We start from the raw sequence: 217,266 nt of genomic DNA, 5'->3' as shown, positions 1-217,266 counted from the left end.
GATCACGCCGTGTAGTATATACTGGACATAAATGCTTCTTGATTCCCTCAGGCTCTGCCTGTGTCTTGCTATTTGGATTGCTCTCCATCTCCTGCCATCCTGGTTTCACTATCTCTCTTATTGCATCCTAACAACCTTAAATCTGACTTAGTCAACAGGTAAGTTTGTTTGAACTCACACAGTTTACTGTGGAGTATGCAGAGGAATTGTAACCCATACAACCTCTCAAACTGGTTGAAAATGTAGGACTCAAAGGTGAAATGATTAGAGAAAAATGCAAAGGAGAGTCCAGACAAGTAAAGATTAGTAAAGATTTGATGGAAATGGGTAGATGTGAGGGATTTGATGGGGGTAAAGAAAGAGGAAGGAGAAAGAAATCCCAGGTGGTGGAAACTGCTAGAGTTGAAGTTTAGAAAGGGGAACCAATAGGGGTGCCTGGTGGCTCAGTCGGTTAAGCATCTGGCTCTTGGCTTTGGCTCAGGTCATGATCTCACAGTTTGTGGGTTTGAGACCCACATCAGGCTCTGCCTGCTTGCGATTCTCTCTCTCTGTCTCTCCCCAGCTAATGTGCACTCGCTCTCTCTCAAAATAAATAAATAAACTTAAAAAAAAAAAAAAAAGAGGAACCAATATGGCATGCTCTGAAAACAGCCAATCAATCTGGCAGCAGTAGAAATTCCACTCTTGTCATTATTATGTTCATCATTGCCATTGTTGTGGAGTCCTTCCACCTGTATAAGGTTGTGTGGGAGGTATTGTTCTAAACCCTGGTAATATCCTAGTGTTATGGAAACTGGTCTGGATCACCTGACAGAAGAACCAAGTGGCACTTGGAGAGCTTAGAAGGCAGGAGGCTTATTTTACACCGGTGGGCTCAGAGGAGATCATTTTCCAGAGGTCTGAGCCCAGAACATCAATAGAGGGGACAAGTTATAGTCTGTTACTTCTGCATTCCTCATTAGTAGTAATTTGGAGCCTGAGGCAAGCAGGGTGGAAGAAGAACCCAGAAGGGAAGTCTTCAGGCAGGGACTGAAATTCCCTTATCAGTACTGTCGGCCATCATACAACAGATTTTTCCCTATCACTAGTATTGTCTATAGTTTTGTCAATAGTACCAATGTCAACTTCTGGTTTGAGTTGTTCTGCTATTGTCATGTAAGAAGTTTGCTACTGGGCGAAAGGTAGCAAGCTACTGGGAATTCCCTGTACTATTTCTTTATTTAAAAAAAAAAAAAAGATTTTATTTTTACGTAATCTACATCCAACTGGGGCTTAAACTAATAACCTCAAGATCAAGAGTCATGTTCTCCATCAACTGACCAAGCCAGGAGCCCCTGTACTATTTCTTTAAAAAAAAATTTTTTTTTAACATTTATTTATTTTTGAGACAGAGAGAGACACAGCATGAACGGGGGAGGGGCAGAGAGAGAGGGAAACACAGAATCGGAAGCAGGCTCCAGGCTCTGAGCCATCAGCCCAGAGCCCGACGCGGGGCTCGAACTCGCGGACCGCCAGATTGTGACCTGAGCCGAAGTGGGACGCTTAACCGACTGAGCCACCCAGGCGCCCCCCCTGTACTATTTCTAAATAGCATTATTAAGATATAATTTGCATTCCATAAAGTTCACCTCTTTAAAGTGTACAATCCAATGACTTTGGGCATATTTATAGAGTCATGAAATTATCATTACTATCTAGTTCCAGAACATTTTCATCATCCCCAAAACAAACCTCGTAGCCATTAGCACTCACTGCCCATTTCCTCCTACCTCCTACCCCTCAGCCCTAGGCAACCACTAATTTATTTTCTGTGTCTATAGTTTTTTGCCTGATCTAGACATTTCTCATCATTAGTATCATAGAATAGTGATCCTTTGTGACTGGCTTCTTTTACTTAGCATGTTTTTGAGGTTCGTCCTCAAAATATACACATACATACATACACACACACATATGTATACCTATACATACATATACATATATACAAAATCTTCTTTGGAGAAATGTCTATTCAGATTCTTTGCCCATATTGAAATTGCGTTGTCTTTTTATTATTGTGTTCTGGAAGTTCTTTATCCTAGATATAAGTCCTTTACATGATTTGCAAAAATTTTCTTTCATTCTTAGGGTTATCTTTTCATTTTCTTCATGGTGTTCTTTGAAGAACAAAGGGTTTTTTTTCTTTTTTTTTTTTTTTTTTTTCAACGTTTTTTTTTTTATTTATTTTTTTTGGGACAGAGAGAGACAGAGCATGAACGGGGGAGGGGCAGAGAGAGAGGGAGACACAGAATCAGAAACAGGCTCCAGGCTCTGAGCCATCAACCCAGAGCCTGACGCGGGGCTCGAACTCACAGACCGCGAGATCGTGACCTGGCTGAAGTCGGACGCTTAACCGACTGCGCCACCCAGGCGCCCCAAGAACAAAGGTTTTTAATTTGGATAAAGTTCAACTTATCAAGTCTTCTATTGCTTATGATTTTGGCATCAAATCTTGGAGAAATTATTGCCTAATTAGGGGCACATGTGTGGCCCAGTCAGTTAAACATCAGACTCTTGATTTTGGTTCATGTCATGATCTCACGATTCATGAGTTCAAGCTCTGAGTTGGGCTCCTCACTGACAGCACATTGTCTCACTCCACAGAGCCTGCTTAGGATTCTCTCTGTCCCTCTCTCTCTGCCCCTCCCCCCTCCAGTGCATGCTCTCACACAGGTATATGTGAGCTCACGTGCGTGCTCTCTCGCTCTCTAAATAAACCTAAAAAAACCTGAATAATATTGAAAAAAAAAAAAAAGAAAGTATTGCCTAATCCAACTCACAAACATGAACTTCTATGTTTTTTCCTAAGAGTTGTATAGTTTTAGCTCTTACATGTAGGTCTACGATTCACACTGAGTCACTGAGTTAATTTTTACGTGTGGTGAGAGATAGGAGTCCAAATGCATTCTTTTGCATGTGGATATCCAGTTGTCCCAGGACCATTTGTTAAAAAGGACTATTCTTTCCCCTTTGAATTGTCTTGGCTCCCTTGACAAAAATCGGTTGACCATTTGTTCGTTCCTTGACTCTCAGTTTTATTCCATTGATCTATATGTTTCTCTTTATGTGCTCTCTGTGCTATTTTTGCAAATTTCATGTGAGCCTAACATTATTTTTTAAGTTCATAAATAAATAAGCGACTTTAATCCTCAAAACAACCTAACAAGATAGATGTTATTATTATCCCTATTTTAATGATGAGAAACCCAAGCTCAGAATGGTCGAGTAATCTGTCTTGGGTTACATGGCTAATTACATGAAGTATGTGTGGGTTCTAACAACTTTATATGCATTAGTTCACCTGATTGTCACAGTAATCCAACAGGGTAGTTACTCTTATTAGCCTCATTTCTAGATAAAGAAACTGACAACTTGCTCACAGACAGTAAATAATGTCCCCACAGAGAGTAAATAATGAAGCCTCCGTCTCACCCTAAGCGACTGGATCCAGAGCTTATAGGCTTTTTGTTTGTTTTTTTAAGTAAACCCTACCCCCAACATGGGGCTCAAACTCACGACCCTGAGATTAAGAGTTGCACGCTCTACCGACTGAACCAGCCAGGTGCCCAGGGGGCTCATGTTCTTGACCATACTGCTACACCAACTTCTATGGTCATGCCAAGAAGCATACTGTTGGATGGGAAAATTTGGGCTAAGTTGTAGCTGGTCTTGAATTCCAGAGCTCAGGCAGCACTTTGACTTTTTACCAATGATTCGAATTATTTGCCAATGTTTTCCAAGCTTTTTCTTTTAAAGCTGGAAAACATTTGTGCAAATTAAGTAATTTACACTAAGTGGGCAAGAGGCATTAGAAGGATGCTTGTTGGGATGAACACAGGGTACATCCTTACATGTAATTGATGATCACGAAATTCTATTTCTAAAAACATTAAAAAAGGGGCGCCTGGGTGGCGCAGTCGGTTAAGCGTCCGACTTCAGCCAGGTCACGATCTCGCGGTCCGTGAGTTCGAGCCCCGCGTCGGGCTCTGGGCTGATGGCTCAGAGCCTGGAGCCTGTTTCTGATTCTGTGTCTCCCTCTCTCTCTGCCCCTCCCCTGTTCATGCTCTCTCTCTGTCCCAAAAATAAATAAACGTTGAAAAAAAAATTTAAAAAAAAACATTAAAAAATAAAAATAAAATATTAAAAAAATAATTTACAAATGAAGAAACTTTAAGACTTAAAGAATTAAGAACTTCTCTTAAGTTCTCTTCACGGGTCAAACATAGCTTGAGTTAGTCTGATGGAGCTCAGTTGAGTAGCAAAGTGACAAAGCCGGGAACAGATCTGAAGGGACAATATTGGCTGCCATTATTATGGACCCATTCATTGCAGCCAAACCAGTCTCCTCATTGTTTAAGGAGTTTAAAACTGGACTTGAAGGTGACTGTGGGTCATATAAATGAAGGAGTCCTCTGGCTAGAAATACACAAGTGTGAAGTCTAGGAGCTCAGACCAGACAGACCAAAGCTGATAGATAGTAAAGCCATGAAAAGAATAACAGAAAAGCAGATGAGAAAGCCTGGACACACAGTCTGGAACAGGAGGATGCCAGAAAAAGCTGGGGAAGTAATAGCTGGAAAGATTGGGAGAGGCCCACAGGAAGGAAGAGCTTCAAGAAAAGGAAGCCCTCTACCATGTTAGATGATGCAAGTAGAGGAAGACTAAGAAAAGTCACGATCTTGGCAAGAAAGAATTCTCTGACCTCGGAGAGCAGTTTCAGAAAAATTATGGGACAATAAGGTTGCCGGTTGCCAAGGAGGTTCCTACGGAGACAACGGGTATCAACCATTCATTTGAAAATTTGGGCATAAAAGAAAGACAAGAATTTGGACTGTAGCAAGAGGGTTAAGAAAAACAGAGATAAGGGGCTCCTGGGTGGCTCAGTTGGTTAAGCGTCTGACTTCGGCTCAGGTCATGATCTCGCGGTCTGTGAGTTCGAGCCCCGCGTCGGGCTCTGTGCTGACAGCTCAGAGCCTGGAGCCTGCTTCGGATTCTGTGTTTCCCTCTCTCTCTGACCCTTCCCTGTTCATGCTCTGTCTCTCTTTGTCTCAAAAATAAATAAGCGTTTAAAAAAGAGAGAGAGAGAGAAACTGAGATAAGAGGCAAGGTAGATTAAAATCATAGAACTGGCAGAGACATCAGAGATCATCTTGTCCAAACTCCTATTCAATCCAGTAAGTCTTTCCAAAGCATACCTGCCCTTAAAGATTTATTTCTACAAAAGTTGAATACACACCTCCAGGTGCTGGCCTTGCCAAGGTGCCAGGGTACAGAAGACAGCCAACCAGACCCAGGCCGTGCCTGCTCAGAGCTTGCCTGCGGATATTAAACAGCTAGTTATACGATGAATGTTTGTAGTTTCAGTTTTTACAAAGTTATATAGTCTCATAGAATCTGTGACAAAGAACAGCTGCCTACGCTTCCCCTGCCCATTTCTCCTTTCCCAGCTATCAATTTTAGCTGATTAATTTGGCATTTATTCTCATATCTCCAAACAAGTGTGTATTGCTACTTTTTGACTTTTTGCTTTTATTTTTTTTTTAAGTCTATTTAATCATTTTGAGGGGCACCTGGGTGGCTCAGTCGGTTAAGCATCTGACTTTGGCTCAGGTCATGATCTCATGACTCGTGAGTTCGAGCCCCGGGTCAGGCTCTGTGCTGACGGCTCAGAGCCTGGAGCCTGCTTTGGATTCTGTGTCTCCCTCTCTCTCTGCTCCTCTTCAGCTCACTCTCTATCTCTCTCTCAAAAAAAAAAAAATTTGTTTTAAGTTTTTAAATGTATTTTGACATAGAGAGAACCAGTAGGGAAGCAGCAGAGACAGGGGACAGAGGATCCAAAGCAGGCTCTGCACTGACAGCAGAGAGTCTGATGTGGGGCTGAAACTCATGCACCGTGAGATCATGACCTGAGCCAAAGTCACACACTTAACCAACTGAGCCACCCAGGTGCCCCAATTTTATTTTATTTTTTTAGAGAGAGAGAGAGAGAGAGAGAGCACGTGCATGCACCAGTAGGGGGAGGGGCAGAGGGAAAGGGAGAGAGAATCTTAAGAGAATCTTAACACTCAACGCAGATCCCAAAGCAGGGCTTGATCCCACAACCCTGAGATCATGACTTGAGCCAAAACCAAGAATCGGTTGCTCAACCAACTGAGCCACTTGACTTTTTGCTTTTAGAGATAATCCACTCACTTCCCACTGTAGAAAATGGAGATCCAACTCCCCCTAGCCTCCCATACATATGTATGCCCTTCCCACTACCTCATTCTCCCCGCCTGCTTCTATTATAATTTTGGCAACATTAACAAGCAAGCTTATGTAATTGTGCATGCAATATCAATAGCACTACATAGCATGTAGTCTGTGTTAGACCCTTGTCTAAGCACACCGCACATGTCAATTCATTTAATTCTCATGATAATCCTATTACTGTCATTCCATTGCACAGATGAAGATACTGGGACTCAGAAAAATTGGGGGGGAATCTATACCTCCCCTGAACCTTCCCTGCAAGTTATTACGTCTCCTATCTCCCCGTTTAGTGCACTCACCTCCAGCTGCCATTTGTGTGTCTATCATCAGTAATTTACACAAGGTTTTAATGTAAAACAAAACAAAACAAAATAAAAATAAAACCCACCAAACAAGAAAACTTTATTGTGCCTGCCTATGCAAATGGTACCCATGGATGTGCGGCTCATTCATGTAATAAACTGTGATTGCATTTCCTTTCCTAAGCAACTGTTCATTTTGTCTATAATTGACAGATGCATTTGCTCAATTTTCTATAGATTCTCGCAATGTTTCCCCTGGCTCCTCATTCGTTTTTAAATCTCTTCCCAAATATTCAGACATTTAAGATAGTCTCCCAAAAAAGTATCTTCTGGAGATTTATGACCCGCTGTAGAATGCACCTGTTTCCCTCTCCACTTGCTTACCATACAGCTCTCTTCCTAGGATCCCCATTCAACATTATCCTGCGAAGTCCGTTCTTCTCTTTTATGTTGAATCTCCTGTTTTCATTATCCGTGCATTCTTCTTTCTTGTTTAACTCCCTCTTTTTGGTGGAGTGTATCTTCCAGTAGCTCTCTCTGAATGGTGCACGGAAAATAAATTTTGGAGGACAACCCTCGCACGCGATTGGTAGTTTGGCTCAGTATCAAATCCTAGTTTGAAATAGTTTTCCTTCAGATTTTTGGTGACATCACTCCATTACTGTTTAGTTCCCATGTGCTGTTTAGATGTCCAAAGTCTTTTTTTTTTTTTAATGTTTATTTGTTGGGAAGCCTGGGTGGCTCCGTTGGTTGAGCGTCTGACTTCAGCTCAGGTCAAGATCTAGCAGTTCATGAGTTTGATCCCCACATTGGGCTCGTTGCTGTCAGCTCACAGCCCACTTCATAACCTCTGTCCTTCTCTCTCTCTCTCTGTCCCTCCCCTGCTCACACTCTGTCTCAAAAATAAATAAATATTAAAAAATTAAAATAAAATGTTTACTTATTTATTTTGAGGGAGAGAGTACGCAGATGCATGAGACAGGGAGGGGCAGAGGGAGAGGGAGAAAAAGAATCCATGCTGAGCATGGAGCCCAGCACAGGGTTTGGTCTCATGAACGGTGAAATGATCTGAGCTGAAATCAAGAGTCGGACATTCAACGGACTGAGCCACCCAGCCTGGTGTTTGTATATAACTTTTCCCTCCCCACTGGAACATTAATCTCAATGTCCTGAAATTTACCTATAATGTTGCTTGATGTGAATCTATTTTCTTTCACTGGTCCACGGACCCACCAGTATGTAGTAACTGCAACCCGTGTTCTTTTGTTTTGAGGAATTTTCTTTTATTACTTCATTGATGATTGTCTTTCTTTCCTCAGTCCTCTCTTTCTGGGATTCCCATTATTATTACTATTTCTCTTTTAATTATAGAATTAGAGAGCGAGAGAGCATGAGTGGGGGAGAGGAGCAGAGGGAGGGAGAGAGAGAGAATCTTTTTTTTTATTTTTTATTTTTTTTAATTTTTTTTTTCAACGTTTATTTATTTTTGGGACAGAGAGAGACAGAGCATGAACGGGGGAGGGGCAGAGAGAGAGGGAGACACAGAATCGGAAACAGGCTCCAGGCTCTGAGCCATCAGCCCAGAGCCTGACGCGGGGCTCGAACTCACAGACCGCGAGATCGTGACCTGGCTGAAGTTGGACGCCCAACCGACTGCGCCACCCAGGCGCCCCCGAGAGAATCTTTTTTAAGTTTACTTTTGAGAGACAGCAAGAGTAAGTGAGGGGCAGAGAGAGAGAGGGAGAGAGAGAGAATTCCATGCAAGCTCCACACTCCCCGCGCAGGGCTCAAAGTGGAGCTCAAACTCACAAACCATGAGATCATGACCTGAGCCGAAGTCAGATGCTTAACTGACTGTGCTACCTAGGCACCCTAAGAGAGAGAGAATCTTAAGCAGGCTCTACACTCAGCACAGAACCCAGCGTGGGGTTCAATCCCATGACCCTGGGATCATGACCTGAACCAAAATCAAGTGTCAGATGCTCAACTGACGGAGCCACTCAGGCGCCCCTATTATTTTTTTAAGTAAACTCGATGCCCAACATGGGGTTTGAACTCATGACCTTGAGATCAAGAGTCACAGGCTCTACTGACTGAGCCAGCCAGGCGCCCCTTTCCATTATTTTGATGTTGGATCTCCTGGACTGGTCCCATGATTGTCTCATCTTTTCTGTCCTAATTCTGGGAGATTCACTCAACTTCATCTTCCAACTCCTCCATAAATTTTTCATTTCCAGTATCACATTTTTTTAAGTTTATTTATTTATTTTAAGAGAGAGAGAGAGAGAGAGAGAGAGCACAAATAGGGGAGAGGAAGATAGAGGGAGACACGGAATCCGAAACAGAGAGCCTGATGCAGGGCTCAGACTCCTGAACCATGAGATCGTGACCTGAGCCGAGATCAAGAGTTAGAAGCCCAAACAACTGTGCCACCCAGGAGCCCCTCCGGTGTCACATTTTTAATTTCAAAATATTCTTTTTGGTTTTCTCTGAATGCTTTTCTTTCTTTCTTTTTTGCTAGTATGTTCTTATGTCTTGGTTGCAATATATTCTCTTGTCTATCTGAGGAAAACAATTAAGAGCTTTTCTGAAGTTTTATTCTCCATGCAGTCTTTGCTTTTTGTGTGTTTTCCCTTTTCTTTTTCTATATGTATCATGTTAGAGGCTTTCCTCAAATGAGCACGATCGGTTCTTCAATTAAACTTGTAATAAGTGCTTCCAGTGAAAAGTACAGAGAGATTTGACCTAATTATAGGGGGAGGGTCATGGAACTTTCCTCGGAAAAAGACATGTTGGAAATGAGCACTGAAAAGTAAGAATGTAAAAAAAAAGAGAGAGAGAGAGGGAGAGAGAGAAAGAGAGAGAGAGAGAAAGAAAAGAGAGTGTATAAGATAAAGGGGGTGCAGTAGGAGGAAGGCAGCCAGAAAGACAGGAGCAGGGGATAATGGGAAGCCTACCAGGCATTGGCCATTGTGCAAGGTCCTGAGAAAGAACCATGAGACAAAGAGTCAAATAGAAAGTCCCAAGAGTCCAGAGAGTAGACAAGGGGAGATTATGCAGAACACGATAGGACAGCCCCTGAGTCATGCCTTTATCTTTATGTATGTATGTATGTTTATTTCTTTTTTGAGGGAGGGGGAGGGGCAGAAAGAGAAGGAGACACAGTATCCGAAGCAGGCTCCAGGCTCCAAGCTGTCAGCACAGAGCCTGACCATGGGCTTGCACTCACAAATCATGAGATCATGACCTGAGCTCACAAAGTCGGACACTTAACTGACTGAGCCACCCAGGTGCCCGGAGTCATGCCTTTATCTTAAAAAGAAGGAGGAGCACCCAGATGGTATGAAGCAGGGGAATGACAGGATCAGATCTGCATTTTAACAATCCCAGGCTGGCTGCTACGTGGAGGATAGTTATGAAGTCATCGTCATGTCACCCAGGCTAGAGATGGCGGTGGCTTTGACCAGGGTGGGAAAGCAGGAAATAAAAAGTAATGAATGGATGTGGGATCCATGCCCAACTGAGTGATAATCAGATACGTATGTATGGGGTGGACATGGGGTGGCGTGCTTGAGGACGATTTTAAATTCCTGACTTCTACAGTGAGTTGATGGCGATGCCATGCACCGGGAGACTGGGAGACTGGGAGAACACTGGGAGATCCCAAGTTAGGTTCTGGACAACCCCTCGGATGTCAGAATGCAACAATCCTAACCTCCCTGTACGTCGTTTGTCTGTTCTCAGTCTCACGGTGATCTGTTTCTACATTTCTTACCCCTGGTCTCCCTCCGCCAGATGATTCTTTCTTTCCCAATCTCCCACTTTAACAAAATCCTGGTTGCAGGCTTCCCCTAGCCTGCGAGAGATATGGCTCGTTTACTCAATGTTATACTTTATAAGTTCTTGTTGAAAGGAGAAATAAACAGTGAAGCATGCCATTGATTGTTGGAGCCACAGAATAAAATGGCACATCTCCAGGGCACCTGGGTGGCTCAGTCAGTTAGGCACCTGACTCTTGGTTTAGGGTCATGATCTCATGGTTCATGGTTTCAAGCCCCACATCAGGTCCCACACCAACAGCACGGAGCCTGCTTGGGATTCTCTCTCTTCCTCTCTCTCTCTGCCCCTCCCCCACCCAATCATTTTTTTCTCTCTCTCTCTTTCTCAAAAAAAATAAACTTTAAAAACGATGGCACATCCTCCTGGATGGTAAAACCGACAATTTCACTTGACATTTTGTAAAAATTTTTAAAATCACAGACCATAACCCCTAAGTAATTTCAAATGGTACTTTATATTAAAACGGATATGAATAGACTTTGAAGCAGGATGCAAAATTCACCTGAATGTCTAAAATTTAATACATGTCAAGGCAGTGCTGCTGTAGCTGCCCTCCCTGGGCAGTGCCCCCTGTGTCCACCCCCCCCACCCCCCCACCCCCCCCACCCCCCGCCCCCGGCCCCTTTCTGTCATCTCCCTGGCTCCTCACTGTTGCTTGCTGTCCGGGAATCCTTTGGACTTTGTGAAGAGTTAGGGTTAGGGAACAACAGCAGACTAGCAGCAGGAATTTGTGGCAGCCCCGTGCTTCAGGCCCCTCGGTCCTCCTGCAGCCATGCCCCAACCTGGGATCTGTGGCACACACCGCGTCAGTCTCTCAGCTCCCAGGATTGCACAATGCCAACCAGTGAAGTTCAGGGAGGCGAAGGGGTCCTTTGGAAGGTCAGATACTACCCCAGAGTGGGGAGTTGGGGGTTGGGCGGTGGTAGGCGGGGAGCCCTTTGCAGGGACCCTCACGTCGCACTGCACAAACGAACTCCCATTCTTCTCCCCGCCCCCCAAAGGTCACGTGGCCTGCATCCTCAGTTGAGCTCACTCAGTCTAAGAATCACTTCCGCGATAATAAGGGTTATTTGCATAAGGTCTGCTATACAGACCTTATTAAATCTTATTCAACCTCCGGTGTGATAAGAGTGTCTCTGGTGATTAGAAGTCATTCTCCCCTTCCTGATAAAAGATGTGGGGGGTGGGCGCCGGGCGGGGTGGACACCTTCAGACCTTCACAAAGGGAAATTTACAGGGCGCCTGGGTGGCTCAGTCGGTTGGGCGTCTGACTTCGGCTCAGGTCATGATCTCGCGGTCCGTGAGTTCGAGCCCCGCCTCGGGCTCTGTGCTGACAGCTCAGAGCCTGGAACCTGTTTTGGTTTCTGTGTCTCTCTCTCTCTGACCCTCCCCCGTTCGTGCTCTCTCTCTCTCTCTCTACCCCCCCCCCCCCCCCCCCCCCGGTCTCAAAAATAAATAAATTAAAAAAAAACAACAACAACAAAGGGAAATTTACATTCTGCCGCTAGGCAGAGATGGAGAGGACAGACAACTTTTCCTGTATCTGTTTCTCAATTGACTTCAGCTCAGAATAATCCTTACGGCACAGTGGCGTATCTAATAACCTTTCACCTGTGTCAAACCTACACATTCCTGCAAAATGTTCCTGCAGAAGATGTGGCAAGAAGGGCGGTTTCCCACCCGGTTAGAGGTGGGGAAAGAATATGCTCACACCATGGAGTTAAGTGGTGTTCTTATGTGCAGGGGAAAGCTGAAATGCACCTCTGAGAGGCAGTTGCTACATTCCTGAAAAGCACAGGGATCAATACCTGGTGAATATAAAAGTCTGGCTTTCAAACTGAAGCATTCTGACTTAGAAACAGCCACTCCAGAGGCAATTTAACTGATCTGATAGATCTTCAGTTGTCAGCTGCCTACTATCTTTTTACCTTGATGTTTCTCCCTTCCTCGGCCTTTCTATAAAGAAAAAGACAACACAGTGTGTAACAAGGAGGCCTGAACCAAAGCAGAGACCTGGATTCTAAGTCTGGCTGTGCCACAAACTGGCTGGGTGTACTTGGATGGGTCACTTAACTTTTCTAGGTTTCAATTTCCTGCAAATTGAAATAGGAAGACTGAATAGTCTTGAAGGTGATGTATTAACAAAGACTCACTGTTACGGGTGAAAAAACAAAACAAAACTCAATTCATACTCACTTAAGCAAATCAGGAGTTTTTTGGCTTTGTAACTGAATTGTCCAGGAGAAAAGTTCTGGCTTCAGACAGAGCTTGATCTAGACACTCAGATGATGTTAGAGATCTCCATCTCTGACCCCTCTTTTTTGTGGTGCCTTCATGTTCAGGGATGCTCCCTCACATCCTACTGGCTTAGCAATGTTAGCACACATAGCGCACGTAGCTAAAAGGTCGAGCAGAAGTCAAGGTGCTGAGGCTCATAAGCTCTGCTTATGTGTTAAGCATTCATTTCAGGGAAAGAGGATATGGTGTTTTGATGGGCTAGGCTTAGGTCACATGCCCATTGAGAGGGGAGTGAGGGAGGAGGGTTTTCTAAGGAAAATCTCTACACTGCTAGGCAGGCAAAAATAGCAGATGTTGACCACAGGTGGGATCATAGAAAAAAAATGGGTTTGAGTCCAGACCCTGCCACTAGCTAGCTAGTTAAACCTGAGCAAATTATTCAACCTCTCTGAGCCTTTGTTTTCTCAACTAAATGATGGGATTCATCTCTGTTGAGTGGGGTTAGAGAGGATAAAGCATAAAAGGTGACTGATGACGTGGTGGAGGCACGGCAAATGTTTAGTTTGGGAAGCTGTGACTTTAAGTTAGTGATTCTAATAAACATTTCAATGTAAGTGCAACTCTTTAAAGAATAACTTCCCCTGGGGTGCCTGGGTGGCTCAGTCTGTTCAGCATCTGACTTCGGCTCAGGTTGTGATCTTGCAGTTCTTTGGTTCAAGCTCCCTTGTCAGGCTCTGTGCTGACAGCTCAGAGCCTGAAGCCTGCTTCAAATTCTATGTCTCTCTCTCTCTCTCTGCCCCTCCCCTACTCGTGCTCTGTCTTTCTCTCTCTTAAAAATAAAATAAACATTAAAAAAAAGAGTAACTTCCCTTATATAATTTCCTGTCTAGTGAGGGCTCCTAATTTTCAGCCTGAGAAATCCAGATTTTATATACGATAAAGCCTTGACAATTCAGTTATAGAGATTTCTGTTAATTTTCTTAATTCAAGATTAATTTGGCTAAAAGATTCTTTCGGTTTCAAACCTTGGCATTGACAAATCACTCTAAATTGTCTGATTCCATTCTCTTGCTCTAAGCCCATTCTATTGAATAAATTGGGTTTTGGTTTGTTGTTTTTTTTTTTTTTTTAACATTTATTTATTTTTGCGAGGCAGAGAGAGAGAGAGAGAGAGAGAGAGACAGAGCACGAGTGGGGGAGGGGCAGAGGGAGGGAGACACAGAATCCGAAACAGGCTCCAGGCTCTGAGCTCTCAGCACAGAGCCCAACACAGGGCTCAAAGTCACCAACCGTGAGATCATGACCTGAGCCCAAGTCGAAGGCTTAGCAGAGTGAGCCATCCAGGTGCTCTGGGTTTGCTTCTTGATAGTAGAGGATCTTCCAACACTTTAGGGCTTTGTAGATCAAAAAGTTGGTGCCAAGACGAGACCTTCCCAAAGCAAAGCTTCCACAGTCCAGCATTTCATTATAAATCAGACCGCCATTGGAACCAAGAAAACATGACTCAAAGAAACCGCATTCATAAAAGACTGCAATTATGTGCATAGCAATTTATTAATTTATGATCAGGATAGTGTTTCAAGACTATAAAATATCAATGTCTCCCATCCCGGAAGCCACTCCCTTGTGCCAGAGGACAAATAATTCATCAGTCAATAGCTTGGTAGGCATGGAATCAGTCTTGAGGGCCACTTCACTAGGCCATGGTGAGGTCTGACAGGTCACTGCCACGGTGACCCAACTCATTGTACCAAATGCAGCATTTGCCAACCTCTGCATTTTTGAGTTTCTCTTTTCTAGGGACCCAACTGACCATGCCTCTCCAATTCCCATCATCTATATCTGGTCCACACCATCTATAACTGGTCTCTGTGATGAGATATCTACTTAATCAATTACAATCATAATACAGTCTTGCCTTCCTGAAGTTTCACTGGGTCACTGTGATGAAAATTTGTCTGATTCCAAATTCTTCAGGTGTTTGCTTATGTCCTACCCCTACCTAGTAGCTAATCTTACCCTTCCTGTACAAGTTTTACTAGTTAACCCACAGGAACAGCTATACTTCCATAATGGTCAAGGTCTTGGCATCTCTCACAAGATACTATCAATTAGTCACTTGAGGAGTACTCGCTTGAACCATAAACTTGTGTCGGCGGCACAAGAAAACATGCAGGGCTTGGAACAAATCAATATTGACCTCAACACATACTTAGGGAACGGATTTCTTCTGTGAGTTTGTCACATTTCTTTTGCTTTGAAAACTCAAGATAGTGTTTTTGTTAATGAAGGTATTCAGTTAAGATGGCAAATTGAGTTTTGAAGCTACTGCTTCTATCAAGGACAACCTCTCTGACACAACTCTGTTTTGTTTCTCTGTCTCAACTTCTATACCTTTGCCTCTCTGGCTTTTATCTGATTACATTTGATGTCTCTGCTCTTATTGTCTGCCTGTGTTTGCTTCCAACTGTGGCAATTTCTTCTCAGCCTCTATGTGTTGTTCTTTCCCTTTGTGCTTTTTGGAAATTTTTAAGATTTTCAAATTTTGGGGGTGCCTCGGTGGCTCAGTCAGTTAGGCGTCCAACTCTTGATTTTGGCTCAGGTCACGATCTTGTGGTTCGTGAGTTTGAGCTGCTGACAGTGCAGAGTCTGCTTAGGAGCCTCTCTTTCCCTCTCTCTGTTTGTCCCCCAAATAAATAAATAAATAAATACATAAACTTAGAGATATAAATAAACTTTTCTATTTTATTTATTTATTTTTTTTTAATTTTTTTTTTCAACGTTTATTTATTTTTGGGACAGAGAGAGACAGAGCATGAACGGGGGAGGGGCAGAGAGAGAGGGAGACACAGAATCGGAAACAGGCTCCAGGCTCTGAGCCATCAGCCCAGAGCCCGACGCGGGGCTCGAACTCACAGACCGCGAGATCGTGACCTGGCTGAAGTCGGACGCTTAACCGACTGCGCCACCCAGGCGCCCCTAAATAAACTTTTTTTAAAAAGATGTTTTAATTTTGTAAAGTAATCTCTAGTCCCAACATGGGGTTCAAACTCTCAACCCTGAGGGGCACCTGGGTGACTCTGTCAGTTAAGCATCCAAGTTTGGCTCAGGTCACGATCTCACGATTTGTGAGTTCGAGCCCTGCGTAGGGCTCTGTGCTGACAGCTCAGAACCTGGAGCCTGCTTCGGATTCTGTGTCTCCCTCTCCCTCTCTGCTCCTCCCCTGCTTGTGCTCTGTCTCTCTCTCTCAAAATAAATAAACATTAAAAAAACCCAAAAAAGAAAAACCTCTTGGCCCTGAGGTCAAGGGTTGAATCCTCTTCCAACTGAGCCAGCCGGGTGCCCCACCCACTTTGTGCTTTAATGATCTCTGATGGGTATCTGTCACTATCCCTCCTTCCTTTTTTCCCTACCTCTATTCTTTCTTTCTTTCTTTCTTTCTTTCTTTCTTTCTTTCTTTCTTTCTTCATCTGTTCCCTCCTTCTCCTTGATTTTTCCTTTGGATGTTTTGTTGGTTTGGTTTGGGGCATTTTTGTTTGTTTTAGATTTTATTTATTTTTTAATGTTTTTTTTTTAATTTATTTTTGAGAGAGGGGGAGAGAGAGAGAGAGAGAGAGAGAGCAAGTGGGGGAAGGGCAGAGAGAGGGGGACAAAGAATCCAAAGCAGGCTGTGTGCTGACAGCAGAGATCCTGATGTGGGGCTCAAACCCACAAACCCTGGGACCACGACCTGAACTGAAGTTGGACGCTTAACCAACTGAGCCACCCAGGCACGCCGAGATTTTTTTATTTTTTTTTTAAGTAATATCTACACCCAGCGTGGGGCTCGAACTCACAACTCTGAGATCACGCATCCTCCATCAACCGAGCCAGCCAGGTGCCCCTTCCTTTGGATGTTTATTTACTCAGTCTGCTCCCCTCTCCACCCACCCCTCCCCCTTCTTTCACTCTCTGTGGTTCTCCTCAGTCCCTTTGCCTATTCTTCTATCTCAATTTACATCCCTGATTCTTATTTTTCCTCATCTTCCTACCAGTCTCTGCCTAACAGTTCCTGGCAGTCTCTGGCTTTGTGTTATACAGTGTAGCCGTTTGTCCTTTGTCTTTCTGTCCCCAACTCCACATATTTCCTACTTTCTTTTTCTGCCAGTGAATCTTCCCATTGAGTGCCTCTTCACCTTCTGTTCTTTTGCTTCTCAGCTCCCCTGACGAATCCCCCTCAGCCTCTATCTCCACCTCTCTCTTCTCTCGCTCTGCTAACCTCTCTAAAGGCTTCTATTACCTCCATCTCTCCTGAGTCGGGTCGTTCCTCCTTGTCACTCACTCTATTTCTCTGTCTAAACCATCTGTGCCTTGCACCCTTGGGGGCCCTTCCTGTCAGCTTTTATACTGATTTTCCTCGTCCTTGTCCTCTTTGTTTACGACCATTTTACCAGTTCTGTGACTGCTTCCTGTCAGCAACCATGAGGGTCTTTCTCGACGTTTCTGCCAAAGATTCCCTGTCTTGCCCTCCATCTGTCTTCACCTCTGTCTCTTCCATACAGGTGATCCTTTTATTTGTCCCTTGATCTATGTATGTCCACTTCTACTATCCCTTTTCTCTAGCTCAGCTTTGGGGCAGGATTTTTTTGTTTTAATTTTCCTGTCTCTTGCTTCTGCTCATGTATTTTTTTCTGTGGATGATTAAGGGTTATCTCTTTCTGTCCATTGCTTTGTAGAATAGTAAACTTAATCTGCTCTACACTTCCCATAACCTGGCTGTTCTGCCTGAAGAAAAGAGATTTTGTGTGGTGAAAAACAAAAGCTCAGCAGAAGTGCTAGGGGAGAAAGGAGAGGGAGAGCTCGCAAAGGAATCCTGGAAGGGAGTCAGATACACCTTAGTCCCTCTGCAGCCAAGTGGAAGCCTTCCCTCATCTACTTCTGCCTCTGCCTTCATTCTTCCATGAAAGACAGGGCCTGGGAAAACCCTATACTCGGCACCCAGATCAGGTGTTTGAGTCCCTGCCATGGCTCTGGGCTTTAGTGCTGTCCTAAGAAGACAGACCTGGTGGGCACCTGGGTGGCTCAGTCGGTTAAGCATCCGACTTTGGCTCAGGTCACGATCTCGCAGTTCTTGAGTTCGAGCCCTGTGTGGGGCTCTGTGCGGACAGCTCACAGCCAGGAGCCTGCTTTGGATTCCGTGTCTCCTTCTCTCTCTGCCCCTCCCCGGCTCACACTCTCTTTCTCTCAAAACTAAATAAACATTTAAAAAAATTAAAAAAGAAGAATCTGCATTTTCTTTGAAAAGATCAGAAGATACTAAGGAAATTTAAAAGAAAGATGCTGGACTTTTTAAAAATTATGAAGGCAGGGGCACCTGGTGGCTCAGTGCGTTGAGCATCTAATTCTTGATTTTGGCTCAGGTCATGATCCTAGGGTCGTGAGATTGAGCCCTGAGTTGGGTTCTACACTGAGTGTGGAGCCTGCTTAAGATTCTCTCTCTCTAGGGGCGCCTGGGTGGCCCAGTCGGTTAAGCGTCCGACTTCAGCCAGGTCACGATCTCGCGGTCCGGGAGTTCGAGCCCCGCGTCGGGCTCTGGGCTGATGGCTCAGAGCCTGGAGCCTGTTTCCGATTCTGTGTCTCCCTCTCTCTCTGCCCCTCCCCCGTTCATGCTCTGTCTCTCTCTGTCCCAAAAATAAATAAACGTTGAAAAAAAAAAATTAAAAAAAAAAAAAGATTCTCTCTCTCTCTCTCTCTCTCTCAAAAAAATTTTTTTAAGGCAGTAGAACTAACATTAAGTACAAACACAGTAGTGTGGCTTTGAGAACCAGAAATAGCAGCAGCAATTGTAGTGGCCCAGTTCTTCTGTCTCTTGGTGACTATTATGTCCACCCCCACTGGCTACTGATAGCACCTGTGTGGCCTCCTCCCATTGCTAGAATTTGGTCACAGTTGAGGTCTTTCTTCCTCTGACCCCACCCCCTCCAGGCCAGATCTCTCTGATCCTAACAGGACCTCACCTTTCTTCACCTGTTCCCATGCTAAAGCAAAGGATTTCATTGGTAGTTTCATTTAGCTTCATGCCTCCTGCCACCTCTTATTGGTAGAACTGGCTGTACCTCTTGAGTTAGTCTGCTGGACGAAGCGGTCATCTGATGATGGGATTCAGTGAACAATAGCCCAGGATCCCGGTTTCCCACCCATCATGAGCATCAGCATTTCTTCTTGGGTCCTAGGAATGGGGAGGGGTGTGAGTTAGCCAGAAAAGGAATTGAGATACTGAAAATTCCTTTTGGCCCTTACCCCATCGAGGGACAGTGCACTGTAGACCACCATGTCCTTGTCCTGGCCATGTCTCCCCCAGGACTGGCCGGAGAGGAGCCTGACGCTTCTCTCTAGTCTTTCAGGCTGAGAATGGAACCATCCCTGGTGACAAGCTCACCATCACAACATCTCCTTGTGTCCCTGGTTTCCTTGTTCCCAGGGATGGGCGGGTGGTGCCGAGACCGTAGGACATCACTGACCAAGATACGGACGCCCAGTATGATGCTCATGGCACCCACAGTCACCAGTCCAGTTCCACCAAGGATGACCAGAGCAGGAGGCACCTGGTGTTGCTGCCGGATCAGCCACAGACTTATCCACCCCAGAGGCACCAGGCGGAAGAGGGCCAGGGTGGCCAGGGTGGCCCAGCTGGCCATGCTGAAGGCCAGGGATGGGGCCTGGTGGGAAAGCAGCAGCAATTTTCGTAGGTGCAGGCAGGCAGAGTTCAGCTCCAGGAGCAAAGACACCATAGAGAGGCCTACATAGTGGCTGGACAGAATGGCGGTGCTGAGGCAGCTCACTACCTAGGGAACAGGGGTCAGAGGTCAGAGGACCTTCCAGGAACTGCTGACCATCATTGCCAACATCTCAATCCCTAAGACAGGGGCTCCTAAGCATTTTGTGGTATGCTATCAAAAACCTGCCCTTTAGGCTTACCCTTACGTTGGGGCCTAAATGGCATTAAAATAACTCTTCCATAATAACCCTCGGCCCAGAGGTTGTCTCCCCTGGGGCAGCAGCAGCGTCTGCACAGTATACCCCCCACCCCGCCCCAATTTCCAATCCTGGGTTTTGATGCCCCATCCCCACTCCCTGTACTGGGACTCCCCCTTCTCAGAAAATCTCCCTATTCAACATTTCTGCAATCTATGAGCCACCTGAGGGAATCCAAGCTACCTAGGCAGTGCTCAGACTCCAGCTGTGGCTAGCAGTCAATCCTCTCCCCCCAAACCAGCCCAAAGTTGGGAGGATCAAGCCCCGACAGGGTCAGAGACTCTGGAAAGTCACTGGACAGAAACCTGAAGAGAGATTGGGGACCCCACCCCGAGCATACCACCCTTCCTGTCTCCCTTTCCCCAAGTCTCACCACCAAATGATGACAGAGAAGTTCCCAGGCCTGGCCCAAGGTCTGGTTGCACAGCATGTCAGCTCCATCCGCCAAGAAATAACCTATGGGCATGGTATGAGGGGGAGGACCATTAGGCCTCCCCAAGTTGTTGTACCTCCTGGAGAGGAATCTTCATCCCCTCCTTTTTCCAGGTCTTTAGTTTCCTTCAGCAAAGCTGCCAGAAACATTTGACCCCTGGGGACCTGGAATTACCGTCGGAAGGTTGTTCCCCACCAAGCCAGCCCAACCTTCCCTGCAGACTCACCCACGGACACAGCCACCAGCACCAGGGCCCAGAACGGGTGGCCGTGAATCGGGTCGGCAGCCATCTGAGGGTACAGCGAGAGCCTGTAGGAGATGGGGGACGATAGTCAGCATCGTGCAGACTCAGACCCCATTCTCCCGCTGTGCACGCTCACCCACCCATTCACAGCCCCCACGCAGTGTCAGACTTTCAAGGTCCCGCTTTGAGGGAGTGAAGCCTACTTGGAAAGAAAAGAAAAGGAAAGAGAAGAGAAGAGAACAAAAGAGAAGAGAAGAGAAGAGAAGAGAAGAGAAGAGAAGAGAAGAGAAGAAGGAGAAGGAGAAGGAGAAGGAGAAGGAGAAGGAGAAGGAGAAGGAGGAGAAAAAGGGAAAAGGAAAAGGAAAAAGGGTTGTGTAAGGTCCTGCTTCGATTCTTGAAGGTGCCCCTATGGGTCTTTTAATCTCAACTTTCGACCGCTCCCCCTCACCCCCGTGCCTCCCGAACCTCTAAGCCCCGCACCCGAGCAGCGCCCCGACCCCTGTGAGCAGGCTGTGCACCAGGGAGACACAGATGTTCCGCCACTTCCAACGGTCCTGGGCAGCAGATCCCGGCGTGGGCAGCAGCTGCAGCGCCCAGTGCAGCCCCCGGAAGGCGGCGAAGGAGGCGCCGGTCACAAGGAGCCCCCACATGGCCTGGCAGGTCCGATTTAGTCCCTTGGGCGCCGGCGCTCTCAGCTGGGACGCACCCAATGTCAGCTGCGGGGGCTGTGAGTTGGTTTTCGCGCAAGAACGGGTCTTTGGCTTCCCCAGCCCACCGCGCCTTTGGAATCCGCTTTAACTTTTCTAGGCTTCGACCACGCCCCCATCACTCGGCTAGGTGGTGATTGGAGCAGCCGGGGAGCCACGCCCCGGAGCTACAGCCAACAGATCCTGTCCCGCCCTAGGGTGGGTGGCGGGTTGGGGGCTCCTGGGGACCACGCCTTGCAACGGAGCTCAGTGGGACTTCCAGGCTGTCGACAGGGTTCTTCCCCAACTCCTGTGTCCCAAACCCTTCGGAACTCCCGAAATAGGTCGCTAAACTCACCTGACACCCCCAGAGGCCCCGCCCCATTGTCTTTCACCTCTTCTTCCCTATACTAACCTTTCACCTGCTGGTCATCCCACTCTTGGCACCCTCACCGACCTGAAGGTAGAGGCCAGCGCACACCCACGCCCACTTGCTTAAACATCGCCACCGCACTGCCCCACATCACCCCCACCCCGTCTCAGCTGTGGGGGTACCTCATTTCCTTCGAGCCACCCTTTCCACTTTCCGAGGTTCCCAGGCCTTTAACACATCATGGCAACCCTATTAATCCCAATAGTCCTGTCCCCTTACACAGTGCCTTCAAATGGAACAACAGCTCCCATTTTGGAGAAGCGACCCGCTGGGGACTCCTCCCCCCAACCGCTTTTGGGGGCCCTACAGAGGACCCTTGCTATTAGGAGGGGAGGGAAAAGGAAACCACTTAGCACTCAAGTCTTGAAAAGCACCCCTCCCCCCAGGGCTTGGTACAAGTTAGGTGAATAGAATTCTCTCTTCCAATCTGAGGTGGCAAGGAGAGGTCACGCAGGGTCACCTCCAGGTTGGGGCAGAATCAAAGAGAAAATCAAAGACTGATAGGATTCTAGAACCTTTCAGCCTGGAGATAAAATCTTCCCCAACGCCCCCACCTTCCATCTCCTGAAGAGTGACAGGTTTTTACTGTTTTCCTTACTCCACACCACACCTCTTCAGCTGGCTGAAAGCCAGCAATTCAGAGAGCTGTTTCTCGTAGGTGGAGAGGGTAGATTCCAGCTACTTACTCCTGGAGAATGAAGTTCTTCACATTCTCACAACCCCTTTTCTTCACCAAAACCCCATTTCGTCCAAGGGGTTAGGGGCATCCCTTCATTCCTCCACACCCACCTCTCCAAGTTTTTAAAACAATTACACTGATTCTTTTAAATTTTATTTATTATATGAGAACCATACACAATGTAGAAAATTTTAAAATAGAAAAGCCAAAGAGGAAAATCAACAAAATGATTTTGTTCCACCATCCAAAGATAATCACTATCATTAACATTTAAGAGTTATGTCCTTAGTCTTTATCTGTTTTATATATACAAGAATATACCCATATTAAAAAAAATTGAGATCACATAATACACACTATTTTCATAACCTTTTTAATATTCAAAGAGCATTTTTCTTTCCAGTCAAATGTTCTTCTACATGACTTCTAATGGCTGTGCAGTACTCCACCATCTGGATGGATATACAATGATTTACTTAAGCAATCCCCCATTGCAAATTTTCATTACAGCAAAGAAGAAGTGAATTCCCAATCAGACAACTGCTTCTCATTTTTTCTATTGCAATGCTGGGGTGAGCATCTTGTAACTGAATCTTTAATTATTTTCTTAGGATAAATTCCCAAGTGTAGAATCACTAGGTCAAAGGCGATGGACACTTTTAGGGTGTCTGACACATACTACCAAACTGACATCCAGGAAGGCTATACCAATTCGCACCCCCATATGCAGCAAGGTATGGGAGTGTTCTTTTAGTGCTCCTTTGCCGATACTGGGTCTTCCTTTTTTTATTTTTTAAAATATAGTTTGCCGAGGGAAAAATGCTTTCAGCTATGCTTGTCTTTCTTTAATTACTAATGAAGCACACATTGTTTTTCATGGTTTTATCCATTTGAATTTCTTCTATGAATTCCCTACATATGTCCTTTCACAGCTGGCTCTTGCTCCTTGAGGCTGCTTTATATCACTCTATAGGGTAGGGAGTAGAAGTAGGAGGATGAAGCAACAGGACATTTTAACACAGTCTCATATCTCAGGGAGGTAGTGACACTGGAGAGAAATAGTGAATGAAGCCAGTGGCCGGGAGCTTGTTCTTGATGGAGGCTGGCCGTCCTCCCTCCTCCTGGGGTGCTCCTGGCCTTTATGGGTCCCCTCTGCGGGGTGCCCAGACAGGGCCCTGTGCTCTCCGGGCCTGGTCCTTCACTGGTCTTCTGCCTGCCTCTGTGTTCCCAGGCTGCTCTTCCTCATCTCTGCTCCATGACGGGTGAGGATGGCACAGCCACATACCCAGGGCTGGAGGGAGACACTGTGGCCAGTGAAGCGGAGAGGGGAAGAAAGGACGGAAGCAATGTCCAGGGACAGAACAATCTTTGTTGCAGCCTATGAGTGGACCCAGTCTACCCACCCCCTCCACCGCAGTCCCACACACATCCAGCCTAGGCTGCAGAAGGGTGGGTTCAATGATCTACTCTCCCCTAAATCTCTCTCATAAGTGGAGAAAAGGACCCAGCTACCTGTACATCTTGTGCCCCACAGCGGGACAGCTTTCTGCAGCCCCTGAATTTGGCCACCTTCAGGCAGGGAGGCTGGGCCACGGTTGAACCACACCAGAGCCTGAGCCCCAAGAGTTACATGGCATCAGGAGCCAGGGGTGCTAGGTTGACACAGCTTGATTCCCCAGAGGGGGTCACATCCCACAACCCATCTCGCCTGGTTGCTGGAGAGAATTTCCTGCCTCGTAAGCCTGAGCTGAGTCTCACAAATTATCCTGGAAGGTAAAGTGAGAGAAGAAACAGAGGAACAGCAGTTGGAACCCCATCAGGGGCTGCAGTTCTGTTTTGGGTGGCAGAGGAAACCTGGGGCCACCTTTGTATGGTGGGAAGTCAATGTAGAGACTGGGCTCCTCCAGCCCCTAGCCCTGGTCTAACTCTAGCCCCCTCCCTCTAATCCTCCCCCCACCCCCAGCTCCTGGGGTTGTGTTGGTTAGGGATGGGGGGGAGGGGCAACAGCTTATATGAAAAGCTGTTTTGTTCCCACCCACAGGGAGAAGAGAGCCCAGGCTCTGAGTCTGCACAGTAGGCTTCTGATTCCCTCCTGCACATTCAACTGTATGATTCTGCATCTCACAGGTGTTGAAGCTGAGACAAGAAGCCTAAGAGTCCCACATATAGGTGATTTATCCCTGTAACTGGAGTCTAGGCCAGTCTGAGGAAATACAGGGAAAGCTAAGAGCATGGGGTTGACTACTCAGACGGGAGTTTCAGTATGACCTCTTCCCTGAAGATGAAATTTACTTTGGACCTCACCTGGAAAGGCAGTAGGAAAGAAAGGGAGACAGGAAGGAGGGTCAAGAAAGACATCTGAGTAAAGGTGTTGCCAGTTTTCTTTGCTCCCATTGTCTTCCCTTTGTCACACACTGATGTAGACCAACTAACCTTGGGTAGTCACAGCCATCTAGTCCCCAGCCCAACGAGGGTCTCTAATCTACAACTGTTCTCTCTTGCTGGGCCAATCTGGCTGAAGGGTCTCCAACTGAACAAGGTTCCCTTTTCCAAAAGGCATCACCACTCCCGCTGTTCTGACCTTCCCAGCCCCAGTTCCGTCACCTTCCAGATGAGGGGGAAAGCAGCTCCTTCTCCTCTTCCTCCTCCTCCTTGAAGCCAGGGGCAGAGGGCAACAGTTCTTCAACTGGCAGCTTTAGCTGGGTCAGGACATAAAGCTTGCCACTGAAGAACTACTGCGGCTCAGCCAGTTGAGGATGTGGGAGGGACAGGCTCCTAAAAGGAAAGGGAAGAAAAATGGGAAGGATCTGAGCAGGGCCATGTCACAGGGACACTGTCCCACTGGCATCAAAGTCCAGCTCCAACAGATGCTCAACCTTGTAACAAAGGGTTCTTGGCTTTGACTTGGGCCTGCGGGAGCGGTTAACTTCAGTGAGAAGCAAGAGGCAGCTCTAAACATACCTCCTTGCACCTCTTTCCAGAACTGAAGGCTGTAGAGACCCAGGCCTGCTCTCACCCCACCCCCCACCCCTTGCCTCAGCTACCCACGGAGGGCCCCTCCTCTTCAGCATTCAGAGAGGGCAGGACTTAGAACCTTGGACACGTCCCACCAATCGCCCAGGTACTTGGTGAGAAGTTGTACCTTAGGTCCAAAAATGTGAGTTCAGTGATCAGCCCAACTGACTTGTTCCCAAAGAGTTCAGCTAGAAGAGTTTTGGGGGCCTACATCTGGGGAAGAGTAAGGAAGTGTTTGGAACGTCAGCAGAGGCTCCAGGGACTGTGAGGAGAGGACAGGGGACCAAAGGCTGGAGGGGAGGGAGGTATGGGCAGGGTGGATGGGCAGCTTCCCCAAGACTCTCAAATGCCAGGCATTCCGCTTGCGCATTCCGGGTACATCTGGTATGAATTCCAGGCTGTCTGCCGGCCCCTCCATGTCTGAACTTTGTTCCAAGTTCCAAGCCCCGCCCCCACAGTTCCAACGCATGAATCAGCAGGAAAAGCCGGGCCCTGCAGCATGGCCCAGGGAGGGGGCTGGGGGCGTGGCAGGCTAGAGGGCTGTGAGCTGGGGAGGGCGGGTCTGTGCTGACACTCAGTCCAAGGGCATGGCCCATGCCAGTGTGAGCGGCCAAGGCGGTCTTGCTTTCAGACTTCTATACTCAGAGGATAAGAAAGACTAGGGTGGGGGTGGGAGGTTTTCAAATTACAAAACCCTCTTGGGAGACATGAACTTTGTGGTATCTTCCTTCCCCCAGGTGACCAGTCCAACTCCTTCCCACTCTCCTCTGTCTGAGCCAGCTCTGTTCAGCCCATAGGACTCAGCGGCTGCTCAGAGTCTGTGCCAAGCAGGTGCCCTTGGCTGCAGGGCGGGGTGGGCCCAGGGCACTGACCCTCTGACCAGCTGCTCCATCAACCCTTTGGCACCCTGACAATTCCTAGCCCAGTCTGACAGCCAGGATGACAGGCCAAATGAGTTGGAGGCTGTAACTAGGGCCGGAGGGAGGTGGGGGCGATAGCCTAGCGAGAGGCCATAGGGAGGGGCCAAGAGTTGGCCGAGAGGTGGGGAGAGAGGGAGCCCAGTGATGACTAACCCAGGCGCCCCACCCAGTCAGCCGGCTTCCCAGGCGGTCAGGGCCAGGCCTGGGCTAGGGGCCCCACAACCGGACATGCTGGGGGGAGGTGCAGAGGTGACCTTCTCTGGGCCCAAGACGGCCAGTTAGGCTGGGGAGGGGGGGTTAGAGTTTCCAGGTCCTCCTCCAGCCCGCTTCCCCCACCAACCGCGGTGAAACCCTAACCTTTGGGTTGCATAAGGCCCCCGCACCGCCGCCCCCTACTCCTCTCCCCTCCCCCCTTACATAACATCCCCTGGAGGGAACGAGAGGAGGGGCCGGCCCGCCCAGAGACCCCTTCCCTGCCAGGGCGCTCAATTGGCCCTGACCCACTGACTGCCAGTAAAGGAAAACTACCTCCTCACTACCCGCCGGGTCCAAACCCTCCGCAAGCTAGAAGGCCAGTTCTCATATCCTTTGACCAGGGGGCGCCCAGGTTAGCTGCCCCCAGCCCTCCAGCCCCTCGTCTCCCTTTTAGCCACTCTGCAAAACCTTCCGCCACTACTGCTGTCCTGGCTCCTTCTTTAAACCTCCTGCCACACTACTCCAGTCAGTTCAGGCCCCTCTGCCCCAAAGCTCCCCTACCCCCGCCGCCCCCTCTCCCCTCCCCCGGAAGGGCAGGGTGTGGCCACCAGGACCCTACTTTCCCCCGTTACCCTGTTAGCACGGTTCCCTCCTGTGCGGCGGAGACCCCAGCTCACACCCACCTGGTGCTGGGTGGGGGGGCTGCTGTGGGTAGGGGAGCAAATCAGTGCGTCCGTCCCCCACGGCCGGCGGCGCTGTGTCTTCCCTGCGCCCAGCACACACCGGCTCCAGGCTCCGATCAGCTGGCGGCGTCGTGACGCACAAGCTGCGATTGCACCGCCCAGGGCCAATCACCGCCCACTGCTGGGCAGCGTGACCACACCCACTCTGGGGCGCCAGCACTTCGCCCAGGTCCCGCCTCTCCGGCCCTCTTAGCTCTGATTGGCAAGGAGGCCACCCCTTTGCCTGGGTGAGCTGCGCTAGGCCACGCCCACCAACTCACGAGCTCACCAATAGGTGAAAGGGTGTGGCTGAGCCATAAGTCTAAGGCAGCTTGCTTTGAGGAGCGCTACGTCAAACCAGAGTCCTGAAGAGCAAAAGGAAGTAAAGGCGTGTGTGTTTGCGTTGCACACTGGTCAATGTAGTTCTCGGTCTGGCACCTAGTTCCCAGAATCCAGCGCGCTCTGTGAGTTGGCATTTTTAAACTCCTCTCCGGATCCATCCTGGCGAAGTCCTTAAAGGGCTACAGCCCCTCCTTTTTTGGGCCGTGCGTGCTTGTTTTAAACTACCCCAAAATGGATTCGCTGACCTCTGCGTATGAGGCGATAGTTCTTTAGGGAAAGGTGGAGCAGGCGAAGCAGGAGTGGGTAGAACTGAAGGTGGAAATCAGCCTCCCGGGCAGCAGACTCTTCCATTGGATGAGGACTCTTGAGGGCTTTTGGGGGAGGGAAAACTGTCCACCTCTCCTGGTCCCAGCTTTCTCTGGAGAGATCTAGTCCTCCTCTCCTGGCGGGCTCTTACTAACCAGGAGATTTTTCTTGTAGAGTAGGTCTCGTCCCAGTCGCATAGAGGCAGAGCCTCTCAAGCAGCAGCTTCCTAACAAAAGATTCATAGTACAGTCCTCACTTGAGGGTAGAAGCAAGACTAGTGGTGGGAAACTAGGGGATGGGTCTTGCCAGAGTGTCAACTGGTAAGTAACCCCATCCTCCGCCTAATACCCCTATTCTGTCCCGCCCTCCAGAAGCCTTTCACTGACTCAGGCCTACTTAGGAAGAGATTTCAAAGGTAGAGACCAATGGGGAGGCTGCCCCTTTCCCCAGGGGCCAATCAGAGCCTAGGGGGGCGGGGGATGGGCAAAACGAAGAGGAACCCAATGACTTGGCAAAAGCTGCTAAACCGCTTTTTTAAAGGGCCAAGTCTGGGACACATCGCAATTTATCACCCCCACCCCCGCCCCGTTCCAAAAAAGAGGAACGTGTAGACAGGATCCGTGACTTTTCCATAGACTCCCAGTTGAGTATGAGGATACCGAAAAGGATCCGCCTGGGGTGAGAGACAGTTCCTCTGTATCAAATACAGGCTCCACCAAGTAATTGCTGTGGTTCCTAGGAACTCCAGAATTCCCAGCCTGTGTTCAGAACAATGTGCCTTTAAGGAAACTTCCTGCCTTCCACCCCAGTAACAGCTGACTGCTGGAAAGTGTGACCTCAGGGGACGAATCAGCTGTTACCACATCCTCCTCCTGGCCTGCCCTCCTCCATCCCCTTATCCCCACCCCACCCCCCACTCTACCTCCGCCCCAACCCTCCTGGGTCTTCAGGAAAGAGAGGCGATGGAACCCCAAATATGGGGGACCTGCTTGTATGTTCTTTCCTCTTTCACTCCAAGACTATCTCCCCCCCCCCTCCAACCCCCCATCTGCTGTTTAGCTCTTCAGAGGTCTGAGCTTGGAACGAGCGGTATTTCCTGTCTGCACAGCCAGTTCACACTCAGCTCATACCCGCCTTCCCAGGTCTAGAAGGAGGCCAGTATTGGGGAGGCTCAGAAGGGTGGCTGGCTGGGTGTGTGGGTGCTCCAGGAATGGTACTGGGAAAGGTCCAGCGAAGCTGCAAACCAAACCTAGAGGAGAGGAATAGCCATGGAAAGAACGCTTCCTGGGGCCAGAAACCTGCTCCCCAGGCCATTTGCCCCCTACTCCCTACTCAAGTTGCCTTATTCCTTCCCACACTGGGACTAGCTAATGGGACTCTCTTAGCTTCACCCATTCACTCCACTTATAACTTAGATGCCACCTGGCCCTTGTTTTATTTACACTCTCACCCTCCACGGCAGGCGTGCTAATGTGGAGCCTCCCAGAGACTGCAAGTGGAATGCACTGATCCCAGAAACCAGAGGCTTTGGCTGGGAAGTCCTGCAGGAAGACCCAGGTAAATATTTTTACCCCAGCCCTGATAAGGGAGTCAGGGTCATTCCAGGACAAGCTTAGTGTTAAGTCCCAGGACTGACTTGGCAAGGTTGGGAGAAACTGAGCAGGGCCTTGGCCAAGCTTGGAAGAAAGAGGAACCTCACCAGCTGCCCCCATTATCCATTATCCTTACAGTGGAAGTCTCATTCCCTTCTTATCCAAGACCCTCGGAGTAGGCCCATGTCCATTTTGTTCTGCTAACTCTCCATTCCCCCTCACCCCTCCCACCCCATTGGGCAAAAGCACAGGCTTTAAGTCCAGGGTTTCTCAACCTCAGCAGTATTGACATTTTGGGCTAGATAATTTCTTGTTGTGGGGGCTGTCGTTTGTAGCATATTTTAGCAGCATCCCTGGTCCACTAGATGGAATTAGCAACACCCCCACCGTGCAGTTATGACAACCATGAATGTCTCAGGACATTACCAGATGTCCCCTGGGGGCCAAAATCTCCCCCAGTTGAGAACTACCGAAATCAACAAACTTGGATTCAAATTCCAGCTCTTACCAGCTCTGAACTTGAAGATGCTCAACATCTCTGCACCTCAATTTCCTCATCCACAAAATAGAGTGAATAATAAATTCAGAGTTTATTGTAGGGATTAAAAAAGGATTATGTTGTTTTTATTAAAAATTTTTAAAATGTTTATTTTTGAGAGAGAGAGAGAGAGAGAGAGCACATGAGGGGGGAGGAGCAGAAAGAGAGGAGACAGAGGATCTGAAGCAGGCTCTATGTTGACAGCAGAGAGCCCAGTGAGGGGCTCGAACTCATGAATGGTGAGATCATGACCTGAGCTGAAGTCAAATGCTTAAACCTACTGCACTACCCAGGTGCCCCGAAAAGGATTATGTTCGAAAACAGCTAGCACAGTACCTGGCCCACTGGCCCACAGTTGGCACACTAAATGTTAGCTTTCTTCACTTTTCTCCCTGCCAGATCAGCAAAAACTAACCTCACTCAGCATGGGCTGACTGCCGGGGCAGCTGCAACTTCCCTCCTTGACTATCCAAGCCATGACCTCCAGGAAACTCAATATTGAAGTTGGCGAAAGGGAGTGGCTAATTTGGTCCCAGATTCTCCAAAGCCCAAGGGTGCTTGGGTTGGGATTCCAGGGAAATTTGGGAATTGAGCTGTTACAGAGCATTATATCAAGATGTGGCCTGCAGATTGCCTGCATCAGAATTAACTGGGGTGCTTGTTAAAAATTCAGGTCCCTGGGTCTCATTCCAGACTACTGAATCAGAAGTACATCATAAAGTTTGAAAACCACTGTTTTAGGCCTCAAGTTGGGGAAGGTGTCAGTGCCCCAGAAATCTTAGTGCCCAGCATTGTAAGGACATCCTATTCAAAGGAAGAAAAGAATTCTTAAGGTTAGTTACACTCAAGGTCATTGTTGTATTGCAAGCCAAAACCACTAGAGGGCAGGACATACACGAACTTACAGAAAGAAAAAGTAGTGCCTATTCAGACTAGGTAAACAAACCCGAGCAAAGACCAGGTGGACCCAATTTTATTGGTACTAAGAAGCAGGCACTGGGGCGCCTGGGTGGCTCAGTCGGTTGAGCGTCGGACTTCGGCTCAGGTCATGATCTCGCGGTTCGGGAGTTCGAGCCCTGCGTCGGGCTTTGTGCTGACAGCTCAGAGCCTGGAGCCTGCTTCGGATTCTGTGCTTCCCTCTCTCTCAGCCTCTCCCCTGCTCATGCTCTGTCTCTCCCTGTGTCTCAATAATAAATAAACATTAAAAAAAAAAAAAAAAAAAAAGAAGCAGGCACTACCCACTGACCATCAAAACCTGTTCTCTGGCCTCAGGTACGCAGACCAAAGTTCGGGATGCGCGATTGTCAAAGAACGCCTAATTTCTCAGGTGAAAAAATAAAACTTCATGGCCAAGGAGCACAGTGAACATTGGTTTTAGAATGAGATACTTTGGGTTTGAAATTTGGCTCTACCAACTCTTAGCAGTGTGACCTTGGGCAAGTTGCCCAAGGTAGTCAGCTTCCTCATCCTAAATGGTTATAAAAATACCTCCTTAAACAAAACAAGATATGCAAAGTGTTAGCAGGGTGCCTGGCTCCTAATCAGTGCTCCATGAATGATGGTTGTAAGTTATAACTGCCCAAGGCCATGTGAACAAGCACATCCGGGGCTCCCACTGTGTCTTCAAGAGGATGCAGATGGAATCAGATCATAGCTGAACCATTTGTTTCCTCTCTAATTAGGACTGTAGTTTTTCTTTTTTTTTTTTTAATTAAAAAACTGTTTTTAAGTTTTATTTATTTACTTTTGAAAGAGAGAGAGAGCATGAGCAAGGGAGAGGCAGAGAGAGGGAGAGAGAGAATCCCAAGCAGACTCAGTGCAGCACAGAGCCCGATGTGGGGCTCGAACCCATGAACCATGAGATCATGACCCGAGCCAAAATGGAGATGGATGCTTAACCGCCTGAGCCACCCAGGCGCCCCGGGACAGTAGTTTTTCTTGAGTGCCTTTATGGATTCCTCCCTCTACACCAAACTCCTACTTGAGGCAAAATCTCCTAGGAGTGAGACTCAAAAAAACAGAGCCAGTGGTTTTGCTACAATGTCCTCAAATGGGTCAGAACCGAGACCCCCGGATAGTTTTGGCACCAGCTGTCTGGTTTCTGCTCCCTGTCCTGTGCTGCACCGTTCCCCTAGCCAAGGTAGCAACTGCAAGGCTCTGACCACAGCAGGCAGGCTCTGGCACCTCAGAGGCAGATCTTCAACGGGAAGTCTTGGGGGAAACTTTCCTCCCAAGAACTACAGGCCTCTGGGCCTGGACCACTTTTCTCCCTCTCAGATGGCTCAGAATTTGAAAGAGAGAAAGAAAGAGCCCTGAGAGGGCTGGGGAGGGGGGAGGACTGTAGGACAGAAAGTGTGTGCACCAGCTTCTAAGTTGCCATTCTGCCACTTGGGCAAGTCTCTTTGGCGGCTCTTGGTTATGACTTGTGAAATATAGAGTATTAACTGTCTTCTGTATTTTAGGGGTGTTGTAAAAGCCAAATGGAATGCTACTGATTAAATGTGTTGGAAAATTAAAAGCTCTTTCTCTTGGTAGGCAGCATGGAGGCGCTGAAGGGACTTAATGTCAAAAGCCCGGCTCTGCCATCAGTTTCTTATCTGTAAAACCAGAGGGGCGGTGGTATCAGCCAGCTAAAGGCTGGGATCTCCGGCAAAATCCTTCCTAAATCCACGTTCTGGTGCGTGCAGGAGGAAGCAGGGAGGGAAATCTCATGGGCTGTTCAGCATCCTCCCCTCCTGCACCCGGAGAAAGCGAAGCCACAACTGCACTGGGAGGGAGGGCACCGAGGCCTGCCAGGCGGTGGCGCCGGCAGGAGGCGCGGTCCGACCGGCCCATTTGAGCCACGTGCGGTTGTTTCCGTGCCGGGGCGATCACGTGAGCCGAGTCAGCTGACCGGTCACGGCAGAGCCAGGCTCGGGCGCCCCGCAGCCCCTGCCCGGCTGTGCCCGGAGCGCAGGACCCTGCAGTGGGGTAAGAGCGTCCCCGCCCTCCCCTCCTCTGTCCCCGGCCCCTCCGCCCCCGCCTCTGCCTCAGCCCGGGTCCCTCGCCCGTCCCTACGCCCCCCCCCCCCCCCCCCGGCCTGGCACCCCGGAAGCCGTCGCGGGAAGGGCCGTGGCCGGGCTCAGCCCCGCGCTGCCCCCAGGCGGCCAGGAGGGGATGGCCCCGGGGAGCAGGGGGCGGGAAGTCGCTCTTACCAACGGGGCCGAAGGCTGGTCCCCGCCCCCAAGCCCCGACATGGAGGAGCTGCTCCAGAGCGTGGAGAGGGACCTGAACATCGATGCCCGGCAGCTGGCTGCGGCCCCGGGGGGCACCCACGTGGTGGCCTTAGTGCCCGCGCGCTGGCTGGCCAGCCTTCGCGAGCGCCGGCTGCCCCTGGGACCCTGCCCCCGGGCAGAGGGCCTGAGCGAGGCGGAAGTGAGGACTCTTCTGCAACGCTCCGTGCAGAAGCTGCCCCCCGGCTGGACGCGCGTGGAGGTGCACGGGCTGCGGAAGCGGAGGCTGTGCTACCCGCTCCGTGGCGGCTTGCCTTTCGAGGAAGGGTCCAGCAGCCCTGAGACCCTCACTCGCTTCATGCAGGATGTGGCTGCCCAGAATTATCGCAACCTGTGGCGCCATGCTTATCGTACTTATGGGCAGCCGTATAGTCATAGCCCTGCCCCTTCAGCTGTCCCTGCCCTGGACTTAGTACGACAGGCTCTGCAGAGGGTCTATGGTTGTTCCTTCCTGTCAGTGGGTGAATTTACCCAGTGCCCATCATATACAAGAGATGGTCCCTGTCCCTCTCGGGGCAGCTTGGCCTGTCCCAGTCTTTTGCGAGCTGAGGCCCTGCTGGAGTCGCCAGAGATGCTGTACGTGGTGCACCCTTATGTGCAGTTTTCCCTGCACGATGTGGTCACCTTCAGCCCTGCCAAGCTGACCAACAGCCAAGCCAAGGTGCTCTTCATTCTCTTCCGTGTGCTGAGGGCTATGGATGCCTGTCACCGCCAGGGACTGGCCTGCGGGGCCCTAACTTTGCACCACATCGCTGTGGATGAGAAGCTTTGCAGCGAGCTCCGGCTGGACCTGAGTGCTTACGAGAGACCCAGGGAGGAAGAGAATGAGGAGACCCCTGTATCAAGGGCTGGGCCAGGCACTGAACTTGGAGAGGAGGGAGGTGGGGGGGCTGGGTGTCCCACCTGCCGGGAGGAACTTAGAGGCCTTGTGTTGGATTGGGTCCATGGCCGCATCAGCAACTTTCACTACCTCATGCAGCTAAATAGGCTGGCAGGTCGGCGGCAGGGGGATCCCAACTACCACCCAGTGCTGCCCTGGGTGGTGGACTTCACCACACCCCACGGGCGCTTTCGAGACCTGCGCAAGTCCAAGTTCCGCCTCAACAAGGGGGATAAGCAGCTGGACTTCACATACGAGATGACGCGGCAGGCATTTGTAGCAGGTGGTGCGGGTGGCGGGGAGCCACCTCACGTTCCTCACCACATCTCAGACGTGCTTTCCGACATCACATATTATGTGTACAAGGCTCGGAGGACACCCCGGTCGGTGCTCTGTGGACATGTGCGGGCACAGTGGGAGCCCCATGAGTATCCCGCCAGCATGGAACGTATGCAGAACTGGACCCCCGACGAGTGCATTCCTGAGTTCTACACCGATCCCTCTATCTTCTGTTCCATCCACCCTGACATGCCTGACCTAGATGTGCCAGCCTGGTGTGGCTCCAGTCAGGAGTTCGTGTCTGCACACCGGGCACTGTTGGAGAGCCGAGAGGTGTCCCAGGACCTACACCACTGGATTGACCTCACATTTGGCTACAAACTCCAGGGCAAGGAGGCTGTGAAAGAGAAGAATGTGTGCCTGCACCTGGTGGATGCCCACACACACCTGACCAGCTATGGCGTGGTGCAGCTCTTCGATCAGCCACACCCCCAACGCCTGGCTGGGGCTCCTGCCCTGGCCCCTGAGCCTCCACTCATCCCCAGAGTGTTGTTCCAGACCATCCAGGAGAGCATAGGCCGGGAGGACTTACCAGGACAGCTTACAAATGGGGTGGGCAGGCTGGTTTTGGAGGCCACTCCCTGTGAGGCTGGCTGGGCCAGGGAGAGGCCCGTGGCAGGGGAAGATGACTTGGAACAGGCCACAGAAGCTCTGGATTCTATCTCCCTCGCAGGGAAAGCAGGTGACCAGCTGGGCTCTTCCGCATCTTCCTCCAGTCAAGCCTCCCCAGGCCTTTTGTCTTTCTCAGTGGCCTCGGCCTCTCGAGCAGGCCGCAGGAACAAAGCTGCTGGGGCCGACCCTGGGGAAGGTGAGGAGGGGAAGATTCTTCTTCCCGAGGGTTTCAATCCTGTGCAGGCTCTGGAAGGGCTGGAGAAACTAGGCAACTTCCTGACCAAAGGCCTAGGGGGCCAATTGGAGGTGCCTGAGCATGCCCAGGTCCAGCCACCCGTGCAGCTGCAGGACCTCTTCCATCGGGACATGCAGGCGCTGGGTGTCCTGTTGGCCGAGATGGTGTTTGCCACCAGGGTCCGGACACTGCAGCCTGACGCGCCTTTGTGGGTACGCTTCGAGGCCGTTCGGGGCCTCTGCACACGCCACCCCAAGGAGATCCCCGTGTCTCTGCAGCCCGTGCTGGACATGCTCCTGCAGCTCAGTGGATCCGAAGGCCCTGTGGCAGCAGGGAGGGGCAAGCTGGCCCCACTCTTTGAGTACAGGCCCATCTCCCGGGGATTGCCTCCACCCTGTCCGGCCCAGCTCCTCAGCCCCTTCAGCTCCGTGGTTCCCTTCCCTCCGTACTTCCCGGCGCTGCACAAGTTCATCCTCCTGTATCAGGCGAGACGCGTGGAGGACGAGGCCCAGGGGCGGGAGCTGGTGTTTGCTCTGTGGCAGCAACTGGGTGCAGTGCTGAGTGACATCACCCCGGAGGGCCTGGAGATCCTGCTGCCCTTCGTGCTGTCACTCATGTCTGAGGAGCACACAGCTGTGTACACAGCCTGGTACCTATTTGAACCTGTCGCTAAGGCCCTGGGCCCCAAAAATGCCAATAAGTACCTACTGAAGCCTCTCATTGGTGCCTATGAGAGCCCCTGCCGGTTACACGGCCGCTTCTACTTGTACACTGACTGCTTTGTGGCCCAGCTGATGGTGCGGCTGGGCCTGCAGGCCTTTCTCATCCACCTGCTGCCCCACGTCCTCCAGGTGCTGGCTGGTGTGGAGGCCTCCCAGGAGGAAAGCAAGGGCCTGGTGGGGGCCACTGAGGATGAGGAGAGTGAGCTCCCAGGGGCTAGGCCCAGCCCCTGTGCTTTTGGGGAGGAAATTCAGATGGATGGTGAGCCTGCTGCTTCCTCGGGCCTGGGGCTCCCGGACTACACGTCTGGTGTCAGCTTCCATGACCAGGCCTACCTCCCTGAGACCGAAGACTTCCAAGCTGGGCTCTATGTGGCCGAGTCCCCACAGCCCCAGGAAGCTGAGGCTGTGAGCCTAGGCCGGCTGAGCGACAAGAGCAGCACCAGTGAGGCCTCCCTGGGCGAGGAACGGGCTGCAGATGAGGGGGGTGCTCCTGTGGACAAGAGCAGCCTCAGGTCAGGTGACAGCAGCCAGGACTTGAAGCAGAGCGAAGGCTCAGAGGAGGAAGAGGAGGAGGAGGAAGGCTGTGTGGTGTTGGAGGAGGAGGAGGGAGATGGGGAGCAAGACGACATCACCAGGGCGTCTGAGCTCACTCTCTCTGACACGGTGCTGTCCATGGATACTGTCGTGGCCCGTGGTGGCGACACAGATGGGGAGGAAGAGGAGGAACCACTAACTGAGCAGTCGGAGGGCAAAGAACAGAAGATCCTTCTCGGTGAGTTCTCAGGCCTCGAGGTGTTGTAAAACAGTCCTCTGGTTTGTTTTGTCTTTTTATCTTATCGTATTATTTATTTATTTGCATAATGTCTACACCCAAACGTGGGACTTAAACTCATGACCCTGAGATCAAGTCGCATGTTCTCACTGAGCCAGCCAGGTGCCTCAGGGTTCTGTTTTGTCTTTTGATTCCGATATAGTTAACATACAGTGTTCTATTAGTTTCAGGGGTACAATGTAGTGATTCAACAATTCTATACATTGCTCAGTGCTCCTCACAGCAAGTGCACTTTAATCCCCATCACCTATTTCACCCATTTCCCCATCCACCTCCCCTTTGGTAATCATCAGTTCTCTATAGGTAAGAGTCTGTTTCTTGGTTCTTCCTCTCACTCTTTTTCTCTCTCCCTTTTTCCTTGCTTGTTTGTTTTGTTTCTTAAATTCCACACATGAGTGAAATCGTGTGGAATTTGTCTGTCTCTGACTGACTTGTTTTGCGTAGCATAATACTCTCTAGCGCCGTCCATGTTGTTGCAAATGGCGAGATACCATTCGTTTTTATGGCTGAGTAATATTCCATTATACATGTGTACCACATCTTCTCTATCCATTCATCTGTCGATGGACACTTGGGCTGCACATAGTTTGGCTCTTGTAAATAATGCTGCAATAAATATAGGGGTGTGTGTGTCCCTTGGAAATAGTGTTTACATATTTTGGGAGTAACTACCAGTAGTCCAATTACTGGATCATAGGGTGGTTTTATTTTTAACTTTTTGAAGTACCTCCCAAGCACCTTCCACAGTGGTTGCACCAGTTTGCATTCCCTCCGGCACTGCACATTTCTCCACATCTTCGCCAACACTTAACTGTTTTTTGTGTTGTTGATGTTAGCCATTCTGACAGGTGTGAGGTGGTATCTCATTGTAGTTTTGATTTGCATTTCCCTGATGATGAGTGGTGTCGGGCATCTTTTCATGTGTCTGTTGGCCATCTGGATGTCTTCTTTGGAGAAATGTCTGTTCATGTCTTCTGCCTTTTTTTTTTTTTTTTTAACGTTTATTTATTTTTGAGACAGAGAGAGACAGAGCATGAACGGGGGAGGGTCAGAGAGAGGGAGACACAGAATCCGAAACAGGCTCCAGGCTCCGAGCTGTCAGCACAGAGCCCGACGCGGGGCTCGAAGTCACGGACCGCGAGATCATGACCTGAGCCGAAGTCGGCCGCCTAACCGACTGAGCCACCCAGGAGCCCCTCTTCTGCCTTTTTTTAAATTGGATTATTTGTTTTTTGGCTGTTGAGTTGTATCAGTTCTTAATATATTTTGGATACTAAGCCTTTATTGGATATGTCATTTGCAAATATCTTCTCCCATTCAGAAGGTTGCCTTTTAGTTTTGTTGATCATTTCCTTAGCTATGCAGAACCTTTTTATTTTGATGTAGTCCCAAAGTTTATTTTTGCCTTTGTTTCCCTTGCCTCAGGAGACATAGCTAGAAAGATGTTGCTATGGCTGACGTCAGAAAAATACTGCCTGTGCTCTCTTCTAGGATTTTTATGGTTTCAGGTCTCATGTTTAGGACTTTAATCGATTTTGAGTTTCTTTTTGCGTATGGTATAAGAAAGTGGTCCAGTATGATTCTTTTGCATGTAGCTGTCCAGTTTTTCCAATACCATTTGCTGAAGAGACTTTTTCCGGTTGTATATTCTTTCTTTTGTCAAAGATTAATTGGCCATATAATTGTGGGTTTTTTTCTGGGTTTTCCGTTCTGTTCCATTGATGTGTTTATTTTTGTGCCAGTGCCATACTGTTTTGATTACTACAGCTTTGTAATTAATATAACTTGAAGTATGGAATTGTGATACCTCCACTTTTTCTTTTTCAGGGTTGCTTTGGCTATTCAGGGTCTTTTGTGATTCCATACAAGTTTTAGGATTGTTTGTTCTAATTCTGTGAAGAATGCTCTTGGTATTTTGATAGGGGTTGCATTAAATGTGTAGATTGTTTTGGCTAGTATAGACATTTCAACAATATCCATTCTTCCAATCCGTGGAAGAACCTTCCATTCCTTTGTGTCATCTTCAATTTCTTTCATCCATGTTTTATAGTTTTCAGGGTACAGGTCTTTCACCTCTTTGTTTCATTTTATTCCTAGGTATTTTACTGCTTTTGGTGCAATTGTAAACGGGATTGTTTTCTTAATTTCTCTTTTTGCTGTTTAATTCTTAGTGTATAGAAATGCAACAGATTTCTGTACATTGATTTTGTATCCTGTGACTTCACTGAATTCATGTGTCTGTTCTAGTAGTTTTTTGGTGAGGTCTTTAGGGTTTTCTATAAATAGTATTATGTCATCAGCAAATAATGGAAGTTTTACTTCCTTTACCAGTTTGGATGATTTTTATTTCTTTTTGTTGTTTAATTGCTGTGGCTAAGACTTCCAGTGGTGAGAGTGGAAATATTTGTCTTGTTTCTGACCTTAGGGGAAAAGCTCCTAGTTCTTCCCCATTGAGGATGACATTTGCTGTGGGTTTTTCATATATGGCCTTTATTATGTTGAGGTGTGTTTCCTCTGGACCTACTTTGTTGAGGATTTTATGAATGTACATTGTACTTTGTCAGGTGCTTTTTATGCAGCTGTTGGAATGATCATATGGCTTTTATCCTTTCTTTTATTGATGTGATGTATCATGATGATTGATTTGTGACTATTGAACCACCCTTACATCCCAAGGAGTAAATCCCACTTGATCACAGCGAATGATTTTCTTAATGTATTGTTGGATTCAGTTGGCTAGCATTTTGTTGAGGATATTTGCATCTATGTGCAACAGAGATAATGGCCTGTTGTTCTCTTTGTGTCTTTATCTGGATAACGCTGCCTCACGGAATGAATTTGGAAGTTGTCCTTCCTCTTTTATTTTTTGGAATAGTTTCAGAAGAATAGGTATTAGCTTTTCTTTACTCTGGTTTTCATTCAACATTTCTGAGTACCTAGTCTCTGCTGAGCAGTGGGTGCAGCAGATTCACACACAGCACAGATGTGGGCCTGCCTTCCTGGAGCTCACCTGTAGCCGAGGAGATGCCACACTGTAGACAGTGTCATGTAAATGTCATGTTAGTGCTGTAAAGAACATGACTGGCTGCTATGAGGGAATATAAATGGGGCTTAGATCAAGTTTTCAGGGTCCCATGAAAGTAGGGCTGGTTGAGGTCCAATGAATAGGAGATAGCAAGCAAAATGGTAGGGTTTACAGTGGGAAGAGCATACCAGGCAGTGGGAACAGCATGTGTGAGGCTCTAAGGTCGTCATGGTTCCATTGAAGAATCAGGGACTGAATTCTGCTCCTGAACCCAATATTGTACTGTATTTAAAAAAATTTTTTTTTTAACGTGTATTTATTAGTGAGAGACAGAGAGACACAGAGCATGAGCAGAGGAGGGGTAGAGAGAGAGGGAGACAAAGAATCTAAAGCAGGCTCCAGGCTCTGAGCGGTCAGCACAGAGCCCGACGCGGGGCTCAGACTCACAGACTGCGAGATCATGACCCGAGCCAAAGTCGGTCGCTTAACCAACTGAGCCACCCAGGCGCCCTTATCGTACTGTATTTTAACTAACTAGAATTTAAATAAAAGTTTGAAGAAAAAAAAAGAATCAGTGCAAACCTAGGAAGTTTAGACAGAGAGAGTGGAAGGAAGAAGAAGGAGCACAGGCCATAGGGTGAGGGAGCCAGGGCCTGGCCAGGCCTCATTTAGCAACTTAGGAAGATTCGCTGAAAGGATAACCTTCCTGCAAGGTGTGCTGAAGGAAAGGAGCCTGGAGTAGCCCCAAAGCCAGGGCCACGTGGGGGCAGTCCCAAAGCCACAGGCCACCTCTGCCACTGCTAAACAGAGGGTGGTGGTGTGGGGCACCCGGCTTTGACTGGGCCCCTCGGCAGGTCTGCAGCTGGGCTGGCCAGGAGAGGTGCCCTGGGGTGGGGTGGGAGGCGTGGCAAGTCACCATTATCTGATGAGCTCAGGGCCCGTTCCTGCCCTGCAGATACAGCCTGCAAGATGGTCCGCTGGCTATCTGCCAAGCTTGGTCCCACAGTGGCCTCTCGCTACGTGGCCCGGAACCTGCTCCGCCTGCTGACATCTTGTTACGTTGGTAAGGCCTGTGGTTGGTGCTGGAGATGGGGCTTCGTCCCAGCCCCTCTGTCTATCTTCAGCCCCCTGCAGGGGATCCTTCCTACTTCCACCTCCCAGGCAGGTCCTGGGTCCCCGTCTGTAAGCTACTTCCTTCCTTGGGTAGGGCATGGGGTGGCCCCCAGGCTAGGGTGACGAGGAGTGGCTACCACAGTTCCTGGAAGGCCGCCCTGCCTCCTGCCTGCTGTTAGCTACTCAAGGCTGCTGGTTCTTCCTCGGCAGGGCCCACTCGGCAACAGTTCACCGTGAGCAGTGGTGAGAGTCCCCCTCTGAGTGCTGGCAACATCTATCAGAAGAGACCGGTGCTGGGTGATATAGTGTCGGGGCCCGTGCTCAGCTGCCTCCTCCACATTGCTCATCTGTATGGGGAGCCTGTCCTCACCTACCAGTACCTGCCCTACATCAGCTACCTGGTCAGTTACTGATTGGCAGTCCCAGGGGAGGTCAAGGAGCTTGAGGGCGGACCTGGGATCCCTGGGGGCCCCAGGGGGTCCGTGGACAGCCTGGCCCTCACCTTCTCTATGGCCCTAGGTGGCCCCAGGTGGCACCTCAGGCCCCAGTCGACTGAACAGCCGTAAGGAGGCGGGGCTGCTGGCAGCGGTGACTCTGACCCAGAAGATCATCGTGTACCTCTCGGACACCACCCTCATGGACATCCTGCCCCGAATCAGCCACGAGGTCTTGCTGCCCGTGCTCAGCTTCCTCACTTCCCTCGTCACTGGGTAGGCTCCTGCCCCACCCCTGTGCAGGGGAGTAGCTCAGCTGAGGGAGCTACCCAGGAGGGGCTGGGAAGCTTGGGGGCGAGACCGGACTGGGTGTCAGGAGTCTTGGTTATCAGGATTCCTGGTTCTGATCCAGCTGTGTGACCCTGAGTAAGCCACATCTTCTTTCTGTGCCTCCGGCTCCTCTCATCTGGTTTGGATCAAATTTGTCTTGTAGTTCTTTTCACTTAAAGCTTTTCATAGATTCTGGGCAAGTCCCACAGAGTTGTGGAGAGGTGGGGGGTGCTGGAGCTCATGAACTCTCTTTCCAGGTTCCCGAGTGGGGCCCAGGCCCGGACTGTCCTGTGCGTGAAAACCATCAGCCTCATTGCCCTCATATGCCTGCGCATTGGACAGGAGATGGTCCAGCAGCACCTGAGTGAACCTGTGGCCACCTTCTTTCAGGTCTTCTCTCAGCTGCATGAGCTTCGGCACCAGGTAGGCAGACCTACCCCCCTTACCTGGCTGGGTTGGGCTGGGCAGGGGCCGTGAACTCGGCTGACTCCCTGGGCCTCCCTGCCCACAGGAGCTGAAGCTGGATCCCGTGGGCCGCAGTGAGGGCCAGCTGCCAGAGGTGGCCTTCTCCGATGGGCAGCAGCGGCTGGTGGACCCTACCCTGCTGGACGAGCTGCAGAAGGTGTTCACCTTGGAGATGGCGTACACAATCTACGTGCCCTTCTCCTGCCTGTTGGGTACTGCCCCATCACGTTCCCTCGCAAAGCCTCTGTGGCTATGTCTCTTCTCTGGGGAGGGCCCCATGCTCCCCTTGCCCCCAGAATCAGTAATGAGCATTCAGTGTTCTGGGTCAGAGCAAAGGGATTTGGCCTTGGACCTCAGAGTTCCAAGGTGCTGTATAAACAGGGACTGAGCATTAGCTAGCAAGGAGGCACAGGAGCTGGCCTAGAGTATCCCTGGGGACGGCAGGGCCACCAGGCTGACGTACTGACATCTCCCGGAGCTGAGAGGAATTAGCTGCCCACCATTTCTGTAGCCTCCCGTATGGGCCCGGCACTGCCGAGCAATTATGTGTGTCATCATCTTAAATAGGATGGACAGCCCTGTGGTCAGATATGTCATCGTCCCTCTACTGAAATCTAAGCCCTGGGAGGGAAAGCACCCCCTGGCTTTTACCATTCTATTTCTGATGCCCTGCGTAACGCCCGGCACACATAGAAGATGTTCGTGTGAATGGATCTACCTTTCTCTGTGGAAGAAAATAGGCTCGGAGATGAAGAGTTACTTGCCCAGAGTTGCACAGCCAGGACCTGCCCTGTTTTCTGGTGGTTCCCAAGCCTTGGATGGGTGGTGGCAGCGGCCTTCCATCTTCCCTAATCTGAGGACCTCTCCCACTCCCATCCAGGTGACATCATCCGGAAAATCATCCCCAACCACGAGCTGGTTGGGGAGCTGGCGGGGCTGTATTTGGAGACCATCAGTCCGAGCAGTCGCAGCCCTGCCGGCGTGGAGCCCACGGTGCCCAGCGCCGGCCCTGAGTGGGACCCCCAGAGTGGGGGCTGCTCCCGGGACGACGGCCACTCGGGGACCTTTGGGAGCGTGCTGGTCGGGAACCGCATCCAGATTCCCGATGACTCTCAGCCTGAGAGCCCCGGCTTGCTGGGCCCCATCCCTGGCGCTGGCAGTGGGGGCCCCAGCAGCGAGGAGGACAACGCGCTGAAGCGGGAGCTGCCGCGGAGCGCCCATGGGCTAAGCGGGAACTGGCTGGCGTACTGGCAGTACGAGATCGGCGTGAGCCAGCAGGATGCCCATTTCCACTTCCATCAGATCCGCCTGCAGAGCTTCCCGGGCCACTCGGGGGCTGTCAAGTGCGTGGCGCCCCTGAGCAGTGAGGACTTCTTCCTGAGTGGCAGCAAGGACCGCACAGTGCGCCTCTGGCCACTCTACAACTCTGGGGATGGCACCAGCGAGATGGCCCCACGCCTCGTCTATGCCCAGCACCGCAAGAGCGTCTTCTTTGTGGGCCAGCTTGAGGCCCCACAGTATGTGGTGAGCTGTGACGGGGCTGTGCACGTCTGGGACCCCTTCACAGGTGAGCGGGCCCAGGTGAGGCCTGTTCTGTTGCTGCCATGCCATGCCCTGCCAGGCCAGGCCTCTGGGTGCAGGGACCCAGGGTTGGGCGGTTGGGGTGTCTTGGTATATGGTGTGGGACAACCCAGCGAGGCTGCACAGAGGAGCAGTTAGACCTGAGTTGGAATCCATTAGTCTTAAGTTTGAATTGTTCTGCCAACTTATTTGCGGAGTTACCTTGCTCAAGTTACTTTGATGCTGGAAGCGTTAGTGCTCCCCATCTGTAAAATGGGAATCAGAACTGGTTTAGAAGATAATGCACATAGGGGTTTGGCTTAACACATAACATGTCACACAAGTTTGGCAGAGAGTTGCTTGATGATTTTTTGGCATCGTGTTAGGGAGAAATAAGGTTAATAAGGTTTTTAAAGGGGGAGGGGATGGAGTAGCATCGAGGTAGACCGAGGAGAGGTAGCATTTGGTCAGGGGGTGCTGTGTGAAGAGTTTGGGGACAGGAGCCTGGCCTGGCCATGGATGCAGGAAGGTGGGGAGGTCAAAAATCATCTTTAGTATTTTCTTAGGTCCCCTGGGAGATGAGAGGCAGTTACAGGGTATGTCAGGGAGATAGGAAGGGTTGGGGTTCTTCCATCTGCTACTGGTACCCTAGATCCACTGTGCCTTTCCTTCCCAGGGAAGACCCTTCGCGTAATAGAGCCATGGGACAGCCGGGTGCCCCTGACTGCTGTGGCTGTCATGCCTGCCCCCCATACCAGCATCACCATGGCCAGCTCTGACTCGACCCTGCGCTTTGTGGACTGCAGGAAGCCCGGCCTGCAGGTCAGGGGCGTTCGGTTCCCTGAGCCCTGGCTTGGATGCCCAGCAGGGAGGAAAGACCCTGAAGAGAGAAGCAGGGTGTAGTTTCTCTTTGGAGACAACTCACCCACAGCAGCAAACGCTGGGGGGTGGGACTCTGATCTGGGATGAAGGGGTGCCCTCCCCTCGATGGGGGATAGAGGCTCAGGCCTTTCAGCCGTGTGGGCTTGGGGTGAACAGGACCTCAGGGAGAAATGGGTTGGAGTGGGTGGCAGTGCTTTAGCTCATCTCCCTCTGTCTGCAGCATGAGTTCCGCCTGGGTGGCGGGCTGAACCCGGGGCTTGTCCGCTCCTTGGCCGTCAGCCCCAGTGGCCGTAGCGTCGTGGCTGGCTTCTCCTCGGGCTTCATGGTGCTCCTGGACACCCGTACAGGCCTGGTTTTGCGTGGCTGGCCAGCCCATGAGGGGGACATCCTGCAGATCAAGGTGACTGACGTGGGCCCCTTTCCCTCCTCACTGCCCAGCCCAGCCCCTGCTCCAGGCCCTCTTAGGGCCCACCCAGGACCGGCTCCCTCATAAATGCCCCATGGCTGATGGGCGGAGAGGGTTAGGAGCCAGCTCTTCTGCAGGGGGCCCTGGCGGCAGGCAGGCCACGGGGGCGGGAACCAGGGGGCGAGCTGACCCTGCTGTTCCCTGGGGATGTTCTAATGAGTAACCCTTGTCCATATTTGTCTTGTTTGGAGGATCAGGGGTCGGGTCCTGTCCGTGACCCAGTTCAGGTTAAATAAAGCTCAGCTGGGAGGGTGTTTACTGCCCCCGACCACTGAGCAGAGTCCATGGCCCATGCTGGGCTGCCCTGGTGGGGGTAGGGACACCCGGGCGTGGGGATCCTGCCCCTACCCCCGCCCATTCTCAGTCACAGACCTTGGGGAACTGCCCAGGGAGGGACCAGGAGGAGGAACAGGACTGTATGTGGGAGGATTTTTCCAGGCAACTGGCACTCCCTCCCTATCCTGACTGGAGCCAGGGGACATGCACTGCCAATACTAAGGGCAGGCTGCCCCCAACTCTGTCCGGGGCCCCAGGGCTTCAGGCACCTCTAAGTTCTGACCTTCCAAGGAAGGCTTTGGGGTCAACCTGGGTATTACCTGGCAATGCCACTTACTGGCTCTGTGACCTTGGTAGGATTACTTAACTTTTCTTAGCCTCATGTTTTTTTCTCTATAAAATGGGAACAACAGCATTTACGTCATAGAGTTGTTATGAAAATTAAATGTGGTAATATGGCATGCCTAACAAAATGCCTAGATACAGTAAGTGCTCAAATGATAGTGATGACTAGGTTAAAGACGCTTTAACATATTAACTAGTGTTAATGTAATGTGGCGGGGGGGGGGGGGGTGGAGGGGGGCAGCTGGTCCCCTGCCCGGGATCCCCTGTCTTCCTGGGAGATACGGTGCGAGTAAACAGAAGACCTTGGAGCTCGGTGGGCACATGGGAGGGCCCAGGCCCTGCTGAGGCTCTCTTCTCCCTGAGCAGGCGGTGGAGGGCAGTGTCCTGGTCAGCTCCTCCTCTGACCACTCCTTGACTGTGTGGAAGGAGCTGGAACAGAAGCCCACGCACCACTACAAATCAGCATCTGACCCCATCCACACCTTCGACCTGTACGGCAGTGAGGTGGTCACCGGCACTGTGGCCAACAAGATCGGCGTCTGCTCCCTGCTTGAGCCGCCCTCCCAGGCCACCACGAAGCTCAGCTCTGAGAACTTCCGAGGCACGCTCACCAGCCTGGCCTTGCTGCCCACTAAACGCCACCTCTTGCTGGGCTCGGACAATGGGGTCATCCGCCTCCTGGCCTAGGCCAAGGTGGGGCTGGCCAACGAGGGTGGGCAGACATCCCCCAGGAGTCCATCCCTTACCCTTGTCTCCCCGGCAGCTCCCTCTGGGCAGGCCTCAGGCCCCACACTCTGTGCCCACATGGCCTGCCAGCCACAGTGAGGCAGGGGTTCAGGTTCCTGAACCGCCAGAGCCACCAGTGCTGCCAGAAGGGATCTCATCTGTGGCTTGGGGAGATGCTGCCCCGAGTCAGCAGGAAGCAAGAGAGGGAGCACAGGAAAGCATCGCTGCCCTCTCTTCTCCCCAGCTCTGCCCCCTGGGTCCACATGGGGACAGGGAAGCTCTGAGAAGGAGAAGGGAGACTGGCCCTGTCCAGCCAGTGTCCAGCCACCTCCCCTTGTGAGCCCTCTGTGCCCCTATCTCACAAGGGCAGGGAAGCCGCTCCAGTCCAGGACACTGATGGTGCTTGGACTCCAGCCTCTAAGGAGGGCTGGTCCTGGTCCAGGAGTTAGGGGCTTTGGGGTGGGGTTTAAGTGTCCACCCAGCCAGGCCCTGCCCAGTATGGGACCAGTAGGGAAAGAAAGAGGGCAGGACCAGGGGAGGGAAGATGGACTGGTCCAGCTGGTGCCTGCCAGGAGTGACCCCATGCCTTGCCTGCCCATCCCTAACCACAGTGTTTGTGCCTTGAACTGAAGAGGCAGCCCCTGGGCCCAGAACCCTTGGGGAGTGGTCCAACACCCTGAGAGAAGGGGCAGGAATGATCTCTGCATCTCAGGTCTCTCCCAGGGGACAGGAAGACCCAGGCATCCCCGGACCCTCACATTCTGGAGCAGAGATGAGGTCTGAGCCTGGGCCCTTACTGCCTCTTCACTATTTGCAATAGATGTAAATATGACCAATAAATCTTTTGGAAGAGCCATGGAACTGAGTGAGGCTTTTCTTGATGATGGTTATCAGGGTGGGAAAAAATTGAGACCCAGCAGCTTCCAGGGCAGTGAGGAGAGTGAGAAGTAGGGCGGGAGGAAGGTGGGAGACAGCCTGATCATTGCTCTTGGGCACCACGGGGTACAGGGCTTCTGGTTCATGCAGCCCCAGGTCAGTTTCCTGAACCCTCAGCTTGGGGGAAGGTAAGGAGGCTTTGATCCTGCTGAGGGAGGATGCTGGCAGAGGCCATGGCCCTCTCTCTTCTCTCCACCCCTTCCAAACTCGGACTGAAGGCAGCCAATCAGGATCCTGGGCTTGTAGGGATTGGGGATGGGCATCTTATCTTGGGTTCCCCACATAGGCTCCCATAGCTTCCCCTTCCTTACCCTTAGGACGGGGGAGAGAAAAGGACATTGGAAGTGAGAAGCTGGAGGTGGCTCTGAGCCCAGCTGTGTCCTTGGGCATGTCACATAGACTCTCTGAGCCCCACTAAAATGGGGATGAACCCCCACCTCATGGGGTTGGGGAGAGGCCCTTCCTGGATCTGCCCTACAGATGAGGACAGTCTCCTCAACCGTTTCCTGAACCTCCTTTCTTCAGACTCAGGTGGGACTCAAATCCATGAGGGCTCCAGGTAGCTATCTCAGGGTTAGATGCCCTGGTGGGAATGGGGCTTCCGGCCCCAATATCAATGTTTAACCGGATGTGCAGGTCAATATTTACCAGAAGAGAAAGCAATTTGAACCGGGGTTGGCTGAGAGCAAAGGTCCTCCTGGTGGGAGGGGAGGGCTCAGCTGGGCTGGCTGGAGCCTGGGCAGAGTGTGGGGAGCACCCAAGTGGGGCCAGAGGGACAGTGTGTGCAGCAGCGAGGAGCCTGCAGAGGTACGAGGGGAGGGGTGGCTCGGCCTGCTCTTTGGGCAGGAGAGGAGGTAAGAGCTGCCTACCTGGCTGAGGGGGTCTGGGGTGAATTTATTCAGGTTTCTTATTTCCCAGCCTCCTGGGTGATGAAGACCCAAGGTGGGGGTTCTGGCAGGAGTCTCCCTGGGACTTCAAAAACTAGAGGTCTTTTCTTGCCAGGAAGTTTCAAAAGCCCAGGTTGGAGATCAGAGCCCTGGCCAAGGGTCCTTGTGCGTGATGGGGGGGTGGGGCCAGGGGTGATAGAAGGACTGGTCCTGAGATGGGGGTGGAGTTGGAGTGTGTGGGACCCGCTCTGGGACAGATCTAGACCTGCCCATCCCCACCCGCCAGCCTGGCTTCCCGGAGCTGACCTGGACAGAGTGGGGGGCGAGGCCTGTGCTTCCCGTAAGTCCAAAGGTGGCTCTGCTGGGAGCCATTCATTGGGCTCAGTTGCTGGGTCAACAACGTGGCTCTCCAGCCCATCTCACGAACGCTGCTGAGACCTCAGGGCCTCACGGGCCTGTCCACGTTGGTGGTCAAGACCAGACGAGCCAGAAAAGGTGGGCCACTGGACAGCAGGTTGGATAGGAGCTCTGGGAAAGGGGCCCCAGTATGGAGGAGGCTTCAGGGCAGGCTTCCCAGAAGAGGGGCCCTGGGCTAGGCTGACAACAGCCATGTGACTGAGTGCCAGGCATTGTAATCAGGGCTCACAAAGACGGTCTTATTTTGGTCCTCACAATAAACAGTGGGAGGAGGTAGGGACTTCTGCTACCATTTGACAAGAAAAGGCAAAGCCCAGAGGGGTATGGGAGATTTATCTCAGGTCCTCTGAGAAGAGGCAGGATGTGGATTCTAAACCACGGCTGACTCACAACATGGGGCCTTGAAGAATGAGGACTGCTCTTGTTTTGATATTTGCCCTATAAACCTGAACATTTTCAGTGCACAAAATGGGAAAAACCGGAAAGTAAGAAGGGGTTAAAAGCAATTAGGGGGAGCTCCCCACCCCTGAGAGATGGCAACCAGGGCGAGTGTGTTTTCGGGTGGGTGTGCAGGCGCTTGCTGGGTTGACCCTCAGCCGTAGAGGCTCAGGAGTTGCCAGGCCAGGCAACGTGTGGGTGGGATCCCGCGCGGGAGCGTGGGCGAGCTGGGGATGCAGGCTCCCTGTCCCGCACAGGAACATGGCGCTGCTGCTCCGGGGGCTCCTGCTGCTCGGCTTGTCCTGCCTGCAAGGCCCCTGCCTGGTGGTGAGCCTGGGCCTCGGTCAGGGTGGGGCGGGGAGGCAGGTGGGGCCACGCCGGGGGTCGGGTGTGTGTGTGTGTGGGGGGGGTCTGGGCGGGAAGAGGAGGGGGTGAGTCGAAGGTGGCTTTGGCTCTGAGGGCGTTCCCTCTCCTCTCCTCATCCCTTTCTCGACAGTTCTCCGCGGCGAGTGCCATGGAGCCCTTGGACCAGCAGGTACTGGGGAGTGAGGGGCGAGAGGGGGAGGAAGGCCTTGAGGGGCCTCACCTGTGGCTCTTGCAGGGTGGGGGACGTGTGGGAAGGGTCCCGCTCCATTCGCTTCCTCCCTTCTTCAGCTAATGAGCGGGCCGGCCCAGGAGAAGCTGCCCCCGCTTATCCTCCTCAAGTTGGGCAACCAGGTACAACCAGGTGGGGCTGGGGGAAGAGTGGGCGGGGTCCGAGGGAGGAGGGCCAATCAGCAGGGGCGAGGGACCCGGGGGCGTGGTCATGAGGCTGAGACCTAAAGGGAGAGGGTGGGAGGGAGGGACGAAAGGAAAGGACGCGGTCCCCAGAAGGCTATTGCCCACGTGACTCTCCCTCTCATGTCAGGACTGGGACGAAGCCCTGCTGTTCCCAGGCACAGGGCCTATGAAAGGGATCTTTCCACACAGAGCTGACCCCTTGACCCTACTGACCCTCTGATCTGTCCCTGTAGGAGCCCAGTGGCCATATTGCCCTGAAGAAGGCCCCAAGAGACTGCAAGGGAGCCCCAACCCCGGAGGAGACCCGCAAGTTGGCCCAGGCCATGATGGCCTTCACCACAGATCTGTTCTCCCTGGTGGCCCAAAGGGCCACCAGCCCCAACCTCATCCTGTCTCCTCTGAGTGTGGCCCTGGCATTGTCTCACCTGGCACTAGGTACTGTGACCTCTCCAGACCAGCAGAGCTGGGAGGCCAGTAGGAACTCCATACTCCAGGGTTTACTAGTGGGTGCTTCTTCCATCAGGGTCACTTGGATGTTTGGTAAAAATGCAGATTCCTTGGCACACCTCCAGTCTCTGTGAATCAGATTCCCAGGGATTGGGCCTAAGGATATGCTTCTGGTGATTTTTATGCAAGGGTTTGAGAGCTACGATGTCTTCACTGGACTGGATGCTCTCATGGTGGGAAACCGAGGTTCAGAGAGGGAAAACAACTTGGATGAGGTGACGTCACCCAGACCGCCAGCAGCAGAGATGAAAGTAAAACTTAGGGAGTACTGTCATTCAGACCAGTTCAGTGGATATGGGAGGAGAATGTGATGCCGTGGGCATGCTCACCACAGGGGTTTAACAGGGGCTAGAGTGGGCATGCTCACCACGGGGGTTTAACAGGGGCTAGAGTGGGCAGCAGGGCGGGAAAGAACCCTGGCCCCGGGCCACAACTGATGTGGTCCTCTCCAGGTGCTCAGAACCAAACGCTGCAGAAGTTACTACAGGTGCTGCACGCAGACTCAGGGCCCTGCCTCCCCCACCTGCTGAGCCACCTTTGCCAGGACCTGGGCCCTGGGGCATTCCGACTGGCTGCTAGAATGTACCTGCAGAAAGGTAGGTGCTGGTGGTTTGGAGCTCCCTAGGTAGCGCCCTGGGGTGGACGGGGTTGATGGAGATGGGCTTGGCCTAGGTTAGGGTTAGGAACAGCTTGTGCCCCCTCCTGTGTAGGATTTCCCATCAAAGAAGACTTCCTGGAAAAATCAGAACAGCTCTTTGGCGCAAAGCCCGTGAGCCTGACAGGAAGGAAGAGGGATGATCTGGTGAACATCAACCAATGGGTGAAGGAGGCCACAGAGGGGAAGATTGAGGATTTCCTTTCAGAGCTGCCAGATGACACAGTGTTGCTTCTCCTCAATGCCATCCACTTCCAGGGTGCGTTTGTCCTCTCCTCGGGTCCCCCACCCCTCAGCTGGTACCCCTGCCCTGTAGGCTGAGCTGGGCTTCGAAACCTTTGTCCTCAGGGTTTTTCTCCTCAGGGCTGGGCCAGGAGGCAGGGAGATCTCTGGGTTGTGGCTTGGGGGAGGGTGGGAAACAGGTGATGGTTTGCCAAAGAGGAGGCCAGGAACTGGATAGGGCTGTTGTGAAGAGAGTGCCCTAGCAGGAAACTGAGTCTGAAAGGATGGGCGGGTGGGGGTGGGGGGCAGGTGGGACGCTCCTGGGAGCATGGCAGGGCATGGGAAGAATGCAAGTCCAGATTTCCAAAATGCTACAGGGAAGACACCTTAGATCAGCTGGGTATGCACTGGCACAGTGTCCCTTGGGGGTTTGACTCTACCTTTTGTCCCTTGAACGGGTTCTGGGTGGAATAGGGAAGAGGCTGGTGGTGTCCCAGTCTACGTGGCCCCTGCCTTCTGCTGGATATAGGTTTCTGGAGGAGCAAGTTTGACCCGAGCCTCACCCAGAGAGACAGTTTCCACCTGAATGAGGAGTTCACGGTGCCAGTGGACATGATGCAAGCCCGCACGTATCCCCTGCGCTGGTTCCTGCTGGAGCAGCCTGAGATACAGGTCACCTTTGATCACCCACCCAGGCTGGGCCTGACTGCTGGGAGGCGGGGAAAGGAGGGGGCGGGGCTGTGGAGCAGGCTCAGAGGTAGAGGGGGCTGTGGCCCATCTTCCTTGCAGTCCTGTCGCTGAGACAGGTGGCTCTGGAAGGTCTCACTGTGCCCCGACCCAGTGGGGACTGAGGTTCCAGTCTCTTCGAAGTTCATTAATTTGGCAAAAGTATGTGGGGGCATGTGCTGCATGCCAGGTCCTGTTCTAGGCTCCGGGAGCACAAGGGGGATCTGGTCCCCGCTCTCGGGAGGGAAGACACAGAGTACACGAACAAACATAGTTTCAGAGAGTGGTGAGTGCTGCGAAGGAAAAAAAAAAAGTGATTGATCGGTGGCTGGGGAAGATATTTTAGATACAGTGGTCAGGGAGCGTTCTTTGAGGAGGGGCCTTGGGTCGAAACCCAGGTGATCTTTGGTGATAAGGGTTTATTACAAAGGCCCATGGGTTGTTGGGCAGCACAGGGGCCACTCAACAGCTGTAGAGCCACTCAGCCTCAGCATCCCCAAGCCTGGGCGATGTGACCTGGCTGTCACAGTGCTCCTTAAGAGAAAGGAGGGTCTGGTCGGGATGGATTTGTCAGTATCCTGCTGGAACATTCTGATCGCATGGAGTGCAATGCCAAGCTGTCTCAGGTGAGGCCTCCCTTGCTTCTGGCCCAAATGTGGTCCTCTTGGCTTGAGCGTGGATCCCAGGGCCCGTGAGCTGTGGCAGAGACGGCAGTGTTGGTTAGTTTCACAAGACGGGCCCGGCACAGACCTCAGCTGCTTCTGTTAGCCCTCCTGAGAGGGGCTGTGGGCCTGTGGTTGAGGCAGACCCTTGGAGCAGAGTCCCGCTTCTCCCTTCCACCCTGATAGGTAGACCGTCTTGTTCACCTCCCCACCTGTGCCCTTCGTGCTGTTCCTGCTCTCTAGGCTGTGTCCTGCCCCTCCTCCTTTACCCTCTGCCTCTGTTCCTGGCCCTCGGGCCTCCTCTTCCTCATGCACTCTGCAGGTAGGCCCTGGGCAGCCAGAGGTGGGGCTGCCCCCGCCCCCCGCCAGGGCTCCTGCTCCCTGGCTGCTCTGCCTGGAGCCTGAGGGGGTCACAGCTGCCAGAGGCCATCGAGCCCAGTGCTTTCCACACTTGTGTAGCTGCAGAAACCCCATTGACGTGAAATCTTACCTCAAACCACAGTATTATACACACCCGGGCAGTCACTGTTGAAGGTTGGGGGGTGGGGAGGGAACCACCCTTTGCAGTGGCTCCTCTACAGAACCCAGGGTGGTTTGGACATGAACAACGCAGGCCATTGTACACATGGAGAAACTGAGAGGCCGACACGGGGGCCTTGCTCAACCCAAGTCACTGGTAGCAGGTGAAGAGAGAGAAAGTCACCATTTATTGAGCACTGCCTATGTGCTGATACTCTGTTAGAAGCCTTAAATGTTTATTTATGTTTGAGAAAGAGAGTGCTAGCAGGGGAGGGGCAGAGACAGAGGGGGACAGGGATCCGAAGTGGGCTCTGCACGGACAGCAGAGAGCCCGATGCGGGGCTTGAACTCGCAAACCGTGACATCATGACCTGAGCCCAAGGTCCATGAGCCCAAGTCGGACGCCCAAGTCGACCGAGCCCACCCAAGTGCCCCTCTGCTAGAAGCTTTAAAAGGCTCTCTCTCTCTCCTCTCTGTGTGTGTCACACATCACCCTGCAATGTGGGCGGGTAGTATTATTCCACTTCACAAGTGAGGAAATGGAGGCTCAGGGAGGCCGAACACAACCTGAGAAGAATAGCCTGGAACCCCTGGTCCATCTGTCTCAGCAGCATGTGCTGGCCCAGACCCCATCGGGTCTGGGCGCTTACTGGTCCTCACGTTGTCGCCTTTCCTTTCCGTAGGTGGCTCATTTCCCCTTTAAGAACAACATGAGCTTTGTGGTCATTATGCCGACCCACTTTGAGTGGAACGTGTCCCAGGTGCTGGCCAACCTGAGCTGGGACATCCTGCACCAGCCCTTACTTCGAGAGAAACCCACCAAGGTCCAGCTGCCTAAGCTGCATCTGAAATACCAGCTGGACCTGGTGGCCACCCTCAGCCAGCTGGGTAAGGAGGCTGGGCATGGGACAGCTCTCCCAGGTCAGGCTAGGGCATGGGACAGCCCCCCCTAAGTCAGGCTAGGGCATGGGACAGCCAGAGTGGGTGAGGAGGAACCCCCACCCCCACCCCAAGCTGGCAGTGGGGCACCCTAGCTTTGGGTCCCAGCCTTTTCTGGGGCTTCAGGAGGCAAGAGCATTTCCTATGAGCCCCTGGACCATCTGTCCTGGGGTGGGCTGGGGTGGCCCAGGGAATGAGGACCTGCTCCATCCAAGACTGAGCATTGCAGAGAATCCCCACTAGAGAGCCTGGGTGGCATGTGAGCCTTTCTGGCCGTCCTGCAAGGGGCACTGTACTAGGCACTGGGAGCCCACCGTGTACCAAGAGCTCCGTCAGATGGAGTGGACAGATAAGGAATCAGGTACTTACAATTCAGTATGAGTGAAAAGAGGGAGGGGCTTCTCTCCAGTTCTCGGGATTTGGGGCAGGGGATCAGGGAGGGCTTCCTGGAGGAAGGGACTTTTAAGCTGATACTTGGAGGTTAAATAAGAGTTAACCGGGGACCTGTGGGTTGGAGGTGTTCCCTGGCCAGGATGCCAGACACCCTCCCGGGTGCCCAGGCGGCCTGGGGGGCAGCAGGCAGCTCTGAGCAGCAATCCCCTGCCCTGGGCAGGCCTGCAGGAACTGTTCCAGGCCCCAGACCTACGCGGGATCTCTGACCAGAGGCTGGTGGTGTCCAGCGTGCAGCATCAGTCCACTCTGGAGCTCAGCGAGGCTGGCGTGGAGGCGGCCGCGGCAACGGGCACTGCCATGTCCCGCATGTCTCTCTCCTCCTTCATCGTGAACCGCCCCTTTGTCTTCTTCATCCTCGAGGACACAACAAGCATGCCCCTCTTCGTGGGCAGCGTGAGGAACCCCAACCCCAGCGCCCAGTGGGAGCGCAAGGAACAGCAGGATTCCCCGGATGACAGGGACTCCTTCCTGAACCAGAAAGCCTTCCCCCGTGGAGACAAGCCCTTCGGCCCTGACTTGAAACTTGCGCCCCCCTCAGAGGAGGATTACCCCCAGCCTAATAGCCCCAAGTGAGAGGCCAGCTGCCAGCATCCTGAGTCCCTGCCTGGACCAACTTCTCAACTCCTGAGACTCTTTCCAAACAGCTTCGTGGATTAGGGCAGGGGTCTGGGTGGGCGGTCTGGGAGCGGAGAGGAGCTGTTTTCTCCCCGCTCCTCTCCTCTCTCGGGGAGTTTGGGGTGGGTGGGGCCAGGATGTGGGCGGGCGTCAGGGAATCACGGGCCTGGATCCCACATCATTTCTTCCAAAGCGGCTAGGAGGCTGTCCTTGTTTGGGGCTTGGGCAGAGGGGCAGCTAGAGAGATCCACTTTTGTCAGGAAGGGAGGGAGGTTATTCCCTAAGTTGGCGGTGGCACTTCCACATTTGTTTACCAGAGGGGGGTGGGGACAGGAGGGAATGGATGCCTTGGCTGGGGAGAGAACTGACAGGCCCTGGGGGTGGAGCCCTGTCCCACTGTGTGGGTGGGAGTTGAGCCTTCCAGTCCCTGCTTCGGCCTTAACCTCCCTAAGGCCCTCAGCCCTCCACCCACCCTGATGTCCTGTCACCTCAGTCCCCCCACCGCTCCTTGGACATACCCACATTGCCAGGACTCTCCTTCCCTCCGCTCCCTCCTCTACCCAGGTGTCTCAGGGGCTGCAGTGGGAGAGGAGGGGGATAGTTCCCTAAGGCTCTTTTGTAAAGTTTTTGTAATGATTTTTATGCCAAGCGAATAAAGAATGAATGGCCCTGGCTGCTTTGCTGTCACTATTCTGGGCGTGAGTGGGAGCAGGAGGGTGGAGGAAGGTGGGAGGAGGCCACAGGCTGCACTGAGCACCCAGCTGGTGCCCGAGGGCAGGCAGCCCTCTCTGCCACGTTTGTCCTCTGACCACTCGCCGGCCCTTCTCCGCGCAGTCCCCTCTGACCTTGCCAGCCGTCTCCAGGGCCGCCTCCACGCCAGCCTGGCTCTGCTCTCAGCCTCTTCCCCTCTAGGGACCTCCAGCAGCTGGCAACAAGGGCGGCTCAGAAATAGCGCCGGCCTCCCAGTTTGGGAGAACTGGCAATTAGGGAGCTTCTGGAGTTTCTAATTACATGCGGGTCCTTCTGCCGGGAGCAGGCGCCCGCCAGCCGGGGCGGGGGGGGGGGGGGGGGGGGGGGGGTTTGGAGGAGGGGCAGGAAGCGCTGGCTCCAGCTGAAGGCTGTCAGCGCCCGAGATCTGGGGGGAGTGGTTGAGCGCACCGCGGCACCGGCACCGGCACCGGCACCGGGCTGGGGGCAGCGCGGGTGTCCACGTGGGTGGGCCCTAGTCTGTGAGCGCAGGGTGTCTGTGCAGTGGCCGCCTGCAACCCTGAAGAACACTGGTTAAGAGCAAGTGCCTGGGGTAGACTCTTGCTTCTAACAAACCGGCAGTGTGGGGAGACAGGTAATAAATAAAACAAGCGAAATAGATGTGTCAGAGGCTGGCAAGGGCTATGGGGAGAAAGAAAGCAGGGAAGGCCTCCCCTATAGGTGGTGTGGGAGCAGAGACTGGAAGCAGGGGAGGGCAGGCACCATGGAAATCTTGGGGAGGAGCTTCCCGGGCAGAGGAGGACCAAGGGCAGAAGTGGGAGCATGCTCAGAAGGTTCAGGATGAGCAGGAGATCCACAAGGCTGGGGCGGGGGTGGGGGTGGGGGTGGGGAGGGGTCAGAGGGGAACTGGAGACTGATCGCGTTAAGGCCTTAAGGCGTAAAGAGTGTTGTTTTTATCTTTGGAGTAAGAAATAATTGGAAAATTAAATCAGCAGTCTACCAACTTAATTTCACCTTCTAAATCCTTCTCCGCTCTCTCCTCCTCTCCATTCTGGCTTTAGCCACGGTTTGGATCTGGTCATCACTCCCACGGGTCACCTGCCCTCACCTCCTAGGTTCTCCCTGCTGCTGGTCTGACTGTATCCCCCTACAAGTCCTTGTCAGAGCCTGTGTGTCCAGCAGTGCGTCAAGCTCTGGGGATACAGCAATGAGCCAGCAGACAAGATCCCTACCCACCGGAGCCTAAATCGGTGGTAGAGTGATCTAGACAATAAACAAGTGAAAATCTTGTGTTGAAATATAGTATGCAAAGTGCACAAGTCTCAACTGTACATGAGCTTAATGAATTTTCTCATGAACCCAATACCCCTGTGCAACCAGCACCTGCATCAAGAAATGGTACTCACTCTCCTGACTTCCAGGAACAGATTCGTCTTTCCTGGTTTTGAACTTCATATAAAGGAATTATAGGGTCTGCTCTGTTGGGTCTAGCTTCTTTTGTTCAACCTCTTGTTTGTGACATTCGTCTGTGTTGCTGTGGATGGCAATAATCCACTCACTGTGGAAGGCTTTTAAGTGAGGGGTGCCGTGGTCTGATGTTGAGTTCTAGAAGGCTCCCTTTGGCTGCTGTGTGGAGAACGGAATGTAGAGGGACAAGCGTGGGTTAGCAGGCAAGAGACACAGGGGGTGCGGGTATTTTGCAGATAGATGCTGTAGATTCTGTGGATAGATTGTATGGGACATGATGGAAAGGAAAGGCTCAAGGATGGTGGGGTTCATAGTTCAGATTCCTGGATTTCTGTTTTGAGAAAATGGGTTTCACGGAGATGGGAATCAGAGTAAGGGACAGATTTTAGCATAGATCGGAGGTTTCTCCCTTTCCTTCTTTCCTTCCTTCCTTCTTTCTTTCTTTCCTTTTTTTTTAAAAAAAATTATTTTTAAGTAATCTCTACACCCGACGTGTGGCTTGAACCCACAACCCCGCGATCAAGAGTTGCACACTCCATCGACTGAGCCAGCCAGGCACCCCGACTGGAGATTTCTAGTTTGAACATGTTGTGACTGAACTACCACATTAATGTAGACTAACATCGTCTACCTGGGACAGTTCAGGTTATGTCTGTGGTTCTACTTTTGTTCTGAGGAGTGTTTGGATGGTAAATTATATGTTCATCCTACCTACTCAGCATCCATGTGGATTTGTCAAATAGGCTATTGGGTATCTTGGTCAGGAATACACACTTGGAAGTATCTGGGAGCATACAGTTGCATTGAAAGTCATGGAACTAGGGGAAATCACCTAAGAGGAGATGTTGATGGTGAGGAAAAGGGGTCCCTGGATCGAGCCAGCAAAGGAGACAGAAAAGATGCAGTGTGTGAGGCAGGGGTGGCAGGGGGTTGGTGGGGAGTGGAGTGGGGAATGGGGGTGTGTGGAGAGGCAGAGTTTCAAGAAGGAGGAACCATCTGCTCTGCTGCCTGTTGTCAAGGGAAGAGACGTCACTTTGGTGGTCAACATGAAGGTCACCCGTGAACTTGGCTACAGCTGTTTCGAAAGAGAGGTGGGCACAGAAGCAAGTTTGAAACTGAGGAGGGAATGGAGCGGGACACCTCTCACGGTAATCGGAGGAGAGAGAAATCTCTCTTCGTAAGTTATCATGAAATCATTGGGACAGACAAAAGGTGCAATGAATTGCATAATGCCATTAAAATATTCTCAATATAGCGACAGCTTTACAAGTCCTTCCACGATCCCTCCTCTACTCCCATAACTGTCATCCTGAATTTGGTTTCTATTATTTTCATGTATTTCTTTCACTGTGATCACACGAATTTTTTTTATCCTTGGGTAGTATATAGTGTGTGTTTTTAAGCCTTATGTAACTGTGTCGTGCAGTTTGCATGTTTCTGCAACTTGTATCACTTCACCCTCTGAGACAGGTCTGTGTTGATACAAATGACTTCCCTTCACTTTCTCAGGGCTGGAAGACTTTTCCATCTCTAGTCTCCTGTTGATGGACATGCATCTACTTTTTTTTTTTTTTTTAATTTTTTTCTTTAACGTTTATTTATTTTTGAGAGACAGAGACAGAGCACAAGCAGGGGAAGGGCAGAGAGAGAGGGAGACACAGAATCCGAAGCAGGCTCCAGGCTCTGAGCTGTCAGCACAGAGCTGGTTCGGGGCTCAAACCCATGAACCTTGAGATCATGATCTGAGCCACCCAGGCATCCCATTAGTTTGTTTCTTTTTGTCACTATAAATAGTCCTGCTATAACATTCCTGACCATACATACTTCCTTGTGCACACATGTGGAATCTTGCCAACTTGTATGTTTAGGATTGGAATTGCTGGGTTGCAGATTGGGTCTTCCCATCTTTAACTGCCAGGGCTGCCCCCTATGGTTATGCACAGCTTTGCCATTTGTTGCCACATTGTTCTTCCAAGTGGTTGTATCAATTTACATTCTCACATTCTCAGCAGCAGGGCATTAAGAGATCCTGGTTGTCCACATCCTCACCAACACTGGGTCTTGTCAGATGTTTAAATTTTGCTGATCTGGGGGCACCTGGGTGGCTCACTGGGTTAAGCATTCGACTTCAGCTCAGGTCATGACCTCTTGGTTCGTGGGTTCGAGCCCTGCGTCGGGCTCTGTGCTGACAGCTCAGAGCCTGGAGCCTGTTTCAGATTCTGTGTCTCCCTCTCTCTGACCCTCCCCCGTTCATGCTCTATCTCTCCCTGTCTCAAAAAAAAATAAATAAATAAAACGTTAAAAAAATAAATTTTGCTGATCTGATGATGAGTGTGAAACACACTCATCAAATTATGGTTTTAATTTGCATTCCCCTGATTACTGGTGAGAATAAACCATCTTTTTCATCAGTTTAGTGGCCACTTCGGATTCTCCCGTGAATTACTTGGGTCTATGGTTCTGTTGAGTTTTTAATTTTTTGTATTAATATGTAGCTCTCTCTATATTACCGTTAGTAATCTTTTGTGCTTTTTTTTTTGTTTTTTTGTCAGTTACCTGTGTAACAATTATGTTCTCCCAGTGTGAGCCTTTTGTTTTCATTTTGTTTTATGGTATCTTCTCATGTTTTCAGTTTTAGTGTTAAATTTACCAATCTTTTATAATTTGTTCTTCTTTTGGTGTCTTGTTTAAAAAAAAAAAAATCCTTTCTACCCAGAGATCACAAAGAGATCCATTCATACCTTCCCCCCCCCCTTTTTTTTAAAGTTTATTTATTTATTTTGAGAGAGAGAGAGAGAGAAAGACAGTGCACGAGCAGGGGAGGGTCAGAGAGAGAGAGGGAGAGAGAGAGAATCCCAAGTAGGTTCCACACTGTCAGTACAGAGCCCGATGCAGGGCTCAAACTCACAAACCATAAGATCATGACCTGAGCCGAAGTCGGACACTTAACGAGACAAGCCACCCAGGTGCCCCTGTATTTGCTTTTGAAAGCATTAAAAGTATGTCTGAAAGGATACATAGGAAAGAGATTAACAGAGGTTTCCAGGGAGTGGAATGAGGTGACTGGAGATCAGATCACTGTGTACCTTTTGTTGCTTTTGGGTTTTGAAACTTGTGAAAAAAATGCTAATTTTTCTTTACTGTTTACTTATTTTTGACAAAGAGAGCATGAGCAGAGGAGGGGCAGAGAGAGAAGGAAACAGAAGATCTGAAACTGGCTCTGTGTTGACATCAGAGAGCCTGATGCAGGGCTCGAACACATGAACCGTGAGATCATGACATGAGCTGAAGTCAGACACTTAACCAACTAATGCCTATTCTTAAATAATTAAAAAAAATTTTTTTAAATGTTTATTTATTTTTGAGAGTGGCAGGGGTGGTGGGGAGCAGAGAGAGAGGGAGACACAGAATCTGGAGCAGGCTCCAGGCTCTGAGTTGTGAGCACAGGGCCCGATGCGGTGCTCGAACTCACAGACCTGTAGATCATGACCTGAGCCGAAGTCGAATGCTCAATTGACTGAGCCACCCAGGTGCTCCCTATTCTTAAATAATTTAAATAAAAAATCATTAAGAAAGTTTCTTCAGGGGCGCCTGGGTGGCTCAGTCAGTGGAGTGTCTGACTCCAGCTCAGGTCATGGTCTCGCAGTCCGTGAGTTCCAGCCCCGCATCGGGCCCTGTGCTGACAGCTCAGAGCCTGGAGCCTGCTTCAGATTCTGTGTCCCCCCTCTCTCTCTGCCCCTCCCCTGCTCATGCTCTCTCTCTGTCAAAAATAAAATAAATATTAAAAAAAAATTTTTTTTTAAAAAGAAAGTGTCTTCAAAAACAGAAATTGTTCTTCACATTTAATCCCTAATGTAGCTAGAGCTACTTTTTGTGAATGGTGTGAGATAGGGATCCAGTTTTAACTTGTCCACATGGATACTTGCACCCTTCCTACGTTTCCATGCTTAGCTCCTTCTTATTCACCCTTCAAGACAGCTTAGATTCATATATTCCAACCACATTGCCACAATACCCTTCAGAACAGTGCTGTCCGATAGAAATACAATGCAAACTACATACATAATTTAAGATTTTCTAGTAGCCACATTAAAAAAGAAATAGGTGAAATTAATTTTAGTAATATATTGCATTTAACCCAATACATATAATCAGTGTAAAAACTACTGAGGTACTTTACAGTATTTTTTTTCATACGAAATATCCACAATCTGCTGTGTATATTACACTTATAGGATATCAGACTAGCCACATTTCAAGTGCTCTGTGGCCACATGGTTAGTGACTATTGTACTGGACGGCCGGGTTGTAGAACCTGCTATCACAGAATGTGCCACATTATGGTGGAACAATCTGTTCTCGTACCAGCCTCTTATTATTAGCCAGTAAGTTTCTGGAGTGTGGCACTGAGCCTTATTCATCTATATCCTTTCCTCCTCTGCATACCTAGCCAGCGACTTGCATAGAGGTACTCAACTTTTTTTGTTGAAAGGCCTGAACTCTGACTGTTGAGAGAGTTTTCTTATATAAAGCTGAACCCATTGGAAAGTTCTACCCAGGGGCTCTAGTTCTGCTCCCTGGAGCCTCACAGGAGGTGATGGTGTTTTCTGGAATTTTCTCTTCCTCCAGCTAAATATTCCAGGGCGTTCCCTGTTCCTTCCCTGATCTCTTCTCTGGAATTTTCTCTTCCTCCAGCTAAATATTCCAGGCGTTCCCCGTTCCTTCCCCGATCTCTTCTCCGGATGACCACTGGGCTCTCGGCCAGCACTCATACCTGCCTGGAAAGCGTTTTGTTACATTATTTCCCATGTCAGTATTTTAGGTTCACAACCACATTGCAAGGTCCTAAACATCCCAGCTGAGCAGGGCCCAGGTGTTCCCCCATCTAGAGGACCTGTATTGTGCCTAGCAGGTGCCCGGCACACTCTTGGTCTCCCCTCAGGACTAATGGTTCTAGCACAGCCCAGTTCTTCCTCTGGTCGGATATTTCCCCCACTGCCCTTTCGGATCTTTAGAAATCACAGAATTCCAGGGCTGAAAAAGCAGACAGACATCCCAGTTCCATTTCTCCATTTTTCAGCCAAGGCAAGGCAGGAGCTGGGAGAGTTGTCTTGCCCCAAATCCCAGCTAGTGCCAGAGCCAAGGACCAGGAAAAAACCTAGAGTCCTAGCACTGGGCAGGGTTTTTTTTTTTTTTTTTTTTTTTTTTTTTCCCCTCTCTGCTCTAGCCTGCCTCCCGGGCCTCCTCCTGCAAGTCTCTTCCTTCCTCAGGCCTGTCTCCCACCCGAGTTGGCCAGGGTGCCCTCTGGGGGTGGGACCGCAGGCAGGAGGAAGGCCAGGGTCCCAGAGGAGGGTCTGGTGGAGTCGGTGTGGGAATGTGTGTGTGTGTGTTGGGGGTGTGTGGTGGAAGGGCAGCAGTGGGTTAAAGTTAACACCAGGCAGTGATGCAATCACAGAATCCAAACTGAGTGCAGGTCGCTTTAAGAAAGGAGTAGCTGTAATCTGAAGCTTGCTGGGCGCTGGGTCGGGAGGCGGCTGCAATAGCTCTTGTGCTTGCTGGAGCCCCTCGGTGTGCAGAGGCTGGCACGGAGCTGCGGTGCACCCACAGGTAAAGCAGCTCCCTGGCTGGTGCGAGTGTCAGGGGAAGACTGGAGAGGCTCCCCGGGGTTGAGACAGGCAGGGAGCAGAAAAGAAGGGTGCGAGGGAGAGGAGGTGGGGAGCCAAGAGCTCCTGCAGCTTGGGCACGGGGGTGAGAGGATAAGAGAGGGCAGAGGGGGTTGGGGGCAGAAGGCTAGGGCCCAGTTATCCCCAAGCCCCACTGCACCACTGGAAGAAGAGGCTGGAAAGACTTTTGAATGAAGTGGGTGGGAAGCAATGGAGGAGGGCGGTAGTGGGAAGAAACAGAGGGCTCAGCTGCTGGGCCGGGTCTGAGCAGCACCTCCAAGGGGCTCCGCAGACCTAAGGGAAGGAGGCTGTCCCGGAGCACTGCTTCCCTGGGGGTATTTACAAGGCAGCCCCCCAACCCCCTCCAGCCCAGCCTTGGCTTGGGCTCAGCTCCCTGCTGCTTTTTCAAAATCAATTGGTGCCGATTTCAGAGGTAACTTCCTACACCGCCAAGCAGCTGACCTGTTGAGCCCTACAGAAGACTGGGACGAGGGACGGCTGGGTCCTTCTATCCAGTCGCCATCCTTCCTGTTCGGCCAAATTAGCTTCCAGTAAAGGCTGGGATGGGAGACCAGTGGGGCTTTGGCCTCTCGCAAACAATGACCACTCTTTAGTCCAGCCAGCGTATGGGGTCTGGAGAGATTGGCTGCCCGCATCCTTTCTGCTCCCTGGGGTACACCACAGCAAGGAGCGGGTCTGGGCCAAACAAAAGCCGCAGGCTTCCCAGAAATCCCATCACTGTCTGGCCCATGCCTGTCACCAGGAGTTCAGGGTGGGAGGGGAAGGGGGCCAGACAGTTCTGCTTCTAGGGCTGGCCCTTCTGGGGCGTGGGGAGGTGAAACTCATGGGCACTGTGGCCCCACTCATTCAGGCTCCCAGGCTTCAGAAGGAAGGCTTCCCGGGGACTGGCAGGGTCCCCATGGGTGGAGCGGGCCTGGAGGGGACCCTCGGAACCTCTCTCCCAGGAGAGAGGGTGGTGCCCTTCCCTGTGCTGCCCAGGAGGTCCACTGCCATGTGGCTTTAGGCTGTGTGGTGCTGGAAGGAGGAGGGATGGTGTTTGTCTCACAGCTGGATTTAATCTGAAACACATGTATTGGCTCAAATTTATCCTCCCAGCTTGAAGGCAAGATCACAAAATCCCAGTTCCTTGTGTCTCTTGATTTGAGTAAATGTGGCAGCAAGGAAGGCCTGACCTTGGCCCAACGGGGAGCGTATCTACCTCCTCCCCATGCCCTCCCCTTCCTGGTATGACAGGAGTCTGGCTTGGATACTGCCCTTTGGACAGGATGGCATCATTGTCCCTGTGCCCCTGGCCAGGCAGCGGCTGCCTGCCCTCAGCCCACAGAACAATCACCTTGGACAGGTCAGTGAGTGGGCTCAGAGGGCCCCCCAACCCCACGCAGACTCTTTCTCTCTGCTCTCTCAGTGCCCTTGTAGGGGGCTCTCAATAATCTCTCCTCTTCCCTCATCCCCAGGGCTTGAGATAGAAGATTCAGAGGTGCCATTAATAATACATGTCCCAGGGGCGCCTGGGTGGCGCAGTCGGTTAAGCGTCCGACTTCAGCCAGGTCACGATCTCGCGGTCCGGGAGTTCGAGCCCCGCGTCGGGCTCTGGGCTGATGGCTCAGAGCCTGGAGCCTGTTTCCGATTCTGTGTCTCCCTCTCTCTCTGCCCCTCCCCCGTTCATGCTCTGTCTCTCTCTGTCCCAAAAATAAATAAACGTTGAAAAAAAAAAAAAATAGTACATGTCCCAGCGACTGGCTCTGGGCCAGCTGGGGACCCATGTGCCTTTCACTGCCAGGGTCCCTCACTTCTCTTCAGCCCACCCACATGGGGACAGTGATCACATGACCCCGGGCTTAGGCTGATTCTGTAGGGACTCCTGTGGGGAAGGTCTGACCTTCAAGTGCATTTGAACTGTAAACGTAGCTTCCTTAGACACTACGCCAGGATGCCCCCCACCTCCCCCGGCCAGAGGGACTAGAGCTAACAGCTTATCCTTTAGCCTTGCTGCCTGTGAATCTCCTGGAATTTTGGGTCTCTGATAAACCAGTCTGCTGAGGCTCAGGCGAGAAGGCTCCGCCAGCTCTGGGGTGGGGCTGGCGGGTGGAGAGAGCAGCTGTGAGCCTGGATGGTGTTAAAGGTTTCGATCTGGTACCACAGAAAGCTTTTCCTGTTGCCTCAACACAAGATTTCTCCCTGAGCGCCAGCCGCAGCTGTATGGGAGGGCAGCTGGCTGAGAACGAGGGTCTGTGGGGCTCACCCTGGGACGCAGCTCCCTATCAGAGTTTGGGAAGACAGCCAGGCTCGCTCCCACCCGCAGTCCAGCCATGAGCTGGGAGACTCTGGAGGCGGCCTCTTTCATTGCTTTTCATCTCTACGGTGTTGTCTGGTGGATTATCTGGCTTGATTCTAAGGACTTTGGCCAAAAATCACACACCGCACTCCCGACTTTCCTATTTGTTCTGAGAAGTCAGGAAAGTATGTGTGTTGTGCGTGTGGGAGGGTATTTCTGGGTATATGAGAAGATGACAAGGAAAGTGCTCAAGACCCTTGGCCTGTGCGTGTGTCAGGGAGGTGAGGGGCAGGGAAGGCAGATTATAAATGGTTGACTTGGCAGTGTGGACAGAGGGAGGTCACAGACCAACCAAAGGTCCTAGCTTCTGGGGCCTTCTCCCACTTTTTATTTTTTATTAAAATTTTTTTTAATGTTTATTTATTTTTGAGAGAGAGACACAGACAGAGAGTGCAAGGGGAAGGGGCAGAGAGAGAGGGAGACACAGAATATGAAGCAAGCTCCAGACTCCGAGCTGTCAGCGCAGAGCCTGATGCGGGGCTCGAACCCATGAACCGTGAGATCATGACCTGAGCTGAAGTCGGACACCTAGCCAGCTGAGCCACCCAGGCGCCCCCCTTCTCCCACTTTTTGAACAGAGGGCCTCTTAGAAGATCCTACCCGTGAAGCCCCCTTAGCTGCCTTCCGCCCCGCCCACCCCACACCCAGACTCCCAGGGGTGAGCTCACGGATGCAGCAAGTGCAGGAGGGTGAGGGATGGTGGCACGCATACAGCTCTGGACCCAGATTTCCCGTTTCCCTCGTGGTCCAGGGGCCAGAGAGAGTGGGTCCAGAGGAGGCCACTGCTGGGGAGGTGAATGGACTTGGGGGGCCCTCCTAAGAAACCGGTTGTTTAACCTGAAGCAAAGAAAGCCCTCAGGGTGTAAGAGCTATTTTTGAGCTGGTGGCTGGAAGAGGGCCTGTCTCCCTAGGATGAAGGGGCGCCCTGGGGTTCCAGGTGTAGGGAGACCCACTTCAGCTCAGGGATTGCTGGAGAGCTCACCTGCCTTTGCCCTGCTCAGGTCTATGGAGACATTATCCAATTTAATCATCATCACAATAGGTAAGAACTGTTTGATCTCCATTTCACAAGAGAAGACACTGTGATTTAGAGAGGTATTAAGACAAGCTGAGATTTGTACCCAGCTGTCTGACCCTAGGGCCAGTGCTCCTAACTAGGAGACTGAGAGCTCTCAACAGAGAACTGGGAAGGGAAGGAGTCCCTTATGCGGCCACGGGTTCTAGACCAGAGGAATTCAAGGGGAGAGTCTGAGAACTTCCCGGGGAAAGCAGGGGCTCGACCAGATGTCTCCATTCTCTGTATTCTGTCATTCTACATATGGGACCTCGGTTCTGCCCCCTTCTGACATTACCCCAAATCCTATGTAATGAGCTGGCCGGGTGCCTCCAGGGAAATGCCTTGCTGTGCATTTGTGCTAGGCCATATCCACACAGAGGGGCCCACGACTCGATCTCCATGGCCCTGGAGCTTTGGGTCCAAAGGTAGGTCTCCTGACACAGCGGAGGAAAGCACAGGTTCACCCTGGGACGGTAGGCCGTGAGGCAGGTGGAGGAGAGGGGAGGTGATGAGAGGGAGGGACCGTCCGCTTGAGGGGCCACTTCCAGCCTGGGGAAGTCAGAGGCGAGGTGGCTGGTCCTATCGAGCTCCTGCTCCCTGTCCAGGGTGGCTGGTGGAGCAGGGCAGTGGGTGAGGGAAACAGCTCACTGCCCCTTGCTTTCTTGCAGGCCCCGGGATGCAGGCACTCATGCTACTCCTCTGGGCTGGAGCCCTCCTCGGGCCAGGCAGCTGCCAGGACAATGCGGGCAGCCTGGAGGTCAGTGGGGGTGGGGTGAGGTGGGGACGTCAGCAATCCCAACCCCACCTTAGCAGGCAGCATGGGAGACGGGACAGACACCCAGGTTCCAGGCCAGGCTCTGGCCTTTACATATGGACATCAGCAAAACAGACAGAAAGCATCTTGCCCTGCCTTTCAGAGAACGTAGCGGAGACAGAAATAAGATCCCAGAAGGTGAAAAGTGAAGGCAGTCTAACAAACCCCAGGGACCAGGGTGGTCCCTTTGGTGAAGGCCTTTTCTCGTTACCTTGTGGGACTGTGGGTCTCACTGACTGGGTGAGTTCCTGGATATTTGTGCAGATACCAACCAGGGTGCAGCAGAGATATGAGTGTGGAAGGCCTCAGACTGCAAAGGCAGATGCTGAGAAGCTAATACTGAGTGACAGTGAGGGACCAGGGCTGCACGGGCATAATGACCGAAGCCCTGGACTTCACTGTGAGTTCTGAGTTTGAGTTCTGGCTCTACCTCTCATTTAGCTTGGTTACCTTGTTTGTTCGTTCTTTCTTCCTTTCTAAATTTTTTTTTTAATGTTTATTTGTTTTTGGGAGACAGAATGCAAGCAGGGGAGGGGCAGAGAGAGAGGGAGACACAGAATCCAAAGCAGGCTCCAAGCTCTGAGCTGTCAGCACAGAGCCCGACGTGGGGCTCGAACCCGTGAAGCACGGCATCATGACCTCACTGAAATCAGACGCTTAACCCACTGAGCCTCCCAGGTGCCCCTAGCTTGGCTACCTTAGACAAGTCACTGTCACCTGAGTCTGTCTCTTTCTTATCGATAAAGTGGGTTTAAAAACACCTACCCTTACAGGGCCATTGTGGTCAGTCACTCACTTTCTACCTACTGAATACCTGCTCTGTAGGGGCTGGGGATGGGCGGAAACATCAAAGACTCAGTTCTAGCCTTCAAGGCGCTCGGTCTTTTGAGGCATGGAATACATCAATAAGCAAGAAATAAAGTACCTCAAATGAAAAGAACTAGCACAGAGCCCAGTACATGGTAGGTGGTTCATATGTAAGTGGTAGTTGACTCTGTAAAAAGTTCAGAAAACCAAAAAGCGCCTTCACTTTGGGGCAACGAGGGAAAGTCTGTGGTGGAGGAGATGATATGTGATCAAGGCCGTGAAAGGCAAGGAGGGTCCAGGTAGAGACCTGGGAACAGTAAGCAAGGGGGGACAGACAGGTAGCTTTTGCTCTGGCCTGAGAACAGAGTTCCTTGGAAGGCAGGAGGCTCTTCTTTCTCTCTTTTTCAAAATTATTATAGGCCTGAGGCTCACAGGTCACCAGTGTTTAAATGTGGTCAACTGATTTCCATTTGGGGCTGTCTGTCCCCAGCAGAGAGCTCCTGCATGATCAGGGAGCACAGACACATTCCAAAGTTAGGCTACACGGACGGTCCTCAGGCGGGATGGCTGTAAGGGGCCGGAATGACAATCCCACTCAAAGCAACGAGACCAGTCATCCACGGCTCATCTCTAATGGCCCTTTTTACTCAAATCCAGGACTCCCCAGCTCCTGACACCACAGGGGTACCAGTGGAGGAGGAGGACCCCTTCTTCAAGGTCCCCGTGAACAAGCTGGCAGCGGCCATCTCCAACTTCGGCTATGATCTGTACCGCGTGAGGTCCAGCCTGAGCCCTACTGCCAATGTGCTGCTGTCTCCACTCAGCGTGGCCACTGCTCTCTCTGCCCTCTCACTGGGTGAGTTCTCAGATGCAGACAGCCCCAGAATCCTCTGCGTGTACATGCCTCTCTAAGTCCTAGAGACTCTTCCCCTCAGGAAGGGGCGAAGAGATGCTTGAGAGACTGGCCTGCTGCGGTCCCCTGCATGTGCACGTACAATCCCTTCCTCGCTCCCCGGAGGCGCTGAGCACTGCTGACTCAGGGGTGAGGCCTCGGGACCACTTATAGACAGGGTGACTTCAACACTCATTCATTCCTTCAAGAAGCTTCTGCATACCAGCCGTCCGGCTAGATTATGGGGGTTCAACCGCACACAAGCAGGCGTGGTCTCTGCCCGCCCTCGGCTCGCAGCTGAGTTCATATTAGCTGAGCTAATGAGTCTCTATTAGCTAAGACTAATAAACAGGTAACCACAAAACGTTCTGGTAACAGCTGTGATGGAGATGCACAGGGGCTTGTACCCCTCAGTCCTACCCTTATTGCGCTCTCTAGGCCTGATGACCTTAGCCTGCATTAGAAAAAAACATTTTTCTTCCATTGCCTTCAAATTTCTTGCCAGTCTAAGATGTTTCCAGTATGAGCAGTAAAAGACTAGAGTGTGGTGGCCTGTCCTGGGATCTGGCCTGATCTGGGCCCCGGTGGGCAGTTAGTGAGGCTCCCACCCATGTCTCTCTGGCAGGAGCAGAACAGAGGACAGAATCCACCATTCACCGGGCTCTCTACTATGACCTGATCAGCAACCCGGACATCCACGGCACCTATAAGGAGCTCCTTGCTGCCGTCACTGCCCCCCAGAAGAACTTCAAGAGTGCTTCCCGCATCATCTTTGAGAGGAGTGAGTCACCTTGCTAGCTAGGGATGCCCGAGGAATGTGGAGCTCTCTCCTCCACATGGGGGCTTCATTCTAAACACTAGATCACATCTGCCCAGGCTGGGCCTGGCACTGGTGGGCAGGAAGGGGCCCGTGAGCTCAAAGAGGATCAGAAAGAGGAAGTGGCCTGAGGGAGACAGCGGGAGGGTTGGGGGAGGGCGGTAACGCAAAGAGAAATGGCATTGAGAGAAATTCGTTGTTCCCTGTCCAGCGCCTGGGGAAGCTGGCACAAAGTCCCGGCAAGTCACGGGAAGTCACTAGGCAGGAAGTCGGGGCCTGCTGAGTGGTAAACCAGAACCTGAGCCTGGCATGCTCTCAAACAGCGGATGCTGGTTAGCTCTCAGAGCACATTCTCTCTCCATGTCTCCCCAGAGCTGCGGATAAAATCCAGCTTTGTCGCGCCCCTGGAAAAGTCCTACGGCACCAGGCCCAGAATCCTGACCGGCAACCCTCGCTTGGACCTTCAGGAGGTTAACAACTGGGTGCAGGCCCAGATGAAAGGGAAAATTGCTAGGTCCACACAGGAGATACCCAGTGAAATCAGCATTCTCCTTCTCGGTGTGGCTTACTTCAAGGGTGAGGGCTCCTCCACCTCTCGTTTGGCCAAGGGTGGATGGTGGGTGTCCGAGGGGCTGGGGAAGGGCGGGACGTCAGAGATGGAGCTCAGCATGAACCCAGAGGCGAACAGCCAGAGGATGACCCGGGAAACACCCTTGCCTGAGAGCTCTGTGCTCGTCACCTAATCCCAGGCAAACGTGGGGAGTGCCTACAAAGCGAAGAGGCTTATGCAGAAAGACCAGCCCAGACAAGAGGCACTCTTGTGCCTGTTTGGGGCGGGCACCATTAGATTTGGGCTGGAGTCACAGGAGGGCCAAAGCCCAGCTCGGCCTTTCCCGGCTGCAGAGCCCTGCGCAGGCCTCACAGCCTTCCTGGGCCTATTCCCTCACCTCTAACACGGGAAGACACACGTCAGAGGCCCTCTGTCTGTATCGTCTCCTATCTTCACATCGACCAGAGCACTGTGCCCAGGACACGGCAAGTATTCGACAAACCGTTGTTCGCCATGCGAGGCTGGCCCCATTCAGATAAGACTTGGGTGGGATTTGGACAACCTCCGATGCTTTACAACCAACTCTTGGGCGGTAGCAACAGTGGACCCCTAACCTTGAGAAAAGCCCTCCTTGAAGCACTGATCTCCAGAAGGTCACGTCAGACTAAGGGAGCTTGGTTATCACATCGTTGTACTGGCAAGTGCCTTCACCCCTCTGGGCTTCGGAGCTTTTTCAGATGTGAGGGGGTGATGCTGAGGTCCCTTACAGCTCTGACCTCCTTCGATGCTGTCTCCCAGACACCTCACTGCAGAAGTAGATACCAGTTTACTTTTCCCCCTGGGCTATCACAGGAGGATATTACTGTATAATCCAGACCATCAAATCACTAAAATCAATGTATTTCCTTCCTCCTGAGTCTATATACGGAAGGTGTTCAGATCCTAGACATATTGTGGTCCGGCCTGCACATTCTGGAGCGGTTGCTTTAGCCAGGCAGCTTTCCACAATATGCTTTGGTCTCACACCATGGTCCCGATGCCTGTCTGGTCTCCCGGGGCTCAGGGCACCCCATTTGTTTCATTCCAGGGCAGTGGGTAACAAAGTTTGACCCCAGAAAGACTTCCCTTGAAGATTTCCATTTGGATGAGGAGAGGACCGTGAGAGTCCCCATGATGTCAGACCCTAAGGCCATTTTACGCTACGGCTTGGACTCTGATCTCAGTTGCAAGGTCTGTAGGGGGTAGGGTGAGTGGTGGGTGCCGGGGGGACCGAGACAGGCAGGATGGTATAGTGGAAATAAGATGACCTTTGAGATGTGATGGCTGTCTAAATTCTGTGGGACTTTCAGCAAGTCAACAGCTTCTCTGAGCCTTTCTTCTTAAAATGAAGAAGGACAGGTATTGAAACTTATCCTCTCAGGGTTTGTTGTAAGGATTAATAGATAATGGGAGGGCCGCCTGGCTGACTCAGTAGGTAAAGCCGTCGACTCTTGATCTCAGGGTCATGAGTTGAGCCTCACGTTGGGCATGGGGTCTACTTTAAGAAAAAAAAAAAAAAAGAGAAGATAATGCGAAATGGGCCGAGAGTGGACAACTCAAATGTTGGTGTTTTCTTGTCTTTTTCCCCCCATCTTCCTCTCTCTTTCTCCTTTTCTCTCTTTGGGGAGATCTTTTATTTCTAGAATTCAAAGCGAAACTTTAAAAAACTGTCACAAACTCAGGCGCCTGGGTGGCTCAGTTGGTCAAGTGCCCCACTTCAGCTCAGGTCATGATCCTGCACCCTGTTGAGTTTGAGCCCCGCATCGAGCTCTGTGCTGACGGCTCAGAGCCTGGAGCCTGCTTCAGATTCTCTCCCTCTACCCCTTCCCTGCTCTCTCTCTCTCTCTCTCTCTCTCTCTCAAAAGTAACTAAACATTAAAAAATTAAAAAACAAACTGTCACAAACTCCGAATTGCTGGCATTCTAAATCTCTCACATATACCAGACATCTTTTAATTCTAAATCAGTAGTTCTTAAACCTTTTTCTTTGGGAATCTGACAGAACGCCCAAAACACTGGAGAGAAAAGCCACGTATACCCACGCACACATTTCTGTATGTGGTTTCAGGGGCCGTTAGGACTCCTGATGCTGTTTGTCCCATGGACCTTAGGTTCACAACCTCTGCTCAAAAGACTCATTTTATTACTGCTTCTGTGTTGCTGTGCTCAACGCCCCCACCTTCTAGTCCAGGGCTCTGTACATAACAGATGATCAGTAACTATTGGCAGACAATCCTCGGGAGAAAATACGGACCTGGGATTCAATCCTAGCTTCTTAGAACCACAGGAGAAAATTCTTTCAGCACATAACTTTAGTTGGTATTAGGCTGAGGTAAGAAAAGACAAGAGTCTACTCTTTGGAAGGAACCAGAGTAGATATCTTGCTGCCAGAAAGCAGTGGCCTAGAAGGACAGTTGTTAAATAGATTAGGGGCCGGGGAAGGCATGGCCAGGGACCCAAACAGGAGAGGAGAAGGCATCCTGGAGTGTGTGTCTAGCCCTGGGCTCTTGGGGTCCAAAGCACTAACCCCTGTGCTCCTTCTCTGTTGTTGCAGATTGCCCAGCTGCCCTTGACCGGCAGCATGAGCATCATCTTTTTCCTGCCTCTGAAAGTAACCCAGAACCTGACCATGATAGAAGAGAGCCTCACCTCCGAATTCATTCATGACATAGACCGAGAGCTGAAGACTATTCAAGCCGTCCTGACTATCCCCAAGCTGAAGCTGAGTTATGAAGGCGAAGTCACTAAGGCCCTGCAGGAGATGAGTATGTCCGCAAGACCCCCTTGCTCTTGGGGTGCATGGGGTTGAGCCTTGGAGCCTTCCACCTTGATAAGCAGAACTCAAGGGCTCCATGGCCCTTGAGTAGGGAAGCCAGGGATGACTGGGGAAGACTGAACTGCCTTCCTTATCAGACACATTCCTCAGCCCCAGAAGCATGCATCTTTTAATAGAACACTGAGTCTCAAGACAGGTCTGTTGAGCTGGTTTCTAATCTTAACCTCGCTTGCTGTGTGCTCTTGGGCAAGTCACTTACTCCCTACCCAGCCCAGAGGTCTGTGTACATACCTCACAGAATGTCCAAAGTGGTGTTCTACTCCCAGCTTGCCTGCCTTCTTGAGAATCAGGACTTAAGAATCAGGAGCATATTCTTCCTCGGGGTGTTGGGTAAGGCAGGGTTTTAACGGAAATCTCTCTCAATCTCTGCAGAACTACAATCCTTGTTTGATTCGCCAGACTTTAGCAAGATCACAGGCAAACCTATTAAACTTACTCAAGTGGAACATCGAGGTGGCTTCGAGTGGAATGAGGATGGGGCCAGCACTGCCCCCAGCGCAGGGCTCCAGCCTGCCCGCCTCACCTTTCCCCTGGACTATCACCTTAACCAACCTTTCATTTTCGTACTGAGAGACACAGACACAGGGGCCCTTCTTTTCATAGGCAAAATTCTGGACCCCAGGGGCATTTAATGCTCCAGTTTCAAGTTCAAATATCCCAGAAGAAGAAAAGCCTAGGGGGTGGCTGATTACATATTACACGAAGGCTGCCCCTATCATGTTTCAATGTATACTTTGCAATAAACATGCTATATCCTTAACTATTGTTGCCCTGTTCCTCCTATTTTGAGCTATGTTAAGTTTAATATTAAGATAAATAGCCCTTTAGTAATTTTCTGGTACTATAGTTATAGCCTGGGTCTGTCTAAACTCTGCAGAAAGTCACCATTTAAAAAAAAAGTTTTTTAAATGTTTACTTAGTTTTGAGAGAAAGAGAGAGCAAGCAAGCAGGGGAGGTGCAGAGAGAGACGGAGACACAGAATCTGAAGCAGGCTCCAGGCTCTGAGCTGTCAGCACAGAGCCCAATGCAGGACTCAAACCCATGAATCATGAGATCATGACCTGAGCCAAAGTCGAATGCCTAACTGACTGGGCCACCCAGGTGCCCCAGAAGTCACGGTTTATAAGAGTATAACTTATACTCAGTATATAACTTATAACTTATACTCGGTGGGGCATGCTCTTAAATAAACCAAGCTTTAGGTTTTAATACAAGCACAGATAGTCCCCAGTCAAGCTAGTATCACCTGACAACACAGGATAACACAGACAGATAAGGGAGGTAATTTGTAACTTCAGGAAATATTTCATAAAGCATTTAAAGAGAGCTCCCAAGTACACCTAAAATGGGACCTGATATGTGAAAAATTCTAAATGTATTCTTTTTCGGGGAGTATGTCTATTTTACACAGTATAACAGGACCTTTTTTTAGGAACATGAGACATGTCAAGTGTTTGGAACAGAATACAGAACTGTCCTCAGGACTAAATTTTCAAGAAGAAAAATTTATCTCTATGAAACAAACAAACAAACAAACAAACAACAACAAAAACCTAACTGGCCACTGTCTTGCCACAGTGAATTAGTAGAAAGAATTTGGATAAATGAGATTCTGCCTGACCTTCATTCAAATGTTTGAATGCAAACTGTGTTCTAAACACTCAGCTTCCTGGGGTGCCTGGGTGGCTCAATTAGTTAAGTGTCCAACTTAAGCTGAACCTAAGCTGAAGCTTAGGTCACGATCTCATGGTTCATGAGTTCAAGCCCTGCGTCAGGCTCTGTGCTGACAACTCAGAGGCTGGAGCCTGCTTCAGATTCTGTGTCTCCCTCGCTCTCTGCCTCTTGCCCACTCACGTTCTGTCTCTCTCTCTCTCTCAAAAATAAATAAACATTAAAAAAATTTTAGGGGTGCCTGGGTGGCGCAGTCGGTTAAGCGTCCGACTTCAGCCAGGTCACGATCTCGCGGTCCGTGAGTTCGAGCCCCGCGTCGGGCTCTGGGCTGATGGCTCAGAGCCTGGAGCCTGTTTCCGATTCTGTGTCTCCCTCTCTCTCTGCCCCTCCCCCGTTCATGCTCTGTCTCTCTCTGTCCCAAAAATAAATAAACGTTGAAAAAAAAAAATTAAAAAAAAAAAATTTAAAAAAAATTTAAACACTCAGCTTCCTGAAAAGCTACTGTCAGACATCTTCAGGGCTAATCGTTTCCTGATTATAATGCTGAGGCAAGCAATGGACACTTCCTGGTCATGGCCAGGGTGGGCAAGCTCTCAAAGCACTGTGGACCTGACATTCTTTTCCACTAACTCATCGAAACCACTTGGTCACCAATGGTGCTATATAGCAACCAGGGCTCAGAACAGAGTCTCCTAGCCTCCTGAACAGGATGGAATCTAGACTATTGCTACCTATCCAGGTAGAAAAGAGCCGTCATCCCTACCTTTTGTCCCTCAAGTTTGAAACCACAAGCAGCAACGCCTGTACCCTCAGCATCATTTGAAGCCCCCCCGCCCCCAATGCCTCAGTACATATGCAGTCTGTATTTACCAGCTTGGGGAGGTCTGGTAGAAAGGAGTCTCTTTTCAGGCTTGCTAATAAACACAACTGAGAACGGAGGCGCGCATGTCATTACTATAAGCTCGATTTTATTAGTGTTTGGTCAGTGAGTCTGCCACGAGCATAGAATGAGGGGCAGATAATAAGGACAGGAAGAAACTGATCAACAGTAAAGTGGCCCCATATTTATTTCTCTATTCACAATTTACACTGTACCAGTTTTCACAAAGGATTCGAGAAAGCTAGATATCATACAGGAAATGGTGACTCTAGATAGAGGTAAGGAGCCTCGGTGATTTCTTGCTTTATAATTATTTTTCAATTACAACACAACTACCAACTACCAAGAGCTTAAGTTCCCACTGGAGTGGTACATAACATTTCATTACTACTAGAAACCATAGGAATGTTCCAGGGAAACAGACTATCATCATTTAGTGAGGTGGAGTCTAGCCAAAACCCCAGGCTAACTTCCAGATGCCTGCAGATGAGCTAAAATCCTTTTAAAGGGCTTAGACTCTCCAGACACTAGTTTTAAGTCTTTTCTGGGAACTGGGAGTTTTTATGGGAGGGTAGTTAACTATTGGGAGAAAACATTTGGACCCTGCACAGAAGGCCCTGCAGGGATGGGTGGTAAGTCCAATAAGCAAGATTTCATCTTTTGTAGTTCCTGGATCTCATCATTCCAAGGGCCATAGTGCACCATCAGAACCTTTTCTGCCTTTTGTATTGTATTCAGCGCCTCTGGTATTGCAAACCTGAACCACGGGAGGTAAAAGGAGTAAATCCACCCATTCAACCAAGCAAACTTTAATCAAGGGTCTACTCGCACCCTGTGAAAAATACAAAGTTACAGAAGGTCAATTTGTCCTCAAGGATCTTACAGTCTGGAAGGGTTGGTGAGAGACTTTCACGAACACACGGCAAGGCAGAGATTGAAAACAAAGTTATCAGAAAAAGCATGAAGGTTCCAAGGTCCTGAGAAATGGGAAAATCTCAAAGTGTTAATCTGGTGTTTATGCCACGGTTTACCCAGGAGCCTTCGTCTCCAGGTAACCAAGTCCATCCCTGACCTGCCTCTGTAGCCCTGTTCTCTCTCTCTCTCTCTCTGACCAAATGGGTGACCTCTGTGTCTTGGGTATCAGATCCACAAACCATTCGTAATCTTAGGATCAAGCTTCAAACACTGCCTCAGCCAGGGTGCACTGATGGCAGCTTTAGCAAGGCTGGAATTAAGTATTCCATCTAGAAATAGGGCCTCCCAGTGATCTCAGCCGCAAAGGTAGATGACATCAACCCTACTGCTCCTTCCGTGAAACCTCCAAAGCAGGGTTTCTCAACCTTGACACTATCGGCATTTTGGGCCGGACAATTCTTAGCTGTGGTAACAGCATCTCTGGTCTCTACCCTGAATTGTGACAACCAACTGTCTCCAGACATTGCCAGACATCTCCTGGGGGCAAAATTACTCCTGGTTGAGAAGAGCTGCTTTAAGAGGAACAGGATAGGGAGGAGGAAGAGCTCCTGGACTTGAAGTTGCGAGAGTGAGGGCAGTGAGAGAGGTGTGAGGAACCCAAGGACTGAGAAGAGGGGCCACATGCAGGTGGTGGGACTGCTTGGCAACTTCTCCCTAGAAATCTCCTTTCAGAGCTAAGAGCTTTCCCCATATCTCTCAGGAGGAGGTTCTAAAGCTTCCATTTTTCCATAAAACAGAAGGAAAGGATCTCTCCTAAAGGGGAAACGAAGAAGTTTCAACATGCTTAACGGCACCACAGAAAAAAGGTAAAGGACAGAAGAACCTAATGAAAGACAGGGAGTGGCCTGGAAAGTGTCAGGAAAAAAGAGAAGGACTTACCCGTTGAAGAAGAGTTGGGCCAGTTTGAAGAGCTCATGGCCCATTTCAACACTGGACGGCCCATGGCGAGCCTCAACCACTCGGAGACTCTTCTGTAGATGGGTAGCTGACTTTTGCCAGTCCCCTGCAGAGACACAAAAATCTGGTTCCAGGAGAGAATCACAGTCAACTGTGGATGAATGTTTTCAGGGTGTGGAAAGCTCAGTAGGAGGGAGAACAGCTTTAGCTGAAGGCTAAGAGGTAGGCTAGGGTCATGACCAAACACACAAGGCAAACTTGTTCCTCAGAAGAGAAAATGAAGACACAAGTCATACCTAAGGCGGCATAGGCCTGGGCCAGGTCATCCTCCATTTCTCCCACCAGACTGTGTTCTCCTGACAGGAAGCTCTGGGCATCACGCTGGCACCCCAACAATAGCTGAATGGCTCGCTCTATCAATGCAAAGGAAAGTGGCCTCATTACCACACAAACCCAGTCCTGGAAATGTGAACCCAGCTCTTAAGTTCTATATTGGCTGGGTTGAATGTGGAAACCCTACTTTGTCTCCTTCGGTTGTGACCAACCCACAATGTTTGTTCCAGTAAAGCTGTTGTTCTCTTATGTTTTCTCTTTCGATAGAAAAAGGTGCTAGGTGAGGCCTCTCCACATTTACTCTGGGTTTCCAACTTCAGTGGCCTAGATTCCACTTATGACCATGATTTCTCTTGACACTGAAATCTAGGTTAAAGGTCAGCTTTCACAAAGTTCAGTAAATAAATTCCTATGACATCAAGTTAGAAGGCAGAGTTTGCAAGGGTGATGTGGAATTCTACAACTGTCTCTCTGAAGAAAGCAGGATACTTCCATCCATTGGACACACGCTCCACTACTCTCTACAAGAGATGAGGCTCTGATGAGAGCAGAGAATCTCTTTAGAAAATTAAGTCATTAGGCCCTGGAATTAAAAATAAATCCACTGAACTTCTGGATATGCACAAAGATCATGGGTGTCAGAGATAACCCTTTAGTTATCATGGGGGTATTTTAACTTAGCTCTCTGATGCACAAGAGAACAACAGCTTAAATCCTCTGGCCCTTTTTCAAGGACACCACACAAATTCAGCTGGTTAGGGTTTGGTCTCATTGGCCTGCATAGCCATCTTGTGGCTGGCATGGGGATAATTAAATGTAATTCTTCCATCATCACTGAGTCTCCTTGAGTCCAAGGTGATCTCAGAATGAATAAAAAGGAAGGGGCTGGAGGACCAAAGCAGGGAGCCAGTCTCACCTGGTTTATCATTTTTGAGAAGCTTCCGGGCCATCCCAACCTGCTGCTGAAGGTCCTGTAACCGAGAGATGAGGTGATCTCTGCTGACTGACTCCGTACAGGACGTGCTGCCACAGATCAGTACATCGTCTCCCTGTGGAAGTCAGTTTTGTCTTTATTCCTGTACCACAGTCGGTTAGCAACATTGCATGTGCCTTACATTATAGGGTCACTCCACAGCTTCTGACCCCAAAGAGATGCCGGCAATAATACACCATGACCAAAGCCTGACTCACTTCGGTTTGACAGCAGCAACTCTACTGAAAGCAGTAGATGATCCCACCCTAAGATTTAATTTTTGCAAGCAAAATTAAACTGGTATTACAATTCACAGTTTCTTCCCATCTCTAGACTCCTTTCTTATCTCTCTTTAGGGTCAGAGCTTTGGATGACAGACACATTCCTAGTGGTTATGAAAAGGCCATATGAGTACAGAGTTCTTGGGGGCATCTGGGTGGCTCAGCTGGTTAAGCATCGGACTCTTGATCTCAGCTGAGGTCTTGATCTCAGGGTTGTGAGTTCAAGCCCCATGTGGGGCTCAGTGCTGGGCGTGAAGCCTATTTTTTTTTTTTAAAGGGGGTGTCTGAATGGTTCAGTCAGTTGAGTGTCTGACTCTTGATTGTGGCTTAGGTCATGTTCTCACAACCCAGGGTCATGGGATGAATCAAGCCCTGCATTGGGCTCTGCTGAGTGTGGCGTCTGCTTGGGATTCTCTCTTTCTCTCCCTCTGCCCCTCTCCCCGGCTCTTTCTCTCTCAAATTAAAAAATAAAATAAAAAGAGTACAGAGTTGTTGAATCACTTTGTTGTGCATCTGAAATTAATGTGACATTGTGTGTCAACTATACTTCAATTTAAAAAAAGCAAAAGCCATAAGAAAACCAAAGGAAGAGGTGCCAGGTGAGGCCTCCCCACATTTGACCTTGGGTTTGTAACTTCAGCTTTCCAACACAACAAGCTCTACATTACACTTATGGTTCCCCTAAGAATACTGTGTCCTCTGGCAGAGGAGAAAATCTCCGAGGTGAACATTTGCTGGTTTTTAATTTTTTTTTTTTTCAACGTTTATTTATTTTTGGAACAGAGAGAGACAGAGCATGAACTGGGGAAGGGCAGAGAGAGAGGGAGACACAGAATCGGAAACAGGCTCCAGGCTCTGAGCCATCAGCCCAGAGCCCGACGCGGGGCTCGAACTCACGGACCGCGAGATCGTGACCTGGCTGAAGTCGGACGCTTAACCGACTGCGCCACCCAGGCGCCCCAACATTTGCTGGTTTTTAAATGCCAGTATCGGGGCCCCTGGGTGGCTGAGTCGGTTAAGCGTCCGACTTCAGCTCAGGTCATGATCTCGTGGTTCATGGGTTCGAGCCCCGTGCTGGGTTCTGTGCTGACAGCTCAGGGCTTGGAGTCTGCTTTAGATTCTGTCTCCCTCTCTCTCTCTGCCCCTCCCCTGCTTGTGCCCTGTCTCTCTCTCTCTCTCAAAAATAAACATTAAATAAATTTTTTTTAATTAAAAAAAATAAATGCCAGCATCTACACCCTCATTTGGCAATAGCAACGTGATTTCTCCTGAGGATCCTCCCCTACCCTCCCCCACTCAGGACCCCGTGGCTGAGGGGGTGGTCATGTGGCTCCAATCTGACCCATTCCTCTGGGCCAAATGGCTGGAGGAAAACTATGTGACTGATTTTCCACCAGCCACGGGGATCAGGCCAATGAAATGAAGCACAATTTTGGCCTATACTGCTGTGAGAGGAGCGCGTGTCTTTATCCTCCCGGACCAGGAGGATGTGAGGCTGGAACTGCCGGTAGCTATCTCGCCACCACCACCAGAGGGAAGTCTGTCCGAGGATCGCCTTGCTGAGAAAGTGGAGCTGAGGGAAGGAGGGAGGGAGAGAGAGAAATCGGTCTTGGTGACATTATCTGAGTCCCTGGATCCAGTTGTTATCTGAAGTACCCCCATCCTGGGACCTTTTAGTGATTTATTGAGCAAATACATGCCCAGTCTTTTTTTCCCCCCTTCCCTCTCCCTCACACCAGTTTAGGTGGGATTTTCTGTTATTTGCAAGAGACAGATTACTAAATCCAACGTTTCCTGTGGTTCCTGTGGAGGGGTAACCAGTGTGCGGGGAAGATGAGCTGAAGGGGAAGAGACTTGCTCTCAGCCTCCCCTGAGAAGCCTCCAGGCTTCTCCTGAAGATTTATGGCCTCTGGGCTGGATGACTGACCTCCAGCCAAAGTAGAGAAGCAAGAAGAGAGATTTACCTGCATGAGCGCCCCGCAGCTCCTACAGCAGAAGGCCTCCCACCGGGGCCCTGTGGCGGCTGAGTGCTTCTCGTTCTGACAAGCTGCGCAACTGCAGTCAAAGAAATACTGTGATCTCAGCTTCTGTTGCCTTTCAGCAGCACGCATCCTGCTCTGGTGAGGCCCTGCAGAGAGACCACATGTGGCCAATAGTGAAGGCAAGAGGGAGTCAAGCACTAAATTTAAAAAACTTCAGTTTAGGGGCATCTGAGTGGCTTAGTCAGTTAAGCATCTGACTCTTGATCTCGGCTCAGGTCATGATCTCATGGGTTTGTGAGTTCAAGCGCCGCACTGGGCTCTGCACTGACAGTGCAGCACGGAGCCTGCTTGGGATTCTGTCTCTCCCTCTCTCTGCCTCTTTCCTGCTTGCACTCTCTCGTTCTCTCAAAATAAATGAACAAACTTTAAAATAAAATAAAAATGCAAAAAAAAAAAAAAACCCTTCAGCTTAGCAGAGGATCTGGTCAATTATTCATCATGTGACAGGTGTCTTTTACTCAAACATTTGTGGAACTAGATATAGAAATAAGCTTCTGGGGTGCCTGGGTGGCTCAATCAGTTGAGTGTCTGACTTCAGCTCAGGTCATGATCTCACAGTTCGTGGGTTCGAACCCCGAGTCGGGCTCTGTGTGGAAATATCAGACAGAGCCTGGAGCCTGCTTCAGATTCTGTCTCCTCTCTCTGTCCCTCCCCCGCTTGCATGCATTCTGTCTCTCAAAAATAAATAAATGTTAAAAAATATTTAATTAAAGAAAGAAAGAAAGAAAGAAAGAAGCTTCCAAGTTGGAAGGATAGGAAGGAAAAAAACCCAAAAAGTTATTCTGAGCCCATTTTTGGCAGAGGAAGTTTATGGGATTAAGCAGTGAGATACGTGATAGCTTAGACACAATAGGGCCAAGGAAGGAGGCCAGGAGGCCTTTTCTTTTTCTGGCCCAAGTGTGCACTGCCTTCACCTGTCCATTGGTTTGCCCATTCTGATTCACCCTGTCCTTTCCTGCCAGAGAAACGTGGACAGTGGCGAGGCAGGGAGGGCTCACCATAGCAGTGGAGAATCTCTTGCCCTTTTCCAATCTGCTGTGATGCCCGAACAGTGGCGATGGTGCTAATGAAGGACACGCTGGTGTTGGGGCTGCAGGAATGGTTCAGGAGGCTGATGACAGGGAAGATGCCCGTGGCAAGGCGGACCTGCCTGCTGTTGGTCACGCTGTTCTCTTTAGATCCTGAAAGAGCAAGAGGAAAGGAAAAATGTGTCAGGACAGTAGTCTTGGCCTCACTGTCGATTCCTCAGAAGATGAGCTGGGCAACTGGGCCTGAAGCCCCGTCTGAGTCATAGCTCCATAGCCGGATCTGATACATATCAGATGAAACATGACTCACAGCAAACTCTCGTCCTCAGGAAGCAAAGCAAACGAACACATGAAAAGTCCACTGAATCCCGGAACCCAACCATTGCGTCTCGATACCAGAAAAATCCAAAGATTAGAACTTATTTTTTTTTTAATGTTTATTTTTGACAGAGAGAGAGGGAGAGACAGAGCATGAGCAGGGGAGGGGCAGAGAGAGGGGGAGACACAGAATCCGAAGCAGGCTCCAGGCTCCCAGCTGTCAGCACAGAGTGCGATGCGGGGCTCAAACTCACAGACTGCGAGATCATGACCTGAGCCGAAGTCAGACGCTCAACTGACTGAGCCACCCAGGCGCCCCCAAAGATTAGAACTTATTAAAAAAAAAAAAAAGAATAAAAAAGGAATTATCAGCTGGGAGCCTTCTAGGTAGACAGTTTCATAATGTTCACCAGGACACAGAAACCAGAGTGCCTGGTGAGATGATTTCCCAAAGACTTTTACAGTCGATGCCGCTTTTGTTTAACCGGTCTCTGGTTAGTTAATAGAACAAGTCACCTGATCACTATCCCAAACTAGACAGGTGATAATATGTTTAAAAAAATCACGTTCCTTATGCTTACCTATTTGTTCTGCCCTCTGTCCCAACTTTATGGGAAATCAGTCACTGAAAAAAACCTCTCTGGAAAAGCTCTAATTCAAGACAGTCGCATGTCCCACACGATCTCTTCTTTGAAACACAATTAGCCAGCAATTTAACTACGTGATTGAAAATTAGGAAGGAAGGAAAAGGCCTCTAAGCGGGGAGGCTATTTCTGCACCAAAGCTCGCGACTGATACTCATAGATGAGTTCTTTATGCTCTCATGTGGTCCTATTTGCTCTTATTTTAGCCACAGTTATAGCTGCCTTAGTTATTCAGTTTCTCAGCCCACAGCAGCCCAGAAACAGAGAACTAATAAGAGGCAGGTTTTATGACAACGGCAAAGGAAACAGGTGACAGACAGGAGAGGGAGGTAGAAAACTTATATAAGAATAACAGCCCGAGGGCAAACAAAAACACTAGTACCATTCAAGTTTTACTACCAGTGTATAACACTTCCCTTAACCAGAGGTTCCTAGACCGACGGCGTACCGACATGGGTTTTGTAATAGCCATGCACGGCTCGGGAATATGTGTGCAAAGGCAGATAACCCTGGGCATCCAGAAAGGCTTAAATTGTGTTCAGTGGCCTTGGTGTAAGCGTGAGGAAATCGTATTCCCAACGAAACCGGCTGAAATATGAAAGCTGCCGGTACTTCAAGGGAAACCTTCAGTTTCCTGGAAACCTGAAAAACCATCGGCTAATTGCGGTATCATGGCCCATGCCAGGAATCCCAACGCACCAGTTGCCGAAGAAATGAAGCGGTCTAGGTGCAAATGTGATGAATAAAGAAAATATCATGATCCATCATGTGAAAATGTCTTAGAAAGGAAAACGTTAAATATAGGAATAATGTTGTCTCTCTGCAGACAATCCTATTATCTGTTGCTATGGAGGGCAAGAAAAGAACAAGTAAATAAAATTCGCAGGGAATCCAAATGACTCAATTTTAGTCACCAGTTCTACAAATTGTATTGAAATCTTTCATCAGAGCTTGTCTTCAGTATTTAGCAGATTTTAGTTTCCCTTCCTTTTCCCCCAGCCAATGCCTACCTTCTGGTGTATGTGCTAATGAGCAGTAAAAATGCTAAAGGGTAGGCAGCGAGAAGGAGCAGTACAGGGCACGAACAGTTTGTTGTCTGAATAATCAGCCTCTGCATAATTAAAAGTTGACTTGCATTCCCAACTACTGATAACTGGCAGGCTATATTAGCACAGTTGTTAAAATTTTCCCAGAAAAAATTATCACAATACGGTGAGTAATGGCAGCTTTGTGAATTATTTATAGATTATCCTCTAACATAAGTAGGTCCAGGAACTGAGTGGGGTGAATATTTATGTCGGAGTTGAGTCTCCCTCTAATTATTTCTAAAAATGAAGTATTGATTTAAAAAAATTACCCAATATTTTACATTAGTCATCTGCTAGGAGAGATAATGGAAAGTGAGAATATATATGTACCTTATCAACCAAATTTAATATGTGACATTTGTGCATAAAACGAAAACGAAAACAAAAGAGGGAGTGATTCTTTATTTTACCAAAAGTGTACCTTAGTAATATCCCCAGTGCATTTACAATGGGGTTCAAGTACAGAAAAAGAGATTTATTCCAGACTTCCAGACTATACCTATTCCGGTAGATATTTTATAACAAAAGAAATTTGTGTGTACAGCACACAGATAATCAAGGATCCAAACTGGAGGTAGATTCCTTGGTTGTTGAAGAGTGAAAGCAAAGGGCAGTGAATTAATCTGAACCTGCATGGAACCTCGTTAAGCCTTGTGATGAATCCAGATACCTCTGGAATCTGCCATTCCCACTGAGATAGAACCACACATATCAGGGTCTAGAATACCACCTGTGGCCATTCTGTGCCTTAAGATAAGTACCAAAGAGAGGTTTCTGATGAACTTTGATTAAATAGGATTCATACAAAGATAATAACATACTTTTTCATAGGGTTTGGTCAAAGTCTATCCTAGTTAACACTTTAATCCTTCTGTGCTACTAATGAAAGAGCTGCTAATGAAATTCAACGAGAACACTAAACTGAGAGGTGTCAGAACCCCAAAGAAATAATAAAAAGGGATATAACAAGATTAGAAATATGAGCAGACTAAAACAAAATCAGTTGGATTCAAAAATGAAAGTGAACATCACTGGTAGGCCGGTAACTGGTACAACTTTCCTGGAGGGCAAATTCCCAATATGTATCAAGTGCCTTAAAAATGTTCATACGGGGCGCCTGGGTGGCTCAGTCCCTTAAGTGTCTGACCCTTGATTTTGGCTCAGGTCTCGGGCTCTGCACCAACAGCACGGAGCCTGCTTGGGATTCCTCCTCTCTCTCTCTCTCTCTGCCCCTCTTGAGTTCTGTCTCTCAAAATCAGAGAGACAAATGCTCATACAAATAAAGTTCCCATTGTTTGAATTATTTTTGTTATTTAGAAAACTAATCAATGTTACAAAAGGAACACATGGTAGTCAGAAAGAAATTACAAAGTGAAAATTGTAGAGAAAATAAATCATCTATAAGCCTACCAGGCAGAGGCATTTTCTTGTAGTCCTCTTTCTAGCCTCATGCATGAAATTTTTCGTGTCATTGGCCACGTGGTACACATAGCGATTTATTGGCTACTTCTTTTCACTTAACATATCATGGCCATTTCTTTATACTCTAACCTAAAATCCTTATCACAGTTAAAACAAACAAACAAACAAACAAACAAACAAATCCCCCAAACCCAACAAAGCAACTTTGCCAATCTGACAGGGAAAAAATGGTATCCAGTTTTAATTACAATAGAGACATGAATTTATTTTTATTATTTTATTATTTATTTTTAAATGTATATTTATTAGAAAATGTTTATTTATTTCTGAGAGAGAAAGAGAGAGCATGCACAAGCAGGGGAGGGGCAGAGAGAGAGAGAATTTCAAGCAGGCTGAGTCAGTGCACTGAGTCAGTGCAGAGCCTGGCTCAGGACTCAAACTCACGAACCGTGAAATCATGACCTGAGCAGAAATCAAGACTCAGAAGCTTAACTGAGTCACCCAGGGGTCCCACCGCTATGCATATTTTTAAAGACTGATTGCTAAGGATTTGATTTTAAGATTTGCACAGTTGTTAGAAACACTCTCTCATTTTGTCATGCACATTTTAGTTTTGTTTATGGTTTTGTTTTGTTTTTTTCCTTCCTGGGGGTGGTTTGCTGTTAAAATAACAACTATTTCATTTGCTTATAGTGCTGTGTGCCAGCAACTTTGCCCAGAGTTTACCTGAACACTTTTTTCTGCTGGTCTTGCCCCGGATTACTCACATGATTGCATTCGTCTGGCACATAGTCTTTTACCCGCAAGAAGGCTAGCCTGGGCTTGTTTATGTGGCTACACAATTATTCCAAGAAAATGACACGGAAGCTACAAGGCACCTTAAAGCTTAGACTCAAAAGTCACATAATGTCACTTCTACTGCATCCCATGGGTCAAAGTAAGTTACAGGGCTGGCCCAGATTCAAGGGCACAGGAAACAGACTCTACCTCTTGACTGGAGAAAAACTAATGTCAAGTGGTAAAGGGGCAAACATAGGGATGGGCAAAATTGTTGGGGTCGTCTTTGCAAACAGTCCTCCCCAGAGGCCTGGAGGTTCACCCAGCCCTCTCATTATCCATATAAGAATACTGAGTGAGGGGCGCCTGGGTGGCTCAGTTGGTTAAGCGTCTGACTTCAGCTGAGGTCATGATCTCGCGGTTCCTGAGTTCGAGCCCTGTGTCGGGCTCTTCGCTGACAGCTCGGAGCCTGGAGCCTGCTTCAGATTCTGTCTGTCTGTCTGTCTGTCTGTCTCTCTGTCCCTCCCCTGCTTGTGCTCTCTCTTTCAAAAGTAAATAAACATTTTAAAAAAACAAGAATACTGGGTGAAATTTCTCTGACATATCTTTCTAGATATGTCTCCTGAGGTAAGGGGAACAAAAGCAAAATAAAAAGCTTTTGCACAACAAAAGAAAACAACCAACAAAATTAAAAGGCAACCCACTGAATGGGAGCAGATATCTGCAAATGACAGATCTGATAAGGGTTAGTATCCAAAATATATAAAGAACTGATATAACTCAACACCCCAAACAAAAAATCCAAGTAAAAAATGGGGAGAAGAATAGAGATTTCTCTAAAGATGACATATGGAAGGCTAACTGACACATGAAAAGATGCTCAACATCACTCGTCATTGAGGGAAATGCAAATCAAAACCTTACACCTGCCACAATGGCTAAAATGAAAAACTCAAGATCACCACGTGTTGGTGAGGTTGTGGAGAAAAAGGAATCCTCGTGCACTGTTGGGGGGAATGCAAACTGGTGCAACCACTGTGCAAGACAGTTGGGAGGTTCCTCAAAAAGTTAAAAATAGAACTATCCTATGATCCAGTAATTGTACTACCCAAGGAATATGAAAGCACTAAGTTGGGGCGTCTGGATGGCTCAGTTGGTTAAGTGTCCCCAACTCTTGATCTCAGCTCAGGTCACAATCTCACGGTTCTTGGGATTGAGCCCCACGTCAGGCTCTGTGCTGACAAGAGGAGCCAGCCTGGGATTCTCTCCCTCTCCCTGTCTCTGTCCCTCCCCCATTCTCTCTCTCTCTCTCTCTTTTTTCTCTCTCTCAAATTAATAAACTTTAAAAATTTTTTTAAGGTTTATTCATTTTTTAGAGACAGAGACAGAGCATGAGTTGGAGAGGGGTAGAAAACAAGGGAGACACAGAATCCGAAACAGGCTCCAGGCTCTGAGCTGTCAGCACAGAGCCCGATGAGGGGCTTGAACCCATGAACTGTGAGATCATGACCTGAGCTGAAGTCGGATGCTCAACCAACTGAGCCACCCAGAAGCCCCTCAAATTAATAAACTTTTAAAAAAAAAGTTTAAAAAAGGTTTTTAAAAACAGAAAACACTAATTCGAAGGGATATATGCACCCCTATGTTTATTGCAACATTATTTATAATAGCCAAACTATGGAAGCAGTCCAAGTGTCTATGGATAGATGAATGGATAAAGAAGTGGTGTGTATGTGTATACACACACACACACACACACACACACACACACACTGGAATACTATTCAGCCATAAAAAAGAATGAGGTCTTGCCATATCCAACAACATAGATGGAGCTAGAAAGTATAATGCTAAGCGAAGTATGCCAGTCAGAGAAAGAAAAATGTATGATTTCACTCGCCTGTGGAATTTAAGAAACAGAACAAATGTGAGGAGCCTGGGCAGCTCAGTTGGTTAAGCGTCCAACTCTTGGTTTTGGCTCAGATTTGTGGGTCTGAGCCCTGCGTCAGGCTCCGTGCCTCAGTGCGGAGCCTGCTTGGGATTCTCTTTCTCTCTCTCTCTCTCCCCCGCCTCTCTCTGGCCCTCCCCTGTTTATACTCTCTCTCTCTCAAAATAAATAAATAACCTTTAAAAAGAGATTAAAAAAAAATAAAAAGAAACAAAACAAATGGACAAAGGAAAAAAAAGAGACAAACCAAGAAACCAACTCTTAACTATACAGAACTGATAGTTACCTGAAGGGAGGTGGGTGGGGGGATGGGGGAAATAGGTGATGGGGATTAGATTAAGAGTGCACCTGTCTTCATGAGCATTGAGTAACGTGTACAATTGTTGAATCACTCTGTTGTACACCTGAGATGAATACAGAACTGTATGTTAACTACACTGGAATTAAAAAAAATAATAATACTGAGTGAGACACAGAGAGGTTAAATAATCTAAGTTCATATGGAAAGTTAGTGGTTAGATTCAGCAGAATGGAAACTCAGGTCTGTTGCCTCCAGTCCCATATTTTCATCCCTTCAAGGACCTCTTTCACCTCCATTCTCTATCTTCTTTATTGATTCTGGTGTCTTTGATATTTGGTATTTAGGTTAAATCTAGCTATCTTTTAATTATCAAAATTGGATACCAATGCTTTAAAAAGCTTCTCTCACCCCGAGACCATATAAGTGTTCACTTATCTTTTCTGAGATATTTTATGGTTTAATGCTTCACTATTTAAACTTAATGATTCGGAGAAAGAATTTAATACTTTTTTAGGGGGGCTATCATATCAGTACCAAGCCCTTTCAGTATGTATGTATGTATGTATGTATGTATGTATGTATGTATGCATTCTTCTTCTTAAGAGTTCAGATTTTATTAAACAGGTTACAGAAGAGGTTTGGTCAAAAAAGACCAACTACATCCACATGATCATCAGACTCCTCTGATTCTTCTTTTTTTTAACTGTTGATTTATTTTTGAGAGAGAGAAAGAGAGCGAGAGCGAGAGTGAGAGTGAATGAGTGGGGGAGGGGCAGAGAGAGGGGGACAGAGGATCTGAACCTGAGCCAAAGTCGGACACTTAATCAACTGAGCCACCCAGGCGCCCCCAGTCTCCTCAGGCTCTTCTTTCTTTGCTTCCACCTCCTTCTCTTCAGATGGGCAGCAGTGGTGGCGGGGCAGGACCTCCTGCGGGTGCAACGCCAGCTGCTGGAGCGGGTCCATCAGCTCGAACTTCTCAAAGGACATTTACACCCTCTGCTCTAATGGGGGCATTGACCTTAGCCTTCCTGACCGCCGCCAGGTCAGGTCATACAGGCTGAGGGCAGGGGAGATGCAGGCCAGCTCGGACACCGAGGTCCTGGGTGGGTGAGTGCCAAGCAGACGCTGCAGGGCGTGCTGCTCTGTGCAGGAAGGGAGGGCCTCACCCCAGCTGCTGCCTTAGCTTGCTCGGAAGGACCCAGTAAAAGTTCGGTACTCTTACAAAAGGGCCATTCTCATCACTTATTCGAGATGAACTTTAGAATCACTGTCAAATTCCAGGAAAAATCCAGTTGTAATTTTGTGTGAAATGGCATTACGCTGATTTGGGGAATGTGGGGGAACTGCCATGTTTAGTTTTCAGTCTTTCCATCTAAGAATATGGCCTGTCTCTGCATTTACACAAGCCTTCTTGTACATCCCTCTAAATTAAAATATCCTTGCATTTCTGGAAGAAAGCCTACTTGGTCTTATAGTAGTGTTCCGTCAGTAAACTACTGGATGTGATATGGCAGTGATTTTTTTCAGGGTTCTAACAGCTATATTCACAAGTGAGACTAGTCTATAGTTTTTCTTCTTGGCTTTACAAAATGAGTGGGAAAGGGTTCCAGATTCCCCCATGCCCTGGAACACTTTATAGTGTATAAAAATGATCTTTTCCTTAGAAGATCATTTTTTCTTTGCTTTCTTTATTAAAAAAAAAATTCGTGGCTAGGGGTGACTAGCTGGCTCAGTCGACTGAGTGTGCCAGTCTTGATTTCGGCTCAGGTCACGATCCCAAGGTGGTGGGATCTAACCCCCTCTTGGGCTCTGTGCTGAGCGTGGAGCCTGCTTAAGATTTTCTGTTTCTCTCTCTCTCTCTCTCTCTCTCTCCCCCCAACCTTCCTCCACAGCCTGTGCACACACTCGCTCTCTAAAATTAAAAAAAAAAAAAAAAAAGTGGCCTAAATATGGTCCTTAAAAATTTTAAAGAACTTATCCGGAAAAGAGTTGGTCTGGCTTGTTTTTATGGAAATACTTTCATAATCTTTTTCAATTTCTTCCACAATCACTGGACTTTTGAAGTGTTCTCCTCCTCAGAAAATCGAGGCAATTTATATTTTCTACAAAGTTTTTCCTTCCTTTTATTTTATAAGTGTTATGCCCAGAATTCGTGATCCCCAAAGACCATCAGGGAGCCGAGTCCGATGCAAAAGCAAAAGAGCCTTTATTCGAGCTAGCTCGAGCTCAGTCCCCTACCTGCACCCACGCAGCTGTGAGATACCAGGGAGAGAGAGAGAGTTTCGAAAGCACAAAGGTTTTATAGGGGTCTAGGGGCAGCCGATTGGCTGGGGAAGGGGCGTGGCCTCGGCCGATTGGCTGGGAAAGGGTCAGAGTCCCGCCACGCAGGTCGCTGGGCGTGTTTTGATCAGGAAGCTTGAATGGGTGAGCGGGAGGTCACTCAAAGGGAGGAGGCGTGGTCTAGGTGAAGGACACAGAACAGGATGGAGCCGGCCAGCGTAGGCCCGCCCTTTCAGTAAGTAGGCTCCACACCAAACGCAGAGCCCAATGCAGGGCTTGACATCACGACCAGGAGATCAAGACCTGAGTTGAGATCAAGAGTTAGAGGCCGCCCAGGCAACCCTACAAAGTTTTCTACTTAATGTTTTCAAGTTTAATAGTCTAAAATCATATTAAATATTTGCTTAAAGTTAAAAAAATTATATTATTGGCTATATTCATTGTTCCTAACTTTGTGGGCTTTTTCTTTTCTTTTTTTAACGTTTATTTATTTTTGAGACAGATAGAGAGAGAATGGGAGCAGGGGAGGGGCAGAGAGGGAGAGACACACAGAATCTGAACCAGGCTCCAGGCTCTGAGCTGTCAGCACAGAGCCTGATGGGAGGCTTGAACTCAGGAACCGTGAGATCATGCCCTGAGCATTAGTTGGATGCTTAACTGACTGAGCCAACTGGGCACCCCCCAGGCTTTTTTTTTTTTTTTTTTTTTCTAAATAGATTTCGTTATTACATTTGTCAACTCTTTGTTTATATCAGGGGTCTGTAAACTATAACCTGTGGGTCATATCCTGCCTGCTGCTTGCTTTTATACAGACTGTGGTCTGAGAACTGTCTTCACCTTTTTAAGTGGTTGGAAAAAAATGAAAAGAATAATGCTCATGTTGTGAAACATTATAAGAAATACAAATTTCACAGTCCATTATAAAGTTGTATTGGAACCCAGCCATACTCATTCAGATGTGCATTGTCAATTGCTGCTTTGGTGCTACAACGACAGAGCTGTGTGGCTGCAAAGGAGACATGATGGCCTGCAAAGCCTAAAATATTTACTATTTGCCCCTTTACAGGAAAAGTTTGCTGAGCCCTGAGATAAGGAGAACAAAGGCAAAAGAAATGTAGATAAAATTACATTTCCTTACAACTTGCACCCATTGACAGGCAGAGTAGGACAATCCTCAAGGAGCCCACAACTGCCTAATGGTAATGCTTTGCTAGAGGCAAAAAGCAGCCTTAGCGTGATAATAGCCAGACCTCCAGGATTCTGTAAATTTCCTTTAACATTGGAAAATCCTGTCGGAAACTTCTTTTATCTCTAACTTAAAAGTATACAATCAATTTAAAAGTAGTATATAATCAATCCCTCCTCACAATCCCAGTGTAGTTCTTTAAGCCCATGGGTCCTATCCCGTGCTTCAATTAAAAACAAAAACAAAAACAAAAACAAAAACAAAAACACACCTTTTTGTGCTGAAAATGTCTCAATTCTTTTTTGACCATTGGTTCCTGGCCCACATCACATCACCCTGGTCTATAGGACACAAGTTTGTTGGTTTGTTTGTTTTTAAAAAAAATTTTTTTTTTTAACATTTATTTATTTTTGAGACAGACAGAGAGAGAGAGCATGAACAGGGGAGGGTCAGAGGAAGAAGGAGACATAGAATCTGAAACAGGCTCCAGGCTCTGAGCTGTCAGCACAGAGCCCGACGCGGGGCTCGAACTCATGGACCGCGAGATCATGACCTGAGCCGAAGTCGGACGCCCAACCGACTGAGCCACCCAGGCGCCCCTATAGGACACAAGTTTTGATGGATATTATGTACTGAATCCCCTAGTACAGTAGTTATCTTGGCTTCTAGACCCTTATTATTTTATTGTATTAAAAATTTTTTGTTTAACATTTATTCAATTTTGAAAGATGAAGAGAGACAGAGCATGAACAGGGGTGGGGCAGAGAGGGAGACACAGAATCTGAAGCAGGTTCCAGACTCTGAGCTGTCAGCACAGAGCCCGACGCGGGGCTTGAACTCACAAAACACGAGATCATGACCTCAGCCGAAGTCAGACGCTTGAATGACTGAGCCACCCAGATGCCCCTAAATTATTTTTACTCATTTTGAAAGATTCGTTTAGAGTTTAGCCCATTTATAATTACTTAAAAACTCATTTTACCATCTTTATCATCTTTTTGCTCAGTTAACTTGTTTTTAAAAAATCTCCCGGAGAATAATAAGCAAGTATACAATCCATTTTAAATTTACTAGAATAACGTTACTACTGTGTGAATCAGTGTTTTTAATTTTAAAAATATAGAAAAACTTCATGGGTGCCTAGGTGAATCTCAGCTCAGGTCTTGATCTCAGGGTATGAGTTCAAGCCCCGTGTTGGTAGGCATGAAGCCTACATAGGGAAAAACAAACAAAAAAACCATATAATCTTTATATACACACACACACACACACACACACACACACACACACACACACATATATAAAGAAGTTCAAAGAAGAAAGTAGCAATCACCCATATTTCCACTTTCAGAATTGATTACTGTTAAGATTTTGGAATTTTTTGCATTTAGTCATTTTTTTTTTCTATTTTTAAACATCATGTAAATAAGAATAAATTATGCATAAAATATAGAACCTCATAGATAGGGGCACCTGGGTGGCTCAATTGGTTGCTACCCAAAAGTTTATTCTGAACTTATGAAAATTTTTACCCCAAACTTGCTATGTAAATAAAAGCCTGACTATAATGAGATGTCACACACATGGAGCAAAACATTTGGGCTAAGATTGTTTGATGGTGCGGAACAGGCCATGGAGGGAAGCAGATGGAAAACTCCTCTGCCATTCTGGCTCTGGGAGTCAGCCTGCTATTGTCTACCCAGACAAGAGTTTCTACAGTTCTTAGAGCTACTGACATTTCTACCTTTTTTGTCTGTTCTATTAAGTACTTTAGGAGCACGACGCAATAAAATCAGGAGTTGGTAACTTTCTGCCATTATAATCTGGAAGCCCCCTATACTATATTTTTATATTTGCAAAAACAGAACTCAATGAAAATAGTATTTTTTAAAATGCCAGGGAATGTACCCAAGGGAAAACAAAATTCTGGAAAAACCCTCAACAGATGTATTTTAGAAGGTAGCAATGGCTCAAAGAAGCAAAAGAAAGCAGAGAAGAAAACAGAGACTAGCTTGCAATAGGATTTCCTAGTATTATGGGATGAATCCAATGCTATTTTTGGATGTTCCATGTGCTTCAGGATGGGGAAGAGAGTCTTCCTCCAAAACACCTGTACTGAAATGCCTATACATCATAACACTTGGCAGCTGAATTAAAATTTAGGATAAAAACATGCATACAAAAGGTTGACAAAATTCTAGATTACCTAATATGAGAAGATCAAAAGAATTGAATTGAAAGACAGTATCTGTTAAAACGGAGATCATACGATAGAAATGCTGGAAACACCATCTCTTTTCTAATAGTATCTGTTGTCAATACAGTGTCACTGTGATGCTGGGCACATCCAGTCTCTCCATCTGCCTTAAATAGGCTTATCTATAGGACATGTTTCAGGCAAGCAGGGTGAGGCTGGTCTGTGTCTAGGGGTGGCCCCTAGATTATTGGCCATGCACCAAAGGACCAACAGTTCATGGTAGTATTGTGTGAAAAGTTGTGCTTGGCCAGATCGCTCTCTTGGAAATTTAAAACAGAAGATTGGGGGAAATCTGTCAATTGGAAAGGGAAGCGATCGAGTGGCTGAGTCATATGACTAAGACTCTGATATGCTAACTCAACCATAGACCTTCTTTCTGCAGTCTTCTTTGATTACTATTTCATAATAAACTCCCCCTTAGCAATTGGGTTTTTAAGGTACTTTTACAAACTACAAAGGTATTCTTCACAACTCAGTAAAGTTAGGTGGGATTAAACTAGCCATTTTAGTGGGGTGTCTGGGTGGTTCAGTCGGTTAAGCGTCCGACTCTGGATTTCGGCTCAGGTCATGCTCTCACGGTTTTTGAGTTTGAGTCCTGTGTCTGGCTCTGCCCCTCCCCTGCTTGTGCTTACTCTCTCTCTTTCTCAAATGAATAAATAAACTTAAAAAAAAAAAAAAAACCCATAAACTACCCATTTTAGCGATGAGAAAACCGAGGCAGAGTGGAATCAAATAATTTGTTAAGGCCACGTAGCTTCTCAATGCCATAATCACGACATCACGAGGTAGCCAGCGGTGTTTTCCCATCAGACCGCTGATTTGAAGGCTGCCGTTTCCACTCACAGTTCTTTCTCCCCAGACATTAGCTACATCAAGGACAGTACCGTAAGGCAAGAACAGTTTCCCTCCTACCTGTGTGCTGAATGGTGGTGATCGCCTGAGCGTTACAGTGCAGCTGCAGCACGTGTTTCAGCATGGCCACTCCCCACACATCCAACTCTGAACCCGACCCAGGAGGCACAGCCGCCGCTGGCTTGTAGCAACTGGCTGCTTCAAGTCGCCTGCACAGTGCAGAGACACTTAGAGCACAGAGAAATCTGTGCTCCGGGCTATGGTTTCCAGTATGTGGCAGGAGGTGGAACACGGCATTGTAATTACTTTCATATTTCCCATTCAGATCACATCCTGGAACTGGGGGCTCGAGCATTTTGCCTTTGTTCTCACTCTCCCCTCCCAGGTCACAAGTGAGTGTTTGCACCAGAGTCTCTCTTTCAGGTGAACACGTGTCTTTGTTCCTAATCTCACCGCAAAGCTTCCTTATGACTTTGCTTGCATCCTCAAATCTAGCTACGAGAGTGGACCTCAGGGCAATGTGGCAGAAGACACCCAGTGTGAGAAGCAGCCCCCCTAGAGAACACTCCACACTATGGTACAGGTCCCAGGCCTGCTGCATACAGTCATGGCTGCAGTATTTGGCATAGCTGCACCCATCACAGGGAACTGTGGCCAAAGTGTGGTCCAAACATCGGTGACAGTAGAGGTCCCCGTTGGTAACCCTGGTATCCCACTTGCTCTCTAGGTGACGTAGCGGTGGCATCTCTCCCGGGTGAAGGACGCTCACAAAAGCATCCTCCTTCACCAGGAGCTCTCCTGGGAGAATATCTTTTGTGGCAACCAAATAGCGGCCTCTTAAAGGGTCTGTGCGTAAGCTGACAGATGACGATGCGCTGGGGACTTGTCCATTCTCTCCCTTTAGGTCCATATCCTCCAAGGCTTTAGTTAGAGCTGCCGGGAAGGTTTCTGTGAGACTCTCCTTTTCTTGTGCCTTCATTTTCAGACGACAGAGGTTTGTCTGCAGAATCTGAAACTGGGCAGCTGCGAGGGTTGGTTTGGCAGCAAAGCTACTTTCAAGATCACTGATGGTCTGGCTCGCCTCCTGTCGTCTCCCCAGGGTCACCAGACATTCGGCCTTACGCAACATCATCTTGGGTTGCAGTCTCTCTGGATACCCGTGCATCTGCGCTCTCATGATGTCTTTAAGACACATCTGCAAACAGAAAGGAGATCCCCAAATGACCCTTGGTCCCTACTTTCAGTGTCTATTGCAAATGGTAACAAAAATCTACAGGAAACTTACGAGATTATTACAGATGCAGCAACTATAACCACGTGCTAATTTCTTTAAATCATATTCTACCGTGTGATGTTTTGAGTGATTAAGTAATACTTGCCGAGGATATTGTGTTTGTCTTATTGAATATTCCTGTTTTGAGGAAGAAAAGTCTTACACACAGAAGTCAGACAGATCCGCATTCCACTATTGACTGCCTCTTACGAGCTGTGGGACCCTGTGTAAGGAACTTCATTTCTAAGTGTCTTGGTGTTCTCATCTGAAAAATAGGGACAACCTCACAGGGTTGTTTTAAGGATGAAATAAGGTAATACACCTAAGGTTGAAAAGAATGCGTGGGGCATCGTATGTGTTCAATGTATGATGATCACTGCTGCAAGAAGGGAATAGAAATAACCAATATAGGGAAAGTTATGAAGGGTTACATATTACACAAGTTCTTGCAATTGTTGTCCTCAATTGTCCAGGACTTTTTTGCTCAGGGTCTGGAGTTAAATTCTTGCTTGTCTCTTTTAGTTCAAAGGGCAATAGGTATGAACTTGTGAGTATTCAAAAAGTTCTTAAAAAAAATTTTTTTTTTAATGTTTACTTATTTTGAAGAGTGAGAGAGAGAGAGTGAGCAGGGGAGGGCCAGAGAGAGACAGAGACACCGAATCCGAAGCAGGCTCCAGGCTCTGTGCTGTCAGCACAGAACGTGACACTGGGCTCGAACTCATGAGCCGCGAGATCATGACCTGCGCCGAAGTCAGACACTCAATTGACTGAGCCACCCAGGCGCCCCCAAAAAGTTCTTAATTGTAGGGAATATTTTACATTTCTGTGGTATTCCAAAAAAGGACATGCCAAAATGACGTTTGCGAGCTTGTCCTTAGACCTCAACTAGGGAATGAGAAGAAAGTCGCCCATATAAAGCCCACTTCCTCATAGGCATACACAGGCATTTCAGCGCAACTTGGACTTGCCCTTTCAAAAGGCATATTGAGGGTGAGCTGCATTATTGAAGGGATAATCTTGAACATGCTCTACTCATTAAAAACAAACAAACAAACAAGTAAATTGTTTGCAAACACTTGGAACCCGAAGTATTATTAGCAACATATCTCACCGCTGATCTCAACACTGAGAACTGCTGACCCACTGGATATAGTCCATGGCCCTGTGCCACGTGCCATGACTCTTGTCAACCAATACTGCCCCACATAATCACCTGTGATAGGTAAAATGAATCAGGAGAGAAAAAAATGAATCGGGGAAGAATAAATTTGGGAGGATACCAATTTTCTTCCCATTCAACTGACTGCAGCATGGCCTAGGTTTAGTGCTCCTAGGTAGGAGCAGAGAAGACAGTCTAGTCTTCCAGGGTACCCCCTCCAGATCCTCTCCAATCACACCATGCACCCTGATACTCACTTCATGCTGACCCAGGTGGAAGAGGGCTGCAGAGCGATTGGCATAACACAGTGAAATGTCTGCAGTGTGAGGCCTTGAATGTGATATTCCCTGCAAAACAATGAACCGGTTAAAAGTATAAATGGGAAATAGCATTAAAAAAAAAATCTCTACACCCAATGTGGGGTTCCAACACACGACTCCGAGATCAAGAGTCATGTGCTATACCAACTGAGCCAGCCAGGCACCCAGAAAACAAGCATTTCTAAAGGTTTTGTTTTTTTTTTTCTTTCTTCCAGATAAGGGCTCTGCTATGAAAGATGGTATGAAATTCGGAAAGTTACTGGATCTTTTTGTGCTTCAGCTTCATTTTTAATTATCTCAGAGCAAAGCTGTGAAGATCGAGTGAGGAAATAAATATTCAAAGCACTTTGAAGATAGCAGCATCAAACACCACTTCAGCCACAAACAATCCTAAAGGTAAATGAAAATGGAGGAAAATATTGCAAGCACAATCCTGCACACAACAAAGGGTGAGTGGCACAAATAGAAATTCACAAAAGAAGAAACACTAATGATACTTATTTCTTAGAAAACAAATAATTAATTTATTTGTGGATAGTAAAATACATGCAAATGAAAGCACACAGGGCTCCTTTCCTTCTACCACCAAATTGGCAAGGATTAAGAATTATCATAAAGGTAGCATCTCAAATCACTGGAGAAAAAAAAGGGATTATTCAATAAAAGTATTGTGACAAGTAGGAAGAGAAATAAAGTTGGCCCTCTATTTATGATAAACCTTTAATTAGGACAAATTCTCAATGGATCAAAACCTTAATGTAAAAAATGAAACTCTCAGAGCACTAGAAGAAACTATAGGAAAAACCTAAAGCGATGTTGGAGTGAGGAATCCCTTTGTAACTATGACACAAAACCCAGAAGTCACAAAAGGTTAATAAATTTGAGTACATAAAATATTTCTTGAGGCACCTGGGTGGCTCAATCAGTTAAGTGTCTGACTTTGGTTCAGGTCATGATCTCACTGTTTGTGAGTTCAAGCCCCACATCAGGTTCTCTGCTGTCAATGTGGAGCCTGCTTGGGATCCTCTGTCCCCCTCTCTCTGCCCCCCCCCAAAATAAATAAACACATTAAACAACTATTGAAAAAACACATTTCTTTACAGCAAACCAATAAAAGCAGTATCAAAAGGCAAACATTGAACCGGAAAAAATATCTGTAACTCATGTCACAGGCAGAGGGCTCATTTCTTTACTTTATGATAGTTCTTGCAGATCAATAAGATGATGACCAATAATTCAACAGGAAAATAAGCAAATGATATGAATAGAGAGTTCTAATGGGAAATAGAAATGGCTCATAAACATATGAAAAAAATGCTCAGCCTCATTCATAATCAGCAAAATGCAAATTAAAACTCTACTGGACCTTGAAAACATTATGCTAAGCGAAATAAGCCAGAAACAAACGGACAAATATTGTATGATTCCACTTACATGAGGTACCTGGAATAGGCAATATCATAGAGACAGAAACAGAACAGCGATTGTCTGGGGTGAGGGGGAGGGAGGTATGGAGAGTTACTGTTTAAGGGGCACAGAGTTGGTTTTGGTTGATGAGAAAGTTCTGGAAATGTATGAAGATGGTTGTGATGTGGGAAACAAAGGCAAAAGGAAAAAAATTAAAATTTCCTTACTTCTTACTGCCCATTGACATGTCCTTGAACAGGCTGAGCAACCCTCCTCTAGGAACTCAACTGCCTGGATGTTAATACTTTGCTAAGGGCAAAAGGCTTAGCTTAGCATTAGCCCGACCTCCAGGATCCTGTAAGTCTTCTTTAACATATAAAAATTCCTTTGGAAACTTCCTTTCTCTCTAACACCCCGAGATATATGTTGGCAATCATCCTCCAAGCTTATGGCCCACTGATACACATCTGAAGGATCTCAAGACTGAGTTTTTACTAAACAATAATAAATTACCTTCTCCTAACAAGAGTTAGCCCCCTCAAGGTCCTGGAAACCTTACTTCCACATTCCTTAGAGACTTACTCTACCCCTCACCCCCTCCCAACTTGAAGATATATAGTCAAGGGCTCTTCACAACGCTAGTGCAGCTCTTTCTGCCCACGTGTCCTGTCCCTGTGCTTTAATAAAAACCACCCTTATTGCCCTGAAGATGCTTCAATTCTTTCTTGACCATTTGCTGCAAACCCCAACATTTCCACATCAGTTAAACAGCACTGTAAGTGTACTTAACGCCACTGCATTGTATACTTAAAAATGGTTACAATGGAACATTTTATGTAATGTATATTTTACCAGAGTAAAAAAAGTTTCCATCTGATAAATTGGAAAAAAAAAAAAAAAAAAACCCAACTATACTGAGAAACCATTTTTTAGCTATCAGATTGGCAAAGATAAATAAAGCCGATAGCACATGGAGTCATCAAAGGAGTGGGAAAATGAGCATTCTCATATGTTGCCAGTGGGAGTATAAGCTGGTCTCATGATTATGAAGGGCAAGTTAGCAACATATATATGTATTTCATATATATATCTGTATCATTTATATCTCCATTAAACCAGCAACTCCTCTTCTAGGAATTTATCCTACAGATATAATCTTTTACCCCAATGCTTAACCGACTGAGCCACCCAGGAGCCCCTCTTTTACCCCAATGATAGGTACAAAATAACATACATGCAAAGTTTCTCAGCATAGAGTTGTTTGAAATAGCCAAAGATAAGGAACAACTTAGATCAATTACATATTGATCTATAAGATGCTGGCTAAATAAATTACTACACATCCATATTAGGTAATACCATGCAGCTATAAGAATGAGGAAGCTCTTAATGTTCTGAGGTGGAATGATCTTCAAGATATTATTAAGTGAAAAAAGCATGGGGCTGAACAGTGTATATTTATGTAAAAAGTGTATGTGTGTGGGGGCTCCTGGGTGGCTCAGTTGGTTAAGCGTCCAACTCTTGATTTCGGCTCAGGTCATGATCTAGAGGTTCATGGTATCCAGCCTGGAGTAGGGCTCTGTGCTGACAGTGTGGAGCCTGCTTGGGATTCTCTCTCTCCCTCTCTCTCTGCTCCTCCCCCGCTTGTATGTGCGTACGCTCTCTCTCTCTCTCAAAATACATAAACATTTTTAACAAATAAAAATAATTTTTTTTTTTTTTTAAAGTGTATGTGCGTGCAGGAACGGCAGATTGTTTGTATTTATTTATATATGCTAAATACCTCTGGAAGACACATTTAACAGTGCTGGGTTCTGGTGTTAGGTAAAGTGGTGGCCAGGAGACAGAAGAAATAGACTACACTGTGTATATATTCTTGTACCTTTTGAATTTTAACTATGTAGACACATTTCATATTAAAAATAAGTAGCTAAAATAATAACAAAATCTTAAAAACTAGTATTGCTGAGGATACAGAGAAATGAACATTCCCATATTCTACTAGAAGGGTTGTTAACTAGTTTTTTCCTAGAGAACAATCCAGCACCAAGTACCAAAGGCTTAGAATAATACATTTAAATTGACCCAGCAAATTCTCTTCTAGGAATTTATCCTAAGGAAGTAATCAGATGCGTAAAAATATTTACATAGAAAGACACTCCTTGTAGCCTTGTGATACCAAGCAATCTGTCAACATTAGGAGATGTTAAATCAAGCATAGTTCTCTGTAATGGAACACTAAACTACCCATAAAAAAATCATGTGCTAGTGGAAAATTTAATAACACGAGAAAATGGTCACAATAAATTGTTGAGGGAAAAAAGCAGATTACAAAACAGTAAGTGCAGCATTATCCCAATTTTGTAAAAGAAAAACATATTTTCAGAGGAAAAAGTGTCAGGATGGATATAAGCAAAAATGTTAACAGTGCCTATCCCTGACTATGTGACTTTTTTACTCCTTATGCTTCTCTATATTTTCCAAGTAACTTACAAAACATAGTACTTTTATAATCAGATAGAAACAACAAATATTATTAAAAAAAAGAGAAAATAGCAGGTTTGTAGAAAATTGCAAAGTACCATAATCCCCAAAATACTAGCTTCATGAAATAGGAAGGCTCATCTCCTTTCACATACAGAGCAAACCTTAATTTTTTGTCTGATTTCCCTTTTTATTTTACTTGTTTTCCTTGAACAACTTCCCATATGATCACATTTCTGATGCACATGCATAAACTTGAAGAGATTAGCTCTGTAAAAAGGAACTATTAAGCCACTTATCAGTGGATCGTTACTTAATTCTTCAGGAATCACGAATTCACATTATTCAACTAAATACTTTATAACATTACAATTTAGGGCTCTTATCAGTTATAGAGGCTATTGTTAGAAGTCTGAGAGTTGTTGGAAAACTAATTCCAAATGTTAAGCTTAGCCCTGTTAAAGATTCAGAGTAAAGGTGTTTACCCTTCAAATTTACACTCATTCTTTTATTTAAAAAAAAATTTTTTTTAATGTTTATTTATTTTTGAGAGACAGAGTGTGAGTGGAGGAGGGGCAGAGAGAGAGAGAGAGAAAGACACAGAATCTGAAAAGGCTCCAGGCTCTGAGCTGTCGGCACAGAGCCCAACACGGGCCTTGAACTCACAAGCTGTGAGATCATGACCTGAGCTGGTCAGATGCTTAACCGACTGAGCCACCCAGGTGCCCCTACACTCATTCTTTTAAATATAAAAGATCACAGACGTGGTGAGAGGATTGGTACGTTCCTGCTTTAAGCCCATATTTATCTCTTAAAAATTATGGACGGAAGTCTCTCAGGGATCTTGTTTCAGTTTCTATGATGGAAGCAGGACAGTAAAAGCCGCAGATTGTTAAAAGCCACTCTTCCTGATCAAAATCTAGCTCAGTGATGCTTAGTTTTTATTTTATTTTATTTTATTTCATTTCATTTCATTTCATTTCATTTCATTTCATTTCATTTCATTTTTTTTAAAGTTTATTTATTTCGGGCGCCTGGGTGGCTCAGTTGGTTAAGCATCCAACTTCGGCTCAGGTCATGATCTCATGGTTTGTGAGTCTGAGTCCTGCGTCAGGCTCTGTACTGACAGCTCAGGGCCTGGAGCCTGCTTCAGATTCTGTGTCTCCCTCTTCTCTCTGTCCCTCCCCGACTCATGCTCTCTCTCTCTCTCAAATAAATATTAAAAAATAAATATAGGCATACCTCATTTTTAAACAAAAAAAAATTTTTTTTTTAACGTTTATTTATTTTTGAGATGGAGAGAGACAGAGCATGAACAGGAGAGGGGCAGAGAGAGAGGGAGACACAGAATCTGAAACAGGCTCCAGGCTCTGAGCTATCAGCACAGAGCCTGACGCGGGGCTCGAACTCACGGACTGTGAGATCATGACCTGAGCAGAAGTCAGACGCTTAACCGACCAAGCCACCCAGGCGCCCCTAGGCATACCTCATTTTAATGTGCTTCACACACATGGCGTTTTTTTTTTTTTTTTTTTTAATTACAAAGTAAAGGTTTGTGGCAATCCTGCATTGAGAATGTCTATCAGCACCATTTAATAGCCTTTGCTCACATTGTTCATTGTGTCTCTGTGTTACATTTTGGCAATTCTTGCCATATTTCAAACTTTCATCATTATATTCATTACGATGAGCTGTGATCAGTGATCACGACTTGCTGAAAGCTCAGCTGACAGTTAGCTTTTTTTTTAGCAATAGAGTACTTTCAATTTAAGGTATGCACATTTTTTTGATATAATGCTATGGCACACTTAGTAGACAATAAATAGTGTAGCGTGAACATAACTGGGAAGCCAAGAAATTCATTTGGCTAGCTTTATTGAGATATTTGCTTCATCGTGGTAGTCATCTCCTAGGTACTGCTGTATCTGTTGACAACTTTCAAAATGGGACTTAAATAGGCTGTGGCAGTTGGGCTTATTTTCCTTTCCAAGTTAACCTAAGTCATACCGGTTGTAAGCGAACACTGCGGCTGACCAAACACCGAGCTGGCCTCTCAATTGGGACTATCAAACCAACAGACTCATCAGTCATTCTGATACAAAGGGCACACAATTCAGTGACAGCTGACAGACCCGGGCAAGGCAGAGCCATGGGTCCAATAAGCCTATTGCTACAGGGTATCTGAGGGAATTCAGGAATAGAAGTTTCTTGATGGAATTCAGGACGCGTATATGCCTTTGTTTTGGCATATAACCAACGGCAGAATTCTGCCAGTTTTCTTTTTCAAATTCAGTTCACAAATTGTAAACAAGGGAACCACTGGCTACACAAGTCAGCAGTAAGGTTCTGTGACCTGAAGAACTACGCATCACGGAATCGTTGGTAGCCCCGCCTGCTGAGATGCGGTGCCTTACCTTAGAGTACAGCACTGCGGCTCCCATATAATCCTTCTGCTGAAATTTTTTGTTTCCTTCTTCTCTGTAGAAAAGGGGAGCGTTGGGGTCCTTTTCCACCAGGTAGCCTCTAGACAGATTTTGTAAAAACATCTCATCCTCGGGTCTTCATGAAGAAAGAAACAAAACAAAAAAAGCACACATTTGTTATTTCAAGGGAAGTACCTTAACCACTGCACTTGAAACGTCGTGAGTACCTACCTGCAAAACACGGGGACACATGAGGTTGTCTGTATCGTGTAATGTGAATGGGGGGGGGGGGGGAATCTTATGGCCTCAGAGGCATAGATACCAGAATTTCTATTTAGAGGACAGAATGCTAATTATTTATTTTATAATTACCACCCCTACGATAATGTATCATAAAAAAGCTTAGGTGTGGAGAATAACATAATACATGGTTTTGTAGCAGAGTATTCTCCACTTAAACTGTGTTGAAAATACTTGAGTGAATGGCTGACAGAAGGATGAAAGAGAGGGGAAGAGGGAGGAAGAGGTAGGGAAAGAGAAAGAGAAAATGAAAATGAATCATAAAGTAAATATAGTAAAGTATTAACATTTGGGGAATCTGAAAGAAAATACTGAAAAGAAAGTCACAGGCCCCAAATGGTATCACTTGTTAAGGACCCAAGTCAGTAAACCAAGACTTAATACCTAAGCTGACTGCAGTTGCAAGACCCCAGAAATGTAACCTTTAACCTCCAGATAGGAATTTACTGGTCAGCACTAGTAAGTTTACTGACAGACCCCTTCCATTCGCCGTAGGAGGGTGACCTTGCCTAAAACAATGGATTCTTTGCTAATAATTTCCTTTTTCTCCACACTCTCTCTACCTTTATTTTTTTAAGTTTATTTATTTTTAAATATTTATTTATTTGAGAGAGAGAGAGGGAGAGAGGAACAGAGAAAGAGGGAGACAGAGAATCCCAAACAGGCTCCCGCCGTCAGCAAAGAGCCCCACAAGGGGCTAGAAACCACAAACTGTGAGATCACCACCTGAACCAAAACCAAAAGTCAGACGCCCAACCAACCAAGCCACCCAGGCATCCCTAAATGTTTGTTTATTTTAAGACAGAGAGAGAGATAGGGGGAGAGAGAGAGAGAGAGAGGGAGAATTAATGAGGATCTCAAGCAGGCTCCAAGCTGTCAGCAAGGAGCCCAATGAGGGCTCAGATCTCACGACTGTGAGATCAGGACCATGATATGATGACCCTGAGATCATGACCTGAGCCGAAATCAAGAGTGGGGCACTTAACCGACTGAGCCACCCAGGCACCCACATCCTCCCTACTTTGAGCTGTCAGTGCAGAACTGGGCGAGAGACTCAAACCCAGGAACTGTGAGATCATGACCTGAGCCAAAGTGGGAGGTTTAGCTGACTGAGCCACCCAGGCGTCCCTCTACTTTTAAAAACCTTCCCTTTTCCATAGCCCTTTGGAGCTCCCTTCTACTTGCTAGTTGGGATGCTGCTCAATTCATGAATCAATTAACAAAGCCAACTGGATCATTAAAATTTAGTTGGTTGAGGGGTATTTGACTTAGGCTCAGGTCATGATCTCGCAGTCTATGAGTTTGAGACCCACATCGGTTTCTCTGCTGTCAGAGTGGAGCCTTTTTGGGATCCTGTCTCTCCCTCAATCTGCTCCTCTCCCATGCTCGTGTGTGCATGCGTGCTCTCTCTCTCTCAAAAATAAACATTAAAATTTTTTTAAAATAAAAATAAAAATAAAAATAAAATAAAATAAAATAAAATAAAATAAAATTTTCTTGGTTGGGGCATCTGGGTGACTCAGTCGGTTAAGTGTCTGACTCCTGATTTTGGCTCAGGTCATGATCTCACAGTTTGTGAGTTTGAGCCCTGCATGGGCTCTGTGCTGTCAGCTAGGAGCCTGCTTGGTATTCTCTCTCTCAATCTCTCTCTCTCTCTCTCTCTCTCATAAATACATAAATAAACTTAAAAAAATTTACCTGATTGAATTTTTGTTACTTAACAAAGTATATTACTTTGTTATACTTAATATACTTAACAAAGTATATACTTCTTAAAAGTATATACTTTTTAAAATATACTTAACAAAGTATATTACACAGCAATTATTTGTACTATTTTTACAAATTTTATTGTAAAAATTACTACTACTATTGTAAAATTACTATTTTACAAATAATTCTGAAATTATTTCAACCTGAAAAGGCTAAGTGTCTAACTCTTGGTTTAGGCAGGGGTCATGATCTCACGGTCTGTGAGTTTGAATACTGCATTTGGCTCTGTGTTGACAATGTGAAGCCTGCTTGAGATTCTTTCTCTCTTTCTTGTTCTGCTCCTCTCCTGCTCTCTCTCTCAAAAATAAATTAATAAACATAAAAAAACCCACAAATAAACACACACACTGGCAACGGAGAATACACCATTCTGCCAACAAGGAGAAACAGAATACCCTAGACTCTCTCTTTAACTGTAAAGAAAGTAAAATATGCATAATGTGAAAAATAAAAATTCCCTTTTTAAAAAATTCTTTAGGGGTGACTATGTGGCTCAGTGGGTTAAGCGTCCAACTTTGGCTCAGGTCATGATCTCACGGTTCATGGATTTGAGCCGTGTCAGGCTCTGTGCTGACGGCTCAGAGCCTGGAGCCTGCTTCAGATTCCGTGTCTCCCTCTCTCTCTGCTCCCCACCCCCCCCCCCCTTGCTTCTGCTCTCTCTTTCTCTCTCAAAAATAAACATTAAAAAAAGTTTTTGTTTATTTTTGGGAGACAAAGAGACAGAGTGGGGGAGGGGCAGAGAGAGAGACAGAGAGAGACACAGAATCTGAAGCAGGCTCCAGGCTCTGGTCAGCACAGAGCCTGACGTGGGGCTCGAACCCACCAAGTGTGGGATCATGACCTGGGCTGAAGTCAGACGCTCAACCAACTGAGCCACCCAGGTGCCCCCCAATTTTTTTTAATGTTTTTAATTTTTAAAATATGTATTTATTTGAGAGAGTGAGTAAGCAAGCAAGCATGAGTGGGGGAGGGCAGAGATAGCAGGAGAGAGAGAATCCCAAGCAAGCTCTGTGCTGTCAGTGCAGAGCCTGACGCAGGGCTCAATCTCACAAATCATGAGATCATGACCTGAGCCCACTCAGAAGCTTAACTGACTAAGCCACCCAGGTGCCCTGAAAACTAAAAATTCTCTTAAGCATCTCTTCTCAAAGAAATTGAGATCAGAAGTGTAGAATGTTTTTCAAATTTTTGTTTACAAAGACCCATAATAAGAAATATCTTTTACACCGTGATTCAGTCTGATGTGTCTATGTACATATGTATTGAAATTTCACAAAACATTATCTTTACTATGTATGAGTTAATATCAAATATTTTATTAGTATTTAGATACAATATAGAAAAATATCAAAATAAATAATATAAAAAGGAAAATTAGAAATTTTAATTAAAAAATTTAAATTTAAAAGGTGTGCTTGCCTGTTCTAAGTTTATTCCAGTCTAAAAACAATACGAGGATAATACCCTATGCGTATCTGGTGAACCATAGAGTCTGTTGTGGTTTTTTTTTTTGTTTGTTTTTGTTTTATTCCAAATTAGGGTAAATCTGAAAATCCTAGTTCAAGCAAAAAAGATTGTGGTGAATAATAATTATAGCAAAACTCTTCTTGCCTAACAATGGATACTCTTTATCTTAATCCAAAATGATGATAAATTCAGTGTTGTGTAATTGTTCTTTAGTGCAATTAAGAACTAAGCTGCAATAATTCATTCTTTTCTTCAGGCACCAAGTTAACTCAGTAATTGGTTCAAAGTTTTGAAAAGCAAATGGATGTTCTTTTTCTTTTTCATATTCCAAATTTTCTTCTGGAAAAGTATGATAAAAAATTTGAGGAAGTGAGATAAAACAATTTTTCTTTCTTAAAAAAATATATATATATATTTTGAAGATTAAAAAAATTTTTTTTAATGTTTATTTATTCTTTGAGAGACAGAGTGTGAGTGGGGGAGGAACAGAGAGAGAGAGAGAGAGACACAGAATCTGAAGTAGGCTCCAGGCTCTGAGCTGTCAGCATAGAGCCTGATGTGGGGCTTGAACTCACAAACTGTGAGATCATGACCTGAGCTGAAGTCAGACGCTCAACCCACTGAGCCACCTGGTCACTGCTATTGTTTTTGTTTTTGTTTTTTTGAGAGAGAGTGTTAGAGGGAGAGAGAGAATCTCAAGCAGGCTTCACACCCAGCATGATCCCACAATCCTGAGATCATGACCTGAGGTGAAATCAAGAGTTGGACACTAAACCGACTGAGTCACCCAGGTGCCCCAAAACAAATAATTTTTTTTTACATTTATTTATTTTTGAGAGACAGAGCACAAGTGGGGGAGGGGCAGAGAGAATGAGAATCTGAAGCAGGCTCTAGGCTCTGAACTGTCAGTGCAGGGCTCGAACTCATAAACCATGAGATCATGACCTGAGCTGAAGTCAGATGCTCAACCAACTGAGCCACCCAGGTACGCCAAAACAATTTTTCTAATTATTTTTACTGTGGTAAAATACACATGACAAAATTGACACTTTAACTATTTTTAAGTATACAGTTCAGTGGCATTAAGTACATTAACAATATTACGCAATTGTCACCACTATCCATTTCCATAACTTTGTCACCATCCCAAACTGAAAACTCTGTCCTCATTAAAAAATAACTCCTTAGGGGTGCCTGGGCGGCTTAGTGGGTAAAGCATCTGACTTTGGCTCAGGTCATGATCTCATGGTTCGTGAGTTCAAATTCAATGTCAGGCACCCTGCTGTCAGCACAGAGCCTGCTTTGGATCCTCTGTCCCCCCCCTCCCCCCGCCCCTCTCCTGCTTGTGCTGTGTGTCTCTAAAAATAAATAAATAAACTTAAAAAAAATAATAATTTGATAACTCCCCATTCCTCCCTCTTCCTAGCCTCTGCTAACCTCTATTCTATGTTCTGTCTCTATGAATGTCTACTCTAGGTAACTCAGATAAGTGGAATCATATAATATTTATCCTTTTTATGCCTAGCTAATTTCACTTAGCATACTGTTCCCAGATTCATCCATGTTGTAGCATGTACCAGAATTTCATTTCCTCTTATGGATGAATAATACTCTATTGTATGTAGATACCACATTTTGTTTATCCATTCATCCGTGGATGGACAACATTTGGGCTGTTTCCATTTCTGGCTATTATGAAAAATACTGCCATGAACACTGGTGTGCAAATATCTGTTCAAGTTCTGTTTTCAATTCTCTGGGGTATCCATGCAGAAGTAGGGTTGCTGGACCATATATTAATTCTAGTTTTAATTTTTGAGGAATGACACTGGTTTCCATAGTAGCTACACTATTTTACATTCCCACTAGCAGTGCACAAGGCCTCCAGGTTCTCCGCATCCTCACCAACATGAGCTATTTTCTGTTTGTTTGTTTTTTCCTAGTAACCATCCTAATGAATGTGAGGTGGTATCTCACTGTAGTTTGGATTTGCATTTCCCTAGTTATTAGTGATGTTAAGAGCACCTCTCCAGGGGTGCCGGGGTGGCTCAGTCAGTTAAGCGTCTGACTTTGGCTCAGGTCATGATCTCACGGTTCATGGGTTCGAGCCCCACATCAGGCTCTGTGTTGACGGCTCGGAGCCTGGAGACTGGTTCGGATTCTGTGTCTCCCTCTCTCTCTGCCCCTGCCCCACTCATGTCTGTCTCTCTCTCAGAAATAAATAAACATAAAAAAAAAAAAAGAGAGCACCTCTCCATGTGCTTGTTGGCTATTGATATATTCTTTTTGGAGAAATCTCTATTCAAATCCTTTGCCCATTTTTAAAATCAGGTTGTTTGTTCTCTTGTTGTTGAGTTTTAGGAGTTCTCCTTATCAGGTACGTGATTTGCTAATATTTCCTCCCATTATGTGGCTTGCCTTTTTTAAAAAAAAATCTTTTATTTTTATTTTTTTAAGTAATCTCTCCACCTAACATAGGGCTCAAACTCACGACACAAGATCAAGAGTCACATGTCCTCTCTACCCACTGAGCCAGCCAGGTGCCCTTCTGTGGGTTGCCTTTTTTACTCTGTTAATATTGTCTTTTTATGCACAAACTGTTTTAATTTTCAAAATTGTCTACTTTTGTTGCCAGTGTCTTTGCTGTTATAGCCTAGAAATCATTGCCAGCCAATGTCATAAGCTTCCACCTTAGGTTTTCTTCTAAAGGTTTTATAATTTTAGCTCTGAAGTTTAGGTCCTTGGGCTATTTTGAGTTAGCTTTTATATATGGTATAAGGTGAAAGTCTAACTCTGTTTTTCTTCATGTGGATGCTAATTAGGGAGCCGACAGAACTGAGTTCCTTCTTCCAGTCTTGCCTTCTGTCTCTGGAGCCCTACTGAGGGCCTCTCATGGAGTCAACTGGCAATGCATCAAGTTCCACAGAGTACAGAGGACTGAGAATGGAGCTGAGAAACAACAGTGTGTTAACTCCCACACGTCTGTATATACATGTTTTTTCTGAGCCATTTGAAGTAAGTACAGTCATCATAGAAGTTCACCTCTACGCATTTTAGCAGACCTCTGCTAAGAATAAGAACATTCTATACCTAAAAAAATTTTTTGGGGGGTGCCTGGGTGGCTCAGTCGGTGGAGCATCCAACTTTGGCTCAGCTCATGATCTTGCGGTGAGTTGGAGCCCCGCGTCAGGTTCTGTGCTGACAGCTCAGATGCTGGAGCCTGCTTTGGATTCTGTGTCTCCCCCTCTCTCTCTGCCCCTCTCCCACTCACACTCTGTCTCTCTCTCTCTCAAAAATAAACATTAAAAAAAAAAAATTCAAGACCTATTTATGATATAGACAACTTCCTTAAATTAAAAATGGGTATGTACTATAAACCTATGGCAAATGTCCTAAATGGCTGTTACTATTCAATACTGCACTGGAGGTCTAACTAATGCTATAATCAAAAGATAAAATGAGAGGTAAAAATATTGGAAAGGAGGATTACTATTTGCAGATATAGCTACTTACCTAAAAATTCCAAGTGAATTGGCATAAAAACAATAAAATATTGTGAAAATAGTTAGGCAGCTGTAGGATACAAAAATTCCTAGCCTTTATACACCAATCGTCAGAGAATGTAATTGGGCGAAAAAAAAGTCTTATCCACGATAACAATAAACTTACAATAAGAAAGAATAAATCTAAGAGGGAATGTGCAAGACCTATACAAAGAAAATGATAGAACTTTACTTAAGGATATGAAGGAAGCCCTAAGCAAATGGCAAGACATACCTTTTACTTGGAGGAGGAAATTTAACATTGTAAAGGTGTCAAGTCTCCCTAAATGAATCTGTAAGTTCAACACAATCTGCATCAAACATCCAACAACATTTTTTAGAAAGTATTTACTTATTTTCGTGAGAGAGAGAGAGCACGTGTGCAAGCGTAGGGGGAGGGGCAGAGAGAGAGAGGGGGACAGAGGATTCGAAGCAGGCTCTTTTGACGACAGCACAGAGCCCGACGTGGGGCTCGAACTCACCAACTGTGAGATCACGACCTGAGCTGGAGTCGGACGCCTAACCGACTAGGCCACCCAGGCACCCCTAGCCAAGACATTCTTGAAAAAGAAGAAGTATATGAGTGTGTGGGAACTTGGCCTACCAGACAGCAAAGCCACATCTATACGAGCCTTCCATGCTTTCTAGTGTTCCTTCCTTCCACTTCTGGTAATAAAATCTCAGGGAGGAAACCATTTCTTGTGGCTGAAGTAGGGAAGACCCCAATGTGGCAATAGGGTTGAGCACCGTGCTATAGGCCTGGCCAATCAGAAAGGCCTCACGCTTGTGGTTGAAAGGATGCATCAGGCAGTCAAAATCAGGTTGACTGGAGTCCACAATTAGGTTGATCTAGACCTTTTCTGCCCAAACTCTCAGGAAAGATGGCCTCTTTTCTTGTGGTTGTTAAGCTTGCAGGACGTGTCCAAGGCTACCAGTGTTGATTATGCCCGCCAGGTGTGCAGTTTGTCTGCGAGATGAAGAGCTACAGTCTGATGACATCTGAGCCCCTGGACACAACTCTGCTTGCAAACAGATCTGCCTTGGACATCCTAGTTTCATAGTGCATAAATTTCCTAATGTGAGCTGGGTTTCTGTCACTTGAAACCGAAAGAATTCTAGTATGATACTATAAAGTCACAGTAAAAACCCTTTGGTTTTGACATAGAAATAGAGTCTAGGAACAAATTTGTGGCAAGTGGGAATTCAATTTTTAACGAATATGGCGTTTTGAGGCACTAAGGATATCACGGACTGTTCAATAAATGCCTAGGAAAAATCATCTGGAAAAAAGTTAGCACATTCTCTTACATCACATACAAAAATAAATTCCAGTGCTCGCTTCGGCAGCACATATACTAGAATTGGAACAAAAATAAATTCCAGATGGAGTTTTGAGTGAAAACTAAAACACAAAACTACAAAAGGAGTTAGAAGAAAATAAAGACTATTTGCAAGACACATAACTCAGAAACCAGAAAAAAAAAAAGATATAGCTGTATAGAAGGTAAAGCACGCACAATTTATATACAATGCAAAACACTGCAAGTAAAGATAAATAATAGGTTGGGGGGAAAATTAGTCACAAATATAGCAAAGAATTATAGGACCAGATTTTTGAAGATCTCTTATAAATTCATAAGAGAAAGACAGACAACCTAGAGGGAAAATAGGCAAAAGACACAAATGAACAGTTTGCATAAGAAATATAAACGGGTTGTAACATCAGAAATAATGCATTCTTTCACTAGTAATTAGAAAAATGCAAAAAAACAAAACAAAACAAAAACAAGATATTTTTGTCCTGAAGTTTGGCAGAATTAAAGACTACCGCTTTCTAGCGCTGGTGTGGATATAGGAAAGTACCGGTAATGTCTTTTTGGAAGACAATTTGTCAGTATTTATCACATTTTAAAATGCCCTGGGTGGCTCTGCCAGTTGAATGTCCAACTTCAGCTCAGATCATGATCTCATGGTTCATGGGTTCGAGCCCTGTATCGGGCTCTGCACTGACAGCTCAGAGGCTGGAGCCTGCTTCAGATTCTGTGTCTCCCTCTCTCTCTGCCCCTCCCCCACTTGCTCTGTCTCTCTCTCACAAAAATAAATAAACATTAAAAACAATAATAAAAAAATAAATAAAATGCTCGTAATGACTGATACAGCTATTTATCTTCGAAGAATATATGTGTACAAAAACATACAAAAAAGTTGCTTACTGCAGCATTGTTTGTAACAGTAAAAATGCAACAACTTGGAAATAATGTAATTGCTCCTCAACAGGGAAAAGAATAACTACATTGTGGGATAACTACATAAGCAATATCATGCGGTTGCTAGAAAGATTAAGGTGTGACATCGGAGAAAACCTCCTAGAACAAAGCACATAATATGACAGAATAAAGAAAAAGAAATGTAGATATATCTACAATTGTATGAGAATACACAAAAAGGACCAGAAAATTCCAATAAACTGTGGCTGTTTCTATAGAATTGAATGAAGAGACGGTAAAGGGGAAACCTTCCTGTTAAACTTCATTAAATATCATTTCAAATACGATGAGAATGGGGGCGCCTGGGTGGCGCAGTCGGTTAAGCGTCCGACTTCAGCCAGGTCACGATCTCGCGGTCCGTGAGTTCGAGCCCCGTGTCAGGCTCTGGGCTGATGGCTCAGAGCCTGGAGCCTGTTTCCGATTCTGTGTCTCCCTCTCTCTCTGCCCCTCCCCCGTTCATGCTCTGTCTCTCTCTGTCCCAAAAATAAAAACGTTGAAAAAAAAAAAAATACGATGAGAATGAATTTGCATCTTGTCAACATTTATCATAAAGAAAAACAAGTATCAAAAAAAAAAAAAACACCCCAAAACAAGTAAAATGCTAATTGTACCTGGTTAGTACCTGAACTGGCAAGGCTCAACACTGCACTCATCATTTCATTCAACTAAAATCTGAGTGCCCGCTATGTGCCAGACTATCGGCAGTTGTTGGCACAAAGATAAAGACGTTAACATTGAACCTGAAAGGTATGTGTTTATGTATCTGCATGTATATGAGGCTCTCATGTATGAGTCCTATTGAGCATAAATACGTGCCAGTTGGTGAAGAGCTTTAGACAAATTTCCAGATTGACATTCAATCAGTATTTATTAAATGCCTGTTTTTTTGTTTTGTTTTGTTTTGACACAGCACTGCTCTTGTCTACACAAACACAGACAACATCTTTGCCCTCATGGAGCCTATAGTCTATAGTGAAGACAGACGTCAATCAAATGATTACACGAACCTGGAAAGGAAAGCTACGTGACGTTGTTAATATATACTGAGCTGGGACTCAGGAGGCTTTCCTGAGGAAAGATCTGGCTGACCCTGAAGGATAAGTAGAACTTAATTAGGGCGCAGAGGAGTAGACAGAAGCCAGGGAAAGCATTTCAGGCAGAAGAGATACAGGAAGTAAAGGCCACGTGACAAGAAGCACAGTGTACATTAAGAACTGAAAGAAGGTCATGGGGCGCCTGGGTGGCTCAGTCGGTTGAGCGTCCGACTTCAGCTCAGGTTGTGATCTCGCGGTCCGTGAGTTCGAGCCCCGCGTCGGGCTCTGGGCTGATGGCTCGGAGCCTGGAGCCTGCTTCAGATTCTGTGTCTCCCTCTCTCTCTGCCCCTCCCCCGTTCATGCTCTATCTCTCTCTGTCTCAAAGATAAATGAACGTTGAAAAAAAAAAATTAAGAAAAAAGAACTGAAAGAAGGTCAACAATATGCTGGAAATAGGAGTGTGGTAAGAGGAGGCCACGGGCGATGGGCAGACTGCAATGTCTTACTGGCTACATTAGGTTGAGAATTTTAGTCTTTATTGTAAGAGCGAAAGAAACTCCTGAAAGATTTTAAGTGAGAGCAATATAATCTGATTTGTGTTTTGAAAAAGGATTTCTGTTGTGGTGTAGGAAATAGTTTGGAGGGAGGCAAGTATGCATTTGGGGAACCAGTTGGTAGTATTCTAGCTACTGATAGTAATTTGGATTACGGAGGTAAAGGGAACGTGTTGGTTTTTGTCACTGCTGTAACAAATTCCTACAAAATTAGTGGCTTGATACAAAAATGTGTTCTCTTACAGTTCTGACATGGGTCTCAGTAGGCTAAAATCAAGGTGTTGGTAAAGACATGTTGCTTTCTGGCTCCAGGGGAGACTCTGTGGCCTCACCTTTTCCAGTTTCTAGAAGCTGCCTACATTCTTTGGCTCGTGGCTCTCTTTCTTTACCTTCAAAACCGGCAATCCAGCATCTCTCTTGACAATTCTTTCATAGTTATATCTCCCTCGGACTCTTCTGCTTCCTTTCTCCACTTTCAAGGATTCTTGTGATTACACTGGGCTAATGGGTAATCCAGGCTACTCTACCTATCTTAAAGTTGGCTCGTTAGCAACCTTAATCCCATCTGCAAACTTAATTTCTCCTTACCATGTAACCTAACACATTCACAAATTCCAGGAATTAGGATGCAGACAACTTTGGGATGTATTATTTAGTATTATTTATACCACACAGGAAAAGAGGGACATTATCACAGTTTTTTGTTTTTTTGAGAGAGGGAGAGCGCATGAGCGGGGGGGGGGGGGGGGGGGGGGGGGGGGGGGGGGGGGGGGGGGGGGAGGGGGAAGAGAGAGAGAGAGAGAGAATGAATCCCAAGCAGACTCCAGGCTCAGCATGGAGCCCAGTGCAGGGCTTGATCCCATGACCCTGGGATCATGACCTGAGATGAAATTAGGAGTCAGAAGTTAAATCAACTGAGCCACCCAGGCACCTCTTATTATAAATGTTTAAATATTTGTTTTGCGGTTATCCTGGAGATTAAAAAATGAATCCTTGATTTATTTACTATCTTCAGTTAGTACTTTTGCCATTTCCCAAACAATAGAAGAACCTTACAACAATTTACCTCCATTTGCCCATCTTTCCATTTGTACTAGTATCATGGCACTAGTGATCATGAGTTCTTATTTTATATTTAATTTAATTATTTTTTAAAACCTTATTTATTATTATTATTTTTTAGTAATCTCTACACCCAATGTAGGTCTTGAATTCACAACCCTGGGATCAAGAGTTGCATGCTCTACTGACTGAGCCAGCAAGACACCCCTCATGAGCTATTTTTTTGTTTTTGTTTTTTTTTAAGATTTTGTTTTTATTTATGTATTTATTTTTTTTAAGATTTTATTTTTAGGTAAATCTACATCCAACATGGGGCTCAAACTTACAACCCCAAGATCAAGAGTCACATGTTCTACCAGCTGAGCCAGCCAGGAGCCTTGTGAGTTGTATTTATCTATTTAAAAAAACAATTTTTTAAAGTTTTTATTTTTAATTAGTCACCATACCCAACACGGGGCTCAAACTCACAACCCCGAGATTAAGATTTGCAGGTTGCACCAACTGAACCAGCCAGATGCCCCTCCTCGCCATGAGTTATTTTAAAATATAGAATGGGGGGCGCCTGGGTGGTGCAGTCGGTTAAGCGTCCGACTTCAGCCAGGTCACGATCTCGCGGTCCGTGAGTTCGAGCCCCGCGTCAGGCTCTGGGCTGATGGCTCAGAGCCTGGAGCCTGTTTCCGATTCTGTGTCTCCCTCTCTCTCTGCCCCTCCCCCGTTCATGCTCTGTCTCTCTCTGTCCTAAAAAGAAATAAACGTTAAAATATAGAATGGTTCATAGGTTCTTAGCTTTAAGAACTGAAATAAGGCAGTGCAATTCACTAAGATAGGGACCACTGGAAGGGACTGTGAGTTTGATTTTGAATATGTTGAATTTTTTTTTTTCAGCGAGAGAGAGAAAAAGAGTCGGGGGGCGGGGGGGGGGGGGTGGGGGAGAGAAAGAGGGAGAGAGAGAATCCCAAGCAGGCTCCATGCTTAGTGTGGAGACCCACGTGGGGCTTGAACTCACAAACCCATGAGATTATGACCTGAGCCAAAATCAAGAGTCAGGCGCTCAACCAACTGAGCCACCCAGTTGCCCCTGGATATGTTCAATTTTAAGTATCTTTGGGACTTTTAAGTAGTCAGCTGGATTTAGAGATTTGAGTCTCAGAAGGGAGGTGAGGGCTGGACATAAAATTTTAAGGATAATCAACATACAGAGGAGGTAATTGATGTCATGGGTGTACATGAGACTGTATCAGTTGAGGATACAGAGTGGAAAGGAAAAAGAGCCTAGGTTGGAGTCTTGAGGAACTCCAATAGTAAATGACCAAGCAAACCCTCTTCATTTATATTCCTTTCCATGCACCAAAACTTCAAATGATTCTTGTGGATTAGGACATCTTGGTGTTGTAAGCCATATCCAACTACCTTGGGATAACTCTGCTACCATTACTATTTTCATCAATAGTTGTCTATCATTTTTAGAAACTCTGTAAAAGGAATCCACAGATCCCATAAAGATTTAGACATTATTTTTCAAACTGTAGGTCATGACTCAGTGGGTCATGAAATCAGTTTAGTGGGTCTTGATTAGTATTTTTTAAATGAGACAAATAGAAAGGAAAATATCAAGGTACATCATACGCAGTAAGCATTTATACTCTCTACCATGGTGAACTTACCCAGTCTGCAGCTCAAAATACCATGTATGACTCCCAAATTTCTATCTCCAGCCCAGCGCTCTCTCCTAAATGTCGTGCTGACTTAGACACCTCCACCTGGATGTCTACTAGACATCTCAAACTGAACTAGGAACCCCTGATCTTCTTTTCCAAAACTGTTCCAAAGCAGTCTTCCCAGGTGATGGTAATTTCATCTTTCTTAGGCCTAAATCCCTAGAGTCACTTTTTACTTCTCTCATCCTCTAATATATCACATTCCATCTTTCAAGGAATGCTATGAAGTCTACTTTCAGAATCCAACCATTTCTCGTCAACCCCCCCACCACCACCCTGGTCCAAATTATCACCTCATTTTTCACCTGGATTAATGCGACAGCCTCCCAACAGGTTTCTCTAATTCCACCCTTGCTTGTCCTATAGTCTATCCTCAACACTGTGGTCAGAGTAATCCCTTGAAACAGGAGTTAGCAAACTTTGTCTGTGGAGAGTCTGAGAGTAAATATTTAGGTTTTGTGGGCCAAGAGGTAAAATTGAGGCTCTTACAGAGGTAGTTCTATAAGAAAAGAGAAAACAAATTTCTATAAAATTTTTATTGATACAACTTAAAAAATAATTGAGTATAATGTCTTGTAATACCAGTCTACTTTTTTTTTTAAGCTGGTTCCCCCCCATCCTCTGGCCCCCCTTCCCGAGATCAAGAGTCACAAGTTCTTCTGACTGAGCAGGCCAGGCACCCCGCATAATATAGGTCTACTAATGAGAATGGATTTATTTTTCTTAATGAATTTTACTTAATTGGGATTCAAAGCCAGTGTTCCCAAATCATCAAATCAACTGTAAATGCTTATCTGTAAAAACCATTCTTAGTTGATGGTCATATAAAAACAGGCAGCAGGACGGATTTACCCTGCAGGCTGTAGTTTGCTGACCCCTGCTTTAAAATATAATCAGATCATATAGTTCTCTCAAAACCCTGGGAATTAGTTTTCTACTGTTGGGTAACAAATTACCACAACTTGAGCAGCTTAAAACACCCGTTTATTATCCTCACAGTCTGTTGATCAGAAGTGCAGGTGAGTCTGGCTGAGTTCTCTGAATAGGGTTTCACAAGGCTGAAATCAAGCCAGTTCTTTCCGATTGTAAGTCTGAGGTCCTCACTTCCTTGCTGGCTATCAGCCAGGAACTACTCTTAGCTTGAAGAGGTTGCCTGCATTCCTTGTCATGTGGTCCCCCTCCATCTTTAAAGTCATTAAAAGCACATGTGTATCTCATGGTTTGAATCTTTTTGATGTTCCTTTATGCTACCAGCTGGGAAAAACGCTCTGCTTTTAAAGGGGTCACCTGATTAGGTCAGACCCACTCAGATAATTGTGTATCAAGGTCAACTGACTTGGGAATGTTGGGGAGGGGGCATCATCTTTAGAAGTCTGCCTACCACACCTTGCAATAATTTCCTACTCAGAGTAAAAAGAAAAGGCACATAGGAGGGCCAACATGACTTGTACCACTTGCTGTCCCCCAACCCCCATGCATGTCTCATTACCTCTTTGATATTATTTCCTGCTCCTCTCCCTCTGGTTTACTCTGTTCATGCACACTAGTCTTCTTGCTGTTGCTTAAACATGCCAGACACATCCCACCTTGGGATCTCTGTCTGGAGTACTCTTCTCTCAAATATCTAATTTGTTAACTCCTGTATCTCCAAGACTTTGCTCAACTTCCACTTTTTCAATGAGACCATATCTGATCACACTATTTATTCAGAGGTGTTTTTTTTTTTAAGTTTATTCATTTATTTTTGGAAGAGAGAAAGAGTGAGCACAAATGGGGGAGGGTCAGAGAGAGACAGGATCCCAAGCAGGTTCCGCACTGTCAGCACAGCGCCTGATGAGAGGCTCGAACTCATAAACAGTGAGATCATGACCTGAGCCAAAGTCGGACACTTAACTGACTTAGTCACCCAGGTGCCCCTGATCACACTGTTTAATACCACAACCTGCACTCTCACTCCTGGCACTGCCTATTTCCCTTATCTTGTTCTATTTTTGTTTTTCTTCTACTATACTTAGCACCTTTAACATACTATATCCTTATATGTGCTTATTTATGTTTATTGTCTGTCTCTCCTTGCCACAATTATGCTCCTCAAGGGTAAGGCTCTGTGTCTATTTTGGATTCACTAATGTATTTTTCTTTCTTTCTTTTTAAGTGGTAAGGTTCTTTTCTTTTTTTTCTTTAAGTTTATTTATTTATTTTGAGAGAGAGTGAGCATGTGCACGTGGTGGGGGGGGGGGCAGAGAGGGAGAGAGAATTCCAAGCAGCCTCTGCACAATCAAGAGTCTGTTGCCTACCTGACTGAGCCACCCAGGCACCCCCCTTTTTAAATTTTATTTATTTAGGGGCACCTGGGTGGCTCAGTCAGTTAAGCGTCCTACTTCAGCTCAAGTCATGATCTTGCGGTCCGTGAGTTCGAGCCCCGCATCGGGCTCTGTGCTGACAGCTCAGAGCCTGGAGCCTGTTTCAGATTCTGTGTCTCCCTCTTTCTCTCTCCTCCCCCGCTCATGCTCTGTCTCTCTCTTCTCAAAAATAAATGAACGTTAAAAAAAATTTTTTAAATAAATTTTATTTATTTAAAAATAATTTTTAATGGTTATTTATTTTTGAGAGAGAGAGAGAGAGAGAGACAGAACATAAACAGGGGAGGGGCAGAGAGAGAGGGAGACACAGAGTCCAAAGCAGGCTCCAGGCTCCGAGCTGTCAGCACAGAGCCCAGCGCAGGGCTTGAACTCACAAACCATGAGATCATGACCTGAGCTGAAGTCCGATGCTCAGCCAACTGAGCCACCCAGGCCCGCACACCACCCCCCCCCCTCCTTTTTTAAAGTAAGCTCTACTGCCCAATGTGGAGCTTGAATGACCTTGAGATTCAGAGTCACATGCTCTACTGACTGAGCCAGCCAGGCACCCCTGATTGATGTATTTTTTGTTCACTAAGCATATAGCACAGTGTCTGACACAAAACAGGTGATCAATAAAAATTCGCTGAATGAAGTTTTGGGAAACTCTTGTTGTAATTTTCTGTATACGTATGTATGTACTAGGTTATGATATAAAATAGAATTTCTTATTGAGGATGGTAGTCAAGAGAGTTTGAATATATGACTTCCAAAGTCCTTTCTAAATGTGAGCACTTATAAATTTCTATATGCAGGTAGTAAATCCCCACTATATCTTTTGGGAGATGGCAAAGTTCACAGCCTACTTTCCACAGCACAGCATTGCTTATTGAAACCAAAACACCAAACAAGCTATCTTGTCTGTTCTATAACAGTAGGTTAGGGAAAACTGGAAATAGCAAGAACTGCTGAATGCTCCAAAATGTAAAAAATCTGAACTTAATCCTTCCATGAAAAGGAGATAGAAATTGAGAGAAAATGACAAAAGAGAACATTTTCTAGACCAACATTTCCCTGGGTAAAGCTTTCATTCACTTACTGAAGAAGCAAAGAGGAGTGAAGAAAGATATCGCTCAAAGTCTCTGCGGTAGAGATTGTGACCTGAATGGACTTCGGGAGCAAAGACCACTTCTGAAATACATATGATTTCCACTCATCCACAGGCAGATCCATCCTACTTTAGGCCTATAAAATGAATAAGAAAATAAAGGATTCAGATTTCTACAAATGCACAATCCTAGAAAAATCAAGATTTCACTCAAGCAAATGTGAAACAACCAAATCAATTCTTGTGGTCTTTTTCTGTACTTTACATGCTGAGGATCTATATTCTCTCACACTGAACATCCTTTTATTCAGAAATATTTATTGAAGGCCTACTTTGTTCCACAAAGGACGCTTGCCTCTTAGACCTCCATCTCCCAAGATGCTCAAGTCAGAAACTGAGACATCCCAGGTTTTTCTTTCTCCTCAGCAACTATTAAATTAACAAATGTTTCTATGTATAGTTCAGTTTTTTTCTTTCAATCCCCAGGTCATTCTTTTAGTTCAAGTCCTCACCATCTCTTGTCTGGCGTAACTAGTTTCCATGCCCTCAGTCCCCTACCCGGCTTTCTAAATTCAATTCATCCTTCATATTGAGACAGATGTCCATCCTCTGCCTTAAATTAATCAATGCTCCTCCAAGCATTTAGGGAAGCCCAGTACAAATCCTTCACTATTTGACCTGGGGCTTGTTTTCTTCCTTTTTCTCAAAGTTTATTTATTTATTTTGAAAGAGCGAGGAGGCGAGGGGCAGAGACTCCCAAGCAGGTTCAATACTGTCAGCGAGGCGCTTGACAAACGGCTTGAACTCACCAACTGTGAGATAGATCATGACCTGGGCCAAAATCAAGAGTAAGATGCTTAACTGACTGAGCCACCCAGGCACCCCTACCCCTGGCTCATTTTCTAATGCCTAAGTCATCTTCCTCTGTAACCCACTATCCTGAGCTACTTAAAGCTATCCCCAGCTTGCCAGGCTATTCACCTCTCTAGTTTGTGCATAGGCTTCGCATTCATCCAGGCGCATCCTTATCCTCACTTACAGTCCACCTGACAAACCTGCACACACCCTTCAGGGCTCAGTTTGAATGGCACCTCCTTTGGGAAGCCTTCCCTGATTTTCCATCTGTGATCGCAGCACACTTCGTGTCTCTCCTGAGGCCCATATCATGTCTACTTGGAGTGAGGACCACTCACTGTGGTAACTCCCTGGACAGACCATACTCTCCTCTGAGGGCAGGGACTGGATTCTATTTACCTTCAGAGATCCCCACTGTGCCAAGCTCAAGGTCTAGCACCGGCGGAAGCTCCGCCCTGGGTTGAGAAAGTAGTCAAGTTACTGCTTGACTATGGTCAGCAGCAGGGTTATCAGGGAACAGCTCTCTCTTCCAGTCGGTCCGCCAAAAGCCGAGCCAGGCTTTCCACCGAGAAGCCTCTCGGCAAGCTTCCGGGACTGCACCTCGCGCCCTTGGTTAGCGCTCGCGTCATCCTCCGCGCGCCCCGCGGGCCAGGCCCCGCCCCTAGGCCGCAATGGGAGACTAGGTCCTGAACCAGTGCTCAGGCGTGTCACGTGGGCTGCTCGCAGCTCCTCGGCCAACGCGGTGGCTGCTCCGCCCTTAAGCCCGCCTCCGTGCCCTGCGCATGTCGGAAAGCGGGGGTGGTGCCTGTAGCTCCTTGGCCCAATAGCTTTGGAGCGCGCGGGGCCCCGGGAGTGAAACAGGGGCTGCGGAGGATCTGGAGCGCGGGAGCTGGTGCGGCGAAGGCATGGTGGGCCACCTGAGCGAGGGGGCCATTGCGGTGAGGAGACCCCTGCGGGCCAGCGGGCCGCGGGGTAGCTGTGGGCCCTGGCCGTGTCGGGGTGGAGAAGGAGAGAGAGGCTGGAGGCTATGGGGAGAGAACGCGGGAGAAGATAACGGGGGTGGGACAGGAAACCGTCGGGTGACTCCCTAAAATCATCACCCTCTCCTCGAAGGAGTTTTCCTGTCCTCTTTTAAATATGCCCGTGTTTTTTGTACTTAAGAAAACGAAGCGAAATGAACTTGTTTGTCCCCCATCTCCCTCCTTTGGCTAGTCTCTGTCTCCTCCCCTCCCCTTGTCCACAGCAAACTTCTCGAGAGTTGTTGTTTCAGCACACCTCGGGTTAACCCATTAACAGACTCCAATCCATCGTTCCCTTCGATCGCTATAGAAAGAACGCTGGCTGAAGTTAACAGTGCCTCCTAGTCGTTAAATTCAACAGTCACTTTTCAGTTTTCAACTTAACCAACAGAGTTCTCAGCAGCGTTTGAGTGTGTTGAGCATTACTTCTTAACTTAATGTTTCAGCTTTTTTGGCTTGGCTTGCCTGATCTTTCCTCGTCTTGTTTGCAGGTCCCTCATTGTAGGTTGTTTACTCAAGGTTATGTTCTAGGCCCTCTTCTACCAAGACATACCATTACCATCTATATGTCAGTTGCACACAAGTGTCTTTGTCCGGAACCACTTTTTAAAATTTTTTGTTTATTTATTTTTGAGAGACAGAACGCTAGCGGGAGAGGGGCAGAGAGGGAGGGAGACAGAGAATCCCAAGTAGGCTCTGGGCTGTCAGCACAGAGCCCTGTGCAGGGCTCGTGTGGGGCCTGGACTCACAAGTTGTGAGTTGTGACTTAACGAAGAGTAAGTTGCCTAACAGAGCCACCCAGGCACCTCTGGAGCCACCTTTATCTGAAAGACAAACCTCTATTTTCTGTCTGCCCACCCGATACCTCAAAGAGATTTTAAATTCAACATATCCCAAAGTAGATCCATTATTTTAGTAAGTTGGGGCCTCTTGGTGTTCCCTACAGGGATGAATGGCACCATTATCCACTAAGGTATGCTAGCCCGAAATTGTGGAATCATTCTTCTTGCAGACTCCCATTACTTTAGATGTCCAGTCCATCACCAAATTTGGTTTTACCTCCACACATTTCTCTTAAATCCATCTACTTCTCTTTCATCCACTCCGGCATCATCGCTTCTTGCCTGGACTACTCACTTCCACCCAGTGTACCCGCCCCCCCCCCCCCCACCCGCCCATTCCCATCATTGCATATTCCCTCTTGTTCTTGCTTCCTTTCCAGCTTTTAAAAAGTTTTTTTTTTTTTTTTTAATTTTAATTCGAGTGTAGTTAACATACTTCTGTTAGTTTTAGGTGTACAATATAGTGATTCAACAGTTCTATACATTACTCAGTGCTCATCATGATAAGTACACTCTTAATCCCCATCACCTATTTCCCCCATCCCCCCACCACCTCCTCTCTGGTAACCGTCAGTTCTCTATAATTAAGAGCCCGTTTCTTGGTTTGTCTCTCTCTCTCTCTCTTTCTCTTTGTTTCATTTGCTCGTTTGTTTTGTTTCTTAAGTTATACATGAGTGAAATCGTATGGTATTTGTCTTTCTCTGACTGACTTATTTCGCCTAGCATTATACCGTCTAGCTCTAACCATGTTGTTGCAGATGGCAAGATTTCATTCCTTTTTTATGGCTGAATAATATTCCATCATATATATATGTACTGTATCTTCTTTATCCATTCATTTACCAATGGACATTTGGGCTGTTTCCATAATTTGACCATTGTAAATAATGCTGCAGTAAACATGGGGTTCATATATCCTTTTGAATTAGTGTTTTCATATTTTTTGGGTAACTACCCAGTAGTGCCATTACTGGATCCTAAGGTAGTTCTGTTTAAACTTTTTGAGGAACCTTCATACTGTTTTCCATAGTGGCTGCAGCAGTTTGCATTCCCACCAACAGTGCATGAGGATTCCTTTCTCACCTTATCCTCATCCAGGTGTGAGGTGATATCTCATTGTGGTTTTAATTTGCATTAACCCGATGATGAGTAATACTAAGCATTTTGGCACGTTGGCCATCTGTATGTCTTCCTTGGAGAAACGTCTGTCCATATCTTCTGCCCATTTTTTAATTGGATTATTTGGGTTTTGGTGTTGAGTTGTATCCGTTTTTTTTTGTTTTTTTTTTTTTTTTTTCCAACGTTTATTTATTTTTGGGACAGAGAGAGACAGAGCATGAACGGGGGAGGGGCAGAGAGAGAGGGAGACACAGAATCGGAAACAGGCTCCAGGCTCTGAGCCATCAGCCCAGAGCCCGACGCGGGGCTCGAACTCACGGACCGCGAGATCGTGACCTGGCTGAAGTCGGACGCTTAACCGACTGCGCCACCCAGGCGCCCCTGTATCAGTTTTTTATATACTTTGGATACTAAGCCTTTATTGGATGTCATTTGCAATATCTTCTCCAATTCAGTAGGTTGCCTTTTAGTTTTGTTGTTTCCTTAGCTGGGCAGGAACTTTTTGTTTTGATGTAGTCCCAATAGTTTATTTTTGCTTTTCTTTCTCTTGCCTCATGAGACATAGCCAGCAAGATGTTGCTATGGCCTATGTTAGAGAAAATATTATTATTTTAAAGTACCTGTGGGTTTTTTTTTAAAGTTTATTTATTTATTTTGAGAGAGAGAGAGGGAGAACGAGCGGGGGAGGGGAAGAGAGAGAGCGGGACAGAGGATCTGAAGTCTCTGAGCTGACAGCACAGAGCCCAACGTGGGGCTTGAACTCATAGACCAGGAGATCATGACCTGAGCTGAAGTTGGACCCTTGACCGACTGAGCCACCCACGCGCCCCTATTTATTTACTTTTGAGAGGGAGGGAGAGAGAGAGAACCAGTGGGGGAGGGGGAGATGGGGCAAGGGGCAAGGGGACACAGAAGATCTGAAGTGGGCTCTATGCCGACAGCAGAGAGCCTGACGCAGGGCTCAAACTCACAGACCATGAGATCATGACCTGAGCTGAAGTCAGATGCTTAACCAACTGAGCCACCCAGACGCCCCAAGAAGAAAATTTTTTTTATTACAGTTTATTTATTTATTTGTTTATTTATTTAGAGAGAGTGTGCACTTATGTATGAACTGGAGAGGGGCAGAGAGATCGGGAGAGAGAATACCACGCAGGCTCCCTGCTGTCAGTGCAGAGCCTGATGTGGGACTTGAACTCACAAACTGAGATCATGACCTAAGCTGAAATCAAGAGTCAGACGCTTAACTGACTGAGTCACCCAGGTAACCCGACAAAGAAAATTTTTGTGTTTGTGGTGACTGAGTGCAGAGCACCTTTGCCAACTCTGATTATCAGCTAAAGCAAGTAGTATCATTTTAGTTCAAAAGACACAGGCCCAAAGGGTAAGCAACTGACACATAAATAGGAGAGACATTTGGGGCAAGAGCTAACATCATAAAAGAAGAGATTATGCATGGAACTACTGTGGTAAACAGGATAAATAGCGTTTGTATCTTAAGTTACTGGGTAATATAAGGAAAGGAGAAGGGAACTAATATTTTTGCCATTTCCATTGTGCCAGATACTTTATGTATAATAGTCAGTACTTACAGTAACCCCATAAGGTAGATTTTTATAATTACCTGCATCTGCACTGAAATTAAAGTGCAGAGAGGTTAAATAATTTGTCAATGGGATGAAGATTTGGATGGATGTGCCCTTGACTACTACATTCTGTTGCTTTGTATTTTTTTAAATTTATGTACAATTGACACACAATATTCTATTAGTTTTAGGTGTTCATCATAGTGATTTGGTATTTTTATAGGTTAGGAAATGATCCCTATGATAAATCTGGTTACTGTCTGTCACCATACAAAGTTATTACATTGTTACTAAATTCCCTGTGTTGTACATTACATCCCCATGACCCTTTTTTCTTTTTTTAAATCTGGAAGCCTGAACCTCTTAATCCTCTTCACAAATTTCACCCACAGCCCCAATCATTCCTCACTCTTGTAATCAATAGTTTGTTCCCTGTATCTGTCTGTTTCTATTTTGTATTTTATAGATTCAACATGTAAGTGACATCATGTTATTTGTCTTCTCTGTCAGGCTTATTTCATTTAGCATAATACTGTCTAGGTCTATCCATGTTGTCACAAATGGCAAAATTTCTTTCTTTTTTATGGCTGAGTAATATTCCTCTCTGTGTGTGTGTGTGTGTGTGTGTGTGTGTGTGTGTGTGTGTGTCTATGTCTATGTCTGTGTCTTTGTTCATCTATTTATGGACATGTGGTTTCCTTCCTTATCTTTGCTATTGTAAATAATGCTTTTTGAACATAATGGTGCATATGTCTTTTTGAATTGGTATTTTTATTTTCTTCAGGTACCTACCCAGAAGTGGAATTGCTGGGTCATATGGTAGTTTGATTTTTATTTTTTTGATGGGCCTCCACACTGTTTTCTGTTGTGACTGCACCAATTTACATTCCCCACCAACAGTGTACCAGAGTTCCCTTTAGTCCACATCTTTGCCAACACTTCATATTTTTTGTCTTTTTGATAGTAGCCAATCTGTGATTTTGATTTGCATTCCCATGATGATTAGTGATGTTGAGGATCCTATGTATCTGTTGGCCATCTCTATGTCTTTGGGAAAGTGTCTATTCTAAAGTCTTTTGCCCATTTTTTAATTGGGTTGTTGCTTTGTATTTTTTTAAATGTTTTTAAAATTTATTTTGAGAGACACAGACACACAGACACACACAGCGGGAGGGTGGGGGGTTGGGTGGAGAGAGAGAATCCCAAGCAGGCTCCAACCCAGCATGGAGCCCAGTGTGAGGTTGGATCCTGCAAACTGCGAGATCACGACCTGAGCCAGAATCAAAGAGTTGGATTATCAACGTACTGAGCCAAGGTGTCCCGAGGCAATTTTATTTTAAATGTACATATCATGTTATGTGTCCCAGAAGATTTAATCTTATATGCACTATTTTTGATGACACAAATTAAACAGTAATAAGTTAGTATATGCATGTGGTTTTTATTATTTTTTAAAATTTACATCCAAGTTAGCATATAGTGCAATCATGATTTCAGGAGTAGATTACAGGGATTCATCCCCTATGTATAACACCCAGTGCTCATCTCAACAGGTGTCTTCCTTAATGCCCCTTGCCCATTTAGCCCATCCCCCAACCCCTCCAGCAACCTTTAGTTTGTTCTTTGTATTTAAGAGTCTCTTATGTTTTGTCCCCCTTCTTGTTTTTATATTATTTTTGCTTCCCTTCCCTTATGTTCATCTGTTGTTTTTTTTTGTTGTTTGTTTATTTATATTCAAGAGAGAGACAGAGTGAGAGTGGGGGAGGGAGGGATAGAGAGAGAGGGAGACACAGAATCCAAAGCAGGCTCCAGGCTCCAGGCTCCAAGCTGTCAGCACAGGGCCTGATGCAGCGCTCGAGCTCACAAACTGTGAGTTCAGATCACGACCTGAGCTGAAGTCGGATGCTTAACCGACCGAGCCACCTGGGTGCCCCTCATCTGTTTTGTATCTTAAATTCCATATGAATGAAGTCATGATATTTGTCTTTTTCTGACTGACTAATTTTGCTTAGCATAGTACCCTCTAGTTCCATCCACATAGTTGCAAATGGCAAGATTTTGTTCTTTTTGATTGCTGGGTAGTACTCCATTGTATATATATACCACATCATCTTTATCAAAATTCTTCTGTCGATGGACATTGGGCTCTTTCCATACTTTGTTGTCGATAGCACTACTATAAACATTGGGGTGCATGTGCCCCTTCGGAACAGCATACCTGTATCCCTGGGATAAATACCTACTAGTGCAATTGCTGGGTCGTGGGGTAATTCTATTTTTAAATTTTTGAGGCACCTCCATACTGTTTTCCAGAGTGACTGCACCAGTTTGCATTCCCACCAGCAGTGGAAAAGAGATCCCCTTTCTCTGCATCCTCACCAACATCTGTTGTTGCCTGAGTTGTTAATGTGAACCATTCTGACAGGTGTGAGGTGGTATCTTATTGCGGTTTTAATTTGTATTTCCCTCATAATGAGTGATATTGAACCTTTTTTCATGTGTTAGCCGTCTGGATATCTTCTTTGGAGAAGTGTCTATTCATGTCTTTTGCCCATTTCTTCACTGGATTATATGTGTTTTGGGTGTTGAGTTTGGTAAGTTCTTTATAGGTTCTGGATACTAACCCTTTATCTGATATGTCGTTTGCAAATATCTTCTCCTATTCTGGTGGTTGCCTTTTAGTTTTGCTGATTGTTTCCTTCGCTGTGCAGAAGCTTTTTATTTTGATGAGGTCCCAGTAGTTCATTTTTGCTTTTGTTTCCCTTGCCTCTGGAGACGTGTTGAGTAAGAAGTTGCTGTGGCCAAGATCAAAGAGGTTTTTGCTTGCTTTCTCCTTAAGGATTTTGATGGCTTCCTGTCTTACATTTGTCTTTCATCTATTTTGAGTTTATTTTTGTGTATGGTTTAAGAAAGTGGTCCAGGTTCATTTTTCTGCATGTTGCTGTCCAGTTTTCCCAGCACCATTTGCTGAAGAGACTGTATTCCATTGTATATTCTTCCCTGTTTTGTCCAAGATCAGTTGGCCGTACATTTGTGGGTCCATTTCTGGGTTCTGTATTCTGTTCTATTGATCTGAGTGTCTGTTTTTGTGCCAGTTTCATACTGTCTTGATGATTACAGCTTTGTAATACATCTTGAAGTCCGGGATTATGATGCCTCCAGCTTTGGTTTTCTTTTTCAGGATTGATTTGGCTATTTGGGGTCTTTTTTGGTTCCATACAAATTTTAGGATTGTTTGTTCTAGCTCTGTGAAGAATGCTGATGTTATTTTGATAGCGATTGCATTGAATATGTAGATTGCTTTGGGCAGTATCGACATTTTAACAATATTTTTTCTTCCAATCAGTGAGCATGAATTATTTTCCATTTTTTGGTATCTTCAATTTCTTTCATAAGCTTTCTATAGTTTTCAGTGTATAGATTTTTCTCCTCTTTGGTTAGGTTTATTCCTAGGTATTTTTGTGGGTTTTGGTGTAATTGTAAATGGGATCAATTCCTTGATTTCTCTTTCTGCTGCTTCATTATTAGTGTATAGAAATGCAACCGATTTCTCTGCATTGATTTTATATCCTGCAACTTTGCTGAATTCATGGATCAGTTCTGGCAATTTTTTGGTGGAATCTTTGGGTTTTCCACATAGGGTATCATGTCTTCTATGAAGGTGAAAGTTTGACTTCCTCCTGTCCGATTGGATGCCTTTTATTTCTTTGTGTTGTCTGACTGCTGAGGCCAGGACTTCGAATACTGTGTTGAATAACAGTGGCAAGAGTGGACATCCCTGTCATGTTCCTGACCTTAGGGGGAAAGCTCTCAGTTTTTCCCTATGGAGGATAATATTAGCGGTGGGTCTTTTGTATATCGCTTTTATGATCTTGAGGTATGATCCTTCTATCCCTACTTTCTTAAGGGTTTTTATTAAGAAAGGATGCTGTATTTTGTCAAATGCTTTCTCTTTATCTACTGAGAGGATCATGTGGTTCCTGTCCTTTCTTTTATTAATGTGATGTATCACATTGATTGATTTGCAGATATTGAACCAGCCCTGCGTCCCAGGTATAAATCCCACTTGATCGTGGTGAATAATTCTTTTAATGTGTTGTTGGATCTGGCTGGCTAGTACCTTGTTGAGGATTTTTGCATCCCTGTTCATCAGGGAAATTTTTCTGTAGTTCTCCTTTTTAGTGGGGTCTTTGTCTGGTTTTGGAATCAGGTAATGCTGGCCTCATGGAATGAGTTTGGAAGTTTTCCTTCCATTTCTATTTTTTGGAACAGCTTCAAAAGAATAGGTCTTACCTTTCTTTACATGGTTGATGGAATTCCCCTGGAAAGCTATCTGGCCCTGGACTCTTGTCTATTTGGGAGATTTTTGATTACTAATTCAGTTTCTTTACCGGTTATGGGTCTGTTCAGATTTGCGATTTCTTCCTGTTTCAGTTTTGGTAGTTTATATGTTTCTAGGAATTTGTCCATTTCTTCCAGGTTGCTCAATTTATTGGCGTATAATTGCGTATAATATTCTCATATTATTGTTTGTCTTTCTGCTGTGTTGTGATCTCTCCTCTTTCATTCTTGATTTTATTTATTTGGGTCCTTTCCTTTTTCTTTTTGATCAAACTGGCTAGGGTTTATCACTTTTGTTAATTCTTTCAAAGAACCAGCTCCTGGTTTCATTGATCTATTCTATATTTTTGGTTTTGATATCATTGATTTCTGCTCTAATCTTTACTATTTCCTCTCTTCTGCTGGCTTTGAGTTTTATTTGCTGTTCTTTTTCCAGCTCTTTAAGATGTAAAATTAGGTTGTATACCTGAGACCTTTATTCTTTTTTAGGAAGGCCTGGATTGCTGTATACCTCCCTCTTATGACTGCCTTTGCTGCATCCCAGAGGTTTTGGGCTGCGGTGTTACCATTTTCATTGTCTTCCATGTACTTCTTAATTTCCTCTTTAACTTCTTGGCTAACCCATTCATTATTTAGTAGGATGTTCTTTAATCTCCAAGTATTTGTTGTCTTTCTGAATTTTTATTGTGGTTGATTTTGAGTTTCATAGCATTGTGGTCTGGAAATATGCATGGTATGATCTCAATCTTTTTGTACTTGTTAAGGGCTGATTTGTGTCCCAGTATGTGATCTGTTCTGGAGAATATTCCGTGTGCACTCAAGAAAAATGCGTATTCTACTGCTTTAGGATGAAATGTTCTGAAAATATCTGTTAAGTCCATCTGGTCCGGTGTGTCATTCAGAGCCATTGTTTCCTTGTTGATCTTCTGCTTATATGATCTGTCCATTGCTATAAGTGGGGTGTTGAAGTCCCCTATTATTATGGTATTATTGTCAATGACTTTATGTTTCTGATTCATTGGTTTATGTATTTGGGAGTTCCATGTTGGGGGCATAAATGTTTGTAGTTGTTAGATCTTCTTGGTGGATAGACTCCTTAATTGTAATGTAATGCCCTTCTTCATCTCTTGTTACAGTCTTTATTTTAAAATCTAGATTGTCTGATACAAGTATGGCTATTTGGCTTTCTTTTGGCGACCATTAGTATGATAGATGGTTCTCCATCTGAAGATACTTTTTTTTTCTTTTTTTTTCTTTTTTTCTTTTAATTTTATTTTTTATTTTTTTAAAATTTACATCCAAATTCGTTAGCATGTAGTGCAACAGTGATTTCAGGAGTAGATTCCTTAGTGCCCCTTTGAAGATACTTTCAATCTGGAGGTGTCTTTAGGTCTAAAATGGGTTTCTTGTAAACAATATGGAGATGGATCTTGTTTTCTTATCCATTCTGTTACTTTTGATTGGAGCATTTAGTGCATTGGCATTTACAGTGAGTACTGAAAGATATGAATTTGCTGCCATTGTGTTGCCTGTGGAGTTGGGAGTTTCTGGTGGTGTTCTCTGGTCCTTTCTAGTCTTTGTTGCTTTTGGTCCTTTTTGTTTTGTTTCATCTTTTCTCCCCTCAGAGAGTCCCCCTGGAAATTTCTTGCAGAGCTGGTTTAGTGGTCACAAACTCCTTTAGTGTTTGTTTGTCTGGGAAACTCTTTATCTCTCCTATTTTGAATGACAGTCTTGCTGGATAGAGAATTCTTGGCTGCGTATTTTTCCAATTCAGCACATTGAATATATCCTGCCATTCCTTTCTGGCCTGCCAACTTTTTGTGGATAGGTCTGCTGCGAACCTGATCTGTCTTCCCTTATAGGTTAAGGACTTTTTTTCCCTTGCCACTTTCGTAATTCTTTCCTTGCCTGTGTGTTTTGCGAATTTGACTATGATATGCCTTGTTGATGGTTGGTTTTGTTGAATCTAAATGGTAGTTTTCTGTATCTCCTGGATTTTTGATGTCTGTGTCTTTCCCCAGGTTGGGAAAGTTTTCTGCTATGATTTCATGCATGTGGTTTTTAAATGAAATAGAACAGGAAGGTGTTTGATGAAATTATTGATGTTTGGCCCCACCCTGCCCCAGTTCTGTTCCCTAGAAACTTTTAAAAATTCAAACTGTATTGAAATTCAGTGTGATTTACACACCATAGAACTGTGATATGTATAATAAATACATATAACAAAGCTCAACATGTGTGCAGTTTGACAAGCTTTGGCATATTCCCCATCTCGTAATGCCAACCTAGGTAAACCAGAGTTTTAACTTCTGTTTTTTATCTTTATAGGTTAGTTTTAACTATCCTACAAATTTTTTTTTAGTGTTTATTTTTGAGAGACAGAGTGTGAGCAGGGGAGGGGCAGAGAGAGAGGGAGACACAGAATCCAAAGCAGGCTGCAGACTCTGAACTGTCAGCACAGAGCCTAATGCGGGGCTCAAACTCGTGAGCTGAAGTCGGACGCTTAACCAACTGAGCCACCCAGGCACCTCTAGTTTTAACTGTTATATATATTTTTTTAAGTTTATTCATTTTTGAGAGAGACAGAGCAAGCAGGGAAGGGGCAGAGAGAGAGAATCTCAAGCAGGCTCTGCACTGTCAGCACAGAGCCCAATGCGGGGATCAAACCCACGAAATGCAAGACCATGACCTGAGCCAAAACCAAGAGTCGGACGCCTAACTGACTGAGCCACCCAGGTGCCCCTTGACTATTCTAAAACTTCATATAAACTTGTGTCTGGCTTCTTTGTCTAGCAAAATGTTTTTTGAGATTTATCCATGTTGTTTCAATAGTTTGAGCCTTTTTTTGCCTTTTATTGTCAATAATCAATTTGTTTAATTTACCTGTTGTTAAACATTTGGGTTATTTTCATTTTTTGGCCATTACGAACGAAGATGCTGTGAACATTCACATACAAATCTTTTTGTAGAAATATATTTTTATTTCTCTGGGATAAATACTTAGGAATGTAATTGCTGAGTTACATGTTCAGTGAATGTTCATAAGAAATTGCTAGACTTCACTAAATCGATTGTGAGAATTCTAGTTGCTCCATATCTTTGCCAACACTAATTTTGTCAGTCTTTTTAAGTTTAACCATCCTAGTGAATGTGTAGTTTTATTTTGTAGTGGAATATAGATCTGTGTTTTTTCTCTTAGAACGACTTTGTTTTTTTCTGTCCGGTAAACCTAATGACATCATAAAATGAGTTCAAAAGTGTTCTCTTCTATTTCTTGACAGTTTATGCAAGATTAGTATTTTTTTTTCTTTATTAAAAAAATATATTTATTTATTTTGAGAGAGAGAGCACACGAGCAGGGGAGGGGCAGAAAGAGAGAGAATCCCAAGCAGGTTCTGCGCTGTCAGCCCAGAGTCTGATGTGGGGCTCGATCTCAAGAACCATGAGATCGTCGGGGCGCCTGGGTGGCGCAGTCGGTTAAGCGTCCGACTTCAGCCAGGTCACGATCTCGCGGTCCGTGAGTTCGAGCCCCGCGTCAGGCTCTGGGCTGATGGCTCAGAGCCTGGAGCCTGTTTCCGATTCTGTGTCTCCCTCTCTCTGCCCCTCCCCCGTTCATGCTCTGTCTCTCTCTGTCCCAAAAATAAATAAACGTTGAAAAAAAAATTAAAAAAAAAAAAAAAAAAAAAAAAGAACCATGAGATCATGACCTGAGCCGAAATCAAGAGCTTGGTGCTTAACTGACTGAGCCACCCAGGAAACCTCCCCCCACTTTTTTTTTTAGTAGGCTCTATGCCAAACATGGGGTTTCAGCTCATGACCCTGAGATCAAGACTAGAGCTGAGATCAAATTGGATGCTTAACCCACTGAACTGCCCATATGCCCCCTCCGTTGGAATATTTTAAATTATAAAATCAGGTTTTTTTAATGGATATGGTACTGTCTAGATTCTCTGCATTTTGTATGTCAGTTTTGATAATTTGTGTTTTTCAAGGGACTTAGCCATTTTATCTTTTTCATAAAGTTGTTCCTAATATTCCATTATCTCTTGTATATATAATCTAATGTATATGATATATAGTGATGCATTTTTCATTTCTGATATTGAGAATATTTGTTTCTTTTTCTTGGCCAGACTAGCTAGAGGTTTATCAATTTTATTGATATTTTCAAAGAACCAGCTTTTAGTTCAATTGTTTTTTCTTGTTGTTTATCCATTTTCTATTTTGTTGATTTTTTGCTCTTTTATTATTTCCTTCCTTCTTTGTGCTTGAGTTTAGTTTATTCTTTTCTGGCTTCTTCTGGTAGAAGGTTATATAATTGATTTTGGATTTTTTTCTTCTCTAAGCATTAAAGCTATAATTTTCCCTTGAAGCATTACTCTAGCAAATCCTATAAGTTTAGATAGATTGTATTTTCATTTTCATTCTGTTAATAATACTTTCTAATTTCTCTTGTGATTTCTTTCTCAGTAGATGGGTTATTAAAGAAGTTTATTGTTCACGGGGCACCTGGCTGGCTCAGTAGGTAGAGCATGCGACTCTTGATCTCGGGGTTGTGAGTTTGAGCCCCACGTTGGATTTAAAAAAAATAGAAGTTTATTGCTTAGTTCCCAAGTATTTGGAAATTTTGTAGATATCCTATTGTTAGGATTTTTAGTTTCATTCCAGTGTGGTCAGATAACGTGCTCTCTGAATTCAGTCTTTTAACATTCATTGAGACTTGTTATATTGCCCAACTTATGGAACCTTGATGAAAATGTTCCAGGGGCACTTAAAAGAATGTTTATTCTGCAATTGTTAGATGATCTAATTAGGTCAAGTTGGTTAATAGTTTAATTTTTTTATGTTCTTCTACATATATATATATATTTTTTTATCTCTTTGCTTTTTCCATCCTGAGGGAAGGAAGTTGAGACCACCAATTATAATGATGGACTTGTCTATTTCTCTTAACTCTGTAGATTTTTGCTTCATGTCTTTTGAAACTTTGTTATTAGGTGTATATATTTATCATTGTTGTGCCTTCTTCAGGAATCAACCCCATTATTAGGAAATGTCCTTTTTTATCCCTGGTAATATTCTTTGTCCTGAAGCCTTCTTTGCCTGCCAGTAATGATGCAGCTTTTTCCAGTGTTTAATTTTTAACCTGTGTCTTTATATTTGAAGTGCAGTTCTTGTAGACAGCAGATAGTTGGATCTGATTCATTTTGACAATTTTTGCCTTTTACTTGGAGTACTTGAACCATTTGTACTTAGTATAGTTACATGTTTGGGTGTAAGTTTTTTGTTTTGTTCCTTGTTTTCTCTTTGTCCCATCTGTTGGTTGTTGTTGTTTTGTTGTTTAGCTTTTCCTGACTTGTGGATTATTTGAGTATTTTTAATGATTTGAATTGATTTCCACTATTGATTTATGAGCTATACTTTTTTTTAAGGAGTACTTTAGAGCAGTTCATCTTAGTTTGGACAACCATTACAAAACACTTTTTTTTTTCTTCAAGTTCTGTTGTTCTAAGTATTTGCTTCACCAAATGTGGGGCTTGAATTCACAACACCGCGATCAAGAGTCACATGCTCTTCCAACTGAGTCAGTCAGGCGCCCCTATTACAAAATACTTTAGACTGGATGGTGTAGACAACAGATTGGTTTCTCCCAACTCCAGAGGTTGGGAAACCCAAGATTGAGGTGTCAGCAGATTAATTTCTGGGTGAGGGCTGTGTTTCTGGCTTGCAGCTACCGTCTCACTATGTGCCACATGACCCCTTCTTTGTATAAGGGAAGAGAGAGCTCTGGTGTGTCTCTCCTTTTTTTTTTTTTTTATGTCTGTTTATTTTGAGAGAGAGAGAGAGAGAGAGAGCATGTGTGTGCGTGCAAGCTGGGGAGGAGCAGAGAGAGAGAGGGAGAGAAACCCAAGCAGGCTCTGTGCTGACACCCCTGCTGCCATGCCCAAATGACTGAGCCACCCAGGTGCCCCAAGGTGTCTCTTCTTCTAAGGGCATGAATTCCAATGTGGGGGCTCCACCTTCATGACCTTATTAAAACAAATTACCTCCAAAGGCCCCACCTTCTAATGTCATCACATTGGGGGTTTGGGCTTCAACATATGAATTTGGGGAGGTGGGACACAAATAGTCTAAAACATGGTGGTTCTCTTCTTGTTTTTTTTATAATTTATTTTTTATTTCTTCATTTTATTTATTTTGAGAAACAGAGACAGAGCACAAGTAGGGGAGGGGCAGAGAGAGGGAGGGAATCCCAAGCGGGCTCTGCACTATCATCGCAGAGCCCTATGAGGGATTCGATCCCACAAACCTTGAGATCGTGACCTCAGCCAAAATCGAGAGTCAGATGCTTAACTGACTGAGCCACCCAGGAGCCCCTCTCTCTCTTTTTTAATTGAAGTATGGTTGATACACAATGTTATATTAATGTTTTAGGTGTACAGCACAGCAATTGGACAAGTCTACATGTTATGCTGTACTCACCATTGAATGTTTTGATCTTAGAATTCTTTTCTTTGATTTTTATTTTTTTATTTTATTTTTTTTTTTTTTCAACGTTTATTTATTTTTGGGACAGAGAGAGACAGAGCACGAACGGGGGAGGGGCAGAGAGAGAGGGAGACACAGAATCGGAAACAGGCTCCAGGCTCCGAGCCATCAGCCCAGAGCCTGACGCGGGGCTCGAACTCACAGACAGCGAGATCGTGACCTGGCTGAAGTCGGACGCTTAACCGACTGCGCCACCCAGGCGCCCCTTTTCTTTGATTTTTTAATGTTTAGCGTGCACAAGCGCGACGGGGGGGTGGGGGGCAGAGAGAGAGGAGGGGACAGAGGATCTGAAGCGGGCTCCTGCAGGGCTCTAACTCAGTGAACTGTGAGATCATGACCTGAGCAGAAGTCAGATGCATAACTGACTGAGCCACCTAAGTGCCCGTCACTTTATTTATTTTTTGAGATTTACTCAGTTCCAAAGTTTGAATAACCAGTTTGTCATTTGGCCTTTCAAGTAAAAATGATGTTTCATGAAAAAAGTGGCTAGTTCAACTCACAGCTCAAACAGTTGCACAAGTGGTGACAGCCAGTACTCCAGTATGTGGCAGAAGTACTTTTTGCCTACTTCCCATGTTGTTCCACAGAATATTTAAAATTTTCTATAAAGAATATGGAGTTGTTCTGGCAGGTTGTTGATTGATTGACTTGCAAATCAGCTGATCCCTTGGAGATTGGAATGGGTCCAGAATAGCTTTTACTTTGGATCTAGTTTAGTCCTGTTTCTGAAGCATGACCTTTCTGGGGTTTCTACTGAAAGCAGCAGGTGTTTATTGAGTTTTCTGCACTCAGGCTGGTGAGAGCTCAGCTGTGTTCTAGCCTGTGTGAGCTCCACTCATTTTTCAGTTTATAGCTAATACTTAATCTTTGCCTGGCCGTGTGGAGTCTCATTTTGTGTATCCACAACTTAGAAGTCAGCCAGAGACTCCTGGGAACCCCTGTGTGGGTTATTGAGGCTCTAACTCTGTGTAGCTTGTCATCTCTGGTATTCTGCATCCACGAAATCCAACTAAGTTGCCTCCCTGAACTCTGTGCTCAGTAGGACTGCCACGTTCTTCTTGGTTCCCTCTCCACGCTGTGATCCAAGAGTGCCTCCGTGCAGAAAGCCAGGAGGATTGTAGTGTTCCCCTCATTCGTTTCTCTTTTTTCAGGGACCACAGTCTTGCTCTGCCTGTTGTCCAGTATTTGAAAGGTTTATGTATTTTTGTCCAGTTTTTTCGTTGGTGGTGCTGTTTATTTCAGCATGGGCAAGAGCAGAGGTCAGAGAACCAGTATTCACTGCTGTTGGTTTTTTTCTGATGATTACCTTTATTTATTTTTTTAAATTTCTTAAACGGATTTTTTACTTTTTTATTTATAAGTAGGCCCCAGGGCCAATGTGGGGCTCAAACTCACGACCCTGAGATCAAGAGTTGCATGTTCCACCGACTGAGCCAGCCAGGGACCCCTCTGATGGTTACCTTTAAATGGTGGCTTTTTAAAAACAAACTAAAAACCTGATTGGTGGTCTGTTTTTTGTAGATACTATTTCCATAATTGCTAATATAGACATGAGATTTAAAATGCAAACGGTTTTGGGTGCTTAGGTGGCTCAGTCAGTTGAGTGTCCGACTCTTGATCTTAGCTTAGGTCTTGATCTCAGGATTGTGAATTCAAGTCCCCCATTGGGCTCTGTGCTGGGCGTGAAGCTTACTTAAAAAAAAAAAAAAGTGCAAAAGATATAAAAATTGGATTCAGTGTGAGGTCTGCCTCCCACCTACAGCCCTACTTGCCAGTTCTCTCAAAAGAGGCAACCAATGTTACATACACATCTCTTTAAGGCTGCATAATATTATTTTAATTTTTTTTTTCAACGTTTATTTATTTTTGGGACAGAGAGAGACAGAGCATGAACGGGGGAGGGGCAGAGAGAGAGGGAGACACAGAATCAGAAACAGGCTCCAGGCTCTGAGCCATCAGCCCAGAGCCTGACGTGGGGCTCGAACTCACGGACCGCGAGATCGTGACCTGGCTGAAGTCGGACGCTTAACCGACTGCGCCACCCAGGCGCCCCAAAGGCTGCATAATATTATTTTAAAGATTTCCCATACTTACCTAATTATTATTTTTTTTATTTTTCCATTTATTTATTTATTTTTGAGAGACAGGGAAGTGGGGGATGGGCAGAGAGAGAAGGAGACACAGAATCCGAAGTAGGCTCCAGGCTATCAGCACAGAGCCCGACACAGGGCTCGAACTCACAAACCGCGAGATCACGACCTGAGCTGAAGTCAGACGCTCAACCGACTGAGCCACTCAGGCGCCCCTCTAATTGTCTATTAATGGGCCCTATAGGCAAATTAATGTGCTGTTCTGAATAATGAGCACAAATGTGATGCCTGTATTTTGGATGCAGTAATTGTATTCTTGTTAAGCCAAGTATTGCACTTTTATGCTTTTATGATTTTATCCAAGTGATAAAACTTTACTAGATTTTCAGATGACATGCTCCAAAAAGTCTCTTTAATAATGTTATCTGTGGTTTATTACAAATACCAAACTGTAAAAATATGTCAGATTTGGTCATAATTTGAATGTAGATCTCATTCTGTGTTTACTCTTTCAGGCCATAATGCAACAGGGAGACACTTCCATAAAACCTGTCCTCCAGGTCATTGTGAGTACCTGTGTATGTTTTATGTCAAGCATTTTAAAAATTTCTATGTAATTATACATTATGTTTGATGAAGCACATGTCGATTTCATGTCCATTTTAGGAAATTCTCTCCCTCATCACAAAAACTAGGTCTGTCCTGTAGTAACTGCAGGAGAGCAGCCAGGGCTGGGTTTTTTTCTTCTTCAATATAAGTTAGCCAGAGTTAGACTTGGGGGTTTAGATTTGAGCCTTCGCCTTTCTATTCTTGCCATAATTGATGGAGGCTATAGTGCTACACATCATTAGTATTGCCTCCTTACTTTTTTCTTCCTGCCCTGAGGTTTGTCTTTCTTAAATCTGCCTTATATGGGCCTACAATGAATGTGTCTGCTTAAAATTCTTCATTAACCCTATCATTCATTTAAAATTAAAAAAAATTTTTTTTTAATGTTTGTTTATTTTTGAAAGAGAGAGACAGAGTGTGAGTGGTGGGGGAGGGGCAGAGAGAGAGGGAGACAGAATCTGAAGCAGGCTCCAGGCTCTGAGCTGTCAGCACAGAGCCCGACGTGGGGCTCAGTCATGAGATCATGACCTGAGCCAAAGTCGGACACTCAACCGACTGAGCCACCCAGGCGCCCCCATTTAAGGGTTTTCCAAAAAATTTTTTTAAGTTTATTTATTTATTTTTGAGAGAGGGAGACAGAATGAGCAGGGGAGGGGCAGAGAGAGAGGGAGAGAATCTCAAGCAAGCTGCGCACTCTCAGCATGGAGCCCGATGCAGGGCTTGAACCCACAAACCGTGAGATCATGACCTGAGCCAAAGCCAAGAGTTGGATGCTTGACCGACTGAGCCACCCAAGTACTCCAAAGGTGTTTCAAATTTTAGTGGGAATTTAAAAAATGAATAGAAGCAGGATCCTGGATCATTCTGTGGATTCTGAGTCAGTAGGCCTGGTGATCTCCTTGTGACTCCCAGACTCGCTGCTGGTCATCATAAGGCTCCGTTTCTGTATTTCACTTCCTGTGGAGAGCAGCTTCTGATTTCCTGTAAGTTGTGATAAATGCCTTGGCTGTGCCCCCATGTCATGTGCACACATCTCTTATATCTCTTTGCCTCTGTCTCCACCACACTTGTAAGCCCCTTCAGGGCAAGGATTTTTTGTTTTTTTTGTTTTGTATTTTTAACATGTTTTCTACACAGCACCTTGCATTGTTAGGTGCCTTATCATTTTTTTTTTTTTAATTGATTTTCAATTAAATTTGAGCTGGGGAGAGAGAACACGAGTATTGGCAACTCATTTTATTCTCATCTGTGTTGTGTTTAATAATGTTAGAGAGGGGGTGCCTGGGTGGCGCAGTCGGTTGAGCGTCCGACTTCAGCCAGGTCACGATCTCGCGGTCCGTGAGTTCGAGCCCCGCGTCAGGCTCTGGGCTGATGGCTCAGAGCCTGGAGCCTGTTTCCGATTGTGTGTCTCCCTCTCTCTCTGCCCCTCCCCCGTTCATGCTCTGTCTCTCTCTGTCCCCAAAAAAAATAAAATAAATGTTGGAAAAAAAAAAAATAATGTTAGAGAGAAGCTGGTGGGAAAATCATCATATCCAAGTTTCTTTTGCTTGGACGTAGGTGTCAGAAGAATGGGCAAGCAGTTCAGTGTTTGCTGAAATAATGACAGACCCACTCTCCTGCCACTTAGATGTAGTTATCTCTGGGGACTGGGGAGACAGTCTGTCTAATGAATCATGTTTTCTATCTTAGAACATCCGTCCCATCACTACAGGGAATAGTCCACCCCGTTATCGACTGCTTATGAGTGATGGATTGAACACTCTCTCCTGTGAGTATGATGTATAAATCCAGGAATTTGTATTTAAATAATAAAAGCACATCCAGCACTTTGATTGCAATAATTTGGGGCATTTCAGAAGTGTACATTTGCCTGACCGTGCACTTCATTCAGACAAAATTGCAGCCGGCAGAGAGCATTCTAACAATAGACTGGATCTAGTGGAAAGCTGCCACTTGGCTTAATTAATTTTCTCTAACTGGTGCTCTGTTTTCTTTGATTAATTTCCCTCAGGATGATATTGACATTTAGTGAATATAATGGGTTAGCTGTCCTATACTTGCCTTTTTAGGCTTTTATTTCAGTGTTGGAAACTTCACAAGCAAGAAAGACAGTTTTCAGAATATGTGCTTGCTATCTCTAGTCACAAGGTGAAGAACGTAGAAAAGATTTTTTTAGTCTTCATGAAACCTGAATGATGGAAAAAATGATTCTGGGCAATTTAAGAAATACTTACATTTCAGAGTAGCAGCAGATGTTCAATGCATAGTAAATCATACTGTTTTTCACTGTGCAGAATCTGAATCGTTTTAGTTTCAGAAACATTCAAGGCATTGTTTTTCTTTGCTAGTCCACGTGTGATCAGTGCTAGTTCAGATTGTTATGACTGAAATGTTGTGGGAACTAAAGAAATCTTTGTGCTTTTCAGCTTTCATGTTGGCAACACAGTTGAACCATCTCGTTGAGGGAGAACAATTGTCTAGCAACTGTATTTGCCAGATTAACCGATTTATTGTTAACACTCTGAAAGATGGAAGGTATGTGGTGGGTTATTTTTGCTTTTTAGAGTTTTCTTTGGTTTTATTGTGTTTTGGAATGGGGACTAATTTTTGAACAGAGAAGTCCTTTGGATACCAAAATTCACTTAGGAATTTCAAAAAGACAATGATGAGCTTCCAGCTAAGGGTTTACAGCTATTGAGATTTGAACTCGGGTGACTAAAACATGGCACCAAAGGGAGAGAAATATGGAAACAAATTGGAAATTTCAAAGCAGGAGATTAAAGCCAAACACAGAACTCTTATTTCTAATCTCTTCAGAAGCACTGTTTTTAGCATTCTCTTTTAAAGCATCTTTTAATGAAAAGGGGTCACTTATAAAGAGCAAAAGAAGTGTATTTAATTATGTAACACTGCTCCTTTTCTACAACCTTGAATCTTTCATCGTAAATTATTCAGCCAATACAGAGCATGGTGAGGACTTACAGATGCTACACGCTAGAGGTGCAGCGGTGAGCACACTGTTAACTGTTGCTAAAATAGGACCTTTTTGTTGGGGAGAGACTTTTAAGGTCTTTATTTTCAGTCACAAAACACATGAGAAACAAATATGGCAAGCATTCCCATCTTAAGGGTATGTCAGTGTATGTTAGAATAGTATTATCTGTACATTTCCAAGTAACTTTTGCTTTATATTTGTTTGCTATATCATTGTCCTTCTTTTAACTTTCAACTTCTGTTCTTAATCTTGGGTGTCTTTTATAAATAGTGTATACTTTTATTTATTTACTTTTTAATTTTTATTAAAAAATATTTTTTAAATGTTTTATTATTTTGAGAGAGAGAGAGAGTATGCACAAGCAGGGGAGGGGCAGGGAGAAGGAGAGACAGAATCCCAAGCAGGCTCTGTGCCATCAGCACAGAGCCTGATGTGGGGCTCGAATTCATGAACTGTGAGATCATGACTGCGCCGAGATCAAGAGTCGGACACTTAACCGACTGCACCACCCAGGCGCCCCAGCAGCATATAGTTTTAGAAATCATTTAAAAAAAAATTTTTTTTAATGTTTTATTTATTTTTGAGACAGAGAGAGACAGAGCATGAACGGGGGAGGGTCAGAGAGAGAGGGAGACACAGAATCCGAAACAGGCTCCAGGCTCTGAGCTGTCAGCACAGAGCCCAACATGGGGCTCGAACTCATGGACCATGAGATCATGACCTGAGCTGAAGTCGGACGCTCAACCGACTGAGCCACCCAGGCGCCCCTAGAAATCATTTTGAGATTTAGTTGGTGAGTTTATTCTGCTTAACTTATTATTGATTTTTTCTAATTTTTGTGTTTTTACCATGTTTTTTGCTTTATTTTTTTCTTGCCTTGGATTGATTGGATTTTTCCTTAATCCTCTTTTTTGCCTCTGCTGGTTTGAGAGACATTCTATTTGTGCTGTGTTTTTGTTTGTTTGGTTTGTTTGTTTTTTGTGGGTACTCTCACATTTAAAAAAAATCCTGGGGGCACCTGGGTGGCTCAGTCAGTTGAGTGTCCGACTTCAGTTCAGGTCATGATCTCATGGTTCATGTGTTCAAGCCCCGCGTCCGGCTCTGTGCTGACAGCTTGCTCGGAGCCTGGAGCCTGCTTTGGATTCTGTGTCTCCTCTCTCTGCCCCTCCCCCGCTCACACTTTGTCTCTCAAAAATAAATGTAAAAAAAAAAAATTTTAAAAATCCATATGTAAATTAACAGAAATTCTAAAATAGGTCAGTATTTTTACCATCCTCTCAAATAAAACAAAGGTCTCAAAATTATCTGTGTTTAGTGTTCAATTTTGTTTTTATTTCTTCTGATTAGCATTCTCTACACAGACAGCCATTACTTATATTTACCCATAGTTTGTTAGCTCCCGTTTGTCTCCTTCATCATACTCCTTCCTTTTTAGTTCAGTTCTCATTTTCCTGAAGAATATCTTTGAGCAGCTCTTATGGAGAAAGTTTGTGAATGATAAAAATCTGTCATCTAAAAATGTCTGTTGCCGGACTCCTGGCTGGCTCACTCGGTAGAATGTGTGACTCTTGATCTCAGGGTCATGAGTTTGAACCCCACTTTGAGTGTAGAGATTACTTAAACAAAGAAATAAAATTAAAAAAAAAAAAAAAATGTCTGTTTCACTCTCAGTTTAACCAAGTATAGAATTCTAGGTTGACAGTTAACTTAGTTGCTGTTACTATTTTCACCCTGATAGAATTTTGTGTTCTTGTCCTGGTGCTTTGAAAAAAAAAATTTTTTTTAATGTTTATATTTATTTTTGAGACAGAGAGAGACAGAGCATGAGCAGGGGAGGGGCAGAGAGAGAGGGAGACACAGAATCCGAAGCAGGCTACAGGCTCTGAGCTATCATCTCAGAGCCTGACACGGGGCTCGAACCCATGAACCATAAGATCATGACCTGAGCCGAAGTTGAACGCTCAACTGACTGAGCCACCCAGGCGCCCCTTGTCCTGGTGCTTTGTAAAAAAGACTTTTGTCATATGTACATTATAAAATTCACATAAATAAAAATAACTGTAATCCCACTGCCTAGAAGTAACTATTAGTAACATTTTGTTGTAATCCTTCCAGAATTTTTCTGTAAACATGAGTACTTATAAATTTGTATTTTCCTTAAAAAAAACTTCATAGTATAGTTTTATAAAATTCTTTTTTAAGTTTATGGTTGTTGTTTTACATGTTCCTAGATAAACCTCTATGTCATATATTACTTAGCACGTCATTGTATAAGTTTACTTTAATTTAGTTAACATTTAATATTACACAGTATTTCACTATTTAAAGTTTTTCACCAGTGTTCCTTAGAATATATTTGTAGCTCTTCGTGTATTCAGATTTTTAGAGAAGACGATCATTTTAATAAAAACAACACACAGAATCACCAATTCAAGCAATGCAAAACAAGGTACAAAGAAGGGGAAAAAATGGTCTAAAATTGATACAACCTAGAAATAACTATATTATGATTTAATGAGCATCATTCCAAAAATCTCACCATGCATATTTATCAATAATTGGTGAATCGATGGAAATCATCTTGGTAGTGGAATGACAATATAAACACTGTTACTGCTCTCTTCCTTCCTGTATAATTGGGTCCAAAGCCATTAGGTGGGGTCAAGCAAGGTAGGTGTTTACAAGGGAGGGGTGGTGGTGGTGGTGGTCTGGAACCAGGTATTAGCCCAAACAAAGTGAGGAGGGGGTCTTTGTGGGCTGGACAGGGTGCTGGAGCCCCAGCAGGTAAGGAGAACACACACGAGGGGAGAATGGCTGCGGCCCAGAATGGGTTGTCGGAGCCTGAATAGGGTGAGGCAAGAGTCTGTGTGGCCGTTGGATCCTGAGCAAGGGATGAAGCCATCTGGGAGTGTGGGGGTCAGGGGACAGCAGCATGTTGTAAGGAGGGAGGCCAAGCAGAATAAGGAGGGGGTCTGCAAGAAGTGGTGATAGCCCAGCATGAGTGTCAGAACCAATGGGGAGAGGAGGGTGCTTGTTTGTAATGGGATGGTGGTAATCTTAGAACTAGGTATGGAACTTGAGCATCGGGAGGAGGATGTCCGTGGGTGCAGCAGTGGTAGGTGGTGACCTATGAGGGGAATTGATTTAATAAATATGTTGAGGGCAGTGAGAGCTAGCCAAGGGAGAAATCTGTGATTCTGGATTGGAACTGGAGGTTTCAGAGTGAACTCAACGTTTTTGATAGGTAGATGTAGATACAGATATAAATAATTAGTTTGGGGTTTTAAAGTTCTATTTTATTGGGTCGCCTGGGTGGCTCAGTTGGTTAAGCATCCAACTTTGGCTCAGGGCATGATCTCACAGTCTGTGAGTTTGAGCCCCGCTTTGGGCTCTGTGCTGAGAGCTCAGAGCCTGGAGCCTGCTTCAGATTCTGTGTTCTCCCTTTCTCTCTGCTCCTCCCCCACTCACACTCTATCTGTCTCTCAAAAATAAAATAAAAACAGGGGCACCTGGGTGGCTCGGTCGGTTAAGCGGCCGACTTCGGCTCAGGTCATGATCTCGCAGTCCGTGAGTTCGAGCCCCGCGTCGGGCTCTGTGCTGACAGCTCGGAGCCCAGAGCCCGTTTCCGATTCTGTGTCTCCCTCTCTCTCTCTGACCCTCCCCCATTCATGTTCTGTCTTTCTCTGTCTCAAAAATAAACTTAAAAAAAAAAAACAACCCTCAAGGGGTAGGTGTTAAAAAAACAAACAAATAGGGGCGCCTGGGTGGCGCAGTCGGTTAAGCGTCCGACTTCAGCCAGGTCACGATCTCGCGGTCCGTGAGTTCGAGCCCCGCGTCGGGCTCTGGGCTGATGGCTCGGAGCCTGGAGCCTGTTTCCGATTCTGTGTCTCCCTCTCTCTCTGCCCCTCCCCTGTTCATGCTCTGTCTCTCTCTGTCCCAAAAATAAATAAACGTTGAAAAAAAAAAAATTAAAAAAAAAAAAAAAAAACAAAAACAAACAAATAAATAAATAAATAAATTGATAAAAAAAAATAAAGTTCTATTTTATTTTATTTTTATTTTATTGTTATTCAATTTATTTAAACTAAAAACAAAAACAGTTCTCCCATTTCTCCCACCCTCTTCCCCTTGCCTCTAACAACCACCAATCAGTTTGTTCTTTGTATCTATGAGCTTATATATTTCCACATATGAGAGATCATATGGTAATTGCCTTTCTTTGTCTGACTTAGCATAATGCCTTGGAAGCCCATCCATGTTTTCACAAATGGCAAGATCCCCCTTTTCTTTAAATGGCTGAATAATAGAGAGAGAGAGAGAGAGAGAGAGAGAGTGTGTGTGTGTGTGTGTGTGTGTGTGTGTGTGTGTATACCACAATTTGTTTATGCATTCATCTATTGGTGGACACTTAGGTTGTTTCCATATCTTGGCTATTACAAATAGTGCTGCAGTGAACATGGGGGTGTAGTTACCTTTTCAAGTTACTACTTTTGTTTTCTTTGGATAAATGCCCATAAGTGGAATTGCTGGATCATATGGTAGTTCTAGTTTTAATTTTTTGAGGAGCTTCCATAGCGTTTTCCATAGTGGCTGCACCAATTTACATTTTCACCAACAGCTGTACGAGGGTTCCCTTTTCTCCATATTCTCGCCAACACTTGTTATTTCTAGTCTTTTTGATAATTGCCATTCTGACAGATATGAATGAGGTGATGTCTTATTGTGGTTTTGGTTTATATTTCCCTGATTCATGAAGTAGAGTATCTTTTCCTGTACCTCTTGTCTAGGTGTGTCTTCTTTTGAAAACTGTCTCTTCACATCTGGTTGGTGTAGGAGTATACATATATTGTGCAGTGTGTGTGTGTGTGTGTGTGTCTGTCTGTCTGTCTGTCTTGCCTAGGTCTGTCTACCAAGAGAGCTTTGGAGCAGCGACAGCACAATAGCTGTGAGCCCACTTAGCACATCTTGGTTTCTGAATGCCAAAAAGAACCAAGGCTCCTTGGAGGATGGCTTGTTATGGGCTTGGAAATTATAAGTCGAGCCTAGACTATCTTAATGTGTCAGTTGGTAAGGAAGTGCTCAAAGGGAGAGGGGACCCTGTCAAAAGGCTGGCAGAAATCTTACACTTGCCAATCTAAGATAATTTATAAACCACAATAAAAATGCAAACAGATTACAACCTGTTGAATAAAATAGGAGTTCGTAAGTCTGTGCTGAATAAATGAATACATGGGGGGAAGATAAAGGTTCTTCTTAACATAGAATGCCATCTAATAAATGTAGAAGGAATGATGGAATAGAAAGTCGCCGTTTGGTAATCATCACAATATTAGTTCATGCAGGAAACATCAAAGGGTGCTTTGACTGCTCTAACAAATTAACACAAACTTAGTGGTTGAAAACAATAGAAATTATTCCCCCTGGAGGTTGGAAGTTGAAATCCGTTTCACTGGGCTGAGATCCTGGTGTTGACAGGGGCATGCTCCCTCTGGAAGCTGTCTGGAAGAATCCATTCTTTCCCTCTTCCAGCTTCTGGAGGTTGTTAGAATTCCTTGGCTTTTTGCTGCATCAGCCCAGTCTCTGCCTCCATGGTCACATTGCCTTCTGTCTGTTTCAGATCTGCCTCCCTCTTAAAGGATACATGTCATTCCTTTTAGGACTTATCTGAGGATTCAGGAATAATCTTGCCATTTCAGTCATTAACTTCATCACATTTGCAAAGTCCTTTGTTGTCCCGCTCACAGGTTTCAGGGGTTAGGACGTGGATATCTTTTGGTGTGGGGGATTCAGTCTACCGCAGATGCTGAAACAAGTGGTGAAAGTTTGCAGAGTGACAAGTTTTTTTATGGGGTTAAAGTACTTCTCCACAACATAGTTACTAATTGTAAATGGAACAGAGGCAACTTCATAGTGGAGGAACCTGGCAGACAGTACCTTATTCCAGTGATTAAGGTTAACATTACCAGTAATGGGAGGGACAAATAGAAATCGTGTATTACCTGATAAGATGCAATGAGAATAACACAGCATCACTAATAGTATCTTTTTGCGAAAGATACATAATCTATATCTAATCATGAAGAAACCTCAGGTAAATTAAGGGATATTCTACAAAATAAGTGACCTCTGATTTTCAAATCTCAAGCATGAAAGTAAAAAAATTGTGTACACTGAAAGACTGTTCTAGATTGAAGGAGTCTTAAGAGATTTGATAATTAAATATAACAAGTGATCCTGGTCTGGATTATTAAGGACATCATTTAGACAGTTGATAAAACTCAAATAGGTTCTGTGGATTATGGAAAAATTCTTTCATTATGTTTCAAGTTCAGTGACTTAACCAGGCTATGTCTTTTTTTTTTAATGTTTATTTTTGAAAGAGCAGAAACAGAGCATGAGTGGGGAGGGGCAGAGAGAGGGAGATACAGAACTTGAAGCAGGCTGCAGGCTCCAAGCTGTCAGCACAGAGCCGGATGTGGGACTGGAACTCATAAACTGTGAGATGACCTGAGCTGAAGTAGGATGCTTAACCGCTTAACTGACTGAGCCATCCACATGCCCTTTAACCAGGCTGTGTCTTAATGTCCATTGTTCTTCCTTTTATTTATTTATTTATTTATTTTTTTCTGGTCCATGGTATGCCTTTTCAGTCTGCAGATTTATTTCTTTTCAATTAAATCTTTCTGTGTATTATTCTTTAATGCTGTTTTCTATTTCATTTGGTTCTAGTTTTTATTTACATTGTGGATAACTGTCTTCCCTTTGTGTCTTCAATTTGTTTTAGTTTATTTTCTAATGCATATGTTGGATTAAGTCAAGATTTTCCAACATACTGGTAGTTCAGTTTTTAGCTTTCTCCTTGCTGTCTCTTGGTGTTTATAATCTTTAAGTGTTAGATGTATAATGGTATTACTTTTGTTCTGTTTTTGTCTTAAGTTCCTTTTTCTTCTCAATCTCTCATCTCATCTTTTGAGTTTTATTTTATTGAATTCTTAGTCTTATTTTCCAAATCTCTCTTGGGAAGTATTATTCCCTTTCTTGGCTTATGCTTTCTTCTAGATTGGATTCTCTAATTGTCTCTGCCTTTTTTGTTCCTCATATTTTTATACATTTTTGCATGTTGCATTGTTGCCATGTCATTTCTTTTTATCTTTTTCATGCTTAACGTGGATGGTTCTGTCAGACTTCATATTCGCTCCGACATAGTTTAAGCTGGATACATCTCTTTGCCAACCTTCCCACTTGGGATCTATTATCTTCCACTCCAGGCTACCTTTGAGTGCTCGAGTGGTGTTTTTTATCCACTTTTCTGTCCTCTGGGGTATGGTTATGGGAGAAGATGGAGTGCTGTGCTGGGGTTGAGTGCAACAACTTAGGCTTGGTTCTCTACAGTCAGGGATAGAGTTTCAGTCCCACGGGCTTTGCTTCTTTCTACCATCTCACGATGGTGGCATGTCTTGTACTCTTTCCTACCTCTGTTGACAATCTGTGTCCATACATCCCAGCTTATTTACCCCTTATTTTTTGATGGACATTTAGCTTTATTCCAAACTGGGCTTTAGCAATCATCCTTGCAAATTTATCTTTATGTGTTCGTGCTATTACTTCTGAAGAGCAGATTGCTTGAGTTAGTGTTGTGGGGGTCAAACGACGTCTCTTAACAGAAAATATACCAATTAATACACCCAGTAACTTTGTGTAAGAGTGCTTCTGAATAAACAAATCCAAGGAAACAAATTAGTGGTTCTGCATGGGTGGGGAAATGGAGTGGTATGTGAATGATATCTCAAAAACCTGTTACGAAAGAAAGAAAGAAAGAAAGAAAGAAAGAAAGAAAGAAAGAAAGAAAGAAAGAAAGAAAGAAAGATAGATCCCCTTAACCTTGTCAACATATTGGATACTACTAATTTTTTTTAAGTGTTTATTTTTGAAAGAGAGACACAGTGCGAGTGAGGGAGGGACAGAGAGACAGAGACAGAATCCAAAGCAGGCTCCAGGCTCTGAGCTGTCAGCACAGAGCCCGACGTGGGGCTCAAATTCACGAGCTGTGAGATCATGACCTGAGCCAAAGTCAGATACTTAACCAACTGAGCCACCCAGGTGCCTGTATGCTACTAATTTTTAAAAATAATTGTTAATTATCATTACTTTAATTTACATTTCCATATTCGTGAGCTCAAATGTCTTTTCAGGTACTTGTTTATTCTTTGTAGTTCTTTTCTGAATAGCTTTTTATATATGTACTTTGTGCATGTTTTTGTTTCCTGGGAGATCTTTGTAAACCAGGGATATCAACTATTTTTTAGCTGTTTCAAATATTTTATCCCACTTTATCATAACTTGCTTATGGTGTCTTGTGATACAGCATTTAAAACTATTTTTAATTTTTTTAATTTTTAAAAATTTTAGAGCAGGGAAGGGGCAGAGGGAGAGGGAGAGAGAGAATCTCAAGCAGTCTCCACGCCTGGCACAAAGCCTTACACGAGGCTTGAACTCATGAACCGTGGGATCATGACCTGAGCTGAAATCAAGAGTGGGACACTTAACCAGCTGAGCCACCCAGGTGCCCCAGTAAATAAACTTTACAAAAAAAAAAAAAAAAAAAAGAAATGATATTTGAGATGAGAGCAAAAAATGAGTACTAGCTGACGGCAGAATGAGAGAAGGTCATCACAGTCAGTGAGCAGCATATACAAAGGCTTTGTGGCAGGAGAGAGGGTGGCAAGAGAAAGCATGGCATATACCAGGAATTGAAAGCAAACAGAACTGCTGGAGAGCAGTGTTTCTGGGAAGCGGTATGAGATGAACTAGAAAGAGATTAGCAAGACCAGATCACACAGAGCCTGTAGGGCATGTGAAAGGTTTTAGTTTTGGGCTAAGGTTCTTGGGAAGTTATTGAAAGGTTTTAATTAGAGTTAAAGATAGGTAAAAGAACTATAAGTTCTTAGATCATAATTACATTAAAAAATAGCTACAGTTGTAATGGTTTTCACTGGGAAAAGGTAATTGTTTAGATGGGTATATGTTTCTGAAAACAGATCATCTGTTGTTGTGCCATATATTATTGTGTTTAATCTAAATTCTGATTGTGTCATTTACTCCTTGATGGTACGGTTTGTGGTAAGGGCACTGCATTTTAATTAAAGGACTAGATGGAAAATGAAAATCCTGCAATCATAAAAAGCCTTGATAATGATACAGTGAAAGATTAAGGGAAATATTTACATAGGAATTGATATCATATATTTCTCAAGTTATTCAGTAATGAAAACCTGTTGACAAACGGAAATAGTTTTATCAAAATGATTATTGGGGGAGAGCTTTTTAAGTAGCTTGTCATTTGAAGGGTTCTGAATTGATTTTTTCTAACTTGTTTCTATTTCTTTGCCTTTGTAGGAGAGTAATTATTTTGATGGAGTTAGACATTTTGAAATCAGCTGAAGCAGTTGGATTAAAGATTGGCAATCCCGTGCCCTATAATGAAGGTAAAAGGCTTTTTTATAGGTTGTAGCACTCGATAGAATACCTCTTTATAGATCCAGAATTCTACCATTTGGTTTCAGTTTGATTTGTTAGTCTTACTAAAACTCATGATTTGGAGGTTTAGGAACCAGGTTATTCTTTCAGGTTTTTTAGTATGGAAGAAATGATGGTAGGACTCCAAAAGGAAAACTCTCTCTATTTTTCTCAGCACACAACTTCCTTCATACTTCTGGCTTGTCTGTTATCAAAAGTGTGGGGTTTGTCTCACACTAAGCAATTCTCTAATTCTCTGTGGACGAGAGCCGGTTGTCCTACAGTTCCAGTTGAGTTCTGATACTACCTATCCAAAGTTATCTTCAGATTCCACAGATAAAGACAGAGTCCCGCAAGGCTGCTTCCGCACCCCTCCACCACCGCCAAACCCCAGCTCAGATGCCAGTCAAAAGTCTAGGTAGTTCCCTCTGCTTCTGACCAACTGGCTGTAATTGAAGGTCCCCACAATCCCCTCCTCAGGTTCCATTAGATTAATGAGCCAGAGCGGTTCACAGAACTCAGAGAACAGCCAGATGGGAGAGGTGCATCGGACAAGGTGTGTGGGAGGGGTACAGAGCTTCTGTACTCTCTCGGGTCTCACTGTCCTCCCAGTGCCTCCATGTGTTCACCAACAGAAGTGCCCCAAACCCCATCCTTTTGGGTTTTCATGGAGGCCTCCATAGACATGTTGGATTAAATCATTGGTTGTTGGGTGATTGTTTCCACCTCCAACCTCTCTCCTTTCCCCAGAGGTGGAGAGTGGGTGCTAAAAGTTCCAACTCTCATCACATGGTTGGTTCCCCTGGCAACCATCCCCATTGTTAGGAGCTTTACAGAAGTCACTGTGTTGATACTTAGGTGTGGTTGAAATGGGCTTTTTATAAATAAGATACCCTTAATTCCTCTTATTACTAAGGAAGTTGTAAGGGTTTTGAGAGCTCTGTGCCAGGAATCATGAATGAAGGTCAAAAAAATATTTCTTATGTATCACAATATCACAAGCTTGCATTAGGAAAAGAGGGAAAATGAAAGAATAGAAAAAAGTCCCACTTACAATAGATTAAAAATAACAAATACATTGAAGTGTTAATGAGAAATGTGCTTTCTTTTTTTTTTTTTTAATTTTTAAAAAAATGTTTTATTTAGTTTTGAGAGAGAGACAAACAGGAAGAGTTGGGGGGTGGGCAGAGAGAAGGAGACACAATCTGAAGCAGGCTCCAGGCCCCAAGCTGTCAGCACAGAGCCCTGTGTGGGGCTCAAACTCAACAAACCATGAGATCATGACCTGAGCTGCAGACGAAAGCTCAACCGACTGAGCCACCCAGGTGCCCTGACAAATGTACTTTCTTAAGATCATTCTTACGCACATTTTTGTTTTTATTTTATTTTTGTTTTTAAAAAATGTAAAGCAGGAGCACCTGGTTGTCGGTAGAACAATCAACTCTTGATCTCGAGGTTGTGAGTTTGAGCCCTACTTTGGGTGTAGACGTTATTAAGAATAAAATCTTCAGGGGTACCTGGGTGGCTCAGTTGGTTAAGTGCCTGCCTTCAGCTCAGGTCATGATCTCACAGTTCATGAGTTCAACCCCCACATTGGCCTCCACTGTCAGTGAAGAGCTCGCTCTAGGTCCTCTGTCCCCCTATCCCTCTCTCTCTGCCCCTGCCCTGCTCATGCACTGTCACTCTCTCTCGCTCGCTCTCTCAAAGAAAAAAGTAAAAAATAAAATCTTTAATAAAAATAAATAAAAAATGTAAAGCGTGTAATCGGTACTCTTTTGATAGCTCACCACACCCAGTAGTTTTAAAAATAATTTCTGTGTTTATTGCCAGGCCATGAATAAACTCCCTGAAGGTGCAGACCATATTTTGTTCTTTGTTGTGTCCCTCATGCCTAACTTTTATTTTTATTTATTTTTCATTTTTATTAAATAAAATGCAAAACAGTGGCCACCCACCCTTTTGCACCTCTGTGATCAGAAGCAGCTTTCAGAGCACAGATCCCCAGTATTTGGAGGACAGGGTCCTTTTTGCCTACCTCGTTTCTCCAAAACTGTGTGCAAAATGCTTTAGGAAAATGTGCACAGGGGCTCCTGGGTGGCTCAGTCAATTAAGCATCCAACTTTGGCTCAGGTCATGATCTCATGGTTTGTGAATTCAAACCCTGCCTTGGGCTCTGTGCTGACAGCTCAGAGCCTGGAGCCTGCTTCGGATTCTGTGTCTCCTTTTCTCTCTGCCCTTCTTCTGCTCACGCTCTTTATCCCTCTCAAAAATAAGTAAACATGGGGGAGAAAAAAAGGAAAAGGTGCACAGCTAGCTGCCTGCCATTTAGCTGAGGGTCCAGAGGTAGGTAGCTGTTACTGTGCTAAGAGCTGAAATTGACTGTAATTTGCCATCCAGATCTTCTCCTGGAAGTTGCAAACCTTCAGGAGACTCCCAAATTCCAAAATAGTTGTATCAGATTCCGCCAGTGCAATTATAGTTTAAGAGATAGATTCCTAGTACTTCCTAAACAGTGATTATCTGTTGATAATGAGTTTTATTTTCTTGTGAAAATATATAGAAAAGCACAATGAAATCAGAATGATTTAATTACTTTAAATGAGAGACAATGATAATTCTAGAAAAAGACAAAGAATTGTAAATCACTGACCCTGTTAAAGGAAATGGCTCATCTGTCCCTCTACCAAGTCTGATAAAAATAAAATTAAAAATAAATTTGTTAAATAAAAAGGGGTGCCTGGCTGGCTCAGTCGGTAGAGCATTTGACTCTTGATTTCAGGATCATGAGTTTGAGCCCTATGCAGGGCATAGAACCTACTTTAGGGAAAAAAAAAAAAAGTAAAGCATCACTGTTCACCAAAATAAATTTCCAGATTTGTTTTAAAAATTAGAAAATAAAGGTGCCTGGGTGGCTCAGTTGGTTAAGCGTCTCGCAGTTTATGACTTCAAGCCTCGCATCAGGCTCTGTGCTGACAACTCAGAGCCTGCAGCCTGCTTTGCATTCTGTGTCTCCCTGTCTCTCTGCCCCTCCCCTCCTCACACCCTGTCTCTCTCTCTCTCTCTCTCTCTCAAAAATAAACATTTAAAAAAGAAAATGAAACCATCAAAAATAATAAAGAGGATGGGGCTGCATACGGATTGGGATAATTCACAATGAATACATGATTACATTTGAAATAAAATTTCACATGGTAAAAGTAAGAAGGTATGTAAACTTAAACTAGGATAAAATACTTATGGAAGATGAGACTGATAGAGGCACCTGGCTGGCTCAGTCAGTAGAGTATGTGATTCTTGATCCCAGGATCATGAATTTGAGCCTCACATTGGAGGTAGAGTTTACTTAAAAACAAAACAAAACAAAACAAATAGCCAATGCATAACAAAAAATATTTAGCCTTACTGGTTGTTTTTGTCTTGCTCCTGGTCTTAGGGAGATAGCATTGTCTTTTTCCATTAAGTATTATGTTAGCTGTAGGTTTTCATATATATTTTTTTATCATTATGAAGATGTTTACTTTTAATTCCTAGTTTGCTGAGGGTTTTTATCAGGAATAGGATGGTGAATATTTTGTCCAGTGTTTTTTTCGGTGTCTATTGATGATTGTATGGTTTTTCTTTTTTAAAAAAAATTTTTTTTTTAATGTTTATTTATTTTTGAGACAGAGAGAGACAGAGCATGAACGGGGGAGGGTCAGAGAGAGAGGGAGACACAGAATCTGAAGCAGGCTCCAGGCTCTGAGCTGTCAGCACAGAGCCCGACGTGGGGCTCGAACTCACGGACCGTGAGATCGTGACCTGAGCCGAAGTCGGATGCCCAACCGACTGAGCCACCCAGGTGCCCCATGGTTTTTCTTTTTTATTGGTTAATATGGTGAGTTACATTCAATGATTTTTGAATGCTAAACCAATTTGTGGTTTCCGGGATATGTTATGTCATCATGATCTATTAATACTTTTTATATATTGTTGGATCTCATTTTCTGAATTTGCTTGATTTAACAAACCAACTTGATTTTGTGTAGAATTTTTACATCTATATTATGAGGGACATTTGTCTATTATTTTCTTGTGATACCTTTTGTCTAATTTTGTTGTCATAGTAATCCTGGCCTTACAGAATGAATTAGAAAGTGTTCCCTCTTAAATTTTCTACAGTAGTTCATGTGGAATTATTACTTTTTACTTAAATGTTCAGTAGAGTTTACCAGTGAAGCCATCTGGGACTGATATATTTTTTAGAAAGGTTTTTAAACTACAAATGCAATTTCTTTAACAGATACATATAGGGTTATCCAGATAATCTGTTCCCTTTTGAGTGAGCTGTAGTAGATTGTGTTTTAAGGAATTTGACCATGTCATTTAAGTTGTTGGGTTTATTGGCCTCTATAAAAGTAAATAGTCTTGGGGTGCCTGACTGGCTCAGTCAGTAGAGCATGTGACTCTTGATCTCGGGGTTATAAATTCGAGACACACTTTGGGTGTAGAGACTACTTAAAAATAAAGTCTTTTAAATAAATAAATAATGGTAAGTAGCCTAAAAACCCCAATTAAGTGGCAGAAAATATCAGATTGAATCAAATAAATGTAGTATTAGCCTTTTGGTGTCTGTGAAAGGCTGTAGTGATGTCATTTCTCTCATACTTGATATTCATAATTTGTATTCTTTTTTTTTCCCCATGATCAGTCTGGCTAGATGATTTATCAATTTTGTTAATCTTTCCAAAGAACCACCTTTTGGTTTCATTGATTTTTTTCCTCTTTTTATATTTTCTATATTACTTTGATTTAAAAAACATTTTGTTTTAAGTTCATTTATTTATTTTGAGAGAGCACAAGCTAGGGAGGGGCAGAGAGAGAGGGAGAATCCTAAGCAGGCTGCACGCTGTCAGATGACCTGGGGCTCCATTTCATGAAACTGTGAGATCATGACCTGAGCTGAAGTCAAGATTCAGTGCTTAATGGTCTGAGCCACCCAGGTGCCCCTATGCATTGATCTTTAATGTTTCCTTTCCTCTATTTATTTTGGGCTTAATATGTTCTTTCTCACCATTTCTTTAGATGAATGCTGGCTCATTGATTATGACCTTTCTTCTTTTCTAAAATTAAAGGCATTTGGTGTTACGAATTTACCCCTAAGCACTGCTTTAACAATGTCAAGCACATTCTGGTATTACAAGTTTTATTCCATTCACAGTACTTTCTGGGGTGCTTGGGTGGCTCAGTCAGTTAGGCATCCTACTCTTGATTTTGGCTTAGGTCATGGTCTCACCTTTCGTGAGATTGAACCCCAGGTCGGGCTCTGCTGACAGCACAAAGCCTGCTTGGGATTTTCTCTCTGTGCTTCCCCTGCATGGATGCACACGCACGCTCTCTCTCAAAATAAATAAACTTGAAAAAAAAGTCAAGTGGTTTTGTGTACACTTTAAAACAAAACCAAGTAAATAACATTTCCCTGCCTTATTTTTCTTTGGCCTCTAACTTCTGTCCAAAGGCAGTCTTTTCAAATTTTAAGCTATTTCTTCCATATTTTTCCCCATATTTATTTCCATATTTTTAAATAACATTATGCTGTTCTTTCTTGATTTTTCAGTGTAGACATTTGTTTACTGACTTCACACTATGATGAAGTCTGTAACATATAGTTACTGTATTAACATACAGTGTTCTATTATTTTCAGGCGTACAATATAGTGATTTCAGGTGTAAAATATAGTGTACAATTCTATACATTACCCAGTGCTCATCATGATAAGTGTGCTCTTAATCCCCACCTCTTTTATCCATCTTCCCACCCACCACCCTCTGGTAACCATCAGTTTGTTCTCTATAGTTAAGAGTCTGTTTTCTGAGTTGTCCCTTTTTTTCTTTATTTGTTTTGTTTTTTAAATTCCACATATGAGTGAGATATTTGTCTTTCTCTCACACACTTATTTTACTTAGCCTTGTACTCTCTAGCTCAATCCATGGTGTTGCAAATGGCAAGATTTTATTTTATTTTTTTATGGCTGAATAATGCCACCTTTTCTTTATCCATTCGTCTATCAATGGACACTTGGACTGTTTCCGTAATTTGGCTATTGTAAATAATGCTGCAATAGGCATAGGCATGCATATATCTTTTCGAATTAATGTTTTCATATTCTTTGGGTAAATGTCCAGTAGTGGAAATACAGGATCATATGGGAGTTTTATTCTTTTTTTTTTTTTTTTGAATTTTTAAGTTTTATTTTCTACGTGTTAACATGCTTATTAATGCACTTTATTTTTTTAGGTTTATTTATTTATTTTTTAGAGAGAGAGAGAATTCCAAGCAGGCTCCATGCTGTTGGTGCAGAACTGGACACAGGGCTTGACCCCACAAACTGTGAGATCATGACCTGAGCCAAAATCAAGAGTCAGATGCTTAACCAACTGAGCCCCTCAGGCGCCCCAGATGCAGACTTTAATCTGATAAAGTCTGCCCCTAATCAGACTGTTGATTATTTCCATTTGTAATTGGTTAAATCAGAGAAAAAAATTTAATTAATTTTTAATATATGCCATCAAAAATAAATATCCACTTAATGTGATCGTATCTGTTTTATGATATCAAAACATTTTTTCCTCCCCAAATAAAGATTCTAAGTAAATATGAGATTTCTTCTAATGAAAAAAGTTATGCCTTATCAGCTGTTGAGCTTACAAAACAATACAGGGGATTGCTACCGGCACACTTTACTGTAAGAGGAAAGTATGTCCAATGAAAAGGAAATTTAAAATATGACATTAAACTTGTATGAAAAATTTTAGCAACGCCTTTACTTCATTTACTTTTAACTTTTCCATAAATACCAGAAAAGAAATTGGACAGTTTATAATGAAACTTAGAAAAATTTCTTTTTCCATAAAGCAAACTTACTCATCGTCTTTCCCTGTGGCTCCTTCTTCCAGTCCTCCTCCACCGTGCTAAAGAGCTATTGAGTTCTTCCAGATTTTTGATTAGACAGGTGGTTTCCAAGCCGACTGGGCTTTCTAGGTACATAGTTCCTGCACGGGGTTTTCCAGTCACTTGTCCAGCTTTGAAAATATCTCGGCCTGTTCATGTTCCACATGCTTTGTTCATGGGATGGGTAGAGCTTTGAGAAGCACAGTATCCCCCAGTGTGCACTGCTGAAGAGCATTGTGAGCAGAGTAGATTTTTCACTGATTAAAATACTTTAATAAATAGGGATCCAAAACAAGCCTGGTCACTCTCACTTTAGCTGTTTTTTGCATTGTATTGCTGTTCCAGTGACCTTCCCCATTGATATTATGTGGCTTTGGTCACCTCCTAGCTCTCTTGTCTTGGCACTTGTTCTGGTAGTTCTATTTTTAATATTTTGACCCTCCCAGTTGTCTTCCACAGTAGCTGCACCAGCTTTCAATCCTACCAACAATGCATGCAGATTCCTTTTTTCTCTACGTTCTCACCAACACCTGTTGTTTCTTGTGTTGTTGATTTTAGCCGTTCTGATAGGTGTGAGGTGACATCTCATTGTAATTCTGATTTGCATTTCCCTGATGATGAGTGATGTTAGCATCTTTCCGTGTCTGTTGGCCATCTGAATGTCGTCTTTGGAAATATGTCTTTTCATGTTTGCTGCCCATTTTTAATTGGATTATTTGTTTTTCATTATCAGTTAATTTTTTAAATGTTTTTTTAATGTTTTTATTTGTTTTTGAGAGAGACAAACAGAGTGTGAGCAAGAGGGCCAGAGAGAGAGAGGGAGACACAGACTCTAAAGTAGGCTCCATGCTCAGAGCTGTCAGCACAGAGCCTTACATGGGGCTCGAACTCGTGAACCATGAGATCATGACCTTAGCCGAAGTCAGACGCTTAACGGACTGAGCCACCCAGGTGCCCCATCAGTTAATTATTTAACTAAATCTGAAGAGATGATGATCAGTCATGAATATTTGGAAAAGAATTTCTGACACAATTTATGAGAAATACATATGTTTAAGGAAATGTATGGAATAATTTTAAGAGCTTATATAATTTATTAAGTTAATAGTTTTTATTAGCTATTTTAATTATAAACATGATGTTTAAAAATTTTAAATGGGAGTGCCTGGATGTCTCAGTTGGTTAAGTGTCCAACTTTGGCTCAGGTCATGGTCTCACGGTTTGTGAGTTCATACCCTGCATCAGGCTCTCTGCTGTCAGCATGGAGCCCACTTTGGATCTTCTGTCTCTCTCCCCTACACCTTAAAAATAAATATACACATACAAAAATTAAAAATGACTTTTCAGCTGGTCAGTATCAAGGATGCCAAAAGTTGTATATATGACTTACCTTATTTAAAGTTTTCCATTATGCATTTCTTTCTCTTTCCCAATTGATTTCACAGTAGGAAATTAAATAGGTGTTTGGTTTTTTGGTTTGTTGTTTTTTTTTTTAATTTAATTTTTTATTTTTTAAAATATACATCCAAATTAGTTAGCATGTAGTGAAACAATGATTTCAGGAGTAGATTCCTTAATGCCCCTTCCCCATTTAGCCCATCCACCTCCCACAACCCCTCCAGTAACCCTCAGTTTGTTCTCCATATTTATGAGTCTCTTCTGTTTTGTCCCCCTCCCTGTTTTTATATTATTTTTGTGTCCCTTCCCTTAGGTTCATCTGTTTTGTCTCTTAAAGTCCTCATATGAGTGAAATCATATGATTTTTGTCTTTCTCTGACTGACTAATTTCACTTAGCGTAATACCCTCCAGTTCCATCCACGTAGTTGCAAATGACAAGATTTCTTTTGATTCTTTTTGATTGCTGAGTAATACTCCATTGTATACATACACCACATCTTCTTTATCCATTCATCCATCCATGGACATTTGGGCTCTTTCCATACTGTGGCTATTGTTGATAGTGCTGCTATAAACATTGGGGTGCGTGTGTCCCTTCGGAAGTGCACACCTGTATCCCTTGGATAAATGCCTAGTAGTGCAATTGCTGGGTCGTAGGGTAGTTCTATTTTTAGTTTTTTGAGGAACCTCCATACTGTTTTCCAGAGTGGCTGCACCAGCTTGCATTCCCAATAGGTGTTTGTTTTTAACTTAGAGAAATAACTGTTCTGGTTAAAATTAAACCGTTTCTGTTGGTCCTAATAAAGAAGGGTGCTTAGGTGGTTTCTACTAAAGTACACTAATTCACTGTCTAAATTTAAACTTATCAAGCATAATTCTTCAATTTATCATTAATCAAAAATTACTAGTCAAGCTTTTGCTTAAGAAAGATAAATGTGATCCCAGTAATTTTTGTGCTAGAAGCAAACTGCATCCTGTCCTTGTTTTCCTATCTGGGACTCAGTTCTGGTCTTCACCTCAGTGGAGTTAATGGAAAGGAAAGGAAAGTTTGAGATGCTCAGGCCTGCTGCACAATCACAGAACGTTAAGAGATAGAAGGAACTGTTTTAGAGATCAGTTGTGTTAATCATAAGACAGAATGAAAGTGAAGGAGGTGATAAGTGACTTGGCCAAGATTGCAGAGCAAGTTAAAAATTACTCAGCAGGTGAGTCGCTTCAACAGATGAGACTCATTATTCCTGATTTCCAGGTGAAGATGCTTTCCACTGTACCCAGACCTTCGAAGATTAACCTTCATATCAAAATTTTTGCCTATTACGAAAATTGTATTTTAGTTAATAGAGTGTGTGAGTTGAATCTATTATAGGAATGTTTCTGTGTGTGTATATAATCAGAAGTAGTCTAATTCATGTTAGTATATTTGTCCATTAAAACACGTATAATTTTATTTTATTTTATTTATTTATTTATTTAAATTTTTTTTTTTCCAACGTTTATTTATTTTTGGGACAGAGAGAGACAGAGCATGAACGGGGGAGGGGCAGAGAGAGAGGGAGACACAGAATCGGAAGCAGGCTCCAGGCTCTGAGCCGTCAGCCCAGAGCCCGACGTGGGGCTCGCACTCACGGACCGCGAGATCGTGACCTGGCTGAAGTTGGACGCTTAACTGACTGTGCCACCCAGGCGCCCCTAATTTTATTTTTTTTAATTTATGTTGAGAGAAAGAGTGTGCCTGCACGAGTAGGGGGTGCAGAGAGTGGGGAGAGAGGATTCCAAGCAGGTTCCATGCTGTCAGCACAGAGCCTGATGTGGGGCTCAAACTCATGAACCATGAGATCATGACCTGAGCCAAAATCCTGAGTGGGACGCTTAACCAACTGAGCCACCCAGGTGCCCCCAAACTTGTATAATCTTAAAAATGGAAATATAATTAAGATAATCAGACATCTGTTTTTTATAAACATTAATTTCCTTGCAACTTTTGAATAGATAATATAATTACATGTTTCCAAAGTGAAAAGTACAAAATTATATATTTAGGGAAATCTTACTGCTACCCCTGCCGCCAGCTAATGCCATGTTTGTATCCACTGCTGACCTGTATAGGCAACCAACTTTAGTAGTTTCTTTTTATCCTTTGGGTGTTTCTTTATGCAAATATATACCAAATAAAAATATTATATATTTTTATTCTGTGCTCCAGTTTGCTTACACAAAAGGTAGGATATTGTGTATATTATCTTACCTTTTTAAAAATTTTCTATTATTAAAAACATTTTTTTAATGTTTATTTATTTTTGAGAGAGAGAGAGAGAGAGAGAGAGCGCACAAGGAGGGGAGGGGCAGAGAGAGAGAAACACAGAATCTGAAGCAGGCTCCAGGCTCTGAGCTATCAGTGCAGAGCCTGACACAGGGCTTGAACCTATGAACTGTGGGATCATGACCTGAGCCAAAGTCGGATGCTTAACCAACTGAGCCACCCAGGTGCCCCTTTCCTTTTTTGATCCTGCTTTAAAATTTTTTTTAGCTTAGAGATATTTCCATGTATATACACTTAGAGATCTTCCTTATTTAAAAAACAAAACAAAACAATTAAAGAGTGTTCTGTTGTGTAGCTGTTCCATAGTGTAACCAGCCTTGTTACATTATGGCTTGTTTGCATGCTGTAGCAATGAAAACAGTACTGCAGTGAGTAACTTTGTACATATGGGGGTATATTGACAGAGGTGGTTTGGTTGCCAGACGTAAGATTGCTTGGATCAGTGGATAAATGCATCAGTGGTAGGTAGATATGGTAGGATTCCCCTCTGTAGCATGGTAACATTCTGCATTCCCACCAGCAGTGCATGAAAGTACTAGTTTCTTCTCAGCTGTACCAACAGAGTACGTTATCAATCTTTTGAATTTTCACCAGTCTCATAGATGAAAGCTGAGATCTCAGTGTAGTGTTTAATTTGTATTCTCAGCAAGATGAGCATCCTTTTAAATATTTAAGGGCTTTTGATTCTCTGTGAACTGTGTATCCTCCATTTTTCTTTTGGGTTGTTCGTCTTTTTCTTCTCCATTTTTAACAGTTCTTTAAAGAGTAGGAAGATTAGTCCTTTGTCTCTGATATGAGTTATAAAAAGCCTTCTTTACTTGGTTATGGTGGCTTTTTGCCACAAGCAATTTTTTTGTTGCTGTTTTTATGAGGTTAAATTTTCCAGTCTTTTTTAAATGACTTTGGAATTTTGAACCATCATTAGAAAGGTCCTCAGGGGTTCCTAGCTGGCTCAGCTGGTAGAGCATGCAACTCTTGATCTTGGGGTTGTGAGTTCAGGCCCCACATTGGGTATGGAGCCTACCTAAAAGAAAATTTTTTTTTCATTAAAAAAAAAAAAAAAATGAGGAAGCCCTTCCTTACTCCAAAGTTATTAAAGTATTCACCCTTTTTTTTTTTTTAACATATATTTACTTTGAGAGAGAGAGGTCGGCGGCGGGACAGAGAGAGAGAGAGAGGGAGAGAAAATGCCAAGCAGGCTCTGAGCTGTCAGCACAGAGCCCAGCGCGGGGCTCTGACCCACAAACTGAGATCAGGACCTGAGCTGAAGTTGAACGGTTAACCCACTGAGCCACCCAGGGGCCACCACCAACCTTCTACCTTTTACTATGGCCATTGAATATGTTCAAATGTTACTTAAAAAAATATATATATTTTTTAATGTTTATTTTTGAGAGCGAGAGAGACTGAACGCAAGCAGGGGAGGAGCAGAAACAGAGGGAGAGAGAATCAGAAGCAGGCTCCAGGCTCCAAGCTGTCAGCACGGGAGCAGGATATGGGGCTTGAACTCACTAACCGTGAGATCATCACCTGAGCCCGAAGTCTGACACTTAACTGACTAAGCCACCCACGTGCCCCCATGTTTTATTCTAGTATCTACACAATTACATTTTCTATATTTAAATCATGATTGCCACTTCTGTCTTACAATTGGTTTCTTGATTTACGGTGTTTTGAGCTTCACTTTTCATGTAATTTGGAATTTATGGGTTTTCTCTGCTCCTTCATTTCACTACAGATGTAGTCTCTATGTGGGGCGATTGTGTGTAGAGTATGTATTCATTCTCCTTTATGCTCTGTATGATTTTTAGAAGTGGGAAAATTTGGTTAATTGTGCTTCTTCCAAAAATGGACCCTTCTAGATTTTAATGTTTACCTATACAAAACATAGTAATTTGGTATTTTAAATTGGAGAAGGGGGCACCTGGGTTAAGTTGGTTAAGCGTCTGACTCTTGATTTCTGCTTTGGGTTTGTGAGTTCAAGCTCCACATTGGGCTCGGTGCTGGCAGCGTGGAGCCTGCCTGGGATTCTGTCTGTCCCTCTCTCTCTGCCTCTCTCTCTCTCTAAAAATGAATAAGTAAACTTAATAAATAAATAAGTTGGAGAAGGAAAGCTGAAGCTTGTGTAGGTAAAGTCCTCAAATCTTAAGTTGGAACATCACATTTGTTTTGCAGTAGTAAAGTTCTGTTAAAATGAGCACATTGGTTATCTTCTCAAGCTTTCAGGACAAAACAGTGTTTAGCATCTCTTTGAAATCTTTGGATGCAGAAGGGTTGAGGGAGAGATCATTGTGCCCAACTTTATCACCTTTGTCCAGATTTCTAATGTTTTTTTTATGTTGTATTTAATTGAGTGGTTGCTGTGGACATTTTGTGTTTCAGGGGAAAAGTATTTGAGATAAAGCTGGAGTTGAAAGGGTTGAAAGGTAATTATCGCTTGGGGTCAGGACTATAGAACTAGCTGAAAAACTCCTTTGTCTCAATAGGCCATTCCACTCGCTCTTCTTTTTCTTCAGGGCCTGTTAAAGTGCAGAGGGATGAGGGAAGATTTTGCTGTCCAGGATTATTTGCTATTGAATTTCATTGTAACCAGATCAATAACACTTTGTTACTTGGGCCATGGTGGAAATAGCTTTGTTACAGTGGCTATTGCGTTGTGGTGTATTTCACACAAATGGTTTCTAATTGTCCATTGTGAAGGCAAGGAAACTGTTACTAGTGAGGAGGGAAGTAAAGTTAGATTTGTATCCTCCAAGCACTTAACCCAGAACCTGTGACATATCAGGTGAGCTGTGAAATTAATGGACTAAACCCAACTGGGAAATAGGCAGAGGGATTACAAAATGTGCATTGAAATTGTTTGGAACTAGTACCACATTAAGTACAGATACTTAACAGAATTTTCCAAACATGAGAAATAAAACTTCAAACATAATTCATGTTTCATATAATATTGGATTGGATGATTTTAAACTCCCATATCTATCACTATGTATTTTTGTCACTATGTATATTACTACTGCGTACCTACAGTGTTTATAACATCATTTTACTTAGACTTAAGTTTCTTATATGATACATAGTTACTAGCATTATTTATTATTGAAAGGTAGAAGTTGGAACTTCTTTCAGCCTTATTCCGATCATATTATGCCAACAGGAATTTTTAACTAATGGGTTGACTTTTTTTTCTTTTTCTGGTTGTTAAGAAGGTACTTGCTAGTAGAAATTGAGTTTTTGTTACTCTGTATATTCTGTGATTGTTAGCTAATTTTTCTCAGCTGGTGGCTCATTTACCACTATATATTTTTTAAATTTTTTTTAATGTTTATTTATTTGAGAGAGAGCACAAGCATGAATGGGGGAGAGACACAGAGAGGGGGAGAGAATCCAAAGCAGGCTCCGTGCTGAGTGGAGCCCAGTGTGGGGCTTGATCCCATCACCTGTGAGATCATGACCTAAGCCAAAATCAAGAGTTGGATGCTCAAATGACTGAGCCAACCAGGTGCTCCTGATATATATTTAAAAAGAAAGTTTTTTAAATAATCTCTGTACCCAATGTGGGGCTTGAACTCATGACCCTGAGATTAAGAGTAGCATGCTCCATGGGGCACCTGGGTGGCTCAGTCGGTTAAGCATCTGACTTTGGCTCAGGTCATGATCTCACAGTTCGTGGGTTCGAGCCCCATGTTCGGCTCTGTGCTGACATCTCAGAGCCTGAAGCCTGCTTTGGATTCTGTGTCTCACTCTCTCTCTGCCCCTTCTTCCTCACGCTCTCTCTTTCAAAAATAAACATTTTTTTAAAGTTATTGAAAAAGGGGGCGCCTGGGTGGCGCAGTCGGTTAAGCGTCCGGCTTCAACCAGGTCACGATCTCGCGGTCCGTGAGTTCGAGCCCCGCATCGGGCTCTGGGCTGATGGCCAAGAAGAGCCTGTTTCCAATTCTGTGTCTCCCTCTCTCTCTGCCCCTCCCCCGTTCATGATCTGTCTCCAATTCTGTTTCCAATTCTGTGTCTCCCTCTCTCTCGGCCCCTCCCCCATTCATGCTCTGTCTCCAATTCTGTTTCCAATTCTGTGTCTCCCTCTCTCTCTGCCCCTCCCCCGTTCATGTTCGGTCTCTCTCTGTCCCAAAAATAAATAAACGTTGAAAAAAAAAAATAAAGTTATTGAAAAAGAGTAGCATGCTCCACCAACTAAGTCAGCCAAATGTACCATTATAATGATAATAAAAATGATAGGTGTAAATGCAAATAACTTGAGAAGCTAGAGTATTTCTTTCTTTTTCTTTCTTTCTTTTTTCTTTTTTCTTTTTTTTAATGTTTTATTGTTGAGAGAGAGAGAGACAGAGTGCAAGCAGGGAGAGGGGTAGAGAAAGAGGGAGACACAGAATACAGGTTCCAGGCTCTGAGCTGTCAGCACAAAGCCCGATGCGGGGCTTGAACTCACGAACTGTGAGATCATGACCTGAGCTGAAGTCAGATGCTTAACCGGACTGAACCACCCAGGCGCCCCGCTAGAGTCTTTTAATGTCCTATTTCCCCCTGGTTCAGAGACAGTGGTTAAAGCTAGCACAGAGCAAAAGAGTCTAAGAATTGGGACCTTGATTCATCTTAGTGGGATGGTTTCATTTGCAGGTGGCACAAAACAGAAGATTAGCAGTTGATTCTCTGTATTGCTGTTTGGGGGTATAATTTCAGTTTTTAGAGAGATTTCCATTTAGCCGTAGACTAATTTTGGGTTTTGTGGTCAGCAGCTGTGTTGCAGCGCATTAAATTGAAGGGCGATTGTTGCAATTTAGAATGCACGAGGACTCTTGTCATCCATTTGGTTTCAGGACTGTCTCTTGTCTCCTGTGCCAGATTTGCAAGTGTGGGCCAATGCAGGAGTTTAAGATTGCCCTAACAAGATTGGTGACTTAGATGTTTCGGTTATTAGTTATGTTCTATATAACTAGAGTTTCGGCTGCCAGAATAGGTTGCTTACAATTAAAAATTAACTGGATGGTGGTGAAGTGGGTGGATCTGGTCAGACAAACGTGGATCAGGACTGGATTCTGCCTCCTCCTAGCTCTGTGTGACTTTGGGCAAGTTACTTGCCCTCTTTAACCCAGTTTTTTCATCTGTTAAATGAAGATAGTAATAGTGCCTTTGTCATAGTCCTGAAGATTAACCGTGTACCTGGTGCATAGTAAGCACTCAAAGATTATAGCTATTATTAATATAGCTTAATTGGTGTCTTGTTAAATACACTGTGCTTTATTGAGTCTGAGAATCCAATGAGTGTAATTGACTGTACCAGTAAATTATATACTGATAAGAAATTATAACAATTAGATCGCCTATTGGATTTTATCTGGGATCTGCAGTTTGCTTTAGGGATTGATCACCTTGTCGTTTTGAATCCTGACAAATCCCTTGCTTCCCACCCTTTATACTCTCCTCTGGTTCTCAACCTCATCAAGTTCAAATCAGCCATCCTTTTTAGCTCCCATGGAATTGTTTTGTATCTGCTTCCTTACTGATCTCCCTTAAAATGTAAAAAGTACATTCTGTCAATTTTTTATTGAAAGAAATATGCTTTGGGGTCACCTGGCTGGCTCAGTTGGTGGACCACGCGACTCTTGATCTTGGGGTCCTGAGTTCAAGCCCAAGCTCAAGGCCTAGAGCTTACTTGAAAAAAAGAAAAAGTGGGGTGCCTGGGTGGCGCATCACTTATGTGTCCAACTTTTGATTTAGTTCAGGTCATGATCTCACGGTTCAGGGGACTGAGCTCTGTGCTGACAGAGTGGAGCCTGCTTGGGATTCTCTCTTTTCCTCCCTCTTTGCCCTTCCCAAGCTTGTGCACATGCGCTCTCTTTCCCACTCTCTCTCAAAATAAATAAATAAACTTAAAAAGAAAAAAAGGCATTAGGGGCACCTGGGTGGCCCAGTCAGTTAAGCATCTGACTCTTGCTCTTGGTTCAGGTCATGATCTGAGTTTGAGCCCCACATCAGGTTCTGTGCTGATAGCTCGGAGCCCGCTTGGGATTCTGGCTCTCTCTCTGCCCCTTCCCCGCTGGCACTCTCTCCTGCTCTCTCAAAATAAGTAAACTTAAATAAAAAGAAAAAAAAAAAAAAAAAACCACTTTGATGTGCCAGCATAACTGCTGTAGCTTCTTGTATACTGTAGTTCTGTGTGGCGTCAGATTTAGTACCTGTAAACACACACAAGACATTTATTACACTTTTTTTAAAATGTTTATTTATTTTTTGAGAGAGGGAGAAACAGAGTATGAGCGAGGGAAGGGCAGGGAGAGAGGGAGACACAGAATCCGAAGCAGGCTCCAGGCTCTGAGCGGTCAGCACAGAGCCCAATGCAGGGCTCAAACCCACGAACTGTGAGATCATGACCCGAGCTGAAGTCGGCCGCTTAACCAACTGAGCCACCCAGGCAGGCGTCCTTTGGTGTTGGGGATTTTTAATAAGCAAACAAAATTACACAAAATATGGGTGCCTGGGTGGCTCAGTTGGTTAAGCGTCCGGCTCTTGGTTTTGGCTCTGGTCATGATCTGGTGGTTTATGGGTTCAAGCCCCGTGTCAGGCTCCACAGCTGGCAGCGTGGAGCCTGCTTGGAATTCTCTCTCTCCCCCGCCCCCACCTCTGCCCCTTCCCTGCTCATGCTGTCTCTCTCAAAATAAATAAACTTAAGAAAAACCCACAAAATACTGTTGGTTACAGTAAACCAACTAAACTAGAGTAATGGCTGCTGGAGAAACAGCTACCAGAGTACTGGGAGGGACTCAGCTGGTCTTTGTTCAGAAGCTCCCGCTGAACACACATGAAAATCCTAGTCATCCATGTTTAAATGTCTGCCAGTCTAAATTTAGATAATTAAAAAATATATGTATTTCATTTGCAGTTGCTAATAATCTATCAAATCTTCTCTCTCCCAACCCCACTTTTTACCATATGCCTTATACACTCTCCTTTCAAATACCAGTTTGGTATTTAAGTTGTTCACCCCCATTTCCAGTAAGGATAAGAAAAAAATAGAGAAATGCAAAGTATATAGCTAGACAACTTACCCAAATATAAAATATTTCCAAATAGTTGAAATAAGAGGGGAAAACATTGGACTCCCTGCTGTCAGCCCAGAGCCCACTTCAGATCCTCTGTCCTCTTCTGTCTCTTTGCCCCTCCCCCATTCATGCGCATGCTCTCTCTCAAAAATAAACATTTAAAATTTTTTTTTTCAACGTTTATTTATTTTTTTTGGGACAGAGAAAGGCAGAGCATGAACGGGGGAGGGGCAGAGAGAGAGGGAGACACAGAATCGGAAACAGGCTCCAGGCTCTGAGCCATCAGCCCAGAGCCTGACGCGGGGCTCGAACTCACGGACAGCGAGATTGTGACCTGGCTGAAGTCGGACGCTTAACCGACTGCGCCACCCAGGCGCCCCTCAAAAATAAACATTTTAAAAAAAGGTTTTTTTACATTTATTTTTGAGAGACAGGGCACTAGTGGGGGAGGGGCAGACAAACACACACACACACACACACACACACACGCACGCAGAGGCTCCAAACTCCGAGCTGTCACCACAGAGCCCTACATGGGGCTCAAACTCACAAACTATGAGATCATGACCTGAGCCGAAGTCGGATGCTCAACTGACTGAGCCACCCAGGCACCCCGAAAATGAATTAACATTTTTAAAAATCCCTAGCATGAAAAAAAAAATAATGCTTTAACTCATACGTTAAAATATCTAAAAAAAGTTCAACCTAGAATAGGTAAATAGGCAAGTTATATTATTGAAAATTATGGTAAAATACTCAGAAAAAAATTTACATCTTTTAAGTGCAGTTTGGTGGCATTCAGTGCATTCATAGTTGTGCAAGTATCGCCACCATCCATCTCCAGAACTTTTTTTTTTTTTAACATTTTATTTTAAGTAATCTCTACACCCAGCATGGGGCCCCATCTCACAACCCTGAGATCAAGAGTCACATGCTCCACTGACAGGACTGACTAGCCAGGCACCCCTACAGAACTTTTTCAGTCATCATCTCAAGCTGAAACTCTAACCATTAAACCATAATCCCCCATTCCCTACTCCTGCCAGTCCCTACTAAACACTGTTGTGTTTTCTGTTGCTGTAAGTTGATCACTCTAGTTACCTCATAAAGGTTAGTTATGTTGTGATAGAAATTAAATGTTAAGAGATCAGCATGATCCCATGACCATGTCCTATTCCGCAAGATACTTGAAGAAGCAGGCATGATACTGAAGAAGGGACTTGAGATGTGTTTGAAACAGTGGAACTAGGTGGAGTGGAGTTTGTATATTTTTATAGCTCCATCTTTAAATATTTAAATCTTTTGATTCTTTGGAATATATTTCTTGAAGCACATAAGTATAGTTTTATTTTTTCCAGTTACTTAGCCCCAGTAAGTATAGTTTTATTTTTTCCAGTTATTTTTGCCCACCGATTTAAGAAACAGTATACTTTAAAATTTCAAAATGTTCCATCACTAGATACATTGTCAAAGAAGGGCAGTTTTCCCATGCAATTTCATATGACACTTGGTAAATTCAGAGATGATGGAAAAACTAAAAAGTATCACAAAAACTCATTATCAATAATCTAGTCTCTTGGGGAACCTGGGTGGCTCAGTCAGTTAAGCATCCAACTCTTGATCTCAGCTCAGGTCTTGATCTCAAGGTCATGAGTTCAAGCCCTGTGTGAAGTCTACTTAAAAAAAAAAAAAAAATCTAGGCTCTTTTTTTCTATGTAAGTAAGGTCTCTCAGAACAAAAGGAAATAAAAGGCATCCAGATTGGTAAGGAAGAAATAAAACTTTCCTAAAGACTCCACCAAAAACTGCTAGCATTGATACATGAATTTGGTGAAGTCACAGGATACAAAATCATTGTACAGAAATCTGTATACACTAATAATGAAGCAGCAGAAAGAGAAATTAAGAAAACAACCCCATTTACAATTGCACCAAAAATAATAAAATACCTAGGATAGACTGAATGAAAGAGGTGAAAGACCCGGATCCTGAAAACTATAAAACCCTGATGAAAGAAATTGAAGATGACACAGAGAAATGGAAAAGCATTCCATGTTCATGGATTAGGAGAACAAATATTGTTAAAATGTCTATACCACCCAAAGCAATCTACAGATTTAATGCAATCCTTGTCGAAATACCAGTAGCAATTTTCATAGAACTAGAACAAATAATCCTCACATCTGTGTGGAATGTTTACAAAAGACTCTGAATAACTAAAGCAGTCTTGAAAGAGAAAAAACTGGAGGTATCATGATTTCAGACTTCAAGTTATACTACAAATTGTAGTAATCAAAACAGTATAGTACTGGCACAAAGATGGACACACAGATCAGTGGAACAGAAAAGAAAACCCACAAATAAACCCGTAAGTATGTGATCAATTAATCTTCAACAAAGGAGGAAAGACTATACAATGGGAAAAAGACAGTCTCTCCAACAAATGGTGTTGGGAAAACTGGACCACTTTCTTACACCATACATGAAAATAAACTCAAAATGGATTAAAGACCTGTTGTGAGACCTGAAGAGAGCATAACCAGGAATTTCTTTGACATTGGCCATAGCAACATTTTTCTAAATGTGTCTCCTGAGACAAGGGAAATAAAAACAAAAATAAACTGTTAGGACTACAGTTTATAAATAAAAAGCTTTGGCATACTGAAGGAAAGAGTCAAGAAAACTAAAAAACAATCTAGGGAATGAGAGAAGATATTTGCAAATGATATACCCAAGAAAGGCATAGTATCCAAACTATATAAAGAACTGATATGTACAACTCAACAGCCAAAAAACAGGCAGAAGATATAAACAGACATTTCTCCAAAAGAGACGTACAGATGGCCAACACATGAAAAGATGCTCAACATCACTCATCGTCAGGGAAATGCAAATCAAAACTACAATGAGATATCACCTCATACCGTGTCAGAATGGCTAAAACCAACAACACAAGAAACAAGTGTTGGCAAGGATGAGGAGTAAAAGGAACCCTCTTGCCCTGTTGGTGGGAATGCAAACTGGGCAGCTACTGTGGAAAACCTTGTGGCGGTTCCCTCAAGAAGTTAAAAATAGAACTACCTTGGGATCCAGTAATAGCACTACTAGGTATTATCCAAAAAAATACAAAAACACTCATTCAGAAGGATACAAGCACCCCTGTGTTTATTGCCGTATTATTTACAGTAGCCAAGTTATGGAAGCAGTCCAAGTGTCCATTGATAGATAAATGGATAAAGAAGATGTGGGGTGTGTGTGTGTGTATGCACATATGTACGATGGAATGTTATTCAGCTCTAGAAAGATTGAAATCTTGTCATTCACAACGACATGGAGTGAGCTAGAGAGTATAATGCTAAGTGAACTGAGTAGGAGAAAGACAAACACCATATTATATCATTCATGTGTAGAATTTAAGAAAGAAAAAAGAGGGGCGCCTGGGTGGCGCAGTCGGTTAGGCGTCCGACTTCAGCCAGGTCACGATCTCGCGGTCCGTGAGTTCGAGCCCCGCATCAGGCTCTGGGCTGATGGCTCGGAGCCTGGAGCCTGTTTCCGATTCTGTGTCTCCCTCTCTCTCTGCCCCTCCCCCGTTCATGCTCTGTCTCTCTCTGTCCCAAAAATGAATAAACGTTGAAAAAAAAAAAATTAAAAAAAAAAAAAAAAAGAAAGAAAGAAAAAAGAAAAAAAAGAGACCAAGAAATAGATTCAACCACAGAGAACAAATTGATGGTGACCAGAGAGGAGGTGGAGGGGGGAATGAGTGAAATAGGTAATTGGGATTAAAGAAAAGAAATAAGCAAGGTCTCAATGTTTCTCTCTGTAGGAAGAACTAAAGAATAAGAAATTCTGCTTTAACCTTTTTAATTTTATGCTAAGTTTATTTTACTCGAATGGCACGGTTAACTCTTCGTTTTGTTATACTAGTTAAGAGAATATTGGCAGAAGGAAATGAAGTCAGGGTGTTATAGGCCCGTTCGAGGTACAGCCTTGGGAAGCCCAGCAGGAATAAGCCTAGTGATTGGAGAAGGCAGAGACAAGGTGGTGGGTGGGGAGCCTTTTCAGCAGTGCTCACCATGTTTGTTTGTAGGACTTTCTAGGAAATCTTTTTGAGCTGTATTTGTGTGAACAGCCTAAATTAGTGCCCGCCACAAAGGCAAAATCAAATTCCGTGAATCTATTGTTTTTTTTTACATTAGGTATATTTTGCAGTTTTAACATTTTTCAACTCCTAAAGCATTTGTAGAAAGGGTGAAGGGCAAATAAATACTCTCGTGGTATGGTATTTCTTATTTTCTGCTTGAGAGACATGTTCGTTTCCCCTCCTTTCCTTTTAATCTTCCTGTTTCCTTGACACACCTGCTTCTGAACCCCATCTCATCTCTCCCTGCTGTGACAGTTCACTAGCACTTCACGGTACCTAAGCCTCTTTCAACTCTTATTTTCCACCAACTGTCGGTTTCAAAATAAGGTGGCTTTGTTTGGGAGGGAAAGGGTAGAATCCTTTCTGAATGTCTCCTTTTCCTTTGAAGCAGGAGCACTTCAGAGACAATTGAACTGCTTTTAGGTTTTTCTTACCACCCAGCTTTTGCTTCTGATAGATCCTGCCGTGAACACAGTTCTGTTGATGACATCGATTTGTTGCTATGGAAATAGTGGTAATGTCACAGATTCAGCCCAGTGACTTGACTTCAGGTTCAGGCAGGAGAAATGGGCAAGGCCTTAGGGGAGAACCTCATTAAAACTGAAAGCTATCAATTATAAACAGGTGAAAGGTGAATGGAGCCAACCTTTCATATAATGAAAACAAAAGTGAACCCCTAGCAAATTGACTGCATGCAGTTGAATGCAACAGCATGAATTCTGACCCATGAGAGTCTTTAACGAAATAAAAAAATTACACTTTCTTGGAGTATTTCTTCTGCTTAAGTTGAAATCTTTTAAGCTGAATTATTTGCACTAAAGTTGTCTTTTTTTGGGTTCTCAGGACAAGGGCAGCAGCAGGTAGTTCCTTCTCTGGCCTCAGCAGCCAACCCGCCAGCCAGCAAGCCCCAGCAACAGAATGGGAGCTCAGGGATGGGTAAGCTACTGTGTGAGGACACGTGCTGATTATATGTATCAGGCCTCTGAGTAGTGTTTAGAAATTTAATCTGGGACTAAAGTGAGTTTTCAAAATGTCATTCATGATAGTTGCCTCTTGCAAAGGATAGTTCCAATTCTTACAGTAAAGTATGTGATTGAAAAAATGATTAAAGATAGCCTTTTAAAGATGCTTCATATGCCTGTTTTAATCAGAATGATACACTGTTCTCTGTTAATAGTTTATCTGGTGGTTTCTCACATCTTACGTTTTGCACTCTGTTGACTTGTGAATTTACATATCTTTTAAATTTGCACCTTTTAACTATTTGGAATCCACTTAACTCAATTTCGCTTGTCTCTCTCCAAGTTTCCCATTTGGGGCCCTCACGGCTATTTATCTTAATGTAAAGACGGTATCATTTATACCGGTCATAGGTTCTGCTTCTCAGTCTCATGTATGAGAAATCATTTCTTCCTTTAACTCTGCAGTAGGTCCTGAGAGGCTATAATGGAATCATTTTGTTTACTTTCTGGCCTTCACTTTAGGAATTACTATTGAGAATGATGATGTGTGGAATTTGGTTGGATTTATTTTTAGAGGTCCTTTTTTTCTGTCACAGTGTCTCATAACCCCCTCCTCTCTTCCTCTCAACTATTAATTGCTAATTTTAAATGCTGAGATTTTAAGAAAAACAAGGTTAAGGCATCACTAAGGTGGCTGTGAAACTTTCAGGACATGGGACTTCATTGTTCTTTGATGTTTTTATCTATCTTGCAATATCTGTCAATCTACCTTCCATCTAGCTTCCCTGTATACGTGTATCTATTTATACACAACTCTCAAATTATGTTCTGTTGAAGGAGGTAGTGGCATAGATATACTAACATGGTAAATAATGTAAAAGTCACTTCCTTAAGCCTGAAATGCAAATCGTATATTGTTCCTTTCCTTCTTGTCACAGATTTATTTTCCCAGTTGTCTGTCTTTGGCTTATATTAACATTTATTTTTAAAAGTCAGTTAATGCTTTTTAAACACACATCAACTGGGTGGTGAAAGAAAAAAAGACTGGATGTGTATTGAGGGGAAGCATGTTTTGTATAACTATCTTCTTGATGATATTAGGTATGCATATACACATGTATTCTGCGAAGTTCACTTGCTTCCTTGCATAATCTTGACACAATTGTTACTGTTGTATGTGTAGTTCTCTCTTGACTCCTCAGTTAGAATAGGAAATGTTAAGATCTAGGACAGTCTGTATGGTTTTTATTAAATGCTGCAAATACTGGGGCACCTGAGGGGCTCAGTCAGTTGTGTCTATCTCTTAATTTTGGCTCAGGTCGTGATCCCAGCGTTGTGGGAAGGAGCCCTTCATCGGATTTCAGGCTGAGCGTGCAGCCTGCTTAAGGTTATTTCTCTTCTCACTCCCTGGCTCACGCACACGCTCTCTCTAAAATTAAAAAAAAAAAATTTTTTTTTTAATGCTACAAATCCTAGAATAATGTCTTACAGGTTGTACAAACTCAGTAAATAAATGCTGAATAATGGTAGGTTTACATCTCTAGCAAAATTCCATTCTAAAGAAATGTTTTGATAGAGAAGATTTGAAGTAATTGGACTAAATTACATTTTCTGAATTTGGAGGTTGAAACTTTATAGAAACTGTGCATATAAAGGAATTCCTGTGTTTATAAGCTTTAATTACCTGTTTTTTTCCAAGTGCACAGTAGCTGCTTAGGCTTGGGTAAAGAGGCAGAAGGGATCTTGGTTCCCAGCTACCTGGTTGTCTTGAACCAAAAACTGATTGTTGCCCTTTGCCCCCAACTAAACCCAGTCACATAGACTTCAGTGTAGACCTTTCAGTCCTATAGACCAGTTGAGAACAGTGAGTTTTCTGAAGATGTTTTGAGGTAAAATATTTGTGATAGGTATTGGTGTCCTTCACCTCAGATGGTTCATCTACTGTGTCCTTCACCTCCTAACCTTTCCTTCTGCTTTTTTTTCTTAACGTTTATTTTTGAGAGAGAGACCGAGCAGAGGTGGGGCGGAAAGAGAGACACACACACAGAATCCAAAGCAACCCCAGGCTGAGCTCTCAGCACAGAGCCCGATGCGGGGCTCAGACTCATGAATGGTGACATCATGATCTGAGCTGAAGTCGGACACTTAACTGAGTCACCCAGGCGCCCCGCTTCTGTTTTTTTTTTTTTTTTTCTTATATATGCAGTGACTTGCCGTTGGTTTGACCAGTCAAGGATGTTGGTTGATTTTCTTTCTCTGACCCATTATCTCTCCCGTTGATACAATAAGATAGTTTAAGAAGGATGAGTCTCAGCTCAGTCAGTTGAGCATCCAACTCTTGATTTCAATTCTTGATCTTACAGTTTGTGGGTTTGAGCCCTGTGTCGGGCTCTGCATTGGCAGCATGGAGCCTTCTTGGGATTGTCTCCCTCCCTCCCTCCCTCCCTCTCTCTCTCTCTCTCTCTCTCTCTCCCAAAATAATTTTTTTTTAAGTATATGAAGTTTATTATTTTTTTTAACATTTATTTATTTTTGAGACAGAGACAGAGCATGAACAGGGGAGGGGCAGAGAGAGAGGGAGACACAGAATCTGAAACAGGCTCCAGGCTCTGAGCTGTCAGCACAGAGCCCGACGCAGGGCTCGAACCCACGGACCGTGAGATCACGACCTGAGCCGAAGTCAGATGCTTAACTGACTGAGCCACCCAGGCACCCCATCTCCCAAAATAAATTTTTAAAAAAAGTTAAAAAGGACAGGCCTCTGAAAGAGCAGTGTCTGGACTCACTACTATTATCATGTTGACCTCAGTCATAGCTTAAGTCAGCAAATAAAGTAGTAAGCTTCTGTGTGCCCAGCCTTCATTCTCCATCTCTTTTCTAGCTGCCTGTTTTGGTCTCTGATGTCCATATCTCTTGATTGATAAAAAGGAAAAACTCGTTGCCTCTCATTTTGTATGATTTCATGAGCAACACCTCAGTAATTGAGAGTTATTACAAAACTTACATAAAATTTATGTAGACCAATGATTGCCCTTCTTTGTGTTTGTTTTTAAAGGTTCCACTGCATCTAAGACTTATTGTGCCTCAAAGACTTTTGGAAGAGCTGGAGCTACCAACCTAGCGAACATAGGTTCTGGAGGAACACAGGTCAAAGTGGTACCCATCGCCAGCCTCACCCCTTACCAATCCAAGTGAGTTTTTCCATAGAGTACGCTCAGAATGTACTTACGGTATGATGCTAGGGGTTATTATGGGCTCTTGCATTACATATATGCGAACCTCAGGGCTATCATACATAAAGTAAGTTTCATCTCTTTTTCTCCCTCCAGAGGGGGAAGAGGGTACAAATTGTGGCAACCATTAATTCTTTTATCATAAAAGAATGGCAAGAATGGGGCTCCTGGGTGGCTTAGTCGGTTAAGCGTCCGGCTTCAGCTCAGGTCATGATCTCACGCTCTGTGAGTTCGAGCCCCACGTTGGGCTCTGTGCTGACAGCTCAGAGTCTGGAGCCTGCTTCAGATTCTGTATCTCCTTCTCTGTCTCTGCCTCTTCCCAGCTTACTCTTTCTCAAAAATAAATAAATGTTTAAAAAAAAAAAAAAAAAGGGCAAGAAAAGCAATCTACTGTAGATTATGGAGTTTCATTAATTTTGAAAGAATTTGATTTGAAAAATATTTAATGCCTTAAAGAATCCATTTATCATCAGGAGTAAAAAATAAATATTTGTTGTAATTCAGAAGACATTTCATCTTCTCATCATATAAGTAAGTGACTTTTAGTCTAAAAATTGTTAGTATGATTTAGGTGACTAAAAAAATCTGTATTATTAGTATAACTGCATTACTATACCCTGAATGGATATTTCTTTTTTTTTTTTAATGTGTATTTATTTTTGAAGGAGAGAGATAGAGAGAGAGAGAGAGAGAGAGAGAGACAGCTCATGAGCGGGGGAGGGGCAGAGAGAGAGGGAGACACAGAATCTAAAGTGGGCTCCAGGCTCTGAGCTGTCAGCACAGAGCCCAACACAGGGCTCGAACTCACGAACCATGAGATCATGACCTGAGTCAAAGTCAGACGCTTAACCAACTGAGCCACTCAGGCACCCCTGGATATTTCCTATATATATTTCTTTTCCATTTGATTTTAGCAGTTGAGAATGAGTGAATTCTCTTTTCAGAGTTCTTTCAGCTATGTTTTTATTCATTCTTCAACTCTTTGCAGTGTAGGGGTAAGGTAACTAATGTGCCCAACACGTGCCAACCAGGATAGGCACCAAGACTGGATATTGATTGAATCTTGTGCCTCCTTTTTTTAGTGGCCTCTGTCTGAGGTCATACTACTTTGGTGTGTTTTCCTTTGGTAGCTCACCAATACCGTGTTCCATAATTTTGTATTTATATTCAGTGTGTGTTAGAATGGAGACAGAAGTTTGACACCAGTTTTATCAGTTCCCATAATTGAAAATAGTGGCAAAATATAATTGCTGGTATTACTGCATTTTCTAGCTTAGAACCTTTCATTAAGGGGATACCGTTGCCTTGGTGATGTTTTTTGGAGAAGGGAGAGGGTTTATAAATTTACTAATTTGACAGGAGAATGAGTTAGTGTTAAATCATCTCGTATGTTTTACTACTTGCTTATTCTATAAACTGTCAAACCTGTATGTCCTTTTGGGGTTTTAATTAGCTGGATTAAAATACAGCTTATATTGAAAAATGGAATATGCATAAGATAAGAAAGACTATAGGAAGATAATAGGGCACCCTTTTAGACATTTCCCACGTAAGACTGAGCACTAACATAATCTTATTTGGTTTCTAGGTGGACTATCTGTGCTCGAGTTACCAACAAAAGTCAGATCCGTACCTGGAGTAATTCCCGGGGGGAAGGGAAGCTCTTCTCCCTAGAACTGGTTGATGAAAGTGTGAGTATTTGTCAAGTGGGGAAATAGGAGGAGCCTAAGAAACAGAGGGCTCATCTCTGTGCAGGCCTATGAGTTGAGGAACAGTATTAGGCCAAAAATAAACATGATTGTTATTGTGGTTTTTCCCCTCTGTATTCTTTTGATGGCTGTCTGTGTGTAAAGGGTTAAAGGTCTTAAATAAAATCCTTCGTTTTATTTTACTTTATTGAAAAGCAATTTTTTTAAATTATTGTTTTTAGATAGGCTCCACACCCAACAGGGGCCTGGAATTCATGACCCTGAGATCAAGAGTCACATTCTCGGGGAATCCAGCTGACTCATTCGATGGAGCATGTGACTCTTGATCTCGGCATAGTGAGTTTGAGCCCCACGTTGGGTGTAGAGATTACTTAAAAAAAAAAAGCCATGTGCTGTACCAACTGAACCAACCAGGCACTTTTAAAATCCTTGATTTTAAATGAAAGCATTTGTAGAAATTTATTTGTTTGTTTGTTTGGGGGCAGAGGCAGGTGAGCGAGGGGCAGAGAGAGAGAGAAGCAGGGCTCATGCTCAACCAATGTTGGACTTGAACTCACCAACCGTGAGAACATGACCTGAGCTGAAGTCAGATGCTTAACAACTGAGCCACCCAGGGTGCCCAATAATTAGTTTTTTAAATGTATAAGCAGCCTCATGAGCAGTAGAAAGCAGAGACGCTCTGTCTGACTTGTTAGCAGGCTAAGTTGAAGCCCTGAGAGGTGATGTCTGGTTATGAGCAAAGTGTTGCTTTGGGCCACAGCAGAAGGCATACAACAGCCACCTTGAAAAGTGAGTGGTTAGGGGCGCCTGGGTGGCGCAGTCGGTTAGGCGTCCGACCTCAGCCAGGTCACGATCTCGCGGTCCGTGAGTTCAAGCCCCGCGTCAGGCTCTGGGCTGATGGCTCAGAGCCTGGAGCCTGTTTCCGATTCTGTGTCTCCCTCTCTCTCTGCCCCTCCCCCATTCATGCTCTGTCTCTCTCTGTCCCAAAAATAAATAAACGTTGAAAAAAAAAAAAAAAAAAAAAAAAAAGAAAAGTGAGTGGTTGGGGCGCCTGGGTGGCTCAGTCGGTTAAGCGGCCGACTTCGGCTCAGGTCATGACCTCGCGGTCCGTGAGTTCGAGCCCCGTGTCAGGCTCTGTGCTGACCGCTCAGAGCCTGGAGCCTGTTTGGGATTCTGTGTCTCCCTCTCTCTCTGACCCTCCCCCGCTCATGCTCGCTCGCTCTCTGTCTCAAAAATAAATAAACGTTAAAAAAAATTTTTTTTTTTAAAAAGAAAAGTGAGTGGTTTTGTGGGAGATGGATTCTGGCTGTGCAAACTCTATACTTAAACAAAACCAAAGCATGATGAAGAGACAAAACATCCAAGTTGTGGAATCTCTCGACAGTCTCGTTAGCTGTTTGTTAGTTTTATTTATAATTCCTAGTATGTACTTCACACATTGTTTTCAAGCTGCTGCCTATTTCCTATTGGTTCAAACTTCTGCAAGGGCGGGGAAAAAATTGGTGGTTTGTTTTGGGTTTTTAGTTTTTGGAAGATGGAGTGATATCCCAAATGTATTGACTGTGTGATGGCAGAATCAGTATCAGAACCTAATTTTTTACCAAATTATTGGTCTGATCTGTCAGTTGGCAAAAATTTGAGCCTTTTTAAGTTTCTTATCCATCTATAGTTTTTGTTTTTTTAAAAAAAAATTTTTTTTAACGTTTATTTATTTTTGAGACAGAGAGAGACAAAGCATGAACGGGGGAGGGTCAGAGAGAGGGAGACACAGAATCTGAAACAGGCTCCAGGCTCTGAGCTGTCAGCCCAGAGCCTGACGCGGGGCTCGAACTCACGGACTGCGAGATCATGACCTGAGCCGAAGTCGGCCGCTTAACCGACTGAGCCACCCAGGCGCCCCTAGTTTTTGTTTTTTAAGTGAAGATTTTATTTTTAAGTAATCTCTACACCCAGCGTGGGGCTTAAACTCATAACCCCGAGATCAAGAGTCACGTGCTCCACCAATGAGCCAGCCGCGTGTCCCCATCTATAGTATTTTGACTGACGGAAAAGTAAAGTGAAAATCAAATCACAAGCAACTTGAAAACGTGACTTATTGTAACATTTTGACAGTGACTCCCGAATATATCCATCCCTCGCTTGCCGCCAACGTGAGGGCAGCTGGTGATTCATTTGGCTCATCACGCTTCCTTGTGGGCTTCATTCGTGTCAGTGTTCAAAATTTGTTTTTATTTCTGTTGTCAGAATATTAAAATCACTAGGTTCATTGTGGGTTTTTTTGTTTTGCCTTGTTTTTAGGGTTCTAATTTGAGGTTCATAAAGCACTGTAACAGGATCAGCTAGTTAAACCCAAGGTGTTGGCTGGGGTTGATAGCTTGAATGTGTGACCACAAAATACGTGTTTCTGGGGCATCTGTAGACCTCTCACACATCCCATTTGTGCTTGTGTTACTGCTTAAAGATGTCATTTTGACACCACGGTGTCCTGCTTTTCAGTGGTAAAACTTGATGGACACAATTCTAACCGGTTCTTGCTTGTTTCTGCAGGGTGAAATCAGAGCTACTGCTTTCAACGAGCAAGTGGACAAGTTTTTTCCCCTTATTGACATGAACAAGGTATGGTGGTGTCGCGTTGAGAACTGAAACAGTTGAGTGGCATGGGGGACTCTCGTCCTTCGGAGAACTGCGTAGTGGTAAGGAATTTGTGGTTTAATCTGATAGACTCCCCACGTTCCACAGCTTGCCTCTTTTGCAGGTCTATTACATCTCTAAAGGCACCCTGAAGATTGCTAACAAACAGTTCACAGCTGTTAAAAATGACTATGAGATGACCTTCAATAATGAGACTTCCATCGTGCCCTGTGAAGATGGTCATCATTTACCAACAGTTCAGTTTGATTTCACAGCGATTGGTGACCTGGAGAATAAGTCTAAAGATTCTCTGATAGGTAAGTCTGCAAATGAGAGCAAAGAGAGTTGCGATTATTAGTTTTTGTTTGCAACATGTAAGGGAAATGTAAGACTTAAGTGCTCGCCATTCAACCTTGGATCATGCTGTAATGGGAGCTTTGACCGTTTTTTTGCTAACACATTGTGCTTGTATTTTAGACATAATTGGGATCTGCAAGAGCTATGAAGATGCCACCAAAATCACAGTGAAGTCTAACAACAGAGAAGTTTCGAAGAGAGACATCTATTTGATGGACATGTCAGGGAAAGTGGTGACCACTACTCTGTGGGGAGAAGATGTAAGCCTTTGTACTGAGCAGTCAGAGCGTGTGCAGAAGGCAGAGATGTAAAGAGCTGGGTGGCTGTCTTGTCTTAAGAGTTGTGGGTTATGCTAAGCGAAATTAGAGAAAGACAAATACATGATTTCACTCATATGAGGATTTTAAGAGACAAAACAGATGAACATAAGGGAAGGGAAACAAAAATAATATAAAAACAGGGAGGGGGACAAAACAGAAGAGACTCTTAAATATGGAAAACAGAGGGTTACTGGAGGGGTTGTGGGAGGGGGGATGGGCTAAATGGGGAAGGGGCACTGAGGAATCTACTCCTGAAATCATTGTTGCACCATATGCTAACTAATTTGGATGTAAATTAAAAAAAATAAAATTAAAAAAAAAAAAAGAGTTGTGGGGCCTTGGCCATGTAGGCCCTTCCTAATGAAGGATTGAGCTGTCTAGGGAATATTTGAAATTCTTTATTTGATTTACTTTTGTGAGGTATGCTATGATTTAAGTTTTATACAGAGAGGTGATCTTCTAACCCTAGATTAGTTTTAATGTATCTTTGAACAGATTCCTGTGAGTGAGGTTAACTTGGATAGATTCCATGTACTATTTTATTGCATTTATTCTACTATTGACTGTGTTCCTTGTTTTCTATAAAAATGTTCTGTGTGGGGCGCCTGGGTGGCTTGGTTGGTTAAGCGTCCGACTTCGGCTCAGGTCATGATCTCACGGTCCGTGAGTTCGAGCCCCGCGTCGGGCTCTGTGCTGACAGCTCAGAGCCTGGAGCCTGTTTCAGATTCTGTGTCTCCCTCTCTCTCTGACCCTCCCCCGTTCATGCTCTGTCTCTCTCTGTCTCAAAAATAAATAAACGTTAGGGGCGCCTGGGTGGCGCAGTCGGTTAAGCGTCCGACTTCAGCCAGGTCACGGTCTCGCGGTCCGTGGGTTCGAGCCCCACGTCGGGCTCTGGGCTGATGGCTCGGAGCCTGGGGCCTGTTTCCGATTCTGTGTCTCCCTCTCTCTCTCTGCCCCTCCCCCGTTCATGCTCTGTCTCTCTCTGTCCCAAAAATAAATAAACGTTGAAAAAAAAATTAAAAAAAAAAAAAAATAAATAAATAAATAAATAAACGTTAAAAAAAAAATTAAAAAAAAAAAAAAATGTTCTGTGTGTTCTTCCTGACAGTGACACCTGTTCACTGTATTTGATTGGTGTTTTTGTTGTTACCCAGGCTGATAGATTTGATGGTTCTAGACAACCTGTGATGGCTATCAAAGGAGCCAGAGTTTCTGATTTTGGTGGACGGAGCCTCTCTGTACTGTCTTCAAGCACGGTCATTGTGAATCCTGACATCCCGGAGGCCTATAAGCTTCGTGGATGGTAGGTATTTTGGGGCTAAACCAAGGGGTCATTTGAGCCTGGCCTTTGAGAAGAAGTGGCTCTTTTGGTTCTTATGATCAGTATGTGAGCTGTCTGCAGAACAGAGGGCTTTGTTACCGAATGGAGCAGTTCCTATATTTCTCAGAGGCATTATGCCTTCTGAGAGGATGGCTTTAAAGCCCTTAAACTGACAAGCCTGTAATCCCATGACAAACCCAGAGATTCCGGAGGAGGCAGTTAGCATGGACGTGCCGCATGCTGACCTCTATCCTGCCAAAGTAGGGTGGGGCCAGGCTGTTCCAGCCGGGACCCGAGGGACCGTAAGCTAGAGCCAGCTTTCTTTCCTAGGTTTAAAGCTGTGGGCTTCTGTGGTGTGGGCGAAGAGTGTACTTCCCTGTTCTGTCCAGTTGTTGGTGCTGAGCACATCTTCCGGTGTGTTCACTGGACTCTGATAAAGTGCAATGGAAACAGTGGGCTCTTGTTGGCACTGCATTGTTATTCCCAGGCACTCGGATGAGAGCCTGTTGAGATCGCACTATATCTGGCTTTTTAGGGTGTTAAAACTCTGCCTTTAAAGAGCACTTCAAACTGAAACATAGTGTGCAAGAATTGATGTGGTCAGGGAAAAACACTTTAGCTTGAGCTTAAATAATTTGTGTAGCTGTAGTCCCAGGGGATTGTATTGGTTTCCACCTCTGTCTTAGGGTTTTAGTGATTAAAGAATTCGCTCCTGTGACATACTTCTCACTTTTATTTTGAGTGTAATGTGAACCAGTAGTAGCACTAGTGTTTGAGTAGTTTCATGAAACATCTACTAGAGTGTTTGTGACACTTAAGCCAGCCTCCTGAGTATGGTCCACACGTATCTATATTTAACTATTCTGGTAGCTGGCATTGCATTATAGGGCAGGTCCCGCTCATAGTCTGACCAGAAATAACCACAGCTGTGGTCTGTCCTTCTCGCTTGATTTTCTTTCAGGCTCTAGAGCTTGACCCCAGGTTAATGGCATGCCCACATTAAGGTCTTCATATTTTACTTGTCACTAACAGTGATCCTGGTCAACATAAAAAGACATGGCTGTCTCCAGAATAAAATAACCTGCCGTTGATCAGAGAGAAGTTCACTGCACACACCCCACCTAGGCATGGGTTGGAGATGTTTGATCTTGGTTGTAACAATGCGGAGGGGTTTTTGTTGTTTTCTTTTTTTTTTTTTCCAATGTGGAATTTTTTTATTGTAAGAAGGGCTGCTTCAGTCTTTGCTCTGTTGATTCCTGATGAGTTATCTTTGGTGGCAAATGTCTCCTTGGAGTTTTTGAAACCGTAAACTGGTGTAGATAGTGGTGAAACGGATTTATGGACCTTGCTGTGCTTCTGTGACGGATTTAGCCGCTTCCCTGACAGAATGTGAAGGCAATTGTCTGCAGCTTAGGGCAGCACCCATTCTGTGACATGGTCCCTTTTTAAGGAGCCTGCTCTCTCTGTGGTTAGCTTTCACTTATCCTCCTTTTAGATGACATTGGCATGTTTTTAATCTCAGACTGACTCCTCCCTCCCCCAAGTATGTTTCTGAGCCGTTTTCCTTCATGTCAGCTGATATGTGTTCAGGAAATATAATCAGTTTTAATCATAATGCAACACAAATTAATGTTAATTTTAATATTGGCATAGGTAGAACCTCACTAAGATAAATCTACAAGAAAATAGATAATATCTTAAATTATTTCGGGTTACGTAATCTTTAGATTCTCTATCAGGCTTGTAAGATCTTTTACCATGAAATTTTTTTTTTTTGCCACAAAAAACGTGACAGTCAGTATGCTGACTGTCACTTTCTATACTGATACAGTTCAGTGATGATAAAAATGTGGCTACTTGCTGAGAATGAGCATCAGTAGCCTAAAGAACTGTGTATAACAGATGCTAATTTAAGAAAAGGTTCTGTGATATTCTGGCACTGTCTTTCTTGACCACTGGGGGGCATCAGAGCAATTGAGATGAAAAGAGGTCATTCACTTCCTGCAGTTGGCTTAAGATACAAGGAGGAACATAATCATTTCAGCCCATGTGACCACGACCTATGAATGTAGGACAGGTGGGGGGCTAGTGAATAGCCTCTGATGTCTAGAAACAAGTAGCATATTCAATAAGTATAATAAAGTACCTGTTGTTCTTTGTTTATTTTTCAGGTTTGACTCTGAAGGACAAGCCTTAGATGGTGTTTCCATCTCTGATCTAAAGAGTGGAGGAACAGGAGGTAGCAACACCAACTGGAAAACTCTATATGAGGTTAAATCAGAGAACCTAGGCCATGGTGACAAGGTACATTCCTAACTTTCTTCACAAAAGCATGTAGAGTGTGCAGAAGGATGAGTTTTCCAACCTGATTTCTGGTGCCACCTGTCAGACATTCATTCAGAGCTGTGATTCTTACCTGGAGGTCTGACCAGAGCATGGCGTGACAGTTGAGAATCACCAGAGTGAGGGAGTCATGCTTACTAATAGGCTATGTCATATCCCTCAGATATCCTGCGGCAGAAAAACATTAGAAACTGACTTAGAGAGTTAATTCTTAGAGGGATCCTGATGAAGTGGTAATAACTTCGGGTCTATGTTTGTTTTTGCTGATTGTGCCTGCAAGGTGAAGTGCCCACACACCAAGAAGGTGGGTTTTGAGGTTATAGCTAACACTGAGCATTAGTCAGGCTCAGGGTCAGACATCAGGCAGTTCACACGTGCCCTCACTGGCTGTACAGTATTAAACTCTCACGGGCTGAGATTTTGCCACTGTTCTCTGATGGGAATCGGCTCTGGTATTTGACTTCAGTTGCAGCTTCCTTTCAATGTTTGTATGTAATGACTCTCTTCCTGTCTTGATCTAAACCTGTATTCTGCCAGCAGTTCATTATTTAAGTCATTTATTTCTCCTTTATGCTCCCCAAAAGAGCAATTCCTACTTTTATTGTTTTCATATTATATAATACAGTTTTTATTCCTTTCCCCCTCGTTTCACTATACTCCCTTATCCCTCATTGTCGTCAACAGCATCTGATGATGCCGTCATATGGCATCTTGAGACTTAAACATTAGACAGATAGGTATTGTCTTGTCATAGGAACAGCCACTCTTCAGGTTCTCTTGTCCCAATTTTCTTCTTAGATCTACAGGTAGACTGTGTGTAATAAATCAGGCCTGTGGGCACCTGGCTGGCTCAATCAGAAGAGCAGGTGACTCTTCATCTTGGGTCCTACATTGGGTATAGAGGTTACTTTAAAAAAAAAGAAAGAAAGAAAAAGAAATCAGGGACGCTTGGGTGGCTCGGTCAGTTAAGCATCTGATTCTTGATATCAGCTCGGGTCATGATCTTACAGTTGTGGGATTGAGCCCATGTTGGGCTCTGTGGTCATAGCACATAACCTGCTTGGGATTCTCTCTCTCTCCTTCCCTCTCTGCCCCTCCCTCTCTCTCTCTGCCTCTCCCTCCCTCCCTCCCTCCCTCCCTCCCTCCCTCACAGTAAGTAAACATTAAAAAGAAGAAGAGGAAGAAGAAAAGAAAAATCATGCCTGGAAAGTACCCATTTGTACCTAAACTTTATTTTTTTAATTTTTTTTTTAATGTTTATTTTTGAGAGAGAGAGAGTGCAAGCAGGGGAGGGACAGAGAGAGAGGGAGACACAGAATATGAAACAGGCTCTAGGCTCTGAGCTTTCAGCACAGAGCCCAATGCGAGGCTCGAACCCACGAACCATGAGATCGTGACCTGAGCCAAAGTCGGACGCTTAACCGACTGAGCCACCCAGGCGCCCCTGTACCTGTACTTTAAAGTCATGAATTGGGGCGCCTGGGTGGCTCAGTCGGTTAAGCGTCCGACTTCAGCTCAGGTCACGATCTCGCGGTCCGTGAGTTCAAGCCCCGCGTCAGGCTCTGTGCTGACTGCTCAGAGCCTGGAGCCTGTTTCATATTCTGTGTCTCCCTCTCTCTCTGACCCTCCCCCGTTCATGCTCTGTCTCTCTCTGTCTCAAAAATAAATAAACGTTAAAAAAAAAAAAATTAAAAAAATAAATAAAGTCATGAATTGAATCTGGACCTTACCTAAAAATACAGAAAATTCTATAGGCATTCTCCTAGGAGACTTATTTTCTCTAGAGCCTTCTAGATAGAGGGCTCAACAAATCTCTTTAAATATCCATATTATTGGGTTTTTCCTTCTTTGTTCTAAGACATTGGGAAGCCCCAGAGATTGCTGACCTGGCTCCGAATTCAGAGTACACCCAGAGGGAACTGCTCACCCCTCAAAATTATTTACCCTGTATCCTTTCTGTGAGAGTTAAAAAGCAAAACCAATAACAACAACATAAAGTCCAAGCACATGACTTAGTCCTTTGCTACATTTACTTATCAGTGATTTCTCCACCCGGATGGCTTAGACCAGGGGTTGACACACAGCTGCATGCACTCATTTGCATATTGTCTGTGGATGCTTCTGTGCCACAGCAGCAGAGTTGAGTAGCTGCAACAGGGACTCTGACCAAAAGGCTCGTAAAGCCTAAAGTATTTCCTGTCTGGCTTTCTACAGAAAACGTTTGCCACTGTGACCTAGACAAAGATGAAGATGACTCCAGGCCCCAGAAACCACTACTATTGTTCTTAATGTGGGAGGATAGTTGAACGTCGCTGCACTAGATTTTCCTGCCTTGCGCTGTATTTCCTAGATGTTAACCTTTGGAGGGTCAGAGGAACGGAAGGAACAAATCTGTGTCTCCTGACATCTTTATTTTTCATATAGTCTTTTTCTGTTTTTAATTAATTTAGTCTACTTTAGGATTCACTTTTCTCGTTAAGGAATAATGTGCTTTATTATCATCATTATTATTGTTATTATTATTATTATTATTATTTTAATGTCTAATTTTGAGAGAGAGAGCGCGAGCTGGGGAGGGCAGAGAGAGAGGGAGACACAGAATCCAAAGCAGGCCCAGGCTCTGAGCTGTCAGCACAGAGCCTGACTGCGGGGCTCAAACTCACAAACCTGGAGATTTTGACGCAAGCCAAAGTCGGACTGAGCCTAGTCACCCTAGGAATAATCTGCTTTAAAGCTTAGTTTATTACCTTTGTAGGTTTTGCAGTCCACACAAGTGATTTCAGAAACTATAGCATGAATCGTTCCCTGTAATCACATTGTGATCTTAAGGATTCCTATATGTGAACACTTACCACTTATATGTCAGGGCAAGCTTGGGCTGCCCCGGAGTCCCTCTCGAACGTAGGCCCTGTGTTCCAGGTCTCTCATGTCACTCTTTTCTCCTGAAGGCCGACTATTTTAGCTGTGTGGCGACAGTTGTGTTTCTTCGCAAAGAGAACTGTATGTATCAAGCCTGCCCAGCTCAGGACTGCTTTAAGAAAGTGATTGATCAACAGAATGGATTGTACCGCTGTGAGAAGTGTGATAGTGAATTTCCCAGCTTCAAGTACCGCATGATCCTGTCAGTAAGTAAAATGGGTAGTTGAGACACTGTAGTGTTTCTCGAGCCCCTACCACGTGCCCGCCCGCCACGGTAGAGACGAGGGCCAAAACAAGATCTCTTGTGGTAGGAAGCCTGCAGACGAGTAAGTGCTAAAGAGCTTCTTATTCTACAAGAACAAAAGTAAGGGGCCTTTCGCTCAGCTGAATAGCAGTCTGTTTTCTCCTACTAAAAGCTTTTTTTCATACCAGAGTTGCATTTAGATGCCCAGCTGATTTCAGTTGCTGTGCATGTAGTACAATTACAGCATTGGTGACACTCTCCTGCTAACTGTTATGAAGATAAATTAATTTGAAATGGCATTTCTGGAGAGCAGTAATTATACAGCCAATGCGTATATTTAGTTATTTTTCTTGTAGATAATCTATTCCTCTTAGCCCTCGGTAGAGCTGACTTCTCGGGAATGTGACTGTGTGCTGATGTGGGAGTGTGGCTTTTTTGCATTGTAAGAATTGTTTCTTTCGGTTTTAAAACCTTTAAAGTGAAGGGTGTGCTTTAAAAAAATGATAATCCTGAATGATAATAAAGGTATAAGAAAAATAGACATTCTCCTATTTTTCTAGAAGGTGATTTGGCAGTAACGTATCAGGAGCCTTAAAAATATTTATGTTTTCTGGCACATTAAACACTTGGAGAGAATTTCTTCCAAGAAATCATCAGAGATGTTACAGTTGTGTAAAGTTATCTGTTACTCTGTTATGTTGAAAAGTTCAATACAACTTAACTTCCTTAATATTTTAGTGGTTAATTCCGTTATTTTATCTGTGGAGTGGAATACCACGCAGGCATCAGAATTTGCCATTTATTTGACAGTTTTCCACAGTTAAAGTATTTGAAGATGACATGAATAAATGTTCAGGTTATTAATTGAAAATGGCAAATTTTAAATCATATGTTCGATATAGTCTTGAGGTAGGTACACACACAGAAAACAGACTTGAACGGGCAAATACCATACTGTTGATAGAGGTTATTTCTGGTTGATTTCTAGTTTCTTCTGCATTTTCCTTTTTTTTTTTTTCCCCCTGCAGTGAAAACTCTTGTGATAGAAAAAAATGTTTTTAATCTTTTCAGATAAAAAAAAAAAAAAAGATTTTACTTGTCCTTTCTATATTCTAATTGCCCCTCAAAATGTTAGGTCAGCAGGAAAGTTCTACATTTAAGCTTTATATTCCTGTAAACCATAAACTCCATCGAACCAGAATGGAGAAGGTTGTCTAGATGGCTGATCAGCCTTTCTGTGAGGCTTGTAGATAGTGGAACCCCAGGGCACTGGTTTCACAAGGTGCGGACCCAGCGTGTTCCCTTCGTTGTGCCATTCTCAACCCTGTTGAGGGTGCTCTGCCTCTAGGATGCTGGCACGCGGTAAGCAGACTGTAGGTGTGAACTGGGATGAGACACATTCTCTTGTGTATGTGAGTGTTTGTAACTTTTCTTGTCCCCTTACTTTTCCATCATAACTTTTATATTAAAGCTCCATGTATATGCCAAGTGAAAATGTAGACTCATCAAATGACACCTTAAAAAAAAACCCCAAAAAAACTGTGCTTTCTTATTTCTACTAAGACTTTTACTTCAGCAAATGGATTCTTTGTGACCCACTTTCTTCCTTGACTCTCCCCTATTTAATTTTACATCATGGTCCAGTTGGAGACAGTTGATCCAAGCTCATTTCTTTTGCTAGGTAAGTTTGGCCACTGGAGGAAGGCCCCTGACTTAGGCTTTTAAGTAGTCTGGGGTGCTCAGCAGTGACTGAGAATTGCCTTACAGAACTAGTGACAAGGATGTACAGCTTGAAATGCAGAGAACCTGCCCTCACTCATTGGAGGCTCATTCAGAACCTTTAGTCCAGAGGCCATTGCGGCTGGAGGGGAAGGAACTAAGTCCAGGGTGCCTGGATTCCATGTCTGAAGGAGAGTTTAGTTGGGTTGTTATCTCCACTGAGATCTGAAATCACATACCCACAGCATATCGTGTTCCTGCTGTGATCCAGACTTATATTTTAAGTTCTTTCTTTGATATTTTTCACACTCTTTGGAAAGAATATAGCATATGTGGTAGTAATGGGGTTTTTTCCCCCTGGGAATTATTTTAATGAATGGAAAAAGTTAATCTTCTAGTCTCCTGAGTGTGTCTTCCTTTTATTATTTCTTTGCTAAATTAATATGTAATGTGTTTTTTAGGCAAATATTGCTGATTTTCAAGAGAATCAGTGGGTCACCTGTTTCCAGGAGTCTGCGGAGGCCATCATTGGACAAACCACTGCTTATATTGGGGAGTTAAAAGAGAAGGTTGGCCCCCTCTTTTATTATTAGTGTAACAGTTGCCAATAACACCCTTTTGCTCTTTAAGTTTTTTAAATTTCTCTTGGGTGTTGTATATAGTTTCTCAGTCTGATGATTATTTGAGACTCATCTAATTCTGTCAAATTTGTCCACTTTGGGTGTACCAACAATGAGGTAATCAGGCAATGTATATAAAAGTGTTTTAAGGGTGTCTGGCTGGCTCAGCAGAGTATGCAGCTCTTGATCTCAGGATTGTGAGTTCAAGCCCCATGTTGGGTGTGGAGCCTACTTAAAAAAAAAAAAAAAAATTAAAAAATAAGTGCTTTAAAAGCAGCATTTTACAAGCGTAAACCACTTATTTCTCCTGTTACTGTTAGCACACAAAAGTTGGTGTGCCCTCAGTCACTTGACATCTTCTGAAGAAACCTGAAGTACAGATGTGCCCTTTTAACATACACCATCCTGAAAAGTTGAGTCAAATCCTGGTTTAAATTCAGATAGAAGGTACTTGCTACTTTAGGTCTTCAGATGGAATTTTATGAAGTAACTTACTTTCATAAGGTAACTTTATGTTTCATTTTGATAAATGCTTATTTTCACATATTTGGTTTATTTAATGTAGGGAATAGATTACTAATTATGCTAAATGTAGGAAAGATACTTAGATAAAATGTGTAAAGATGACCAATGAAAGCTGTGTTTTCTGGGCCACACAAATTAGCATCTATCTGTGTATTTTTCTCCGACTTCTTCCAGATTGGTTAGAATACTTGTAAAAACCACTAAGAATAAAGATTTGTCATTTGTTTTGGCACATTTTTCTCTTATTCTTTCCTATCTTCAGTTCTGTCCATTCGGCTCCCCCCCTACACACCTCTTTTTTAAATTGTTTGTGAGATCTCTGAAAATAATGCCAACAAGCCCTTTTATAGAAATAACTGGAATTGACTTTAAAATATGATGGTGTCTTTTATCTGTTTTGCCTGGTTCTTTATTTTCATATCAGATTTTAAGGCTTGAGGCAGCTTTTCAGGGTTTTTTATGAGCTTATTACATTTGACTGTTTTTACTGCTGGTGAATGAGGACATATAGAAACTCTTCCCTCAGGAACCATGATATTCTTGGAGTATGCACTCCAGCCTTTCCCTAATCTTAGAAGAATAATGACAGCTGATATAATTTTCTTAAGATTTAACACATTGTTTTATTTATATATCTGAAGGCCCAGAGGACTGCAAATTTATTTTATGCATGTTTATATGCATTAAATGCTTTCTGTGATCCCTCTCTGTTTACCAGACTTTTTTTTTTTTTTTTTTTTCTTTAAGTAAGTGTAATTAGTGGGCACCTGGCTGGTCCAGTCTGGTGGAGCCTGTGACTCATATCTTTGGGGTTGTGAGTTCAAGCCCCACATTGTGTGTAGAGATTACTTAAAAAAAAAAAAAGGCGGGGGGGGGTGGTGGGGCAGTGGTGCCTGGGCGGCTCAATTGGTTAAGAGTCCGACTTCAGCTCAGGTCATGATCTCATGGTTCATGAGTTCAAGCCCCACGTTGAGCTCTGTACTGACAGCTCAGAGCATGGAGCCTGCTTCAGATTCTGTGTCCTTCCCTCCCCCCCGCCCCCAACTCATACTCTCACTCAAAAATAAACATTAAAAAATTTTTTTAAAAAACAAAAAAGGGAGGGGCACCTGGGTGGCTCAGCTGGTTATGTGTCTGACCCTTGATTTCAGGTCAGGTCATGACTCATGAGATCGAGCCTGGCATCAGACTCCATGCTGTTAGCATGGAGCCTGCCTGGGATTCTCTCTCTCCCTTTCTCCGCCCACCTCCCTCCCTCCGTCTCTCTCTCTCTCTCTCTCTCTCTCTCTCAAAATAAATAAATAAAAATTTTTTAAAAGGTACAAAAGTTTAAATAGTATTTGAGGGGTAAGATAAAGAAGGAGAGAACTGTTTTTCATACTTTCCCTAGTCTTTACCCACCCCACCTCCCTGGCTTCATTTGCTCACAAATCACTGTAAATGTAGAGGTTTAAACCATGTATAACAACTTGAGCTTTTTTCTTACTGTCCACCCCCCATTCTTAATTTATGATGAACATGCTGAGCCTCAGATGTATTTTATCACAAACTTTTTTTTTTTTTTAAGTTTATTTATTTATTTTGAGGGATGGGGGGCAGAGGGAGAGAAAGAATCCCAAGCAGGCTCCACACTCAGAACAGAACCTGAGGTAGGGCTCGAACCCACCAACCCTGAGATTATGACCTGAGCTGAAATCAAGAGTCAGACGTCTGCTCAATGAACTGAGCCACCCAGGTGCCCCTATTCCATCACAAACTTTTAAAGTTTAGAAGTGTGATTTTTGGGGGGCGCCTAGGTGGTTCAGTTGGTTAAGTGTCTGACTTCTGCTCGGGTCATGATCTCTCAGTTTGTGGGTTCGAGCCCCGCGTCAGGCTCTGTGCTGACAGCTCAGAGCCTGGAGTCTGCTTCTGATTCTGTGTCTCCCTCTCTCTGCCCCTCCCCAGCTCACATTCTGTCTCTCTGTCTCTCTCTCTCTCAAAAATAAATAAACATTTAAAAAAATTCTTAAGCGTTTTTTGGGTTTTGTTTTGTTATATTATGTTGAAATATGCATAACCTAAAATTTACCATTTTTAAGTATAAGTTCAGTGCATGCATTAAATAGTAACTCCATTTCCCCTTCCCCCAGCCCCTGGCAACCATTCTTCCTTTTTTTTTTTTTTTTTTAATGTTTGTTTATTTTTGAGGATCTGACAGAGGATCTGAAGTGGGCTCTGTGCTGACAGCAGAGAGCCTGATGTGGGGCTCAAACTCATGAGCCGTGAGATCATGACCGGAGCTGAAGTCAGACACTTAACAGACTGAGCCACCCAGGCGTCCCCCCACTCCCTACCGGCAGCCATTCTACTTTCTGTCTCTATTAATTTGACTACTGTAGGTAGAGTATTTTAATTATTTTAATAAAATTCTACCCAAACAGTTTTATGTAATGAAATATCGCCTTTAGATTAGTCATTCCTATTCAAACCACTGGGGGTAATTTTTTTTTTTTTTTTTTTTTTTTTGAGAGAGATTTTTCTCAAAAGTCTTTTCAAAACTCTTTTTTAAAAACAAAATCCTAAAGATTTTATTTTTAAGTAATCTCTACACCTAATGTGGGGCTTGAACCTACAACCCCGAGATCAGGAGTCACACACTCTTCCGACTGAGCCAGCCAGGCGCCCCTTCAAAAATCTTAATAGATATTTTCAAATGGTCTGGTAGCTTCCATGCCTAAAGTTTTACATTTGTTTTTGCAGAATGAGCAAGCATTTGAGGAAATTTTCCAGAATGCCAACTTCCGAACTTTCATATTCAAGATCAGGGTGAAACTAGAGACCTACAATGTAAGTGAGGTCACCTGGGATGCAGGAGGGCTAGCAGTGGGATGCTACTGTTTGTCACCCACAACAACAGTGCAGTGACAGCTGTCACATCATTGCTTGCTGTGTGCCAGACTTAGTACTAAGTGCCCTGCGTTTATCACTCCTCGAGTCTGCCCAGCACTGAGGTACTGTTATTATCTCCATTTTCAGAGGAATAACCTAACTTAGAGAGGTTGAGTGTTTTGTCCAGTGTCTAGCATCTGGGGAGAAAATGCTTATGGTCTTTTCAGTTAAAACCTGGGGTTTTTTGTTTGTGTATTGACAAAGAATGGTAAGGTGTTTAGTGGATTCACATCTTCCATGAGGTTTAAGCTCCAAAGTTAGTGTATGAAACAAAGAACACACATAGTTAAAATTACCTTGAAAATTCCTTTAAGTTGCCTGTAACATCATGTAATTGTATAGTCATAATATAACAGCATTTATTGGACACTTATTATCTGCCAGTTACTGTTCTACACCTTTTACTGTATATATCATCTCACTTGGTCCTGCCAGTAACCTGGATGTATAGGAACTAATGTTATCCCTGTTTTACCACTGAGAAACTGTAGGCTTACAGAGAACAAGTCATTTGCCCAAGTCCTGTGCCAGCACGTGGCAGAACTAAGATTCCAGCCCCCAGCTTCAGAGCTTTGTTCTTAACCGTGCTTATAAATCGGACTAGTGATTACTGAGCACACACACTAGAGCGTGTGAGCCCCTGCACTACACTGTGTATCCTTTCTGGGTATCACATCATGCTTCCTCTAAAGACACCGCACAGTCCTGATGAACGAGTGAGGAGGGAGGCTTCTGAAAACATCTCTGCTTATTTTGGGGTTTCCCATTCTTTTTCACTATTAGACCTTAACCCTGATGGATGTATTCTGCTAACAGATGTGTTCGTTTCTATGGGCATTAAATGAGTAGGAAGGCAAATGTCTGATAGAGTGTCTGAGGTGAGATCCAGGGGCCATTTGAAGGGTCATTCAGCCTCTCATGGTATGGACGGGAAGGTGAGGCACAGAGAGGTGGTCTGTTGCAGAGCCGAGATGGGACCCAGGCCAGGTGTCCCTCCTCTGCCTCAGGTGCCTTTGTTTTCACACCGCTTGCAGAACTAACTGTGTAGCTTTAAGCGCATCACTCATCGTCTTGGGGCTCCTGTTTCCACCTTGGCAAAGAAAATAAATCGGCCTTGATAAGCCCGCTTAGGTCCATCCCATTTGGATTCTAGGTTTCTGAGTGCTCGGGAGCATGAGGGAAGGATGAGGGAAGGAGAGGGGCTTCTCCCCACTCTCCCAGCCCCAGAATTCTGGACTTGGCTCTTACTTGTGACTTTTTCTGTATTGGAATTACTGAACACTAAATCCAGCATGCCTTTGTGTTTTCTCCTGCCGGGATCATTGAAACCTCTAAAGCAAAGGGGGTTATCACCACTGCTCCATGCCACGGGCTTTCCTTCGTTTACGAACTGCTTTTCTCTTCTCAAAGGATGAGTCTCGAATTAAGGCCACTGTGATGGACGTGAAGCCCGTGGACTACAGAGAATATGGCAGAAGGCTGATCATGAACATCAAGAGAAACGCACTGATGATGTGAGCAGAGCAGTGCTGATTGGGCAGAAGTTTGAAAAAGCCAAGTTGAAATGAAACAGACTCCTGCCCGCAGCCCCCCCCCCCCAACCCCCCTTGTGACAATTCCACATTAGCTCCCCAGTGCATAGAGCCTCTCTGCGGCGGACTAGGCGCTTCCTCTCTCAGGCACATCTTGGAACCCATTGGTAGGCAAAGGACAGTGTGCTCAGGTGGCTGAGGTGTAAACTGTGTCCGACCTAGCAGGTCAGCTGGCGGGAGGTGTAGTGCCAGTCCCTCTGTCTTCAGGCTTTTGTCAGTGATATTAAGATTTCATTATCTTCAAGCAGGAATTATGTCAGAAGTAATTGACCCTAAATCTGCAGACAGTGAAATAAATTATGTAGCTCGGGTTTCCGCCTCTCCAGTGGTGACACCTTCACAACTTGGGTTCCTTCTCCGGAGGGAGAGCCGAAAAGGGGCTGTGCGGAACCTGTATTTTAGTGTGTCTTTCTAGAATTCAAAGGCTTTCCTTTCTAGAGGTGCCACAGAGTTGTTAATGCTTGGAATGGCAATAGGGTAGAATTATTAATCAAAGACATGTCTTTTATATCTGAAGAATATCCTTCCTTCAGGGTTTAATAGACTGAGTCAGATGGGTCTGATATTAATCAAAATTGTCTCTTCTGAGGAAGGCTGATAAGCATTGACTTGCTGTCCCCCAGGGACATCCAGGCAACTACAAAGCATTGCTTTAGTTTTTACTTCAATTAATGTTGCAGTTTGGTTGGGAACGTATACTTTTTCTACCTGTACATATTTTTTGCATTTGTAGGTTTCATTTCTTGATTAAAGCTATGTTAAATAGAAGGGATTTTGAAGGAAGAAGCTCTTTGTTTCCCCTGCTTTGTTTTAATAAACAGAAGCTTCTCTGTGTGTGAATCCTACTTTCTTTGAATGCAAAGGGTTCTTGTAACTGGAAAGCAATTAATTAGCCTTCATAATAAATGTTCACTTGGGGGAGATGTTAACTCATTACAGACTCACAGATTAGTCCAAAGCGTAGAGATCATTCTTCCTAATGTTTGCAACCCTAAGATGCATCTTTAAAAGAGTGAAAAAACTAGAAACAAAAAGCCATTGTACCCAGGAATGCCGATGATCTGGCACTTTGGGATTTTATTGATGTTTACACAGCAGTCTAACACCAACCAGGCTTTGAAATGTGTACAGACAGTGAGCCAGTAAGAAAACGGTAATTATGCGACTGAGCTTTTCAGTCAGCGAGAGCATGCTTGCTCTGTGTGTTCCTAATCATATTAATTATCTATCCGGTTGCCGCGACCCGCCACTTGGCATTTGCTGCACATCCCTCCCCGAGCACCCAGGCAGTGTTGCAGGCAGCCTGCAGCGGGAAGACCTGGTTTTTGATTCGTGCCGGTGAGGCGTATGGCGGCCCTCTGTGGAGGTGGAGAACGAGGCTGTCCTGTCGGTCTCATCTTTACCTGTCCTCTTTTGGGAAGAAGCGGCCAGCTGTAGGCGAGATGACTCCTGTTCCTCAGCACAGACAGAGAGGGCCTTTCTCAGGCCCACTGACTGGACACATTCTGGTCTCAGAGGACGGTCGTCGGGCTGTACTTCCCTTTTTGGCTGGGGCCTCAACCATTTTTATGGAAGCTCTTTTCTGTCTGACCTTGCTTATAAAGCACGGACTAGAAAATTACAGTCTTCAGCACGATTCTGGATTGACAAATTGTGGGTTGGAGGTGGTCATCTAGCATTCAGCCCAGTAACCAGTCTCCCATCTACCAGTGCCGGGCGCCCTGCCCTCTGCTCACGGGCCCTGGCCCGTGAAGAGCGCTGACCTACCACCTTGCCCTGACTCAACACCATTGTATCAGTTGCCGCTCGCTCCGTCTCCGTGACCACGTGATCAAACCAGCAAATCCATGGAGGTGTTCTCAGGAAGGGCAGCCTCCTGGAGGGAGGATGCTTAGCAGATTCCCCTTCTAAAAATCAGATCACCAGTAGAGGAGCATCAGAAATTGGCTCCACAGTTACTCTCTTAAGAGAAGTGGGTCCCTGAGGATTGCCTAAATAGATTCTGGCCCGCACTTCTTGGAATTCTCTTGGATATGGTTTACCTCGAAAGGCTGTTCATGTTCTATTTCTCTTCGCTCCGAAATCAATGTTTATTTTGCGTACACCATGACATCAGCGTTAAGCAATTAGGGAAAATCTAATCATTTGCCTTCATTTTAAATGGTTCTTGGATTCCCTCCAGTATCACTGTGAGAGACAAAAAAAATAAATAAAAGGATAATAATCTGATTTCTGTCCATATTTTCAGTGTTTTATGCTTTCCATTAAAGCCTTGCTAATCTCTAGTGTGCTATTCTTTTTTGAACTGCAGGGTCAAAATTTCCCCTTCCCCTGCTTTTTTTTTTTTTTTTTTTTTCCTGAGTGGCCTGTCTTGGAAAAGTATAAATAATATTGATCGTGGTATTTAATACACTAATGAAACCCGTGGTTATTGACTACATAATTAATATACTGTCTAAAAGTGAAGTTTGGCAGCCCAGTGTATAAAGGTTTATATTGACTTGTGTTTCTTTGGCAATATGCCTTCTAAGGTTTTATTTATAGAAAATGAAACAGGTTGTTGAGTCTCCTTTCCTTTTCACTTGTTAGAAGGCCACTGCTCCCCTAGTCAATTGATTGTTTCCTTATCTCAGAGAGGATTTCTCTCCCCTACCCCACCCCCCACCACCTTTTTATGTGGTTTGTTAGCTCTTAGTCTTATAATCCACTCTTTATTGGTGGAGTTCTGGTTTTTATTAAACACTTTTGGAAATAATCAGCTTTTCTCAAAAAGGTTAGAGTATAGATGTTTTATTTTCATTGAGAAAACCTCAACTAAGTATATTTGTTATTAAGCTGAGAAGTGTTGTTAATGTCTGTTGAAAAGGAAAGGAATGGGGACTCTTTGGACCATTATCTCTTATGTAAGTAATCTGTGTTTGTTAGAGAAAAATAACCTATAGATAAGAAAAAACAAGATTACCCATAATCCCACAAATCAGCAGTAGCCACTTGTAGAACTGATTTTTCTATGCATATGTGCATAGAAATGTGGTTTTAATTGAAGTAGGATTACACTATGCATACTATTCTGTAACGCTTTTCCCCTAGCATGATAGGATGGACATCTTTGCTATTTCAATAAAAATAGATCTGCATAATTTTAACTGGTATTTGGCTATGTGGAAGTATAAATTTATTGAGCCAATTCACTTGCTGGATGCTTATACTTTCCAATTATTTTTAAACTTTATTTTTGTTAAGATATGATTGGCATAGGAGCGCCTGGGTGGCTCAGTCGGTTAAGCGGCCAACTTCGGCTCAGATCATGATCTCACGGTTCATGGATTTGAGCCCCGCATCCCCGTGTCGGGCTCTGTGCTGACAGCCCGGAGCCTGGAGCCCGCTTTGGATTCTGTGTCTCCCTCTCTCTCTGCCCCTCCCCTGCGTGTGCTCTGCCTCTCTCTAAAATAAATATTTAAAAAAAATTTTTTTAAAGATATGACTGGCATATAACATGTGTTCATCTTAGAGTTACATATACTTCCTAATTGCTATCATAAGCTTAGCTTTTGATGGGCAGGAACATTTATCCTTTGTGGCACTATGAAAATGTATGCCTTCTTGTTGTGTTAGCTTTCCTGATGGCTTTCTCCGTGTCTTATTCCAATGATAACTCCTCTAACCCTGTGTACCATCAAAGACTGGCAGGTAATTTGAGCAAGCCCTAGAATCCTCTGGAGCAAAAGCAGGTAGATGAATGTAGGGACGGGAGGGGAAAGGAAGGCTCCGAAGCCATATGTGGCTCTACCCTCCCTCCACGGGTGGCGGCTGTGAAGAGGCCCCAGATCCTCCAGTGTTCTGCCAGTGTGGCAGAAATGGCTGCTTGAGAACACATCTGACTTGTTTCGTAAATCAGTATATATCAATGATTCTTCACCCACAGCTATTAGTTAATGATTTTTAAATCCTTTAATTATATTTGTGATGACGGCTTTGTTGTTAAGGAAAGTATGTAGCACTTGTCTTCATTGATTGCCTTATAAGTGATTTGAAATCAAGACACCTTGTCCCCAGGAACCCTGGTCTGTCTGGAGCAAGGCTTGGGGCTAAGTAGTAATATCACAAGTCAAATTAAAATTCAGTAAGTGGAGGGGTGTCCGGCTGGCTCAGTCGGTAGAGCATGTGACTCTTGATTTCCGGGCGGTGAGTTCAAGCCCCACATCGGGCATAGAGATTACTTCAGGGAATAAAAAATTTTTTTTCAGTAAATGGAGAGATCACTGGAGACTGGAGTCTTCAGGAAGGACTTCACAAAGAATTGGGTGATTTCAGACTCACAGATCGTAGCCTTCTTCTAGATCAGGGGCTGTCCAATCTACGTGGAGGAGCACGTGTCGCACCTGGCAGTGGTGGTTCTGTGTGACGGCAGATGAAGCGTGTAGATGCCATGAAAGGTAGCTGGCCTCGGAGTTGCTTCTGTGAATAATGTTTGACCGTGGCGGTGGAAGGGACTAACGTTTTCTATTGCCGGCTCCCTAACTCTTGCATCTGACCTGTCAGAGTTTGTGATTTGCCAGTGAACTCGTGGGTGTACTTGAGACTTTGAACCAACCAACGGGCCATTTTCACAGCCTTTCAGCTTTGCGAGGCTTTGCACCCCCCTGCTTCTTAGCTGTTGATAAACCTCAAAAGGTATAATCTTCAAGAAAACAGTTTTCTTTTTGTCCAGCCTTGACTGTAGACCACATGAGAAACAATCCCACCTGCCTTGTGAGAAGTATTTATATCCTATTCAAAAGTTATCGTGTAAACTTTTAATAATTGTGAGCCATTCTTATAAAACCATACCTGCTCCCTAGTGTATTACCCAGTTGGTAATTGGAAGTTTGTGCTGTCATTAAAAATGACAGCTTCCTCAGATAACATTCTTGGTGCTTGTAAAATGCAGATAACTCAGCCTATATTTATCTTGTGTGGGGGGCAGCTTCCTTTCCATGGTTAGGTAACCTGGGGCTGGTGCCTGGGAGAGCAGGGGAGCTCCCCGCAGGGAGCGAGCTCGTGAATGCCCTGCCCCGAGACGAGTCAGAACAGCCAGGACTTTTCAAAAATAAGCCCCAATTGGACTCTCCTCTTTCCTCTCACAGTTGACACTGCTGTTCATGTCGAAGTTTATTTATATCTTCAGTCAGCCATGGTGCAGAGGTCATTTCTATTGGCCTAAAATTTTAGAGGCTTATATGTTTGCCTGGGAAAGCTGATCTCCCCAGCACTTAGGCTTGAAATGCAAAGCCTGTCTTCTGCAGGAGGCTTGCCGTCTCCATAGCACCCCTTCTCCCACCACCACCATTTCCTTCTCCACTATTTATTTAAAATTTGAATAGCTTTAGAAGGTGCATCCCTGTAAATGAGCTCTCCTCCTGTAATGGGTCCTCTCCAGGCAGCAGACCTTCCATAAAGGAGCCACTAATTAAGCAGAAAACGGTTTGTCTTGCTTAGCCACGTTGTTCCATGAATCTAGCAGTCAGTTTAGAAGATGGCAACATCCTTCTTTATAGCTATGATTTTTAAGAATACTCTTCTGTCTCTCCGCCAGTGGTTAGGGTCTGTGTGTGCGTGTGTGTCCCTGTTCCTGTCTTGCTCTCCATTTTTGAGAGGAAGATCCGTTTCTGTGGACCCTCATTTTTATGAAAATCCTTATTAAAGTTACTCTTTCAGGATCAAACCCACGCCGAGCCTTCCTGGTTGGAGAGTGGTGCTGTGGGGATGTGCGTCGATTTGCAGTGGAGGCACGCGCAGGCTTTCAGGGAAGATGCCTGTCAGTCAGATGGGTCTCGGGTGGTGAGAGGCCTGCACGGCTCTCCCCTCGGTCAGAGGGGGAATTGAAGGTGTTAGCAGGCTTACCCGGCCGCACCGCTCACGGCCTGGTGTGCATGCCGCACATGCCTCCTAATAGAACCTTCGGCTTCTGGAGCCAAGTCTCATTTTGTGTGTGTGATTAAATTGCGGGTGGCTAGGAAAAGCAGAGCCCTCTTAATTAGAGAGCGACATTCTCGCATAGTAGTTGTGCTCCGTTCGTGGCATAATTGTCACAGCAAATTACCAGTTAGGTTAAATATTGAGCTGGTAGTTCTCAGAGCTTCAATTATTTCCTCCACCCCGCCCTCCCCGCCCCCTCCTACCCTCACCATCACCTGCTATCCTGCACTTCTAACTTGATCTTCTGCCAAGTGGTAGCTTTTAAGTGAGGCTTAGAGAAGATACACTTTACAGCGGGAGCAATAAATCTGGCTTTGGGCAAGTTGTAGGATGCCGAGAACATCTGAATGAGGGGTGCAATTTTTGCTTGGTGTGCGGGGGGTATGCTGGGTCATCTTACAGGTCTTCTGACTCCAGCTATAAAACTACTAGGTGAGTCGGTATGTCCAGCATGGGTGTCCCTAATGTGAAAACCCTACATCTGAGATGCCACAAGAAATGCAAAGGAAATGGAAAAGCTGGTCCATTTTAATTTTAATTAAATTTTAAATTTCTAAATTTTAATCCATGACGGGAAACCCCACAAAATGGAAGCACGCTTTTTATAAACAAGCAAAATCACACAGAGCAGACTGAGTACACGGTGTTGGAGAGGAGGAAACGGAATCTGGTAGAGGCAGTCACAAAACTTCTGAGTTGTCATTGTAAAGGTGCCAAGAATGGCCCGGCAGGGAGAAAGCAGAGGGACTCTTCAGGGTGGGGGAATGGCACACGGCACAGGCACGGGAGTAGGAGAACGTGAACCTGGCGTGGGTGATCCCCAGGAAATTAGTTTGGTTCCAGGGGTAGACTTTGGTCGAGAAATAAAAAAGGAGATGGCCGGAACATCAGGAGCGCAGCCTGGACCTCGATTTTCTTGGAGCTTAATGCTTAAGCCCTTTGGAATGCAGGTCTCAGCGAGTGTCCTTTGTCTTTAATTGCCCTTTGAGTTGCTCCGAGAGCCCGTGTTCTGGCAAGCCAGGTACAAGGGAAGATTGCTCTGGTGCAGCCTGTCTGCTTAGCCAACTAAAGAGCTGAAGAAATCCTGCAGGGGCTGTTATTGGAGTGTTGTGCACTCCATTCCTCACAGGCTTCATGCTGGGCTGCTCATTTTCTCTGGACAAAGATAGACTGGCTCCCTCTCTTGTTGATGGAATGAAAATTCTCTCTTGCGTTATGGCTCATGTGATAACTTTGGTGGCGGTGCTGTGGGGATAATGAAGAGTCTCTTAATGGCTCTAGTTAAACCTGGTAATATCGCTCTATCAACCTTCAGCCGGCTGTGGGAATCTAACCCAGATTCGTATTCCTAAACGTCTAAAACCTGCCACTGGCATCTTCAGAGTGCTAATAAGGAGCTGGCCGGCTCTCGGCTGTTTCCTGGAGCATATGTGGAAGGCAGTGCTCATTTCCTGACTCTAGAATGGTGCGTCTTCCAGTTCCAGCTCCCCAGCCCAAGGTCAGTCTCCTCGGATAAACTTGGGAAGTCCAAGTCATTTCGGCTACAGCCTCCCCTTTGGCCGTCTCTTGCTGCTGGCATGCTGGTTTAACGCCCCCAGTGGAAGAGCTACTCCTTTTATTCTGGAAAATGGGGAAATGAATTTGCTTCAGGACCTGCCTAGGTCTAACGAGTCCAGTCTGTAAGCAGGCCTTGCTCCGTGTCTGAGGCGTGTGTGCACATGTATGGTGTGCGTGTGCACGTGCGTGTGGCACGTGAGCGTGGGTGCCCTTGGCTACAAGATGTGCGCAGCAATGGCTGCTGTTCCTTCACGCTGGCCCACTTCAGCCCTGCTCTCAAGAGAGCTGGTGGATGTGGCCCCCTTAAAACCCTTTTCCTAACTGAAAATGTCTCCTAGTCACCCCCAAATGGAGAAGTAGGCAGGTCACTGTCGAGGCAACTTTTTGGTGCACATTAGGAAAGTGGAAGCCACATGCTGAGGCAGAGGCAGGGGAAAAGGGGAGGGACTAGGAGAAAAAAAGGCATAGGTGGGAAAGAGGTTCTTGTTAACCCAAATTAAATAACGGGAATGACAATTACGAACGGCAACGAGGGCAATGATTGGGCAGCCGGAACTACACAAGACCATGACTAATGGCTCTCCTGGGAAACGGGGCTCAACCTCCTCTCCTGGAAGTCCGGGAAGGGGTCTCTCCACCAACCAGGGGCGGAAGGCAGGGCCTGCCACTGCCTGATTTAGCCTGGAAGTTGAAATCGCTGGAGCGGTTTATAGAAACACCGGAGTGAGCTGTGGCGCACAATCAGGACGCAGGATCCAGAGATGATAGCATAAATGTTTCAAATGTGCTCAGGGTAATTAGTTTTGAATTACCATGTGCATATTTTAAACATTTAAATGATCATCCAGGTTTTCGAAAACAGTTTCACGCGAATTCGCGTCGCTCCCCCTCCCCCCACCCCGGGAAGGCAGCCGGGCGGCCGCGCTCGAGATGGAGCCTGGCGGAGCATAGCTCTGCGGCTTGGGCGCCCAGAGAGGGGCGGCGGGGGCGCGCTAAAGCCTTGGATAAAGGGGGATTAGGCTGCAGCCCCGGGTCCTGGCTCAGCCAGCTTGCCCAGGACTTTCCTTCATCCGCGCCAATGTTGTCTGTGCCAGTTTTTCAAAAACGATTTGTTCAGCCTTTAAGTTTTCCATTGTGCATGAAAAGGCAATTCCATTTGGGGTGTGTGTGTGTGTGTGTTTCTTTGGTTTGGGTTTTTTTTTTTTCTTTCTTTCTTTCTTTTATTTTATGAAGCTGGACAGTGGGGAGACTTGAAAGATGACTAAGCCAGGTAAGAACCACGTGTGGTATTTTAAACGGGTGAACGTGTTCCCCAGTCATTCAGGGCAAACTCCCTTCCCGCAACTTCAGTCTCCCTGATGTTTGGCCCGGAATGTAAACAGCAATTTCTAAAATCCCCAAGTCAGCAGAGGGTGGAAAAGGCAAAGGTTCTCATGCCACAGCCCTGGAGCCTCCCTCCTCCTACAAGTCATTGTTAAAGGGGGCGCCCTCCGGCATCTTACAGAGGCTCCTTCGAGGCTCTTCCGGCTCTGGGAGTTTAAAGCGAACTCTTTAACTTTATGAACCTGAATGTAGAGCAATGGCTTGGAAAAGCTGCCCCGCATCCTTTCTTTCCTGTCAAATGTTGTTTCTCCAGCAGGGGGAGCTGGGAGAATAGAAACTCTGAGCCAGTGCCTAGGACCTTTGAGTGGGAGCTATCTCTGCTGAGATCCTGATTGAATGAAAATTGTTCATTATGCAAACTGTCTGGTTCAACACACAGAGGCAGCCCCCAGGCACAAACCCCAAGTAGTTGCTTTTTCTCTCCCCAGATTAAAACATATGAATTGCTTTGATGTAATCTTATAACAAAGCCTAATAGAAATTTTATTTCTTCTGAAGTTGCCTGTCATTTCTTATTGCCCCCCTTCTTCTGTCCTATTAATACCCTTACAGTCAGGAATCTGCAGCTGAGTTTAGATTGTGTTTGAGGATGAGAGCAGTGTGCTTTTCTCGGTATGGCCCAGGTTATTTAAATACAGTTACACCGCTTGCAATATGTTTAATCTCTTGGTCCCCCCACCCACCCCACACACTGCTATTTATCATTTTAATGGAACGCTACAGAATATCACATTATGCAATGTGTTTAAATTGATAAATTGTATTAGAAAAATATTGGATAGGATGTTTTAATGGTAAGTGGGTTTTTGTAGAAATATTTTCTCATTATTAGATCGGCTGCTTGCAGGGTAGAAATTGTAAAGATTTGGGAATAAGCTATATTTATGACCTATTCGGCTAATTAAAATTAAAGCATAATTTTAGCATGAAGTTCCTGCAAGACTTTGCAGAGAGGGTGGAGGAAGAAACTTGCCCAAATCCAGTTACTTTTAAATGTCAGTTGCCATAACAACTTCACATGAGCCATATTTTTACTTGAAAATTCCTTTTAGGATTCGGTTGCTATAATAATTTGCCTCAGCTCTTTTTAGGAGGCATATTTCCCTCTTTTCCTTTTGTGATCATTTCAAGGCTTTCATTACTATAACAAAAATGACCATGCAAACCTCAACTCTTCCTTTTTGCACGCACCAGGGCAGAGTGGCCCCCCCCAAAATAGAAGTGTGGGCTATGGGGAATTCTTCTGCAGGGAAGGCTCTCTCGGGTCACCAGGGGAAGGGGCCGAGTTCTAGGGGTCCATTGCTGCGGGAGCCAGTGCCCTTCTTGGTGGAAATTATTAAGCCAACAGAATTTTTTAAGTGTGGCTGTTCACCTTTTCTGTGTCTTTAGGTTTTGCATAAGGCAAAGACCAGTCTGACCCTCTCAAGGAAGGATGGTTCCGCTCACATATTCTGAAGGCCTATCGGCTGCCATCAACTTGTTCGGTGGAAGTACTGGCATTTGATGACTAAGTGAGGCAATCCCTGAAGTATTTTCTTAGAAGCAAAGTGGTAGCAAAGTCAAGTTCAGTGCCCTTTCTTTCGCTGTTCGGCTGTTAACCTTAATTCATTAGACAGTATGACCTCAGAGAAGCACCTGCATCTAAGATCTCTTCTGGCCACAGACACATCAGAGGGGACTAATTGCTGCCAGCCTTGGAGCTCTGTCTGGAGCCTTCCAGATACGTCTGGAGCAGGCGTTGTCATTGTCGAGGGCAAGCTCACGGTCCCAAGGAAAAGGTCTCATAAGTGGGCAGAACATTTAATTTCCAAAGACTCCTGGTTCCACCTCCTTGAAGGAGCACGGCTGTTGTGTTCACCTCCCTTGGCCCTGGCGGAAACTGTAGTCAGGTCTCTGACCTGACCTGCCACAGCTTTAGCGGGCACGGCCCCTCTTCCTGGGTCTTGCCTCGGACCTTCTGTTCCCTCTCCCATCTCTTCCTACACCCACTCATTGGTGGGATCTCCACCTGTCACATCTTTCCTAGGACTCTGAAGCTTGCAAAGGGACGGTGGAATTCCTGCAAAGAGGGGCGCAGAGAAAGAGGCGCCTTGGTTACAAGCCTGCCTTGCCCCGAGATTCCCTGTTGGGCAGACTCCTGGTGTCCCTACCTTGGCAGTGAGGGCAACATCTGCCCCCGCTCCAGCCTCATAGGGCGGAAGTGATGATCAAATGCGATGGTTTGTGGGAAAGAGAAAGCATAAAACATTCCATAAAGGTACAACAATAATTGGTTAAGTGGCCGACTCTTGATTTCGGTTCAGGTCAGGTCTCTCTCTCTCTGTCTCAAAATAAACATTAAAGAATTTTTAAAAGGCACAACAATAATTATTATTATATTTTCTCCTCTGGGTGATCCAGACTTTGGAGGTAGGGAGCGCCTACTCTAGAAAAATCAGCTGGGCTGGCAACATGACTGCTCTTTTCAAACCTCGGTGATGTGCCTCTGCAAGATAACTTTGGTGAAGGTTTGCACCTGTTTGGGGATGTTCAACATTTTGATTGTTCTGTACACGTCCGCTGAAATGTAGTACTTGACATTTCTCCGGCACTGGTTGTGCCTTTTTTTTTTTTTTTTTTTTTTTTAAACCAAGGGTAACCGAACTGTATGTTCAGGGAAATTGAAATAAAACATTATTGTTTGGTGTAGATGTGAAACTGAAGTTTCTGCTTCATTTTAACCCTCCTCTGAGGTCTTTAGTCCTTTCCCCCCTCTCCAGCCCCCAGGCATAGGACTGTCCCTTCACGTGTGAGGACAAGTGGCATGGCAGGTGCTGGGGACACAACATGTGGTCAGACGGATCTGGGTTCAAATCCCACGTCTTCTACCTACCGGACCTCAGAATTCATTCCCTTGCCTACAAGACAAGGTTGAGAACAATGCGTGCCTTTCAGGCCTGTTGTGACAAGTGGAAATAATATACATAAAGCCCCTAGCATATAGGGGGCTAAATTCAAAGTCTGCAGTGCTAGTTGTTCCCCAGGCTTGCGGAAGCACTGCAATTCCTCTGCTCGGTCTGGCCCCACTGCCGGCGCCCTGTGACCTCTGGGGGGATATTTTCATCCCCTCAGCTGATGAGAATGAGGCAGCTTCTAAGAGCCCTGTGGTGACCTTCATGTCTAGAGTTCCCGAAGGCAAATCTGGGACACTGGGTGTGGATGGCATCACGGGTAGGTCAGCCTTGACTCAACCGAAGGAAAGTGTTTTCTCGGGGCCCCTGGGTGGCTCAGTCGGTTGAGCGTCCGACTTCAGCTCAGGTCACGATCTCACAGTCTGTGGGTTCGAGCCCCGCGTCGGGCTCTGTGCTGACAGCTCAGAGCCTGGAGCCTGTTTCCAGTCCTGTGTCTCCCTCTCTCTCTGCCCCTCCCCCAGTCTCACTTTGTCTCACTCTGTCTCTCAAAAATAAATAAATATTAAAAAAAAAATTTAAAAAAAAGAAACTGTTTTCTCATTATTAGAGCTGACCAATGACATAATAGGTCACTCTAGAATATAATGAACTTCCATCCCTTTTCCACTAAGAGACGGCTGTTAAACATTTGCAGAGCCCCTGTAGGAGAGGAGCCCAGTGCTTGGCCCTTGCAACTCAAGGCTTCGGGCCATGGACCGACAGTGAGCAGGGACATCCTGGCTACAGCGTTTGGCCCAGCACTCCCCTTCTGGTCCCCTGGGATGCCTTGTGGGCACAAAACTCTGCCGTGGTCTGCCATCGTAGAAACTGCCTCACAAGGCTTTCGGGGCCAAGTGGCACTCTGAGACAGGAAATGGTTTTGAGAAGAGAGGCCTGGCTTTGAGGAGAGGCTTGGTATCCCTGTGGCTTTGTTACAGAGCCCAAATTGCAGGCATCTCAAGGGTAGGCAGAGGGTCCAGTGGGAAGTGGCCTAGTCCTCGAGAGATGGCTTTGTCCTGGGAGCAGTTCTCCAGATGGTGTTGGCTGTCATGGTGGGTTGAATGACAGCTCCCCAAAAGATATGTCTAAAGGAAACTGCGAATGTGACCTCATTGGAAAAAGGGTCTTGGGGCTCCTGGGTGGCTCAGTCGGTTAAACATCAGACTCTTGATTTCGGCTCAGGCCATGATCTCGAAGTTTGTGAGTTCGAGCCCCGCATCGGGCTCTGCACTGACAGTGAGGAGCCTCCTTGGGATTCTGTCTCCCTCTCTCTCTTTCTCTGCTCCTCCCCTGCTTGGGCACACACTCTCTGTCTCAAAATAAAACAAAAAATTAAGGAAAAAAAGGTCTTTTCTGACGTAATGTGTTAGGGGTCTCTAGGTGACATCTTCCTGTGTATATGGGTGGACCTGAAATCTAATGACATTTGTCCTTAGAAGAGGAGAGAAGGCCGACAGAGAAGGGGATGTGAAGACAGGGCAGAGATTGTAGCTACAATCTGTATGTGTCTACAAGCCAAGGAGCACCGAGGACAGCTGGCCGCCACCAGAAACAGAGAGAGGCACGGAACGGATCTCCCTCAGAGCCTCAGGAAGGAAACAACCTTACTGACACCTGGATTTCAGACTTCTGGCCTCCAGACCGGACAGAATAAATTGCTGTTGTCTGTAGCCAGCCAGTTTGTGTCGTTTGCCCCACAGCCCTAGGAAACTAATACAGCTGTTGTTCTGCCATCTTGAATTCTCTCACGCCCTTTCGGCTGGGTCAGCGAGTGGCGCAGTGGGGCCCCTCATTTCCATTGTATTCTGGGACCAACTGTGATCCCTCGTTCCTGGGGCTGTTCAGTTAGTCTCCTCAGCTCAGTGCTCCCTCTTCTCTGTCCCCAAATACTTCCTGGTATCCGCTTTCTTCCACACCAGGTACAATGCTGTTGTATTGTTAATGGCTGGGGTTTTATTGCTTAATGATGTCTGAGCCACAGCATGAGGGAACACGGGGCCATTAGCACAAGGCCTGTGCCCCATGCAAAAAAAGGCACATCCCCAACCAGAAGAACATTTTTGAAAATCACCTAAAAAAATAAAAAAGTGGCACCGAGCACGCAATAAACAGCTTTCAGCCACAGTCTGCCAGCCACAAATTTAATCTGTTTTGACCTGGACACAGCTGTTTCCCTCTCTTTTCTTCGGCGTCTTCTTGTGAACTGGCAGCGGCCAAGTGCCCATTGTCATTGGCAGTGAGTTTCCATGTGGAAAGACACTTTAATGAGAGAGTTGGCACCACGTCGTCCTATGCCTTGGTGGGTATTGTTCTCTCAGCAAAGTTTTTAGCTAACGAGTTTGGGGTTTTTGATCTCGAAAACACTAGGGACATAAGCTGGAAGGCCCGGCAGTGACATTCCTTTGGAGACTAACAGAGCCAACACTGTTTTCCAGGAGCTGCAGATCCGCCCGCCAGGGGTCTGGAGGCAGCCCCCGCAGCAGGGGTGGGGACGCTGGGCTCTCCCCTCCCATCCACCGCAGCCCCCACCCTCGCTCCTGCTTTCTCCTGGAGAGAGCACCAGAGCCCCTGGGTGTGCTTCTCTGAGCTATGGTGGCCCATCCTGCTTCGGCAGAAGACGCGTTTCTTCTATGTGCAGCCCGGGATTAGCATGGAAATAGAGACATCATTCTTTAGGGGACCTCTGTTGACATCTCCTTCACACATCAGTATTGGGGAATCAGTCCCTGGGCTGTGCTCTGAGGAGAGAGGATACATTCATCCTGTCTCCTGGCAGGTGGTACCCAAGGAGCTCCCGCATTGGACCCTGTCGCTACAGAATGTCAAACATTCTGGTCGTTGCGGATTCTCCCAGCCAGGCTCCGATGTCTGAGGAGTAGCGGCCTTTCTCATTCTCGGGACTAATATGAACCTTTCAAACCTTTTGCTCTTTTTTTTTTTTTTTCTTCCCTTTTAATATTCTTTTCTGTCTGTGTGAAAGCACCAAGCACTGAATGCTGCTAAAAATGAAGGGAGCTGTCAAAAAGTCAGAAAGGAAGGGAAAAATCAAAGTCACCCCCAGCCGCAACGGCTGAAAGGTGCGTCATGACCTGTCCCCACCACTCTGCAGGACGGAGTGCCTGTGCCAGCCCAAATGCCACCGATCCACGGCCCTGTGTGGTGGTGAGGAGTGTGGGCACCAGGGTACTCCCCAAATAATGCAACGTTTAAACTGCTTCCATGTCCCTTTCACACACCTCTGCTTCACTTCTTAATTATTGGCAGCGTTTGACTTCCAAGGAGGCCTCTTTGGCCCATGGAACCCATTACTCCCACCCCCCCACCCCCGACCCTGTGCACGTGCTGTGGCCTCACACAGAGAGGTGACACATTTTGTGGCAACAGATTGTGATTTGGGGGCGAGGGTTGTGATCCCCAGGGTGGGAGAGATGCTGGGAGAGAGGCAGTCTCCTGCCCTGGACAGCGGTATCTTTAATGGAGTCCTCAGCCGTGGCAGAGGGAGGGGCGCTGGAGGGAGAGGCAGGAAACTGCGGCACGAAGTGTAAATATGATGATTGTTGTCTCTTTCACGGGAAGTAAATAAATCAGCCCGATGTAGATTCGAGAGGTGGCTGGTGATGCTGTGTACTTACACAGCGTCTCGAGCCTGGCCTCTTCAGGGCCCTTCAGACGTTGATTCATTACGCCGTCCAGCGCCCATGGAGGGCGGAGGTGGGAGAGTTATTATCCTTTCTCTAAAGCGAGGGGCCGAGAGAGGCTAAGAGGCGGTGAGTGGGGAGTGGAAGACGGCAGTCCCAGCCGCACATCGCGTGTCTCCGCCACTAGATCATGCTCCACTTAGAAGCAAGTAATTGTCAGGTAACCTATTTTTCGGGGGCTAATTTCAGCATATGAGGACTTTGTCTCCTCCGTATATTTCTTTGCCTGAAAAATGTATGAGTTTATGGAGAGGGAAAGGACGATGCTAACCATGCGCCAAGCTTGTCTGGGAAAGGAGGGTTCAAGCGAGAGAGAGCAGGAGGATCTGACCCCCCACCCCCACCCCGCCAACCGTCAGCCCCCAGCCCCACGTGGATGAACACTTGAAAGGGGAAATGCATTGTATAGGCGGAATCCTGAGGCTTATGGCCTGGGGTTTCGTGAAAATACGGATCCGAAATTGTTTTCTCATTAGGAATATGTTGACCAAGTGTCGTGAGGAAGGGCTGAGCCGGGGAGAGGTAGCCAGATGCTTCAGCCTGGCCCGTGGGTTCTGTTCACCAGCCCTGCTGAGGCAGTGAGACAGCAGCAGCTGGGGTTTGCAAGTGGGTGGGAAGTGCCTGAGTCTTTGTCATCCCAGGCCTGGAGTTCAACCGACCGACCGTAGCTTGGGAAAGCCAGGAAGTGAGGAGAGGAGGAGATTAGGACACAGGAGGGGCGGCGCGTGGGAATAATTCTCTGCAGCTCTGTTTCCTGTACTGGACCGTCCAGGACTCTCGGCAGCCCCCTAGCTCTCCTGGGTGCCCGGGGACAGGAGGTGAGAGCAGACGGGTTGCGGGTGGAGCTCTGTCATGTGCGTTACCAAGGAGCAGTTGAACAGAGGAAACTGCCTGCCACGCGTCCCCGAAGGCCAATGTCCTCCAGCACCAGCAAGTGTGCAGCCAGCACCAAGTGCCACGCGTCAGGGTGGCTGTGGCTCGGCGCCTCACCGATGGCATGGCTGATGCGTGCAAACCAGCACCCCCAGGCGCCCAAGGAAGACACACCTGGGCACGCCCGCCGGGGCATCACTTCCACCCCTTGTGTGTCCATGAAGGGGAGAGGAAGCTGTTGCAAGCCTCGCCCCTGCTTACTTAGCCCAAAGCAGCAGGGCCCAGACTGATCCCGGCTATATTGGGCAGGCCCTGTGGGGACGTAATGGTATGCGTTTAGCACCGTGGCGGGTACTCGCCACCATTATAGCTATCTGACGTGCACCTGCTCCCGCTCCCCTCTTCCACTCCTTCCCATCTTCGCTCTCTCGTTTTTTCCTCGCGCTCGCCTCTCTCCTGAATTCTGCATTGACATCAGCACTTCCAAAAACAACAACAAAGGAAAGTAGGTCACTGGCAGTTCCAGGTCGGAGCTGCGCCCTGGTGTCAGCTGAGTCAGGGGTGTGCCCGTCTCATGGACCGAAGAGGGACACCCCAAACTTTGTGCCGGCTGCCTTGCAGGTGGAGTTGGTCCCCACCCTGTGTTCTTAGGTGGAAGGGTAGGTATGTGCACGTGTAGTGTGTGTTTGCACACCTGCTCCACGAATGGAGCAAGGCTGGGGTTCCTGTACTCAGGGCAACACTCTACTCTGTCCTGGTCCCAGTGTTGGGATTTAAGGGACCCGGGGTACGCACACCTGGTCTTGTGAGCGGGAGGCCAGCCTGCAGATAGCCAGGTTTATTTCCATGCATGTATGTGCACAGGCCCGGCCGCTCTGCCTTCTCTGACCTGTTCCTCGGGGGCTTCACATGTAATATTTCCTCTGCTCTCTATGGTCACGGAGCTCCCAGTTCTACTTGAAAGATTACCCAACACGCTAATTGGGACTCCTGCTGTGATTAAAAGGAAATTTCAGATTAGAGCCACCATGCCATACAGCTCAGGAAGAAAACAGCTCTTTATAAACCCAGCAGGAGCAGACTTTAAGGTTGTTTTTTTTTTTTTCTGACTTGGAAGGAAACTGCATTTTGCCATTGTTTTGCCCGTGAGAATGAGTCAAGTACAAATAGCCACCAGGTATGGTCTGAACCATAAAGAAAGGGGCACTTGTGAGGAGACAAAATTGCAGCTCTCCCCCCTTTCTAATACAACAACCATAAAGGAGTTATCTCTGCAAGCCTAGATCCTGCCTCGGCCAGCCCCTCTGGTCTCCTGACTCGGGAGACGCCTCCATTCATTCTGGGTCAGCCTTTGCCGGGGATAAAGCTTTTATGAGCAGCCGAGGCTGAGGAGCACATTTCAATCAAGCTCCCTGAAGCGATTAGCTCTGGAGGTCCCCAGAGGTGGCTGGGGGCTTGAGGGGGTTAAGCTGTGGTCAGTGAGAGGCAGGCACAGAACGAGGATCGCACTTCTGAATGATTTCACTTGCGGGGCTGAGCTCTTCGCACGGATACTTTTAGATCTCGTTACCGTGGGCAGCAGCAGGGGCACGCTGTACTAGGCCCCCTGGGTGCCTTGCCTTTTAGAGCAGCACCTCTTGTTTCAAAAGGGAAAAAGTCCTCCCGACTCCATTTCTGACCATCAGCCCCAGCCCCCAGCCCCAGTCAAGATTTGTAAACTTTTGTTTTTAATGTTTATTTATTTTTGAGAGAGAGAGAGAGAGAGAGAGCACAAGCTGGGGAAGGGGAAGAGAGAGAGGGAGACACAGAATCCAAAGCAGGGTCCAGGCTCTGAGTTGTCGGCACAGAGTCGGATGTGGGGCTCGAACCCACAAACCGTGACATCACGACCTGAGCTGAAGTTGGACTGAGCCACCCAGGCGCCCCAAGATTTGCCAGCTTTAATGTTGAACCCAAACCCTCCTCAAAGGGAACCATTTGGCTTTATGTAAATAAGCGTCTCCTCAATATTGCCTTCATCAAAAGACCCGAGAAAAGAACATCAGTGTTTGCTGATGGAAAAGTAAAACTGTCTTTGCGGGTAACTGGTTATTTTTGGCAGATAAGTGTCTGCAGATAATGGAGAGGCAGGTAAGAAAGAGGAAGGGGGCTGTTCAAAGAGGCTCACACTGGTAAGCAGGCTCCATGCCCTGAGTGGGGCGAGGTTGGGGCGGAGAGTTTAAGGCAAGGACTGCACCTCTGGCTCCTCCAAAGCCACCATTCCCAGAGTTTCCCAAAGCAGTGAGCCTGCAGAAAGAATCTGGAGGGCCTACCTGGGGTGGACAACGTTTATTTGGCCAACTGGAGACACTGAGAAGCGGCAAACTGTTATGCACCAAACATTAGTTTATGAAAGAAATCTCTTTTTAGGACACCCCCTCCCTCTCTCACCCAAAAACAGGGACACCGTTTCAGAATAAAGGATTATCTTTAGATTGAATAAATTTGGCTTAATGAAAAGCTCACTACATTAATATTTCATTGCAGATCGGTAGAATCGGGATCCCAGGCCCCTCTGGTCTTCCAACTGGCGTCTGGAAACCACCCGCTGCCGCTTCTGCCCTGTGGCCGCAGCTCTTCGGAACAAAGA

General features: G+C 45.2%; 6 protein-coding genes and 1 long non-coding RNA gene across 15 annotated transcripts; 4 read left to right on the top strand and 3 right to left on the bottom strand.

Annotated features, from left to right (window-relative positions):
* Positions 1-18,425: 18,425 nt before the first annotated feature.
* TLCD2 (TLC domain containing 2) lies at positions 18,426-21,315 on the bottom strand. Its single transcript, XM_045490451.1, has 4 exons — positions 20,843-21,315; positions 20,345-20,427; positions 20,059-20,141; positions 18,426-19,495 (listed from the first exon to the last, which is right to left on the bottom strand). Exons 1-4 carry the CDS (start codon positions 21,010-21,012, stop codon positions 19,043-19,045), a joined length of 789 nt encoding a protein of 262 aa, XP_045346407.1. The 5' UTR covers positions 21,013-21,315; the 3' UTR covers positions 18,426-19,042.
* Positions 21,316-22,300: 985 nt separating this feature from the next.
* On the bottom strand, positions 22,301-28,104 carry LOC123604409. 2 transcript variants are annotated; one of them, XR_006715319.1, is made up of 2 exons: positions 26,923-28,104; positions 22,301-24,935 (listed from the first exon to the last, which is right to left on the bottom strand). It is a non-coding gene; the product is annotated as an uncharacterized LOC123604409 (long non-coding RNA). The 2 variants fall into 2 exon arrangements; XR_006715318.1 differs by having other exon boundaries at positions 26,974-28,104.
* Positions 28,105-32,655: 4,551 nt separating this feature from the next.
* WDR81 (WD repeat domain 81) lies at positions 32,656-47,165 on the top strand. 3 transcript variants are annotated; one of them, XM_045490437.1, is made up of 10 exons: positions 32,656-36,622; positions 40,663-40,770; positions 41,031-41,221; positions 41,340-41,530; positions 41,842-42,007; positions 42,096-42,261; positions 42,930-43,616; positions 44,286-44,431; positions 44,712-44,891; positions 45,945-47,165. In XM_045490437.1, the coding sequence occupies exons 1-10, from the start codon at positions 32,947-32,949 to the stop codon at positions 46,263-46,265; spliced, it is 5,832 nt and encodes a 1,943-aa protein (XP_045346393.1). In that variant the 5' UTR covers positions 32,656-32,946; the 3' UTR covers positions 46,266-47,165. The 3 variants fall into 3 exon arrangements, with proteins under 3 accessions (XP_045346393.1, XP_045346394.1, XP_045346395.1); XM_045490438.1 differs by lacking the exons at positions 44,712-44,891; positions 45,945-47,165 and having other exon boundaries at positions 32,659-36,622; positions 42,930-43,630; positions 44,286-44,411; XM_045490439.1 differs by lacking the exons at positions 44,286-44,431; positions 44,712-44,891; positions 45,945-47,165 and having other exon boundaries at positions 32,659-36,622; positions 42,096-42,206; positions 42,930-43,365.
* Positions 47,166-47,922: 757 nt separating this feature from the next.
* Positions 47,923-55,732, top strand: SERPINF2 (serpin family F member 2). 3 transcript variants are annotated; one of them, XM_045490448.1, is made up of 11 exons: positions 47,938-48,047; positions 48,414-48,622; positions 49,240-49,309; positions 49,479-49,517; positions 49,637-49,699; positions 49,996-50,197; positions 50,722-50,865; positions 50,980-51,183; positions 51,676-51,818; positions 53,737-53,941; positions 54,606-55,732. In XM_045490448.1, the coding sequence occupies exons 3-11, from the start codon at positions 49,244-49,246 to the stop codon at positions 55,016-55,018; spliced, it is 1,479 nt and encodes a 492-aa protein (XP_045346404.1). In that variant the 5' UTR covers positions 47,938-48,047; positions 48,414-48,622; positions 49,240-49,243; the 3' UTR covers positions 55,019-55,732. The 3 variants fall into 3 exon arrangements, with proteins under 3 accessions (XP_045346402.1, XP_045346404.1, XP_045346403.1); XM_045490446.1 differs by lacking the exon at positions 48,414-48,622 and having other exon boundaries at positions 47,923-48,047; XM_045490447.1 differs by lacking the exon at positions 48,414-48,622 and having other exon boundaries at positions 47,975-48,094.
* On the bottom strand, positions 52,164-123,011 carry SMYD4 (SET and MYND domain containing 4). 4 transcript variants are annotated; one of them, XM_045490441.1, is made up of 11 exons: positions 122,707-122,972; positions 121,444-121,589; positions 104,277-104,421; positions 97,909-97,998; positions 95,280-96,414; positions 82,117-82,299; positions 81,041-81,204; positions 78,739-78,871; positions 77,786-77,902; positions 77,472-77,595; positions 52,164-52,568 (listed from the first exon to the last, which is right to left on the bottom strand). In XM_045490441.1, the coding sequence occupies exons 2-11, from the start codon at positions 121,575-121,577 to the stop codon at positions 52,295-52,297; spliced, it is 2,499 nt and encodes an 832-aa protein (XP_045346397.1). In that variant the 5' UTR covers positions 121,578-121,589; positions 122,707-122,972; the 3' UTR covers positions 52,164-52,294. The 4 variants fall into 4 exon arrangements, with proteins under 4 accessions (XP_045346397.1, XP_045346400.1, XP_045346398.1 ...); XM_045490444.1 differs by lacking the exon at positions 52,164-52,568 and adding an exon at positions 61,893-62,013; XM_045490442.1 differs by lacking the exon at positions 52,164-52,568 and adding an exon at positions 75,684-76,374 and having other exon boundaries at positions 122,707-123,011.
* Positions 62,583-73,826, top strand: SERPINF1 (serpin family F member 1). Its single transcript, XM_045490449.1, has 8 exons — positions 62,583-62,842; positions 66,980-67,068; positions 68,590-68,788; positions 69,450-69,605; positions 70,014-70,217; positions 71,279-71,421; positions 72,785-72,995; positions 73,439-73,826. Exons 2-8 carry the CDS (start codon positions 66,988-66,990, stop codon positions 73,696-73,698), a joined length of 1,254 nt encoding a protein of 417 aa, XP_045346405.1. The 5' UTR covers positions 62,583-62,842; positions 66,980-66,987; the 3' UTR covers positions 73,699-73,826.
* Positions 123,012-123,083: 72 nt separating the features above from the next.
* On the top strand, positions 123,084-199,072 carry RPA1 (replication protein A1). The gene is made up of 17 exons (XM_045490445.1): positions 123,084-123,245; positions 140,369-140,419; positions 142,152-142,230; positions 142,889-142,997; positions 152,854-152,942; positions 175,659-175,751; positions 178,833-178,968; positions 180,599-180,701; positions 183,267-183,335; positions 183,475-183,667; positions 183,828-183,967; positions 185,182-185,330; positions 187,520-187,652; positions 190,640-190,816; positions 193,035-193,142; positions 196,458-196,544; positions 198,057-199,072. Exons 1-17 carry the CDS (start codon positions 123,213-123,215, stop codon positions 198,162-198,164), a joined length of 1,857 nt encoding a protein of 618 aa, XP_045346401.1. The 5' UTR covers positions 123,084-123,212; the 3' UTR covers positions 198,165-199,072.
* Positions 199,073-217,266: the final 18,194 nt, after the last annotated feature.

Source organism: Leopardus geoffroyi, chromosome E1 (genome assembly GCF_018350155.1).
Source record: "Leopardus geoffroyi isolate Oge1 chromosome E1, O.geoffroyi_Oge1_pat1.0, whole genome shotgun sequence".
In the NCBI taxonomy this organism is placed as follows: Eukaryota; Metazoa; Chordata; class Mammalia; order Carnivora; family Felidae; genus Leopardus; species Leopardus geoffroyi.
The sequence above is the reverse complement of the archived record's forward strand: the minus strand, read 5'-3'. Positions and strand labels throughout refer to the sequence as shown.

What these genes read in the sequence shown, in the direction of transcription:
- TLCD2 (XM_045490451.1), bottom strand. Translation starts at nt 21,012, where the DNA reads ATGTGGGGGCTCCTTGTGACCGGCGCCTCCTTCGCCGCCTTCCGGGGG. An exon ending in GGGGTCGGGGCGCTGCTCGG is followed by an intron (nt 20,428 to 20,842) that starts GTGCGGGGCTTA and finishes CATCTCCTACAG; the next exon opens with GCTCTCGCTGTACCCTCAGA. An exon ending in GCTGGTGGCTGTGTCCGTGG is followed by an intron (nt 20,142 to 20,344) that starts GTGAGTCTGCAG and finishes CCATGCCCATAG; the next exon opens with GTTATTTCTTGGCGGATGGA.
- WDR81 (XM_045490437.1), top strand. Translation starts at nt 32,947, where the DNA reads ATGGCCCCGGGGAGCAGGGGGCGGGAAGTCGCTCTTACCAACGGGGCC. An exon ending in AGAACAGAAGATCCTTCTCG is followed by an intron (nt 36,623 to 40,662) that starts GTGAGTTCTCAG and finishes CCTGCCCTGCAG; the next exon opens with ATACAGCCTGCAAGATGGTC. An exon ending in GCAGGAAGCCCGGCCTGCAG is followed by an intron (nt 44,432 to 44,711) that starts GTCAGGGGCGTT and finishes CTCTGTCTGCAG; the next exon opens with CATGAGTTCCGCCTGGGTGG.
- SERPINF2 (XM_045490446.1), top strand. Translation starts at nt 49,244, where the DNA reads ATGGCGCTGCTGCTCCGGGGGCTCCTGCTGCTCGGCTTGTCCTGCCTG. An exon ending in TGGAGCCCTTGGACCAGCAG is followed by an intron (nt 49,518 to 49,636) that starts GTACTGGGGAGT and finishes TCCCTTCTTCAG; the next exon opens with CTAATGAGCGGGCCGGCCCA. An exon ending in TGGAGCAGCCTGAGATACAG is followed by an intron (nt 51,819 to 53,736) that starts GTCACCTTTGAT and finishes TCCTTTCCGTAG; the next exon opens with GTGGCTCATTTCCCCTTTAA.
- SERPINF1 (XM_045490449.1), top strand. Translation starts at nt 66,988, where the DNA reads ATGCAGGCACTCATGCTACTCCTCTGGGCTGGAGCCCTCCTCGGGCCA. An exon ending in CGGTGTGGCTTACTTCAAGG is followed by an intron (nt 70,218 to 71,278) that starts GTGAGGGCTCCT and finishes GTTTCATTCCAG; the next exon opens with GGCAGTGGGTAACAAAGTTT. An exon ending in TAAGGCCCTGCAGGAGATGA is followed by an intron (nt 72,996 to 73,438) that starts GTATGTCCGCAA and finishes CAATCTCTGCAG; the next exon opens with AACTACAATCCTTGTTTGAT.
- SMYD4 (XM_045490441.1), bottom strand. Translation starts at nt 121,577, where the DNA reads ATGGATCTGCCTGTGGATGAGTGGAAATCATATGTATTTCAGAAGTGG. An exon ending in CCGCAGTGCTGTACTCTAAG is followed by an intron (nt 97,999 to 104,276) that starts GTAAGGCACCGC and finishes ATTGTTTTGCAG; the next exon opens with GGAATATCACATTCAAGGCC. An exon ending in CCAGGCCTATGCCGCCTTAG is followed by an intron (nt 77,596 to 77,785) that starts GTATGACTTGTG and finishes GTGTCTCTGCAG; the next exon opens with GGGACTGGCAAAAGTCAGCT.
- RPA1 (XM_045490445.1), top strand. Translation starts at nt 123,213, where the DNA reads ATGGTGGGCCACCTGAGCGAGGGGGCCATTGCG. An exon ending in CCCTTATTGACATGAACAAG is followed by an intron (nt 183,336 to 183,474) that starts GTATGGTGGTGT and finishes CCTCTTTTGCAG; the next exon opens with GTCTATTACATCTCTAAAGG. An exon ending in CTACTCTGTGGGGAGAAGAT is followed by an intron (nt 183,968 to 185,181) that starts GTAAGCCTTTGT and finishes GTTGTTACCCAG; the next exon opens with GCTGATAGATTTGATGGTTC.